Raw genomic sequence first — 288,358 nt, 5'->3', positions numbered from 1 at the left:
TTGAGAATTTATTTTTTTGAAGTCTATTGAAAAGATGAGTTAGTATGATGAATTGAACTGTGTTTATAATGTTGTCTTTCATCTGTTTATGTTATTGAGTGTGATCTAAAATTACTTGTAGTAAGTTACATAGATAATGAGCTTTCTTTTTAACTTGTTATATTTGGCATTTTTTTGTAAATAATGAGTGTCAAGTTCATGCATAGGAGAGCATGTATACAAATGTTTTGTTAGATTCTAGAGTCTTGGTAATTGAGCCTCAATCATAAAAATTAGAAGTAATAGTTTCTCATGCACATTTAAATTAAAGTTTCAAATTTATGAATAAAAGGAACTTAACACGTTTTCTCCAAAGGTAGTACTTGGATGGCCATTAGTGATGAATCTTGATAATGCTTTGTTTTTGTTAACCTTTTACCTCCTACATTTCTCACTTCTTTGGCATGAAATTCCCTTTTTGCTAAACTATTGATTGGAAAGTAGAATATTTAGTACTTCTGTAAAGAGGGAAGAATAGTTCCTAAAAAGCTATTAATTATGTGAAAATGATATATTTTGACTGGTATTGCTACAGGAACTAAGGATGCTTGAGTATGGAGCCAGCCGTTTAATTTGGAGTAGTTTGAAAGTTGTAATTTTGCTATGTTATTTTGGGCAAATAGTTATGAATGTTTAAATAGATTAGTTTTTGGCCATATGTTATCTTGGCCAAGTTGTTTTGTAATTTTTTATGTGTGACCAATAGCCAAAACAAATCATTACCTATATTTAGGGAGAAGGCCATTGGCCATTCTAGCTTAATTATTAATTTGGTTGAATATTTTAAGTCTATATAAGAAAATGTTAATCACAAGACACCAGACATATATGATATAAAAACACTCTATTTATATTATCTCTGAAATTTGTGATATTAAAAGTGTGGAGTTTCTATAGCAACTGGTTTTAGAACATCTCTCGCCTTACGAACCAGAGGAGGGCCCCATCTCTTGGAAACTTAGTGAGATTACTTTAGTTTGTTTTTTGAGTATTCAAGCATTGATTTATTTTGTGTGTTTTCTATAGATTGAATTGAATGTGTATATGTATATATTGATCAATTATCTATGCCTATTAGGAAGTTCATTGCATATTTTTTTCCAATCTATACAATGCTTGTTGTTGTTAATCAAGGATTTAATTGTCCGATGAAGTAATTGATTGTGGCATCCTTATCTATTTCACTTACTATATATCATTATTCTACTACTACTTAAATCTATTATCCATCCATTTATCGAACCACTTCCTATTGTCATTTATCATACTTCTTGTCGCACTTATCATACTTCCTATCACACTCTGTATTAGAACCAGTTTGTTGTAAACAACCTCCTACCACCACTAAATCTCCTATCGCAATCTAACTAAATTTCAACTCTTAATCAGACCAACTTTTAATTAGGCAAAAATTTGCAATATCATTCATAAAGATATTGTGTTTAATTGTTTAGAGGTGTGTTGATAAGAATTGAAACTTTAGATTAGAATCCATTTTCAAAAGTAATCTTAGATGTGTGGTAATTTGAATAGTTTAATTTATTAGCAAGTAGCAATTTTCATTCATAAACCTCTTGATCTATTATTTTCACCCCTTGAGCAAAAAATCGTTATATCTCTCATGAGTTTACGAATCCTAGATTGACATTCTTAGGGTATTGTTGATTCGATCATATACCATCAAGTTAAACCTTAGTTTTACCCAACATTTTTGGCATCGTCGCTGGGGAGAGATATTAAAGGTGTGAAACTATAATAGATCAAGATAGGAACAGTGAGCCATTAAGAAGTCTTGAGCAATTAACCTTGCTTAGGATAGTAACTTTGGTTTCTACTATAGTAAATCATTTAGGTGCATGAATAGGCTTAGAGATAGTCAAGGTAGATTTGTTAAGAAGCAATCAGTAAGTAGTTCAAAAATTTAGAAACCACAAAAAGAGAAAAATCCATCAACTATTGAAATCAAACCAAGCAAAAAAGTTAAAATCCAGCCATCTTCTCAATTTACCTCTCCTACTATACCTATTGAAATTTCTAAACAATTCACAAAGTCATATGAAATTAGGTTTAGTAAGCCTCCAAAACCTCTAGAAAAATCCTTTAAACATATTTTACACCTTGGGCAACCAAAGTTCTAGAAGAATTCATGGCTAACAATATCAAAAATAACAATGTAGGAGGAAATCATGCTAGACACAATAGGAATGCAATTGTTCAACACAATACGACCTTTGAGTTTCCAATTCAGCCTCCTATGGATGATACCCCTATGAAAAACATCCCTCACTTAGCACTTCCCATATTTAGAGGGACAACCTCTGAGGATCCTGATATGTTCCTATTTGAATTTGATGTCCTTTGTAATAGCTATGATTATCAAAGTGATGCACAAAAACTAAAGCTCTTTCCAGCTACCTTGAAAGATGTTGCATTATGATGGTTTATGAGTGCTAGGGACATTAGAACATGGAACCAAATGAAAGATGCTTTTCTAGAAAAATATCAGGACTACTATAAGACCAAAGAAGTATGGGATGAAATTTTCCACATGACTCAATGAGAAGAAGAGTCAGTTGAAGACTTCTTGGAACATTTTGCCTTTAGCTTACAACACTCACAATTTCCTAATTTAACTTCAAAAACCATCAAGATGCTTTTCTTAAGAGGGATTCGTGATGAAACCATGGATGCCTTAAATTTGATTGGTAAAGGGGATATTTTTAAAATTTCCTTTGAGGATATTTGTGACATATGTAGGAACTATTTGTGGTCCCATCGATCTATTCGTAGGAACTCAAGTAAGTTTTCCACTATGGGTAATGTATCAGGTATCTCTAAGCATGAAATTGGTAATTTACTTGAAGATCTTAAAATTGACTTACAAAATCAAATGGGCAAACAAAGTGACACATTGTATTCTTGCAGGAAACATGAGGAAGCTAAAAAGGCCTTGGCAGTATATTGCCCAACTTGTTGTAAGAAGCATGGACTGGAAGATTGCCATTATAATTGAACTTATGTAGCATCACTTGAGGAAGCTAGTAAGACTTCAATGCTATGACCTCTTCCTAAAGGGATGATTCTTATAGAATATTCCAAAGAACCAATTTACTATATTTCTCCACAATGCCAGTTTTTACCTAGAGGGTTCTCCAATGAATATTTTCTCGAACCATCTCAACAATTCTCTAACCAAGGTCCATGGTATGGGGGTTATCAACAACCCCAATCTTATCAACAATGGCCCCAATGTTTTGAACCTAGTACACAACCATGGCATCAAACATGGAGGCCACAACCTTCGTATTCACCTCTACAACCTTCATATCCGCCTCCTCAATCATCGTATCTACCTTCACAACCTTATATGTAACCCTATATTCCACAATACTCCTCTTCTCCACCACCACTAATAAGCCCCTATCAACAACCTCAACAATTTCTTCCTCCCATACCTTCATATTCTCTGAATCCACCTTCAAATCTACCACAACCACCTTAATCCACATCCATGCCAACTCAACTAAATCCAAATCCTAGTAATAAGCCTCCTCAACCACTTTATCATAGTGAGATGGCTAATTTTCCTACCTAGCCTATTAACATAGTTGAGTTGGATGGTGTACACCTCAGATCTGGGAAGGCTCTTAAAGGACCTACTATCATAGAGGTCCCTAATGAACCTGAAGAAGAGTTAGAAAAAGAACCTCCCTTTCTTGACTAACTCATCCATAAGCTAGAGCTTAAAGAACTAGCACATTCTACGTTTGATATTTTAAATGAATTATGCAATGTTAACATCAAAATTCATCTTTTGTAGGCTCTCAAGGATGTGTCAGTATACAATAAGACAATACAAGAATCATATACCCGATAATAGAGAAAGAAGGATCTAAAAGTTGTTCAAGTTATTGGACAACTAGCAAAATTAATGTTGGGGAATATTAGCATTCCAAAATATGCAGATCCTGGTGCCCCTATCATCTAGGTAAGTATCGGTACAATTGTTATTCCTAATACACTTGTAGATTTAGGTGTTTCTATAAATGTAATGACAAATAAAACAAAAATAAAATTATCATTAGATTGACTCCAACCTACTCCTGTAGTGCTTCAAATGGTTGATCAATCATTAGTCAAACTAGAAGGGGTTATAGAAGATGTCATTCTTCCCATTGATAGTTGGGATTATCTAACCAATTTTATGATCCTTAAGCCCAAAGCTAAGTTGGGGAGATATCCTCTCATTCTTGGAAGACCTTGGTTAGTAGTAGCCAATGCCCACATTAATTATTGGTCAGGTAACATGATTATTTCTAATGGTGAGCAAACAAAAGAGTTGACCTTATATCCTCCTACTCAACAATTATTGGACACCGAGGACCCAACATGGGTTGGTAGTGATTCAAACGATTATGTTCTAGTCCTTACCATTGGGCAAGTACAATATTTCAAAGATCCAATTGATGAGGACATTTTAGTAAACTTTCTTTAGAATAGGTATGAGTCTATTAATATCCTATAAAGTATGGTTTTCCCCTCTCATACAACTGTTGATTGTCCTTTTGGGAATTTTCCTTTAGTTGGCAATCCTCAATCTATTCAACACTTCCTCACATTACATTAGCTTCTAAAACATCATTGTTTATATAGTCTATTATTGTCCTTAGAAAAACTAGAAACATCATCAAGACCCCTCCTTAGTGCTCCTACTTCATCAAAACCTATGGAGATCCTACCTGGGCATACCCTCAATATTAATCCATAGTTAACACCAACTCAGGTTAAAGATCTCATAAGTATGCTTAAAGAACATAAAGATGCATTTGCATGGGAGTATCAAGATATGAAATGTATTCATCCTGACACTTGTACCCATCACATTTACATAGAAGAAGGAAGTCACCTAGTTCAACAACTGCAAGGCAGACTCAATCTTGCCTTGTTTGATATTGTCAAAGAAGAACTCCAAAAACTCTTGAATGTTGGTTTCATTTATCCAATTTCAGATAGTATGTGGGTATCTCCTTTGGTTTTTGTTCTAAAGAAAAATGGTAAGTGGCATATTTGTGTTGATTATCGAGCTTTAAATAAGGCTACTAAGAAGGATTATTTTCCATTACTCTTTATTGATCAAGTCTAGGATACTCTTGCAAGGAAAGAATACTTCTCCTTCTTGGATGGATTTAGTGGGTACAATCAAATCTGCATTACCCTAGAAGATTAGGACAAGACTACCTTTACTTGCCCATGGGGAACTTTCACATACAATGTTCTTCCTTTTTGGTTATGTAATGCCCTTGAAACATACCAATGCGTAGTATTAAGTATCTCTGCTAATTTAGTTAATGATTGTGTAGAAGTTTATATGGATGATTTTACTGTTCAAGGAAATACCTTTGATGAAGCTAAAGATAACTTAGAGAAAGTGCTTAAGCGATGTATCAACACTAATTTGTCTCTAAGACATGAAAAATGTCATATGTTGATGACAGAGGGAATTGTTTTAGGTCATTTAATCTCATTAAAAGTTATACAAGTTGATCCTAAAAATATCCAAATAATTCAAGACCTCCCCATACCTTCGACACAAAAATATGTACAGAGTTTCCTTGGTCATGCCGGATATTACAAGAGATTTATTTAAAACTTCAGTAAGGTTGCTTCTCCTTTGTTTGCTTTGTTAGCTAAAGATGTTGTTTTCACTTGGACCCCTGAGTGTCAAGAAGCTTTTGAAACCATTAAGACCAAGCTGGTGACTACCCCTATTCTTAGAGATCCTAATTGGGAATTACCATTCCATATTCACACTGATCCTTTTGACTTTTCAATGGGAGTAGTACTTGGACAAAAGGAAGACAGCCTCTTCTATTCAATCTACTACATTAGCAAGAACTTCACTATTGCTGAGCTAAACTATATGGTAATTGAAAAAGAATTTTTAGCTATTGTTTATGCTTTAATAAATTTTGGCACAACATTACTAGTTAAAAGGTGTTTGTTCATACTGATCATTCAGCGATTTGATTTTTGATGAATAAACCTATCATAACTGGTAGGGTTATTAGGTAGTTATTTTTATTACAAGAATTTGATGTCACTATACTTGATAAGCCTAGTTGAGAAAATGTGGTTACAAATTTCTTGTCCCAGTTACCGCAGTCTAACAATGAAGTTGTTCATGTTGATGAATCATTCCTTGATGAACACCTCTTTGCATTTTCTGCCAAAAGTCCATGATATATCGACATTGCCAACTATTTGGTTACATGCAAATTTCCACCACACTTCTCCCATCATGAGCATCATAAGTTGGTGGGACTTAGCAAAAAATATACTTGGATCAATGGTCTTCTATTTCATACCAGCATTGATAACATCATGCACTAATGTATTCCTAAGGAATACATCTTTGATATCCTCTGTGCCTGTCAACTAAACCTTGTGGTGGACACTTTGTTACTCAATGGACTGCTTAAAAGATTCTAATAGTGGGTCATTACTGGCCTATGCTACATAAGGATTGCAAGTGTTATGTTCAACATTGTGACCAATGTTAGCACATGAGTCTAAAATGCCACTTCACCCTCAGATCTCTATTGAACCTTTTGAAAAATGAGGTCTCGATTTCATTGGACCTATCAACCCACCTTCCAAAAACAAGGAATATATTCTTGTTTGTATAGATTATGTCACAAAGTGGGTTGAGGTGGTTGCACTTAAGCATGCTCAAGATACCAAAGTTGTTGAATTCCTATATTCTGAGATCTTCACTCGCTTTGGTGTTCCATGTGAGATTACTCTTGAACAAGGACCTCAATTCACTTTAGACCTCATTGTTGCATTAATCAAAGAATATGAAATCCATCGAAAAAAACCATCACCTTATCATCCTCAAGCCAATGGACAAGTCGAGGTAACTAATCAGGAACTAGAGAATATTCTTACTAAAACGGTTGCACTTCATAAGCGTGATTGGGCCACGCAACTTCCTGAAGCTATGTGGGCCTATCATACCACTTGGAAAACCACCACTAGTCTGACCCCTTATGAATTGGTTTATGGTAAGAAGGTTGTACTTCCTATTGAGTTCAAGATTAAGACTCTTCAAACTGCCCTCGAACTCGAATTGAGTCTCTCTGATGCTCAAAAGGAATGCATAACACAGCTCCACTCCCTTGATGAGTTACATCAAGAAGCACTTCTTCATACTGAACTTGTTCAAAATCAATGAGTATTGTGGCATGAACTTGCTCAAAATCAAAAGCACTTCTAGAACTTGCTAAGGAACTCACCATGGTTCCCTTTGGTCACCTTCAACATTGCTAGAATATATATATATATATATATATATATATATATATAAGATCCAATGATGAAAACTAGTCTCTGGCATTATTGGCCAACTACTTGTTGAAAACTAGGTAATCCAGCGACTTGTAGTTGTCAGACTCTCTGGTACTGAAAACTAGTTCGCCAACAGTTCCAAGCGGCACTTGATTGAAAATTGATTTCTCGATAGTCTAGTGTTGTACGTAAATAAATAAATAAATTTTAAAAATTAGTAAAAAAAAAAAAACAAAAAAACAAAAAGTACAGCAACCAACCTCCAACACTATGGATGCGATAGGAGGTCTCTTTGTTCCTGTCCCTCTTCCCTTGGCATCCCTTACTTGTGACCCTCCTGTTGCCCTTATATTGGCATCCCTTACTAGTGACCCTCCTATCGCTATATATATATAAGATCCAATGATGAAAACTAGTCTCTGGCATTATTGGCCAACTACTTGTTGAAAACTGGGTAATCCAATGACTTGTAGTTGTCAAACTCTCTGGTAGTGAAAATTGGTTTGCCAACACTTCTAGGGGACACTTGATTGAAAAGCAATTTCTTGATAGTCTAGTGTTGTATGTAAATAAATAAATATTTTTTTTTTAAATAGTAAAAAAAAAAAAAAACAAAAACAAAAAGCACAGTGACCAACCTGCAGCACTATGGATGCAACAGGAGGTCTTTTTGTTCCTGTCACCCTTCCCTCGGCATCCCTTACTCATGACCCTACTATCACCCTAGCTTTTCAAGAAGCCTACACTATTGTACCTACCATGTGTCTCTACTCAATATCTTCTACTTTGATGACCGTTCCTTTTCAAATCTTTTTGTTGTGGATCTTATTTACTTCTCACATGGTACTTCCTACCTTACTTTTTTGGAGGTGTTCCTTGGGTTTTTCTCCACATCTACCTCCATCTGTGTACCTTGTTCGATATAATTACTACTTTTGTGGCTCGTGTGACACTGATACCGACTATCATCAATCGGTCATCATCAGTTGATCATCCTTCTACTTTTAAGGGAAGTTTTTCTTACCCTCCTTTTTGTTGTACTTTATTTTCTATCTCTTATGTCTAGTTTTAGAAAAATTAGGACATTTTTGGGCCAAAGTTGGGGGGTGTTTTACCTCTGCATTTCCTCTCCAATTAATCATTTTTTTCCCTGTCACTTTTTATTTATGACTCCTTCGCACAGGTTGGAGTCTTATCACCATTATTTTCCTCATTTTCATCCTTAAAAACAAACCCTCCATTCCCCTCTACTCATATCCTAGTTTCAACAATTTAGCTCTATTGTCATGGGTGGAAAATGCAAGCGATTTGAACCAGACTCCATGGACAAGTTACTAGAAAATGGTGAAGCTTATAAGATTTTTTGTCACGCAAGATGGCATTGTTTCTTCTGTCGATTATAGGATTATGACCTTGCCCTCACTAAAGAATTTGACCAGGCCTTTGTTTAAGATACTATGACAGTATGGGGCATTACCTTCTAGTAACAGTGCAGACAATGGTCACTGTAAATGATCTTCCCTGAATTGGTGAGTTATATTTTCCTACTACTAGTACCCAAGTTACAAAATTGAAAATTGGTAGAACCAATTTCGTGCAACACAACGAGTCTATGGAGGTTGTTAAGGGACAAGGAGCTTAATGCAAAACCCTTCCTTCACCATGGGATGTAATAACCCTATTTATAGGTCAGTATATTACCTATGAGGGCCACTTAAATTTTGTTCATGCACATCATTTATGACTCATGCTTTATTTAAGGTTAGGGCAACTTGTTAATCTTCCTTATTACCTGTATCAATTCTTAAAAAGAGCTTGCACTTAGTTTAGGGAATGTCATGAGAATTCTTTGGCACATCATGGTCTGATTAAGCTACCAGTCATACATAGTCTTTAGCTTCAAGAAACCCCCATAGCATGGAATGCATTTGTACAACCTACTTATAATGCCATTTGACCCTAGCCAAAAGAAATTGAAACCATGGTTGATGAACAACCCTCTCCAAGCTACAACCTAAAGAAAAACCTTGCTTGTGAACCCCTACAAAAATCTAAAAATGGTCTACACACTTCCTCCAATACAAAAACACCTAGCCCTTCTTCAATATGTCATAATCCTCCATGATCTGCTAGTCATTTAGATAATCTAGCCAATGTTGCTCAAGCTGCTACGGATGCCAAAGCTGAGGTCTTGACCAGTAGCTCTAATAAGAAATGAAAAGAAAAAGCAGGTAGAGAATACCACTATCAAACTAGACATATGAAGAAATAGAGGAATGCACCATCCACAGAAAGTTTACCAAACCCTACTAATGAAGAAGACAATTCTAACAAAGGTGATACTACTATAGATCAGTGTGATCCTTTGGATGAATTGGAAAATCTAGAAACAAATAAGGAGGGAGAAACTCTTGAAAGCCAAACTCTAAATTCTAATAAGGAACCTAAATTTCAACCTATAGAACAAATGAGCCTTGATAAAGCCATAGAATCTCCAAAGAACAACCTTAATTAAGAAGACATGGGTCAACAAACATTTGATGTAGGAGATGAACTTGAACCTGGTGTTGTATGGAAAAATGATAATGCAAAATACTATCCAGAGGCCTATGGATAGGTTGAAGATCATTTAAAGAAAAATCTAGAAGACATTATTGAAATACCTTAGAAAGAAGCCCTTCTGGGAGATGCTACAGAAAATATGAAGATTTCCTATCGCTAGGAACCTGATAAGGCCATAACATCACAGTCTTTGATTGTCTTTGAAATGCCTCCAAAGGACCTTTTGGGTACTTCTAGTCTTCTTCTTAACCCTATTCCACTAAAAATGATAATACCAGGCACTTCTATGGTTACTGTCAATGAATTTCTATGCACTTTTATTCAACTTCAGTAGGAGCTTCAACAACTTAGATCTAGGGTCATACTACTGGATAACATTATCAGTATAGTTGTTGTCCCAAAAGAGTCCATGGAGCACCCAGACAGCAATATTCCACCTAGTTTGTATACATTGTTTGCATGAAGACATGCAAATCCCTCAATTGGGGGGAAATGATGAGTTTTGATAGTGCTCTATTTTCGTTAACCTCTTACCTCCTACATTTCTCACTTCTTTGGCAAGAAATTCCCTTTTTGCTAAACTATTGATAGGAAAGTAGAATATTTAGTACTTCTTTAAAGAGGGAAGAATAGTTCCTAAAAAGCTATTAATAATATGAAAATGATATATTTTTACTAGTGTTGCTACATGAACTAAGGATGCGTGAGTATGGAGCCAATCATTTAATTAGAGGAGCGGTTTGAAAGCTATAGTTTTGCTATGTTTTTTTGGGCAAATAGTTATGAATGTTTAAACAAATCAGTTTTGGGTTGTATATTATCTTGGCCAAGTTATTTTGTAATATGTTATGTGTGGCCAACAGCCAAAACAAATCATTGCCTATATTTAGGGACAAGGTCATTGGCCATTCTAGCTTAGTTATTAATTTGGTTGAACATTTTAAGTCTATATAAGAAAATGTTAATTGCAAGACACCAGACATATATGATATGAAAATACTCTATTTATATTATCTCTAAAATTTGTGATATTAAAAGCATGGAGTTTTTGTAGCAACTGGTTTTAGAACATCTCTCACCTTGCGAACTAGAGGAGGGCCCCCTCTCTTGGAAACTTAGTGAGATTACTTTAGTTTTTTTTGTGAGTATTCAAGCATTGATTGATTTTGTGTGTTTTTTGTAGATTGAATCAAATGTGTATATTTATATATTGATCAATTATTTATGCCTATTAGGAAGTTCATTGCATATATTTTTGCCAATCTATATAATGCTTGTTGTTGTTAATCAAGGATTTAATTGTCCGATGAAATAATTGGTTGTGGCATCCTTATCTATTTCACTTACTATATATCATTATTCTACTGCTACTTAAATCTATTATCCATCCATTTATCAAACCACTTCCTATTGTCATTTATCATAATTTCTGTTGCACCTATCATACTTCCTGTCGCACTCTGTATTAGAACCAGTTTATTGTAAACAACCTCCTATTGCCACTAAATCTCCTATTGCAATCTAAGTAAATTTCAACTCTTAATCATACCAACTTTTAATCAGATAAAACTTTGCAATAGCATTCATAAAGACATTGTGTTTAATTGTTTAGAGGTGTGTTAATAAGAATCCAAACTTTAAATTAGAATCCATTTGTACAAGTAATCTTAGATGCATGGTAATTTAAATAGTTTGATTTATTAGCAAGTAGCAATCTGCATTCATAAACCTCCTGATTTATTATTTCCACCCCTTGAGAAAACAATCATTATATTTCTCACGAATTTATGAATCCTGGATTGAGATTCTTAGGGTATTGTTGATTTGATCATATACCATCAAGTTGAACCTTAGTTTTACCCAACAATTAGGACTAGTTGAGTCTACATTAGATAATGTATAGTGTATCCCTCTTCAAATACAACATGAAGACTATTAGACCCAACCTCTTACATACCAAGTTAATGGTTATTCTTGTGCCCAAGGTATAGATGCATTAATGTTACCTTAGAGTAACACATGAATATTATTATCATTCATGTAGTCATTTGTTTAGGTAACTAATTATTGGTGACTAGTTATTTAGTCATTTATTTGATTATTTATTTAGTCAATTATCTCTATCTAAACTTGTGATTTTACTTGATAACCAAATTGATCATTTATTTAGTCACCTATACTTATAAATTGCAAAATATTACTTTAAGTTGATCACTTTTAGTCACGTGACTACACTTTTTAGTCTTTTGACTAAAATTTTTAGTCATGTAGTCATTTATTTGCTAAAATTCTACTAGTGTTTGCAATGTTCTCATCTTCTCTCATCTTTATTTGATAAAATTGTCTTTTGAGACTTATGCCTTGGCTCTTCTTACATTATCATCTCCTCCATAGATTTCCTTCAGCTTGATCCACATCTCATGATCAATACCACAGTCTTTTACTTCATCAAATTCAACATAGCTGAGAGTTAAAGCAATATCAATCATCATGATATTATGATTCTTCTTTTCTGTGATTTCTTCAATAGTCATAATTCTAGTAGGTGCCACATACTTGTCGTCTAGGTACTTCAAGCCTGAGTCTCCAATGATTTCCAAATGAAATCTCATGAGTTTCTACCATGCCTTGAAGTTATCTTTGTTTAGTTTACAAAATTTTCCCTTCTGTAAGACATCTTGATCTTTAGCTTAGGTCCTTGAAACCTTCTCTGCAAGCACCAAAATCTTTGATACTAATTGTTGGTAATATAAGAAGAATAACTGAGAGGAGAGGGGTGAATCAGTTGCCACAAAAATAAATCCTAGATCCCTTAGATGTCAAATACAAATCAAAATCAAACTCTATTGAAACTAAAAATACTGATGTAACTCAATTAGCACTGAATCACTCAACAAACACTAAGAATTATTGTTACTTGGAAAGTACTTAAATATCAAATGTAAACATGCAAATCTTAAGATATTAAGTGTGAGTAACCTTAATTAACTTAGTTTCATATACATAAAATAAATAGCATGAACACAAGTGACACCAAGATTTAACATGGAAATCCAATTTGGGAAAATCCACCAATTGCAACTAGTTACTATTTTTCACTCTTCTAAAGTGAACCTTGTTGGGAGTCAACCCAATTAAAGGTTACAAAACACATTGTTAGGTGTGACCCTATTAAAATATTTAATCACTCTATTAGGAGTGGCCTTGTTAGAGGTCTTTAGACACTTCAATCTAGAAATTCCACCTTGTTAGAGGATTTGGCAAATAGTTGTTAAGCTAACTCTATTAAGAGATTTGATACACTACTACAATTATTCGAGAGTAACAATGATATGACCTTATTGCTAATGCAATTGTATTTTTTACTTTAGATCTCTATTTTGGCTTGAATACTTGATCCTCTTTGATCAAATAAAACTTTGTAGCTCAATCAACTTAAGATACTATGCTATCCTTCTAATTTGCTTCCTTGGTTTATCTTTTCAACCCCATGCTTCTCTTATTCAATCCTATACTTATATCTTTTTCCTTATCAAGTTGGACTGAATACGATTACAAATATTTAATATTCATCCCTTAGGTTGGCTAGACTTAGCAAATAAATTCATTAAACTAAATATCCAGATTTAAGAAAATCCTTTGTTAATTGACCCAGCTCGGTAGACACTAATTTTGAAATGATTTTCTTATGTTAAGCAAGTGGACTCAGTTAACATTGAAACTTTGTAAACTTCCTTTAGTAGCCAAGTGAGCTTGATTAACACTAGTTTCATGCCAATTTTCCTTTGTTAACCGAGTGAGATCGATAAACACTGAACTTATATGAACTTTTCTTTGGTGCCCAAGTGAACTCAGTAGATATTGTCTTATGAACTTGGTTTACTTTGGAATGCTGAATAGACATTGGAAACTATCTTCATCACCTAAGTGAGCTCAACAGACACTAACTAGTAAAAATATGAGATTTTGTGTAACATCAAAGACATATAATTGATTAATTATTTTTAACAAGATCTTCTTGGTTGGTGGTTAGTAGAAGTCTATTTCTTCATAGAGAATTCATCACAAAAAACAAAGATGACATTATCCCTTTTTTTTATTTAGTGAATTTCATTGTTTTACCAAAATAACTTTTTGATCCAAAAAATGTTGGCAAAAAAGTAACTTACTAGTATGAACACTAATACATGTTTTCTAGAAAAAAAAGTAATATTGGTAAATGTAGCTTCTTAGTGAATTGCAGCTTAACAATTATAGTAACTCTATGTTTCAAGAGGTTTAAATATCAACAAAGTATACATGTATTTGTAAAGAAAATTAGCAGCAACTATATTATTTATTAGAATCAAATGGGTGATCATATGATATACTGAACCAATACATTTTTATAAGCATATACATTCAGGTGACATAAATCCCCCAATGTAGCTTAATTATTAGTTGATTGAGTTCAAAATGTTTAGTGTTAGAAAAAAAGAATATGACATTTGAAAACTACAAATATATTGGAGGTCTATTTTGAACATATACTCTATACCCATTAATTTAGGAGTTCCAAGAAAGATACAAGATTTACATATGAGTACCACATTCCATCATCCTTGTTTGTAAAAGTTACAGTAAACTTAGACTTGAAGAGTAGAAAAGCAAAAGAAATAAAGACTCTTCAATCCATCATGAATTGAAAACCTTATCCCCAAAATTGTATCTCCATAAATCTTCATTGGCTGCCCCATTATTGATTTATTCATGCATGTATGTCACCTTTGGTGTAACAAAGTGATATTCTATGCCTAGATGTCAAAATTACTATCTTTGGTTACATTTTTAGTGCTTATCAAGCCCATATTTCTAAAAAAGAAAACTAATTGCATAATGATTAGATTCCATGTTTTAATTTAATTTGTTGAAAATTAAAAGTTGTATTGTACTTACAACTTAAATGTTATGCATGGGTTGCATTTAATGAAGTTTGGCAAAAGGTACATAAAAACTTGGCATCTAATGTGAATGGACAACAAAGATCATTATCTATGGTTTTAATATGTAGAATGACCTTTCAAAATAGCTAAACTATTTCCTATGTAGGAGTTGTTGACTACCATTATCTTGTAGTAACACAACAATAATATCTAGTAATAAAATTATGATAAGTTTGGTGAAGAACATTATAATTTGTAGTGGATGCAAGAGTGTGATAACATTAGTGGCAATTACAAATAGTATTTTACAATTTGTTATTTCTTGAATAACAATTTCTACTAAAGAATTGGGTCTATATCATGCAAAAGACTACTGCTAGGTGGAAGTTATGATATAAAATATTAAAATCCATACATATTATATATTAAATACAAGAAAATCTTTCTCAAAGGATTTCCCTACATAGACACCATGTTGCAACGAGTCTAGATTTACACTTGAAAATAATTTGCTTTAACGTTGCTTTTTCATCTTATCCATTTTTCTTATATCTTGCAATCATTGCAATCCATGAGATCACATTTTCTTGAGGCATTTTTTCAAACACTTCACATACTTTTTATATTCATCCACAATTTCCATACTTGTCTCCCAAAGCATTTCCAACCATAATGTATGACCAAAAATCCCTTTCATTATGTTGTTAGGGATATATATGCCTTGGTTGAAAGCTGCAATTTTGGCATAAGAAGGGAGGACACTGGAAAATGATTTAGAGTTCATTTTCATTCCTACCAATTATACTCGCTTAAAAGTATCTAAAGCCTTATCAAAAAATATGTTTTATGCAAATCGTGCAATCATATCATTCCATGAGATAACTCTTTGAGAGATTTTGTCAAAAAATTCACATACCTTATCTCTACTTCTATATTCAACATATATATCTACTACCATAGTTACAACTATAACATCTTATAAAAATCTCCCTTATCTTATGCTTTCATGGATGTCTATGTCTTATTCCAAAGCTTCAAATTCTAAAATGATTGCAGTATATGAGGTGACATCCCTTTGAGTCATTTTGTCAAACAATTATCATGTTGAAGGGTTATGTAGGAGGAGGCATAGTATCAATAGTCATAAGCTTCTCGACATACATGTTGGATTTGCTTAAAGTGCAAATCAATCGTAAGGGGAGATCAACTTCGATGATCCAAAGGGACAACCATTGGCTACAAGATTTCACATGATTCTATGGTACCACTTCAAAAAGTATTTTTCCAGCTTTGCTTGACAACTCATCACATATGTCATCACCCATGTAATAATCTAATCTATTTTACTAAAATGGACAAAATTCGTTATATCTGTAAAAAATTCTTTGGCACATAATAAAAAAAAATCATTTCATTTTTTTAATAAATTTGGTGTGTTTGATACAATTAGAAAAATAAAGACGTAGGGGAGGTTCTAGTAGCATCTGTAGTAAAATCCAAGGGATTGAACATCAAAGAACAAAAAATCAAATATTACATTGTGAAATAGTTAATCTAATACAAGAGGATACTTAAGGTTTATCTCATGGATTTTACTACCAAAATAGTATTACTGATGACATCGATCTCCATTCTACATGTTGCACCAAAAAATCAAAAATCCTTGGTAGCAGGCATCTGCAATATTAAAATGAGTCTAAGATCAAGAGACCCTGACGAAGGAGTTCCCTAAAATAAATAGATTTATGGGTTTATTATACATAAAATATAATAATATAATAAAAAATTAGGACAATAATATTTTTAACATGAAAAAATTGTGGTTAAGACTATGGTAATATAATACCATGTAATGGTGGATATATATAGTGAATTTATTAAATCTCTCTCCATCACAAGGCCTACATAAATCATTTCATTTTTGTAAAAGTTGAATTCCATATGAACAATTATGATATTACTATCAAGATTCAACTTGTAGTTTTTAAGTAAAACTCATTGACCCAATTTTATACCATTGACACTGCCCCTTTCAAACGCAAGTTCTAAGCATAAAGATGATTATATTGTATGAATCAAATTCAATAAATACAATTTTATGTTTAAGGATTTTGATACTACCTCTCTCTCAAACACAAGTTCTAAGATCTTGTTGAAGGTTTAGATCCACACAATTTGCAAGTACCAAAATCTAATTAGATTGCCATAAAAATGAACTTCAATAATATATAGATAATTAATATATTTTTTTGTTCAATGTCTTTTAAAATATTTTAAAACTAGTAAAATAATTGGTAATATCTAGGGAAAAAAAGGTTGACATATCTAAAACCTAATATTTTTAATTTATTTTAATATATTTTCAAATATTTTTCATTAAATAATGTGTGAGAATGAATTATTATTCTAACTAATTAATTATCAATATTTTATTGAAAAAGTAATATTTGATTTTTCTCTTCAAGCTTCTATATAAAATTATTTGATTCATTAAAACTCGATGAATATGTTGTAATTAAAGTAAGATAAACTAATCATATTCTTTAAAACTAAATATATATTTTTATTTACAAAATATTAATTAAAAGAGTTAACATAACAATATTGTCATTACTTAAAAAGTTATAATTAAGAAATTATAATGTCCAATACATAGAGTTTCATGCTTGAGAATTATAGCTTACTTAGTGTTGTTTAAGTGTTTTGGTATTTTATTGTATTTCTTTTGTACTGTAATTCATGAAAAGTGCACTAATTGGCCTAGTTTTGTTCTTTACATACAAAAGCCTTGGGAAATCTTTTTTCTCTATTTAACTTATTATCAGATCTTATTTTTCCATGTAATCAAGGAGAATGCAACATGTTCTAGACAATTTATGACAAAAATTTATTTAATGATATATAAAATGGACCATTTTTTGTTGTAAGATGAAATATTTCATTATATCTTAACAACTCTCGCCTAAATATTTTCACATATAAATAAAATATAAGGAGTTCATAGATAGACTTTGAGTTCGAGTGCATATTTGGGTGATTCCATCAATGAGAAATACAAGTTATAAAAAGTTAAAAGAATGAATTAATATGATAAAAAAAACATCGGTCATTCATTTAGTCATTTTTTTGAATGACTAATTATTAGTGACCAATTGTCTAGTCATTTATTTAGTCACTAATCTTTATCTAACCTTGTGATTTTATCTAATGACCAAATTAGTCATATATTCAATCACTTATACCTATAAATTGTAAAAAAATTATTACAATTTGATTACTTTTACTCACATGACTAAAATCTTTAGTCTTGTGACTAATTTTTTTAGTCATATTGTCATTTATTTGCCAAAATTCTACTAGTGTGAGAATGTTTTGTTGATCATTGCGATGTTTGTAGATGATATAATCTTTGGAGGTGATGATGATGAAAGTGACAAATTCATTGATGAGATGAAGAAAGAATTTAAAATGAGCATTATTGGTGAGATAAAGTATTTCTTGGGTTTGAAGATTATGCAGAACAATAATGGTACTTTCCTATCACAGACTAAGTATTTGAAACATTTATTGAAGAGGTTTGGTTTGGAGAGTTGTAAGCCTATTGGTACACCTATGATAATTGGTCACAAGTTATCTAGCAAAGATGAGACACCTACTATTGAGCATAAGAAGTACATATCCATGATTGGAGGTTTACAATATTTGACTCGTACAAGACTAGATATAGCAAATGTAGTTGGTAGAGTAGCAAGATTTCAAGTTGGTCCTGAGTAATCACACTATGAACCTCAGTAAAGAGGATTTTCAAATATTTGAAGGGCATACTTGATTTTGGGTTGTGGTATAATAGATCAAATGACTTTACTTTATGTGCATATACTAATGCAAATTGGGCAGGCAACATGGATGACATAAAGAGTACAAGTGGTAGAGCATTCTTCTTGGGAGGAAGATTGGTTTCTTTGATAAGAAAACAATAAGATTGTATTTCATCGAGTACAAAGAAGAAGAGCATGTAGGAGTAGCAAACAATTGCAATCAGATCAAGTTGATGAAACAAATGCTTAAGAATATCAGGATAGAGTTTTTAGAATTTGTTATCATACATTGTGATAACACAAGTACAATGAGTATGTCTAAGAATCTTGTGTTACATTCTACATCAAAGCATATATCTATTAGATATCATGTTTTGAGAGAGAAAGTTCTAGAGAAAGAGATCATACTAGAATATGTGAATACAAAGGAGCAGATTGTGGATATATTTACTAAGCCTTTGTCTAAGGATACATTTGAGTATTTGAGATGTATGCTTGGATTTATGCCCCTATGTACTTTATATTGAGTATTTGAGATGTAAGCTTGGGGTTATGCCCCTTTCTACTTTAGATTAGATGATGCAAATATTGCATCAGTCCAGTAGTAAAATGTACTATTATTTATCTAGACTAAAAGTTGATGCTTCCTCTATTAGGGAGTATCTATGTTTGAGATAAGTTATGAAAGACTCTTGGTAGTTAGTATTGAATAGTCTCTTTGGACACTTGAGTTGATTGAAGACATTGAGTATCAAATTGACATAATGATGTCTTTGTCATTGATGTCAATGAGGGAGAAGTGAGTGCATGAAAAATATATCATGTGAATGGGGAGAGAAGTATCTCTTGAGAATGGGGGAGAGCTATGAAGAAAATATTTATGTCAATAGGAAGAATACATGACAAAATTTGAGCATATAAAATGGTGGAGAGATATATTAATGAGAGAATTTTATCAATTGGGGAGCAACAAATGTTCCTAAGAGATTCGATTGATGAAGAGGATTTGAAAAGATGAAAGTGGCAACAAAAAACTAGTATGTTTAGTATTCTTGGAGCTTAGATGTTTTTCATCTATGTTTTCATCAATGCCAAAGGGGGAGATTGTTAGCATGAATGTTGATGATATTCCTATGGGGGAATATCCTAGCATTGCTGGAGCATTGGAGAGACAATTAGTATGATTATGTGTTGCATTCATGATTATGTTTGTCATTAATGTCAATATATTGAGAAGATTGGTAGAGTAGCAGACAATGTTTTGAGGTCATATAAATTAAGTATTGAAGATAAGGTCAAGCACAGTTGGGGACAAGTTCAACAGTGTGTCCTAATTTAGTGGCTAAGTGCACATGCAGAAAGTCAAAGACTGGTGAGAGTTGTGAAAGATTTATAGAAGATAATTTATAGATAGAGTTCCTAAGAAGTAATTTATGGTGTTTGAATTATATCTCCTAAGATAGATAGAATCTCATTGAGCATAGTTAGACAAAGAAAGAAGACAACCTAATGATGATGTCAACAAGTGTGCAAAGTCTAAGGTTGCACATAGGAGAAGTTGTAATTAATGTGAGCCAATAGTATTATGTAATTGTAAAAATATGTGATGTAGTGTGTTATCTTAATTAGGTCCTATTGTAATTAATTGGGAAAATATCAAGGTTGACTCAATGAATTATTTTGAGAATTTGGTATAAAGGTATTTTCCTTGTGATAAAGTTTGCAAGTGTGGATTATGAAAGTGAAATGTGAATTAAGTCAATGTAAGCAAGAAATAAAAGGGATTATTGAAATGCAAGTTTAGAGATCTGGTATTGAGATCTAACAAGTGTTGATATGGAAGAGGCACAATAAGAGGAAAAAGAAAGAGTTTGAGTTGCTAAGATCATTTGTATTTCTATTATTCTGAAAGGAATAATGCAAAGACCAATTGGACAATGAATTTAGTGGTCTTTCCCTTGAAATTGTTTGGACATTGGGTCCTTTTTCCTTCTACAACTCCTAATAGGGTTGGAATCTCCTCACAAGGATTCAAAGTCTCCTAGTAGGGACTGATATCTACTAAATGTATTTCATTGGCTCCTAACATAGTCCATCCTCTTACAAGTAACTTATATATTTGTACATCATTTTATGGGTACCATTCCCACTGGTGTTTTCCCTATGATCAAGGGTTTCCCTAGCTAACATATGTGATGCTATTATTATTGTGTGTCTTCTTATGGTTGTTGTTTGTATTGATCACATGTTTGAAGTTTAATAAGGTTGATAAAAGTAATATTGATATGATAGCTGATTCACCCTCACCCCCCCTCTTAGTTATCTTAGTGGACTTTACCTTTTAAAAATAATTTGGCAAATGTGCTTGATAATTTTCTTCATTACAATTTCTTATTATCAATCTTGTAAGCCTATAGTTTTTTTGTGTTAAAAATTAAACAAATCTATATATTGAATAATTGTATAGCATGTCAGGGTTGTTCCAATATGTCAAGACCAACAATCGTGTCATCACATTCACTCACTAAAATACTCCCATCCCATATTCTAATGTTTTTTCTTTTACTCGTTAGTTTTATAGAAATTTAGGAAATTTGGATTTTAATTGATTTGAATCCTTGCTCAATAGAGCAAGAAAACAGTACATATTTTACTTATTATTAAAGTGTACTTGGTGAATCATACATTTCTTTCTTTTTTTGGTACATTTTGTTATATTGTACATTTCATATCCATATTTTACAATGTTTATTTCCTAACAAATATATTATTTACTAATTAGAGATCACATATTTTGATGCTTTAATCTACGAGCATTGTTTTTTATTAGGAGAATAGGTTTTGAGGAGACACTGAAACCAAATAGTCTTTCAAACTAAATCAAAAGATATACAATAATCTCTACAAGAAAGAAATAGGACAAAGGCACAACATGACACAAACAAAAAAGGGAGGTCCTGACATCTCATCACCCTCACACACATAAGTTGGTGGTCAAAAGGAATAAACTCATGATAACTTGACCACCCAACAAAAATAGAAAGATAATAGAATTAAGATTTCCCCTTAGCCCCCAACTTGTGGACATTAGGAGAATATTTGGAAGGGGTTTTCTTTGAATATTTTCCTTTTACTATAATTCATTCCTCCTCAATCTTGGTTGCCATAGAATGCCAGGCCAATGAATCAACAGAGTTGTCAACATCAACAACCCCTGCATCATTAATGATAGGTCCAACAATATCACTATCAACAATACCTGATCCACCATTTGGGACATGGCCTTCAACATTAGATCTTACCTTAGAAGCCACCAAACTATAACACTAGAATTTTCCAACAATAATAGACTCTTCCACCACATGTTAGGTAGTGGCACCAACATTGTCCCGATCAACATCAACAGCTATAGTAACACCAAAGGTCACACAACCATATCTGTGATTATGATTAGTGATTTTCAGTACTCGTCAGATGCTTGTTTAAGAATTGATGTATGGTATCTGGTCTTTTGTGATCTTTTGATTTTATTGAACTTAGGATAGGTTATTTATATGTCATGTTGGGAAGTGGCTTGCAATGGAGGCCGGGGCCCAAAGTGGCTATCAAGGTAACCCATTGTAAGTTGTTTAATACGTGAAAATACTACACTAAATGGGGATAAAATGAACCTAATAAGAGTCTTTGTATGTTCTCATCCATGCATCATTAGTATGCCTTGTCAGTACAAAATGATACTAGTGCCACATAGAGTCACTAGGGGGTCGGGGTCAAGTTAGACTACCAAGGTAACTCTAGCATTGATTCATGTGATGACATTTCCCGCTTGCATAGTAGATTCCCTATGTGTATGTGTTGCCTCTGGGATTAGTTAATACTTGTGTCTTGGTCCCATTTGAGATAGTTTTCTTTCAGGTGATTCCTTGAACCTAGATGTTGGTTTTTGACTTTTGAGTTTGTTATCCTATTTGGGACTTCAGAATATCTCCTCGGCATGGTGGGAGTGGGCCATTTAGATTTCACGAGGTCAGGTGGTAATGCTTTTTCTTATACCATTAAGATCTGACCGTCAAATGTCATTGTTGGATGTGTTTGTGTAGATGTTCCTTTCTATTTGCTCTTGTATTTCTATGATGGATGGTTGTACTATTGTATTGTATTTAATTTCATAAGATCTTAGCAGATGATGTAATCTATTTCATGATGTATATTATTTCAGCCTTTCATACCTTATGACCTATATAGTGGATGATTGTGCATTTTGATTATTGCCAAGTGGCATTTGAGATAATTGTATACTATTTAAATGGAATTTGTACTTGTAGTTATTCTTTAATATGGGTGTGTTATATATTAATGTTAGTATTAATTAAACTTAAATGTGATTCAACATCATGGGACCCTTAAGAGTTGTAACATGTTTATGTGTTGTTGATGTATGAGTGTATGTTAATTGCTTCCACTATTTTATAAATGTTGTTGTTAAATTATTATCTTCAACTTTAAAAAAACATGTTTGACAAACTTAGTAAAGCTTTAGGTTAACTTCTTTTGGGTCACATGGTTGGGCATCACATCTAGTATCAGAGCTCGAGTTTTTATATTGGGAGCTCTGGGTATATTGGAATGCCACTACTTGATAACTAGTTTAACTAAAACAAAACTTAAATTGTTATGTGTATCTATTACAAACTTGAACACTTGAATTAGTTGAACTAAAATGAAATGTAAACAATGTTATGTATATTTTGCAACTTGAACACTCGAAAACTTGAGAATTGAAACTTGAAACTTTAGACTTGATACTTGAAACATAGAAAAAGTAAAAACTTGCGAGTCAGATTTCAGACATGTTTTCTTATGATTGTGCTTTAAGGTAGCATGCCTTTGATTATTTTTGTGAATATTGTGTTGTTCTTGTTTGGGTGTTTTCAATAGAGTTACAAACTTGAACCTAAACAGTTTGAACACAAAAATTAGAAGTAATCAAACTTTTGAACATGAAACTTGGAAACTCCTAACATTTATGTTCTTGACTTTTGATTTATGTTGATAAATTATAACTTTTGTGTTTCCGATGGAATTAGAGATGTTGAACTTTTGTTTGGAGTGTTTTAGGGGAAATATTTTAGTATTTGTTAAAAAGATAAATGTTGGATCAATATGGTTTTCGGTTTATTATTATACCAAAATCATATTGCTTTAAGTGACTGAAAGTGTATACATAGTTAACTTATTTGTATTAGTTTCTTAAATGATCTTTTTGTTTGACATTGTAGATTGTACTCTTTGACTTTTATTTACCCTAGTCATTGTAATAAGATTCCACGAGTAAGCCTAAGTCTAGGGGGAGTGGATGTAATGCCTACCCCTAGTTTAGTTTATCTTTCTTGTAGGCTTACGGGAGTAAGCCTAATTCTAAGGGGAGTGGATGTAATGCCTACCCCTATTGGACTTTTCTGTTTTGTTTTGACTGGATTCTTTTAGGCATGTTCTATTATTATGTTTTATGATTAATGATTTCATATTTAGTTGATGTGTGTGTGTGTGTGCGCGCGCGCGTGTGTGTGTGTGTTGAGGTACTTAGTGCCAATTATTTTAGTTATTGAATGATGTTAGTTAGATGAATGATTTTTATGTTGTTTCTATGGATACTTACCCCATACTTGCATATGTATGGGGTCTATGTATGTTTTTCTTTAAGTTTGACATTTATGATGTGGTTGAGGAAGGGAGTCGTAGTCATCTACTAGTCGGGATCTACACAATAAACCACTTCCTGCCATTGCTTGTTTACTATAGAATATTGTGTTTGTACATGCGTGGATTTTATGCAGATTGTAGGTACTAAGTATCGACTTCCCTAAATTGCCAGGATGAGCATACCCTATCATAGTATTTCAACCGTATAAGTGGGGAGATAACTCTTGAGTCCAAATCCTAAACCCTAAGCTAATTGTCCTAGAAAGTAGGACAAGTATCTGAATTAGTTTACCCATCTAAATTCGTCAAGTGATGTGAATTCATGATTTTAACCCTAGAATTTAATTTTTGTCATGTGTCTTCAGTTGAGTTGTTATTGTGGGTCTATTGTGATTTTCTGTTATAATTAAATCAAATTAAAAGATAATTTAATGATTTAATTTAATGGAAATTTTTTAAAGAAATTTGATATTTAATTATATTTAGTTAATAGAGAAATTAATTAAAAGTAAGAATTAAATTTAAAGATTTTATTAAAGTTCTATTTTTGACGTATTTATATTTATAAAATTTAATGATAATTATTTAGGTGTGTTATTTTAATAATAAACTCTAAATAATGTTATTAATTAAGTTAATAAATATATTATTAAAAACGTCTCGTGAATTAATTAAATAAAAGAATAAAATTTAAAGATAAGGTTATAGTTCTAATTTTTGCATATTTATAATTATTTAATTCAACAATAATTTATTTAGGAGTTTTATTAATAAACTCTAAATAATATTATTATTTAAATTAATAAATTTGATACTAAAAACATCTCATGATTAATTAAAGTGAGAAATAAAATTAATTTAATAAAGATATTTTATTTAAATTGCATAAAGTTGTTGCATGAAAATTGCATATAGAAAATTCAATATTTAATTATATTTAATTAATTGAAAAATTAATTAAATGAGAGAATTAAATTTAAAAGATTAAATTAAAGTTCTAAATTTGATGGATGCATCCATCATTTACATTCTAAAATATAAATTAAATTAGATGGGGAGATTTGAGTCAGACTGCCAAAGTTTATGTATAATATTACTATGAAATTTTAAAGAGTGGAGATTTTTCCCTTTTTCGTGCAATAGATTATTGAATGTTCCGTACAAAATTATACATTTTATTTAGAATTACATAAATTGTTCTATTTCAAATGTAAATCATTCATGAAGAAGGATTTGTAGAAATTAATCAGACACCCTCGAAAATGTGCATTGAAATGGTTTTTAGTTATTCAATTGTAATGTCAAGTGTTCATGGAATAATAAAAGAATTTTTTAGTATTGTTTTTTTTTAATTTATTTTTTTAAAGAGGGGTAAACGCTTTTGACCTGGAGCTATGAACCAGTGAGGCCACAAACGGGGGACCTCATCCCCATGAGATTTGAACCTTGATGGCAAGGATAACAACACAAGAACTGAACCATCACAACATGCCACTATTGGCAAAAAAGGGTTTGTGGTAACCCAGTGTGACTTGAACCGGAGTTGATGCGTAGCACCGGGATCATTAGCCTAACACTACGCCTCACGACTCGCCTTCACACCAACTCGGCTATTCACTCACCCTTAGTTTTATTTTTTTATTTTTTTTAGTATTGTTAGTTTGCTAGTGGGCAAGACATAATCTCTAATCAATTGTATTAGATCTTGAAAGTTTTGAATATTGTTCAAATCTTTTCTAAAAATATCAAGTTCAACTCATAATAAAAATTTAAAAAATTCTTACTTTAGTTATATTTACTTTGAATATAAATACAAATTTGAGTAGATGGTTTTTTTAAATATATAATAAATTTTATAAAAAAATTAATTTTAAAGTTATTTTGAGATATTCATTTAGTTTTGAAATAAATAATTAGAGTTTATATGTGCTAATGAATATCTAGAAAAATATAGAAATGTATAATTTCTATTTAGATTTTATTTTTAAAATTACTACAAAATAAAGTTATTTTGAGATATTCATTTAGTTTTGAAATAAATAATTTAGAGTTTATATGTGCTAATGAATATCTAGAAAAATATAGAAATAATTTATTTCTATTTAGATTTTATTTTTAAAGTTACTATAAAATATTTATCAAGAAATTTAGAAAACAATTAGGGTTTATATGTGAAATGCTATTTATAAATTTGATAAAAGATTAGAAAGACTAGATATATCCAAAAAAATTATAGAATGTTCTATTTCTATCTAGATGTAAGTTTTAGAATTTTGATTTTATATAGATCTACAAAAATATAAAATATTCTATTTCTATTTTTTTTTTGTATAAATATAAGTTTAGTTTTAATCAAATAATAGTAATATATATTTAATATAATTAAATATAATAAAATGTCAAATTGATATTTGATAACACTAAAATAGAGACTTTGATCATATTGAGGTCAATATATAAAAATAAATATAATCACCAAAAAATATGTCATAATGTATGACCGTTAGAAGAACAATATATTATTCTAAACAATGATTGAAAAATGAATATTTGTAATAGTACAAATATTAAAGAAAATAGGTCATGCATACCTCTATATACATTGCGATTAACTAAATATATATATATATATATATTTTTTAAAGATCGGTAAATGGTTGAAGCCTTATATTATATTAGATATAGAAAAATTACAAAATTCTTCATTTTGACGAGCACTGGTAGGAAAGAACGAAGAAAGAAAACCTCCAATCTAGTCCGAGATCGAGGTCCAATATAATACAAATAATAAAATGGGCATACCTCAATGAGAATATAAGCTCAAATGGTATCTTAAAGCTTGAGCGAAAAGCAGATCAATGAGAAGCTTTAAAAAGAGAGGATCAATGATCACCAGTAATGGTCACCCCTTTGGGAGGAACAAGAAACCTATCGAATGAGTAATAGAACAATAGAAAAATTCTAACAGCCAAAGGGGTTAGTCATAAGTTATAATAAAGATTGTTGCCCATGCCTGATATGGATGAACTAATTGAAATATAATGTTACATTCAAGACCTAAATGTAAAATAAGGAGAAATACCAAATTATTCCAATAGGTTAAGTAAATGCTCTTCACTAAACTAATGTCTCTTAGTAATGACTCATAGCTTATTTTTAATGATTATCTAGAAGTAATGGTGTCCGTTTATATTCTTTGTTGGTTTTTGAAACTAACACAATTCATGAATTTGCAGTTGATAGTTGTTATTTTTTGATAATATTCATGGAATTGCAATTAATAGCTATTTTTTAGATCCATACAAGCCTCAGCAACCCTTGTAATTTTAAATGTTATACTTTGATAAAAATGAGGTGATAGGTGTTTAATGTTAATACAGGGTTTAACCTGCATGTATGTAGTGAATTGATCTAAGGTCAAGTAATTGCCAGCAATTAAAAATATTGTAAATTTAATAAAATTAGGGCAAATTTTTGAACTAGTCTAAGAGCCAATTTTGGTGTCCAAGAATAGGCATTGAGTCCAAGCCCCAAAATAATTGAGCAATTAACACTTAGAAGATAAAGGTTGTAGTATTAATATAGACAATATATTTACATAATTTAGAGAGCCATGATCTACCAAGTACTGTGAATGCCCTTTACAATATAAGTTATTCACTGCTTAGGGAAAATGCAGCAAGTCTAAAACCTAATATAACCCTAAAATTATAGATCTTGAAATACACCCAAAGCTTCATAGAAAGAGGGAAAAAGGGTCAACATGCAGAGACAAGACAAAAGGGCACGCATGTTATCCCAATTAATCTTCAGGAGTCTACTTACCAAAAATCATGATGATTTCTAAGGCTTCCCTGATGTTTTTTTCCCTAGAACTAGGTGGAATTCATAGGCATTTCTCATTCTACTTGATTTGTCAAAGTTGAGGAGGTAGAACTTGACATCTTCCAAGTCAGAGAAGTCCACATTTGGATGAATATAAGCATCAAAAGCATGTAGATAAGTTATGAGCCACTCCCTTGTAGGGTCCTCTTTTATGTCTCTCCACAACAGCTAGAATTGCACACTGGCTTCCATTCTAGGTCATTCTCAGAAGAAAGAAATATTATCTCTAACAACCAAACAAGGGCACCTAGGGACGATTGCTAGATCAAAACTACCCGATTGGTGAGCCATGTAGGCTTTTGGCAGCAGGATTTTAAGTTTCTTGTCAATGTTAAAGACCACTTGTTCTAAACCTACTAACTAGCTTGGGTCAAATAGGTTGTAACAAAGTCTGATTATATCCCATTTCTCTACTCTAGCCCTAGCTAGGCATCCAATCCATGTCCCCAAGATGTCATTATTGGTATGCCATGAATAGTTGTAGTTAAAAACACCTCCACCCATGACCCTACTGATAGCAACCCTACTCATATCATCTATAGGCCTAAGTAACTAGTTCCACCTCTTGGGTTTGACAATACTATGAAAGGCCATAGTTCTATTTTCAGTAGCATGACACAAACTAATATTGGTATCCATGAAGGAGGCAAAAAAAACCTAAATCAGATGAGATGGGGAGTATACATAGATTAATAAACCTAACCTGCATTTATAGAATTACTAAAGGGAAAAATCTAGAAAACTAGGTAGTGACACCATTTCCATGCAACTGAATGATTATTCATCTACTCAAGATCATAATTAAAGTGATGCTTATAGTCACAATATCTCTGAGAATAAGATTCAAATGTGCGAAAATACGTGAGTCGAGATTTGCACCAATAAATATAATCATGTATCCAAGTGTCAAGGGACAATATCTTATGATAATTTTCCCTTTCTATCTATGATAAAACATTAATATGTTTTCTCCATATGTACCTTTATTTGCTAAATTGGTTGCTTCAGTATTGCCTTCTCTCTATATATGTGTAAATCTAATCTCTTTAATTTTTTCCAATAGTCTTATGGTTTTTTCTATTCTAGAGTTTAATATCTAATTAGGAGTTCCTTCATTCCTGAGCACATTTAGGACAATTTGTGAGTCTCCTTTGATTATAATTTTCTTGATTTTTAGGTTAATACAAAGTTATAATCTTCTATTGCTTCTAGTTTTGCCATATTGTTAGAGACTATTCCCAGGGGCTTTTCTCTTTTTATGAGCCAATTTCCAAATTCCTCCTTGATTATACATCCTATTCCTACATTTCCAAGGTTACCTCTAAAAGCTTTGTCGAAGTTGAGTTTCTTCCAGCCTTTTGGTGGAGGTACCCATTTGCATTCTTTTTTGGCTGCACTATTGCCTTTTTTATAACTAAGGGGCGAGTTGATTAGATGTTTCCAATTCTTCTTGATTTTAGCATCCCACTTAGAAAAGGAATCTTCTTCATTTGGTGTTTTCCTCAGATTGCAATTGATTACTTCTATAATGCTAGCCTCAATTTTGTTGCAAAGAGATGGTAGATTGAGTTCTCCATTCATAAATATTTATCTTTTTCTTTCCTTCCATATCTCCCAAACTAAGATTGTTGGAGTGATATTCCAGAGATTTCCATAAACTTTCTTGTTTTCCTTTTTTGGCCATCATATCAAATGGGCTTGCCATTTTTCTGATAGAGGAGCTATCCAATTTAGTTTTGATTTGAGTGATAACTAGCATTCCTTTACAAATTTGCATTGTAAAGAAGATGTTCTGCAATTTTTTATTCATCTTTACAGAGAGTGCATCTTGATGGACCTTCAAATCTCATTTCCCTAATTCTATATGTTGTTAGGATTCTCTTTTGGAAGGCTACCCATAAAAAGATTCCTGCTTTTGGAAGACCTGTTGGACCCCAACAAAGGTTTATTGGGATATTTGTTGCTTCCCATCATTGTGAATGTATAATTTGATTGTATCCCTCCTTTACTTTATAGATACCATCTTTAGCAACTGCCCATATAACTTTGTCCTCTCTATTTTTTAAGTTAATTGGGTGCTCTCTAAGGATATTTTCTAGGATCTCCTGATCTACTTAATTGAGACCACAATTTGCTAACGATTTCCACTTCCAAATTGTTTCTTCATTAGAATGGTCCAATTGAATATAATATTCTATCTTAGTGCCCTAGATCATTTGTAAGTGAATTTTTGCATTACGAGTTAAATCTGAATGGTCAAGGGAGGGATATCCATTCTAGGAATCTTCCCAGAATAGAGCTTTATCTCCTTTTCCTATATCCCATGTTATATATTTAGTTATTAGGAGATGACATTTCAATAAGAAATTCCATGCTGTTGAACCTCTTGGAGGATTCCTAATTCTAAATAATGATGTGCTATCTAATGTGTTCATATATTTGTTATATAGAATTCTAGCCCATTTGCTATCTCTTTCTTGATACAATCTCCATATTTGTTTGCTTCATTCTGCTAGTCTAGATTTTTAATTCCTAGCCCCCCTACTTCTTTTGGCCTACATATTTTTCCCATCTAATTAGTGTTGCCTTCTTATCTTCTAAGCCATTCCAAAAGAAGTTTTTCAACTTCTTCTTTTCAATTTTCTGATTGATATCTTAGGTAGTTGTGAACATGATAGTTGATAAGTAGGTATGGCTGATAGAACAACTCTGGCTTTGGTTTCTTTCCCAGCTTTGGTCGGCCATTTTCCTTTCCAGGCTTCTATCTGATTATCTATTTTATCCAATGCTTGCTCCTAGCCTTGATTATTTTCATTTCCTTTATCCATATATATTCTCAGATATTTACATGGGAAGGTACCTTTCTTATATCCTAGTTCATTGCATATATATTCTTCTCTATCTACTGTCATGTTTAAGAAAAAGATTTTAGATTTTTCAGCATTAATTTTTTGGGCTGAATCTTTTGTATAAATGTTTAGAATAGTTTTAATATAGTCTATCTCTTTTTTAGTGCTTGCTCTAGCTAGTATCGTATCATCCGTGAATTGCTAATGTGTGGTATTAGCCACATTTTTAGTCACCTTTATACCTTTAATTTTTTTTTGAAGTTGTGATGTTTTGATTGATCTCCCAAAGGTTTCTTCCATGATGATGAATAGGAAGGGAGAGATTGGATCACCTTGTCGGAGCCCCCTAGATATACTAAAAAATCCTTTTGGAGTTCCATTTATGAGAGGTGAGATTTTTGGGGTAGAGATGCACTAGAAGATGAAGTCAATCCATTGATTTGAGAATCTAAAGGCTTCAAGTGTTTTACATAAGAATCTCCAGTCTACTTTATCATATAATATACTTTTTGTATATCAAGTTTTAATAACATGCATGCTTCTTTATTCTTTGATACTGACTGTATTGTTTCTTGAATGATTGATATGGTTTGTTCTTCTGATATTAATTTAGGGAGATGTTTTTTAAGTCAGCTAACACTTTTTAAAAAAAATTATAGATAGTGTTGCAGAGTGCGATATGTTTGAAATTACTTGGTACTTCAGCCTTATTTTTCTTTGGGATTAGAGTTAGGAAGGTGTGATTGATTTTCGCTAGGAGACTTCCCCCATTCCTTGATGCTTCAATTGCTTTCCACAAGTCTTCTCCTATTATTTCGTAGCATTTTTAGAAGAAGAATTCTTGGAATCCACTAGTCCTAGTGATTTATCCAAATTAATATTAAAGAGAGCCATTTTGATTTCTTGCAATGTGAATGGTTTGTTGAGGGTTTTGTTATCATCTATTGTAATAACCTTAGGTATTGCTTTCAACATTTTCTCTTGTTCTATTTTGTTGGAAGTTTCATAATTATTAAGGATATCTTTGAAATATTCTACAAAAATTTTTGCTACTTTATTTGGATTATCTATTAACTCACCTTGGAGTTTTTAATTTTTACTATGTTATTATGGGCTCTATGTTGTAGGGTACTAGAATGAAAGAATTTTGTATTGCGATCTCTTTCTGCTAGCCATTTCTCCCTGGATTTTTGCTTCCAATAGACCTCTTCTTTAGTTAAAATATCTTCTTATTTTAGTAGGTATTCTTTTTCTAGCTGGTAGTTTTCATTATTCATTCCTTTTTTGATAACTTCTTTATTTAATTTTTCCAATTTTTCTTCTATATCTAACTTTTCTTTATATATGTTTTTGAATTGTACTTTATTCCATTTTAATATTTTTTCTTTTATTATTTTTTATTTGGATATGAAGTAGAACATTTTTTAGCCCTGAAATTGTTCTTCTTGCCACCAATTTTTTATGTTATTCATGTAATTTTTATCCATAAACCACATTTTCTCACATTTAAAAGGAATTCTGCCAGGTTTGGAAATTTCCTTGATTTTAATTTTTATCAATAAATGATCTGATCCTGTCATTGATAGAATTTGTGCATTAATTTCTCTTTCCAAATTACTTAGCTCTCCTTTAAAGAACAATCTATTCAATCTTTTTTCTATATAGCTAAAGTCTTTTCTTCTATTATTCCATGTGAATACTCCTTTTTTTTTTTGGAATATCTATAAGAGAATTTATTTTTGTCCATTCTCTAAAATATTCTATGGCTCTTGATATTGTTTGAATGCCTCCACATTTTTCATCTCTTTTTAATATTACATTAAAATCTCCTCCAATGATAATGTCATCATTTTGTAGTGTACTAAGAAATGTGTTGATCTCGTTCCATACTACTAATTTGTATGTTGTTTGTGTAGGCCCATAGACGTTTGTTACAACTATCTGGAGATCATTTTTTGTACTTGAGACTCTACTTTCCATCCAATTAGAATTGGAGGATATAATTTCTAGATTGATTTTTTGGTGATTCCATATTATTCTCAGTCCTCCTGAAGCACCATGAGATGTATTGAATTCTAATTTCCAAGTTCCTATTTTCTGTCCTAACTTAATGCCTTCTTCTTTGTTTAGTTTTGTTTCTTGAAATAATAGTATTTCTATGTCAAATAGTGTCAGATTATGCTTCAATAAGATTTTCTTGCTAGGGGCATTTAGACCCCTACCATTCCATGTGGTGATTCTCATTGTTCCTTGGGAAGGTTCTTCCCCTTCCCACCTTGTAGAATTTCTATAATCTTAGTTTGTTCCTTTGCTTGTCCTACTATCTCCTTGAGCTCTTTGAGTGATTTTCGTTCTAGTTCTATTTTTTTTCCCCTATAATTAGGTGTCTTCAACCCTTCTTGATTAATAGCTATACCCAATTTCTCCAAATTTAGTTGATTTCTTACTCTTGTTGCAATTGTTGATTCTTCCGCTTCCTGATCGTCCTCTATTAATAGTTCTTTAATGAGTTGGTTGTTTATTGGATCTTCTTCTACTTCTGAATTTTTTCTTTCACCTTCCATGCTATCTTTTTCTAGTCCTTCTTCCCAAATGGGATTTTCTACCATGGTTCCAAAATCTTCCCATGTTGGATATTCTTCTCTAATCTTCCTATTCTTGTCCTTGCTTGCTTATTTGTTCCCTATTCTATTCTATTTTTATGTATGTTTTTTTCTATATCTATCATTGTTAATACCTCTGTCTCACCTTTGTCTTCTGCCCTTATCATCTCTTCTTTGTCTAGATCAAACATATCCTTCCCATTGCTTGGTGTCTGCCAGAATTTGCAACTTTTATTCTTTGATTTTTTCCTAATGGTGACATTACTCCATTGGACTAATTCTGCTGGCAGGATATTAGGGCTTTGATCATTTTTCTCCATTGATTCTTCTCCTTTCGTTATTTGATTTTGTTCTTGATTCACTTCTTCCTCTGATTCCATTTCTAGGTGGGCCTCTATCTCTAACTGTTTTCTGACTGTTTTGTTGCAATTTTGTTCCATACTTGTCTCTTTTTCTAGTGATTTCAATTTTATATTGCCTCCTTTTTCTATATCATTTTTTGAATCTAACCTCAAGGCAGCCTTACCTTTATGTTCTGTATGCCTAATATCTACTATAATGAATTGGTCTTCTAGGTCTTTCTGTAGGAGCAGTACCTCGTGGGAAAGCATATTTAATTTTTTAACATTAATCTCTATCTCTTATAGTGTTTCCTTTTCTATTCTGCAGTCTTTATAGTTTATGTATTTTTCTATTGAATGTTGGAAATCCATATTTGTCTCCCATCTGTGCCTATCTCTTCTTCTCTTCCTGAATTTTCCTTTTGATCCTCTTGAACTATCTCTGTTTCCTTTAGATCTTGGTTTCCTTTGTTCTCTAATATTCTTTTATCCCTATTTTCTTCTACCTTCTCCTCCCTTTTTCTGATAGTCCTTAATATTCTCTTTAGGTTATTTTTGATGTTTATGTTAATAAAGTTTGTTCCTATGATTTTATTTATTCCCCCTATGTATTCAATAAAGGTTAATTTGTATATAGATCTATTTGTTATAATTTTCCTATTTATGGATTCACTTAGATCTGTTTTTACTAAGAATCTTATTTTAACTTGTTTTAAATTTATTAACTTTGAATCCTATTAATGTTCCTAGAGATTGTCCTATTCTTCTTATTATGTTGATTTCAGTTAATTCTAATGAAATGTTTGCACATTTTATCCATTTAATTACCTATTATTGTTTATTGTAGTTTTCATTAAAATTGGGTTGCCATGCTACAAAATTTATATGATGCCCTTTGTAAAAATAATTGAATAATTCTAATAATTCATTCCTAAATTTAATATCCTGACATTGTAGATACCAATATTGATTTACATGAGGAGTAATGTTACTTACCTTTGCTTTGTAGATTTTTGCTAGGTTCCATTCCAAATTGTTTGTATTTTGTTGGACCGTTCCAAATTGCATAGATGCCTAGATCTAAGCATTCCTAGCATTTTGCTTCACTATATTGATTGTTGATGATGATTGTTTCAATGTTTTCAACATTGGCAGCGTTACTTTGGTTGGGGTTTATAACTTTGCTTCATTTTTTTGAATCAGATTGCTTTTTATGATGTAGAGGAATATATGTCGATACTAAGGATGTCTTAGTTACCTTCTGAGTAGGTTTATCAATAGGGTTTTTAGTATCGATACAAATGATATATTCTTTTTTGCTGGGATTAATGACTAAGACGGATTCAGCTTTAGAGATCCTAGAGGTATGTTATTAGGTTTTGAGATCTAGATGGGTTGAGAGCTTTGAATGCTTTGATATCTTTGATTTGACGATGATTTGTTCTAATTATCTTCTCTGTTGATATATATTTGGTTTTTTTGAAAAAAACCTTTTGATTTTTCAATCGCTAGTCTAGTCCTTCGGTCCTAGTATATGGTTTTGAGATCTTTTTTTTACCACCATTCTTTCTGTTCTTTCTATTGTGAATAATCTTCCACCCATGTTCATTGTTGCTATTCAGATTTTGTGAATGATTTTGTTTGGTTCTGTGTGAAGTTTGATTAGAGTTTTGAAATCATTTGCCTTTTCTGGTTTTTTTTTTTGATTTGTTGTTTTTCTTGGACCATAGAGAGTACTTCAAATTGGTTTTTAACATGTAGATCACTTCCTCTTATCGTTTGATGTTGATTTGCTTTATAGATTAAGGGAGGCTTGCGTTTAGGATTAGTCGCATTTCTTGCTCTCTTTTTTTGAATTTTTCATCATTTTCGCTAGGTAGAGCTAAGAAATGAAAGAAACTTAATTTTACTAAATATCTATATTATTAAAATAAAAGAATATATTTTAATATTGAATAATATTTTTGAAGAATTAATTCAATTTAGCAGTCTTCTTCATATTTTCATTAAACTTAAATTAAAAGATATTAGATATATATTTTTATGTATATGGTAAGAAACATATTTAGTAGGAACCCAAAGAATATGAAATAAAGATTAAAATTCATCTGATTTAAATATTTTGAATTCATAAGAATAATGAAGTTTAGGTTTAGGGTTTAAGTATTATTTTTAGATGTTAGGCTCTATGAATCTAGAAGTTACTTGAAATCAATTTTACAATAAAGTTTTGGATGATTTCATATTTGTAATTTTTATAAAAGCAACAATTGGAGTGCAATATGTAAATCCCAACCCTAAGAGTAATCCTAATCATAAAATTTAAACCCTAATCATAATTCCTAAACCTAATAAAACCATAACCTTAAACATAATACTAAACATGAGGTAAAATCTTATCATAATCCTAAACTCTAATCATAACCATAATCCTAACCCTAACCCAATTACTAAATGTTAAACCCTAACCCATTTATACTAAACGTTAAACCATAACCTTGATTGTAACTCCAAATCCTAAACCTAATACTTGAACTCTAACCCTAACTATAATACTAATCATGATGTAAAGTAACATTAATCTCAATCATAACACTAAATACCAAATGGTAAATCTGATTCCTTAATGCTAATTAGTAGTGCTAAATACTAAACCCAATCATAATACTAATAATTGAAAAACCTCAATCATAAATGATAACCCCTAATCTTAAATGCTCAACCATAATGTCTAAATCTCAATTTGAACTATAGAACTAAATGCTAAACCCCAATATTAAATATTAGATCATAATACTTGATCCCCAATCCTAACAATTAAACTATCCATGTTGTAAATGAATACCCCAACCCTAGTTGTACCCAATACTCTAAATCCTAAATGCTAAACATGAATCCTAAACTTAATTGCTAAACCCTAATCCTTAATGCAAAATCCTAAATCCTAACCTAAAACATTATTTTAAATATTATTTACTCTAATTGTAAATGTTAGCCATAATCCTAAGTATAACTATAAATATTGAAACCAGATCCTACATGTGAAGACCATAATCCTAAATCCTATCCCTAACAATTCCTAACCCTCTAATCATAATTCTAACAATGATATAAACCCATACCCTAACCCTAATCATAATTATAAACCAAAAAACCATGATCCTATCCTATATACTAAACTCAAATTGTTAAAACCTAATTTTTACACTAATCATAAATGCTAAATTTTAGTCCAAAATGCTAAACCCCAATCCTAACCTGAATAATAATTATAAATGGTAAACCTTAATCATAAATGCTAAACTCTAATTCTAAATGCTATAAACTAATTGTAAATACTAAACCATAATCATAGCCCTAATCGTAAATGTTAAACCTTGTACTAGATGCCAAGCCTTGACCCTTATCCTAAATTATAATCCCTAATATTAAATTTTTCACCCTAATCATAACCCTATCCATAAATTTTAACCTTGATACAAACCCTAACCCTAAAAATAACACTAATAGCAATGTAAACCAATATCCTAACCCTAAAAAATAATACTAACACTAAACCAAACCCATACCCAAACCCTAATCATAGTTATAACCCTAAATCCTAAATGTTGAACCCTAATACTAACCATAAATGATAAATCCTAATTTGTAATCCTAACCTCAACCTATGATCTTAACCCTAATCTTAGTTACAATCCTAAATCATAGCCCTAACAATAATCATAACTCTAACCCTAAACCTTAACTATAATAATTATCCAAACCCAAACCCTAACCATTATCATAGCCCTAACCTAACCATAGTTTTGTTCATAATGTAAACCCTTACCCTAATCATAATCTTAGCCTTAAACCCTAAAAACTAAACCCTAATCTAACTTTAAACCTAAACCTAAATCCTAATTCTAACCCTTATAATAATCTTAATCCTAGTGCTAACCCTAATATTTTGAACCATAACCAAAAAAAGAAAATCATGACTATGACTGTAATTGATCTTTTATATGCTCCCAAGAGCTACTTTGCTCTAAGAAAATAAAAAATAGGGTGACTTAATAAATTAAACACTAATCCTTACACTAAACTAAATTGAACTATAACCCTAATTTTGAACCTAATTGATCTTTGACTTATATAAAATTTAAATAAGATTATCCTGATTGTAAAGTATATTATTAAGTATAAGACACATATGAAATGTATCATATATCCTAAATGGTAGTATCAAATTTAATATAGAAATGCATATGAATCTAAATATTAACCCTAATCTACTAAACTTTTAATTGAACCTACAACTTAACCCTAACCCCTATAGAATGAAATTAAAGCCCCAATTCTTAACTCTAATCATAACCATGATGTAAACCTTAACCCTAATGATAATCCTAACCTTGATCTCTTAAACCCAACCTTAATCAAAACCCCAACCCTAAATAATAATACTAACATTAGATAAACCCTCGTTCTCACCATAACTCTAGATCCAACCCTAATCCTATGCCTTAATTATATTAGAACCCTAACCTAACCATAATACTACCCATAATGTAAATCCTTACCTTGAAAAAAATTATAACCTTAAAAGATAAAGCCCAATCCTAACACTAAATTATAACTTTAACCCTAAACCTTAATTCTAACCTTAAAGCATGATGCTAACCCTAATAGTAACCACAATCTAAATAATAGTCCTAACCATAGTCCTAACTCTAACCCTAAACCTTAACTAATACAATTATTCTTATACTAGCCCTAACGACTATCAAAACCCTAACCTAACCATAATACTATCCATACTCTAAATGCTTACCCTATCCATAATCCTAGCTTTAAACCTTAAATCTAAACCATGATCCTAACTCTAAACCCAAACCGTAATCCTAACCCTAATATAGTCCTAAACCCTATCCCTAACCATAATCCAAATCCCAACCCAAATCCTAAGTCTACAATAATTCTAACCCTATCTATAATCATACTTCTAACCTAAATCCTAAACATAATGATAATTCTAAGACTTGTCCTAACTATACCCCAAACCTAAACCATGACCATGATGTATATTGTAGAACATACATATAATCCCAAACATAATGGTAGGCTCTAATGTTAAACCTAACCTAACCACTAACTCTAGCCCTAACCATGGCATAAATTTATACATTTAGCCTAACCCTAATCCTAATTAAAGTGCTAACTGAAACCATAGACCATAATGTAAAATCTAACCTTAACAAGAAAATTAATCCTAATCTCTAACCTCTATTTCAACCCAAATCAAATTCCCAACCCTAACTATAGTACAAAACATGATGTCATCATTCACTCTAACAATAATTCTAAACCTAACCCTAAACTTAACCCTATCAATAACCTGATACCCTAACCGTAATCTATCCCTAAAAGAACTTAGCCATGATATTATCCATGATCTGAATACCCTAACCATAATCATGACCTTAAACCCTAAACTCTAATCTCAATCCTAATTTTAAACAATAACCATAATCCTAACACCAATCATAAACCTTAATCATAACAATAATTTTGATCCTAATGCTAACAACAGTCTTAATCCTAAATGATAATTCTAATCCTTTTGCTAGCCAAAGTCTAAACTTATTGCTAACCCTAACCATAATATAGATTGTACCATGATATAAACTCTAACCCAAAATGTTAACCCTTATCAAATTAAAATTTTCAATGTGGTATGCACGGTGCCACTACTATTAGCTAATATACTCTATATTTATAATACGCCAAGATGCGTCAAGGCATTCAATTTTTTCATCATTCACCTATATTATACATACAAAATTCAACTCTTCGATGTATATCAACGTTTATAAATATAGAGGGTTTGTAATCTACAGAGATGGACACTCTCACCTTTTTTGAATTAGCTGGTTCGCAGGAAGGCGAGAAACTGGTTGGGGAGAATTTGGCAAGAGGTATAGATCCTAGAGGAACTAGAGGGGGTACTGAGAAGAATCTACCAAAGAATGATGGGAAATAAAGTATCTTTATGGCCAATATGGACAAGTCTATGTGTGATTCAAGGACATGTTGTGGGGTCTGAGACCCTCTCTTGGATTCCCCTTCTGCAGTTCACGTGCCAGGGCAGGTTTTCGGGAAGGATAAAACCCCTTTTCTTATTGTCGAGACTAATAAGGAAAAATTTTCTGAAGGGCCAAAGGTAGGATTTTTAGAGCAAAGGACTTGGTCTTCTCTTTTTGGCAAAAAACCTAATGGCAAATCATCCTTTCTGCCAGTGACTGCTAAATCTTGTTGGGAGAAAGGTGAGTTTCAAATCTTTATCCCAGATCCTTTAGTTGATTTTTATGTGTCTTCCATGGATTTTACCCTAGTGGGAAAATTTTTAGGGGCTAGACCAGATTTAGATTCTTTGAGGAAAATGGTCAAACGGAAATGGTTTATTAAAGGGAATGTTGATATTGCTCCCATGTCGAATGGCTTTTTCTCATTTATTTTCAACTGCAAGGAAGATATGAATCTAGTTCTCTGTGGATGCCCATGGTCATTTGGGAAAAGTTCTCTCACTATTAAAAAATGGGAGCATAATATGGATTTATTAGACTCTTTTTTCTTAACCACCTCGATTTGGGCTAGACTCCCTGGCCTCCCTTTAGAATTTTGGCATGGAGATATTTTTAAATGTATTGCTAGCTCATTTGGTGAACTGGTGGCTTTGGATAATGCTATGGCTACCAGAACCAAACTTCATAGTGCCAAACTTTATGTTAAGGTGGCAGACCTAAATCATCTTCCAGAAAAGGTGGAATTAATTTCCAAGCTTGGAAAGAGAACACAGGAAATTATTTTTGAAGATCTTCCAAATTCCTGCTATGCCTGTAAAAAACAGGGTCATCTGGTTAAAAATTGTCCCAATAAAAGTAAGAATCATTCAATGACCAAAAAGGAAGTGAAGAAGGCTAAAGTTTAGAAGAAAGTGTGGAAATTGAAAGTTTCTCACTTGAAAGAGAAGGAGGAGATTATGGTTTCAAAAGCTCAAGATGAAGCCACTAATAAAGATTTCGAGAATAGTCAAAAGGAAAGGAATAGATCTATGGGGAATAAACTAGTGCTACAACCTGAGAAAGAGAACTTTGGAAAAGGTGATAATGGATACATGTTTCAATTTGTGAGGCCAAAACAAAATATAGAAGACTTGGTAGATTTATTGAAACAAATTTTTATTTATCAAAGGACGGAAGATCGATGGGGACATTTAGATGAGAAGGAGATTCTTGAGGAAGGGGAAATCCTGACTAACTTTGGAGATCTATTAGAGGAGACAGATATTACTGGGTGTAAAGATATTGTTCCTTTTAGGAATGATCTTATCCTAGAAGTTTCAAAGGAGGAAGGAAAAGACTCAAAGGATAAACCTAATCAAAGGAAAAAGGTTGAAAAAAAGACCAATACAATTTTTAAGGGGGTAGAGACTAGAAGCAGTCAAGTGGATCAACAAGTCAAGGTAAAACCTATTGATCGTACCTCAAGAAAATCTATAAGTAGAATGGATCAACAAACAAAGGTGAAACCAAATGTTGGTATCCCAAACAAACCTAGAAGAAGATCCTTTAGGAAACTAGAGAATTAGAAAGTATGCAAAATATTGTTGATGGAAGATAAGCAACTATTCTAGATTTTACCCCTAAAAAATAGTAATGAAAATTTTAACTTGGAATATTAGGGGGTTGAATAGCATCCATTAGCTTGATGTTGTCAAGAATTTTGTTAGAGAGAAAAAGCCATATCTTCTTTTATTGCAAGAAGCAGAGATGGATAAAGAGAAAGCTGAACATATTAAATCCTTTAAAAATTACTCAATAAATGCTCGTAGTTCAGAAGGTGCTTCAGGGGAACCCTGATGTTATGGAAGAAAAATTGTTATTTGGGAACCATTTTGAATGCTAGTAAATATCTAATGGTAGCCAAAATTACTAGCATTGATCGTAACGAAGATTGGTATATTGTCAATATATATGCTCCCAACAATAAGAACCTTTCATAAAGAAGATTGGTATATTGTCAATATATATGCTCCCAACAATAAGAACCTTAGGAAAAAGGTTTGGGAAACTCTCTCCAATATAAAAAGTAAGGATTATTTTGGTTGATGGATCATTATGGGTGATTTTAATGTTCCTCTCTATGACCATGAGAAAAAGGGAGGAAATGTGAGTCAACTGGAAGGTAGACTAGATCTTATGGATTTCATTAATAAGGAGGGTTTAATGGATATGGACCTCCATGGAATCCAATTTACTTGGAGTAACAAGAGAGTTGGTAATGAATGTATTCAGGTTTGTCTTGATCATGCTCTTATCTCTCCTGACTGGACGAAAGATTTTATTTTTAAGTTGGAAGCCTGTCAGAAGATTGGGTCAGATCACTTTCCTCTGATCTTTACTACTGTAAAGATAAACTTCAAGAAAAACTTTCCTTTTAGATTTGAAAAGATGTGGTTGTAGCATCCTCAGTTTGAAAGTAAACTGGCTGAATGGTAGAATATAGACATTGAAGGTATTGCCTTCTATAGAGTAGCTTCCAAGCTCAAAAATGTTAAAAAGGAAGTTAAAATATGGAACAAAAATTGTTTTGGTAATATTTTTGAGAATAAATCTTCTATCAAGGAAGACATCCAAAAAAAATCAGATAAAATTCAGAAGGAAGGATACACTCTTGACCTTATTACAGAAGAAAATGATAAGTCGGCCCAATATCATGACATCATTACTAAAGAAGAAACCTACTGGAGACAAAGATCAAGATTGATATGGTTGAGCGAAGGTGACAAAAATACCAGATTCTTTCATCTCTCTACCCTCAAGCACAGAGCTAAAACTCACATTTCACATCTAAAAAAGGGGGATTTGAAGATTACTGAGGATAAAGACATTATGGAAGAAATGGTTGCCTTTTTCTCTTCTTTAATGACTGTTGATCCTAATATTAATCTGGACCACCAGGTTGGTTTTCTCAGAGTGATTCTACATTTAGTCTTGAAGGAAGAAAATAAATTGTTAAGCTCTATTCCCAAAGATGAAGAAATTTTCAAAGCTATTTGTTCTCTAGGAGGAGACAAAGCACCTGGTCTAGATGGTTTTCCCATGTTTTTCTTTCAAAAATTATGGAAACTTGTTGAAAAAGATGTTTCTAATGTTGTGAAGGAATTTTATGAAGCAAAACAAATACTAAAGGAAATCAATTCCACATTCCTCTATTTGATTCCCAAGAAGATTGGAGTTGATTCTCCAGATCAGTTTAGACCGATCAGCCTTTGTAATTCTTTCTATAAGATTATTTCCAAAGTCCTTACTTCTAGATTACTTATGGTGATTCCTTCAATTATTTCTGATTAGCAAAATGGCTTCATCCTAGGTAGGAAAATTCTTAATTCTGTTATCTTAGCCCATGAGAATATTCATTCTTTGTCATGTTCCAATAATCAGGGTTTTATTATGAAAGTAGACATTGCTAAGGCCTATGATAGAGTTGAATGGGCATTCCAATCTAAAATCTTACATGCTTTTGGTTTTGACCATAAGGTTGTTGGAGCTATTTATCAATTGATTTCAACCTCTTCTATAACTGTCTTGGTCAGTGGTAATTCTTCTCATTTTTTCAATCCTTCCCGTGGTCTAAGACAAGGAGACCCTTTATCCCCCATCCTTTTTGTTATTATGGCTGATTGTCTAGGGAGATACATAGGGGATTTGGTTTAAAAAGGTGTTATTAAAGGTTTGTAGTCTTCTTTCCAACCTCTTATTTGCTCTCATGGTTAGTTTGTTGATGATACAATCTTTATGGGTAAATCTGAAGTCAATGAAGCCAGAACCTGAAGCAAGCTCCAAATTTGTATTCTTCAGCTTCGGGTCAATTGATTAATTGGAATAAAAGTGTTGTGTTTTTTATTAACACCCCTATTCCTAGACAAAATAAAATTGCTAATATCCTTGGGGTGTTCTATTGGATCTTTCCCTTCAATCTATTTGGGTCTACCTTTAGGTTTGAAAGTCCCTGATTCCTTCTGGGAAGATCTCATAAATAAATTCAATAAGAAGTTGGTGGGTTGGAAAGGAAATCTTCTAAGTCAGGCAGGTAAATTAACTCTTCTCAAAGCTTGTCTTCAAAGTTTACCAACTTATGCTTTGAGCCTTTTTAGAATTCCAGTGAAATTTGTAGATACTATTGAAAAAATTTAGAGGAATTTTTTATGGATTGGGATTGAGGAAAAAAAGAGATTGCCTTTGATTGCCTGGGACCAAGTATGTAAGCCTATCCGAGAAGGTGGACTGGGAATCAGGACAATAAGAAGTATGAATAGAGCTCTGTTAGCTAAACAAGGTTGGAGAACTTATCATGATGACAATGAATGGAGTACCATATGGAAACATAAGTACCTTTTCAATGTTAATACTCTAGCTGATTTCCTTTCTTCTCCTGATGTCCTTCATCCATCTGCCATATGGAGTGCAGTTTAAAGGACAAAGAATACTCTCAGAAAGGGTTGCTCCTGGAAAATTAGAAATGGGAAAAAGGTGAGATTTTAGGAAGATGTTTGGTTAATGGATCATCCTCTATTGGAAGACTTCAAGATATTGCTCAAGTTGACATATGTAAGCAAAGGTATGGCATTTTAGTGAGTCATTATTGGTATAACAATTCTTGGGTGAATTTGACTGATATTGATCAAGGCTTCAATAACATACAATTAAGTTTGAATGTTTTTTCTCTATATCCTACTTATGAGGATGAGATGATATGGAATGCTGATCCTAGTGGTCAATTCAAAGTTTCTACTCTCTTTACTTCTAGGGAGAAGGGTGATCATCCTTTTTGGTCACAAGCTTGGATTAAGGGTCTCAGACCTAAAATAAACATTTTTTACTGGCTTATGCTTCAAAATAAAATCCTCACCCAGGATAATCTACAAAAAGAGGTATTAATGTGGTAAATAGATGTCCCTTATGTAAAAATGGATTTGAAGATAGAGACCATTTGTTCTTGAACTGTTCTTATAGTCAACAAGTTTGGGCTGAGATTTTCAACTACTAGAATATATCTTGGGTTCATCAAAACAATGTTGAACTTTGTTTTAAAAGTTGGAAGTGTCCTTCTAGGGATCCTGATGTTCAACTGCATTGGAAAATAACTCTTCCCCATCTCTAGTGGGGTATCTATAAAGAAAGAAATAATAAAATCTTTAGAAATAAAGATTTGCTAGGATGGGTGCTTGGACAAAATATTGTTACAACAATAAAAGAAAATTTCAAATCTCAAAGGAAAGCTATTCAAACTTTTCAAATCGACAATCCTTTGTGATCACAAGGCCCTAATTTGAAAATTGATAACCCAAGATAAACTTCTAGATGGAATACTCCCCCTAATGGATGGATTAAAGGGAACTTTGATGGTGTTGTAAAGGGAAATCCAAGAAGAGCGGGATGTGGATGGGTCTTAAGAGATCATGCTGGCAATATTATTGATGTCATTGCAATTCCTATAGGTAATTCTAATAGCCACATTGCTGAAGCTATTGATGCTCTATACACTATGAAGTTAGCAGCTGATTCGGGTTACCCTAAACTATGGTTGGAAGGTGACTCATTAAATATTATTAACACACTTAATAACAAAAATTCAATTACTTGGTCGATTGAGGCAACGATCATGGAGAGTAAATCTCTAATTAATAAATTTGAAAAAGTCATAATATCCCACACTTATCATGAGGCTAATGGTGTAGCTGACTAGGTTGCCAACTATGCAGTCTAGATGGGTTATAAAATGACGTGGTTTGGTGAGCTATACAAGCACGTTGATCTTAAAGCCCTTATTAATTATGATGTTACTCATGCAAAGGTGGAAAAGATATGCCAAGATTAGAAATTTAATGATTTTTGGTAGTGGGCCTACGGTTGTTAGTGTTCCTTCCCCGAGGAGGTACATATATGTGATTACAAGGCAGGATTTGCACATATCATCTCTAAAGCGGGTTTTATGTGATGTGATGAAAATTTGGTATTTGTTTAACTTGTTTGCTTTCTGCTTTCACTTGCTTATGGTTTTAGCCATTCTTTGTAATTCTCTAAAAATGAGAGGTGAGCCATGGAAACAAGAACCCAAAAATTGCGATGAATGGAAGGCTAGGAAGGATGTCGAGAAGATTTTGTAGAAGGGAAAGGTGACCAATTATTTGGAATGCCTTCACGAGTTCAAACCGCATGTCACCATGACCTTTTTCAAAAACTGGATTGAGGACAGAGTCTCTTTACATGGTGTTATTATGAAATTGATGGAGGATTTCATAAATGAGATCACAGGTTTACCCATGGAAGGCATAAAGTTCACTAAACAAAATAGCATTTCTAATGTTGCTTTCAAAAAAATTCCTAAAACGGATGTTGAGGAGAAAAATTTGGAAAGAAGTGGAGATTTCTACGATGTGAAGTAGATAAAGGAATTTTAGCAAGATGTGCTCTCCTGTACCCATGAGTATTTCATTCTGGATGGTAGAAATAAAAGAGTACATAAATTTTCTCAATCATTTTAGACACAAGGATAGACTTTCTTTTCCTTTCTATTTGCGATTTTCTCTGCTTCAAAGTCTGCATGCTCATAGGAAGAAGGAGTCACATCCTATTTTACATGAAGGTTTAGTTCTCCTTATTGAGGGTTACTGTAAAAGCAAGTCCATTGTTTCCTCCTTCATTAGATAAAAATAAGGGTTCTATTACTGATTCTCATTCTAAAAAGAATAAGAATGAAGAGAATGTTAAGGGTAAGAAGAGGATTCTCGAACAAAAACCCCTCACATTCTCAAAAGGACAAGGTGGAACTGAACACTGAGTCTAAGAACTCTGAAGGGAAAGAGGATGATACTCCAGAGGAAGAGGAAAACACAGAGATTGGAGATTTTAGTTCTAATCTAGAAGGTTACTTAGAGAGCAAAGGAAAAAGTGGAAAAGAGGATGAGGAAGAAAATAGTGAAGAAAACATAGAATAGGGTAATAATAGTGATGAGGGTAATTAGAGTGATACTAATGTTGGTGAAGAAGAGATGGAAAAGGTTAAAGAAGACCCTATTACTATGAGGGAGGAGGATCAAACTGTTAAGATTGCTTCACCCAACAGAGAGGCTATGGAACAAGACAAAAATGAGGACCCTGCTATTATAAGGGAGGAGGAACAGACATATAAGTTTGCTTCTCCTACTAGAGAAGTTGTGGAAGAGGACAAGAATGATTCTCTGCAGAGGGAAACTATGCTTTCCTTTTTGCACTCTGCTAAGCAAAAAGCCAATTCCATTCTCCAAGTTGATTCATGGATATATAATGAAATTATGGATCTAAAAAAGAAAATGGATATTGTACAACAAAACTAGGATATTGACCGAGTCAAAATTAGCCAATTGGAAGTGCAGGTTGGAAACATCCTAAACAAACTCAAGGATTATGAACAAAACCTCCGAATGCTTATTAAGGAAAGTGGTAATAAAATGGAATAGGTGACTTCCAGTATCTGCACTACTGCTGCCAGTCTTGGAAAACACACAAATGAAGATATCATATCACCAGGGGGTCTAAGCAAGAGAACCAGGCAGTGTTCTAGGAAGTGGGCTCAGGAGGCTGCTGGTGCTTCGGTTGCTGATTCCATTCAAGACATTGCAGAGATTGGAAAAGAGGTTGTCAAAATGATCAAAGAGTTGTAGTAGCAGCTCTCACTGGGTTTTGATCTTTGGTTTTTGTCTCAGCTTTTGGTCTTTTTTGCTGGTTGCGGTTAATAGTTTATGTTTTTGGTCCTGTTTACTAGTTTTTGTCTAGTCTTTAAACTAGGTTACAGGTCCTTGTAAAACCAGGGTACTTTTATTGGATATTTTATATGGTTTCAAGTCCCTGTAAAACCTGATTTTGATGTTGATTCTCAGTAGGTTTCAGGTCCTTGTAAAACTTGGCGGACTTTAATGCTTTATCTTTTCTGTTTTTGTTAAAGGATTTCAGGGTCCCTTCAAAACCTGTTTTTACCGTAATCTAAAACATTTATAAATATAGAATATATTAGCTAGTTCTATTTTCAAAATTTCTTACTACTCTGAAAAAAAGGGGCTTATATCACTTAATTTGTTTTAGTCAATTATAATTTAGCAAACTAATTTTTATAACTTGTCTTATTATTAAATGTACAACTTGACCTTATCAAATATATTATTAAGAAAATTATAATAAAATTTGATTGGCTTAATGATATGATTTAGAAGTCCACAACATGAATAATTTAATAAACATATGAACATTAAATATTAAAAAATTAATAATTATAATAAAATGATATTAATTATTATTAAACAATTTATATAAATTTATATTCATTAGTTTTGAAATTTTAATTAACATAATTTTTTAATTACTACTTTTAAAATTTTAATTTAAACAAGTAAAAAATAACAATAACAAAATTAAAGCGACACTCTGAATCTTTACCTAAAACTCAATAAGTACCCTTCTACCAATGGTATTTGAATTAAAATCTTTCAAAGAAATATTTGAATTAAAGAAATAAAGAAGTTTGTCATGGAAAATTTTCGCAATATTTTATGGACAAGGCACATAGGGCAGAAAAAATCTTATTACATTAAAGAATTTAACCCCACTTCTAGTCATGATGAAAAGGCCTATATAAGAGCACCTATTAATTGGAAAGCAAAAATGCTGATGGCACAAATCAGAACTAGTTCACACTAGTTGTGATGTGAAACTGGTAGATGGCAAGTTCCGAAGGAAGAGTGGGCAGACAAAACATGTTTATTCTGTAATATGGGAGCAATAGAGATGGAGCAACAATTTGTTAAGGATTGTCGGGCATACAGTGACATCAGATCTGGTTATACACAAATATTGCAGAACAAGGACTTCAACTACTTATTCGAGGAAGATCAAGTTAAAAGAACAACTACTCTGATTATCAAATTTCAAAGAGGGAGAAACAAGTTAACCAAAACTTTGTAGCTACATTAGTTCCACTCTTGCCTTGGGTGGTGATCGTGTAGGTCCCATAAGCTACTTCAGCCTCATGAACTTCATTAAAATCTATCATATTATGTCATAGCATAAGGAAGTTTTTTTAATGTGTCAGTCGGCATACGATTGCTAAAAATGGAGAACTTAAAATAGGCACTCGTAGTTTGAAAGATATGTACCATTTGTGGCCTGGTTTTTTAAAATGGGACCTATCAATACGCAATTGTAAATTCTCAAGCCGGCTGCGCGAGAGTTCTTTCTGAGCACATGGAATTGAATGTGAGTAGAGGCGAGCGAGAGACATAGGCAAAGGTAATGGAGCATATGCAGGTCGGGTTTCCCAGAGCTGCAGGCGTGAAATGGGTCAAAGAATGGTACTTTAGCTTCATATCTGCTTCTTTCCGCTCAATTCACAGTTATATGTTCTGCATATGCATTTGTATCATGATATCATTTAGAACGCCCTACATTGGATGGTTATGATCGGATATAGTGTCTCATGCATTTGATTTAATTGTTTTCTTTCTAGGTTTTTCTGTATTGGCCCTTCTCTGGATGGCTTTATTTTTCTTCAGTACCTTTTTCTGTTCTCCTTATTTTAAGTCGATTGAGGAATTTGGTCCCCTTGTTTGTTGGGTTAGGCTCCGTTGACTTGGCAAAAACCGCAAGAAACATTACCGTATCGAAATCTTCATGTTTAGGAAAATGTTTGAACTTGCTGTGTAGGGAATTGGTAAATTGTAACTTAATCTACTGTTTTGCAATTTAATTCGTTTCAAATGTTAAATAAAAGAGCAACTAAAAACAAGTTGAAAAACAGAATTAGAGATTCGAAAGACAACACACAGAACACTCAGTTTATAGTGGTTCATCAACATGGCTACATATTCTTTCCGAGTAATGCAATATCTTTATTTACTTCTCATATATATGATACATCCAATCTGCAGTTAAATGTTCAGCTCTTTGAAGGTAAACACACGAGAAGAAATGAACATATAGGAATTGAATAGTCCAATGATCGTTGGACTTCACATTCTGAACAATCTCTCACTTGAACTCCAATGCATATTGCTACAAACAATTAATATCCCCTACATTTATATACTCAGTGTTACATATTAATCAAACCTAGAGAAGCTCTGCAACTTAAGCCTCTCCAAATTCTGCTCAAGCATTTTTGATAAGTCTTCTCAAGCCAAGACAAACTCAATAGAACTTACTCTAATAGCAACTTCATAAACAATCAGATCACACATTACCTCATTCACAAACATCTTAATATTGAAACTAATAAACTCACGATCCCTGGGCCTTGGTCAAATGCGATCATAGATCACAACAACATTTGTAATGTTTCCAAAACCTCCCACTCCCACTCTTATATATCTTCAGAGAAATTGTTGGTTGCCTTTGCAAGGTCTACCTCTAATAAATAGCATCTTTCCTCCTCCCTCTGTTTGAGGAGATGTATCCCTAATGAAGAAGCCCTTTGTTATGTAGAAGGTACCTTCTTCCTAGGCACATCTATTTCCTTTTCTTCAGTCTCCAAAACATAGCTCTTGCAATCAGTGGTCCTCCTATGGCCTACCAATGGCGTAAACATTCCTATAAACAGGGTGGCGTGTATGCTATCATTGGCGTAACTAGTTTTACCATCATCTTTTCCCTTTAAGAAAAAGCAAGTATAAAAAACATTCATGCCCTCACAGCTTCCCACTGGTGGCGGAATGCAGTTTTTTTGGCAAAATATTACATTCATTTATATCAGTGCACTAGATGCTTTCCTAGTAACCAATTGCCCTTGTTCCACTGGTGACATCTGCTCACCTTGTAATTGGGCGTCCTGTTAAGTTGGTAACCATCAAAGCAATGGACATTCTTTGAGCAGGTAAGATTACCCTTTCTTTTTGCAGAGGGACAAGTATGAGCCCTAAAACCCAAATCAATCTTGAGATCTTAAGCAATAGCCCCAAATCTTCTTATATCAAAGGCCTGTATCTTGAAGATCGGGGGGCCAAGTATGGCTGAGGACATACATTCTGCAAACAACGCCTGCCCAGAAATATCAACACTTCTCCAACTCTCTATCAAGGCAATTTGGCAGCAACCAAACTCATGGTAGCACTTTGGCCTGTAGATTTTCATAAAGGAAATCGTGCAAATTCCTCTAATTCTTGATTGAAGTGCAGTAGGAAAGAAGGATCCATTGCTGTAAGAGCCAATGGAGGCAACAGATTGGGTCCCAAAATTGTGAAGTATCCCCCAACAATACAATCTTGTGGATTAAAGAGGAGACAACAAGGGTATAGGGTATAACCTCAGAGTCTCCTTTACCACTGTCACTCTGTTTTTAAACTCTGGGGTTCACAGGAAACATATTCACGGTCATGACACCACAGTGATATTTACCATTGGTCTTATTTTCATTCAAATCAAGTATGCTAATGAAAGTCGGTTACTTGCTTTTGCCAAAGCATTCAGTTGTTGTCATGACCGATATTGATATATATTTAATTGCTTTACATATAAATATGTAATTAACTCTTTACAAATAGCTAGGTTGCACAGGGATGGGGGCACTTGGGGTACTTAGGGTACGGGTACGGGTAGGACTATTTTTCATAATAGGGGACGGGGGTATGCCAAACATTATTTTTAATCATACTATTATATTTATAGAAAATCTGAAATTATGAGTCATGACAATGATTTTTCAAAACAAGAACTGTGATAAAGTTTGCAAATGTAATATATTGTTTTCAGTTTCAGATTTGCTATATGTTTGTAATAGCGATATATGATAAATGATTAGATGCATAACAGAGAAGGCAGACTTTAAACGTGAACAAGAAGATCATAAATCATTTGACAATGACATATTGCTAATGATAAACTTCTGACTTGAACAATGATAAAGTTTATTGTTAATCAATATTGTATCAAAGTTTAAAATTGATTAGGTATTGAATTAAGCTTGATAAACAACAAGCTGAGATGCAAACAAAAAACCAAATTTTTTTTTCTGAAATATTAATCAAGGTCCTTAGCTATGATGCTCTAAATCGAGTACCCGGTAATTAGGATATGTGTATCTGGTACTTGACTATGTGGTTATGAGTACCAGGGGTGTGGGTACAAGTACCCATGCAACCTTGTTAAATAGTACTTAAAATGGACTAAACAAAATTAATATAAGATAAAGACTTATATAATATAATAAATGAGTTACTAAATAATCCCCTTTAAAGCTACCGACTAAGGAAGTTAAACATTTAAAAGAATCTAAAAAAGAAAAGGTTGACATGTCCTTGTATGTTAACTCACTCCCCCTATCCCCTATGTAAGCTGAATAGTGGCAATAAAATAATAAGGAATAACATAGACTCTTTATTAAGAACCAATGACAATGATTAAAAGAGACCAAACAAATAGTTAGCGACCAGCAGTGGAATAGTTGCTTTGAGGGGACATTACTCAGTGCTGATTAGGACAACACAGCAGTGTACTGTCAGCACAGAAATGTACAGTAGATTCAGCCAACAGTCACTAATATGATTAATGTCCTAAGTCATCAACCCTGAGAGGGAAAAAAAGATAGCAGTGTGTAGAGAGTAATACACTCTGTGCTGTCAACACAATGACAGCAAATAGAAATCAAGTCTCAAACAAAGACTTATGAATATTATATCAGAGAACAGCAATTAAATGGTATAACACATGAAAAATGTAAGAGCCATGTAGATGTTTTGTAGCTATAAATAGGAATTCAAAGACCATATAGGAAATAAGCTTAATCACAAATGAGTGAAGGGATTACAGGAATATATATTTTGGGGTAACAAGCATTTGGGTTTCGATCAAAGAATTATGTTTATCGCTGGTCAGCCTTAATGAGTTAAATACTGATGACAGGATATTGTATCTGAATCCTATAAAGCATTCACAATTATGGTATGACCTATAATATATATGTGTGCATTAATAATGAAATCAGAATTAATTATATTATTCAGAATTCTATATATGTTATACACATTTATATAGATAAGATAAGATGTGATAAATTTATTAATGTCCAACAAGAGACCATGAAGGTTTACTGGAATGAGTACAGCGAGACAACAATTAGCAGAGGGAGCACCAAACGGTTCCTGTGGAAAGAACAAGCAGGAAAACAAGAAAACAAGGAATATAAAGCTAAATACTCCTCACAGACGAGAAGTATTCCAGAACCAAAGGATATAGTCTGGGGCAAGGGTGTGTCCTAAGCCATCTCATGAAGCCGCTAGAGAAATAGGGTGAGATTGTTGAGTGTGTCCTTTGCAAGGTCTCACAGATCTGGTGTGACTTGAGGGAACTACTTTGTCCCCTGGGCAGGATATGCTAGAGGGAAGAAGGAGGTGTTGAGTTGGTTAGAAGTTTGTCTTGATAGGGCCTAAAACTGCAGAGTGTGATGTCAAAGCTGTATGGCCTCTTGGAGATATAGTGCAAGACATTGCTGATCTGTGAATTTGAAAAATGAAGAAAGTGTTAGAAATAGGAAATACTAAGCGGAGGGGGGGGGGGGGGGGGAAGGGTGAATCAATATTCCACAAACTTTTGCCCAAGTATGGATATCTTTTACAACTTTATAACATGCACATGTGAATATACTGAAAAGTAAACATAGCAATAACACAATGCAACTCATAACACCATTATTTGTTAACTAGGGAAATCTAGGCCAAGGGAAAACCCTAATGGGGGCGGTACCCACAAAATCATCTGTATTAAGTCAGCATATTATGGAGACAAAGTTTTGGCTTGAGACTTAGAAAATTGTCCAAGTATCGTAGAGTTTCTCTGTTAGCACATACACCTTTTTGATTTGAAAAGATCATAGGTAGCGAATTGCAACGTGCGCATTTGAGGGAAGCAAGAACAGGGTATGATGATCCTATATGCAAGAGCACAAGTCATTATGAGTAGTATAGACAAAGATATTGAAGGTTTAATAGTCACAGGTTTGCACAGGCAGAACAAGCCAGAGTTAAGGAAAGTGGTAATTTGTGTTAAGGAATTAATTGCTTCAGTATTTATGGATGACATCCCAGATGTTAACCCTAAGTGGGCGAGAGTTAGTTTTGATTTTTGGGACATGTGTGGAGATATGAAGGCCGACATGACATAATTATTTGGTATAAAGGACAGAGTTTTAGATGCAATGTTGTGTAATTATTGGGTGATGTTTATGACATTAAATGCTATTGTATTATGATGCGAACTTGATGTTAGAGCAGAGAAGGTTCAATATATGCGAAGTTGTGTACAAAGAACTACAAAGGACAGATCAAATATTCTAGATATCAGCATTGTCAAATGTTTTTGTATCTATACATTTTGTGTACAAAATATCATTGTAATTGCATGTTTGGGCAGTTGGTTCATCTTGCATACATTTTGTAATTGTAATAACAACTCCTAACAAGATTGAGGCTTTTAACAAGTCCTAGTCCTCTAACAAGGACTAAGACGCTATACGAATGTAATAGACTCTTAATAGGGTCAATATCTTTCACAAGATACGTTTGATTAGTGGATCATTTTGTAGGTACCATCCCCATTAGGGGTTTCCCTTGGCCAGAGTTTCCCTAGTTAACAAATAATGGTGTTATGAGATGCATTGTGTTATTGCTATGTTTACTTTTCAGCATATTCACATGTGCATGTTATAAAGTTGTAAAAGATATCCATAGTTGGGAAAAAGTTTGTGGAATACTGATTCACCCCCACCTCCCCTCAGTATATTTCTAACAGAAAGGGGCCAAAGGTGTTAGATCATGTCCTCTCTATCAGTCTGGTGATTAGTCTATATGTGTAACTGATGGGAGCACACTCTAAAAGACCCCAAAGAGATGCAAAGGGCATGAGTCCAATAGTGAGTGAGAGTCCAACAGTGAGTGAGGTACCAAGGGTTGAAAATGACCCTGTCTTGGATATCAATGAAATGCTTGGCATAGAAAACCATCCTCAGACGTAGCCCCCTAGAGGGTTACTCCATGTCGTGATAATATACTGTTTGTAGATGTTGAGCGTGATGTGCTCATTCAACTCTTTTTGAGAATGAAGGAGATGAGCGGGGACATCTAGAAAGAATTGATAGGGGGAAGAGGATCCATCGCAACCCCAATCAAACCAAGAAGAGCAAAGGGTAGCGAGCTTTGCCAGTAGGATTGAAGCTCGCCACCACCTTGTAGAAACAGTAAGCTAGGTAAGATTATCTGTGGTGCCCCTTCATAGAATCTGCAAATCTTCGTATCTGATGGAGAAACCAAACCAAGTCAAAGATGGTCCCAAGCCTAAAAGGATGAGCCTTAAACTTGGCCAAGATGATATTGTGGGGGTAGACTGATGGCATTTGACAATGCATCAAAGGATGGTGTGGACTGTCTTGACTGAAGCCCAATTGGAATCCATGAGAGAGGGCACCCGCACAATAGAGTCATAAAGAATAGTTGGCATGACCAAAGAGTCCAAGAGGGACATCTTGGTCATGGTATCCTAAAAATGATGTTTGAAGCACTGTCTATCAAGATAGCTAGGGAACCAAGCCCTTTATTAACCCGAGGCTGTATGACTTGTCTCTACTAAAACGGGGCTCGAAGAATTTGACCCCTAGGTAAGTATAGGAGGATGTGATCTCAACCTCAACGCCCTGAAAATAGAAATTGAGATGTGAGATTTTCAAGTAGTTGAAGACCATCACCCAGGTTCACAACTAGTAGCTGTGAGTCATAGAAGGAGGCCAACCCATCAAGAGGTCGTTGAAGCCCCTCTGGAGAAGAAGTCAAAAGAATCACACAATCGGCAAATAGTAGAATAGATATCGAAACTTGTGTATGTAGCAACCATGTCCGAGGAGCGTGAAGTTTTGGAGGAAAGCCTCAAGCTCGTCAATGTAGGTACCAAAAAGAGTAGGGGATAGAGGCATCCCTACTTCACTCCAATGGTACTTTGAACAGGGTTGAAAATCCCTGCAGAGTTTTGAATTTGCCAACAACACTCATATAATCTCATAATAAAATTTCAAGAGAGTCTTTGAGATACCGATGTCTCTAAGTTTCTAGAAGAAAGGCGCTTGAGGAATAGAGTCAAAAGCATTGCAAAAGTCTACAAAACAGTAATAGACTTTCACAAAGTGGTGACGAGCCTCCTCAATGATAGTTTGTAGAGTCAAAATATGGTCCATGGTTTGGAAATTTGTGTGAAAACAGGCTTGCCCCTTAACCTGATAGCATCGCCAATCAAGCCCTTGGATAGAATAGTGTTCAGTACAGTGGCATAGAGTTTGACAAACATTTGCCCAACCATGATGCTCCTATAGTTGTTGGGGTCCAAGATCGACCCGATCTTATGGATTAGATAGATAAATATGTCATGACCAAGAGTCGAGAAGCCAACACAAACTACCATATTAAAGAAAAGTGTAATGCCGAGTTTGAAGAACTCCATTTAGAACCCTTCCTCGTTCACTATCATGCTATTGTTCATGCATCTAATAGCCTTACTAATGTTGAAGAACGTGAAGAGGTGGCATTGAGGTCGGTGTGAGGTGGAGAGGGGACTGGCCGACGATATCATAGAGAGTGGAGGTGTGGGAAACAAGGGAGTTGAGATCTAAGATGGAGTGAGGGGGAGGGTGATAGGGGAACAAAGTGTGCCTGAAGAGGTTCAGAGACTATAGGAGAGAGACAGAGGGATCTACATTGCTTCAGGAAGAATAACTGCTTTTTGTGTTGAAGAAAGGGACAATAGGAAAACTAGGTGAACGAGGGGGAAAGGGTGAAGAAGGTTGAGAAAATCAAGTGGTGAAAGGACTTGCAGTCCTTGTCAAACCACTAATTCATAAGGCAAGTTCTGCTGTGCACGAGACTATGAAAGAGGGAGGAGGTGTGGGGGGAGAATGGAGAGGAGGGCAAACTCCTACAATACGGCCGCAAGTGAACCGAACATGGAGGGAGCATCCCTAGAATTGGAGGAGTTCTGGTGGAGGAGCCACCTAAGGTGGTGCACAAAGAGATCACAATCACTCTCATTGAAGCAAAAGGAGGTATGGGTGGGGGAGGGGGTGGAGGGGAGGGAGGTGTTGGTTCCCAAAACCACAGATTGAAATCCTATGGGCCTTGCCAACTCAATGTTGGGACTCGAATGGGTTGAAGGCCAACTTGACAGTATTGATCGATTCAATCTGAGTCCTCTATGCTTTTGACTCTGCTGGGCCAAGGCGGTTACGCCAATTCCCAAGACAAGTTCTTTAGCCTTGAGCTTTTTAGAGAAGCTAATCTGATTACAAATGCAACGAAAGAAGAAACTTCCAAACGACAAGGAGTGAAGGAATCTTCAAATTTGCACCACTTCTAAAAATGCAAGAGTGCTGAAAGCATAGTGATTTCACTAATTAATTCAGGATGCAAATACTTCAAATACAGTGAGTTGAAGACTTCGATATCATGAAAATGATTATAAATTTAATTACTTAAAAGAGAGGATTTTAAAATATGATTGCTTATAAAATATGATAATGAGTGAATCAATTCTATGAAGTAGAGAAATGCAGAAACTTAATGCCAAGAAATGAGTTATGAATCAAAAACACATTTGCATGAATGCAAGACCCAATGCCTTATTTGTATAAGCAACAAAGTCAATTTACATATAAGTTATTTGCATACAACTTATAGGACAATATTAATACTATCAGCAATCTGAATGTTAAAATGTAAGGAATCGATTACATATGCAATTCTTTGTTAGTCTTGATGAGAATTTAACTTTTGTAAGTGAAGATCAACTAGACAGAAATATGGAAATAAATAAATATCTCACTCTATCTCTGATGATCAAACATAGAATGCTATAAACGGATTTCACAAAACATCAAACTTTTATGATTGCCCAAATTATAAATGACTACAAAGGACTGACTTATATATTAGTTGTCTCTTTGACTTATATAAACATTAGTACTGAAATCCTTACAAGTCACACTAGGTTGCTTACATCATTTGAGACACTCAAATCTGGAATTGTGCCTCTGCTTCTCTCTTTTAAAAGAATTCCCACAATATCTTCTCTAACTTACCAATGAAATAATTTTTAATGATGCTATATATTATGTGTCTTTGTTCCTTTGGCATTCCATATTTATACATTTGTAAGGGGTGTGTCATCTAAAGCATTGCACCCCTCTGTAACAAATAACTGACCATAATTAACATAAATTTTTAATATAATTTTGTTTTGTTATAATTGACAGTTTTTGATTATATGCCTAATGCTCTTAAGCAGTGGCCGAAACATGGATCAAGTAGTTCACATGTGCAATCATGGGAATTCTTACGTTCGACACAAGTGCTTACCCCTCCTTATACATTTATCAAACCTGCAATAGAACCAGAGAGTTATTAGATATAAATGACTGAAGATCATGTGTTAATGATTAATAATAGACAATACAGCTTGTGGCCTCTTGAGTTCCATATCAATGTTGGAGAAATGGATTAGAACATGGGATTCTCCTGAATGAGATGGACCAATAACATGAGAAGAAAATTCCATTCAAGCCCATCTTCTCCATTTCAGATGATTCTAGCCTGATTTCTTTGGGACGATATCCAGCTTCTTTCTCACAAGAGATAACACTTTCAGAGTGCTAGAAGAGATCTTTACTTCTTATGCACAAACATTTTGCCCATTGCAGGAGTACACTTTTTTCTCTTGACAATATATTATTTTATCAATCCTTACCATAAACATATTGGGCTGTTCATAGAGTTGATTATTTTCGAAAGGAGATCCATACTTAACATATCATTCGTTTCATCAATACTCACATGCAACAACATTGATATCCTCCCTTGACGTGTTTGACGATAACATGGAATATTTATCGCTACATGAAGCCGCTGCTATATGCACTTCAAGGATGTTGGGAATAATTTCTTCATTCAAACAGATTTGTCCTCCCTTTACCATTGCCGATGTGATTTAATTTTGTCATTGCCACAAACCAGAAATCTCTGTTTTGTCTATATACATTGCTTTTAACGCAAATTGTATGCATGTTTAATATTACTGTATACACACCTTATTTATGTGGCTTCCACACGCTGCCCGCATACTTATGATCCAATAATAATATTGTTGCTAAACTTATGTTACTGCTCTCACATAATTCCTCTATCTTTAACTTGAGCCACTGTAAAAGTTAGACTATTTATAATCATGTTAACGTCTTTCATCCATCTTCATGCATGTAGATTATACTGTCTTTAACATTTATAACTGCAGGGTAAGAAGATGAAGTAAGTATTCATGCTGTCACAATAGTAATGGCTTTTAGGATTGTAATAATTTGTGTGATGATCTAGATTTGTCTATAAACAAGACTATTTTGGGAAGTATCAAATTTTAATAAGAAAAGAAATGTAGGATAAGCCATAAAGTAGAAAATGTTAAGAGGATATGCCCAAAATTTTGGAAATGAGGGCTCCATTAGGAGAGACAAGAGTTCCTGAGGGTAAGACTAAGGAGGGTGTGATCGGGTAGGGGGGAGACGAGAATTGGTGAAGCAGGTGATGGAGGGGATGAAAGAGGCAGTAGAGCGAGTATAGCCTACAACACTGGCCCTGCCGTAGTGGGGCCAACAAATGAAAAGATTGGAACTTGGAAAGTAGGAAAGACCATTCAGGATCACCAAGTTCGACGACTCACATACTTGTAGCAAATGGCAGTCGTACCTAGTGAGGGGTCCCTGATCGTCCTCAGAAGTACATTGTAAATTGAGAGTATCTGGATTTGTATCAGCCATACACACCAGATCAAACCCATGTTTGTGGAGGGGGATTTGAAGGTCTCTGGTCCTTACATTAAAATCCCTTAGAATAACGATGTCTCCCACGGTCAAAAACCTGGTAATGTACTCATGCTGAGGTCCTTGAAAGGGTTGCTGCTCTCCCTGTTGTGGGCACCATAGTACGAGGAAGCCGACAGGAAATACCAAACTATGATGAAGATGTCCCCGTGATATGACATCGTCCAACCAATGTGGACCCACATGAACTTGGCTGAACTGTCAGAGTGAACCACTGCAATCGTGCTAAATAAGTAGTCACAGACTAAACAGGCAACCCCACTAGAGTCCCTGATCCTACTGGAGAACTTGACCTCGTCTCTAAAAGAAAACAACCATTGGTAGCCAGAGATGCAAAGAAAAGGACAGATGGGGCTTTCATGAGTCTCCATAACAAGGAGATATCTGCAAAACCAAGAGCATCCAGAAACAAACTCGATAAGGATTATAAAGTACCATTGCTGTTCCAACAATTGACACAAAGGAAACCACTGTGGGGCTCTGACATACCCATCTGCTGCAACTGTTATTTGGCCTTGGCGGTCGACCCCGATACCCATCCAGACGGAGGAGAGTCCTGAATGACAACCTCACGGTTCTTGTCAATAACCCAATTTAGTAATCACTTGACTTACACTTTCTGTAGAGGTCCAAAGCCTACATTTCCCCCCATTACAAGCTTCAAAGGGTTTGAGGAGTTTTTGTCGGTTTTGAATAAAACATTTCCAAGTAGTTGGGTGGCCATTTTCCAAGTGTTTTCAGACACTTTGTTCAAGTAATGGCTTTTCTATGAAGGTTGAACCATTGAAGCCTGTAGCTGGTCATACATGTCTGCTGGCAGATGTGTGTGAGGGTAATGGTGATAATCACTGTTGGTTTGGGAATTTTCTGTTTTTTTGACACAAAGTGATATTATGAGTGCTACAGCTTTGTTGGAAGTGGGATGATGATGTTTGGGTGAGTTTAAGCCTCTTTTTAGACCTGCCGCCCTGATTTGGGAGTCAAGGACAGAGTTGAATATCTTGCTGGAAGTGTATCAGATCTGTCTAAAATTTGAATACTTCCTTTACTATTGTTGATGACACATAATGATTTAAAATTCCTCTAGCCCATTAAGAATCTTTGATGGGACGTTGCAGCAGTGTTTGAAGTTTGAAACAAGGTGTTTCTAGCTGTTTGCAGACTGTATTGAAAGCTTTCAGATCTGTCCACTTGTAGACATTTGTTTCCAGCATTTTGGGGTTTTCCTTTAACATCTTGGCTGAGGTATTTAAATTTCAGTCTCTTCAAATTGTCCATAGCATCTAATGCAAACATCTTACTTTTATGTATACACCTCAATGGACTTGTATTAACAGCCAATGTATGTTGAACTATGATTTATCAGGTCTATAACATCAGTATATTATCAATTTTAAGTTCATGTAGTTGAGTATTATTGTCACAAAATTTCATAAAACAAAATAAAAATTAGGGGGTGCCTTTACCTAGCTTAGCAAAATCAAGGTCCAAATTGGCTCCATGACCAACAGATTAAAAACCAATCTTCCTCTGATCAACTGATGAAAAATACTGACAATCAAGTGTTGCTTGCAGTTCACAACAAATTGAAGTTATAGAGAGGAGGAAAATTGAATCATTCAAGAGATGATGATTTCCATCCTAAAGTGCATGAATGTAGATAGGTGCTACTGCTACTTGGAATAAATAATAAACACATTAGTGTATTTATTCAGTTGAGCACCAAAAAAGTGTTGATGTTACACCTCAGGGGACATGGTTAGGAATCTATTGGGAAATATGAGACTGTTTGGTATACCATCTATATCTACATTCTAAAAAAGAAGTGGATGTAAACAAAATGAAGCATATCTTGATCTAAAGTATTCAGATATAGATCTAGAAAGCTATGAGCCACAAGCATGAAAATTTAGTGAGTAAAGCATGGGTCACACTTGATATTGGAAAGGAGTTGGTAGCGACAAAGAATTGATAGCTTAGTGGTAGAGCAGCTTCTCATATACATGGGAGGACTTAGGTTCAAGTCTTGGCTGGTGCATGCAAAATGGCATGGTATTAGAGCCTGGAAGCTAGGAGTTGGGCTATTAAGGAGAATGAGCCACACTCTGGATTGAAAAGGAACCAATAATTGCAAAAATTGTGCAAATGGGAGGTCCTAGATTTGAGTCCTAGCCGGTCCATGCAAAATGTTGTACTAACCCCAATATCAATTCCTCTTAAGGACGATGTCAAACAAATAATAGATATTTTACTTAAAAATTTTTCAACTCCTTTTAGTTTTTTAAGCTGTATTATATAATTTTTAATTTAAAAAAAAATATATTAATTATATATATTATTGAAATAGATCTACCCCCATCATCCTCAAAATCCAATTTTTTTTTTTCTATACCCTAGTTTTGAATTATGTTTGGCTCAGCAGCATCAATTCAATGGTTTTTGCATCTGTCATGTCACAAACTAAGCAAATTGATTGTTTTAGATTGCAAATGATCTTGACTTTTGTTCGTTGTGCTTCTTAGGGTGGATACACTATTGTTTGAATATTGTTGACATATTATATTTAAGATTTTTCTTTTATGAGCGCACCAATCAAGGTAATGGTTTTTAATGACTTTAGTCAATCAATAAAAATATGCAGTGATCCAGAAATTTCCAAAGAATTTGAAAACATGAAATTTTACAGAAATGTTAAGCATATTACTAACAAGTTATAATATTTCGACTCTCATGCATACATATGTTTATATTTATATTACTCGTGTCTGCATATGCAACCAACATTTTACTTTCTGAATTATATTTTTCAAGTAGCTAACAATTTCCTGCTTTTTATATCCAGGGTTCCTCAGGAGACTGTCTTAAACAATGGGAAGTGTTATATTTTGAAATGGGTTAGCGGTTAGTGTAAGCTTCCCTTAATTAATTTTTAACTTTTTTTGTGTAAAAGGATTTTTGAAACTCTTACGGATCTGATTTATTTATTTATCTTTTCAATATTTGTGATGTGCTTTTTAGCTGCAATATTTCAATTCTTGAAAAACCAATGTTAGATTAATCTTATGATATTTTTAGAATCATTAATTAATGAATTATGTAGTTTAATAGAATCTGGGGATTTTCTAATATTATTAGTCAGTCTTATTATCGTAGAATCCTTTATATCATCGTAATTTTGATATTTAATTGCCTTTGTTAATTGGAAGGAAAATTCACAAACACTGGTCTTATGTTGAGTTAATGACAGAAAATAAGATCTCTTATGGATGTACTACGAAATTTAAACTGATGGAAATATATAACAGAAATGAGACCACAACAACAATCAGTCACATGAACACCATAGTTACCATAGAGAAATCTACTGTAGAAAATCCATAACACGGATTTTTTATTATTCTCTTTTTCCTCTTAATTTTGCATTCCACAGGGCAAACAATAAATAATGACTTTTAAGAGGGCAAATGACCACAACATGTAATAAAAATGGGACCACAACAACAAATAATCACGAGAAATAAGCCCCCGACTGCTATTAATCTGAATGTTTTCATGAAGACCCATCATATCCAGAGTCATGAGAAGCAACCATTCAATGGTGATTAACATTTAAATCACATCCCTTCAATATGTAATGATATAGCGGTTAGTTATTCAAGCATAGCAATAGAAAACCATAATTGCTTATTGAATAGTTGTCTTTATACTTGATTGGTCTTGGTGTTGATCTTTCAACGGATTGATACCACTGTAGAATAGGTTTACCAATAATAATAATTATTGTTTTGTTTGTAAAACAAATTTGTCACTTTGAAGATTTATGAATCTTTATGCCTAATGGAAATAGTGACAAACTATTTCTCAATAGTTGGATAGGTCATCTTAACAATCTTCCTCTGTGTTTAGAGGGGCAGCTCCCTCGTATAATAGGGGTATTTGTTGTTTTCCAAATTTAAATATAGTGGACGAGAAATGAGAATGCTGAAAATTAAATGGGTATAGCAAGGGTATAACAGATCCTCCTTAGAATACCAACAGGCATGACATGTTAAACAATTCACTCACACAAAGTACTTGAGTAAAGTAATATTATTGTCAATGAATATACAATCATTAACAATGATAGAAGAACACCATTTGAAAGCATCTCCAAAATTGATTCTCTATTACTTTCTTGAAAATTACTATTCAAGTTTGTACACAAGACCCTTAGCAAGAAAATCTGGAACCCTTCTCTACATGATTTCTCTTATATATATAGGAGATAGAGGGTACAATTCCTTTAACCACTTTCTTAACCTCCTAACTTCTTAGGATAACTAATTTAATACCTTTGATAACCACTTAAGGTAACTAATTAACTACCCTTTTGTAACTACTTTGAATTAGTTATCTGGAAACAAAACTCTCCTAAGATAACTGAGAGATGAGTCCAAAGTTACTAAATAGATTTTTAACTTAGGATAACTATCTTTTTGGAATAAGTTAGGATTACACCGAACTCTTATAAAAGAAGAGAAGAGCAAGTCACATGGAACTACTCCTACTCAAGCCAAAATTATGACTTGCTATCTCAAAAGCCAAAAGCTGTACATGAGTCAATCCCTTTCACTTATCGTTTGCTGATGTTGGCGAATCTTGAGAAGATGAGCCAGATGCCATGGATTGATCTGCTGGAAGAGAAGATTTATCTTTGAACATTTTGAAAAGTTTAATGGTAGGTCCTACCAATTTGCCTTTAGGAATGGCATCTTTTGTCATCCTTGCCTTCCAAGTCTGCAAAGTCTTATGTATGCTACCCAATTCGAATTGGATATTTTTTAAACATGCATCATAAGTTCTGAGATATGTAGAGATATCACATAACTTCTCCAACGTTCCTTCATTTAAGGATTCTTTGTTGAACAAATCTCTAGTGTTGTTTGAGCTTCCTCTAATATTGATGTCATAGGATGGAGCATGGAAAATTCATTCTGAACCTTGGACTTTATCTGATTGCAACTTGTTGCCAATTTCTCTTGTTCTGCTAAAACTTGATTAACAATTATCAACTTCCATTCAACGGACTCAAGCCCAGATTCTGAGAAACTTTCTTTCATATTTGGAAAGACTTTTTCAGCCTCCAAGTTGTTTCCATGAGTTTCTGTCATTTCTTTGAGATCTCTCGTAGTCTCCTTACATATAGCCCTCTTCTCTTTTGACATTTCTCTATTCTTTTTCAATCACTTGTCCTCTTATTTCTGCTTCATCATAAATAGCTTTGGCTTTGGTGAAGAACCTTGAAGCATCATTTTTAATATTGTTCACCCATTTTTCAGTGTTCTTCCCATATGATTAATACTTGTGAAAGTTCTCAAAGGATTCATTCCTAATTCTTTCTTGGAATTTTGTAGAAACCAAGGAATGTTCAATGCTCAGTGGCATAGCAGAATGATCCATAAAGGTTTACATAAAGGAAGTGAGACCTTGTAATTCTTGTTTGTATCTTTCTTTTGCAAGTCTTTCCTTCTCTATTCTTTGTAGCAAGTTCTCAGTGACCACTTGAAAATTTTGTATATCACCTTCCCTTGTAGATGGCCCTAGATCAAACCTGGTCATGACAAAATTAGTTAGGGTTACTTCATCCCCATTTTTCTCTGAAATGGGTTGTGCTATTTCTATGCACATATTTCTTGTTTCTGAATTTGATTTCAACCTTGAAGCAACCTTTATCTTCTTTTTCTTTTTAGGCCTCTGAAATAAATCTGAAGCTGGGTCAAATTCAAAAACAATCAATTCAACCACCTTCCTTTTCTGTACTAAACTTTTCTTTATCCAAGAGGGGGAAGGTCACAAATATCCTAACACTTCATCTCCTTGAGGAAGTTGTTGCGTTGGGGGTGCAAGAGTAGTTTGTTCAAAGATCTCTTTTGAAGGAAAAGCGGTTTTTGATAAACGAAATGATGGGATATCTTGAGATGAGTCAGGGGCTTCGATGGTAAAGGATCCATCAAGACTAAAGGAGACAAGGTTGGGATTCCCATATTATTATCATAATCTTCCTGAATTACAATAGGACTTTTGATGCTTTGCTTCCTTTGTTCTGTGTTTGTTTCTTTTTCTTTTGATCTTTTCTTTCCTCTTCTTTCCCTTTGCTTCATCTCCACAGGTACGTTGAAAATCATTCCTCTTTGATGGGTCTTCATCCCAGTCATTTGCTTGCATGCTTTGTCCATAAGAATGGGTATCTGTATTTGGTTGTTCAAATGGAGTGGAGGAGGGCGTGCCCCTTTGACTGTCATTTTTCTTCCTTGTCGTCTCTTTACTTGTGGTTTGCTGCTTTCATCTTACCTATCTTCTTTCTAACCCAAGCTTCAGACCGTTTGATTATCATTGTTTTCGCTCACTTCCCTTATCTTTGGGTCCTTTCAATTGATCATTGGGAGATCTTGATTTTGAATCTTTTCGAAAAAGAGGGTGTTGGTTATCAAAACCGTTGATTAGAAACCTACGAGCCTTGCCCGCTCGATGCTGGGACGTCTAATCGGTTTTGGCCATCTTGACAGGATCAATCAATTCGATTTAGATCCTTTGTGTTGTTGGCTTCACAAAACCAAGGCCCGTACACCTGATCTTGGACAACAAAACTTGGATTCAAGATGTTTTATAGCGAATAGATATAATGCAAAGACAATTTCCTCAAGTGGAAAGATTTTAAGGAAAGCTTCTGGATTGTGACTGGTGAATATTATTCTTCAAATTTGATTACTTTAATAGAGTTGTGAGTGCTGAAATATGATTAAAAATGAATTACTAGAACAAATAGATATTAAACCCTTAACAAGAAAAGATCAAAGTATTGCCAACAAATAGATAGAGAACAATGAGCAATTTAAAGATCAGTGCTGAGATTCAAATGGGTGATAGAGTCAATATTATAAGTTTTCACATACAACTTTAGAATATTATGATATTAAATCTATGAACAATTCAATTATTGGGATACGTCAAATTATTTTCGTTTTGTGCATATTAAGACCAGTCTATAATGTTTTAACCATTAAAAGGACAAAATAGATATAAACAAGGAAACAATTATAATATTCCACAATATTTGTATGTATCACGTTTAAACAGTAACAAATAATTTAATCCACTTATCCCAATAATAAATTATTAATAGAAAACAAATAAATCATAAAGGACGAACTATATAATATTTGTACTCTAAAACAAATAAAATTCTTACTGATTATATTGTGGAGAAATTTATGTTTGAGGACACTCCAATGTAGATGCTCCCCTCAACACAATTAAATCTCACAGAATATTGCAATGTATGCTCAATATTTCAACATTCAAGAGCTTAGTTCAAATTTGATCTCTTCCAGCAAAGGAATTATAATAACTTGTATGTCTTAGGAATGCAGAGAATTTTTTTTGAATGAATCAATGGTGTCATATTTGATTTTTCATCACATATTTATAGAGGATGAAAAACTCATTGGGTACCTTCCAAAGGGTCACACCTTTTCAAAACTAATAACTAACCAATAGTATGACTTTAATATAATTTGGATTTTGTTACAAAATAACTGGCGGTGTATTCTTCATCGCATAAATACCACAGCTTCCATTCCAGACCACTTGTGATTTCTTTGCACGAATCTGCCCAAAATGAAAAATATTTAATAAAACTTTAAACCTACGGAGGAATTTATAGATATATAAATCTTTGTCTTGCAGGCTGACAAGGATCTTCACGAGGTACCACAAATTTGTGAATGTAGCAACATTTCGACTCTGAAATAATCAATTACTCGCCTAAAACCAAGTGCCTCTGCTATTTCATATACAGATTTCTACTTCTGCACACAATCAAAAGACGAATTTCTGGAGGTGCCTCCGACATCAACATTGCAACTTCAGTTCAGAATGATCCATTTCAAAATGACCACTGCTTACATCTACTGCCCAATCTGAACATTTGATATCATCTTGATAACATTGTCCATTGTTAATCCTGGGACACTCGTGGTAAATCTTCGTCATTTTCACCATCCCGTATGTTGTCTCCAGACCTGCACTAAATACAACAAGACATCAGATGTTAAATATAAACTAAATTTCCTTAATGATTGATGGTGATCAATACAAAACTCCTTGCTATTCACTTCTGAAATGAATATAACTCTGCTGTCCCTGTACGTCTTGCTACTGTTGCTTCTCAGAGGAATATGTGACCTGTTCTAAATTGGCTATTTGCTGTTGCAGAAGATGTTATACGATTAGTTGCAACCACTTCATAATCCTTGTCTGTTCTGAAAGGCATAATTTAATTGTCCTTGCAATTACTATTGAGAAGCAACACAACATTTCAGTATTGTTATTACTTCATAGATACCATCGATTTACACAATGCATTCCTTCTTGGTGCTTGACTTCATCACTGCGGAATCATTGCCTTCTAACTTCTGATATTTATGCTTGTTCTGTACATGTTTGACAGCATATTCAATAGATTTCATGATATACATATTTGATGTTTCACCAGTATTTTGAATGGATCATATTGACTTCTACCATAATTATTTTTTGCTTAGATCCTCATTCTTGTAACCTCTTTCTCTTTTTAAAAAACTGATCACCATTTGTCCTTGTAGCAATTGCTTTGACAACAATCCAACGATTAGATTTGCATTTGTAGCATATGCTGTGTGCTGTAACTCTTCTTGCAAAATCAGGAATTGCTGTTGTTAGTTTCATCTGAACTGGATGGATCATATATGAATGCACAACGCAGCATAATAAAACCTTTGTTGCTTTATCCTAATCTCAATAAAACAACCAGCAACAGGATCAAGCTTCTATATTGGCATTTGTTGTTTGTACTTGATTCTAGGATCATACCTGTATATACTACTGAAATGAAAAGAATCCAAATCTGAATAATTTGTCTCACAATTTAGAAAATAATTAGACAATGTGCACAAATTGATTCTAGAATTTTTGGTTCCATCAGTGGCTCTCATTGGGGACATATGCCTTTGGCAGGCATAGTGAGAATTCCAGCTATCTCTGGAGGAGCAGACCTGCCAAAACATAGGGAGTAATTAGTTCGTAAAATAACACAGACAAAAATTTAAAGAAAAAGAAAAAGAAAAAGGGAAAAGAAGAACTCCCCGTTATATGTTTACTGAAAGAATGGCTTAAGGTACTGTCCATGAACTGGAAAATCTTGCATGCGGCCATTTGTGTCCTGCAAAAAATAAGAGTGTTCCCCAGCCTTTTCAAAAATGATAAATGGTCCTAATCATAAAGCCTCGAACTTACCATGTTTTCCCTTATCTTGACCTTTTGCATTCCATTTCAGGACCCAATCACCTACCTTAAAAGATCGGTTTAAAGTTTTCTTGTCATGAAGAAATTTAACTTGTTGCTGCTTATTTATATTTTGTTCCTATGTAATCCTCCTTACTTCATCTAGCTCAATTGGTGCGTTTAATCTATTTTCTATGAAATTGATGTCCTCTAATTCTTCCTCAGTAACAAATTTGTAAATAGGCAATAAATTACTTAAAGGAAGTTTTGCTTCTTTGCTATAAACTAAGTCATAAGGAAAGAAATTGGTAGACTTTTTCACCGTGATTCTGTCTACTCATAATGCTATATTTAGCTTTGAATCCCAGGTGCGCTTGTTGTTGTCTAACATTCTTCTGATAATCTTCAAGATATTTTTGTTACTAGACTCAACTTGTCCATTGCCTTGGGATGATATGGAGATGAGTATGATACTGTTATGCCATATTTCCTACAAAATTCAGCAAACTCGTTAGATCTAAAACACATAGCGTTATCTGCTATAATCTTTTGAGGAACTCAGAATCTAGTTAAGATGTTCTTAGTAAGAATTTTAATTGCTACTTTACTCGTAGACTATAGAGTGGGTATAGCCTCTACCCACTTGGTAAAGTAATCGGTAGCCACTAGAATACAACTATATCCGCTGCTTGATTTATCACTAATTTCCTTGATAAAATCAATTCCCCACATTTGGAAAGGCTCCTCCGCTTGTAATGTCCTTAAGGGAAGGGCACCATCATATTTTAACTTACCTGAGAATTTCTGACAAGCCTCGCATTTCTGCACATAAGAATGAGAATCCTTAAAAAGTTGAGGCCAATAATAACCTGGTCACAATATTTTATGCGCTATGGTCCTAGCTGAAAAATGACCGCCGCAAACTCCTTCATGCATCTCTTTAAGAATAACTACAGATTGAGCAATATCCAAACAAAAAAGTAAAATTCCATCTTGATTTTTCCATCGTAGATCTCCTTGAATTAGGACATATTTAGCGGCTTGTAGTTTAGTAGTTCTTTTTTGATTGTCACTTAGATTATCTCTACATTTTGTATGCTGTGAATAGTAAACTATATCAGTACACCAAGGACATCTCTCAATACTAACTTAAGTGTGATCATCAGTGATTTGATTTACTTGTACAGCTTCCAAATTTGATTCTGCCATAAGTTTAGCCAATCCCTGTCCTCTGACTAATTTTGTGATGAACATCCATATTAAATTCCTGGATTTGATTTATCCAACGACATTGTCTTCCGGTAGTTTTAGACTGCCTGAATGTATCTTTAATGGCAACATTAGGGACATAAGCAATGACTTCGGCTCTTACCAAATAGGGTCGAAAAGATTTAATTGCTTTAACAAGGTCATAAGCTTGCTTTTCATTTATATCATAGTTAAGTTCAGTAGCCTGTAAACTCTTACTAAAAAACACAATTGGCTGTTCATGTCTCTCATCGCTCTTTTGCAACATAACGGTGGCTATAGTATGATAAGAAGTAAATGAGAATATTTGAAAAGGTTTTCTAAAGTCTGGGGATTTAAGAACTGGAGCTTCCTTTATTTATTTATTTATTTTAGCAAATGCTTCTACAACTTTATTATCCCATGCGATCTTTGCTCCCTTTTTAAGCATTTTAGTGATAGGTTTAATAATCTCAACAAAATTAGAAATAAATCTTCTCACAAAATTGATTTGCCCAAAGAACAATTGGATACCCTTAGTTGTTTTAGGTATCTGGATGTTATCAATGGCTGCTACCCTTTCCGGATCTATCCTTACCCCTTCCTTAGAAACAATATGCCCTAATAATTTCTCTTAAATGATTCCAAAATGAAATTTTTTAGGGTTTAAAGAAATTTCAAATTCAAGAGCTCATATGAAAATTTTCTCTGAATGCTTACAATGATCTTCCACTCTTTTTGAATAGGCAGTGAGGTCATCTTGATAAACTACCATAATAAAGTCAATTAGTCCATCCAAGGCAACATCCATTGCCATTTGAAAAGTGGCTTCTGCATTTGTTAACTTGAAAGGCATCTTGGCATATACGTAAGTGCCCCAAGGAGTTCTAAAAGCAGTCTTATATTGTTTGGACTCTTTAACTTGATTATAGCTCGAAAATCCGTCCATCATGGATAACAGTTCATTACCAGTTACCTTTTGCTATAAGATATCCATATTAGGTAATGCGTAATTATCCTTTAGAGAAGATATGTTCAAATTCTTGAAATCTATACATAATTGAATATCACCGTTCTTTTTTCTTATTGGCCTAAATTTGAAACCCATGTAGAGTGCCTAATAGATTTAATGAAATTTTGGCATCTCTTAACTTAATGAGTTCATCTTTCATTTGTGTGGCTAGAGTCGGATTGATTGGGTGTTGTCTCTACCTGAAAGGTTTAGCATAAGGTTTTAATGGTATTTCATGTTGAAACAAGTCTTTCTATAAGCTTTAAGTTCATTGTAACTCCATGTGAAAACATGTTTGTACTTCCTTAACAAAGAATTCAAGTCAGCCCTAATCTTGGTTGATAACTTCTTCCCTATATAAACTTTTATGGGAGAATTTTCACTTCCTAAGTTTATTTCCTCAATATTGTTTTGGATTTTAGTGGATTTGCTAGGCTTTGCACTTTCTCTCTCATCAAAGATTCTTTCTAAGGCTACTAGACCCTTAGGTATTTTGTTTGTTTTTACCTTTTGCTATAAGATATCCATATTAGGTAATGCGTAATTATCCTTTAGAGAAGATATGTTCAAATTCTTGAAATCTATACATAATTGAATATCACCGTTATTTTTTCTTATTGGCACTAAATTTGAAACCCATGTAGAGTGCCTAATAGGTTTAATGAAATTTCAGCATCTCTTAACTTAATGAGTTCATCTTTCATCTGTGTGGCTAGAGTCGGATTGATTGGGTGTTGTCCTACCTGAAAGGTTTAGCATTAGGTTTTAATGGTATTTCATGTTGAAACAAGTCTTTCTATAAGCTTTAAGTTCATTGTAACTCCATGCGAAAACATGTTTCTACTTCCTTAACAAAGAATTCAAGTCAGCCCTAATCTTGGTTGATAACTTCTTCCCTATATAAACTTTTTTGGGAGAATTTTCACTTCCTAAGTTTATTTCCTCAATATTGTTTTGGATTTTAGTGGATTTGCTAGGCTTTGCACTTTCTCTCTCATCAAAGATTCTTTCTAAGGCTACTAGACCCTTAGGTATTTTGTTTGTTTTTAACTGCACTATTTCTTTTCCAAATAGCATTTCCTTGCCATCCTCTTCTTCCACACATCCGTTCCAATCAATGAATTGATTTTCATAATCCTCCTCACAAGTTAAAAACCTAATAATATCTTTGTCATCTTCAAAGACCTACCAGTTTTGTAAGTTATCTGGTATTGAAGGTCTATTTTTCATTTCTACTTGAATAACCTCATCAAATGGAAGATCAATTTGTCTAATAGCAAGGTTGGCCATTATATCAGCCAAGTAGTTGGCTGACCTATCAATCCATTTTATAGAAAAAACATCAAAAAATTCTAACAAATCCCATACATAATTACGATATAGTTTTAATCTTGGCTTCCTAGTTGAAAACTTATGCCTAATTTGGGAGATAATCAAATCTGAGTCCCCTAAAACAATGAGTAATTTAATCCCATAAGTCTTAGCAATATCAAGACCAATAATCAAAACCTCATATTCAATAATATTGTTAGTACACTCAAAATTTATTAGAAAAGAAAATTTAAAAATTTTACTTGATGGTGAAATAAATATAACACTGGCCCCATTTCCTTTCTTACTATTGTACACTCGAAAGTGTCCCACTCTAAACCCTTCTATCCAAACGATTCCATGAGTTCGGAATGCTTGGATGCCGGCTTAGAGCTCCCTATCCATGGAGTGCAAGAGAGTATATTTCAAGAATAAGAAGGCTCTCAGATGAGCCTTAGAGATACTCTTCTTGCTAGTAAACCATGCAATGGGAGGTTCCAAAGACAAGATGCAAGAATGCAAATGTCCCAAGGAGTTCCTCAAGAATTTAATGCAAATGAAAATTAAGCTAGAATGAGATGCAAAGTGGAGCTATGCTAAAACATGTATGAGAGTGTTACAATACCATTATTAAGCTATGTGAGATTAAGCTACATGTAAAAATGAAAGCTAGGCTAAGCTAGAATGCCATGATGCCATGGATGAGAGAATGTAGATAAGAAATAGAAGTTCTCCACAAAGCTCCAAAGAAACCTGTTAGAAAACCTGTAGCATAACAATATTCAAAATGAGGATTGATTTGAGGGGGAAAGCTCTCTCCCTTTTAAAGTCGTATGGACGGTAGAGATCAAGATGAAGATGATGGATGATCAACGGTGGAATTCGAAAATAGGTGTGATCCATGTGCACACACAAGTCAACCAATAGAATATAAGTTGACTTGTCATATAAGACAAAAGTCACAAAGCCTTTTCTTTTAGTTGCAAAATAGGAAAAGGACTTTATGTGTGCACTTTAAGTGGGTTAGAAGAATGGGGTCATTTATTTAATTAAAAGGGGACATGTTTTTTTAATCAAATAATGAACTTAGGATAGCATAGTCAAACTATAGGTTATAATCAAATAAATTGATTATTAGCAATTTGGCTTAGGTAAGTGATTAAATTAATTTAGCCAAAATGTTGAAAAGGGGGCTAATAGTCTAGATGACCATTTTTAGGTGATTACATTTGCCCCTCTTTGACTAATGCGTGATCGATCTGGGAACACATTATGTCAAAGAAAATCGAAGCCAAGTAGGTAGTGGTAGATATAGATGTTTGATTCCGAAGAGTGAAATTCAGAAATAGATAGCAAGTTCTGAATGCACAGCCTGATAGCGGTAGTACTGAACACTAGGAAGATGATGTTAGGATCCGAAAAGAATTCTAACACCTAGCAAAGCGAATAGATTGAGAGCAAGTGATAAGGTCAAACAAATGCTCCTAAGAAATAGATAGCTATAACAATCAGCAATATAGTATTTCTGCCCCCTCGGGATCGAAATCGAAATGAGGTAAGGGGACATAGAAACAAGCTAGATATGAGAAAATCGAGAATATAGCAATGTCCAAGATGACAGATAGATGATTAGAGCCCAAGAATGACTATAAAAAAATTGATAAAATGCCCCAATTTGACTAGAGTTGACCTTGAAGGATATAGCATAAAAATTAGGTTGAAACGAGTAGAAAGGTGATTTTAGACATGAAACAGTGAATTGAAGTAGATATGAAGTATGGAAATGATGAAGACATGAAGAAATGAAGATGCCCCAGTGATGATTAAGAGATTAGACCTCAAAAGGTCAGCTAACTGCTCAGAAGAAAGTAGAATTTTAAAAGACAATTTTGACCATCAAGATGAACTTGAATTTGGATTTCGATCTCGAAAATGAATTTAGGACGTTGAAATTATTTAAAAGGTCAAAACTTTATATAATGTGATGATAAGATAGAAAAGAGATGAAGTGAAAGATTAAGAAGGTGAAAAGACATGAACAAGAAGAAAGTAAAGAAATATATGAAAGGAGTTAGCTGATATGTTTGTGAAAAGATGAAGAGAGAGCTCTCCCTATATGCAAGAATGCAAGACTAAGCTAGAAAATGAACCTAAAATGCAAGCTAATATGAAAAGTGGTTTACCAGCAAGAAGTGCATAACATTTAGATTCTTAATTTCATCATTGAGCATTTATTAGGGACATCATGAGATCATACAACCATCACTAGTAGAACTATGAGGATATGAATATGATCGATATCAGATAGGTATGTGGAAATCCAATCTAAGCATCAGAGACATGTAAGTCAAGATAACTACGCGATTAGATTCCCTAAGTTTAATTTAGCAAGATTACACCTGTATCAAGGCATAAGCGCCAAGATAACCCCCGAGTGTGGTCTTGCAAAATAGTCAAGGATGATACATTTGTAAGTCAACATGTTGGATAGGACAAGCATAAATACTTACAACACTATAGACAAACAAAGTATACCCACAAGCAGAAATCAAGAAAGTATGTCCCATGCCCCCAGCCTTCTAGTCAATGACATCCTCGAAAGACTATTAGGGAGGGAACACATGGCAAAGAAATCATCATAGACAACACACAAAGTAGATAAAGATCAACATAGCTCAGTCATTTAAGTGTTAAAGTGTGTGTGTGTCACTTGGCCATTTCTTCAAGACTTGATTCTGATAGTGAGAAATATCACGACATCGGAGACCGTAGGTAAACTATCTGAAAAGTGTTGAAAAACACTTGATGTCAAGGTGGGGGAAGTGTTGAGAAACACTATTTTGTGAATTGTCCAAGAAACCCTAATGCACAAGAATACCTCAATAGGCTAAGTAGTTATGCCCCCGAGACGAGGACAAGAAACAATTCCAAGCCAGGAAGTGTGTAGCGAAGTGGATGATTGAGATTGATAGACATAGGTGCGAGGGTCTCAAGTAGCACTTGTTTCCAAATTTTCACCACTTGACAGATTTTTTCAGAACTTTTTTCAATTTTTTTGTATTTTTTTGGTGATACATCAAAGTGCCTATTGCTAGGTTTTCACTAAGAAGATCTTTTTTTCAGGACATTTTCTGATTTTTAGGATTTTTTCAGCATCATATATGATTTTTTGGATGTTTTAGAATAATTTAGAGATTACTAGTTCTCAAGCAAGATCACATCATTTTCTCCCAATGTCTAACAAGGTATAAGACACGATGGAGAAACAAACCGATGGATAAGCAAAGATGCATAAGAAAGGAATGTGAAGCAAGTGAAAGTGATCCTCAAGAATTGACTCCTCAAGAGTATCGAAGCTAGGGAAAGAGATGAAATAGTCATATGAAGCATATTTTGGATAAGCAATGGAAGAAATGAGCAAGATAGCATGTAGGATAAGCAGTGAAGCCAACAAGTGTGATAGCATATAAGATGAGTGATGGAAGCCAATGAATAAGATAGCATGTAGGATAAGCAGTGGAAGCCAATGAGAGAGATAGCATGAAAGCGTGCAATCCAAGAGAGCAGACATGTCAAGAGGCCTATGAGAACCATGTTTGAATTATTATGATCAAGACAAAGGGGTCAACTAGATAGTATAGTGATGGGATAGAGTAATAAAAATAAAGCTTAAGATGGAGGTTATGAGGGAATGAGAAAGCACAATAGAAAATCTCATGGATAAGATAGCCAATATGCAAAGATAGCTCAACATTGTCAAGATCAAAGAGAGAAGAGGGGATAGATGGATGATGGAAGAATTATGCATGATGCCTGTTTACCAAGTTTTCATCATGGTACTTATCCAAGGTGCCACAAGATATAGTTTTCACCGTAGGATGCATTTATTTCTCTTTACTTTTGCTACCAAGGTGCCACAAGAAGTAGTTTTCACCGAGGCACATTTTCATTTTTTTCATTTTTTCATTTTTCATTTTTTTTTTTGAATTTTTAGAAAGAGCTGAAGCTGTTTGAATGTAGATAGTGCTCCTATAGGAAAGATAAGTCATGATAAGACAAGACCATAGAAAGATATGCTCAAAGATGTTGATAGGGTGATGAAAGAGAAATGGTAGTAGGAAGAATATATGGAGGATAATAGTTCATGTATAGAAAGTAAGTGTAAGCTTTAGAGGATTTCATGAGGGAAGCTGAAATACTGGATAAGATCAACATTGACACACACTTTGAAGGGTATTGGAACAATGGAGGAATCATGGATGAAATAGATTGAGATTTAGATGTATGAGGTGGTAGAAGAGATTTGGAAAAAAGTGGAGTGGAAGGCTTTGGAATAATTTTAGGAAGATTTTTGGAAGAAGATGGAATGGAAGCCTTTGGAAGCTTGAATGTCAACTTTGAAATATTTTCAATATTCAAGTCTTTTAAAAGAGACTTGGGAATCCACATAGCTTTAGATTTTCCTCGTTCTTTGGGTGCTTGAGAGTGCATTTGTATAATGATGGATTTAGGAACCCATATTTTCTTTGGTTTAACTCTTTGAGTAGTGGACCTTTGTGGTCTCTTTTGTGCATTCTCCTTCTTAGCATTCACATGTCGATTAGATGGGACATAGTGATCTTTCTTTTTCAATGGATTCTTATGTTTATTCTCACTTCCAAAGGACTTGGGATTTGTGGATGAATAAGGATGATATGATTGGTTTAGAACTTTAGATGGATAGATGGGTGATGATTCATCAAGGATGAGCGTCTTTGTTGATCTTGAGGTATGACGAGAGAGCTAGGAGTGAATGTAGGAGATGGAGGAACATAAGGCCTCAATATGGATGGAAGGTTTGAATGCTTTAGCTTAGATGGATATGGACCAAGGATAGATTTAGAAGATGCAGAGGGATAGTGGAAAGGGATATCAACATCTTTAGAGTGAGCAACATGGTCAAAGCCATCAATAGACTCGTGAGTACCTTTGATAGGAACAACATTTTTAATAGAAGCACTTGAAGCTTGAGCACAATTTTGAAGTGGATGTGGAGAAGTAGAACATGAGGTGATGCTTTGAACTTGACAAGTAGCTTTGGATAGCATATGAAGAGAACTTTTCTCATAATTTTCAGTAAGCTCAAGGGAGATAATGGAAGTGGTATCTTCATAATACTTGGGGGGTGGACAAGATATATGATATGGAGGGGGAAAATATTGAAAGAGATGAAAGGGTGCTTGATCTTGATCTTTCTTGACATTTATAGCTTTTTCTTTTTGAGAGTCCTCTTGACATGGAGCCACTTCCAAGGACAAGGGAGAATGAAGAGTGAATGGAGTAGTGTTTAGATTAGGCATAGTACTGCTTGAAGGTTGAGGATGTTTAGGATTAGTAGCATGGAAAAGGTTTGCAGCCAAGTGAATGTTAGCTTGAGTTTCTTTTAGAGGTAGCCCTTGAGGATACACGTAGTCAATGTGGAAAGTATTAGGTTCTTTATTTGATGGAGGCATGTTGGAAAGATTTTGAAGTGTTGGGAGATGCACGAGTGTTGGAAGAAGTGGAAGATGTAATAGAGCCGCTACTAGACATAGGTTCATTAATGTAATCTTGCTCAAGAAAAGTATCCTCATTGCATGAATCATTAGAGGTATCAATAATTCCATTATCAATAAGATCTTGGATTTTATGTTTTAGCTCAATGCAATCTGAAGTACTATGCTCATTATGTTGATGATAAGCACAATAGATATCCAATAATGGGTTTCCATATGAGGTAGACTTTGGTAACATGATGATCTTATTGCTAAGAAGTTTTTGCAAAGTGTCATCATCAGAATCTTCCAAGGGAGCAAAAGTTCTATTAGAAGTATGTCTAGGATCTTGTTGTTGTTTCTCAAGTGAATGGTATGCATCCATGTCTTCATTATTATCTTGGTCAAAGATAGGTCCATCATGAAATTTTGGCATAGGCTCAAAGGAGGTATCACTTGCTTGTTCTCTAAAGAGGTCTTTAGATCTAAAAGATGAAGACATTTGATGTCTTGAAGTAGAGCATGTAGACCTAGAAGAAGAGGATGACCTCAAAGAAGGTGACTCACATGCATGTAAAGACCTTAAGGAAGATTCATGTAATGATGCAATCTTCTCCTCTAACCTTTTCTCAAGTTTAGACTTCATTTCCATCATGCGCTTAGAGAGATGAAGGTAAGAAAGATCATTTGTCTCTTCTAGTTCTTTGTATTGCACATATAGATCTTGAAACTCTTTAGTGATATGGAGGATATCATGATCATCTAGATTTGGTTGAGGTTTGGTAGCACAAGATTTGAATTCCATAGTTTTAGATGCAAAGCCAAGCATAAAAGAGCCTAGAAGATAACTTGATGTTGAAACTATAGGAGGTAGAGTGTTTACTTACCAAGATAGCAGAGAGAGATTAAAGTGACTTGTCAAACAATATGTCCAAGAAACTTATGAGATGAATGAATCAAGTCAATAGCTAGGCAAGATGCCCAAATAGCCAAATAGATAGAGCAAGCAAGGTGACAAGTGAACAACTCTCCAACCCAAGAGTGTAGTCAAGAAATCAAGACAACCATTTCAGCAAAAATATAACTAGCAAGTGGACATAAACCATGAAGACAAAAAGACCAAGAGCACTAAGACCAAGAGCACAAAGACCAAAGAGCCATTTTAAGCATGTTCAAGAACTAGAGACATAGAAGATAAAAATCAAATTACGAGACTCCCCTTAGCAAGCAACACAAGAAAAATGTTAAGACTTGATGCTTTGACTTGGTTGACAAAGTTTGACAATAGTTGATAGCATAGCAAGTTTGATGTTCAAAAGCAATTTCTTTTCAAGCAAGATTGTGACACATGGAGTAGTCTTCAAACAATCAAGCAAGGGACAAAGCAACTTTGCATGATACAAGCATATGTGAGGTCTCAAAAGAAATCCCTACAACTATCATCATGTGTATGTTCAAAAGATTTTCACAGGTATACCACATTCGAGAACACATCAAGCAATATCTACCTAGAAGTCATGGTTCATTACTCAACAACTTGGCCCACGCTTGATGCTCCTTCGCCTCACACCAAGTGGTTGCCCACAAGAGATATTGGCTTTGTCATGGAAATGCCATAAGCATAACCAAGGGAACACATATGGTGAGTGTAAATCTTGGGGTGATCCGGGTAGTCCACTAGGATCAATCCTTGCACCAAGAAGTTGAGCGGCTAAAAAGGGTAGTTACTAACTTAGGGTGTTTAAATAGGGCTTCCGTTCATAGTGTTCCTCTTGCTCTCAATTACGGGACACCTCACCTTGTGATGAGTAACCGATCTCGCGATCACAAGAGTACCTTAAGCATTTTTGCCTAGTGATCTCCTTATGGTCGAAATCCCATAAGCGATCACACTAGGCAAAGATAAATACTACGTCTACCAAGGTTTTGTATCCTTGATAGCCTTGAGTTTATAGTGGGTTGGAAGAGCCGGGTAATTTGCTTGTCCCCACTTGGAAGAGCATACTCTCCTATTCCAATCATTTTCTTCCAAACACACCAAGAAGATTCAGTTACCCCTTGCTTTTGAAACCAAATGGCAAGTCAAGATTTCTGATTCACCACAAGGGTGAAGAGCATATTCTCTTGTTACCAAAAGACTCCAATCACAAGTTTTATGTGCCTATGGAAAATGAACAATTAGTCAATGCCACACATGAAAACAAAAAAGCAAGAAATGTTGAGTTTTTATGCTTTGGGCAGCCCTGCAAACAATGTTAGTAGCCCTGGCGCATTTGAAGCTTTGACATGCGTTCTTTTTATGCAATGTTTCAATTATTTTCATAAGGATGACAACCTGTAATCACAACTTGTTAGCACCAAAATTTAGTGTGAAATAACATAAAAATCTGCAATAAAAAGTGGTGAGTTGCTTCAAAAATCCAATTTATCTTCCAACCAAGTGCATGCAAAGAAAGTGCAAGTTAATCACAAATGCTCTCATTTTTACTCTTTGATTTTGACCTAGTCAACAAGATTGAACTTGTTTGCTATGATTTTGTATCCAAAAATAAAAATGAAAAAAAGAGACCCCTGTTAAAAATTAGAGAGCTTTCCAAAAATGCAAGAAATTTAAAAAAATCTCTTCATTTGCGCTTTAGAGATCGATTTTGTCAAAATAGGCCAAATTTATCAAATCGAGTTTTTGATCCTTAATACGACCTCAAAATTCAAAACACAAAGAAAGAACCCCCATTAGAATTGAAAACCCTTTCTGGAAATGTAAGTTTTTCTGAAAAAGACGCTGATTTGCGACCAGAAACGACTTTTTATGGAAAAAAAAGAAAATATCATAACTTTCGCAAATCATGTCAAAATGCTCTGAAAATCGGACTGAAACATTTTGAACACATACACAACCTGCAAAAAAAATTTCAGAACCAAACTCCAAGCGGTTTAAAAGATATGATCAAATCTTTAAACCAACTAGATTTTTGGCCTTCAAACCAATCTATTTATGGGTTGGCCTTAAAACCAAAGTGATAATTCTACAAAAGCACTTGATTAGATCCAATATGCTGCTGTAAAAAATTAGAGATAAGAAATGAAAGCAAATGGAGCTAGAAACTTGATTCAAGCCCCACGGTGGGCGCCAAAAATGTACACTCGAAAGTGTCCCACTCTAAACCCTTCTATCCAAACGATTTAATGAGTTCGGAATGCTTGGATGCCGGCTTAGAGCTCCCTATCCACGGAGTGCAAAAGAGTATATTTCAAGAATAAGAAGGCTCTCAGATGAGCCTTATAGATACTTTTCTTGCTAGTAAACCATGCAATGGGAGGTTCCAAAGACAAGATGCAAGAATGCAAATGTCCCAAGGAGTTCCTCAAGAATGCAATGCAAATGAAAATTAAGCTAGAATGAGATGCAAAGTGGAGCTATGCTAAAACATGTATGAGAGTGTTACAATACCATTATTAAGCTACATGTAAAAATGAAAGCTAAGCTAAGCTAGAATGCCATGATGCCATGGATGAGAGAATGTAGACAAGAAATAGAAGTTCTCCACAAAGCTCCAAAGAAACCTGTTAGAAAACCTGCAGCATAACAATATTCAAAATGAGGATTGATTTGAGGGGGAAAGCTCTCTCCCTTTTAAAGTTGTATGGACGGTAGAGAGCAAGATGAAGATGATGGATGATCAACGGTGGAATTCGAAAATAGGTGTGATCCATGTGCACACACAAGTCAACCAATAGAATATAAGTTGACTTGTCATATAAGACAAAAGTCACAAAACCTTTTCTTTTAATTGCAAAATAGAAAAAGGACTTTATGTGTGCACTTTAAGTGGGTTAGAAGAATGGGGTCTTTTATTTAATTAAAAGGGGACATGTTCTTTTAATCAAATAATGAACTTAGGATAGCATAGTCAAACTATAGGTTATAATCAAATAAATTGATTATTAGCAATTTGGCTTAGGTAAGTGATTAAATTAATTTAGCCAAAATGTTAAAAAGGGGGCTAATAGTCTAGATGACCATTTTTAGGTGATTACAACTACAAGCATCGTCAAAGAACATTTGCCAAATGTTATTACAATCTTCTTTTGCATGTATTAATATCGGATTAGAAGTAGGTTTAGTTATACTTACCTGGAAGTTCTCCATGTCAGAATGGAAAAAGTTGACTTAAGGATCTAGAATGTAATTCTCAACCAGGTATTACGACTCGGGTTCCCTCTCAAATCTGATTTCTTTGCCCCCTACTGGTATGGTAGCATAAGACAAATCCAGCTGTACATGACCACCAACCAAATGACCACTGTCTAGATAACAACATGCCATAGCTTGCTGAAATCTCAACTACAGTGATGTCAGTCTTGTATAATATATGTAGAGGTGATGGAAAACGAAATTCAATATTTTTAATAATACCAACTACTGGCACAGATCTATTATCCATAGCATAACATTTGCCAAAAGGAGTATCTGCTTTGAGACCTCTCTTTCATTACGTCAATGAACATGATATTAATTATTGTGTTAGAATCAATCATACAATTCTTTATCAATTTATTATTTATCAACAATGTTAAATAAAATGGGGCTACTTGATTTGAATTTTTATTCAATGCTGTCCCTAGATATACAATAGGCGGTTCTTCATAATTTTATTTCTTGCATCATTTTTATTACTAATATCCTCTATGCTAGATAATATCTTCAAAGTTTCATCTCTGTAATCAAAAGATTTCATCATTTCCATTAGAGGAATAGTAATTTTCAATTGAGACAATGCATGATTCATAAAATTATGAGAGTTAGATATTTGCTTACCATTATTGTGTGTGATTGGCTGTTTGGTTAGCTTATAAGACTAATCACTTTCTTTTTGCTTAACTTGAGCTTGGTTACCAGACCTTTTAGATGTTTCTATTTGTTGCTGAGTTTTTGCAAACAAACCAGCAGGATTACCTTGATCAGCAGTATTGTCTTTATTTCTTCTTTGATAGGTGTGTTTAACATGTTCTATAGCTGCAATAGTATAAGCTTTCCTTTCTTCTGTTGTCAATCTCTGCAAAATAGGTATATCTTCCTCATTTGAAAGTACCTGTTGGATACAACGTTACTGATTAAAACCTTTGCAGTGATAATCAAAATTTTGGTCTTCGTTTGTAGAATCATCCTCATCTCTACCCCATAATGGTTCTGATGATATGGCGTTAACCACAGGTTTTTCTTCACCTTCATGGTTTTCCTCCTCAAAAACAGATTGCTTAGCAATGCAATATTTAGGATCATGGGGCAGCCTACATACATCACACCATGGCCCATCATCAACAATGTTGATTTTCTTTAAAGGATCAGGGGTGTCTTTGACATAATTCGGTCTTTTTGGTTTTCCATCCTTCCATTTTGTATTGTAAGGCATGTCCTGAAGTCTCACCCTGTCAGTTCTGTGGAATGGTGGCCTTTCATTTCTATTTTGTTTAATCTTCATATCTTTGAGCATATCCATGATCTCTTTTAATTCGTCTTTCTTAGGGTTTTTAGTATTATATAATTTTGGGTCATCCTTTTGTTGATTTTGCCTGTTGCTTTCCTATCATTTTCAATCGTCATAGCAACTTTGAAAGCTTGTGGCAGCAAAGAAGGTCTCTGAGATCTTATCTCATAATGAATTTTACTATCAAATGCACTTAAGTAGAAATCAATTAGGAATGAATCCACTTGTCTAGTCTCTTTAGGGATCCTGTTTAAAACTTTGTTAAATCTTTTATTAAATTTTGATACTGATTCATTTGTATTTATCTCAATACTTGTCAATTCATGTGATGTAAAAGATGTGTCATTGTAATCACTAAATTGCTTGATAAACTGATCAGCAAAATCACACCATCCAAAAATGGATCCATCCAACAAACTTCTATACCACTTTGCAGCATCTTCAATTAATGATTGCACGAAAAGTTTATAAATACATCCTCATGATCCTCTTCAAAATCTTCAATCACATTTTTCAAATTAATCACATGTCGCTCAGCAGTTTCTGTCCCATTTCTTGAAATTTTTGGAATAGCATTCCTTAATTCATTTGATATTGGATTCGGATATCCTCTAATCCCTTTGAAATAAAGCTGTCTATATCTTTCAGTCATCATTGGCTGTCTTATTGCTTGATTCCTAATGCCTTGATTTTGTACCATATAACCTTGGGTGTTTTGATTGTTATTATTTTGATTCATACCATAAGGTTGTCTAATGTTTCCACTATTTTTCGGAACTCCTCTGGTATGTTGTCCAACATTCCAAGCCCGTTGGTTATTGTTGAAATGCCTATTAAAATTGTTATTTTGATTCTTATCCTTTTTGTTCTCATATAATTGATTAACATGGCTAGTGGCAAATTGTGATTCCAGATTCTTCCTATGAGCTGGATTGTACTTACATCATTTTGCATTTGATTAGACCTTTCTTCCCTCCATCTATTTGGTTTATCTTCATTACAAGCTTTTCTAAGTAGGAGGTAGTAAGATCCTTTGATATCCCTATTTTTTCAAGGATATAATCTTTCTGCATTTTTAATGTTCTTGCTAATATTGCATTGTTACCATTTGTAGTTTTAACCATTTTCTTTATAATCATATCCCATTGCATTATCTGTTCATGCTCTTCATCACCCTCAACACGAGTTATCTCACAATTCGGCTCTTCATCTACACTAGGAATGTGAAAAAATGGATTATAGTTTTTTTCATCCTTTTCAGGACTATTATGACTTGATTCACATATCTCAGTTTGTTTGTTCTTCCTTTCTTGAAAATTTCTGTGTCCTGTATAAAGCATTTTTGACTTTTGATTTTTACTTTTGTTATTTCTTAGTTTTTTTCTCAAAAGTTAGTTGCTCAAGCCTTTTAGGTCGAGGATTCACTGATCTTCTTCCCCACATACAGCTCAAAAGCAAACAAATACTCTTCAATAAAATATATTAATGAAACACAATAGAGTTGCCACTTTCTTTTTAAAAAAAGAAAGAAATAAGTGTCTAGGTGTTTACCCAACAAAGTTAATGCCAATAATAACTTGAACTTGAAGAGTGTTTCTTTCTGAAAATATCAATAAATTTTTAAAATTTAGTTGCTTTCAAAGTTTTATGTGGATTATAAAAATTTCAGATGTAGAAATTTGGACACAGTCAAAATTTTCAACTTTCAGGAAGAATCTTATGTATTTTATGCTTAAATGCTGGTAAAAAACTGAGTTATAAAATTTGAAACCTATATAACAGCAAATGGTAAATACTGAAAATAAACTTAATAACATAATCACGATCTTGGGCAATGATTAGAAAAACAAAACTTGAAACTTACCACAAAATCGTGTTTTAAATGAGTCACTATACTAGTATGATGGAGTAAGTATGCAAAGCTTACTTGTAAAGTCCCCAACAGAGTCGCCAATTTGTTGGTTATCAAAATCGTTAAATAGAAACCTATGAGCCTTGCCCGCTTGATGTTGGGACGTCTAATTGGTTTTGGCCAACTTGACAGGATCAATCAATTCAATTTAGATCTTCTGCGCTTTTGGCTCCGCAAAACCAATGCCTGTACACTTGATCCTGGACAACAAAACACAAACAAACAAATACTCTTCAATAAAATATATTAATGAAACACAATAGAGTCGCCACTTTCTTTTTAAAAAATGAAAGAAATAAATGTCTAGGTGTTTACCCAAAAAAGTTAATGCCAATAATAACTTGAACTTGAAGAATGTTTCTTTCTGAAAATATCAATAAATTTTTAAAATTTAGTTGGTTTCAAAGTTTTATGTGGATTATAAAAATTTCAGATTCAGAAATTTGGACACAGTCAAAATTTTCAACTTTCAGGAAGAATCTTATGTATTTTATGCTTAAATGCCGGTAAAAAACTGAGTTATAAAATCTGAAACCTATATAACAGCAAATGGTAAATACTGAAAATAAACTTAATAACGTAATCACGATCTTGGGCAATTATTAGAAAAACAAAACTTGAAACTTACCACAAAATCGTGTTTTAAATGAGTCACTATACTAGTATGATGGAGTAAGTATGCAAAGCTTACTTGTAAAGTCCCCAACAGAGTCGCCAATTTGTTGGTTATCAAAATCGTTAATTAGAAACCTATGAACCTTGCCTGCTTGATGTTGGGACGTCTAATTGGTTTTGGCCAACTTGACAGGATCAATCAATTCAATTTAGATCTTCTGCGCTTTTGGCTCCGCAAAACCAATGCCTGTACACTTGATCCTGGACAACAAAACATGGATCCAAGATGTTTTATAGTGAATAGATATAATGCAAAGACAATTTCCTCAAGTGGCAAGATTTTAAGGAAGGCTTTTGGATTGCGACTGGTGAATATTATTCTTCAAATTTGATTACTTTAATAGAGTTGTGAGTGCCGAAATACAATTAAAAATGAATTACTAGAACAAATAGATATTAAACCCTTAACATGAAAAGATCAAAATATTGCCAGCAAACAGATAGAGAACAATGAGCAATTTAAAGATCAGTGTTGAGATTCAAATGGGTGATAGAGTCGATATTATAAGTTTTCACATACAACTTTAGAATATTATGATATTAAATCTATGAACAATTCAATTGTTGGGATACGTCAAATTATTTCATTTTGTGCATATTAAAACCAGTCTATAATGTTTTAACCATTATAATATTCCACAACATTTGTATTTATCAGGTTTAAGCAGCAAAAAATAATTTAATCCACTTATCCCAATAATAAATTATTAATAGAAAACAAATAAATCATAAAGGACAAACTATATAATATTTGTACTCTAAAACAAATAAAGTTCTTACTGATTATACTGTGGAGAAATTCGTGTTTGAGGACACTCCAATGTAGATGCTCCGCTCAACACAATTAAATCTCACAGAATATTGCAATGTATGCTCAATATTTCAACATCTAGGAGCTTAGTTCAAATTCGATCTCTTGTAGCAAAGGAATTATAATAACTTGTATGTCTTAGGAATGCAGAGAATTGTTTTTGAATGAATCAATGGTGTCATATTTGATTTTTCATCACATATTTATAGAGGATGAAAAACTCATTGGGTATCTTCCAAAGGGTCACACCTTTTCAAAACTAATAACTAACCATTAGTATGACTTTAATATAATTTGGATTTTGTTACAAAATAACTGGCGGTGTATTCTTCATCGCATGAATACCACAGCTTCCATTCTAGAGCGCTCATGATTTCTTTGCACGAATCTGCCCAAAATGAAAAAATATTTAATAAAACTTTGAACCTCCGGAGGAATTTATAGATATATAAATCTCTGTCTTGCAGGCCGACAAGGATCTTCACGAGGTACCACAAATTTGTGAATGTAGCAACATTTCGACCCTGAAATAATCAATTACTTGCCTAATACCAAGTGCCTCTGCTCTTTCATATACGGATTTCTACTTCTGCACACAATCAAAAGACGAATTTCTGGAGGTGCCTCCAACATCAACGTTGCAACTTCACTTCAGAATGATCCATTTCAAAATGACTGCTGCTTACATCTACTGCCCGCTCCCAACATTTGATATCATCCTGATGACATCGTCGATCGTTAATCCTGGGACACTTGTGGTAACTCTTCGTCATTTTCACCATCCCGTATGTTGTCTCCAGACCTGCAATAAATCCAACAAGACATCAGATGTTAAATATAAATTAAAGTTCCTTAATGATTGATGGTGATTGATACAAAACTCCTTGCTATTCACTTCTGAAATGAATATAACTCTGCCGTCCCTGTACGTCTTGCTACTGTTGCCTCTCAGAGGAATATGTGACCTGCTCTAAATTGGCTATTTGCTGTTGCAGAAGATGTTATACGATTAGTTGCAACCACTTCATAATCCTTGTCTGTTCTGAAAGGCATAGTTTAATTGTCCTTGCAATTACTATTGTGCAGCAACACAAGATTTCAGTATTGTTATTACTTAATAGATACCATTCATTTACACAATACATTCCTTCTTAGTGCTTGACTTCATCACTGCAGAATCATTGCCTTCTAACTTATGATATTTATGCTTGTTCGGTACATGTTTGACAGCATATTCAACGGATTTCATGATATACATATTTGATGTTTCACCTGTATTTTGAATGGATCATATCCTCATTCCTGTAACCTCTTTCTCTTTTTAAAAAACTGATCACCATTTGTCCTTGTAGCAATTGCTTTGACAACAATCCAAGGATTAGATTTGCATTTGTAGCATATGCTTTGTGCTGGAACTCTTCTTGCAAAATCAGGAATTGCTGTTGTTAGTTTCATCTGATCTGGATGGATCATATATGAATACACAACCCTGCATAATAAAACCTTTGTTGCTCTATCCTAATCTCAATAAAACAACCAGCAACAGGATCAAGCTTCTATATTGGCATTTGTTGTTTGTACTTGATTCTAGGATCATACCCGTATATACTACTGAAATGAAAAGAATCCAAATCTGAATAATTTGTCTCACAATTTAGAAAATAATCAGACAATGCGCACAAATTGATTCTAAAATTTTGGGTTCCATCAGAGGGGATTTACTAAAGCAGATCCGTCTTCTTTAAGGCCTTCTACAGTCCAATCCATTTTGAAATCATAAATCTGATGCACTGTAAATGTTGACCATTCTTGCTTTATTACTTCATAATCATCATGGCATTCTTCTGAGAAATCTACAATATTAGGGAAATTTAAGTAATGGGGGCCGAGCTTTAACTAATTTCTCACATATCTGTTACTATCAAAGGGGAATCACATCTTGTACCCAAAAAGATTGATCTGTCTTATTTTGGACTCAATGTTCGATGCATCAGAAACCATTTTGCAACAATAGTGGCCAAGAGTGATAGGAAAGGGAATGCTTGTCTTCTTTCTGGTTGAGCACCTTTTGTTCACTTCATTGATTTGCTAACAAACTTCAATCTATACTAGTTTGTCATCTACATATCTTGGTAATTTTAATGGATACCCAGCAAATCCACCTATTTGTAAATAGGTGAATCTTGGAAATTGAATGAAGAAGCTGCCTTACTTTTTGATCAATGTTGCGGCTTCTGTTGATATTCTTTATGCTAGATTGCCTTGAAGCCTCCTTACTGTCAGCATAGTAAATGCATCATTGACCCTCCTCAAATGCATGTGGCTTTCGTGTAATTCAAGTTGAGGGTAGTAATCATATATCTGGGTGTTTCAATTAAGCGCTCCTCTAGAGCTAAGACCTGGCCATGACCTTATGCTTGCTATAGCATGCACCAAATATGGTGACATGTGAAAGTACTGGTTGATCTCAAGGTGAACTAGCTGATCCTGTAGACTATCTCTGATGATTTTTTCCCATTCGATAAACCGCTTTCCAACTAAGACAACAATAATGAAGAGATACATCCAAATCTTGAATTCTGAAGTTTCCTTACTACCCATGACCCGATGAAGCAAGATTATCAAATTTGAAATTTCATCGATGAAGAGGGAGCGATGAATCTTTTTTGGAAGTTGAGATTTTCCACCCCTCGACACCAATAACCATTTCTTTGCCGAGTTATTCAAAATTTCAAACACTTGCTCTGGTTCTGGCTGAAATATTCCAGCGCCCTTTGCTTGTTGATTTTTGTGTACTGCTCTTTGTATGGTAACCTGAGAACCATTGCTATTGAAATTCCATCAGTTTTGGCTACCAAGCAGTTGTCACGTGTTTAGATTTCCCTTGCATCTGGGTTGTAGCCCTTTACCCCTTCAATTATCAGATCTGGACATTGCACAACTATTGTAAAATCAACTGCATGTGCTAACCCACTTTCAACTGTTCTGTAAGCAAGTGTAGATGCATTCTCTTCTGTCACTGACTTCCAGAATTCTTCAAGATCAACATTACCCAACTTGGTATCAGAAATATACGCTAGGGTGGTTTGTATCATGGGAGCATAGTCATATCCTTGATAACTGAACTTCATGATGAACAAATTTGGAAATCAGTATCTTTAGAATCTGAGTGACTTTATCTTGTAAGACTATTCTGATGAGCTTTGGAATCTTCTCGTATTTGCATTTTTCTTCTCTCGGAGGTCTGCTGCAAGTGTAGAACTTCCTCAACTGGTTGATGCTCTGTAGAAAACAAGCTTCATATACTTTTCTTCGTTTTTATAGAAATCCAACATGCTGAATGATTTCTGAGTTCCAAACTGCATTTTTTTCCTGTATTTCGGAGTCCTTTGGATTAATCATTAAACAATTCCCTAGCATTTCACTGGAATGGACTGTGTTATGAAAATATCTCCCCAGAAAGCTTTACACAACAACACAATCTTTAATGTTTCTACGCTAACTGCTTCATGTACAAAGGTCAATATGAACTACAGGGAGTGAACACACGAATGTGCTAAATGCTTGCCGTGGATATCTCTTTAAAATGGTGGCCTGGTTCATGATCTAGTCAAACTTCATTCCCACCTTGCCCCGCATGCTCGTTACAGAGCTATACTCATGAACTTACCACAGAGCAACACATTATGTGCAAATCTTTGTGAAGAACGCCTTTTTGGTAAGGGAAATGATCAACTTTTATTCTTTTGAGAATAAAATGAATCTTATCAGTACTTTGAATCTGTTTCACAACTTTGGTTGGGAATCTTCCGAACTTCTGATCTTATGCTCCCCATCACCATTTGAAAACATCTATTGGCAGTTTTTGCAAGTTGTGGAACTTGAAGGAAATGCTGATGATTGATAAGATAATAATGATAGGCCCATTTCTTTTTATTGGAAATCATTGTTTGATAGTCGCTGTTAAGTCAGAGGTTTAACCACCTTAACCGAGTGCTCAATGGTTTCTCCATAGACCGTATATTTATTTGGCTTTTTAAGGAACTTTGAGAACTCATTGTCTTTGCCAAGCATGAAGGGCAGAGTGTATTTCCTCGTCACGGCTTTAATGCCAATCATCATTTTGGGAACTTCGATGATTTCTCAAAAAGCTTGATCTTTGCTGAAAATAACCAAGTGAAGCCAACTTGGCACACATGTCATCAACTCTGGATATGTCAAGGAATGACTGCTGCCCAAGCTTTAAATGTTGCCACCTTTGCGCTATTGAGATGCTGACTGGGTCATCCGGATGCATTACTGTATTCATCGACACTTTTGGAAGTTTATTGACTTTTCTAAAACTTTGGAGCAAACGTTTTGGCCACTACCCATACTTATCAGATGCGATGAAGACATTTTGAACACGCTGCCCGCCACCTATTGGGTTTTCATTCAGCTTTCATATATGTTACCACCTTCGAATTATCGAGTATGCTTTTAAAAGACTTCATCAACTTTAGAAAATGCCAATATTTTCTTTATGTTACTTCACCTAATCGATGCCTTAGTAAATGGCCACCTAAGCATGGGATGCCGTTTTTTGTGCCATGAGATGTTGGCTAGACTGTCTTGCTGCATTACTATACTTATCGACACTTTTGGAAGTATTAATAATTGTTTTTAAAGCTTGTGGAACAAATGCTAGGTGGTTGCTCATACTTGACGAGCATTATGGAGGTTGTTGAAATGTGCCATTTACCAAGTGCCATGTGTGCCACTAACCTTACTCAGAGGTTGTGTAGAAGAATTTGACTATCTTTGGGAAGATGTTGATACATTCTTGATGTCACCTTGCCTTTCATGATACTTATTCAAACCATGTCCCAGACATTAAATTCCGCTACCTTCATCAAATCATCATTGCCAACTTAGATTAAGGTATTATGTCATAATGTCTCTCGGTGTTCCTAAAAATTTAATTAATTGATTTCTTGTCTACTCAACATGTTATCGGGTTTTCGAATAATAGTGCCACAATGTCGATCAGAACATACTGGTGTTCATCTTGAACCTTTAATCGGAGTTTTCAAAAATTTGTACATCTATCCAATATAGCTTTCGATGGGAAAGATACGCTCATCAAGTTGATGAATGACTTTTAAAAGTTGGCTAAAATATACTAATTGCCGATGTAATATTTGTCCTTGGGTAAGTTGTGTCTTAGTTGAAACTTTGATTTGTATGGAATTCGAACATTCCCCATCCATTATATTTCTTTCGGTATCCAAAATGATTCTGACAATTTTACTAGCCCACCAATGGTGCATATGGATAACTAACGCTTCTGTTAATGATGGTATTTGAGAAATTATAAACATGCGAATCATTAAAGACACCTCAATAGTGGTACAAAATAATCAATGTATCCATTATTCTCGAACTCAAGTCTCCAACCTTCAAATTGTGGGCTATCTTAAAAAATTTCAATCTCTATTAACCAACTAGATTCGGGTATCCATGATGAGCTTAGTGGGTTAAAAGGAGGAAAAACATGAAAACATGTCAAATGACTCATTGGAATATTATCAATAAAGGATTTTGATTGAATTCCCATGATGACCTATCTTAAGAATATTTTTGCAAAACACAGCGACTTCAAATAAATGAATGTTATATTATAGAAAATATTTTGGCTAATTCAAGATTAGGGACTAACACGTCTTTGGTTCATTATTCACTCGACACTGACTTCAACATTCCCTGTTAGCTAAGGAGGCGTCTTCTCAGATGTTTGAGTTATAATGTCCACCTTGGCTACTCCTAGATAGTGGACCCATCATGGCTACTCCCATGAATGGAAATGCAAATGAGCACAAGTGTTCATCATAGAATCGTTAAACATGATGTCGTCATCTCATCATGACGTTCACCATGGCTACTCCTGGAGGGTGAATCAACACAAGTGTTGAGTCATGGAGTCTCTCATGTGACCTCCGCCATGGCTACTCCTAGTGGGTGGGTCCATCATGGCTACTCCTGTGAATGGAAATGCAAATGAACACTAGTGCTCATCACATAGTCACTCAATGTGATATTCACCATGGCTACTCCAAGAGGGTGAGTAAATACAAGTGTTAATTCATGGAGTCTCTCACATGACATCCACCTTACATACTCCTAGAGGGTGGAAAGAACGAGTGCACAAGTGTCCATCTTGGAATCACTCAACGTGACATTGCCATCTCATCATGACATTCACCAGCTACTCCTAGAGGGTGAATAAACACAAGTGCAAAGTCATGGATACTCATGATATCCACCATGGCTGCTTCCAAAGGGTGGATCCACCATGGCTACCTCCACAGAGTGGAATAAGGGTTTTCACCTCAAACTTCTCTTGCAGAGAAGAATGCATTACAAGGGTTGATACCTCAAATTTCTATTTCTCAGAGAAAAATGCTACAAGGGCTTTGACCTCAAAGTTTTCTGTCTCATAGAAAAATGTATTACAAGGGCTGACACCTCAAATTTTTTTATCTCAAAGAAAAATGCATTATATTACATTTCTAGAAATCATTGATGCTACGAATCCCTCTGAGCTCTAAATACTAACATTAACCTCTTGACCTTCTCATTTAAGGTTGCCTCTATAGGTATGTTAGACTCCCTTTGAATGTTGATTCCTCCTCTTTGAAGAACCATATTGACTTTAGAATAAGAATTATTCTTAACCAACTTTAGAGTTTGAATCCTTCTGAGATGCTACCATGGCAAGTTCCACAAAGTAACAAGTTGTGTAGATCTGAATTTGCAATCTCGAGCAAAGTGATTGTCCTTGTTGCTCCTGAAACACTGAATGTGAGAGAGATCCTTCTTTTTCTTTAGTACAGGGACAAAATCTAATCCTCTGTTTCTATTCCTCTTCCATTTGCCTCTCTCTAGAAATATATGCAGTAGGAACTTGATTTTCTACATCTTCAGTTATTAGTGTTTCCTTTTTCATATTGGGAGTTGGAGGTTATTTCAATGTGCTTCTTCCTTATGTCAGGTGACTAATGTTCATTGTTCACTAAATATTAATGGTGACATGGCACTGTTACTTTTATCTGGCATGGCACTGTAATGGTTCCAGTTGGCATCTACGTGTATTATCTTCTCCGCTGGCAGTTTTATTTTGATGGTTAATGTCTAACAGAGGTGCTCGGTTCATTCATTGAAGATGTTGGTTTATATTTTATCAGTGCTAAGTGTAAAGATTCTGCAAATTCTGTATCCTTTGAATCAGACTTTAATTCTGTCTTTGGTTGCTGAGAATGGTCTTCTTAATAATCTGAATATTGAAGTTGTCACCTTTACTTCTGATCAGAATGTTATATATTTTTGCAATAAATCGGTAGGATGATATTGCTTGAAGAAGCATACTAAATTGTAATTGTGTGTTATTCAAACTGCAATACTAACTTTCCTATATACCTGACTAAAGGACATGACACTTGAATGGGCATGTCTCTTGCCTAAGTCGGCCCATATGCCTCTTCCATAAATCGGCGATTTACATGATTGGTTATTGTTAAATGCTAACTAACACATAGTGATTAAATTAGTTTTAATAATAACACATAACCTTCTATGAAGTTGCTGTCTCATGAGAGGAAGGATACATATAATGTCATACATAGTATATAGAATGAGAAGGTCAAGTGTGGTCTGCACTTTCAGACTTGTAACACTCCCTCTTAACCTGATAATCATACAGAGAGATATCATATCTAGCAACATCGATACATATGAATAAGCAAGAATTAATACTCTATAATTATCTGAATCTTCTTAGTATGTGGTATCATAGAACACATGATACAATGTCATATTACTAAACTTGTGATATGACAAATCACTACTACTAGTGATAATATACAGGATAAACCTGGAGAGTACTTTAATTTCTTCATTTATCCAAGTTGTGACTCATAGAAACTTGTATTTCTATATCACAACAAGATCCTGAGTTTAAGATCTACCAGAATACAGGATAAACCTTGAGAATAATAAAATTCTTCCTTTATCCAAATTGTAACTCATAAATATAGCAATGTCTACATCACAATATGATCTTTAAACTCATCTAGATCTTATAGTAGAACTCTATTGTTTAACACATTATCTAAGAGATCGTCACCTCTTATAATGTCTTTTATACAAGTGTTCATTATTCATTATCTCAGAGATCGTCACCTCTTAAATAATTAATACAAATGGTGGAGCCCATAACAGTCAATAGCCTGACAAAATAAAATTATTTTATTAATAATTTAAATAATACAAATGGATTACAACTCAACCATACCAAGTCTTCTCTTGAAGTGTTCTATCTTCACTCTAGATAGGGGTTTGGTGAGTATGTTTACTGTCTGATTTGCATTACAAATGTATTCTAATTTTACAGAATTCCTGTCAACCATATCTCTTACATAATGGTAAGGAATTTCAATATGCTTGGACCTGTCATGAAAAACTGGATTCATTGAAAGCTTGATGGAACTCTGATTATCACAATGAATAATTGTAGGATTCATGGCTTGCCCAAATAATCCCACAAGTAACTTCCTTAGCCAGACTGCTTCTGGAGAGGCCATCACTGTTGCAATGTATTCGGCTTCTGTGGAGCTTTGAGCTACTGAAGACTGCTTTTGGCATATCCAAGATATCATTGCTGATCATAAATTGAAACAACATTTTGAAGCACTTTTCCTATCTTTGACACTTCCACCCCAATCTAAATCAGTGAATCCATGCAACTCTAGATCAACTTTCTCATATTTTAGTCCAAAATTAAGAGTGCCTTGTAAGTATCTCGTAATGTGCTTAACTGCAACTAGATGAATCTCCTTTGGCTCACACATAAACTGGCTCAAGGCATTAACAACATAGCAAATATCCGGTCTTGTATTTACTAAGTACATAAGGGATTCAATCATCTATCTATAGAGAGTAGAATCTATTGAAGGCAATTCTGCTGTTGCTTCCTTAAGTTTATGTAGATTAGTGTCTATTGGAGAAGGCATAGGCTTGCAATTCCACATTCCAAATTTCTTCAAAATGTCTGATGTATACTTCCTTTGATTAAGTATGATACTGTCAGAATTTTGCCGTACTTCCAGTCTTAGGAAGTAATGAAGGAGTCCCAAATCTTTCATCTTGAATTCTCTAGTTAGATCTTTCTTGCACTGATCTATGAGATGATCATCACCTGTTATTAGTAAGTCATCAACATACAGTATCAGAATAACCATATCATCTTTATCTCTTTTATAATATAAATCTGGATTGGTTTCATTCTTGGAAAATCCTAAGCCAGTGAGATACTTATCAATTCTTTCATATTAGGCCTTGGGAGCCCGTTTAAGCCCATATAGAGCTTTCTTGAGCTTGCAAACAAAAGCGTTAAGATCATGAGTTTCAAATCCTTCGGGTTGGTCCTGATATACTTCTATAATCTTTTCATTTAGGAATGTTGTTTTTACATCCATTTGATGTTGTAATTGCTAAGACTGCTCTTACGGAGGTATATCTGGCAACAGGAGCAAAGGTTTCTTCATAATCAATATCTTCCTTCTGAGAAAATCTTTTGGCTACAAATCTAGCTTTATACTTTTCAATGCTATCATCAGCAACATACTTTATTTTAAATATCCATTTGGAAGAAACGATAGATTTTCCTTTAGGTCTTAGAACAATTTTCCAAACATCGTTTTTCATAATAGATTGGTATTCTTTTGTCATAACTTCTTTCCAAGCTGTATGTTCAATAGCATCAAAAGGATTGGTTGGTTTTGTTTTGGATAAATCACTCATGTTTACTGTATATTTAGAGAATCTTTTAGGTCTTTTGCTTTCTTTGACTGTTCCAGAAGGTGCAACAAAGTCTTGAGCTGCCTCAATTGTTTTAATGGCTCAAAGTGGTCTTTTCTTTGAATTTTGATTTTCTTCAAGATTCATATTTTGAATTTCATTTTCAATTTCTTCCAAGTTCTTCCTTTGGGACCCAGATTCATTATTTTTTTCAGAACTAGATAAAGGAGAAGATTCTTCAGAACTCAGGGTTCTTTTGAATGCAAGATCTTCAAAAATCACATCCCTACTAAGCTCAATACTTTTCTTGTCTAGGTGTGAAAATCATATATGCCTTAGATGTTTCACTATACCCTACAAAAATACCTTTCCTTCTAGAGGGTTCTAACTTGGTTATCTTTTCTTTTGGAACATGGATATATATAGGACACCCAAAAATCCTAAGATGACTAATATTAGGTTTGACCTTAGTAAATACTTCTTCAGGAGGTTTATCTCTAAGGTAAGAATGCAAGCTTCTGTTTTGAATATAAACAGCAATACAAGAGGCTTCTGCCTAAAGGTAATATTCTAGATTTTGATCAAAAATCATAGCTCTAATAGCTTATATAATTGTTCTATTCTTTCTTTCTACTACCCTATTTTGTTTTGGATTATGAGGAATGGTGTACTCTCCCTTAATCCCTGATTCTTTACAAAACCTTTTAAACAAGTTTGAGGTATATTCCCCTCCGTTATTAGTTCTAAGGGTTTTAATTTTGTGTCCTGAAAGGTTTTCAATTAATGTTTTAAATTCATTAAATCTCTTTAGAATTTCTTCTGATTCTTTGCAGTTTAAGAAGTAAATCCATGTTTTCCTAGAGAAGTCATCTATGAACAAAATATAATACTAGAATCCTCCAAGAGAAGGAATAGACATAGGCCCACATAAATTTGAATGAATAAAATTAAAAACATTATTTGTTTTCCTAGTGCTATCATGAAATGGACTTCTGGTGTTCTTACCTAGAGCACACCCTTCGCATATGCTTGAGTGGTCTTTATTTAGTTTAGGTAATCTAGTAACCATCTTGTCCATAGTTGATAAGGTTTTGAAATTTAGATGCCCTAATCTTCTGTGCCATATTTCATTTATATTTGAAGCTTCATGAACTAAGGCTTGAATAGGTCGACTAGATTATGTATTCAATTCATACAAGTATCCTTTTCTCTGACCAATCATTTTCGCTTTCTTGATTGAGGAGTTTTTTGCCCAAGTTAATACTTTGCCATCCACGAATGCAACATTATGCCCATCATCTTCAAGCGCTGTAATTGAGATTAGAGTTCTTTTAATTCCTCGTACATAGAGTACACCTTTGAGAAGAAGAGTATTTCCTGGTTTTAGTTTCAAGGTACAATTTCCAATTCCTTCAACTGAGTGTGCTGAATTATCACCAATGGTAACTTCACCATTAACCTTCTCTGGTAGAGAGTCTAGTGTTTCTTTGTATGCCGTTATATGTCTAGAAGACCCACTATCAATTACCCATGCTTTATTTGAAATTTCATTTGATAGTGAGGAGTACAAAACACAGTTCTTAGGATCATAGGTATCTTCTTCCCTAATAACATTTGTATAGTTTGCTACTTGTTTAGAATTTTCAGGACAATTAGATCTGTGTCCAAATTTTTCACATTTGAAACACTTTATTTTAGATAAATCTTTCTTGGGTTTCCCATTCTTTTGATTTCCCTTTTTCTTTTTGAAATGCTTCTTTTTGCCCTTATATGAGTTTGCATTAAGAACATGAAGTTTTTCATCTTCTGTTTTTAGTTTCCCTCCTTTCTTTAGCTTTTTGGCTTCCTCTTGAAGACAATCGTTCTTAAGCTTGTTGAAGTTAGAAGATTATCTCTGGCACTTATTCCTTGTGCAAAAGTTTCCCATGAATTTGGTAATCCATCTATAGCCATTAATGTTAATTTTGTATCACTAATAATGGTTCCTATATTGGATAGTTCATCTCTAATGCTGACAACTGTTAGGAACTAAGAATTCATTGATTCTCCTTTCTATATTTGAATGTGATTTAGTTTCCTTTTTAGTGCTAGAACCCTAGTTGCATTGTTGACTTCATATGCATTTCATAATGCATTCATCATATGAAATGCAGTTTGATGTTTTGTAAGCATGGGTACGATAACATTTTTTACTCCATCTAATATGATTTGAATTGCTTTCCTATTTCCTTTGCTCGAGATGGATTTATGATGTTTAACTAGTGGTTGTTTGGATGCTTTATCAACAAATTGTCTGACATTATTCTCTTCAAGAATCATTATAATTTTGAATTTCCAGGTCTCCAAGTGTTCTTTCCCATCAACCCTGTCCTCGGGTTTGATTGTGTATGCCATTTGAAAATAGGGAATGTTGCTAGATATATATGAAGTTTGATAACTGAATTTTGCAGAGCCTAGGCTCAACTACCAGAGCTTTGATACCATGTAAATTGATTCTGCAAATTCTGTATTCTTTGAATCAGACTTTGATTCTATCTTTGGTTACTGAGAATGGTCTTCTCAATAATCTGAATATTGAAGAAGTTGTCACCTTTACTTCTGATCAGAATGTTATATGTTTTTGCAATAAATCGGTAGGATGATATTGCTTGAATAAGTAGACTTAATTTCGTGGTACCGGTGGGCATGTCGCGCCAGCGCTACCGGTCACGTTAAAAAGTTTACCCGGCGCACTGTAGTTTATAGGGGGGGCCGTGCTGCATCCGATTTCTGTAGTCTAATAAAAAAAAAGAAAAAAAAGAAAACTTAATTGTAATTGTGTGTTCTTCAAACTGCAATACTAACCTTCCTATATACCCGACTAAAGGACATGGCACTTGAATGGGCATGTCTCTTGACTAAGTCAGCCCATATGCCTCTTCCATAAATCGATAATTTATATGATTGGTTATCATTAAATGTTAACTAACATAGTGATTAAATTAGTTTTAATAATAACACATAACCTTCTATGAAGTTGCCATCTCATGAGAGGAAGGATACATATAATGTCATACGTAGTATATAGGATGAGTCAAGTGTGGTCTGCACTTTCAGACCTGTATGTATATCTGGTTATATACTTAACACTAAGTGTATTTGATAACTGCTGTCATTTGATGAGCTCAAGTGACTCTTAAGTCTTGGGCAGTTTTGTTTTCTATTATATGCGATCGAGATGATATTCATGGTGGGCCGTTATGTTTATTGTAATTTTCTGGGAAAGACATTATTTGTGTATGCAACATCTCTCTTTCGACAATTTGAAAATTTCTGTATAGTGAGATGGCATTTTGGTTGTGCTTGGTGTCTTGAACAGTGTCATTGGCTCCCATTTTTGTGTCTTTGCATTCTCAGTTGCATGTTGATCTTCTTTTATGTTCTGACCATTTGCAGTGATTAAGGTGTCCTCTCATCCTGCTTGATATATGTATTATAGACTTTCATATTAGTGGGTGTATTGCAAAGTATATGCATGATCTCTGTATGGTCATTTCCCACTCATATCAATCTGGGTTGCCATGAGGTTTCTTTTGATTGACTGTGAGTAGATATCAATTATAAGCAAGGAAGAACTTTGTATTTGTTTTGAGATCTAAATAAAGGAATCATCTTTTGGTGTGGCTAGGTTTTTTCCCCTCAAGTAGGAGGGTTTTCCCAGGACAAGGACTTGTGTTTTTTGTTACGTGTGTTTTGTGTCTCAGTTATATCAAGTTGTATGCTATTCTGGTTCTCGATATCTTAACAGTAATCGCGGATTGAATAGTTGTCTTTATACTTGACCAATCTTGGTGTTCATCTCTCAATGGATCGATACCATTGCAGAATAGGTTTACCATTAATAATAATAATTGAATCTGGTTCGGTAGCCTCTTAATGCCCCTTCAACATCTCTACTCCCAGTTTTGCCATATCAGACTAAAATTTGCTCCTCTCTTTTTGACAGTGTTATGCATTTGCTGTTCAGTCTTTACATGATAAATTATGCATCCATTAATCAAAATTTTCAATTGATAAGACTAAAGCTTACCACTTTTTCTCTCTTATGTGGATTTTTGGAAACACAATTAGAGGAAACAAGTTGTCTGCAATTTTCTCTGAGGATTTTGGAAAATACAATATATGCAAGTTTGAAACATTCAAAATTGAAAATTTGAATCATCTGAAAATCAAAACACATGAAGTGAAAGGTGAAATAATAAACATAAACCCTTCATACCGTACTTGAAATCTATGTTATCGATGCGTCTGGAAATAGGGCAGATGTAGGTGCGAATGCGTTCTGATGCTCGGAGGCGTTAGGATGCGTTGTGGATGCTGCCAAGAATCTTGCTTCCCTCTTATGGATGTGTGTGTGATGCTTGGGAGAGCATCCAAAGAGAATCCGTTGAGCATCTAGGCACATCTTGTGAGCATCCAACCATTTTGAGTGCCCAGTCACTTAATTGACTTATTAAAACATGTGTTTAATAGGTTTTTTTAATTATATTTTTTCTCCTATTTGCCTGACAACCCCAAAACGACCCTAAAAGAGGCCATTCATTGCCCATTCTTCCCATTTTGTTTGTATCTGGACTCTCTTCTCATTCGATCTCCGTTGTGGCAGTTTGAAAGCAAGGTCATTAGTTTTGACGAGGATCATTCGTGGGGTGTCTATTGAGCTTCCACAAAGGACAATTAAGCATCTAAGGTAAGCATTTGATCCATTTCATGAGCTTTTTTAGTGAATTGTTTTAGATGTTCATGAATTTTTCAAGTTTTGGAAGATATTTTTCAAGATTTCTCGTATTTGTTTTTAAAAAAAATGAAGGAACAAGTTTAGCCATCTTTTTTTAGTATTTTAGTATTGTATATTTGCACTCGAATTTTTCATGTTCATAGTTTTCTTAAACATTTCTAAGTTAATTTTTTCTATTTTCTTATTAGATTCATAGTTTCTATTGTGCAAGAATGACCACTACTAGTAGTCAAAGTTCAGTAGCAGGGCAAGCTGGGCAAGCTGAACGAAGTGATAACTTCAATATTGATGTGGCATCTCCATTATGGAGAAACACCACAAGATTATCACAAGTTTCAAGAGGGGGGTCATACATTTGGAAATGCAATGTATGTCATAGTAAACCATTCAACAACTCATATTCTTAGGTCAAGGCTCATTTTATGGGCTTTATTGGTAAAGGAATAACATTGTGCAAGGGAAGCAAAGATGGAAAAGGTTGAGCGATGCACAGTTAGTTGGATTTATAAAAGGACAAGAGGTTGCTAATCGTTTAGTGACCAAATAAAAAACAAGTTTGAACACACCTTCATCTACAAAGAGCAAAGTGAATGTGCCCACCGATCATGTTGCATCCTCCAAACATCCATATTCTTGGAAGTGGGAAAGGAAGATGAAGAAGTAAAAGTTATTACTAGAAAAAGAGATCCATAGGATCAAGCATTCAAAATTGAGGCAAGAGAGATTGCTGATGAAGCAATTGCACATTGCCTTTATGTCAATGGTTTTCCTTTCAATTTGGTAAGATCACCATATTGGAAGGAAATGGTTGCAGCCATGCTTAGAGCACCAACTGATTACATTAGCCCCGGGTTTGAAAAGGTGCATACTGCTTTTTTGCAAAAATAAAAGATTTCTATAGACAAAGCTCTTCAACCAATCAGGGCATCTTGGAAAACTTTTGGCATAACTATTGTGTTTGATGGATGGAAAGATGCAAGAAACCAAACATCGATAAATTTGATTGCAATGGCCCCCAAAGGGGCAATGCTTTTGAAGGCTATTGATTGTGAAGGACAAGTTAAGGATTCAAAATTCATTTCTAGAGTTCTCATTGAGACAATAGAGATGATGGGTAGTGAGAATGTGTTCCAGGTGGTCACAGATAATGCTATGAATTGTAGGGGTGCAGGTGCGTTGGTTGAGTCTCGATACAACCAAATGTTTTGGACACCATGCACGGTAAACTCTCTCAACTTGGTCATGCAACAAATCGGCAAATAAATAGATTGGGTGAAGCAAATATACCAAGAGGGAAAGGAGATACAAATGTTTGCAACAAACCACTACATGTCACAATCTATATTCAGATCATTCTCCAAGTTGGAGTTGTTGAAGGTAAATTTAAAATTGTAATTACTTAGTTTCATTTATTTATTTATTTAGAATAAGTTTTATATTCATGTTCAATTAACAAATTATTTCTTGTTTATAGCTTCGTTATATATTTGATGTCATATTGTCAACTTGCTTAGGTTGCTAAGACTAAATTTACATCTTAGATTGTTGTTCTGAAACGACTCCTCAAGGTGCGATCAACATTGGGCCAAATGGTTATTTGTAAACAATGGGCTGTATGGAAGGCTTCAAATTCATAGAGAGCCTTGAAGGTCTGGGGTATGATTTTGGATGAGCATTAGTGGGCTCGTGTGCAATTTGTATTGGATTTCACCAAGCCTATCATGACTATGCTACGCTTTGCCCATTCAAATGCACCTTGCTTGGGAGATGTGTATGATGGCATGGACACCATTGTAGAAAAGGTAAAGCTTTCCATACAAGCACATGAAACTAACCCCACAAAATGTGAAGCCTTGTGCAAAAAGGTGGAGGAAATCATTCATCATTGTTGGGAGAAAATGACTACCCCATTGCACCTCCTTGCATATGCCTTATCTCCAAGGTACTATAGCTAGGAAATACTTGCTATGTTGGATAGAATTGCACCATATGAGGATGAAGAAGTTGCTACTGGGTGCTATACTGCATTTGCAAGACTCTTCTCAGATGATGAAATGCACAAAAAGGTGAGGCTAGAATTTGGCTTATTTGCTTTAGGATCAAAACTTACTCCATATGCAATAGAAGACCAAAATGACATGGATGATCAGCCATTCAAGCATCTACAATCTCTTGCAATCAAGGTCCTCTCACAAGTGAGTTTTCATTTATTTAGCAATTGTATTCTACACTATAGTGTTTAACATTCTCTAATTTGCTTTTTGTTTGTATGTTTAATTTCATGAACACTATCCAAGTTGCAAGTTCTTCTTCTGCTGAATGGAATTGGAGTACATACTCCTATATCCATTCAGTGAAGCGCAATCGGTTGGGCTCAAAGAAAGTTGAAGACTTCGTTTAAATACATACCAACTTGCGTCTTTTGTCACGTAAGGAGGATGGATACAAGAAAGGGTCAGCCAAGCTTTGGGATGTAGCCCTTGAATGTGCAAACTTGGATGCAAGACTTCAGGATCTTACTGTAACGACAGATGATGATGTTGATAATATCATAGCACGTGCATCTAGCACAATTGGAACCATGTTTGGTTCAAATGAACTTGCAAGTGTTGCAACAGAAGGAGATTATGAGAATGTGGATTTTTTTGAGAATCCTTATGTTTTTAATTGACTGAATTTGATTTGTGAATCTTGAGCCTTGACTCTTGATTGATCAACATTGAAGCATGAACTATGTTTTGATTTTGTAAGTCGAATTTCATTGGAATCTTGAACTTGAGTAATTTACTAATTAGACATTACTGTTATTTCAATTTGATTATGATAATGATTCAATGAATGGTTTATTTTTGTATATTTCTTGTATTTCTTTTAATACATAAATTATAGTGTGTGTGTGTGTGTGTATTTATGTATGGACGCACCCAAACACATCCAAAATCCCCCCTAAAAAATCCGCACATCTGTGCATCAGCACCCCACACCCACATCAGCATGAGAACCAACATTGGTAACTTAACTTGAAATCAGAAACTGAGATTAAGTACATACATACTACAGATGCTAAAATGCGATATCACTAGACTATTCAGTTTTGAGTACTCAAACTGTTAAATAATAAGTTCAAATACAACTCCAAAATCGAAAAATTGTAACGCCCTTGCTACTACTTTAATTAGTTTTTGATCCTTATCTCTATTGGAAAATTGAAATCCTAGCAGAAAGGGAAGAATGCAAAAACATTACACACTGTAAGCTCTAGCTCTTAAGAAAGGAAGTAAGTGGGTTGCTATATTTTCTGCTATGAACTGTCATTATGTGCCATTGGGCATGTCATTTGTGCTTAGAGCAAATAACTTGCTGAAAATTTGCCTGCAATTTAGTAATTTACTACCAAGGTTTTTGGCCAGTCACTGACCTGTTTTTGCTTCCAAATTAGTGAATAACATGACTATTTTATTTTGTGATTAGATTAATAGAAGAAATGTGAGATTTTCACAGGAGTTTGTGTTTTGGATCTCATGATGGATGCTTAGATGTCAAAACATGTGCTTTGCTATGTTGATTGGTTTCATGGGTATTAATTCATTATGCGTGGTGTTGTCTTCTGAAATAGTAGGTTTGCATGTCTATAAAAATAGCATTACAGTGATATTGAGATTGTTTGCTACTATTTGAGCATTAGCTGTTTAATGAGATTGATCTCAATATCATATGAATTTGCATATTTTTTAACATATCTGGGTATGGTGGTTGTGTGGAATCCAAGAATGAAATCCAGTGTTTTAAATAAGCTTGGTTGAAATCTCTTTCTTGCTCTTTGTCCCCTTTTCAACTCTCCAAAAACTACCGTGTAATTTATTAGTTCAGCAGGGGTTCGCCACTTGTGTGTTGGTTAACCAAGTGGTGTTGTTATTGTTGTTCCTGCCCAGGTTCAAATCCCTGCTGGCCTATTGTGCTTGCAGGCTTGTGCCTTTGCTGATCCAATGTGCTTACAGGTTTAGGCCTCAGCAATGGTAAATGGGAATGAGGTCTCCCATTTGTGACCTCACTGGTTCCTAGCTCTAGGTCAAAAGCTTTTCCCGTGGACCTGGAAGGGGTGTTGTACTAATGTAACTGGTCATGGTAACAAGTTTAGTAGGTGCCTTTTTTATAAAAATATATTTGTTCAAATAGAGTGATTTGGCAATTTTGTTATAATGTTGTATTTTTTATTTCTTTTACAAATAACTTTTTTAGAGTGTTTGGCAACCCATGTGTTGGTAAAGGTTTCTAAATGGAAAATAACTTTTTTTTGTTAACAGTTGATGTGCAAAGTGACACATCAACAGAAACATAAATGATGGTGTTGTGTGAGTAACTTTAGAAGAAAGTGATCTAGATGCGTTCTCCTATTAACAGAAACAAAATAATGGAGTTGCGTGAGTGACTCTGAAGGTAGTGGTTTAGATGTTTCCAATAGTTCTTTTGGACCTCCTTCCAAATTGGACCAGTAGTATTTGTTACACGGTATTTTTCTATAATTGATCATCTCTTTCTTCCTCCTCATTGTGTGCATGCCTGTTCTCGATTCTCAGATTTCTCTTCATATTTTTCCCCTTCATGGGCATGCTCTTTTTTCTTACTGTGAAGATTGTGCTGCATACTCTCTCCTAAGTGGCTTGGAATCCTCTTTATGTCAAGGGGCATGCTACCCTCCTTTGTACCTCTGATCAATGAAGGGAGGTTCTCTGGACCAATCTTTTAATATTTGTGCTCAGTTTCCTTAAATATTACCCATCTCATTTGCTGTCTCTTTGGCCACTGCTTTTGTGTTACAATGCTCTGATACAGTGATGCTGTTGATTATACTCTAGTACAATACATCAAATTGTTCCTGATTGCAGGGGCTTATTTGATTCTTTCATTTTTCAGTTTTAATGCCCCATCTCAAGATTGAATTAAGCTTCAAAGAAACTCATATCTGCATTTCTGGAAAAACTTTTAGACATGGGTATCTGCTAGAAAGCTGCGATAGAGACCCATTCTGCAGTCATTTTGCTCTCAAAATAAAATCTCTTAGCATGTAATCTCAATTTTATGTAATTTATATTGAATATATTTGATTTGATATCTTGGCATTTGCTTTTCTAGAGGATACCTTGAGGACACTAAAGGAGAAACATCAGGAGAAAGAACCAGAGCCTGAACCAGTTACTCCGAGAATTTTCCTTTGCAGTTATGAAGGCTGTGGGAAGACTTTTCCAGAGGGAGGAGCTTTACGGAAACATTCCCATGTACATGGCGAGAAACAACATGTTTGTCATTATGATGGATGTGGCAAGGTAACCACTTGTTTATCACATTTGATAGATAATTTTGAATGGACGTGTGTATTCATTACATGAATACGGCCAGACAAATAAAAAATTAAGTAGAGAGCAGCATAGCCAGCTATTAACCCTCTTACTCTAATAGATCCTGGGGGTAACTATACATTTTTCATAGACATCTTTCTAGGGCTGCAACATCTTAAGGTGTGTCCTCTATAAGTGTTAGTGTCTTCCACTGGTATCAATAAACATGGCTTTTGTACTTGTGTGGAAGACTTATTTTAATCAATTATTACTGGCATCCTTTCACTTTTGGTTTTTACTCTCTACCAGAAATATTATTTAACATGCTGATCATTTCTATGCCAGCTATTGTTCAGTTTTGACTTCAAATATGTCTTACAAGTAATTCTTGGATGATTGAAACTGAAGTGTGAAACAAGACAGGAATATTTGGGAGTTTGTTCTGTGAAAGACAGATCGCTATAAACAATTGAATGCAATAAATAGTTTTTTTGTTTTCTAATTCCAGCATGATTTATTTATCATTTGAAAGTCTGGGCTTGCAGAAATTTCTGGATAGTTCTAAGCTGAAGAGACACTTTCTTATTCACACTGGAGAAAAACATTTTATATGTCCTCATGAAGGTTGTGGTAAGGTAATATTCTTTCTCAACCCAATATAATTATACCTGAAAAGGATCAGCTAAATGATTTTTTGGCGAGTGTGTTGTGTCATTAGTTGCAATATTCCATGCTTTCATTTCTTTCAATTTTTTGGCTGTAGATATGGGTAACACACAGTGTTTGTAAATTCAGTTTATTATTTGGATTCTGAGTCAACTATTATATTGCAGAAATTGTAACTATAGATACAAGTTATGTGACAACATTTTAACTTGCTAGCATCTAATGGTCAACCACTGACATTAATTGTGAGCACTAACATTAGGACATGCACTGTAATATAATAATTTGAAATGTGCCATCCATTAAGGCACTCGATAACGCATCTGTTCTGGGTAGCTGAGGTGAGATACAATTTATTTAGGCCTTTTAAAGCCATATATCATCTTTTGAAATGGTGCTTTGTATTCAAAGGCTAGTTGACCTTAATGGAATCGTGTTCACGGTAATTATGCTTGTAAAAGCATAAACTACATGGCTTCGGACAAAGTTTTATATGATTTTAAGGTACTACCTGTATCAGTGAGGTATGATTAAATCACTTGTTTGATCATCTTTTATGTGCTGTGGAGGTTAGATACAGTTTATTTAGGCCTTTTAAGGCCATTTAATACTTTTCTGAAATGGTGCTTTGTATTCAAAGGTTTGTTGAGCTTAACGCATGAATTGACATTCAACTAAAGGATGTCTGGGCTTGTTTTTATTATAAAGGCTTAAACTTCATAGTTTGTGACTAAATTTTAATTTTTATTTGATTGTAGGGGCACCACTTGTATAATTCATTGTCTAGTTGAAGACTGTATCACATCATTTTAGGTGTGACATTGGTAGGTGGACTATATTTAGTGAAGAATGGGAAACTACAGCAAGATAGAGACAAAATGATATCATGAAGTGTGTATCTTATATCAACATCCATATCAAATATGAACACAACCTAAAATTGGACAACCAACTGCCTTATTTGAATAAACATGGGCTAGATAAAATGACAAATTTTTGATCGAAGTCTGTGGTAGAAGATCCAACACTATAATAAATTGAAAATATCTACAGGCTGCTGCATTGATCACATAGACTACATGGTCCCATTAATGTTACTAAGATCTTTTATACACCAAACAATGTTTACACATTAGAGAAATACACTTAAACCCCTCTGTGTAATATCCTATATGGACATCTTTGTCTTGAATAAATAAATTGTCATGCATTAAAAATCTTCTATATAATTCTTAATGCTTCTCTTAAGCAAGTCACAAAGTAATGTGAAGAATGTTTGTCAGATATAAGTGGGATTTTAAGGCTGAAGGAGTTAGACTCTGGGCATCAAAAGATGCTTGTTAATCTTAAATCTATTGTTTCTCATAGTTCTAGCCGCTTCCTCTTTTTATTTACAGCGATAAAAGGATTTTCAGACTCATGTTGGAAGAGTTTCCAACCTACCACCATTACTGAAGTTACTGTAGGGTGGTTTTCTACTTTCACATGCCAAACTTCTGAGCAGTGGGATTCAATTAAGCCTCCTTGGTACAATGCTTCTATTAATCATATTAATATTTTTGTATGCGAGCTAATAATTCTTTCCACGAGCAGCTATAGAACTACAAATGCTTGGGAGTTTCCTATGATGCCCCAGCCTAAATGCTGCAGTGGTGTGGATTCTCACTGGGCGTGTACCTGGGGCTGGAACCCATCGGTGATCTGGCAGCCATGTGTCCATGAGGAAGCTGCCATGCATTGGCACTTTGGTGGGATAGAAACCTCACTCTTAATGCCGGTGGCCGCCATTCACCATTAGTTGACACTTTTGGTATAGTGGTTGCCTTGCTTGGTATTAGAGATGAGGTCTCAAGGTCAACCTCTGCAGAGCGTGTAGGGCTGTGAGGTCCCAACCTAAATGCTGCGGTGGTGTGGATTCTCATTGGAGTTGTACTTAAGCGCTGCGATCCACCCTTGATTGGGCGACCACATGTCCATGAGGAGGCTGGCCTGTGCTAGCACTTTGGTGGATAAAAAACCCCACTCTTAATGTTGGTGGGCGCCATTCACTATCAGTTTGGGCTTTTGGCGTAGTGGCTTGCTTGCTTGCTATAATGTCTGCTTTCTGGGACATTTGATAAATTGATATACATTAAATAATCAAATTCTAAGTTGTCAGATTATATCAAATTTAATGATGACTTAATTTAATTATTTAACTAAGCAATAAATAACTTTAATGGAGCTTAATGAAAATTAATTAAGTCATTTTAATATAAAGAGGGAAAATTAGAGACAACGAAATAGAATATCATGAGGCAGGAAAAGGGAAAATAAAGTCACAGGGTTGTGCTATTAAAGATCATGGAGGTATTGCATAAATACAAGGGAGTACTATTTGTGAGGACAAATATTTCATCATGTATGCTGAATGAAATAATCTTAACTAGGTTGAACAACACCTATTTCTTAGTGGGGCCCAATACCCTTATTTGGCATATGAAATATTATTTTGTTGTTGAGATAATTGAGCCACCAATAAATTATCTTATCTCTATATAGTTATCATGAGTAGTGTTTTGGGAATATATTGCAACATATAAAATTGCTGCATATTATATGAAAGTGAATACTATATTTGGGAGCAAATATTAAAGTTTATCATTGGACCATTCATTTCCAGGTGCTGAGATTGAAAGCTACCTGTGATAATTATATGTGACTTCTAAGTCTAGAAAATATTAACGAGCGATCTATAGTTTCTGCAAAATAATTGAGAACAAATATTTCCTATTGGCAGAGGTTGAAACATATTTTCTATTGCTGTGATTTGAATGAGCTTTAGAATAAGATGTTAAGTGAAAGGATATCTGCAAATGTAATAGCACTGCTCTTTATTTTTGCGTGTTCCAAATGCAGATTGAATGTTATATAAATATGTGTAGAGGAGACATGCCTTATGAAGAGACATATCTCTATGGTAAATTTAATTTAATAATCATTAGAAAATATTAACACTATGCATAATCATAACTCTATAATATATATGATATATTGTATTATATATACAATTTATATATGTGTGTGTGTGTGTGTGTGTACTCAGTTTCATGTGAATTTAACTGATGATTAACTAATAACCATAGAAGGATTATCTCTAGATTAATTCAATCTGACTAAAGCTACACCATTAACATAAGAGGATACAATAATTTTCTTTGCTATGGGAATTTCATTCTTCAAGGACATAGATATGTCAAGAGTGTTGAAAATGATCGAAGACAGAGTATCTATGTAGGAAATTAGACAACTTCTAAAGATCATTTAGCCTACTATTTTGGGTGATTCTCTCTCTTGTTGGATGAGTCAACAAGTTGAGGATAGCCTCGATGGAGGATATTGCTGTGGCGTTCCATATTCCAATATTTGAAGCATTGAGCTCATTGTTCAGTATTGCGCTATATTGCCATTTTGAATCTTATCAATTTCCTATTTATGTTTGATACGCTACAATTATATATATTGGGCAATGGAAGAAGACATATTATTTGTTCTGGTCTACACGAGAGTTGTTTTCTAACCAAAAAAGAAGAGTCGTTATTGACATCCGATTCCAACTGGCACTCACCCATTTCCAATCCAGGACCGAGAGATAGAGGAGGGAAGTACGAATTGAATGTCTCATTTCTTTCTTCAACATTTCCGTTTGGAGTAGTATCAAGATTTTCCTGTTACCTACATTGGAAAGCTACTGGTTAGTCTATGCAGAGTATTGTTGAAATTGAATAGGAGTGTTTGTTCCACCTGAGATATTGATCCGCAGATTGGAATAGCAGGGAAGATTACTGAAACAAACTTTAAGAAAACCTTTGAGTGAGCTTCAAAGATATATCTCTGGTACTCGATGTTGGGAAATGAAATAGTGTGAATTTAGAATGGAAATGAATTGCTGGAAGCCACTTAAGTTGGAGGACTGGTAGTACATGATGAAGATCTTCCTGAAGATTCGGTCGAGTTTACTGAGATCATAGGTGATGGGGACATTCTACCCTTCCTGAATGTGGCTGATAAGTGGTAAATAGCAGGATATTTCCCAAATCTGGATGGTATATTTGCTTTAATTACATGCTGGTATTTAAAGCTATATAGCTCAGATAGTCATAGAGGTGTACACTACGTCTGTGAGAATTAGTAAGCACAAATCAGTTCTGCTTCCTAAAAACTCATGCTCTACTTTGGATAATTAAGATGCATTTATTAATGTGAACAATTTTTACAATATCATCCTTGACTTGCACATTTGCAAACAAACTTTAAGCACATCTACAAGTGTTTGAAAAAATAACTCAAAATCTAAGGCAAAACAAAATAGTGCAAAACAACGGCAGGATATGGCGGTTGTATCAATGGTATTAAACATATAGCATCTTACAACATGTAGACTAGATTTGGTGAAATTCAGTTTGGAGAAAGCAAAAGGAAGACAATGGCAAATAAAAAAGCAATATTTTCTCAAAAGAATTTAATGATGATACATTCAACGGTGATCAACTAATTAACTCTGAGAAAGATAAAGAAGTAGGAAATTGGCTTTATGTGATCAGATTGGAGTCTCATGAATTGGGTGTTGCAGAAATCAATGCTTGCTTTGGTCTAGCACAGGTTCATGGAACATCCTTATGAAGAGGTGAGATTTGCAGTTGCTTCTTGTTACAATGAGATTATAAGAAAAGCAACACTTATTGCACCATATAATGATGACATACTGAAGAAGGTTCTACAAGTGATTGTGTGGAGTTAACATGGGTTGCAAGATGTCAAAGCCCCTGCTTTTGGTAAGAGGGCTACTATTCTAGAAACAATGGCAAGAACTAGACCATTTATCATCATGTTGGATCTTAAATGTGATAAATTGATTCTTCAAACATTTGAATACTTCTTAACATAAATCAGGAAACATCACCTAGACAATGTGAGGGCTAGTATATAAACTATTATGGCCTTAATTTTAGACGAGGATGATGATATTTGTAAGCAGTTGCAATCAGACTTGTTGGCCATTTGGAGAAAGTATCATAAAACCTCACATATGGCTTATGAGCTCTCAAAAGAGTTGATTAAGTAGAAGATTGAGAAATTTAAGAAACAAATGTCTGGAAATGAACTTATCTCAATGGGCTTATAGGTTGCAGGGCCTCCCCATAAAAATGAAAAACCAAATGAGAAGGGAGCAGATTTGTTTCACTTGCTAGGAGACTTGGTCACTGAATCACAATTGTAAGCTTAGTAAGGAAGATAAATCAGCCAAAGAGGTTTGGAGTAGTAATGAAAAAATTAGGAATTCTACAGCTTCGTTTCGACAAAATAACGCAAATACTCATGAGATGGATTTAGTTGTTGTTGTAGGTAGGGAATATACAAGCCTCTTTATTGGGGACTTGGAGGTTGTGTTTGACAAACATTTTGTTGAGGATGGACTTAAATAAGGAGAAAGCATGTTGGGGTCTCAATATATTTCCAATGAAGTGTCTAAATCTTCACATTTTCAGAATTTTCTTGAAACTGATGACATAGCAGCAGCATTGAAATTGCACACAGAGAAGTCAGACAAGTATTTGGAGGCCTATAATGCCATAACACCTGTGAAAGGTGTTGGTTCTCAAAACCATAGATTGGGAATCCAAGAGCTTGCCACTTCTCCGATAGGATTTCTCAATCAGTTCTGGCCAATGAATGGGAACACTTCTCGATTCCCTTGCACTTCAAGCTCTGCTACACCTAGGCGGGTAAACCTTTACCTCAAATGCTGACTGTCTGGTTCAAGGCTTTTCTATAATGAATTTAAACTTCTGGAGTTCTTCGGCTGGCAAGGTCCTTGAACTCGATGAAATTGAAACTGGATGTTGGATAATAATTGAATGTTTTCTATAATGTTTGAATAATAATTAATTTTATGCTTGTAGAAAGAATATATAAATTTTTTGACATCGATAATAGAAAGACCAGTGCCTCTGTTAATCCGGGCGTAGAGTCAACTTCAATGAATTATCACTTGCAACTTTATAATGCTTTACACACTTTACTGCCAACAATTGAATAATCTAGATGCGACAGATCAAATATATATGCAATCTTAAATTAGTCTAGATTGAATTTTAACTCCTCTCGCAGGGAGACAAATTGGATACAAATATGGAAATGATATAATATTTCACAGTATCTGTAATGATCAAATTAAAAATGCTAAATGACCTTGTCCACTTATTCGACATTTAAATTGTATGCGGTATTCCATAAGATAATTACGAAGGACAATTTGCTTGCAGTTTAAATCTCCACACCATTTAAAAATAAACAAAAGACATTCTATTTTATTTTAAAAATAAAATAATGGAATTTAAATTATAAAGTCATATTAAAGCCCTTGTTGCTCCGTCAAAATAAAAAATCTTTTAAAATGCTTCCCCAAATATATATTATCGAATTCTTGTCCATCTTTGTTCTAACATTTTTCATCCCATACTTATATCTTAAATATGAGGGGACATAACCTTTAGGAGCAAAGAGTCATATCTCTTTCTCGATAAACAAAACAAAGGTTTGTAATTAAACCCTATACAAACTATCGAAAACATTCTTTTTGTAAAGCTTTGAACATTATTAAAATGTTTTGATAATTTAATTGATAATTTAATCGATCTTATTCTTGACTCTTCGTAGTCTTCATAGTTATGATATCTGTGGCAAATATTTTGTGATTTCTGTGAAACTTCATTATCGTTGGCGAGTTTCAAAAAAATAAAATTGATCTTTATTATCTCTGATCTCCATTTCCATCATTTCCGTTCATATTTATCGCTTGAATCAATCTCTTTGAATTTGATATTTGCCGTTATCACTGTTTGATACTTGGTAACAGAAGGCATTTAGTCTCATTGCTCACTGAAAATGCGTGCTCCAAGGTTATTGGTTGTGCCCTGTGCGAGTGAAATGTCCGGAGGTATTCAACATTTTCTTCTTGCCGTGAATCTCCATGGCATAATATTGTGTCATTTTGATGTGGATGATACCTCTAGTTGTGTGGCTCAGCGCTTTCTTTGGCTCTTGTCTCAGATTTTACCATCTGACTCCTGAAGAAATTCGTGAGCTTCCTCCAGTGCCTTATCTTTGTTCAACGCCTTTGCACTTCGGTTTATATATTAGGCTTTCTATGACTTCGCCAATTCATGACACAGAAATAAATCAAATACTCTGAGCAAAGTTTTTTTTGAGGGCTGCATAATTCTGGCAAGTCATCTGAATACAAAGCAACGATCTTGTGTTCTTTCAAATACTTATATTTTCATTGGAACTATTATTTTGTTCGAATCCCTGTATAGCGGCATCCATTGATTATTGTCTGGCTTGAGTCCTTTCAATCTCTTCTCTTCCTTGGTTTGTGTCTTTAGGTTTAAGCTTTATCTGATGAAATACAATTTGCTTGTAATAGGAAACAACTGGTCTGTAAAATGTGAATTTCTGGGTCATTTGTTGTGCAACAACCACTCCAATACAAATGCTACAGTGTCTCCTACGACACTAGTAATGCAAACTGCTTACAACGGAGGAAAGAAATAGACAAAAACATCATATTGCAGCATCCATTGTTCTCTATCAGTACTACTAGAATCTTCCCAGACAGTGTTACAGTATTTCTTTGAAAGATTGATATCAAAGGTAGATTTGATACAAATGTTGCACCCTTTCAACAGAAATCCAATATCAAAGGTGTCTTAGATAACAAAGGCTTCATCCGCATTAGCTTTGACTGGATATCAAAATTCTTGAAGCCAGTTGTTACTTCCGTGATCCTTGTTTTGTAGACTTATATTAAATGCTGTAAATAGCATAGTAAGAATCATCATTACTGCATCTTTGAACTTCCTTTTCTTCAGCAAACCAACATTGCTTTCAATATTTTATCAAGTCTTTGACATTATTTAAAAAATGGAGGTCCTAAATTTTGCCAAAATTCTGAGTCCCATCAGTGGCTCTTTCTAGGGACTTATGCTCCTTGTGGGCATAGCGAGATTCCAACTATCTCTGGAGGAGCAGACTGAGCATCCATGCTTAACATGACGCAAGGTGAAATAAGGTGGCCCTTGGCCCCCCAAAAATGAACATAGATCCTTCCCTCTATCAAACACATAGTTTTGATCATGTAACATTTTGAGGTTGCTGATTATGGTAATCTTTCCCTTCTTTATTTCAATTTGCTGACCATACATCGAACCTGTATTAGATGTACCGTCCTCATAGATGATGGTTATTGGCTCTACTTCTTCAATGTAGTCTTTGGGATTTGATTTATGTTTAGCCACCAAGAAGTCATTAGGTGCCTTGTACTCTTTGCTGAATAGAAGATTCTCATAATCATGTGTTTGATCATTTATACCAACATTTAGATCATAGTTTTGAACATCTCCTTGCACACAGTATGCTTTGTTTCCACATTCCGGATATTGCTCATCCTCACAAAAAAGCTTGGAGTATGGGTCATCTTCATCAATAGTAACTGCTTTTATATCACGATCAGATGGGATACTTTGATAATTTTCAGAATCATGCTCAAATGTACTCTCCTCACTATACCTTTATGATTCTATCGCTTCTTCATGTGTTTGCTGCAACTCCTGCTCATAGGATGAATTGAAAGAAGTCTCATCTTTTGAATATACATCATGAGTTTCATCAATTTCAAAATCAGACCCACTATCTTCATCATGGTGCTGATGGACTTGATTGCAAAGAACATCCTCCTCAAACAATGGATTTGAGAATATAGTGAATTCAGATCTGTCTTCTATTACTTCTTCTTCAAACAATGGATTTAGGTATATGGAGAATTTAGGCATACTGCCACTTGAGCCTTCATCCGGATCATCAGATGTTTCATCTAGAAGACTAATGTCTTCATCAACATTATCTTCTAAACTTTCCTCTTGTTCATATATCATTTGACGTTCTACTTCATCCTTCTGGGAATCATCATCTTCTTGACCAGTAATATGGATATCTTCAACAACAATATATCCTAAGACTTCTTCATGTTCATATGCTAACTGTAATTCTATACCATCTTCACTACATGATTCCTCAGAATGATCATCTCTTTCACCCAATTCCTCTTGCGAATCCGCTGATCCGTCACCTTGCTCACCATAGTGAATTGAGAAAAATTTGAGCCATTTTTCTCAACACGCTTCTGATATTCTAGATCTAACAAGGCTGAAATCTCCTCCACACTAAGAGAATCCTCTTCATCGTTTTCACATTCACTATCACCTGTAAGCATATGAATATCATCATGGGCTGATTCTCCTTCAAAATGCCTAAAATTTTCATTTGCATTTGAATCTGAAATTTCATTTGAACCATGTGTTACCAGTCTTGCAATCATTTTTCTTTGGAACTAGTTCATTATCCATAAGTTCGAAAAAGTTAAGAAACTGATAATCATATAAGAGGCCCAATTCTCGCATCCTGTAGAGAAGATCAGATGATGGAGGTTTGTATTCTGAAGGTATTTCTTGATAAGCATTAAACATTCTCATGAAGAATTCTGTTGCAGATTCATCTTCTCGCTTTTCTAAATTCAAATATGCATCTAAAGGAGATATATAACTCGGACTTTCATCCAACATTTGGAAAAGAAGTATCAGATCAGGATCTTTTGGTGAAATTCCCAACTCACAAAATCTTTTTATCAATTCCTTGCGTGAAGGCATGATGTGTGAAGGTACTTACTGAAAAATATTCACCATCCTTATAAACCAATGTGCTGATGTCTTGCCTTCATATCTTTCCAGATTGAAAAATGCATCTAAGGGGTGTATGTATTCTTCCTCCACAGTATAATATAGATCCACCTCCTAATCATGGTATACTTTCTCCTTGTTAGGTAATCAAATCATTTCCTTCTGAGTCCTTTCCCTCAGCAGAGTTACCAATTGAAACTTTATTAAATAGAGTCGCCACCTCTTTCAAGGAATATATTGATCTTCCGGGTTCTCACTTCCAGTAGAGTACACTTCCAAACAAACTGATACAACTTCTGATACTGATCTACGAACTTTGAAATTCTGGGTAACTTCGCAATATCTATTGCAAGCAACTCTTCCAAGCAGAGTTACCAATCTGTTGGTCCGAAAATCGCAGATTGGAAATCCAAGAGCTTGCCACTTCTTCGATAGGACTTCTCAGTCAGTTCTGGCCAACGAACGGGAACAGTTCTCGATTCCCCTACACTTCAGGCTCCGCTACACCCAGGAAGGTAAACCTTTACCTCAAATGCTGACTATCTGGTTCAAGCCTTTTCTATAGCGAATTTAAACTTTTGGAGTTCTTCGGTTGGCAAGGTACTCGAACTCGATGAAACTGAAACTGGATGCTGGATAATAATAGAATGTTTTCTATAATGTTTGAATAATAATTAATTTATGCTTGTAGAAAGAATATATAAATTTTCTGACTTCAATAATAGAAAGACCAGTGCCTCTATTCATCCGAGCGTAGAGTCAACTTCAGTGAATTATCATGTCCAACTTTATAATGCTTTACACACTTTACTGCCAACAATTGAATAATTGAGATGTGTCAAATCAAATATATATGCAATCTTAAATTAGTCCAGATTGAATTTTAACTGCTCTGGGAGGGAGACAAATTGGATACAAATATGGAAATGATTTAATATTTCACAGTATTCGTAATGATCAAATTTAAAATACTAAATGACCTTGTCCACTTATCCAATATTTAAATTGTATGTAGAATTCCAGAAGATAATTACAAAGGACAATTCGCGTGCAACTTAACTCTCCACGCCATTTAAAAATAAACAAAAGACATTTTATTTTATTTTAAAAAATAAAATAATGAAATTTAAATTATAAAGTCATATTAAAGCCCTTGTTCCTCCATCAAAATAAAAAATCTTTTAAAATGCTTCCCCAAATATATATTATCGAATTCTTGTCCATCTTTGTTCTAACATTTTTCATCCCATACTTATATCTTAAATATAAGGGGACATAACCTTTAGGAGCAAAGAGTCACATCTCTTTCTCGATAAACAAAACAAAGGTTTGTAATTAAACCCTATACAAACTATTGAAAACATTCTTTTTGTAAAGCTTTGAACATTTATTAAAATGTTTTGATAATTTAATCGATATTTTAATCTATCTTATCCCTAACTCTTCGTAGTCTTCATAGTTATGATATCTGTGGCAAATAATTTGTGATTTCCATGAAACTTCATTATCGTTGGCGAGTTTCAAATAATTGATCTTATTATCTCTGATATTTGTTTCCATCATTTCCGTTCATAGTTATCACTTGAATCAATCTCATTGAATTTGATATTTGCCGTTATCACTGCTTGATACTTGGTAATAGGAGGCATTTAGTCTCATCACTCACTGAAAATGCGTGCTCCGAGGTTATTGGTTGTGCCCTGTGCGAGTGAAATGTCCGGAGGTATTCAGCATTTTGTTCTTGCCGGGAATCTCCATGGCATAATACTGTCTCATTCTAATGTGGATGATACCTCTAGTTGTGTGGCTCAGCGCTTTCTTTGGCTCGTCTCAGATTTTACCATCTGACTCCTGAAGAAATTCGTGAGCTTCCTCCAGTGCCTTATCTTTGTTCAACGCTTTTGCACTTCAGTTTATATATTAGGCTTTCTATGACTTTGCCAATTCATGACACAGAAATAAATCAAATACTCTGAGCAAAGTTATTTTTGAGGGCTGCATAATTCTGGCAGGTCATCTGAATATAGAGCAACGATCATGTGTTCTTTCAAATACTTATATCTTCATTGGAACTATTATTTTGTTCGAATTCCTGTACAGCGGCATCCATATATTATTGTCTGGCTTGAGTCCTTTCAATCTCTTCTCTTCCTTGGTTTGTGTCTTTAGTTTAAGCTTTATCTGATGAAATACAATTTGCTTGTAATAGGAAACAACTGGTCTGTAAAATTTGAATTTCTGGGTTATTTGTTGTGCAACAGCCACTCCAATACAAATGCCACAGTGTCTCCTGCACCACTAGTAATGCAAACTGCTTACAATGGAGGAAAGAGATAGACAACTACTACATCATAAATACAGCATCCATTGTTCTCTATCAGTACTACTAGAATCTTCCCAGACAATGTTACAGTATTTCTCTGAAAGATTGATATCAGAGGTAGATTTGGTACAAATGTTGCATCCTTTCAGCATAAATCCGATATCAAAGGTGTCTTAGATAACAAAGGCTTCGCCCACATTAGCTTTGACTGGATATCAAAATTCTCGAAGCCAGTTATTTCAAATACAACTGATCTTTCAACAAAGTCAACATAACATAATCAATGTGAAGGAGGGAGCTGAGTGTGTAAAGACCACTTGACTCCTTTGCCAAATCCATCATCTTTCTTTGGTTGATGAGCCCCTTATAATTTATTTTGTGTTCTATCACACAAACTAGCTTAGTAAATCTCTTAGACTCACGTGATCCTTGTTTTGTAGACTTATATTGAACGCTGTAAATAGCATAGTAAGAATCATCATTACTACATCTTTGAACTTACTTTTCTTCAGCAAACCAACATTGCTCTCAATTTTTTATCAAGTCTTCGACATTATTTCAAAAATGGAGGTCCTAAATTTTGCCAAAATTTTGAGTCCCATCAAAAGGTATGATGAATCATGTGTTGTGAAAGGTAATGTTTTGAATGACAAATGTAATAACTTGAAAGGTATTCATTGTAAGTATAAATTTCATTGAGGATGCCCATCTGGAAAGTTTATCCCACAAAATAGTCTTTTATCCCACACTGCTAAGTTGTTCGAACCTCTCCTCATTTCAAAGTTATAAAGGAAAGTATTTGCATTGGAATTGTTACCACAAATATATGTTATTTTGCAAAATCCTAAAGGTTACTTAAATGTGACTAGATATTTCCTAAGGACGAAACCCCTTAAGGAAAATAGTGAGGCTGGATGCAAACTTGGCACTCACATTTGCACTTTCAGTATTGGAGTTCGATTGAATACATTGGAGGCTGATAGAAAGCTGGAGTTCTTTAGACAACAATGAGTAAAACAGGTCAATATGTGAGATTTGCATGCACAGGTCACAATTGAGTAGATATTTGCTTAGGACGACAAACAGACAGGGAGGACAGTCATCTTGTAGCAGAAAATATTGTTACAGTAATAGTGCCTTGCGTGGGTATTATTTCTATTATAATTGTTGTGCATTGCCAACATTTCTTCCTAGCAACAAATCTGCAATAGTTGAGCTCGTGATAGGTGGAATAGATGGTTAGTAGTTCATAACCTTACCACAGGGAACATAGCATGTGAACACCTTTCCCTAGTAGTGACGAGCAAGAAAGTGATAGCTGGATCAATATATGGAAGGCAGAGGTGGTTGCAAAGATGCCTACGTATCCTGATAGCAGCTCACGGGTAGTTCATGGGTCTCCTCATTTCCAACCACTGGCAGTCTAAACTATCAGAAGTCGGATCTTTGAAGCTCACGACAAGAAGGCTGGTGTGTGAAATTAGTAACAAAACAGTGCTGTGAGACAATAGTAAGCATAGCACGTGAAGTTGGCAGTAGCAAGTCGTCAATCGAAGTTATTCCACAGGAACACTTCACACAGGTACTATCATACACGGGTACTAGCAATTTACTTCTCGAAGATTGAACTCAAATCGGAATACCATCAGGTATGGGTTCGCAAGGAGGATGTGCATAAGACAACCTTCCGATGTCACTATGGGCACTGCAAGTTCTTGGTTATACAATTTGTACTCACTAATGCATACACTATATTTTAGTCATGTATGAACCATATCTTTAGAAAGCAGTTGCGGAAGAGCATATTAGTATTTTTTGATGACATCTTGATTTTCAGCAGAACGTGGGAGGAGCACTTGCGACATCTAGATGAGGTACTCAGTATCATGGAGGAGCACTTGTTGTTTACAAAGGAGTCAAAGTGTGAGTTCAGATTGACCGAGATTCTTTACCTATGTCATGTGATTGGTGCAGATGGGGTGAAGGTACAGAAGAAAAGATTCAAGCAATCCTAGATTGGCCTCTGTTGAGGAAACTATTAGATTTGAGGGGATTCATGGGTCTTTGCTCTTACTATAGGAGGTTCACTAGAGGTTTCTTTGAGATAGCAGCTTGCCTCACTGACCTCACATGGAAAGGAACATTCAAATGGATAGTTGAGGTAGAGGAGACCTTTAATAGGCTTAAGCAGGTGATGAGAACATGCCCAATCTTGGCTCTGCTTGATTTCTCTCGACCGTTTGTTCTTGAGTTTGATGCTTCAGGGAGTGGTATTGGTGCAGTTCTCATGCAAGATAGGCATCTGATTGCTTATGAGAGTAGTAAGTTCAAGGATGGCGAGAGACTGTACTCCACTTATGATAAGGAAATGTTGGCTATTATGCATGCTTTTGCCAAGTTCAGATAGTACTTAGTCAGGGGCAAATTCACAGTTAAGACAGATCACAATAGTTTGCACTACTTTTAGAACAAAAGGATCTTAATGAAAGACAAAAAAAGTGGGTCAGCAAGATTTAGTCCTATGATTTTGACGTTGAGTATGTCAAAGGTAAGAACAATGTAGTTTTTGATGCACTTTCTAGGAGACCTTCAATAGCGGAATGTTGTGCTATTTCTGAGATATCAGTAGATTGAAAGTCTTAGTTGCTGGTTGAGTATTCTAAGAATACTCAAGCATGTCAGATTATGGATGGACAGCTTCAGGACAGTAGGTACACGGTAATAGATGACATGATTTTCTATAAGGATCGTATTTACCTTGTATTAGAATCTAAACTAAAAGGTAAGATTATGGAAACTCTACATGATGCACCATCAGTAGGACACCTAGGGTTCTTCAAAACCTATAGACAGGTTTGATGGAACTCTAAAATTTGGCAAATTTTAGAGTCCCAAATATCATACCAAAGAGAGAATTTTCAGATCTTACCCACTATTGTGTTCAAACAATTATTGAAAACTTGTGATTAAATATTGCAATTAATGAGCCAGATCACACAAGTGTCAGCATTAATGTCAAAAGGAACATTTCTTGTATTACAATGGAGGATTCATGTTATTCAAGTTTTTCAAAGGGTGGTCTATTTAAACATACCTATCAGCATAATATGGCAATGGCATTTTCAGATCAACACTGTTGTATTTAAATAAATTAAGTTCTTGTTGAATAACTAGCAAGAAGTATAGAGATTGATTTGAGAAAAGGATTATAGCAGAAGCATATATATATATATATATATATATTACTAAGCACCCAAGCCTCAAAGCCAACAGCAATCCATTTAATCAGATGTGAAGAAATGTTTTCAGTCAGTAAGGAAATAATACAAACAATAATACTATATATATGAATACACCATGTCTTGAATAGTGACCAAATGATGGGAACATTTTTCTATCTGAAATTACAGAGGTGAGAAAACATATCGGACTGTGGTATCATGATGTAAAGATATATATTACAGCTCATACATTTTCACTTCGTGAGTGGGCTGTGGCAACTTCAGAATGCTTAAGTGAGGATTGTTTTGGTCAGGTTGTGGCTGTTAAATGGCTCACAATATTTATAGAAGTCATCATATGCCTCAAACCAATAAAAGTCATGATGAGAATGGTGCGAGACACTATAATTACTGAAACCGATGACTGGACTGTCAGACTGTGGTCTGTTTCTCATGGAATTTGTGATGGCAAACTAGCATGCCATATTGGCCCAATCACTTATGGAATACTTGAGTGCTGACAAGGCATGAGAAATGTTGGATGAGTTATCTACTGAAGCTTTGGAACAAAAGGGTAAAGAATACGGTATAACTGCTCCAGATACAAAGAATTACCTTACAAATCCATGTCCATTCAGTCTTATATTTGCAATGCTCAGGAGTGAGAAAGGCTGAACAATTATTAAAGTGTTATACCGTCACAATAGTGCTACAGTCGGAATAAAAACATATGAACGATGGTACTTTTGATACCATGTATATGTGTAAGTCTGCTGCCTTGTAAATTTCTGGAAGCAATATCTTCAATGATATAGAAACATCAACACATCTTAAATCCTGTTTGGACTTGGAAAGTAAATAAAGACATTGAAAAGAAAAAACAGAATACTGTTGGTGTAGGATCCCAAGTCGATTCCAAATGCTCTCCAATTATTGAATATTGAGGCTCCTCTTGGTGTGCCTGATGAAACACTTTCATCGAAGGGAGTTTCTTAGTTTGAAGCTTTTGAAATCACAAGAAACCTTCAGACCAATATCATTGACAGCATCAAAATAGAATAGGGAGCAAAAAGGAGATATTGGAGGGCAAATATTAAGAAGATGGATGATGACATGAAGGTCAAGCACAAAGAGACTCCACATCAGAAGCGAATATGTGTGCCCAGTGATTTTTTTGGTTAACGGGGAGCAATACCATCCATATTGTTTGGCGATGAAGTCATAGCCCAGTGATGTCCTTTGATCATACATCAATAATAATAAACAAATTGAAGATATGGAGCAGCAGCCCGAATGCCTGGAGATGATGCAATGGTATTTGCCAACAAAACCAAAAATAATAAAGATTTGATTTATTACTAATACAATAGTATTTATGAAGTGTGCATAGAAAAAACACATTTAGTGGTTGAAAATCATGGAAGGAGGAAAGGCCAGTTGAACCCGGAAATCCTGATGAAGCACAAACTCAGAAATCCTGATGAAGCTTAAATGGAGTGAAGAGCCAATTTTTTTGGATGAATGAAGCGTCCAGTTTGAAGTTTCTCTTGTTATTGCAGAAGAATTCTCTTTTAATGGAGATTGGAACCAATACGATCATGAATGAATGTCATATTTCATCCACAAAACAAGAAACAAACATTAATAGAGGGGCGAACATGATATGTAGAAGTAAAATCTATCAAATAATTTTGATGGTTCACAAATACACTATGCAACCCCAAAGTCACAATTGCAAAGTTTTAATTCTTATTAAAAATATCAATATGGTTCATTAAAAAACTACAATCAGTATACTTCTCCATTAGTGTTAGTTATGAAAAGGCAAAAACATAGGTTTGAAAAGTCACGCCTATACAGAATGTAAGATATAAATGAGAGATACTTTATATTTCAAAGACAGATTCAACATATTCACATATTCTCAACAAGAAGCATTTTATATTACTTGTATGGAGGGATAAGGAGTTTAATATGACTTTATAATGTAAATTCAAGTATTTTATTTTTATAATAAAACAAAATGTTCTTTGTTTATTATCGAAGGCACGGAGATTCAAACTATAGATGAATCTTCCTTTGTAATTATTTTTGGAATTCTGTATACAATTTTAATGTGGGATAAGTGGATATGGTCATTTAGCATTTTAATTTCGATCATTACTGATATTGTGAAATATATAATTGTTTTCATATCTATGTCCAGTTTGTCTCCCTATCATAGGAGTTAAAATTCAATCTAGACTAATTTAAGATTGCGTATATATTTGATCTGTTGCATCTTGATTATTTAATTGTTGACAATAAGGTGTGTAAAACATTATAAAGTTGTACGTGAAAATTTACTGAAGTTGACTCTATTGCCCAGATGAGCAAAGGCACGGTGTTTTTTTTGTTGAAGTCAGAAAATCTATATATTCCTTCCTACAAGCATCAAATCCATTATTTACAAACCTTATAAAAAACATTCAATTATTTCAAGTACTCAACGTTCAGTTTCATTTTCATCAAGTTAAAGGACTTTTTAGCTAGAGAACATGAAAGCTTAAATTTGCTTTAGAAAAGCTTTGAGCCAGGTGATCAGGTTCGAGGAGAAGGTCTACCCGCCTAGGTGTAGCAGAGCTTGAAGTGCAGGGGAATCAAGGTGATTCTCGTTCATTGGCTAGAATTGATTGTGGAATCCTATCAGAGAAGTGGTAGGCTCTTGGATTTCCAATCTGCGGTTTTGGGAACCAACAAGGTCAGGGAATGATTTTCATGGAAGGGCCTCAAGGACGATGTCCTCTAGTATATTAAGGAGTGTCAGACTTGTTAGCAGAACAAGTTAGAGCATGAGTTTCCAGTCGAGTTATTACAACCCCTCCCCATTCGGGTGCAAAAATGGGAGAGTATTTCTATGGATTTTATTGCAGGGTTGCCTAGGGTGCAAGGCAAGGATTCTATTTTTGTGGTGATGGATAAATTGACAAAATTCACTCACTTCTTTGCCATAGTAGCAGATTGGCTAGCCTCTCAAGTAGCCGATTTATTCTTTTGGGAGGTTTTTCATTTACATGGTCTTCCTAGCACCATTGTGAGCGACAAGGATAGCAAGTTCCTTAGCACTTTTTGGCAGGAACTGTTCAGATAAATGGTTGTATCTAGGGGAGTACTATTACAACTCCTACCACATGATGTCCATTCGGATGTCTCCGTTTTGAGCTCTCTATGGCAGTGAGCCCCTGTCATTCGTAGACCTAGCTTTGCAGGACAACACGACACCACTAGCCGGGGATAGGATACAAGATTAGTGGGATATCCTTAGATCTCTTGGGGAGAACATTCTACAAGCCTAGAATCAACAAAAGATGTATGCTGATCGCTAGCGAACTGAGCGGAGTTTTGAGTTGGGTGATGTGGTTTATCTTCGTCTCTAACCAGATAGGCAGAGTTCCTTGAAGAAGAGTGGGTCTCAAAAGCTTCAGCCTAGATTTGTTGGTCCCTATTGCATTACTAGGAAGGTTGGTAAGGTCGCCTATGAGCTAGATTTACATGATGACAGCGGAATTCATAATGTGCTCCACGTTTCATGTCTCAAGAGAGCGATTGGCTAGCGTACGGTACCCTCCATTGAGTTGCCTCCACTCAATGAGGAAGGGAAGCTTGTATTAGTTCCAACAGAGGTGATAGAGGTCAAAGAAAGGAAGCTGCATAACAGGTCCATCAAGGAATATCTGATTGGGTGGAAGAATTTACATTATGAGGATGCCACTTGGGAAAGTGAGTCAATCCGACATTATCTAACATTGAGATTGCTTGAGGGCAAGCAATCTTGGGAAGGGAGGACTGTAATGTCCCCTTCTCCGTGCTAGCCATAATGGCGCCTAGTTGGTCTATCTTTCCATCCGGATAGTTTAACGACATATGATTTAGGATGCCAGCCAGTCATAGGAGTTTTGGTTTCAGTTGAGGAGATTTTAAATAGGAAATTCTAAGGTTAAAGTCACATTGTTTTATTAAGTTGAAATATAAAGTACTTTATTATTTAAAGTCACCTTATGACAAAATGACTTAAATGACTAAACGACAAAATAGTCTTTTATCCCACATTGCTAAGTTGTTCGAACCTCTCCTTATTTCGAAGTTATAAAGGAAAGCATTTGCATTGGGATTGTTACCACAAATATATGTTATTTTACAAAATCCTAAAGTTGCTTAAATGTGACTGGATATTTCCCAAGGACGAAACCCCTTAAGGAAAATAGTAAGGCTGGATGCAAACTTGGCACTCACATTTGCACTTTCAGTAGTGGAGTTTGATTTGTAGGCTGATCTAAAGCTGAAGTTCTTTAGATGACAGTGAGTAAAACAAGTCAGTATGTGAGGATTGCACGCACAGGTCACCATTGAGTAGATATTTGCCTAGGATGACAAGCAGACACGGAGGACAGTCATCTTGTAGCAGAAGATATTGTTATAGTAACAGTGCCTTGCTTGGGTATTATTTCTATTATAATTGTTGTGCGTTGCCAGCATTTCTTCCTAGCAACAAACCTGCAATAGTTGAGTTCGTGATAAGTGGGATAGATGGTCGGTAGTTCATAATCTCACCATAGGGAATGCAACATGTGGACACCTTTCCCTAGTAGTGACGAGCAAGGAAGTGATAGCTGGAGCAGTACACGGAAGTCAGAGGTGGTTGCAAACATACCTACATTTATTGATAGCAGCTCACAGGTCTCCTCACTTCCAACTACCGATAGTCTAAACTATCGGAAGTCGGGTCTTTGGAGCTCAGGACATTGTAATGTCCCCATTTCCAAGATCAAATTTTTATAATAATAATAATAAAGTTAATATGAGATAAATAAATCAATAACGATAATTTATAATTATGATTGCATTTGATAAAGTAAATAAACAATGATACCCGATTGAATTTAATAAACAATATTTAAAAAAAAGAAAAAGAAAAAAACAAATATTAATATATATCATTTATTGTTATCCTATATCAAATGGATATAATATAATATTATATCAATTGATAAAACATTGAATAAAGAAAGAAAGAAATAATAATAATAATTAAATATATAATAATAACTGAATAGGTATATTATAACTGAATAAAATTATATAATAATAGTTCATTATGTACTTAAAATATATATACTATCATCGAGTATTCACAAAAGAAATATTATTGATAATAATATAGATAAATATTTATCCTACTTAATTATTTATATTATTCATATTATTCATAATAATAATAATTATAAATATTGATTACATTAATGTCTATAAACACCTAAATATTATACCCAAATCGATACATTTGAATTAACAAATATTGCTTGAAGGACACGTCTGCTCACAAATGTCTACTCACAGACGAGTCAATGGTATTAATGACGGCAGAAGGAGTCAGATAGAGGAATGGGGGGAGAGAAGAAAAAAATCGAAGGGAGGATTTCGAATAGCAAGGGAAGAAGCTGTTTTCCTGTTGATTACTACCCACTCCAACGGCGGCTAGCAATTAACCCACGTCATAGTCGGACCCCAAACTCTGGGTGAGAGTCACCTAGTGCAACTACATAATACTGAGACTCTAAAAAAAAACCTGTACGAGAGCAGTTACTCATCAAACAAGGATTCACTACCAACATTTGGAGAAGGAGCGCACGTATAAGCTAGTGCCTTCAAATTTGATCAGAGCCAAAGCCGAGATATAGTGACATAGTCACAAAAGGAATTGAACCTTGTAGTCGAATTAATCTGAGAAGATCAAGGACACACTTCTCTGGAAAGGTTCTGCAATAAAAGACATTATCTGAGCCACCACAATCTCTGTAGATACACCCATCGTTAAGAGTTGTATGCTTGTGGCTGTACATTCATATCGATAATATCAGGCCTAACAACTTATGCTTAGTTCCAGTTATATCAACATATACAGGCAAAAGATATATACAAACCAAGAACAATGAAATATCTGCAAGAAAGAATAAAAGTTCAAATCAGTTTTCATTAATATCAAATCCTTAGTCATCTACATTAATCAATTTATCCAATTTGACAATTCATCAAACAAATAGGATTGACATCATATACATTGGCAAGGTCAAATGCAAAAATTTAAATAGAAAGGAAGTCTATTGAAATTGAAGTTATATAAATCAATCCTAAGTAATAAAGGACCCCAGAAGGGACATTATATTGGTATCAGAGCATAATCTTGCCATCCCATGAGTGAAAGCTTATGGAAACTTATGAAAGAAGAACAAATAAAACCACAATGAATGATTTGGCAAACTAAGTAAGATCTTATATGGAGCAAAGCCACCAAACCAACCAAAACATGTTAAACCTCATGGAAAAATCAAATCAGGCCCTCTTGCAAGCATTACAGAACATGAGAAAATCGATCAATAATTTGAGGAGTCGACCTAACATAGGTAGAGAAACTAACTCGGTCCATTCTGAAAATAACAATGTAACTTCAAGCTCCAGCCTACCCTAACCCACATTCCTACCTAGAAGAGTAAATTTAGAGAGGAGGAAGTCATCGAGCAAACCCTAACTACTACAAAAGATATTGCGAGGGCATATGCTGCTCTAGAGCCTAACGTTAGAGAAGTGATATCATTTAGAGAATTTTGTGAAGATAAATGAAGAGAGACGTGTAGAAGGATGGTAAATGAAGAACTTAGACATAAAATTAACAAAATAAAGCTTCCGCATTTTGATGCTTCAGGAAAGATTACACCATGCCAATGGTTGGAGAAACTAAACACATTTCTCGTTCTAAATCCCATGACAGAAGAAGATGCCTTGCAATTTTCTATAGTGCATCTAGAGGGAGCAGCACATGATTGGTGGACCCATGGGCGAATCTCATTAGGGCAGAAAGACGTAAAATCCTACGAAGAATTTTCCCAAAAGCTCTCATGAGTAGATTTGATGATAAGGACATCGAATGGTATTTCCGAGAACTAACTCAATTTAGACAAATTGGAACAGTAGAAGACTATGCTCGCAAATTTCAAGAGTTATCAGTTATGGTTCCATACCTTTCCCAAAAGAGACTCACTCATATATTTATAGAAGGATTAAAGGACTCCACCAGACACTCTGTTAAACCGCATGAGATGAATTGAAAAACTTGGAAGAAGCCATTAGAAAAGTGAAAATGGTAGAATCAAATCATTCAAAGGAAAGATCTAAGAATTCTTCAGCAAAGATAGAACATAGAGACAATAACTCAAGAAGCGATCATAAAGAAAAAGAATGATATTTTTGCAAAGGACTGTGGATTGTTGGGCATCAATGCCAAGGGAAGGATGCTCTCAAGCAAAAAGAGGACATAATGAAGAAAGGCTTATGCTTTAGGTGTAGAGAACCATGGGCATCGGGTCACAAATGTAGAAAGAGGAATCAAATTAATATAATAGAAGCAACACCCGAGAGAGAAATAGAAGAATCACATAAGAAAGCAAGACATGATTCGGGAAATCTGAACACTAGCCAAGCACAAAATGAAGGAGAGAAGGGATGGTCTTTTGAAGAAATTCCACTTGATGCATGAATTTGAGAAGGGAATTAGTAATCAACAATAGAGAAGAATGGAAGATAAAGTGGGACAAGAAATTATCCAACTTCAGTAGTAACTATACCTAGTAATTAATTATGAGAATTTGCAATAAATTAATACAAATCTTCAAATTGCATTTATACTCAAGCCTTTCTTGTATAAAACTATAGACATCATACACTTCTAAAGACTTGGGAAGGGATAAAGTCTCTCCCAAGCTTTATAGAAATGGGCAACCTTAATGGGGATACCCCAAGAGGCCTTAGGTTGAGATAAAGTCTCTCCTAAGGATTACAAAAGGGATAATCCTAAAGGGATATCCATAGAGGCCTTAGGGAGAGATAAAATCTCTCTCAAGGATTATAGAGTTGGGTAATCCTAAAGGTATACCCATAGAGGCCTTAGGAAGAGATAAAGTCTCTCCTAAGGATTAAATAGAGAGGGATAATTCTAAAGGAATATCCCTAGTGACCTCGGATGATATAAGTCTCTCCTAGGGAGCATAGAGATGAGTACTTCCCAAAAGGATACTCATAGATACCTAGGGTGAGATAAAGTCTCCCCTAAGGTTTACAAGTGCATGGCTAAGAGAGTATCCTTAGGGACTTGGAAGAGATAAAGTGTCTACCAATACTTATGAGGATTACTAATCAAGACTTGTCATGGGTCAAAGAAAGGCAAAGGAAGGATCGGGAAGCACACATTATATAAAGATAAGTTCCTCTCTTAACATTGATCTTAGTACTCTACAATCTAATCTTGTAATGCTTAAATTTATATTTAAAATTAGCTAATCCCAAATTTAAATTGTTGTTGCAGGACAGTCAATCAAATCTTAAGGAGAGAATATTGAATTGCTTGAGGACAAGCAATTTTGGGAAGGGCAAACTATAATGTCCCCATTTCCAAGATCAAATTTTTATAATAATAATAAAGTTAATACGAGATAAATAAATCAATAACTATAATTTATAATAATGATTGCATTTGATAAAGTAAATAAACAATGATACCCGATTGAATTTAATAAACAATATTAAAATAAAAAAAATAAAGAAACAAATATTAATATATATCATTTATTGTTATCCTATATCAAATGGATATAGTATTATATTATATCAATTGATAAAACATTGAATAAAGAAAGAAAGAAATAATAATAATAATTAAATATATAATAATAACTGAATAAATATATTATAACTAAATAAAATTATATAATAATAGTTCATTATGTGATTAAAATATATATACTATCATCGAGTATTCACAAAAGAAATATTATTGATAACAATATAGATAAATATTTATCCGACTTAATTATTTATACTATTCATATTATTCATAATAATAATAATTATAATTACTGATTACATTAATGTCTATAAACACCTAAATATAATATCCAAATCGATACATTTGAATTAACAAATATTGCTCAAAGAACACGTTTGCTCACAAACGTCTGCTCACAGACGAGTCAATGGTATTAATGACGGCAGTAGGAGTCAGATAGAGGAATGGGGGGAGAGGAAAAAAATTGAAGGGAGGATTTCGAATAGCAAGGGAAGAAACAGTTTGCCTATTGACTACTACCCACTCCAACAGCGGCTAGCAATTAACCCACGTCACAGTCCGACCGCAAACTCTGGGCGAGAGTCACCTAGCGCAATTACATAATACTGAGACAGAAAAAAAAAACTTGTATGAGAGTAGTTACTCATCAAACAAGGATTCACTACCAACATTTGGAGGAGTGCACGTATAAGCCAGTGCCTTCAAATTTGATCAGAGCCAAAGCCGAGATACGGTGACATAGTCACAGAAGGAATTGAACCTTGTAGTCAAATTAATCTGAGAAGATCAAGGACACACTCCTCTGGAAAGGTTATGCAATAAAAGGCATTATCTGAGCCATCACAATCTCTATAGATACACCCATCGTTAAGAGTTGTATGCTTGTGGCTGTACATTCATATCGATAATATCAGGTCTAACAGTTTATGCTTAGTTCCAGTCATATCAACATATATAGGCAAAAGATATATACAAACCAAGAACAGTGAAATGTTTGCAGGAAAGAATAAAAGTTCAAATCAGTTTTCATTAATATCAAATCCTTAGTCATCTACATTAATCAATTTATCCAATTTGACAATTCATCAAACAAATAGGATTGGCATCATATACATTGGCAAGGTTAAATGCGAAAATTTAAATAGAAAGGAAGTCTATTGAAATTGAAGTTATATAAATCAATCCTAAGTAATAAAGGATCCCAAAAGGGACATTACAAACATGAAGAAGGTTGGTGTGTGAAATCAGTAACAAAACAGTGCTGTGAGATGATAGTAGGCATAACACATGAAGTTGGTAGTAGCAGGTCGTCACTCCAAGTTATTCCACAGGAATACTTCACACAGGTACCATCAAGGCAACATTAGTAGATAAAAGTTGATCATCAGAATAGCAGGCGGGTGGTTGAAGATTGCAAGAGACTGATAATGGTTTAATGGGGACTATATGTGGAAGCAACAAGGGTAGCATCGTCTTCCAACCATTTGGCAATTGGCTAACATTGAGGTTGGGTCTATATGTCCCTCTCCAAATCACATGTTATAGTATTGTTTATTGATGTACTCCAAATAATGAAACCTAGTCAATGGTGTTTAACGTTCAAAGCTAAATTGCTGTTATTTACATGAACTGATAATATTCTTGTGATATTGTGCCATTGTTGATGTCGATTTTGAAGTCACCGTTTTTAATTGATAATACGATTTATTCTCTGGTTCACAAGTTCACCAATCAGTAAAACAATGTTATATAGTTCATTGCTTAAGATTCTTTGGATGTACACCAACTGTTTCATGAAAAGTTAGTAGTTCAGATTTAAGTTTTAGCTATCAAAGAAAAAAGGGATATTACAGCAGTATCAGAAGTTACACCGCGGTTTCATGCCATCTATTTGACAAAATATCTTAAGTCTAAATCAGAATTCTTTTATCAGAACTAGCAGAGTTCATTACTATGGTATCAGAGCCATTAGTCTAGTCACAAATAGGAAAAATGACCACTAGGTATGAGGAAGATACTTTATAAATTTAGTCACCTCCAACCTGAACAGGCAAAGTCTTTAGAAAAAATCAACATAGAGGATAGTTATTCAGTGGATGAGGAGTTAACTTTTAGAACAGGTGAACAGGTTGAACCGGCTAAATAGGTTGATCAGATTGAACAAGCAAAACTGGCAAACAACATTCAAATGGCTCATAATGAAACTGAACTGGATTGAGAAGTAATGGAAACATTGCAGCTTAGTAAAGATGGACAAAACAACATTTCTAATGTGCTTTAGTAGCTTGAAGGTGTTATGTAGTAGTTAGGTCTGCCTCACAAGGCAGCCCCGAGTCATCACAGTAGAGGTGGTAGTGTGGTAGGATCACCCCAAGCTATTAGAGCCCTCACACGAAACACTCACAGACCTTTAATGCCCATTTTTAATGTAGAGGAAGAGGTAGCACCAGCAGTGGTAGAAAACCTACTGCCAGAAAACGTTTTGCAATGTATGATAAGTGGGATTTGTTCCTTGACCCAGTTAAATAGATTATGTCCTTTATGCAATACTTATATCAGAAAAGGGAGACCTAGAGGACCCAATAGGGACTTGAAGCATGCTATGAATAAACTATCTCTCCCTACTTTTGATTGCTGCAGTAAGACATCCGTGAGAGCTTGGATTCATAAGCTAGACACTTACATAACACTTAAACCCATGTAATAGACATAAGACATCAGATTACTACGATGCATTTAGAGGGAGCGACATATGATTGGTGGCATCATGGGTTGATCACCCAAGATCATGGTCTCATTACGTCTTATGAGACTTTCAGCTCTAAGCTGATTACTCTCTTCGACAGGAAGGATATAGAGGTCTATTACAGGGATTTGGCTTAGTTACGATAGGGTGGATCTTTGGATGATTTCATTGACAAGTTTTAGTGGATCTTGATGATGGTTCTAGATATGTTAGAATAGCGTAAGGTAATGTTACAGAGGGTTTATAAGATAGATATAGAGGTTTCGTTAAGGTACTTAAATCAAACACTTTGGACGATGCTATTAAGATCACACATGATATAAGGGGTCCACCTCATTCCAAAAGAACAAGAATCAGCAGAAGGCTACACCTCCCAGGATGGACTTTGAGACACGAAATGAACTTAGGAGGAAGAAGCTATGCTTCACCTGCAGAGAGCCATGGACACCAGATCATAGATGCCTTGGCAAAGGCAAGATACATTATGTCGAGGTACTTTAAGAGGAGGAGCAACAGGAGGGCAGTGATGTTAATGGCAGCGAGGGGGAAGAAAATGAGAAGCGACCACCTAGAGAGAGAAAAAAGGAATGCACCCAGGGACAACCTTCTATCATAGCATCACTTTCCAGCAATCCCACGGGACACACCTTTCGTTTGAAGGGAATTGTTAGAGGACAGCATATTATATGTCTCTTGGATATAGTGCCTCGCATAATTTCATAAGCTCACAATGGGTTACCAAGAGGAAGTTATAGATTGACGACATACCCGAGTTTGAGGTTAGTGTGGAAGGAGGTGAGAGATTGAGATGCACAGGGGAGGTGTTAGGACTTTCGATTCATTTTAATGATTTCCCCCTTGAGGCAGATTTTTATGTGGTTGATTTGGATGAGTTAGCTGCCATGTTGGGTAGACAGTTGTTGCAAACTATTGGTAGGTACATCGTTGATCATGATAAGATGCAACTGGAATTCTTATAGGATGACAGATAGGTGATCCTCAAGGCTATGCCAGAGGGTGAACCCAGGTTGATTTCAGCCCACAAGATGGAGGCAATTATGAGGCATGATGACATGGAGTGGGCAGCCTACTTTTTTATTTCTTCTAAGACTACCTTAGACTTAGGACAACAGATTGATGTTGACATTCAACCAATGGTTGATAAGCACCAGAGGGTTTTTGAGGTCATACCTCTAAGCATTCCCCCAGATAGAGGGTTTGAGCATATTATTGAGTTGGAGGAGGGCACCAAACCCATCATCACGACACCTTATTGTCATCCCAGACACTATAAGGAGGAGAAAGAAAAGACGATTAAGGAACTTTTAGACATGGGGCACATCAGACCTAGCTCTAGTCCGTTTGCTTTGTCAATTGTATTGGTGAAGAAGGATGGCACTCTTCGCATGTGTATTGATTACAATGCCCTCAACAAGAGGACCATCAAGAACAGGTACCCAATCCCTCGCATTGATGAGTTATTGGATGAGCTACATTGGGCAGTTTACTTCTCGAAGATTGACCTCGGAGCGGAATACCATCAGATACGGGTTCGCAAGGAGGATGTGCATAAGATAGCCTTCCGATGTCACTATGGGCAGTACGAGTTCTTGGTTATGCCATTTGGACTCACTAATGCGCCAGCTACATTTCAGTCATGTATGAACCATGTCTTTAGAAAGCAGTTGTGGAAGAGCATATTAGTATTTTTTGATGACATCTTGATTTTCAGTAGAATGTGGAAGGAGCACTTGTAGCATCTAGATGAGGTACTTAGTATTAAGGAGGAGCACTTGTTGTTTACAAAGGAGTCAAAGTGTGAGTTTGGATTGACTGAGATTGTTTACTTAGGTCATGTGATTGGTGCAGATGGGGTGAAGGTACGTCAAGAAAAGATTCAGGCAATCCTAGATTGGCTTCCATTGTGGAACGTATTAGATTTGAGGGGATTTATGGGTCTTTTCTCTTACTACGAAAGGTTTGATAGACGTTTATCTCAGATAGCAGCTCCCCTCATCGACCTCACATTGAAAGGGGCATTCCGATGGACAATTGAGGCAAAGAAAACCTTTAATAGGCTTAAGCAGGTAATGAGCACATGCCCAGTCTTGGCTCTGCCCGATTTCTCTTGACCGTTTGTTCTTGAGTGTGATGCTTCAGGGAGTGATATTGGTGCGGTTCTCATGCAGGATAGGCATCCGATTGCTTATGAGAGCAGGAAGCTCAAGTATGGTGAGAGGCTGTACTCCACTTATGATAAGGAAATCTTGGCTAATATGCATGCTTTAGCCAAGTTCAAACAGTACTTCGTGGGGGGCAAATTCACAGTTAGGATGGATCACAATAGTTTGCACTACTTCTTAGAACAAAAGGATCTTAATGAAAGACAACAAAAATGGGTCAGCAAGATTCAGGCTGATGATTTTGACATTATGTCAAAGGTAAGAAAATGTAGTTGCTGATGCACTTTCCAAGAGACCTTTGGAGCGGAATGTTGTGCTATTTCTGAGATATTAGTAGATTGGAAGTCTCAGTTATTGGTTGAGTATTCTAAGAATACTCAAGCATGTCAGATATGGATGGACAACTTCAGGACAACAGGTACATGGTAATAGAGGATGAGATTTTCTATAAGGATTGTATTTACCTCGTACCAAGATCTAAACTCAAAGGTAAGATTATGGAAACTCTACATGATGCACCATCAGCAGGACACTTAGGGTTCATTAAAATCTATAGATAGGGTAGGGAAAGATTTTCATGGAAGGTCCTCAAGGACGATGTCCTCCAGCATATCAAGGAGTGTCAGACTTGTTAGCAGAACAAGTCAAAGCATGAGTTTCCAATTGGGTTATTATGACCTCTCCCCATTCCGACATAGAAATGGGAGAGTATTTCCATGGATTTTATTACAGGGTTGCCTAGGGTGCGGGGTTGGGATTCTATTTTTGTAGTGGTGGATAGATTGACGAAATTTTCTTACTTCTTTGCCATAGCAGCGGATTGGTCTGCCTCTCAAGTAGTTGAGTTATTCTTTTGGGAGGTTTTTCGTTTACATGGTCTTCCTCGCATCATTGTGAGTGACAAGGATAGCAAGTTCCTTAAGCTCTTTTTGGTAGGAACTATTTAGATTGATCAGTACAGAGTTGACACCCAGCACAAGTTACCAACCCTAGACGAATGGATAGACCTAGATAGTTAATAAATGGGTGGAGGGTTATCTCCGGAGGTAGGTAGCAGGGCAATAGAGAGCCTGGGTTAAATTCTTGTATCTAGGGGAGTACTGTCACAACTCCTACCACATGATGTCCATTCAGATGTCTCCATTTCGAGCTCTCTATGGCAGTGAGCCCCTGTCCTTCATAGACCTGGCTTTGCAGGACAACAAGGCACCACTAGCCGGGGATTGGATACAGGATCAGCAGGATATCCTTAGATCTCTTCAGGAGAACATTGTACAGGCCCAGAATCAGCAGAAGATGTACGTTGATTGCTAGCAGACTGAGTGTAGTTTTGAGTTGGATGACGTAGTTTATGAGATTTGCACGCATAGGTCACCATTGAGTAGATATTTGCTTAGGACAACAAGTAGATAGGGAGGACGATCATCTTGTAGTAGAAGATATTGTTATAGTATCAGTAACTTGTGTGGGTTTATTTCTATTATAACTGTTGTGTGTTGCCAACATTTCTCCCTAGAAACAAACCTGCAATAGTTGAGCTCATGATAAGTGGAATAGATGGTTGGTAGTTCATAATCTCACCATAGGGAACGCAACATGTGAAAACCTTTCCCTAGTAGTGACGAGCAAGGAAGTGATAGCTAGAGTAGTATTCAGAAGCCAAAGGTGGTTGCAAAGACACCTACGTATCCTGATAGCAGCTCATGAGCAGTTCATGGGTCTCCTCACTTCCAACTGCTGACAGTCTAAACTATTAGAAGTCGGGTCTTTGGAGCTCACGACAGGAAGAAGGTTGGTGTGTGAAATTAGTAACAAAACTGTGTTGTGAGACTATAGTAAGAATAACATGTGAAGTTGGCAATAGCAGGTTGTCACTCCAAGTTATTCCACATGAACACTTCATACAGGTACCATCAAGGCAGCATTAGCAGATAAAGGTTGATCATCATGACAACAAGCGGGTGGTTGAAGATTGAAGACTGATAATGGTTTAATAGGGACTATATGTGGAAGCAGCAGGGGTAGCCTTGTCTTGCAACCATTGGGCAATTGGCTAACATTGAGGTCGGGTCGATATGTCCCTCTCCAAATCGCATGTTACAGTATTGTTTATCTATGTACTTGTCCAAATAATGAAACCTAGTCAATGGTGTTTAACATTCATAACTAAATTGCTGTTATTTACACGAACCAATAATATACATGTGATATTGTGCCATTTTTAATTTCTATTCTAAAGTCACCGTTTTTCATTAATAATACAATTTATTCTCTGGTTCACAAGTTCACCAATTAGTAAAACAATATTAAATAGCTCATCGCTTAAGATTCTTTGGATGTACACCAACTATTTGATGAAAAGTCGGTAGTTCAAATTTGATTTTTAGCTATCAAACAAAAAAGGGATATTACAGCAGTATCACAGCTTATCACCAGGGTTTCATACCATCTGTTTGACAAAATACCTCAAGTCTAGACCAAAATTTCTTTATCAGAACTAGCAAAGTTCATTACATCTCTGTACCAAAATGTACCTCTCCAAATCGTATGTTACAGTATTGTTTATCTATGTACTTGTCCAAATAATGAAACCTAGTCAATGGTGTTTAACATTCATAACTAAATTGCTCTTATTTACATGAACCGATAATATACATGTGATATTGTGCCATTGTTAATTTCTATTCTGAAGTCACCGTTTTTCATTAATAATACAATTTATTCTCTGGTTCACAAGTTCACCAATTAGTAAAACAATGTTAAATAATTCATCGCTTAAGATTCTTTGGATGTACACCAACTGTTTGATGAAAAGTCGGTAGTTCAAATTTGAGTTTTAGCTATCAAACAAAAAAGGGATATTACAGCAGTATCACAACTTATCAACAGGGTTTCATACCATCTGTTTGACAAAATACCTTAAGTCTAGACCAAAATTTCTTTATTAGAACTAGCAAAGTTCATTACATCTCTGCACACTTTTGCTTCACCAAAATCGATGGAAACAACAGTTCGCTAGTAGCTCCAACACCAGCTCCACAGAGCAAGCCTTCGCTGATAAATCCTTTCAGAAGGATAAAAGCAAGTTTTAGTTGTTGTCTCAGCAGAAGTCTTCTGGTCCTGCATTAGATGGCTCTTGAAAGAAGAACATTCAATTCAACAACTATCACAAGTTTGGGCACATGAAGGTTGAATGTCGGAAACGCTTAGCCCCACAATCTAACAATTAGGTTCATAGCCCAAAGCGAACAGTGCAAAGCACACTGAGCAAACAAAATCTGCCTTTTTTGCCTTCATGGCTAAAAGAGTTGCTGATCATGTGAAGTCGTTTGCCTAGTACATTCATTCAAGTGCCTCTCATCACTTTGCTCACTGCAAAGACTGATTCACTGACTACTAGCCTTATTCAGACTATGTTATTTTGGTGGTGGAGAAGAGTACACAGTTGTCGACAAAGGCAACATTCAGATACAGTTAGTAGGGAGGATTCTCATTTTCCTCGATGTGTACTACATTCTAAAAATGGAACTAAATGTACTCTCAGTCAGTTAGTTTCTGCGACATTCTCCACAATTGGATGCCACCTTGAGTTCACATTAGTCTACCATCATCAATAGGGCAGCTCAATCTATTGTTACAGTGGGTCTTCAGAATCATTGTCTTTTTAGATTTAGTGATTCTTGTGATTCTCGAGACTTAGCTATGGCTGCTCGATGGTCTTCTGTTAGCACACTTTGGCATCAGCAATAGGGACACTTAAATGTGCATTATCTCTCACAGCTTGCTCGAGATGAGCTTGTTCTTGGATTACCAAAGATTCAGACTCAACAACTTGGAGTTTGTGATGCATGCCAAGCTTAGAAGCAACATCGTACACCTTTCACTAGTGGCAATTCATGGCGAGCTTCTCAGGTACTTCAGCTTCTTTATGTTGATATCTGTGGCCGTATGGCTACTCCTTTTGTTCTTGGGTCCAGGTATTTTTCTGTTGTTTGTTCATGATTTCAGTAGAAAAATGTGGGTGTAGTTCTTCAAAAAGAAATCAAATGCATTTCCTCTATTTCAAAAGTTTAAACCTTTAGTTGAAAAAGAGTCTAGGAAATCTATTATTACTCTTAGATCAGACAATGGGGGGAATTTTGTTCTAATGTTTTCTATAGCTTCTTGGATACTCATGACATCAAATGCTAGTTAACCACACTCCACACACCACAACAGAACAATGTAGTTGAATGTCAAAATTGGACAATCACCAATATGGTTCGATCCATGCTCGAACACATACATGTACCGAAGAAGTTTTGGTTAGAAGCAATTAACACTGCAGTTTATCTGTTGAACCGGTCGCCCTCAATGGTAGTCAACGATAAAACTCCGGAAGAGGCCTAGTCAGGTAGCAAGCTCGAAATCAGTCACCAGAAGCTTTTTGGCTCCGTTGCTTTTGTTTGGATCCCTGATTTGCCACGCACCAAGTTGGATGCCAAGAGTCAGAAACTCATGCTTGCTGGATGGAGTAGTCTTCACAAAGCCTATCACCTGATCGATGTTGAGACATCTCGTCTCATCTATGGTCATGATGTAGTCTTTGATGAACAACGAGGACCTTTCATGCCTATTTCTCATGTTCTTGATGCAACATACCAGCCTACAAAGGTTCATGACTTTGGAGTTAGGCTCCATTAGGTCCACTTGATGGGAGGGCTCCAGTAGCTCTTGCAGGTCCAGTTGTACCAGCGATCCCTGTACAGACACCTCTAGCTTCTCCTGTAGGATCACCTTGATTTGTAGATGCTCCACCTGAGTTTGATCCTGATTTTTCTAATGAGGAACCTAATAACCAAGCATCTCCTGATACCAATGTTGGTCATTCTCCTCTCCGGCCTAAGTGGTGAGTTAAGACATTTGTTGATCTTCGTGATGATGAGCTCATTGATGGGAGAATTGCTCAGAAAAAGAGCAAACCTACAAAGTGTGTTAACTTTGCTCTCATGGCCAACATTCACAATGTGTTTGAACCTCAAACATATTCCGAGGCTAAAGGAATTTCAAAGTGGGAACAAACCATGACATCTGAACACTAGAGCTTGCTGAAGAGCAACACCTAGGTTCTTTTTGATCTTCCACCAGGGAAGAAACCCATTGGCTACAAATGGGTTTACAAAATCAAATACAAATCTAATGGTACACTGGATAAGTATAGAGATTGTTTAGTTGTGGAGGGCTTTTCTTAGCGTCAGGGCATTGATTATGAGGAGAACTTTGCTCCTACTACAAAGGTGAGCACCATAAGATTAGTCCTAGCCATGACAACACAATTTGGCTGGAAGGTCCGTCAGATGGACGCCAACAGTGCTTTCCTGAATGGTGATCTCCATGAAGAGGTCTGCATAACACAACCTCCCAGATTCAAGGTTGCTGGTAAAGATCATCAAGTTCTCAAATTGGTAAAAGCTCTCTATGGCCTGAAGCAGGCCTCTCGGGCATGGTACATACAAGTTGATAAGTACCCCAGCGATCAAGGCTTCTAGAGGAGTTCTTCAGACTTAAAATTTGTACATCAAGATTACTGGCAGTTCGACATTTTTGATTCAGGGAATCAAACAAAATTTATGCCATTTGTTTGATATGACTGGCCTTGGGCTCATGCATTGTAGCCTAGGTGTTGAAGTTTGGCAACAATCTTTTGGTAAATTCATCTCTCAGTCCAAATATGCCAGGGCTCTGTTAGACAAATTCCATATGCAGGATTGCAAGTCTGCATCTACACCAATGGAGAAAGGTCTCAAGTTATCTGCAAAGTCTGATTCTCCTTCCGTTGATGATACTACATACAGGCAACTAGTAGGCAACCTCATCTACCTCTCTGTTGCTAGGCCTGGTATCAACTTCACAGTCAGCTATATTTCACGCTTTATGACAACTCCTAAGGTTGATCATTGAATGGCCACAAAGCATGTGCTTCGTTATGTGAAAGGAACTTCAGATTATAGACTTCTGTATTCTCGAAGTTCTAATCCTAGACTTAGTGGGTTCATAGATTCAAATCGGGCAGGCTTTGTTGATGATAAAAAGTCAACTTCTAAATATGTGTTCAGTTTGAGATATGGTGCAGTCACATGGACCAGTAAGAAGCAGTAGGTAGTTTCTCTCTCCTCTACAGAAGCCAAATACATAGGGATTGTTAAGGCAGGATGTGAAGCCGTTTGGCTTTGTTGGATGCTTGGGGATATGCATATGTCACCTGCAGGATTGACTACTCTGTTTTTTGATAACGAAGGCGCTATCAAGTTAGCACGAAATCCAATCTTCCATGAACAAACCAAGCATGTGGCTGTTCATTGTCACCACATACGATAGCTGGTTGAAAACGTGATAATAGATTTGCAATATGTTCCTACCACAGATTAGAGTGCATACATTCTCACCAAGCCTGTTCGTCTTGATAAGTTTGTCAAATTCAGAGGACAACTTGGTGTTGTAGATAGATTAACCATTAAGGGAGGGTATTACAATAATAGATAATCATATTTTATTAGTTAATGGTAATCTATTGTATATATTTAGTTAGCTTTAATTAGCTGTAGCTTTTTTAGCTTTCTTTCAGCTCGAATAGAATGTTTCTATTCTTTACGATCGTTTTGTAAGGAAACATTGTTCCATTCTTTTGTATATAATGACCTCTCGATCTTTGTTAATAACAAACAAATATTTTCCAATTACTTCATATTAAAAGATTGTTGAAGTATATGCTGATAAATAGAAGGAAAAAGAGAATGAAGTCGATAAACTTATCTTGGAGCTTAATGAATCATACGAGATATTGAGTAATACCTAAATTGTTCTTAAAAAAGCAAAAATTGTTGTCGGGTATAATGATATTTGTTGTCTGTTAAATATGTCATTGGTCATTACTATGGTTGAATAATAGGTAGTTATGGTCACGATGGTTCATATCGTACTGCCTCAGAGGTTATATGTATACTATCTTAGATGAAAGAGGGGACCATTGATATCATTGTCACTTCGTGTAATTTTTGATTGACATTAATAAAAGATATGGCAGTTCTTTGATATTGTATTGCACTTACTTGTATTTGTTATAATTCTCTATTAGTAGTATGCATTAATTCCCTTTTTTCTAGTAGGCGGTAAACATTTGGCGTTGTTGCCTTTATGACCTTGAGAAGTGAGATTGTGTGGATAATGGAAAGCAATTAGGCAGCTGATAGTATGGTGAAAGTAGACGTCAGGGGAAAGAAGAGGAAAACTTGTAACTATTTGAAAGCGAACATGCCTTGGCATCAAACTTTGCTGCGTTGTTACAAGCATCCATTGAAACTTACGTGAGGAGGGGCGCTGCATAAGAGGAAGTACTAGAGAGGGCCATATGGAGCAACCTTGAAGTGAGTTTGACAGTGGATTGGTTGATGTGCCACCTCGCTCGATTGGTGGCAAAAATATTCCTTGCCCTTCAGAATTGTCTAGAGGAGGTCAAATGGGAGAATCGAAGGAAATAAATCTTGCAAGACTACCATAACCGAAGGGAGGAAAGAAAGAGATGAAACCCGTTGAAAGGGAAACTTGAACTAAACCTTGGGAGGAAAATACGAATAAAGGAGAACACAATGTTAGGATTATGTTTGTGTGGTCCCATACATTTTACACAAATAATGAATTAATAAAGTATTCCTGATTATATGATGTTTTATTTCGTTTTGCATATACAAAGAACAAATTTATGCCAAACTAGTTAAATAAAGATAAAAACTGAAAAGAACACATAGACGAATGAGAGGCTACATAAAACACTATTCCTACAACAACATGCAAAAAGAAGGAAAATGTTGAGGAGACTTGCAAAGGGACTACAAGAAGAGGGGGTCAGCAAAGGTGAGACCATCGGTGGCGAACAGAGAGGACTTTTGTAGGGAGCACCATTGTGAAGAGTTTGATGATGAGGAACTCCGTGGGGTGAACAAATAGGAAGATTTCTTTGAGGAAATGAGAAGTTTATTTGAGAATTTAACTCTCACCCCACAAACAAAAGCGAGGGAAACCCAAAGGAAGGAGGGAGAAGAGGCCAAGGGTAGAGGTGCAAGGGATACTGGTGTAGCCACAAGTGTTAGAGTGACACAAGGACACGGGAACCAAAGTGGTCTCCTAGGCTTGAATGCTTCCAATCCAGGGATATCAAGCTTGGGAATACCAGCACAGTTGGTAGGCAAAATAGTTACAATGAGAGTGAAAGTAAAATGGTGTAGAAAAGAAAAAGAAATTGTGACGAAGAATTGAATAAGAAATTCCAAGCCCTAAAGAAGGTCCTGCTATGCATGATGAGAGAATTTAAAACGATGAAGGGTAGCACCAACCAGAATAAGGATGGTGACGGGAAAGGTTGTTGGAATGACATATAGATATTGGCAACATGTTTTTATACAACTTTGGTCATACTTCATGCTCTCTTGTTATGCAGTCACGGCTGTTGGGTATTTGACGTGAGAGAAAGGAGGTTGAAGAGCTGGGCATATTCAATTTGCCAATAGCATTGCAAGGAATCTTAATTGTCATACACTGCTGGTGGTTTGCTTAAATTTTGTTCATTGTCTTCTCCTAGTATATACGTATTTGAAGAGATTGAAGGTATTTCAGCTACCTGTGGGGGAATGTAACTCTCACCAGATTGATTAAGGTGCAAGCTAAACTTGGATTCAGTTATTTTTTGTAATCAACTCGGGGAAGTTTAATAAGCCATCTGTTTGATATGTTTGCCATGATCTGTATGCAATTGTTGAATGCTATATATGCTCAGGCTTGAATACATTCATTGTGAAGCACAGTAGAAGAATGCCATGTTTACACCTTGAATTTAGTGAAACAAGTTTGAAATCAGATTTCTTCATACTGTTTTGGTTCACTTTTCAATTGTTTGATGAAATTGCAAGTAAGATGAGGAGGAAATTTGGTCAATATCTTTTTGGGAATAGTACTTGAGGGCTGGGGTAAAATCGTTGGGCCAGAGGCAGATTATTATTAGTTTGAGTTGCTGTACTCATCTATACTCAGTCTGCAACAATTTTTAAGTATTATCTCTGAACATTACAAGACTGGTGCAACTTAATTTAATCATAATTTAATATCTCACTTTCATAATTCTCATCTCATCTTTACTGAGTTTTGTTTTGTTATTATTTTAAGTCAGCAAGAAAACATGTTTAGGCCACTACTGGAATTTTTTGCCAAGGACAAGGAAGAAATCCTTGAAGAAAGGCTCCTCAAGATAGGAAGGAAACTCACAGATCTGCCTCAATCAGTGTATGAATTAATTCACAGTTTGGGAACGATAGAGAATTCTTTATCCACAATAGAACAACTGGGTTCTAAAAGTAAGCAAGTGAACATCCTTCTTGCGGTAACTCCCTTGGTAAAACCAATGTTGTTGAGACATTCTGATAGAGAGGTGAGACTTGCAGTCACTCAGTGCATTGCTCGTGTTATGAGGATGACAATGCCACATGATCCATACAATAGGGTAGTGATGAAAGAAGTATCCCAGTTGATTGTAGAAATTTTTTAAGGATTGAATGATATCTATAATCCATCATATGATAAAGTAGTCCAGATTTTATAATCAGTGGAAAGACTTAGAGCTTGTGTGATTAGGATAGACCTTGGTTGTGCAGATTTAATTATTGAATGTTCAATTAGTTCTTCATTGCCATTAAAATGGACCACGAGCAAAATGTTTTCACTTTTATGCAGTCTATTATGTCTTTGATCATTGAAGAGAGTAATTTTGGTTAGCAAAACCTCCTATCTACCATGTTGAGTGATTTAAAACAAACACATGCCACTTCTTTTTATGCTTATAGTTTGTTTAACATTATCGTCAAACAATGTGAGGAGAAACGGAAATCATTCTTAGCAAGGGGAAAGATTGTAGAAGGAAGGAATATTTATCTCAACCTATAAAGGGTCATGAGAAATAAGACAAAATTCAATCATTTGGGCAGCTTAGTAGGGATGAAGCTCATGATATTCTTAGGGACTACAAGGCTGAAAAAGACAACATGGAACAAATATCTGGAAGCTCAAAGGAGTTCCCATGCATTATGATGTGTAAGCTGGTTGATGAAACATCCTTTAAATCAGCTATCTGTGTAGCAGCAACGGAGGGTAGACATGAGGATATTTATTCTTATGGTCATAGTACTTTCAGCCAGCATAGTGTTGATTGGATGAAGCATAGTAATGCACTTTCTGAGATGGATGCTGATTGGATATTGGAGAATCCACTATTTGAGTTTGATGATGGAACACCTTTTCATATTTGATCAAGAGTCACAAATTGATACACTTCCCTTCTTGAAGGAGGAAGCCATATCCTGCTTGCTTCTTCGGTTTAGTTATAGTTCCAACATACATGTTAGAGGAGTGTTGTGGCAGTTGGATATTTTGGGCATTCTACTTTTTTCTAGTATGGAGTGACAAAATATTCGAGACAGCTAGGAAGGTGGATGGCTTTTTTGTTTGTGGGGCCTAGGAGGATCAGTCACACGATCAGTATTATTTCAGGGAGCTGGTTGGCATGATGTTGAGTTCCCATCTCTATTTGACCCTAGCAGTTCTTGTGATCTTAGTGGGAGTGAGGTTCTCTTTAGATTGAGGATTTTCTCGCATATGATAGCATCATCACATGGCTGATTGTTTTAATAGATTATGCACATGGAGTGATGCAAGATCTTGGTATTAGCATGATTGGTGTATTGTGGATGTGGGGAATTGATGAGTGGCTTCATAGTTTTAAACATATTGCTTGTATCAAAGTAGTGCAACGACTTACATGGGATCCAGGCATTTTTGGTTGCAACATGCAGATGCAATTTGCTTGAGGTCAAGCATTCTTTGGGAAGGGAGGACTCCAATGTCCCTTTTTCTAGCCATTTACATTTGATGTGTCATTAGCCTTTTCCATCATGGTCTTGTGGGTTAACTAGGTCTTTGCCCAGGGTCAGTATGAGTTTGACACATGCTTTTTCACTTTCAGGCTGGTCAGAGCGAAGATAGCTAGTGGGTCTTGATACTTACTATTTATAGCAAGTTGGTTGAGGTCTGTATTTCTGGGTTTGCAGTGTTGGATTTGGAGCGGCTTGCTGAGAGTTTTCCGGCAAGCTATTATACATGGCTTTTTGTGTTCGACAGGATTTTTATTTTAATGTTTGAAGATTAACTTGTTTTGATAAAGTGACATTCAAATTAAAAGGGGAATTAATAAGTCATTTTAGCTTAAAAAGTTGTATTATCCTCCCAAGTGGGAAAAAGACAATTAAAAGGGAAAAAAGAATAAAAATGAAGAGAGAGAAAAGGGAATATCAAGAGTCATCCTGTTTTGCTTAAAAGGAGAGGAGGGAGCTCATTTTAAGAGGCTTGAATATTGATTTGGTTTGAGATTTCTCTTGGAGAAATTATGAAGGTTTAGCTTCTATTCAGGATCTGAGGATGCAAGCTTCTTAGGTGGATTGAACGTAGTCTTGATTCATCATTTGTGGTGATGGAGTTGATAGTTGCTTTTCAGGTTTTTTTTGATTATCCAATTCGACTGTTATCACTATGTATACGATTGGATTGTTATTGTATTATTGGTTTATAATGCAATAATGAATTCTGGAGTAATTGTTGGTTATTTACTGATTGATGATTGCTGGTTATTTACTGGTTATTTGCTTGTATAAATTCTTGTTTATGATTCTGAAATTTTTTTGAGGAAAATTTGGAGGGAATATCCGGGTCGGATATTACATGCTTGAACATGATCTAATTGTGCTCACATCTCAAAGCGTTACATGACTAACCCAATATGCAGATAAGAATTTTATGAAAGGGTTGGGGATTGTAGTTACAAGCATTTGCGACCATCTTTTTGAAATACGGAAAAGAAAAAAAATCAGTTGCATTTCCAACTTTAAGGCTAAATAATAAAATCGAAGTGCATAAACTTTAGAATCTTAACATATATATCTACCTATTTGCAGTTCTGTTCAAGCATTGTTGCACATTTTGCTTGTGAAAATGACCCTTATTGCATTATCAAATGCACCCATCTTGTGTGGTGTAGTTGTGGTATTAATAGATGTAATATTTCCCTTTCTAATCTGCTGATAGAAGTTAAAATTTCACCCGAGGTATTTTAACAAATAGTTGGCATACAACATGATGGATGGAAATGATTGATATCACTGTTGTGTCTGGTCTATGGTTATTATCAATTTTAATGGACTGCTGTTCACCAATTTACTTCAATGAAATGATCTGAAGCTCAAGAGATGATAAACATTCAATCATAATAACATATATATTAAGAAGTGCCGTTGAATCCAGATGCTGCCAATGAAATCTCTTGCTGCTATAACAGTGATCACATATGCAGATACCAGATGTGGAAAGATATTCATATGAACCAGACTAATTTCATCCCATTTACATAGTCAATCATTTCGCATATTCACCAGTCGGGTTAGGAACAGATCAATGAATAGATGTCTTACACATTCAGATTTTAAGACATGTTGACAACAAGTATATTCCTCGGCATATAAGAAAACGGAAAGACTAAATGTAACAAATGAACTTGGAGTTTAACATGTCTGGCACCGTGGCCCTCTTGCTCCATGATGGTGACTCGAACTCAATGATGTCCTTGGCTGGTGTATTCTCGTTGCTAACGTGGACTGGTGTGCTGGAGGTGGTGATGTTTTCAGACCAGTTACTGCTGTTATTCTCACGTCTGTACTTTATGTCTGCTGCTACGAAACCTGTTATGACCGGCAGTGATGTCTCCTTCACTCTGACTGCTGCTGGGTCCTCATGTCTACACTTGGTCCACTTCTCACATGTCCCAGTTACAATGCTAATTCTGGCTGTTTGTCACTATGACCCTGATCACCTGTTTGCTGCTGGTGTGCATGCTAATAGCATTCCTTCTCGCACCCGATATCACCCAAACCCACTTAATCTCTAGCTGCGTAAGGTACTAACACATACTTCCAGCTAATACGAGAACTCAAATTACGTCCATGTGAATACTTACTTCTGTTAACTGGCTCGACATGATGCAAGAATCTTAAACTGCTGTGTATGTCTGAACCAGTTTGTACTTCTTGAGAGCTACTGGGGCTACATCCAATCTCCCAATGTCTTAAGGGGTTTCGTCATTAAGATTTCCGGTCACATTCAAGCAACTAATTTTCAAAGCAATGTGTTAATATGTTTTCATGATGTCAATCCCAATGTAGCTCCACGCTTTTATAACCTCGATATGAGGGAAGATACAAACAAGGAGACAATGTGGAATAAAAAGCCAATTTCGTCTTTTAGTCACTTCTGTTACTTTTTTCATAAAGTGACTTTAAATCATAAAGTAACTTTATATTTGCACTTTATAATATTAAAGTGACTTTATTATTATAAGTTACTTTATAACTTTATAATAACATTAAAATATTTAAATAAATCACTTAAGTCACTTGAACTTTAATATCTCTTGAAATACTTGTCTAATTGCCATGCCGTCTGAAATAAGAATCTCTCCTTATAATACCCCATGTGACCAAATACACTTTCTAAAAGTAGAAAGGGTCCATCTCTATCGCTCTTGACTTACTATACATAGTAAGGCAAATGAAGTCCAAATGATATTGAATGAAGGCCAAATCCATAAATTCTGAATGTTGGAGATGAATCAATCTTCAGAAGACCCTCTAACCATCCTCATTAGCCTACGAGGATCCAATATTAGGCTAATCCCTAAAATTCTAATGTTGGCAACAAATGGGGACATTACAGTAGACATCCGTTTCACCACTAAATATAGGCCATCCAAAACCTCCTCATCCACCTTGAAATCATCGTAGAAATGCAATGTCGGATCAACGTAGTGAGTTTCTGCATGGATGGGCCCGTAAAGCTTTTTATGTCACCTCTTATCAATTATCTCCAAAATGGGGTCATACTTATCCTCAATTTCTCCATATATAGATCTAATTGTAACAACCACTTTTCCCGGGTCTTAATTAACAACTTAACATATCAAAGAAATAAAATTATTAGTTCATTTTCATAGGAAGACAATTAAATCAGTTACATTCAATGAATGAGATTAACGGTTAAAATCAGTTAGACAAAATTTCATAACTAAGAATTGAAATACTATAAATGAATTTTCTATGGAAATTAAAATCTACATACTATGGAATCTAAATCGATTAATCATTGTAAAAATGCTTCCGCAATCACCGAGATTAGTCCACAAATACCACTATAACAATATCATATAACGACTACCATTCAATACCGCTATATCAAAATCAAATGACGATTACCATTAAATACCACTATATAAAATTAGGGCATCACATACCACTCTATCAATTAGGGCATCGATTACCATTGGATCATTTAAGGCTTCAGATACCACTATATAACTTAGGGCTTCAATTACCATTGGATCATTTAGGGCATCATATACCACTGTATCGGTTAGGGTTTCAGATACTATTGAATCAATTAGGGCTTCAGATATCACTGTATCATTTAGGGCTTCAGATACCATTGAATCAATTAGGGCTTCAGATACCACTGTATCATTTAGGGCTTCAGATACCATTGAATCAATTAGGGCTTCAAATACCACTGTATCATTTAGGGCTCTAGATACCACTGTTTCATTCCTTTCCTTCTGATTGCTTAACTGTGACAATAACATAAGATTAGAAGATATGCTCATATTTATTATTCATATAAATGAAAGATTGATATAACAATTCATCAGATAACTCTATCTCTCGCATCTAAATGTAAAATAACTGTAACGATGATATAACTCAATTAATCTTACCTTAGCCTTGCATATACATCATAAAAGTAAAAGTATCTATTTTCGACAAACAATTGAATGTATAGCTTATCTTTGTTTGTTGTACGTCCTACAACTTGGGGAGAGGTGAAACATTGTCAGGGACTTAACCACCCAACCTCGGACCATAACTTATCCCCACACAATCTCTATCTAGAAAAGCCTTCCCTACTCGGAATAGACAGGGTACATCTTGTCATCTACTGAGCATCCTGGTATCTAAACACACCACTTGACTTGATAGCCGGAGAATACATTAATCAAGATCATGCATGAGCTATTAAATGTTTCCTTTTAAAAATGATAAACATTGTTATGTCACAACTGATACTGTTTCATGTTATTTCAGATTCCTTTCTCTTACCTCTTCACCGTTTTCCTTGGCTATACAACCGGGTGAGTCTCAGGTGTTTGGAATTCTCAGAACAACCAATTCTTTCTGTTGATTCTCAACTGTTTCATAGTTTACATATATATTTCGGCTTATCACAATCTGTGATTTGAGAGATTATATTCTTTAAAGATTGTGGAATCGATTGTTTAATTCTAATATCCATCGGCATAATGATTTATGGATCCATTCTATGGTTACTTGGCTATCACTTGCCAAGAACAAGGTTAAATTAAAAGAAATTCAATCTGTAAATTCAAACAAGATATCAAACAAGATATCATCATGATAAATGCCGAAACTTTCTGCTATGAATAATCAATAACAATGACATGGAATATTCAACAAAACTTATAACTTATTCATGGAAGGGAAAGAAGTTCTCGAGCCTAGCTGGCTGCTATGGAAAATGATTTAAAACTTTGGAATATCACAATCTGGAATGTTTAACACATGACCTGATATAAATTTGGAAATGTTTGGAGTTTGCAAGTCAATTTGAAAACAACTTCCCTCCAGTTGCTTGAAAATATCACCACAATGTATATGAACTTCTATCCCTAGCAAGAAATACTGATATGGCTGGGAGTACAGATTGGGCTGCTTTGAACAAAGCTTCTTTAAAAAATATAGCTGGTATGTGCTAGGTCTGTTACAAGGAATCGAAGAATATGAAAATTGGGTGTGATGAGGGCAGAAGGAAATATTGGAAAAGATGTCGCATATAGGTAGTTGGGTGCTGAAAAATTAGTATCTGCCTTCTTCACACGACTTCAAATAAAAAGAATGGTCGTGACTACTTGGCTTCCGTAACTTAAAAGATTATTTGCCCATTTAAAACGTCAAGTGTTTAATTGGTTATAATCAAGGAAAAAAAAAAAAGAATGGAAAGAGAGTTGGAAGATTAAAATTCGAATATTATTATAATTCAAATGTTATTATATTTTTGAATATTATTGCAATCTTATATTTATATATGTAAATGTAAATATATTAATGGGGTGACATCACTTTATTAAATTATTATAATATAATGGTGCCATTTCATTTTTATATTTATATGTACGTACACAGATATATCTATTATAATAATAAGGTGAAAGATCATATTAAATCTTTTGAGGTTCGTTTTATAATTCAATTAAATTATTTTACGTTTTAAATTATTTATTTAATAGTTCATGCAGTTTCATCGTTTGTATCTTGTTGTTCAAGTCGCTATGTCCTAAACCCATTTGCCCAGTGATGGTGATGCTCCTGTACCTAATTCTTTTCTGACAATGCTTCCACCCCTTCAACGTGCTTCCTACAAGGAAATTCTCCGCAGTTAAATCATATTAGCATAGCAAGTTATTTAATTATAAATAATCATAACGGCTAACCGCCTATTAAATTCCATGAATTCGTGATAAATATGTATAACGATTAACTATCTTACCATTTCACAGGATTATAACAATTTTAACTATCAACTGACTTCATGTGAATCACAATGACTATATTTTAAATTAGGTCAAAAATTGGGATGTAACACTAATGGCCTCCTTGGTCCTGTCTATGCTCTCATATATGTAGCTCATTGAGGGCTTATCTCCAACAACAACTTGTATGAGAACTACTAGGGGCTCAATGACTTGCAAATAATGTAAATAGGGTAATAAAATTTCCTGCATGAGCTTTGCACAAGGGATCCAAAAACTTGCCTCATCAAAAATGCAATTTGCCACATCAATCCCTATAATGGTTGCGTAGGATAAGGAAGTCCACTCCTCACCAACAGACATGTGCTTCAAAGTTGCCTTTGATTTCATCAAGGATTTTAGTGTGAGGGAATTAAAGGTGAATCTCATGACACTAGGATGAGCGAATTCCTTTTGCCTCATATATTGTCTCATAATGCTAAGGATCAATGCATGATTGTAGATAAATTTGCAAATATTTATGGCTCTATCAACAGATTCTTTCACCCATTCAATCCTTACCAATATCCACTAGCATGAGATAAAGGCAATGGGCCGCATTTGAAAACCAATGTTTTTTTCCGAATGCCTCTCCATCTAAATCTTAAAGTTTACTTGCAACAACATAACTTGCTGTATTATCCATCATCACTTGTGATGGAACTCTAAATTTTGGAAAATGTTAGAGTCCCAAATATGATACTAAAAGAGAGAATTCTCCAATCCTGCTCTCTATTGTGTTCAAACAACATACTTTAAGGTTCCATCAGACTAAGATTTTAACAAGAAGTTCGAAGAAGTCTTCTCTGATTGGCAATAAAAGATATATAAATACAGCTTTTAGTTGTTGGAAATGTCTCAAGGTTGAGTCTTGGCCTAAGTATCAATTTAATAACTTTATATTTTGTGAGAAGAAATGGCAGACATGAGTTTGAATGCAAAGCTCAATTTTCTCCCCAAACCATAGCTTACAATGTGCTGAATTGGAGTAAAAAAACTTGATGGACCAAATAATCTTCTATGCAGATGGAACAGAAAAAGGACATTTCTACAGGTTTGGAAGACCATTAAAAGTACAAATGCATGGCTATTAGATCTACAAAATGATGGTAATTGTAAGGCCAGACCAAAAATCACAGCAGCAACAATCTTCCTATCATGGGTTCTTTTGTTTAATCTGCCTGCTCATGCTACTGATGCATTGAAGACATGTACTTGTTTGTTAAAAGAGTGCAGACCCTGCATGCACAGCAAATGTTGCTAGCCTCCAAACATGTAATAATCGTCCCGATGAGACAGAATGCCAGATTCACTGTGGCGATCTATTTGAGAATAGTGTAGTGGATCAATTCAATGAATGTGTAGTTTCCCGAAAAAGATTTTAGTGGCAAGTGGTACATAAGTAGTGGCTTGAATCCAACATTTGATACATTTGATTGCCAAGTTCATGAATTTTATCCGACAGCAAAAAATCTCACAGGAAAGTTGTCATGGCAAATATCAACCCCTGATGGTGGTTTCTTCACTAGTTTTGCTGTTCAGAGATTTGTGCAAGATCCGTCTCAGCCCGGAGTGCTCTATAATCATGATAACGAGTACCTTCATTATCAGGATGACTGGTACATACTTTCATCCAAGATAGAAAATAAACCGGATGATCACATATTTGTATATTATCGAGGCAGAAATGATGCATGGGAAGGATATGGAGGTTCTGTTATTTATACACGGAGTCCAGTTCTTCCTTCTAGCATTGTACCTGAGTTGGAAAAGGGCTGGAAATATTTGATTAAACACAGGAGTAAACATGATTCCTGGTCCGGTATATCGCAACATATAGATAAGCATTATGGTGATGACAGGTTGTTTAATAATGAATAAAGTGGAAGATACCTCTACAGGACGCTTTCCTCTGAGGCTAACATAAATGTGCAAAGCCTTCCGATGTAGAGATTAGAATCAAACTGTCGAATGCTCGCACAGAGAGGAATCATTTTCGGGCAAAGAATTTGCCGCCTTGAGTATTTGCGTCAGAAAGGCAAATCGTAAGCATTGTGTTTCGTGTTTGCATTGATCTTTACTTTTTCTTTGTTTTTGTTGCTGTAGGAGTCTCACATGGAGTAACAGATTCAAAGTATCTCCAAGAGCCAGAGATCATGTACAGAGCAGGACGACTGGAGAGGTTTCTTGGAACACCTGTGCAAGTTTATTATAAAGGCATATATGACGCCCGAAAGAAACCCAGTAATGCAGATTATTTATCCGGTGGCCTTCAATTCCATTGCATCTCCAAGATATCAAACGAGCACCTGATAAATTTTAATTAGCAGTTGGAGTTTTTGTTATAGAATGTTGGCGATAATATGTATTGTTATGGGGCAATTGTTAATTTCATAAATTATTTAGTTATAGCCCGATTAGGTAAAATTACTAAAATATGAAGGGAGGTGACTTTTTATAAGCACCTGTTCACCCTTTATAAAATATAAAGCATGGAAACCAAATAAGATATTGAGACTGCTTCATTTTGAAATCTGTAAACTTTCTATCAGTATTGTTGGGATCTTTTTGTCTGAAAGAGAAGTTGGAGATCTGAACAAAGCAAAGGAGATTTTGATTTTTCGAGTACTATTTCAACACGTTGTATGGATCTTATTGTGTTGGATAGAGCATCAAGAGATTGAGTGTCTTCATCATGATTTGTCTAGCAATAAATCAGTAAGAGATTTTATTTGTCTTAGAGTTGAATCATACATAGCTCGTCCTTTATAGTTGAGTTATTTATTTGTTTCTAATTTATTAATTCGATAAGTACATTAGATTGTTTACTGCTATTTAGATTTGATTAATACAAATAATGTAGAATATCATCTTTTTCTCATTATTTGTATCTATTATGCCTGTGTGATGGTTAAATCATAATAGACTAATCTGAATACGCTAGTGTGACAATTTGTGGCATCAATTAATTAAGTTAATTAACAAATATTATACCATCAATACTGTAAAGTTGTATGGAAGAAATGCATGTTTGATTGTATCGCTCAATTAGAATTCAGCACTAATCATAAAAATTACTCATAAATTTTGAACCCAGTGTTGGCATTTCTCTATTCTTTTCTGTTGGCAATTTGATTTCATTCAATATTTTGTCTATCTTTTTGGTTTTAGCAACACATAATATTTTAAGTAAAGTAATTGAAGTTTGAAGATAAATAATCCAGAACGTTTCCTTGATGCTTACCAATTGAAGAGTTTATTTGATTGCTGTAATCTACTATAAATCGTCTCGGAATTGAGTTTTGCCATCCAGGATTTAGGTAAATAGGCCTTGGTCCAACGGAACCAAAAGCGCAGAGGATTGGAATCAATCCTGTCAAGTCGGCCAAAATCAATTAGATACCCAGCATCGAGCAGGCAAGGCTCGTAGGTTTCTAACCGGTGATTTTGATAGCCAACAGATTGGCAACTCTACTGGGGAAAGTTGCAAGTAATGTTTACTTACTCCAGAACCAGTTTAGAGTTTCATTTAGGCATAAGCCTTGTGGTGAGTTCTCTGATTTTGTTTTCTTTCATCACAAGCATAAACACATTAGTAAGCTTGCTTTTATTTCCATTTTCTGTTTATAATTTCTCAGATTCTAATAATCAGATTTCTAATCAGTGTTTGGATAAAATTTACAAAACTTTTCTGAAAATTTCAAGTTGTGTTCAAGAAATCTTAAAGTTTTAGCTCGAATCTTGGTTGTATATATTTCACATAAACACTAAACAGCAATTAAAGCTAAATTTCTTTTCTTATTTTCAGCAAATTGATTTCAAGTTATTGGCATTAACTTTTTTGGATAAAGAACCTAGATCTTTATTTCTTTCTGCTTAAAGGAAAGTGGCGACTCTATCTTGTTTGGATATTATATTTTTAGCATCAATTGTTTTCTTTAGAAGTGTATGTGGGGTAGAAGATCAGTAAATCCCCAACCTAAAAGACTTGCACAACTAACTCTTGAGAAAAAGCCACGAAACAAGAAAGGTAAAAATCAAAAGGCCAAAATGTTTTACACGGGACAGAAATTTCCAAAAAAGGACCAGCAAACAAGCTGAAATAGGTAAATCAAGTCATAACAGTCTCGAAAAGGATGAGGAAAATTGTAACCCATTCTTTCACATTCCTAGGGTTGATGAAGAGTCTCAATGCAAGATAACTCGTATTGAGGATGATGATGAATAGGAGCAAATAATGCAATGGGACATGATCATAAAGAAGATGGCTGAAACTACAAATGGTAATAGCGCAATCTTGGCAAAAGCATTAAAAATGCAGCCAGATGATATCCTAGCAAAAATAGGAATATCAAAAGATCTTATTAGCTCCTCGCCAAAAGCTTGTAATGAACAAAGATCAGATAGATGGAGGGAAGAGAAGTCAAATCAAAATACACCACCTAAGTACAACCCGCCTCACAGAAAAAATTTGGAAGCATAGTTTGCTACTAGTCATGATAATCCACTAAATGAGAACAAAAGACATAGAAATCAAAATAATAATCTTAACAGACATAATAATCAAAAGACATAGAAATCAAAATAATAATCTTAACAGACATAATAATCAAAGAGCATGGAACAATGGGCCACATAATAGAGGAATTCAACAAAGTGGTGGTAACGTTAGACAATAACAATAATCAAAACATCCAAGGACATGTGATACAAAATCAAGGCAATAGAAATCAAATGATAAGGCAACCTATGGCAATTGAATGATATAGACAACTTGATTTCAATGGAATTCAAGGATATCTGAATCTTATATCAAATGATTTAAGGAATGCCATCTCAAAATTTTCAGGAAATGGAACTAAATCAGCTGAAAGACATGTTATTAACCTAAAGAATGTGATTGAAGATTTTGAGGAAGATTATGAAGATGTATTCATGAAATTTTTTGTTCAATCATTAACCAAGGATGCTGCCGAATGGTATAGGAGTTTGCTAGATTGATCCATATTTGGATGTTGTAATTTGCAGATCAGTTTATCGAGCAATTTGGGGATCACACTGATACATCTTTTGCGTCACATGAATTAACAAGCATTAAAAAGAATTCAAATGAATCGGTGTCAGAATTCAACAAATTTTTTAATAAGGCTCTCAATAGGATTCCAAGGGAAACTAGGCCGGTAGATTCATTCTTGATTGATTTTTACTTAAGTGCTTTTGATAGTAGAACTCACTATAAAATAAGATCTCAAAGACCTTTGCTGCCTCAAGCTTTCAAAATTGCCATGACTATTGAAAATGATAGGAAGGCAGCAGGAAGAGTTAATAAGAGGGATGATCCAAAACTATATAATCCAAAAAACCCTAAGAAGGATGAACTTAAAGAAATAATGGATATGTTGAAGGAGATAAAAGTCAAACAAAGTAGAAATGAGAGGCCACCCTTTAATAGAAATGACAGGGTAAGATTGCATGATATGCCTTACAACACGAATTGGAAAGATGGAAAACTAGAAAGACCGACTCATGCTAAAGATACACCTAATCCTTTGAAGAAAGTCAATATCGTTGATGATGGCCCATGGTGTGATGCTTGCAGGCTGCCCCATGATCCTAATCATTGTATTGTTGCGCAAGCTGTTTTTGAAGAAGAAAATCAGGAAAATGAAGAGAAACCTATATAGTCAACACTATATCATCCGAACCATTATGGGGAAAAGACGAAGATGACTCTACGGATGAAGACCAAAATGCTGATTGTTATTATGGGGGCTATAACCAGCAGTGGTGTGTTCAACAGGTGTTTTCAGATGAGGAGGATACACCTACTTTTCGCAGATTAACACCTAAAAAAAGAAGAGCTTATCCTATTGCAGCAGTTGAGCACGCTAAGCATACTTATGAAAGAAGGAATAAAGACAATAATGCTGATCAAGGAAGTCTCGCTGGTATATTTGCAAGAAATCAGCAGCAGATTGAAGCATCTAAAAGGCCTGGTAATCAAGCCCAAGCCAAGCAAAAAGAAGGTAATCAATCTTATAGGATGACCAAGCAACCAGTCGTGCAAACTAATGGTGAGAAAATATCTGATTGTCATAGCTTTATGAGTCATGCTTTGTCTCAGTTGAAAATTGCTGTGACTCTAATGGAGATGATGACATTTTCTGATTACAAGGACGAGACTTTGAAGATATTCTCTAGTGTGCAAGATATTAACAAAAAGGATGATGTTAAAAACAATGAAGAAACACCTATTGTATATTTAGGAATAATATTAAATACAAGGTCAAATCAAGTAGACCCGTTCTACTTAACACTATTGATGAACAATAAATTGGTAAAGAATTGTATGATTGATTCTGGTGCAGCAGTCAATATCGTGTTTGCTGATGTAATGAAAGAAATAGGTCTTAAAGTTGATACTCCTTTTGGAAAATGTTAAGCCATGGACAATAGATTTGTACCAGTAGTTGGAATCATTAAAAATGTTGAATTTCGTTTTCCATCATTTCCACATATATCATACAGAACTGACATTACAGTAGTTGAAATATTAGCAAGTTATGGTATGTTGTTATCTAGACAATGGTCGAATTTAGTTGGAGGTCATGTGCAGTTGGATCTGTCTTACGCTACCACACCTATGGGAGGCAAGGAAATTCGGATTGAAAGGGAACCCCAGTCATACTATTTGGTTGAGGATTATATTCCGGATCTTGAGGTTAACTTCTGCCATTCTGACATGGACAACTTCTAGGTAAGCATAACTAAACCTACTTCCAAAACTGTTGATCCAATTTCAATTTATGTAAAAGAAAATTGTAATGATATTTGGCAAATATTTTTTGATGGCACGTGTAGTAAGGAAGGAAATGAGGCTAGCGATATTTTTGTTTGACCGTCAGGTAAAACCTTTAAATTTTCTTTCTTACTAAATTTTGAATGTACTAATAATATTGCTGAATATTAGGTGTTAATAATTGGTCTTGGTATTGCAAAAGCATATGGGATTAAAGTTCTCACTGTCTCAGGGGATTCAGATCTAAGTGTTTCACTGATTAGGCATAAATTTTCAACTAGGAACCCAAGGTTAAAACAATACCGAAACTATGTGTGGGATTTGCTAGAATTTTTTGATGCCTTTTCAATTAAATGGGTTGACAGATCAATTAATTACCTAGCTGATATAATGGCTAACCTAGCTATTAGGCAAATAGATATCCCTTTTGATGAGGTCATTCAGGTTGAAATGAAAAACAGACCCTCAATACCAGACAATGTCCAAAACTGGCAAGTTTTTGAAGATGACAAGGATATTATTAAATTTTTAACTTGTCAGGCAGATTATGAAAATCAATTCATTGATTGGAATGGGTGTGTAGAAGAGAAAGACGGTAAGGAAACATTGTTTGGAAAGAAAATAATGCAATTAAAAACTAATAATATACCAAAGGGTCTAGTTGCCTTGGAACAAATTTTTGATGAAAAAGAAAGTCCAAAAAACAACAAATCTACTAAGATCCAAATGAAATTGAGGAAATAAATTTGGGAAGTGAATGTTCTCCCAAAAAGGTTTACATAGGAAAGAAATTGTCATAAAAAATAAGGGCTGACCTAATTGCTTTGTTAAGAAAATATAGGCATGTCTTTGCTTGGAGTTATAATGAGCTTAAAGCATATAGGGAAGATTTGTTTCAGCATGAAATTCCTCTAAAACTTGATGCCAAACCATTTAGGCAAAGACAACGTCCCATAAATCCGACCTTAGCTCCGAAGATGAAAGATGAACTCATTAAATTAAGAGATGCTGGAATTATAAAACCTATAAGGCACTCCACATGGGTTTCAAATTTAGTCCCAGTAAGAAAGAAGAACGAAGATATACGGTTATGTATAGATTTCAAAAATTTGAATATATCTTCCCTTAAGGACAATTATGCATTACCTAACATGGAAATTTTATTACAAAAGGTAATTGGTAATCAATTACTATCTATGATGGACAGATTCTTAGGTTATAATCAAGTCAAAGTTAAAGAATCCGAACAATATAAGACTGATTTTACGACACCTTGGGGTACCTATGTCTATGCTAGGATGCCTTTTGGGCTAACAAATGTGGGAGCTGCCTTTCAAAGGGCAATGGATGTTGCTTTCGATGGATTAATTGACTTAATCATGGTTGTCTACCAAGATGACCTTACTGCTTATTCTAAGAAAGCAAAAGACCATTGTAAGCATCTAGAGAATATCTTCATGAGAGCCCTTGCATTTGGAATTTCTTTGAATCCTAAAAAATATCAATTTGGGGTAACTGAAGGGAAATTATTAGGCCACATCGTCTCTAAAGAAGGGGTAAGAATTGATCTCGAAAGGGTAGCAACTATCGACAATATTCAAATACCTAAAACAACAAAGGGAATCCAATCTTTCTTTGGACAAATCAACTTCGTGAGAAGATTTGTTTCTAACTTTGCTAAATTCGTTCAACCTATTGCTAAGATGCTTAAGAAAGGAGCGAAGATTGCTTGGGATAATGAGGCTATAGGAGCCTTTGCTGAGATAAAGCAAGCTATAAAGGAAGCCCTGGTTCTTAAATCTCCTGATTTTAAGATGCCATTCCAATTATTTTTATTTGCCTCTTACCATACCATAGCCGCAATTATGCTACAAAAGAACGATGAAGGATATGAACAACCAATTGCGTTCTTTAGCAAGAGTTTACAAGCACCTGAATTAAGTTATGATATAAATGAAAAAGATGCTTATGCTCTTGTTAAGGCAGTGAAATCTTTTCGACTTTATTTAGTAGGAGGTTATAGCCTATGTGCCAAATGTTGCTATCAAAGACATATTTAGGCAATCTGAAACTACTGGGAGACGATGTCGTTGGATAAATCAAATCCAGGAGTTCAATATAGATATTCAAATCACTAAATTGGTTAGAGGACAAGGTCTAACTAAGCTTATGGCAAAGTCAAACTTGGAAGCCGTGCAAATTAACCAAGTTGATGACGAATATACTAAAGTTAGTATTGGGAGATGCCCTTGGTACACAGATATAGTGTATTATTTACAACATACTAAATGTAGAGACGATTTGAATGAAAATCAGAAAAGAATTATTAAGTTACAGGCTGCAAAATATGTTTTAATTCAGGGTGATTTATATTGGAAAAATCAGGATGGGATTCTACTATTTTGTCTAGATATTGCACAATCAGAGGTTATTCTCAAGGAAATGCATGAAGGGGTTTGCGGTGGCCATTTTTCAGCCAGGACTACAGCACATAAGATATTACAACCAGGTTACTATTGGCCTCAACTTTTCAAGGATTGCCATTCCTATGTTTGAAAGTGCGAAGCTTGTTAGAAATTCTCCGGTAAGTTGAAGTATGATGGTGCGCTCCCATTAAGGACATTACAAGCAGAAGAACCTTTCCAAATGTGGGGAATTGATTTTATAGGAGAGATTAGTGAAAAGTCAAGTGGTGGACATAGCTGGATTTTAGTAGCCACTGATTACTTTACCAAATGGTAGAAGCTATACCTACTCGGTAATCAACAAGTAAAGTGGTTATTAAATTTCTTACTGAGAACATCTTGACTAGATTCGAAGTTCCTCAAAAGATCATAGCAGATAATGGTATGTTTTTTCGGTCTAATGAATTTACTGAGTTTTGTAGGAAATATGGCATCACAGTATCATACTCATCTCCGTATCATACTCAGGGCAATGGACAAGCGGAGTCTTGCAACAAAAACATCCTGAAGATCATCAGAAGAATGCTAGATAACAACAAACGTGCTTGGGATTCGAAGTTGAATTTGGCGCTATGGGTAGACAAAATCACAGTAAAGAAGTCAACAGGTTTCTCTCCTTTCAATTTAGTATCCGGCAAAGAGGCTAAACTTCCCTTGAATAACTTATTACTTGTTTACAAATTTGTTACTGAAGAACAACTATAAGATATTAATTTTATGGAAAATAGGTTGAATGCATTAATTGAGCTAGACGAGGTAAGAAGGTTAGCATAAGAGCAAAATAAATGAGTGCTCTATAATCATGATAACGAGTACCTTCATTATCAGGATGACTGGTACATACTTTCATCCAAGATAGAAAATAAACCAGATGATTACGTATTTGTATATTATCGAGGTAGAAATGATGCATGGGAAGGATATGGAGGTTTTGTTATTTATAACGGAGTCTAGTTCTTCCTTCTAGCATTTTACTTGAGTTGGAAAAGGGCTGGAAATATTTGATTAAACATGGGAGTAAACATGATTCCTGGTCTGGTATATCGCAACATATAGATAAGCATTATGGCGGTGATTGGTTGTTTAATAAAGAATAAAGTGGAAGATACCTCTGCAGGACGCTTTCCTTTGAAGCTCAGAGAAATGTGCAAAGCCTTCCGATGCAGAGATTAGAATCAAGCCGTCGAATGCTCACACAGGAGAGGGATCATTTTTGGGCAAAGAATTTGCCGCCCTGAGTATTTGCGTTAGAAAGGCAAATCGTAAGCATTGTGTTTCGTGTTTGCATTGATCTTCACTTTTTCTTTGTTTTTGTTGTTGCAGTAGTCTTGCATGGATTAATGGATTCGAAGTATCTGCAAGAGCCGAAGATCATGTGCAGAGCAGGATGACTGTAGGGGTTGCTTGGAACGCTTGCGCAGGTTTATTATAAAGGCATAGATGATGCCCGAAAGAAACCTAGTAATGCAGATTATTTATACGGTGGCCTTCAATTTCATTGCATCTCCAAGATATCAAACGAGCACCTGATAAATTTCAATTAGCAGTTGGAGTTTTTGTTATAGAATGTTGGTGATAATATGTATTGATATGGGCAATTGTTAATTTCATAAATTATTTAGTTATAGCCCGATTAGGTAATATGAAGGGAGTTGACTTTTTATAAGCACCTATTCACCCTTTATAAATATAAAGCATGGAAACCAAATAAGATATTGAGACTGCTTCATTTTGAAATCTGTAAACTTTCTATTAGTATTGTTGGGATCTTTTTGTCTGAAAGAGAAGTTGGAGATCTGAACAAAGCAAAGGAGATTTTGATTTTTCGAGTACTCTTTCAGCATGTTGTATGGATCTTATTGTGTTGGATAGAGCATCAAGAGATTGAGTGTCTTCATCACGATTTGTCCAACAATAAATCAATAAGAGATTTTATTTGTCTTAGAGTTGAATCATACATAGCTCATCCTTTATAGTTGAGTTATTTATTTGTTTCTAATTTATTAATTCGATAAGTACATTAGATTGTTTATTGCTATTCAGATTTGATTAATACAAATAGTGTAGAATATCATCTTTTTCTCATTATTTGTATCTATTATGCCTGTGTGATGGTTAAATCATAATAGATTGATATGAATACGCTAGAGTGTGACAATTTGTGGCATCAAATTAATGAAGTTATTAACAAATATTATACCATCAATACTGTAAAGTTGTTTGTAAGAAATGCATGTTTGACTCTATCGCCCAATTAGAATTCAGCACCGATCATAAAAATTACTCATAAATTTTGAACCCAATGCTGGCATTTCTCTATTCTTTTCCATTGGCAATCTGATTTCATTTAGTATTTTGTGTATCTTTTTCGTTTCAGCAACACATAGTATTTTAAGTAAAGTAATTGAAGTTTGAAGATAAATAATCCAGAACATTTCCTTGATGCTTACCAATTGAGGAGTTTATTTGATTGCTGTAATCCGCTATAAATTGTCTCGGAATTGAGTTTTGCCATCCAGGAATTACGTAAACAGGCCTTGGTCCAACGGAACCAAAAGCGTAGAGGATTGGAATCAATCCTGTCAAGTTGGCCAAAATCAGTTAGATACCCAGCATCGAGCAAGTAAGGATCGTGTTTCTAACTGGTGATTTTGATAACCAACAACTTGCACCACATGTTCTTCCCCCACCCTACTTATGACTTCCTCAATAATCTTGCATAAGTATGCGACATTTTTCACATGCGAGGAAACATCAATGGACTTCAAAAACATGGTGGATCTTGTAAATAAAAAATAATAATTATCAATGATCATTCAATATATCAAAATTTAAATTATTCAATGCATTTAGGGAAGTAGAGTGATCATTCACCTCCACAGGAAACAAAAAATGCTAGGAATATTCGTCCTAAGGTCCAACTATTTGTCATGATGGAGAAACCCTTTTTGCTCCAAGATACTTGCTTGTCCTCTAGCTCAACTTTTATATCATCAACTATTTCTAACAAGTGGGGGCCACTTAACATCAGTTTGGGCATTAAATCCTACCTCACAAATGGTTAGTACATATATTATGCCTTGCCAATAAGGAGACTTGTCACAAATAGATTAAATAAATATGCGTGAAAAAATTATAATAATTCATCGCGATTTATCATTAGACAAAGCAAAATTCAACTTCAAACATGTTGCTAAAGTACCAAAACTTGCAAATTAAATTTCTTACCACATCATGGACCTCCTTGTTCGAACCCATGTGCACTAGAGTAGTGCTTAGCACAAAATAATTGTCTAACTTGAATCTCTAGACTCTAGGACCAAAGCTAATAATGCCACAAGGAGGAGCAAAAGTAGAAGCCCTAGCACTAGCAAAAGCACTAGGACGAAAGGGAGACATGGAAGAACCCTCTCCAATACAACCTACGGATGTGGATGTACAGGTACCAATAACATTTAACTCATCCAGTTGTCTCTTCTTATTTTCATTTTTAAAAAAAATTGTGTGTAATTGGACATAACAAAAATGAATTGCCTTAACAGTTGCTAAATTACATGGCTCAGTATCATGGCCGCAATGCTGGCAATATGATAATTAAATCTATTTATGCCAACACGAGCAATTTCTTTAAAAAATGTACATTTTGTTTGATATCTTGTTCTACCAAGAAACTCTTCAGAATTTTTTCAAACCTCGTCCTTTTGAGCATATCTCTTAGGGTAAGATGCAGAATTTGGAGGAGCCAGTAGAAAAAATCTTGTTTGCAAAACGTTAAAGCTGCTGCAATAAGACAATATTACAAACAAATTACTAGTTGTATATTGTATTAAAAAAATTATAAACTAATAGAAAAAATTAGCAATCTTTACATTTGTGCATAATAGAAAAAATCTGGTGTTTCCTATTCTTCTACTTCTCTCATTAAAGTATGCAATTTATATTTAAATAGAAAACATTCATAATCAAGATATGAAAAGTTAAAGTAAAAAATTTAACAACAAACTGAAAAATCCAGATCCATACAAAAAAAAAAAAAACCAACAAATTGTATAAAATTTAACACTTGCTTCTTTCAAATGAGTTGAGTAGTCTTTGCCTTAACTGTTGTGGACTCCTTGATTCTCTCAATGCAAGTGTAGTGCTACCCCAATGTGATTTGAGGAATATTTTTAGCTATTGTTTCCTGCTGGTGGCAAATGTATGACCTTTTATTTCTTCCTATCTCTCACTTTTCCCGTCTTCTTCCAATAACAATGAAGCAAGTCACCTTTTAGGGTTGGATGCAAGAGGTGAGTGGGAAAAAGTTAGAAAGTTCTTTATTTTTCTGTTTTGACTTTTGTTTTCATTGTGGCTGCCACTGGCCAAGTTAGGAGGCTCGAAGTCAGCAAGTCAGCCATCAGACTTGGCCGGGTCCAAGTTAGGGTCCTCTTGACTCGTGGAGAATGTTTTGACCTGGCTACTCGTTTGATTCCTGGCGACGTATTTGTGTCTAAATCTGGATAGTTCTAATCATCTTTATCTTAGAATAACAAAAGAGAATCAATGTCATTTCTTAAATTTGTGGACAGAACTAGAGTGCTTTCCTATAACTTTTCTTTACTCAGAAATACTCATAATTATTTTATAGTAGCAGAAAAATCAGATCAATAATCTTAATATAAAGCTGAGTTTGTCAAAATTTCAGAAATTTTTGTGCCCTATTTTTTGGAGATGTTTTTTGTATTATTCCTTTTTGGGGGAATTACAACTTATTGTGCTTATTTGTGTTAATCAAAGTTCCCAGACTCGGACTCAGTTGTGACTCGACCGATAGTGACTCAGGAAAGGGACAAGACCCTTGAAGTTTTTATTAAGATTTACCCTTGCCTTCACCCTTTTGCTATCATATATTAAATCTGGCAGGGCTGACCCAGCTTGTCCTCCTGACCCGATGGGGCTGATTCGACTTGCCGACTTCGGATACTTGCCCGCGTTGTAGAGAGTCATGAAACAATGGTGTTCATGGACCGAAAGAAACATATAGTTGTTTTTTAAATTTTTGAGTTTGGGTAACGAGCTTAAGTGGATGACAATTGTTTTTCGAAATTGTGGGTATAATGGAGGACAACTATATATATCAAATTTATGACAATAGATATCTGATATATACATTTAAAATCTTGGTTACCAGATTCTCATGAGCTATGTACAAGGTTAGGTTTGATAGTGTACAAAGCCAACCCTTGTCAAATTTGCTGCAAATTGTGCCAGAAGAACCCATGCATAATTTGGAAGAATTTTTTGTCTAGCGCCAAACCTGGGTTGAATTTGTTCTTTAAAACAAAATTTTGACTTTTTAAGGCATTTTTTGCCTAATTTGGTCTAGTCGACCCTCCCAACCCTAAAAGTGACCATTAGAAAGGCCAAAATTAATGGTTTTTGTCATTTGTGCATTTGTGAATGAAAAAGAAAATTTGCTTATAGAAGAATTCCAAATAACCATAGATGAAATCCAATTCGATGATTATAGAAGAATTTCTTTAAAAAATTATGATATCTTTCAATGTAGGGCTTTAAATTTGAATGTTAATTTTTGATCTTGCTTGGTCAAAAATCCTTGTAATGTCCCCGTTTTTGGCGAGATTTTGCAGATTATCGTGTTAGTTTATTAAAGCGACTCTCGTGAGCTGACAAGGTGATTAGGGGGTCCTAGTTGTGGACTTACTATTTTTAATAAGTCTATTTTTGGCAGTTGCCATTTTTGGCAATGCAGTGGGTGGCTCTGGCAGTTGACAGTCACCTGCAGTGGATGTGGTTATTAATTGTATGAGCTCTTATTTATTAATTAATTATTAAAGTTGCATTATTATAATAACATTTTATTATAATAATGATATTAAGAGACATTACTATAAGAGTTGTGTTGGAAAATTTCAAGGTTGAGTTCTTTTTGGAAACTTTTGCAGTTTTTGAAGTTGATTTCTTTTGGGAAACTTTTCTGAACAAGGGAATATAAATATGAGCTCATTTCATTGGAAAAATCACATTTGAATATTTATTTGCTTTTGTTGCCTTTGTGGCTTATCTGAGGTTTGGCCTTGTTGAATTTTGTTGAGTATAAGATTCAGAGAGGTGCTTGGCCATTCACAGCTGAAGTATTGTGAATTGTTTGATCTGAATTATATTTCTCTCCTACTATATTCTCTGTGGCTAAGGAGAAGCTTGCTGCTGGTGATTGTGTTTGGATTTTGTGAAGGGATTCATTAGTGTTTTCTTATATCAATCTGAAACTACGTTTTGGAGGTTCAATCTGGCTTTCTGATTTACTGTAATCATTTGTGTGACCACGTTTGGCATCCTAGACTCTTGCAATTGTAGTCACAGCATGGACGTTAGTCTGGAGGAGCAATCTGTGGTGTTTTTGGTAGTGTTTCATCCTAAGTTACCAGATTCTCTCCAGGAACCCTCAAAGTCTGGTTCAATTCTGTACAAAGTCTGCTCCTTGTCAAATTCTCTCCAAATTCTCTGGCAGAGCTGTCAGAGGAACCTGGGCAGAATTTGCAGCGAATTTTGAAGAATTTGCTGTCTAGACCTGGGCTGAATTTGGTCTCAGTGTTTTTTGACCTCTCAGCCTATTATGACCACTAAAAAGACCAAAAAAGATGTTTATATGTCATTTATGCATTTGAGTATGAAAATGAAAATTTGGTTATAAAGGAAATCCAAATTGACAATAGGTGACATTTGAATTGATGATAATAGAGGAATCTCTTTAAAAAGATATGATATGTTTGAATCCGGGACTTCAAATTTGTATCACCTTTTGATTGAGCCTGTTTAGAAATGCTCTAACCAATACAAAATAAAAATCCAGATAACTGCACTTATCTTTTGACAATTCCTTTCATTCTCAAACTGTCCCCATAATATGGAAATATGTTCCATGCATGTGACCAAGCAAGTGTATCGAGTTGTATGTAGTGCTAAATGATGCAATTAATGTCCTATTGAATCTGAAACATAGATTTGGTGGTGTATTTTGCTATGTTCCTTTACTATTAGCAGATTCAAGTATGGATTTATTTTTTGTTGCATATATATATACACATATACATCTTTAAAAGAAACATATGTATTTGTACGGATGAACCCAAAACGAATCCGAACCAGCATCCGTACTGGAATCCGAACCGGCAACTTAGGTTTCATCAATTGTAGTAAGGGGATGGCATCTAGGAAGCAACGTGAGGCATTTACAGGCTGGGGGAAACGTTTTACAGGCCCAACGATCACTTATATAAGGCTGCGATCAGGCTACAGTCACCTGCAATCACTCTGTTGGTGGCTGCATTCAGGCTTTTTGGCCTGTAGGTATTGGGGGCTGCATGTTGGATCTGGAGGTGTGTTTGCCCTAAACCTGCAGCACAAGCTATTGTCTGCAGCTGTGCATACATTTTCACTTCGCTATAAGCTGCTATTTTCCCTGGGAAAGCTACAGGCCCATGCTTACCTGACATTCACCATTTCAACCAGGTTTCTTATTTGTTTTACAGTACTCAGAAGCATATTATGATTGCATAGAATAAGTTTGGTAGCAACATTGGGTTGTAATTAAAGGACATCACAATTGGTCCACGGTTTCCAAATATTAATTATTATTGCAATTTGTCAATCTAACATTTCAGTATTTGGAAAATTGTTTAGTGTTGATATCATTTGCAGCATTAACAAGCTTTGTGGTTTAGTGGAAGTTGAACTATTAATTTAAGTTTTTTTATTCAAGCATTCCTTTAACAAATGCATTGATCTCTCAAGTACAACAAATGAAGATAACATGCAACTGCAAGATTAATCTAAACAAGGGCAGCGAATGTTCAAAAAATGATTGACAAAATGCCAATCTATTGATTTACAAGAGAAAAGGATGTTTGATAGTACTATAACCGACTGGAGTTATTACAATCCTCTAACCAATACAAAATAAAAGTTCAGATAACTGCACTTATCTTCTAATAATTGCTTTCATTCTCAAACTGTCCCCTTGATCTCGAAATATGTTCCATGCATGTGACCAAGCAAGTGTATCATATTGTATGTATGGCTAAATTATGCATTTAATATCCTACTGAACAGAAACTTATGGTGGTATGTTTTGCTATGTTGCTTTAGCATAGTGGTGTATGGACTTATCTGTTATCATACACTCGCACACACATGCGCAGACTGGCAACTTGGTTTAAAATTAATGATTAGAAGTATAGGTGTTTTATTACTAATTTATGATAGTTATTGTAAATTCTTAAATTATTATTCTGTTTAAAAATGTAAACTATAGTACCTGTAATAATAATTTTATCACCGATCATGTCAGAGCCCTATTAAAAGGTTGTAGATTTATGATAATAATTTACACAACTATAGATCTATACACATGATAATTTTTAATATGCAAGGCTGTATTATTAACTACAGTAGTTCAAATGCCTAGCTATTAACTACTGCTTTATAGAGAGTTTAACGGGGGTTACAAATTCTATTGTTCAAGTTTCTCGTGCTATAACATGACAATCAGCAAGATTTACACAAGTGAATCAAGTAGCTGCTATGGATGGTCAGTTGCTGTACTGCAAAGCATAAAGAAAGCATATTTCTGTCAGTTGTTATGGTGATTTACAACTAGACAACTGAAGAAAAGTTTTGTTCATCAAATCTATATTGGATATGAGTGTTAGGAAAGCATTTCATAGTCATACCTATACATAAAATATTAAAATATTAAAAAGTAAGAACATAAGAAGACCTGCTGTGCAAGGGGTGGCAGTAGTCACATTCTCAAAGGCATCCCAAATATCATTATTTGAGTAGTTCACCACGATGGCAGCTATGCCTCTTCAAGAAAATCGGTTAATAAGAACTTTAGTTGTCTAACCCTTTAAGCCAAGCGCTCTTGTATTTGTGCTACTGGTCCATCAGAGGATTCCATGGAACGCATTAGTGAAAATGATGGTGGTTTGTCCCGTGACATTTGTTAGATATCTAAAGAGTTGAGGAATAGACCTTTGAAGATAATCTTCTTTAGGAGACATCATTTTTAACTACTTGTGAATATCTTGTACTCATCTCAACGTCTTTAGGGTGTCTATATTTTGAGAAACACATAAAATAGGGGTACATGTCCTCGGGGTACAATATAATTTCTAACTTCTAAGATATGGCTCCAATTTTTGTTATGTGGGATCTGGATGGATATACCTTGGATTGTTAGTATCGAAGAAAAGAGCTTTCCTCTAGCTTGCTTGTAATTCCACAACTTTAATATAATGAGGTTCTACATCTCAATCTTGGATATGGCTTTCTTAATGCACGTTATGAGGCCTTCCGTGACTTGCCATTAAGACTTGTGAACCTATCATAAAAGAAAAGCTCTGGGTTGAGTTTAGTGTTACAAGATTCAAACTGGGCTTGTACTCAGTAAGTTGACTTGACCTGGTTTCAGACTTGGCAAGACTCAGAAAATTGTAAAACCCAAGATTTTAAGAGATTTTGAAGGATTTAAAACTTGTTTGATGCACCCAGTACCAAATAAACCTTGAAGACATAATAATCTTATCAAATAGAAGCTACTCTGAACACACACAAGTATACACTGCTCACATGACTATAAAAAACATATTTTAGCTGAAGGAAATAAAACATTAGATATATAAATAGTGTCAAGTGTCTACAAAACTCATAATGAAGGCCTTGGCATTGATAGTTGCAAACAAACTTTAAGACAAGCTATGAGTTTATCGCTCAAGCCTTAGAGGAGCCCATATCACTTGGCATCCTAGTCCTCCTTTGTGTGCATCTTGTAGGGCATGATATTTCTTTTAGTTTCAATCTCAAGCTTAGTGACAAGATAATCCTTTATTGTGGCTTTGACTACAAAGACGTAGAGTTTTGCAACAAGGGATATTTACTTTGTAGATATATGATCATGATTCATCATTGACCTATTACTTGCTTATACTTATAGTTCGATGAGGGTTTGAAGGCAACACTAAAATGACATTGATGGTAGCACACCTCGTAGGTGTTTGGGGTCGAGATAGAGAGGGGTAGAGGCATAGGTCTAGATTTGGGGGAGAGAAGAGAGAGAGATATGAAGAATGATATAGATACGATAGAGTGAGGGCAAGATATAGGTCTAAAGTTCAAGGGAGATAAAGAGAGTGAGAGAACACTAATAGGAACCTGCTAGTTAGTGAAATTCGACCAAGTTGTAAATCTATGAGAGTGAGATTTGCATTATAACTTCTATAGATCTTAAAACACTCTAAAAACATCTTGCTAATATATACATAAAATAAAACTTGAATTACATTGATATGTAATGTATGTTTAAATGTTATATTTCATGCATATATTTTGATGAGGAGAATGTGATTAACTCAAAGATAATACATCGGGACAATCCTAAATGGGCAAACACACATTGAAAGATTGTGAGTTTATATTAAGAAGTAACTAAAATGTTAGATAAACACTTTACAATTTGAGACCTGAGATTTCCACAGTCCATGGTAATATTGTGTATGACTTTTGGATTGCACTATCTATAGTTTATTTGCATCAACATCTTGGATCAAACTTCTAGATCCATTATGAGGATGAGAATGCTTTACAATTTATTTTTATCTTTAAAATAAATAAAAATTTCCTCAGTTGCGCGGTAGGGCTCTAAGGCTCTTTGAGTCTAGTGAGTCTTATAGACTCGGCCAAGATTTGAAAGAGTTGAGTCTCATGATGCTTGGCCTCAACATGGCCGGCTCTCCTTTGGACTTGTTGAGTCCATGTGGATCTTCTAAGTTGTAGAGTTAGTTCTCGACTTTATGAATGGGTTGGTGAAGCCGATTGTTCCACCAATCGTTGATAACCTCCCAAATGAGATCAAATTTGTCTCCATCCCTTCTATGATATTTTGGAACAAGCTCGTTTGCCATGATTCACCAAGTGCACATTTTTAATAAAGGCCCTGATGCCTACAAGTACTAACATATTATAGTTACCAACTTACAATTAAAACAAATACTTTGAAAAACTGAAAATAAAGGATTCAATTTTAAATTTAAATTTATTTTGGAAGGTACCTTGATGGTCTCTAGAACTTTCTTCTTAAAGGCATCATTAATAACTTTTTTTTGTAGTACTCTTCAATGTTTTTAGTAAGTTGAGTCTAGCCATTCTAGATGCATAAACATCTACATCATTGATGCTAATAGACTAGGAATGCTCTACAATGTTGCAAACTTGTGAAACCTAATTACACAAGCTCTTTTCCCTTGGTGTGATCTTTTAATGTTGAGAACCAATGGTGATTATAAATGTTCTTTTTATGATGTTCTTAGCATTGTTTAAAATTGATCTCACCTACTCAATATTACACCAAAAGAGTGATGGGTGCCTCCTTTGAATTAATCTCCGAATTGTGACATATGTTGTGTCAATGACAAACAACATTCTTGATGTCCACCTTGTAGACAATCTCTTTCTACATTAGGTTCAATGTTTTGAATTCTTATTGTTTGGATGCAACAATTGACTAAAACAAAAATCATTTTATAATTTAAAGCTGCCAAAATATTGACAAGGGTGTGTTTCCTTCTATTTGTCCAATCATTTGAAAGAATAATGCTCTGGATGAACATTTTTCACTGCCTTTGTTGTTATTCTAGAATGAACTTCACGACAACACCATCTTGGAGCAACTGCCCAGTATGTCTCTCAAAGAGGGCATCTTGTGGCATTCTCTTGTAACTATTGATGTTGTGTCACCAAATTCTCCTAGTATGGGCTTCTTGTTATGTTAAAGGAAAAGTTGTAAAATTAGAAATTTGCATACTTTTAACTAATTCCTTTTGCACTTTCTTGTTCCATCCTATTCTTGTGATTGTTCTTTTCTCAAACTGGATGAGGGGTATGTGCCTCACATGTGTGGATTCCATAGCTACCTCCTTTTTCATTGGCATGTTAGGATTAATGGTTGTTATTTATATAATATTATAATTTTTTTTAATGGTCATCTTAGTTAGTCTTTAGTTTATTAGGTAGTTTCTATTTCTGTCTTTATTTCACAATTGTTTCTTTTAGAAACATCATCTTTGTAAATCTGTATAAGGAGCTTTCATCTCTTTTGCTTAATACAACAATTGCAACATCGATTTACCATAACATGGTATTAGAGCAGGTTGATAGGATTTCATAAAATTTGACAAATTTTTAAAGAAAAAATCAGACCTCTTTTGATCTGAATTTTTTTTTCAGAGTTGTGTTTTTCATTTTTTTGAAATAAAAATCGTTAGAGGTATTTTATGAAATTTTGTGGTTAGACTTTGAAGTTTTTTGCTGAAAGTTGCAAGCCTAGTTGAGGGTTTTGATTGCACGTTTTCTTGGTTTCGGCAAAGAGTATTGTTCCTACTTTTGGATTGCGTAATGAAGGCTTGTCTTTGTACCTATTCTCTATATGAAGATCCTCATCTTCTTGGGAAGAAGCTATGTAAGTCTTAATACAAGAGATGTGACTCATACTTATTCCTAATTACGTCTTTCCATAGCAACCAATTTATCTATTTCTAATCAGTATTGGGTCTTCTTCCCTATAATTGTTGCATATGTCTCTTTGTAACCTCTAAGATTGTCTAGGTTGACTCTTGATTCATTGAAATGGACGAAGATATGCATTGTGGCTATCCTCTAGATGGACTGTGCGTAGTCGACTAATTGCATGGTCAATATGTTGGGTTCCAGCGTGACTCAAATTATTGTCATGTTTTAATTATTCTTATTAATCATTATCATGGATTGAGTTGCTGTTATGGTTAGTCATTCTCATGCATGATATCGATTTATATAGATGATTGATTATTTTAGTGCTATTCCTTTTGGTTTATGGTGATCTATGTCAATACATTGACTATGAATCCTCACATATTATTATAGATGTTATTTAGTATAATTTGCATACTTGCTTTAATCATATTGATAGTTATCATATTTTATATCATATTATTAATAAATTTATTATTACAAGTATATCTTTTTATATTTTGAATTACTATTCATATATTAAAATGTTATTATATATTATATTTTATCACTATTCTTCATCATTAGTATTTATTTAATGAATTATATCACTTAATTATTTATTTATTACAACAAATATAATATAATTATATTTTTTACCATTTAATTATTTTTATATTTAATCTTTATTATCATTACATTACGCTTTGGAAAGGGGACATTGCACAGTCTTTGATTTTCAAAGGTTGTATGTATTTGCATGTTCTTGCATGTTGCTTGCATGTGTTGTTTTACCATGTGAATCCTTGTGTTTTGCCACATGAAGGTTTCTTGATGGGTTTTCATATTTTTTTCCCTTAAAATTTCTTATGGGTTTTAATAACTTTTTCCCTTGAATTTATTTTGATGGGTTTTCATAGTTTTTTCCCATAATTTTTTTTGATAGGTTTTCATAATTTTCCCTTTAAAAATTCTCTTTTGGGTTTATAATTTTTTTCTCAAAAATTATCTATTGCTTTTACCATTTTTGCTAAAAATCAACGCTTTGTAAGTTGATCTACACCTTGGATTCTGTTGTCTGGTTTTGATCGATTTTTCACCTCCAAAATTGTGTCTAGTTTTTCTGATTTTCTCCTTAAGAATCGGGTATTTTTGTATTATATTTTGGGGCATCATGCTCATTTGCAAAGTTAGAAGGATTTGCTGATTTTTCCTCAAAATTGTGCTAGCTGTTCTCAATATTTGTTTCGGCATTCAGGGAAGAGTAACTACATTATCCAACATCAGGTTGGATGTTTTTGTGACGATTTTTTGGTTAGATGTTTTGTTCCTTCTTGGAGGGTTAGTGGTAGACTCATCTTGGTGGTAGAGTAAGTGACATGTTCTTTTCTCTTTTTATAAAGCCATTCTGAAGAAGGGGACACCATTCTCTATTCTTTTCTGGACAGATTTTGGCTACTCTTGGTTATTGACATTCTGTAGATCCAAGGAGGGTCTCAGCAGCAGCAAAATGTTTTGCAAAAATTGTGACCAAAAGACAACAACTGGCGATGACCATTAGGGGAGGGTATTAGAATATTATAGTGTTTCTTTAATGGTCATCTTAGTTAGTCTTTAGTTTATTAGGTAGTTTCTATTTCCGTTTTTATTGCACCATTGTTTCTTTTACAAACATCGTTTTTGGAAATCTATAGAAGGGGCTTTCATTTCCTTTTCGTAATACAACAACTATAACAACCGAAGGTATCAGATTTCCATAATCAATGTAAATGTGTCTTTCTCTTTTGGTTTAAATTGTGTAAGTTTTTTTTTAGCATCATGATGCAATAGAGTCAAGAAAAAGATAAAATGCAGGTTGCATTATAAGGATGCATATAGTTCTTTTTATTTTTACTTTTGCATTAGTCATTTCTATTTGTCTATGTGTTACACACACACACACACATTTGTGTGTTTAAATATGTGTGTGTGTGTGTGTATTTATCGTTTCCTTTCTCATTTCTTTTTATTCATTGCTCTTGTTTTTCTTTATTTTCTTAGTTTCTCCTTTTTTTTTGAATTCGTTTGCCTTGTTTACTTTTGATTTCCTATTTTATTTTTGAGGTCTTTAACTTCTTTACTTATTTAATTTTTTATTATTTGAATGTCTTGTCAGCCTTGTTTTGCGGTCCTATCCCATCCATCCTCTCTTTTTATTCCATCCTTGCTCTGCAATCTGCATTTTATCTTCTCCTTGACTCTCTTGCATCCTAATGATGGATCATGTAGTATGACCTGAAACGTTGATGCTAAAAAAACTTACACAATCGAACCTAGTAGAGAAAGACAAAGACCTATAACATTGATTTACTGTAATAGTTATGGCTACTTGTTTCCTTCCCCTCTTCAATTTTCTCTTTTAACATCAAAGAGATGACTTGCGTGCCATTTGTTTTTCTATTCTATGGCTATTTCACAATGTCTTGGGATTGTGGCAAGGAATGTATACAATAAGGCATTTGAGATAGTTGATGCCTCAATTAAGCTTTTTTGTGCAAGAGAGGCAAATCACACTCCTGGATTCTTGACCCATTGTAGTACATTTCTAAGTAGGTTTATGATTTCCACTAGTTGATGTTGAGTTTGATTTGGAGCTGGATGCCATTGCATGGTTACACTTTTTGATATTCGATCTATTGGAGTATATTATAAGTAGGTTTAAGGTTCCTACTAGTTGATGTTGGGTTTGATTTGGAGCTTGATGTCATTGTGTGGTAATGTATGCCTTGTTTAAATATTTAAAGAAAACATCATTTGAAGAAAATACATGAAAATTAATATAAAATTCATATTTAAGATGCATTTTAAATGTAATATGGTAATTCAATAACAATGCTGTTAATTTAACATAGCCAAAATATGTTTAAAAAAGTAAGCGTCAAAAGTAGCTATTTCAATTTGAAAACAAGTAGCTTAAATCTGCAATAATTTTTGTAAAAAGAATTCATATAAATTTGTAAATAATGTTTACAATTTTTTCACTAACAATCTAGAACTGATTTGCATGTATTAAAATAACAAAACTGAACAAGCGTGGAAACCCCTTTCAAATTGCTCAAGGATGCTCAATTGTTGCATGCGCTTCAATTGTTTGCATCCATGGTAAAATAGGAAACAGATCAATATTTCTTGATTATTCTGCATCCGGTGGCATTTGCATGTCTTCTGTGCACAGGTGGATTTCATGCACAACCTTGCCAATTCAGTGTGAGTATTCATGCGAGTTTCATGGCATACTCACCAAAAACTTGTTCACAGTCATCTGTGAGTTTACATGACAAAAAATCGTTTCACGTGAGTCAACAAATATACTTTAACAGATGAAATTAGCTAAGAAAAGTAATCTACAGATGATTGGTCAAAGAAAACACCGAAAAGCTAAACTTAAGTAAATAATGTGCAGTTTCCATTCCTTGATAAAAATTAAAAACATAACAAATTGGTTTATACAAGTTTTTGATCCATGATCACTGGATCAAATTGTGAAGAATAAAATTCTTATTCAGATTGATCGTAGGATAATTAAAGTTTGCACTAGTCTAAAATCTATATTGAGATTTAAAACTGATGATGATCATGTCATCTGCTTCAACTTGCCAACACATTATAAACCTGGTCCATCTGTTAACTGTCACATATTTCTTTGTTTTTGCACACTTTCAGATTTTTCAATGTGATCATCGAACTGGTAATTAGTAAGTATGGCCTATTCTCCGTGTTCATATGGCAGTACATACCAAGTATTGAAGCAACTAGGGATCAGCTTTAGAAATAAAAAATGATATCTAATGTGTGCTATTATTGTCCTTGTTGCTAGTGTTTGTGCTAGGCGTTCTCTTACAATTCCACTTTGACGACCATATTTCAGGTGCAAAATATCTGTAATTTGGGCATTGTAATTTATTTGATTGTCATGTCTCCTCCAGGTCAGCTAACTTGGGCACCAAAAATCCTTATATAAAAGTCTTTATTAGCACTCTATTTTGTACATAAATCAAAATATTAATACCATTGTTTAAAATAAAAAAATCTTGATCAACCTTGGGTGTTTGCCTCCAAACTCTCGTTGGTGCAGGGCACCTAGGTGACATAATAGGTCATCTGATCAATTTGAAGGAGGCTCATGATGGAAGATAAGGGGTGATGACCCACCTTGCTTAATATGTTGGTTTATGCTTATTTGTAATAAGGATGATCCTTTTGTTAGGTCAAGGAACTTAAGGTGACTATATAAACCTGAGTTGACTTAGTCCTAAGGATCTTGCTTTTTGGTTGTTTTAGCTAATAAAATGACTCTAGGTGTGTTTTATGAGTCATTACATCCTATTAGGATCCTAAGAGTTGCAAATGTCCAAATAGTTAAGTCCTAGGAGGCAATTGTTGAAAATTGCTTTTTGCAACAATTCTTGCTGACAACTTTTGACAATTTTTGCAAGAAGTTCAACTTTTTTTTAACTGTATGGATTGGGAGATCAATTCCAGTTGCATGAATTGATAGGTCTCTGAGTCTTGGTTCCATTGCACTTGATTTCATCTTGATTGGTTTAGTTTGAAGCAAGTTATAGTGGTTTTGCTGCAAGTAGTTCAGCAAACCATGGAATTGAGGGTTTTCAAGAAGATGTGGCCCTAACCTGCAATTCCACAGTTGGTTTTCCACGGCCTTCTGGAATTTTCAAGGTTAGGGCATGTACGTTAAGATTCCTAAGTGGTGGATTTTTCTTAGAGGATCTGAGGGTCCTATGAACGTGCCCTAGGCTGAATATTTGTCTGTATTCAGTCGAGAAATTGAGGAGATTGCAGATAGGGCTTGGAATGAGGCCATGGAACTTGGTGAATGATCATTTCTTGGTGAAATAAGTTAGGTAAGACCTTCTGCACCAATAAACCAGACCTAGGTACCCATCCTTGTTCATTTCCAAGTGTTCCATGCTTAATTTGGCCAATTAGGCCTGTGAGGCTTGTGTAGGTTCAGGGGTGCTGGAGTAGGTTGGGAAGTTGATGTTTGGGGCCTGATATAATTTCCAAAAGGGTATCTGAAACCCTAGTTTTTTAGCTAAGTTCTATGGGAACAAACCAAGTTACTATCCTAAAACCAGTAAAAAGGCTACAAGGAGACTTAGGCCTCTTAAGAGCAACTTTTCATAACTAAAGTTGGGGAAGCCAAATTTTAGTAGAAATCTAATCCTTGAGTGTCCCTTGGAATGTTCCAAGTGTTGGTTTGGTCTAGGGAATAGCTTGGAGCCCATTTCCTAGTTTGTGCTCATTTTCCCATTGTTGATCCCTAGAATCACTAAGAAGGAAAGTTGTCTTGAAGGTTGAGAGATTGTGTAGAAGTTTGTGGTTTTATTGAAGGTTGTTAGGAGCAATGTAACGAGACTCGGACTCGGCAAGGGTAACTTGACTTGTGACCCGGCTCTGACTCGTGACCCGGCTCGGCGGTGACTCGACAAAGTGAAAAAACTTCGAAATTTTGAGATTTTTTAGGATTTAAAGAACATTCCATGCGCCCATTATTGAATAAAGCGTAAAGACACAATAACATCATTAAATAGAAGATAATTTGATCATAATGCACATGCCACATACTTAAAGTTAAAAACTTAAAACTTAAAAGTCAAACATCGATTACATATGTACAATACTACAAAGTTACAAACTTACAAAGGTAAATTGCTAAAAGTAAATACTATATTACTAGTAATTAAAGTCAAACTAAGATAAATCCATGCAAACCATCAAAATGTATATGTATTATCATTTATGCATTATGAAATCCAACACATCAAGATTCAATAGTCATCATCAAATTCAAATGTTCCAAATGCTGATCATATATTAAGTTACTGTTAAACTGTTAAACAAAAACTTAAAACAAGACTATAAGTCTATAGCTATGGCTCCTAGTCGGAGTCAGGCTCATCCTCATCCTCAGGCTCATCCTCATCCTCATCCTCATCTTCATCCCCAACCTCAACCTCAACCTCAGGCTCAGGCTCAGTATAATCTACAAAATGCCTCTTAGTAAGGCATCTAAGGTAGGTCCTGGATGTCTCAGTAGCCATAGCATCAACTCTTGAGGTGCCTCTAGGATCAACTGTACTCTCTGGCTCTGGCTCTGCCAATGTCTGTGAGGTGCCACTAGGAACAACTGGAGCTCTCTGGTCCTCTGCTGCCATAGCCACAGCCTCAGCTTGGCCCTCTCTATCTGCTTGGTCAAGCCACTGTAGGTCCTCATCATCAAAGACAGGATCAGTAGCCTCAGTGATCCAATCAGACTCTAGATCAACCTCCTCTAGAGTAATCGGAGAGGTGTCACTATCCAAAATCTCCCTGATCCTAATGCACAGGTTGTAGTGCACAAAGACTAGACTATTCATTTTCTGCACAGACAACCTATTATGCCTCTTCGAGTGGATGTGCTCGAACATGCTCCAGTTGCGCTTACATCCAGAAGTGCTACTTGGCTAGCTCAAAATGCGGATGGCGATTTGCTGAAGGTTTTTGGTTGAAGGCCCAAACATTTGCCACCATCTATTTGAATTTTGGAAAAAGGAAAACAAAAAAATATTAGTCTCATTTCAAAATTTGAACTTTAAGTTTAAAGCTAGAAATTTAGAAACTAGATTGTATAAGGCTTAAGTTGCAATCTTTACCTAGCTGCAATTTTGTACGACCTTCTTTGCAAATTTGACTTGAAAAAATGGGCTCTGATGTATTATTATAGGCATCCATCTCAAGCAATATATCTGTGGGATTAGGGGACATCTTTGATACCACTGTGTATAGGCCACTAAGAACCTCCTCATTTGCCTTGAAATCATCAAGGAAACGGTATGCTGGATTGAGATAATAGGTTGCTGCGTGGATGGGCTTATGAAGCTGATTTTGCCATCTCCTATCAATTATGTCCCAAATAGGGCCATAGTTCCTCAACTCCTACATATTTGGCCTTAATAGTCTCCTTGACCCTATCCATGCCCTCATAAATGTAGCCCATAGAGGGCTTCTGGCCATCAGCAACTCGTAGGAGGGCTACAAGGTGCTTGGTGATCTACAAAACAATTAAACAAAAAACCAATTTAGTGAATGATGAAACTTTGCAAAGTTGCACAATGAAAATAAAACAAAAATATGTATGAGACAAATTAATTTATAAAATTTTAAGACTTAAGCTTTTAAAATTTAAAATTACCTCCACAATCTTCAAATATGGCTCCCAAAAATCATCATCATCATAAATGCATTTTGTTGCATCTATCCCTGTAGGGCTGCTCGCAAAGGAGGAGGAACTCCATTCTGGACCAACAAACATGCACCTCAACTCTAACCTTGAACTCAGCAAGGATTTTAGTGTGATAAAGTTAGAGGCAAATCTTGTGATACTAGGACGAGCCAACTCCTTTCCCTTCGTGTATTTCCTGATTGTGCTGAGGACCAAGGCATGATTATAGATGAACTTACAAAGATTTTTGGCCTTGGTAACACATGATTCCACCCATACAAGCTTGCCAATATCCTCTAACATGAGGTCGATGCAATGGGCCGCGCACATGGAGTCCAAAAGATTTTTGGGTGTCTCTCCATCAATAGTTTTCCTGCAGCAATTTTAAATTAGTAAATAATGAAATTTTTTGATGTATTAAAAAACTTTTAATTTTAAAAATTTAATGAAAAACTAAAACAAATTTTTTAGAAGTAGAACTTAGAAAGTTAGAAGTTAAAATTTTACCTGCAGCAACATAATTAGCTGCATTAACTTAGAAAGTTAGAAGTTAAAATTTTACCTGCAGCAACATAATTAGCTGCATTATCTGTCACCACTTGGACAACATTGTCTTCCCCTACCTCCCTTATGACCTCCTCAATAGTCTCACATAAGAATTTTGCATTTTTCACACATGAGGAAGCATCTATGGACCTCAAAAACATGGTGGATCCTGAAAGTGAAAATTAAACAAAATAATTATCATTCAAGAATCAATACTCAATAAAACAAAATTTTCGTTATTCAATAATAGTATACATTAAATTTTAGACTTCAAGAAGTAGAGCATGATGAATTACCTCCGCTAGAAACAAGAAAATTTAGGAGGGTTCTGAACCTCCTATCTGTCCATCCATTTGTCATGATGGTGCACCCCTTTTGTCTCCAAATCTCTTTGTGGTCCTCCAACTCAAGTTTCATCTCGTCAACCATATCTAGCAAGAGGGGGCCACTCAACTCATCTTCAGTGGGGGCTTTGAACCCCGCACTACAGATGGAAACTGCATCAATCATCCCCTGCCAATAAGTAGTCCTATTACATCTATAAAAACATTTTAATTAGCATATTTCAAATTTTCAAACATCAAGTTAAAAGTATAAAATTGAATATAAATTTTAAAACTTAAAACGTAAAACAATCAAATATAAATGAAGTTGAAAACTTGAAGTACCTGGCTGCTATAAATGGAATGTCGCAGAAAAACCAAAACTTGCAAATTGCTCTTACTCCAACTTCATGTATCTCCCTATTCTAGCCCATGCTCTCAAGTGAGGGTTGTGCACCAGGAGTGGTACACGGTACAAAAAAGTTGTCCAACTTACTAGATTTTTTGACTCTAGGACGAAGAAGAGAAGCACTACTAGAAGGGGCAGCAGCAGTAGCATCACTAGAAGTGCAAGGAATAGATGTAGAATAAGCACGAGCAATAGAAGCACTAGGACGATAGGGGGGACGGGAAGAACCTTCTCCAACACAGCCTACTGACTCAGAAACATTTGCAGATGAGCGTGGAAGGGAACTAGAACCAATCAAAGCTAACTCTTCTAATTGTTTTTTTTTAAATTCTTTTTCTTGTTCATATTTTTCCAAGGCTACATAACAAAAACGTTGAGCCTCAACAGTTGCAGCTCCACAAGGCTCAATATCATGACCACGTAAGCCAGCAATATGGTATTTTAATCTATTTATCCCCCCACTATCAATGGTTTTGCAAAATAGGCATTTTGTTTGAGTTCTCTTTCTACCCGGAAATTCTATGGTGAACTTCCAACACTCATCATTTTTGTTGCCTTTAGAGAGCTTGAGTTTTTTACCTCCTGAAGCCATTATGATTTAATTAAGGAAAAAGGTAAAGGTTGCTGCAATAAGACCTTTTAGAACAAATATTACCATTTCAGCATTGCATTTTATGAAGATCTAAAGTTATAAAAAAACTTATAAACAAACCAAAAAAATTCATGCAAAAAAATCCATAAGCATAGACAAAAAAATCATCAAAATCTAAACAATCAAGTCTTACCTCTTTCAAATGCTTTGGGAAGTGTTGAGAAGAGCTCCTATAAACTTCTTGATGATCTAAATGCAAGCTCCAATGTCACAAATGCAAGCTTTTCTCCTCCTCCTTTCAGCTGGTTGCAAAACAAGAAAACTCTATTTCTCTTCTACCTCTCCCTCTCTTTCTTCTTTTCACTATAGACTATTATGGGAGCCCTTTTAGGGTTATATGAGTGAGAAATGTTAAAAAGAAAAAACATTAAAAAAAGTTGAAAAAAATTATATTTTAATGGTCAAATTTTTGCCTGCCGCGGCCAGGTCAAGCTTAGCCGGGTCAGGTGAGTCACTCTGTGACTCGCGAGTCACGCGAGTCACTCCCCATGACTTGCCGCTCGCGGGTCACGAGTTATTGTGACTCGGTGAGGTTAGTGCGGCTCGCTGACTCGCGCGACTCACGTGACTCGCCGCAAGTCACGTTACCCTGGTTAGGAGTCATTTTGGGCTCTAGAAGAGTTGGTAGGGTAGAGTTACCCTAAGGTGTTGAAGATTGTGGTCTCACTAAGCTTTTGTTGTGATCACTTTGCATCACTCGCCCTCATACTCTTGCTTTGTTTTTGTAAAGAAAAAAAATGAAAATTGTTTTGGGCCCATGTTTTGCATAGAGTAATTTGTAAAATCTTAATTCAAATATGTAATTTATAATAAAATGAGATTATGATGTGAATTAAATTTGTCTTTTGATCTATCAATGAAGGAAAATCTTCTTATGACCTCCATAAATTTATTTTTTGCATATATGTTATGAATATATCTATATTTTTTTGAGGAATTTTAATATATTTTTAAGCTGCCAAGTTTTGTTGGATTGTCCAAGTTTTTAAATTATGCCAACAACTATAACATGGTTATTTTTCATGCCCACTCTCAAGTAATTCTCTTACAAAGACCATTTTAAATGTTTTTTTATGGCATTGTGGGGATAGAAATGGTAGTCAATGCCATAATTCAAATACTTTGTCTAATGCCCCACCGGGGAACCCGAAAGGATAAGACAAATTGATACAAAGTTTGGCTGGTAAATTTTTTTGGAACATCTTTCTCTCGCTAAGTTTACTTAATCATAGATGTAAAGTTCTAACAGGTTCCCTAATGTCGCCCTTAAACACATTACTTAATTTACTTTCTAAAGTATCATCCTTAGTGCTTAAGTTAATCCATCTATTAGTGTTACGTCCAGTCATGATTGATACAATATCCATTCTAACGTCCAATTTCCACATTAGGAACTAATGGCCCAGTCCTTACAATCAAATGTATCTACTTAATACACAATAAAGATACATGAAATATATTTATATCATCAACCATGCATGTAGACCCAATCATCTTCTATTCATTAATAACATTATGAAGAGTACATGGTTCTTTATTTCATCATACATTCATCTATATACAACGAAATATACAATGTCATGGAACCATCATAACTTCATTCATCTTTTGAAATAATACAATAGGTTAACATTTCCCTTTATTTCTCCTAGAGATACCCTTTATCCGCATTACATATCTTTTCGTTTCATGATACACATAGATATGACTTGTTCTCTCTTTATTACTTTTTATTATAATATTACATGGATTTCTTCCAATGAATTGCAACAAATAGACTTCAAGAATCAATCTTCAATAGTTGCTCAACAAGGATCCATATAAAGCCATCCATAAAAACTTGATCAGTACCTCAAAAATATTTTACCACCCAACCATGTGGACCCATAAATGGTCCACTTCTCTGAGCTAGGAGATAAGACCATGATCCGCATAAAGGTAATCTAAGACTTATACTCCAAGATCAAAGTACAAAGGTAAGATAAGGCCACATAAAGCATAATGCCCAAAATGAAATCACAGAGCAAATGGACAACTAGAGGTAGAAGCATGTGTGAGTGGTTCAGCCACATTTAGGTGAGTGTCATCGTACGTTTCTAAGGTGTTGGGATCCACCTCCTGGGCTTAAGATCGTTGCACAAAATGCCTTTTCCCTAAGTACTCCAACAAGGGCATGCATGATTTAGTAAGGTTGGGATCAACCACTTGAGCTAGGGACCTATAAGATATGCAGGGTGTCCCTAATCTGAGTACTCCAACATTACCTCCACAATTATCTTGTTTAGTGTGAAACCCAAACCCAACCCATAAGTTCATTTATTATTATGTTATCACTAATTAACTAGCTCACAAATGGAGCCAACATGCGCAAGGCTCTGGCTTCCAAACATAGAATCTCTTGTAGCCACTTCTGGGCTCCAACATCTATGGTGAGCCACTTGCCTAGGGTCTACCCTACTCATCAAAAGAATCCAAAAACATAAAGAGTTTTAGGGAAAAATAAACAAGGGTCCCATTCCCCCAGTCCCCAAACCCTAGCTCATACATCAAAGCATATTCACATATAGCAACATCATAGAATCACAATAATGTAAGAAACTTGCTCTTCCAATAAGCGATGAAATCCACAAGCCTTTGGTGACCAAAACAAATTCAATTCGAAAACCCAAATCAATCAGTCGAGAGAGAGAGAGAGAGAGAGAGAGAGAGAGAGAGAGAGAGAGGATTGGTTTAGGGCGCATTTCTAGGGTAATCCACTAAGCCCTATTTCATCACATAAGCAATAACATGCAACAAACACATACCATACACTTTACAAGAATGAATATCATATCTCTAGAAAGTAAGTACCTGAAAAGTAGATACAAGGTTACAAAACCTACAAAAAGGACAAGCTGAATTTCTGATTTCTGAAATCTGGCTAACTCTGAAGTTTCTTAAAACCTCAAGATCTAAAATCTTTATTTTAACTCCTATGAGGCTGAAACTTATCTCAAAAGGTGCAGGGTGTATAACATAAATTCTAACTTAAAGTAAAAAATTATACTTAAATATTCATTTTATGTTATATCTAGGTGCTGAAATCAGGCTCTGGAGGTCAGATTGGCAAGGTTTCCCAATTACTGCGCATCCATCTCTTATTCCTTCGCATTTGTTTAACAATGTTGTGCATACATATTAAGATAATATCTTATACTTTCTATAATAGTCAACTACTTGTCTATAGTCCGTCTTTGAGTCTAGATAGGAATGTTTCCTATCCCGTCTCTTTTTTCTTCAGTCCAGATAGGAATGTTTCCTATCCCGTCTCTTTTTTCTTCAGTCCAGATAGGAATGTTTCCTATCCTGTCTCTAGTTTTGTTTCTAATTCCGTCTTCAGTCTACGTTGTTTCTTTTAGAAACAACGCCCTTGTAATTCTTTATAAGGAACACATTTGTTTCTCTGTTTATCAATCAATCATCCGGAAATCCGTTAATCTGCCAACTCTTCTTGAATCTTGTAACATGGTATCAGAGCTATTACTTAAATTTTTTCGAAAAAATTTATAATTTCTTCGTGAAATTATTTGTTTAAATTTTTTCAAAATTATTTCTGTTGAATTTCTCTAAAACCCGCTTAGAGTTTTCGGCCTAGAGAAATTCCCGAACTCGGGTCTGCTTGTGTTTGTTCAGCACACTCTAGCCCCATTCGTCCATGCACATCGATCCTAGAAGAAAAATCTGCCATTTTTTATCAAGAAATCTGAAGTTTTTTCAAGCTTTTTTCAGCTAGGGACGTTTTTTTTCGAAACCCTAATTTTTGGGGTCGAAAAAATATTTTGTTTGCAAATTCTTGGTGGGTTTTTCGAGAGCTCAACTGGGTTGTCATTCATTTTTTCTGGGTGCCTCGATTTTCGAGCCAGCGGATCCAAAAAACGACAGCAAATTCCTTCTGGGTTTTTCGAGCTCTCGTTTGAGTCATTCTTTGATTCTTCTGGGTCTTTCGTATTTTTGCCTCGAAGAACGTGCCTTCACAGATTTTCACAGTTTTTCATTGAAAAACGTGCCATGGCATCTCTGACAAATATTCTGCTCGAACATAATTCTAAATTCAATGGTCGCAATTATGGAACCTGGAAGCAGCATATCATCGCAATCTTCGAATATCGCAACACTGCTCAACTTGTTCTAGGTGTTACGCAGCGTCTGACTTCTCCGGGTCCTGATCAAGGCGAAGTTGCATTTTTTGCCTTTTGAATTTGTTTCTGTTTTTTCTGGGTTTGTTGATTTTCTCCTTAAAAGTCATTTCAAGTTGTCTGTAATACACAAGGTTGCGTGAGATTATGGGTTTGTTGATTTTCTCTTCAAAAATCATTTCAAGTTGTTTGTAATACTCAAGGTTGTGTGAGATTCTGGGTTTTACCGTTTTTTCCACAAAAACGAAGTTTTGTAATTGCAACCTATTTTGAGTCATAGCACTCTTCTGGCAAAGCTTCTTGGTTTCAACATTCTGTAAATCCAGGGAGGGTCTCAATTATCCCAGAATGTTCCGACATTTGTACGTTGACCATTAAGGGAGGGTATTAAGATAATATCTTATACTTTCTATAATAGTCAACTACTTGTCTATAGTTCGTCTTTCAGTCTAGATAGGAATGTTTCCTATCCCATCTCTTTTTTCTTCAGTCTAGATAGGAATGTTTCCTATCCTGTCTCTAGTTTTGTTTCTAATTCCGTCTTCAGTCTACGATGTTTCTTTTAGAAACAATGTCCTTGTAATTCTTTATAACGAACACATTTGTTCCTCTGTTTATCAATCAATCATCCGGAAATCCGTTAATCTGCCAACTCTTCTTGAATCTTGTAACAATACATGCATTATAGCTGGTCATTTATACAACAAAGCTGTGAATTTATCAAGCAGAACTGCGCATATGTTCAATTCACCAGATCCGCACATCCATCAAGCAGATCTGCACATTTCTTCATTACTGCTGCGCTTATGTTTCATAGCGTTGTGCTTTTGTGTCCTATTACTATGCTTTTGTACCATGTGATTGACAAACAAAGGATTTACAGGCTTGTGCATATACAAGGTATTCTTGCACATATGTGCAATATACCTGTGCATTTGTTCCAAAGAATACAAAAATGTATAAGGAATATCCTCATATTCCTCATATCCTCATATTCCTATAAGGAATATCCTCATATTTCCAGATTGGATCTGGCAAGTAGCCCTTATCCTTGGGAGTTCAATTCATCACATTCGCCCTTACAATCATACAAAAGAATCCCTTAAGGCCTTCTAGGAGCAATGAGATATCATTATACAAAATACGTTCCAAGTTATAGGAAGTAAATGCATACATGCACACAATTTAATTATTTAGTCTCTGCATTACTATTTCTTCATAATTGAGAGTCCTTTTATCTAGGAAAGAGAGAAGGAATAAAGTTTCCTATTGGTTTTCCTAAAGGCTGAGAGAGTTTGGAGATGTATTGGAATGTCTTCCAAGTCCTCCTATTATCCCTTTCTTCCTCATTTCCTTGCTGCGAGTTCCTCTATCCTTAAGCAACTTTCTATGGTCATCCCTGCATTCCATGCCAATTCTAAATTTTTCTCTTAACCATTTTCTACAGTTTTTGCCAATTTTTACTATAGTTTTGCTAATTTATTTTTGCCTTCGATTTTTCTATAGTTTTGTCAAATATTTTCCTTCCTTCTCATTCCTGGAAAGGCTCCTAATTTATAGGGAGAAGAGAGTCCTTGTGAATGGTTGCAAACATTTGCAACGGGCAACCTCCATTGTTTGATTAATTAAATCACCCATTTGTTTATTTATTTTTTATTTTTATTTAAATGGCTAACTAGTTTATGGGTTTTCTATGTTGTCATGAACCTCCAATTAAAAAATCCACATGGTTCATGGGTCAAGTCTCCACAATCTCACATAAGGGGTCAAGGGTTCTAATCCTATGCCCTTTTACTACTTTTTATATATCATCTTATCTCTTATTTAAACAACTTATAGCTTATTTCTCTTATTAAGGTTCTCAAGGAGTGTGAGTGGTGAGATGGTGGATATAGGGTTTAGTAGGTGGGAGGTCAAGTGTTCAAACCTTAAAGAACATTTTGAGTAATTATTGTGTTCTCTTTTTATTTCCTTTTAATACTTATTATTTTTTGTCTATTTTATTTTACTTTATTTATCTACAAAATTAAACTAAGACTCACGATGTATCTTAGTTAAAGCCACACATGTAAATAATAGTAAAGTGTATATTTATTTGGGTATATGTGTGCACCCATATATACTTGGATAAATAAACTTGATTAAAACATACAGACATCATGAAATCAAGAGCACATAAATCACATGCAAAATATTAGTGCATTAACTTAAGGTTGCATCCATACATAAAACCACCTTTACAAAACCAAGCATCACAATATCAAATTAGAGGAAATATCCCAAAAGTTCCCCTAAAAGGTAAATAACTCCCTCATCAAGAATTCTAGGCTTAGGGTATCTATATGGATCATAGTTCCATCTCCCTTTTAACAACAACTGGTTCAAGGATTTTGAGGCACGCTCAGATTTGTGTAGCTAGGTGCAGTCAATGCCTGGTACCTGCACACTCTTGCATCACCGACCAATATGATACAATAAATATGCATATACATACAAACAGTGTATGAAAAGGAAGGAGGATTGTGACATCGTGTAGATGTCCCAAAGAAGTGACTACGACTGCCTCCCCTCATCCAAAAGACACACCATTTAGAGTAAACACATACATATATAAGGCACCATGAGTTAGTTGGGTTAGCTTAAAACCAGATAATAAGAATAGTATACAAAGCATTATACGAATCAACCATATACCTAATCTCCTAAAGGCATTATATAGAACATGATCACGTGTCAAATACAAGTAATACCTAACACCATAATCAAGAAAGGATGTGTATGATAAGTATAGAGATGTATCTAAACATATTAACATAAGAACCTAGTTGATTACTAGTTTTTGAAAGGTACCATTCTTTTATGTTAAGAATGGTGGATGTTTTCTTATAGTTTTACCTATGCATGAGTTTGTCATGTTGTGAAATCATAGAGTACTAGAACTAACCTTATCTTCCATCATAGTCCAAATGTACTTGTACTATCTCCAACGTCTACTTATAGTTTTCAGGGTTAGAGGGGTATTACACTCTGACTCAACAGGCCTAACGTTTGACTTGGACTTGGCAAAATCTCAGCAAAGTTTCAGAACATTTAAATATGCATAAATTTGTGAAATGGTGATGACAAAATGTGTAGAAGTGAATTTATACAGTTCTTAAGTAGAGTTTTTTGCATTTAAGAAAACGAGTCCAATATAAATTATGCTTCTATATAGATTTTGCAAATCTCATTTGTAGAAAACATGGGCCCAAAAAAGAATTTATTTCTCACTTTGTAAAAAGCTAAACTAGGGGCTGTGGGTAGCACCTCTAGAGTGTACCCTATAGTGATAGAGGGTGGGCTATGGGAGAGCATACTGTCACATACCCTAAAAAATTGTATACATACTTGCATGGGCTACATTTACTTTGAAAGGCAAAATCTGTTGATTTTTGCCACATTCATGTTTCTTTGTGGATCTACTATGTATGACAAGTCTATGTCACAAATCTACTGAGTTCTTGTTGGTGAGTCTGCACCATGAACTCACCCATACACTTCTGTTAGTCAGTTACACCCTACAATTTCACCTGCGAATCATTTTACTAGTTTTTAATCCTTGCTCTGTGACATAGCTGAATTTTGAGCATAAGAAGTGCCATAGATCTTTTTTAATTTGGTTAATATTTTGGGCTTCTGGTCTAGGTGATGGAGCAATATTGTAGCTTGATTATGGTGATACATGTAGAAGTTTTATCACTTACTTAATTACTTGTCATATTGTGGTAAACAAAATCAGGCATTTTTGTGGGAAGGGAAGTGCATTTTAATATAAAATTGTTCAACTGTTTGCGGGAATGTGCCTGGAAGTCCCTTTCTTTTAAACTTTTAAGATTGTCAGACATCCTTGTGCCTTTTTTCCCATTGTTTTCAAAAGGATAATTATTTTATGGTTTTAACTTTTACCAGTGTCAGCGGTAGGTTTAAAATTTTACTTTCCAAATGAAGCCTGCATCCAGGGGAGACTGTATGCTATATCATAGGATGGTCAGTTGAATGAATTATGTGCTGGCTTTTTCATGGCTATCCTTAGGTTAGAACGTGATGCGCATGGAAAATGACTGTTAAGAGGTATATATTATTACAAAAAGAGGAGGGCATTAGAGTTCAAGAAGAAATGTTATGCAAGGGACACAAGACATATTAGTGATAGCTGAAAAATTCTGTCTTGTCTTCAACTTGGTTACTAAATCTCTCGTGGATGTTGTGGTTACTCAATGTCAATTTGTGGGACTATTGGCAGTTAAACCATCCTTGTTTGAACTTCTACTTATAAATTTCTTGTAATAAATAAGTTTTCCATCAGCAGGAATCTGATGCTAGATTATTGCATGCAGGCATTCTCTTTGGATTTTAACTTGCGAGCACATATGCGCACGCACTCACAGGAGAACTATCATATTTGTCCATTTGAGGAATGTGGAAAACGTTATGCGCACGAGTACAAGTTAAGAGCACATATAAAATCCACACATGAGAAGGCAGGTTTCATACACATTTGAACATTAATTTATGTTCTATTTCGAGTTTTTCCTGTTCCTGTTTACAGTAAATACTAAATACTGAGATAAAATGGGATAAGGGCCATTGTTGATAATAGTTTTGTATTGGATTTGGTAATTTTACTTTTGACCACAACATACCAGTAGACTATTAACTTTTGTTTACCATTTTCTCCTTTTTTTAAAAAACAACGGGGCTTGTGTATCTCTTTCCTTAGGTGATGTCTCTCTATAGCTCAACACTACACTCCAAATGAATGTTTTCTTTCTGGAACCACCTTACAATGTTGTGAGAGCTGGTTTAGGATGTGCACGAGTCACTGCTATTGAGCTTTAGTGCAATGCTTGATCTTATAGAGTTGGCAAGTGCATCAGTGTTCATGAAATTAATGTGTGAGCGTGTCTGAAAATTTCCTTTTAATTATGAATTGAGTGTTGGTTAAATATTGCCCTGCATCCTGGTAGGATGAGTGATATCAGTTCCATGTACATCAAAAATTCATTATGTAATTTGTTCGAGAAGGGGAATTATTTCCTGAATTCATTTTTATGACTTTTCACAAGTGTTCCTGAATCTAATAAATGTGCTACTTTGCAGAATTTGGCTCATGCTGTGAAGTTGACACCCCCTCAAGCTGAGAGGGAATTTGTTAATCCAAAAGTCTCAATACCAGCATATGGAACTGTCACTTCGGATCGCCCCTTTGTCTGTCCTTATGAGGGTTGTGACAAGTGCTACATACACGAGTATAAGTTGAATCTTCATCTTAGAAGAGAGCATGCAGGTTATGCTTTTGAAGAAAATGAAAAACACGAAAGTTACAGTGATGATGAAATGGATCAAGCAAGTGACCAAGAGACAAATGTGAGGAGTGCTGGTGCTGCGACTGGATCTGGCCGTGGAAAACTACGAGTAACTTCAAAGGCAGTGTCTGCGGGAAATGTTCAAAGAAAGATTCCAAGTTTAGGTGTTGATTTGAACACAAACACAAATGCAAGATCATTTACTAAGTCAAAAGAACCTGGGAAGGGCAATCCTCAAGAAGACAGTGAAGAGACCAAAGAAGACCAGGATGATACAGATAATGAACATTGGGGCCATGGGACAGAAACAGATGAGGATGATGACGAGGAAGAGGACGATGACGAGGAAACTGAGGATGATATGGAGTAGTCTACAAAAGTTAATTTTCAAGTCAACAATCAACAAGAATTGTTAGATAAGAAGGAATCAAGCAATAAGAATAATCTAAGTTGCATTGAATGAGACATTCAACCTGCATTTCTAAATAGCGTCTTCAATCATATATCAAATGTACATAATCATTTCAAAGACAATTGTAATATAATTGATGGGTTCTCATAGATTAGACTTAAAACAGTCTAGACTGTTTATTGCAATGCTGATATAACTAAAACTAATTGCTAGATAGCGTCACATTTATAAGTTAATTGCAATGATGGCAATGACCACGTTTGTTTTCATTAGAATGGCTTTATTTGTGGATCTCATTTAGATTCATATTCTTCTTAATTATCATTTTGCTCTCGAAACAAGATTAATCATACGTATATGTAGCTCTCTTTTTATAAGTATATGTTTTTCATTTTAAAAAGAAAATTCTCATCAATGGAATAAATGGTTACTTGTCCAGGTTTGATGGCTTCACATAATTACGAATTTATGCTGAGGGTTTATGAAACTTTATGATCCATTGTTATTACTTTGTTTAACATCTTTTAAAATTATACATTTGATAATTTTAAATAAGCTTGTGCGTTGCATATCTTATTCAGCCTCAAAGAATATCCGCATGCTAGATTAAGCCTTTACAGCCTTCACAATGTGACGCATGGGCTGCACCCAATTATAAGTCATTTAGTAAAAATACTAAACCATCTTGTAAATCATTCTGAGAATGGAGGTGCCTAACGTATGACTGAATAGTGAATTACCAAACCAAACATGTTGTTTCAACATAGGCTGTGCATAATAAAATAGCTAGATATGTTACGTGGCGTTTCTTCCTTTGATATATCAGTATAGTCTGCATTTACCTTCCCTATCTATATAAGCATGAAATATGTTGTGATTTCTATTACTCACTTTTGACATACGGCAAACCATAGATTTGCTTGGTAACTTTTTAGCACACATATTTGTTATGTTAAAAAACTGTCCTGTCCCCTCAATACAATTGTTTTAATAATTTTTTTATTTGTATTAACATTTTTTTTTGGTGAACTATTACTTCCATTCTTCTCTATTACGCACATTTGGACAAGATAGTGGTTCTTTGTCATGGTTTACATTTACTATTGCATACCCTTGGTTAATTTGTATTTGAAAATGATAAATGATAAATGTTGAATGTACCAAGTTTGGAAGATTATTGAATGGTCGGTTTGTAAATGTTGAATGTACAAGTTTGGAAGATTACTGAATGGTCGGTTTGTTTGATGGAATTAGACTGGAATTGAGATTGTCAAATCCCATTAATTGACATTTTGGGTGTTTGTGTTCAAAACATAAAACTGGAATAAGGATTTGTTAATTCTTATTTGCCCCCAAAACTAAAATTTGAACCTTCCATCTAAATAGGTGAAATTAGAAATCAATTTCAATTCCACTTAAATCAAAATTGGAGGTAAAACAAAATTTATAATATTTGAATTATGGTAAATGAAATTTTATAGTCTTCTATGCTACCCGTTTTCATTGGACGCTCTAGCTCACCTCCTTCCCTCTTGGCAGAAGTTGAATAGATATGTCAGATTGGACATCTACAGACAATATATTATCCAGACCTGGGTTGATCCTTCAGGGGGTTTATGCCTGAGGATGGCATTCTATGCCGAATACTTCTTGGATATTCGAGACCTGATCACTTGGCGCCCAAACTACTTACATAGATAGTGGACCCATGCCCTACATATTTCCCTTGGATCCTTTAGGGTGGGCTCTCATTGACTCCGGATTCAGATTGACCACCATATCAATAGAGAGGATCGGGTTTGTAGACTTTGTACCATGGCAGAGTTAGAATCTAAGACCCATTTCCTTTTCAGATTTCCCATACACTGGGAGATTAGAGGGAGATTTTATTGTTTGTTTAGAGAGTGCAGATTCCTCTCAAACTAAAAAAAGTACAAAGATCAGTGTTGCCTTGCGCTCATTGTGAATCCATACAGCTTGGCGACCACACTTTGCAACTATCTTTCCCCAAGGGTCAGACCTAGGTACAACTTATCATGACCTTCTCACCCTTATCTCATGCTCGAGGTACAAAGCGACTGTATAGTTTCCCTGACACCAACCACTCTAGATCAGTGAAACCTCGTAGTGTTGCTCTTCGCCAACAACACTCTTCCCGCCACACTTAGTGACAAAACAGAACCCCTGATTGCCCTTGCCCATCTCAATCATTGTTGTCCTTCCCTTTGAGGAAGGATCCCTAAACCCTAATCATGTTCGGGGTGACCCTTGCTCTTTTCTTCATCTTCTATTTTAAGTTTGTGCTTACTCTTTTGTCGACACTGTTTGGTGTTTCGTTTGATGCTATCTTCTTGGTTGTAAGCTCCCAGTCCCATAGACCCGTGTTGTGGTATCTTGTTGGACATTAATATCATCTTATCTTATTTTATGCAGTCATCCATTGACAACCTCACATGGATTGTTCAAGTCAACCTCACATTGATCAAGGTACCCATTGTGTTGGGCAGGCCGCAAAGTGAATGGCAATAGCTAATGCCTAGATAAGCTAAAGATTTCAGCCTTCCAATGTTGTCGAGTAGTTTCTGTGAGCTTATCATTCTGGTGAATCTAGTCTTTCGAATCGAGTCAATTTCTTGGAAATTTTAGAAAAATGGTGGCAATAGGAGAGATTCAGTTCTTGCAGATTAGCAAGTTGACCAAAGTCCTAAGGAAAAGAAGAAATGTTGCATCCATCCATGTCAAGATTAATTACGTTGGTCCAACTTTTCATTGTATTAGGTAGACTAAATACGACAGTTGTGCAGGTTCAACATCTGCAATGGTGTGTGGCATAGTGTGGTAGGAAGACTCTTTAAATAATCACATCCATTCAAAATAAGCACCTTGAGATTTCTAGGCTATCATCTATTCAAATACCATAAAATGGGCAAGTTATGAGAAATATGAGACCAATTATCTGTTTACTTACATAAATTGAAAGTTAAACAAAAACATGTACTACTTACAATTGGATTTTCCCATGTTGTTCATCCCACAAATGAGTGATCTAGCTATGGGTCACTTCTTGAATAACAAGCTTTTGCAAATTCATTTCTTGTGGTATTCATTTTGATGAATAGTTTTTGAAGCTTAGCCATCTCAAATCCATGAAGAACTTCCCAAAAAAGTGCCCTTCCATGGATACATCTGTAAGCCGCAAAAACTGCAAGTTGTATAGTGACTTGAATATTTCTTGAGAGGTATTATGTGGCATGACTTGTGATAATATTATGTGAAACTAGTAAAAATGCATATTCTTACTACGAGTTCCAGGTGAACAAAACAATTATAACCATATTCTAGAAAATATTTTTCGAATTTAAAATTTCATATCAAACAGTTCCAACTATATTACATAAACTATTTTCTAGATTTAGAGCTTTCTAAATTGTCAAATATCAAAATTTGACAATTCCAACTTTATTTAAATTCACCAAACAAATGAGCCCTAAATGTTTTCTTAAAACACAATTTTGATGGGGCCTCTCATGGGTGTTAAGATATAATACGTGTTAGATGCTTAATGGATTCTTTGGGTCAAAATGTTTAAGGCCTACAGTGTAAAATAATGAGGTTATGGTGATGACATTGAATGTCTTCATTTTAGCTAATCCATTGGGGTGAAAGAGTAGATGCTAAAAATGGTTAACACTTGTGGTGCCACTTTTTGACATCTCAGTATTACTTAGAAAGACCATTTCACCATTGTCTTATTATTCTTTTGTTGCACATTTAATCTCTACTTCTATGTTGCGTATTTGATCTCTTTTATTTGTCACCATTGTGTCATTCTTCAATAATTAAATAACAAAAAACATTTAAATAATCGTACTTTGTTCTTTAATCTTTTCCATCTTTCCCTTAATCATTTAATCTTGTCAATTAATTAATTGTCTTTAGGGGTGAACAATCAATAACCGTCCCCTTATTTTGGGTCCTATGTCATGGTAAATGAATTTAATTCCCTCATAGTTAATTAATTGACTAATTTATCTCAAATGTGAAAATTTCAAATTTAAATTATTCACTTATTTGTAACTCCCCTAATTTGGCTTCATTTTTCACTAATTTTGCTTCCACCCACTAATTTATCCTTCATCTCCCTAATTTCTTTTTACACGTTCCATTTTTTATTTCCTCTAATTTTGCCTTAAATCTTCTCGTTAATTTATGCATTTTACTTCTTATTCCTAATTGTAAATTTCAATTTGTCATAAAATGTCATAACATTGTCATTTTCCTAAATGTAACTCAATTTTGTCAATTTTCAATTTCAAGTCTTCATATGCAATCTTGACTATGGATTCAAGTTCCAAAAATCTTTAAACAGGGCTTGTTTTCCTCATTTTCTCGAACCACACATTTCAAGCCTTCTCATTATTGTCTCATCAATAATTGATTTTATTGTAGGTGCATTTTGTCAGCATGGGAGCAACACCAAATTGGAGAAGAAAGAAAGAACATTGAGGCTTCAATCTCATTTTCCTAAATGTCATTTTTCAATTGAGTCTTCAAATGTGATCTTTGATGTCAATTCAAGTTCCAAAAATGTATAAATTGGACTCATTTTCCTCATTCTCTCAAACCATACATCTCAAGCATTCTCATTATTGTCATTTTCCTAAATATAATTCAAATTTGAAATACATTTGTCAATTTTCAATTGATTCTTCAAATGCGATCTTTGATCATCAATTTAGGTTTAAAAAATCTATAATTTTGACTTGTTTTCTTCATTCTCTCAAACCATACATTTCAAGTATTATTATTATTATCTTCTCAATAATTTCTTTTATTAGAGGTGCATTTTGTCAACATGAGAGCAACATCAACTTGGAGAAGAAAGAAAGAGCATTGAGGCTACATTAAGGGAGTGCTTGCTTTGGTTTATTTTCCATGTTTTATGTACTTTGTCTTAATGGTTTTAATGGTTTGATTATGCTTAGGTTTGCATGATTTTATAGGCTTTGTGGTAGGCTTACCATGCATCTGATTCTCAATTTTCTAGCGACATTATGGTGAACTTGATATGAATACAAAATTAAAAGTTGATTGTATTTGGAGGTTTCAATGTGTTTGTGAGTACAGGTCCAATTTCCATGCACTTGATAGCTTCTATTGTGTAGTTAGGAGAGTATATGTGCACTTAGAGACTTTTGATGCATAGTTAGACAATTTGTGCACTTAGGAGTATATCTGCACAGTTTGACTTAATAGTTGCACACATAGGCTTAGATTCTACATAGAATGCAATTCATTTTATTAGTTTTTTTAAAACTTTGATGTTACATGTAGGCTTGTTGATGTTAAATTTGTTAATTGAATGAAATAAAAAGAACCACAACTCTCATTTGGGTTTTAAGTGAACACAAACTTTCATCTAGGTAAAATAGGGGATTCAATTTACAATAATTTTCATCTAGTTTAACTAGAAGGTGTTAATGAACAATACTATTTCATGTACTCCTACTCGATAACATAATAAAAATACAATCTTCTAGATATATCTAAATATGGGGTCAATTAATCTAGTTTCTTGCACATTTCACATTTTAGATCAAATATAGGAATAATCATGTATTTTATTTCTATTTATGCACACTTACAAATGTTTAGGTGCACTTGGATTGCTCTAGTGTGCGCTTGAGTCCTTTCTATGCGCTTAGTGCAAGTTACTTCACACTTGGGATAACTATGTCTTTTTGAATGTTAGGTTAAAATTTTGACTCAATGTCTCTAGACCTCATGGGCAAGAGATTTGTGTGATTCTCGTTTCATGTAAGGGGACACTTGGAACACTTGAATCTCTACTTATTTTCTTTATCTAGGTATAGGATTCATCATTTCCACTATGTTGTGATTGTTAGTTTAAAGTAAAAAATAATAATTTTGTTTGATGCGTCTTATGTGATGCTAAAACAAATTGCATTTATCCTAACACCATTTCACTCAAAACCCTCAAATAATTGATCAAACATATCAAAGATTGTTAAATCAAAGCTTGAAAAATCAGATATTCAAAATTATTTATTGCCTTGGAATGTTGTTTCTACCTTGTATGATTAGATGTCCACTTACCTTCGCATTAGTCATCATTTTTCTTAAGTCCTAAGTCATCCATTTCCTTATCATTGCATTCAACCCCAAGTCATTTTTTACCTTATTAGGTTGTATCATCCTTATCATGATTGCCTCTTCCTTGCATTTTCCTTATCATAGTTTCCTCATCCTTGCATTGTCCTCATTATAGTCACCTAATGCTTGCATTGTCCTTATCATACTTTGCTTACGCTTTCATTAGATCCTAAGTCATATTTGCATTACCATTGCACCATCTTCTCAATATTGGCCTTATCATTACATTATCCTCATCATATTTTCCTTATCATTACATTCCTTACTCTGTTGCATCTTCATATTACATCCAAAACCTAAAATAAACTTTGGAAAAATCCAAAAATCCAATTTTTAGGGTTATACCTTAAGTCGTCGATAGGAAATCTTGACATTGTTTAACAATTTGTCCTTTTTTTCATCATTGTCACTAAGTCAAGACCCCGACTTGTCGATTTATGGTTTTACTTTTTCCTTTGTTCTTTAGCTTGTCCTTTAAGGTCTTGAGTCGACTTCAATTTTCTAGGGTTATACCTTTAGGCTCTTATTTCCAAGGTTTTCAACGTCTTTAAAAATTCATAACCATAGTTTACATTCTATAATCTCTAGTTTGCATTCCTTGTATTATCATCCTAAATTTTCATTCTCAAATTTTAGAAAATACAAAAACATAGGTTGTATTGTTATCCCTAAGTTTAATTTTCAAAATCCTCAAAAAACCAAAAATAGAAGTTGCATTTGTTTCTCATTTCTTTTACTCATGTTGGTTATTTTCTTAGGTACATACCATATCATTGCTAAACTTAAGGAATATTGTCAACGTAAAATAGTGTCATGGTTGAAACAAGATCCCAAGTTTGTAAGAGACAACAAGGCTGATCATATCAACTTGCATATTCCTCAATGGAAGACACCCAATTACTTTTTAATGAAAATCTCAATTTGTTCCTTCACAACAAAGCTATATCACACAACAAGGATTTCATCCAAACATGGGACTAGCTACCAATACATAATCATAGTAAGGCATAATTCAATTGGGACCATCTCAAACATTTGAACCAATCTTTTTACTAATGAAACCAAGATTGGGAAGTGTCCCACTAACACCAAGGGAGAATATCCAATACCAAGGGAGAATATTCAATCGACATTTGAATTCAACCAAAAAAGAAAAGGCTATATTTGATAAGGATCCCCATCTAATATAAGTTATTCTTTCATCAAGGCTTTATTTATGTTTTATTCGGATCACCTTTCCTCTTTATAAAAGGGAAAAATTAAAATATTTAGAAGACTCATCCTCAAAACCTTAGAAAGAAATTGATGAAATAATAAAATATCTAAAAATTCAAAAACCTTTGGAACACCTAATATTTAAAGATACTTTAACATTCTTAAAGAAAACATTAAACTGAATTCCCAATATCAACCAATGTTGGAAGAATTTGATTTTCATATAGCCTATCTTAGAACAAACTCAACCCAAAATCATTTTGGAACAAAGACAGGGTAAACATATTTTGAACCAAGAAAACATAAAGCTAGTTACAAAAAGATAAGTCAAGGGATTGATATTGGAAATTATTCCAAAGTCTACCTTTGAACAATTTTAAGAATCCTTTATTTGATACGACATCACCATTACCTCAAGATGAAATTGATGTGAATACACATTCAATGATGAAACCAACAAGAACATTGCAAAATGATTTATCACACATTCCTTGTACAAGTCAACAAAAAGGAATACAAGACATGTTTACATTGATTGTAGGAATTCCATATGTACTATAATTGGAAACAAGTGCATAATAAAGTGTTTCAATTTTATTAACTTATCAAAAATCACAATAAATGACCTCAACAAATTTACCACCTAAAGGGACAAGTAAAAATTATCAAAGGTGAATGTTTCTAGATAATTACACTCATTTTTTGTGACATCTAAAGTTATGAAAAATACACCTCTTGATGCACAACAAATGAATATGAGTTGCACTTTATATATTCAATCAAATAATTTTGCACAAATATCCAAGGTGAATATGAGATCCCAAGAGAAACAATAAAAATCTCAAAAGCATCAACCTAAAATGGTTTTTAGTTTTCTTGGAAAATTTGGATATCAACAAGAAACAAAGCAATAACAACCACTATGAATACAAAATTATCAAATGGAACAATAGTAACAAATGCAATATCAAAATTTGTGCTACAAAATTATGGACAAGTTCTTTCATGTCGATAGTTTGTTCATCCAATTGTGCAACAACAAGTCATGAAATCACATCACTATATGAAAAATCAATGAAAAAAATTCCACAAGATTAATAACATCAACAACCATATTAATATCAAAGTGTCCTAATGACATGACCTTGAAGATCAATCATCAGACTCATTTTCCATAAGTACTTCAAGACTGTGAAACTTACATCATGAATGAAATCTACCTAGAAGAATGTTCTATAGACAAAGATGCAGTCTAGAAATAAATGATATATTAGAGAAATCATCACCCAATGTCATCATGATATAGTAAATTGAGAAATTGATAGAGAAATTGATACACAAAAATAATGGAACAAACAAAAATTATATGGCTCAAGATTTATGCTTTAATCCATTTGACCAAAGTTTTTTACATGCCTCCTTTTCCTAAAATTTATGAGCCACCAAAATTTATGTAATATAGAGGAAAAAGAAACTTGAAAGATAATATTTGAGAATTTTATACATCGTGTATAAAATTGTTTTATGATGACACACATCTTATGCACCTCTTCCACTTGAAGTCTTAGTTGAAAAGAGATAGATTGGGATACATGACTACTAGAGAACATAAAATCATGGAGAGAATTAGGTAAAAAGATTTTTTTAACACTTCTCCTTTAACATTGAAAATGAGATTACCTTGACCTATTTATGTAATACAAGGAAAAATGTTGGTGAACCTTTCATGGCATTTTTATTAACATGGTGTAATCTTATTAGGCAATGGTCATTTGACATCCTCAAAGAACAAGTAATTTTTCAATTGAAAATCTTATGTCAAAAATGATGTAGGATCTAAATATTTAATATCCAAGTATAACCAAAAAGCTCATTAAAAAGGAAAAAAAAATTGTAGAGCTTCTTGTTCAAAAAAGAATAATCAAAATCAATAAAGACAACAATAATACAAGTAACTCAAATGACAAGAGAAAATTCTAGTCAAGAAACAAGAACATTATGAATGACGATGTTGTTGAAACAAGGATAATCAACAATACACAAGCTAAATCACTCTCAAAGGACTTAATTTTTTGAATATGTAACTTCTCAATCAACCATAAAAACAAGTTCCAAAGAAGAATACCATACAATATAATCAATAATTCAAGTTGTTGAGATCTAAAGATGTACCTCCTAGATAGTTCACATCATTGGTAGAAACCATTGAATCAGTTTTACAAGATTTGTTTTAATCTATTTTCATACGATTACCTAAATTAGAAAAGGAACCAACATTTAAAATACCAAGATGGAGTTAACTATTATTAATATTATTGCACAAAAGGACATAAGACTACTTTATGTTTTCAATTAAAGCACCTTATATTAGACTTAATTAATCAAGGATTAATTAAAGTAGAAGCTCATGTAAGATCCTCCAATAGTAATCATACAATTTTAAAGACTTATTTGCTTGATCATGGGAAGGGAAAAATCTCTAATTCAAATTCTAATCCCAGAGGCAATGTGAATTATATTAGAACCCGTCATGAGTATACCATAAATTTCATTCAAGCAACATATTATCATGTATTTACCGCAAGCATTAAGGATAAAGATCCTCAGTGTGCAATCACAACTCAATGATTGAAAATGAATGTGCAATGAGATCCTCCCAAATCCGGGTGACTAGCCAATATAATCTCCTTGATGACCTTGTAAAAATCTTGTACAAATTTTTATTCTTGAGATATTGCACATATCCCTTGTGCATAAATAAGTCCCAGTTAAATCTTTGAAGAGTCCACAATGCCTAATGACATAAATAATGATTGGTTTTAGGCCATGACAGGACACCTTTCCACATCATAACATGTTGACTTATGTAAATCGTTGTCCCACATGATAGACCCAACCTTAATGACCCTTTAAACACTAGAGAAAGACTAAATATCTTCATCTTTAGAGTTATAATCAAATGAGTTTTGACATATGGTGGACAAAGACTAAATATCTTCATCTTTAGAGTTATAATAGTTCTTGGATATTTTAAATATTAAATTGATCCTTCATAGAAAATAACAATCAAAGCTTATGGTGAAATAAAATTCCCTTAATAAAGGAGTCCTCATATAACCTATCTAGACAGTCAAATAATATATAATAGATTGTTATAAGTTTCAGACCCAAATATGCCTTATAATATAATTCTTGGCAGTTTTTAGATCCATGAAATGAAGTAATCCTCATCAACCTATCACCAATATCATTAATATACTTACAAAGAAGTGAAATTCACTATTCCTAGAGACCTAAATCCTTATCATTTTTGTGCCAATGAAAGAGACTCCTGCATAACATGTACTAGCCAACAAAGAACCATCATCATCTAGGTTCCCAATAACTTGTCCACACCATCAAGAATTACCAAAGGAAAGTTTAAAATTGACAACCAAGGATGCAAATAGTAGTCTATGACATTCATTTCATATTTGGAAACTACCTATTTCCTCAACATCTTATTGGAAATCACATCTCTTATAAAAATAATAGAATTTAATCATCCAATATAATTCCTTCACTAAATTCACAAGTTGGAGATAATTGAACAAAGAAAGAATTGATGATGACATATTTGGATGGATTTATAAAAATGAAGAATATTAATGACATGTTCAATTACTTGTTGAACAACATAGACCAAAATAAAAATACTAGAAAAGAAAGGATATTATGGTTGTAATTTTTTTGGAGCACAAAAGAAAAGTGTATGTATTCCCAAGATATGATAAAAGGCCAAATCATAGTTGATCAAAATCCAAAAAAGAACAATTATTGCTTTGTCCAAGTCACAACTAATCATAAAGTAAAATAAATAATCATTTCTTTGGTCAAGTCATAGATGATCAAACTCCAACAAGAAAACTATTTATGAAAAATGTGGAGTGCAAAGAAATACAGGGCCAAGCCATAGCTAATCAACTTCTAAATGCCCCAATTCAAGATAATCATTCATTGTTGTCTAATTTTCCATATGAATCAATATTTTGTATTAAATCCTCCAATGAATGACAAATTTGCATTGATAGCTCATATACAAGGAATGGATTGGGGGAGCATTTTTTAATACTCAAGGAAATTTCATTCCTAAATAATATATAATAGCCTTTGAACGTGTTAAAATAGATTTTTCCTCTTGAAAGCACTTTCACAAATGATCCTTAAATACCCATAACGAGAAGACAAGCAAACTAACAGTTAAGCTGTTTGCAATGATATGTGCAAACACTGTCTAAATTTTGATGTGAAGGTACAACTCTCTTTGTTTTATTTATAATAAGTGGTTTTCTGGTTATGCCTTCAACTAGAAGGCACAAAAGGCAGGCAAGCATTCATTCATCAATATGAAATGAATGTAAATACAGATTTGAATAACTAAAACAAGATGAAAAGTATGGTGCACAAACCCTCCAATTAATACTCCTATTTAAACAGAAGTCCAAGCAAGATTTAAGATTTCATTTTGCTTGTACAAATACACAAAAGCTATAGATTTCATAAAATATGCACACACCTATTAAGATAGAAGAAACTAAGGTCTGCCATTAAATAAAATGACCAACACATCATTTTCAAGTAACACAACTTACGAATATTTATTCAGACCAACTGATTCAAAAACATATATATATATATATTTATTCCCAACAACACAGTTAAAAGAGACAATAGACTATTCTATCCTATGCCACTAAACAACCACCAAATTGAAAAAAATCTCCCCTTTAAGATCGACAATGACTATTAGCCACGAAATTCATTGTGACTGGATGCCCATGCCTTCCATGTCCCATACACTTCATCCATCACACATTGTACTTTCACCATGGTCAATGTCCATGTATAGAAAGGAAATATATGTGATTGTGTGTCTTACACTATTAAAATAATAATAATGAGCATGTTAAAATATTTTTTTAATTTCAAACCTTTTTCTATATGTAAGTTCTTTTTTTACTTACCTCCTCATCCATCCCCTAAAGGTTTTTAATTGCTTTTTATATTTTTATTTGTTGTTGAGCATTGGTTTTTATATTTTTATTTGTTGCTGAGCATAGATATGTAGATTGAATGTTGATAATTGTTAAATGTTGAGAATTGTTATTTTAAATTAATAAATTAATAATTTTAATTTTAAATAAATAAATAAATTTAATTAGTGAATGTAAAATAATAAAAGATTATATTAATCAGCAAACAAAATTGTATAATCTATACAATTAAAGTTTTATAGAAATATTATAGTTAAGATTATTTGGACAAATCATTGATTAGTCTATTATTATTATTATGTTTATACTAGCATTATTTACCATTTTAGACTTGAACTATTTAATGTTTAGTATTCAACTTTTAATTTTACTTTTAAATAATTTGAATATTAGATGAAGAACTAAATTTGTCAGTGTATATAATCAAAGTTTTCTAATGGAAATAATGTTATAGTTAGGATTATTTCGACACATTTTTTTATCTCTCTCTCTATATATATATATATATTTAGTATCATCATATTTATTATTTAATATTAGCATCATCTATTATTTAAATTTAAATTTTATTTATCAATAAAAGCTATAGTGATCATAGATTTATATTTGTTAACAAATCAACCTTTGAAAAAATCTATGGCATCCCTTCTTATCTTGGTTTTTTTTTAAAATCACAATACTTTGTAACAAATCTTTATATTTGTTGCCCAATTATAAAATTGTTTCAATTTTATAAGCCATGGTTAATTTTTGAAACTTTCCTGGTTGTAAGCTTTAAATTGACCATTTTACCTCTGAACTTTTGTGAGTTTCTAAATCTTCATGTCTCCGGCTCGTTCCCAGCTCCGCACAACACTTGAAAATTTTAAAATCCGGCTTTTGAGCTCTAAATTATTGCAGGTTAATGTTGAGACCCAAAATACGTGTTTTCAAATCTATCATTAGCCATTAACCTCTCAAAGGTTAATGATAACTTTCAAATCACGCATTTTGGAGCAGGTTAATTAACCTCTCCAAAAATGCATTTTTCTTAACCTCTTAAATAGGTTAATGATAACTTTCAAAACACACATTTTGGAGTAGGTTAATTAACCTCTCCAAAAACACATATTCATTAACCTCCTTGAAACAGTTATTAACCTCTTTTGTTTAGCCGATTAAGGTCAAGAGTTGGAAGTAAGATCATCTAACAGAAAGTGCCGAGATGGAAGCATGAGATGAATAGTGGATGTAGGGATACTGGACTTATCCTTTGAGAAATCTTAATTTTATAGAGGTTAATTAACCTCACCCAAATCACGTATTTGGGAGGTAGTTACTAACCACATAATGGTAGTTATTAACCTCTGTGTCTATATAAGGGCTTTTTTTGGCTTTGTAAAAGGGGGGACTTTTTGGTTTGAAAAATAAGGGAACACTATGCTAAAATTTTGATTGAGAGATAAATTTTGGAAAGTATGTACACTTTTTATCTCTGAAATTGAAAATCTCTTTTGTCTTCTTGGTGCAAGGAAATGGAATGAGATATGCTTTGGGTTTCTTTTTCTAAAATCAAAATTGTTATCTGTTGTAGTAAACATTCTCATGGTACTGTTTGAATGTTTATGAATGTTAATGAATGTGCTTGGTAATACTGGTTGTTTTCAAGTGTAGTCCTTGATCGCCTTTGTTATCAATCTTGTTTACTAAAGAAGGTTGTAAGGGCATGTGGTGCATTCGTCCTAAATGACTTTCTCCTGATCTTCAAAGTTTTTAGATTCTTTATTTGAAAATCCTTTAAAAATTATATCATACGAGGGAGCTGCCCCTCTAAACGTAGAGGAAGGCTGCATACCAAGGGCCTCTCCAACTATTGTGAATGATTTTCCACACACTCCATTGGGCAAATTTTACTATGACAAATCTGTTTACCAACAATATTATAAACCATTATGTGAGGTTGAGGCTTCTTTGTCAAACTTGAGAGCTATTGGAGCTTGAGGTAGTCCACAAGCTTGATTTTGATTAGAGTGATTCATAACTCCAAGAATGAAGATCTTTCTTCAAAAGAACCTAAAAATATGAATTGGATTTGGGGTTGTACATTAGAATCTTTAAGTCTACAAAAAATTAAAAAGAAAAATGGAGCATTCATATCATATTTTGTTTTGTTCATATCAACATATATATTATTCTACACAAACTTTTGTTATTGTATACAAACTTTTGACTACATAAAGTGAGTTATGTTAAAACAATGAAAATCAATATTAATTAAGAAAAATAATTTGTTTGGTGTACAATTTTTCTATCAATTCTAAAATTAAAGAGACATTGTTTGTAATAATAAGTTTCTAAATTCTCATTATTTATAGTACTAATAAGTTTCTAATTTCTCTCTATCAACTTCTATAATTTAGCAAAAAGAAAATATAATAGTAATAAAAAAGTTTCTAACTTCTCTATCAAGTTTTAGCAAAATAATTTTATAATATTTAGTTTATTCATATGTTGAACAAAAATAAAGAATTTTGATATTGAGAGTATGTCAAAATTGGAATTAAGAAGAATGTTGAGAGGTGTACTTTGTCATCTATAGTTATATAGGAATTAATGAGTGGGGAAAAATTATTATTATTTTTGTATCAATATGTGATTAAATTTTAATATGTATATATTCTAAAAATCACGATAAAATGAAAATATGAAATATTATAGATATGTAAAATTTGATACTTAATGTAATTATATATAAAATATATACAATTTAGTATATAATAAATCAAGTCTTCCAACTTTTGCCACTTGTACTCAAATTATTATTTGAAAGAACTAAGTTTGTTTAAAAATGAAAGTAAATAGAAAAATCTAAAATATACAATTTTAATTAATTATAAATGTAAAATATTTCTACTTGAATGTGCAATATTTAAATTGTTTATAATACAATTAGTTTTATAATTATAATTATGTTTTCAAATATAATTAAGATTACAATATCACTTTTAAATTTGAACTACAATTGTTTGATTTTAAATAACTATTTGTATTATGATAACGTAATGAGAAAAAAATAAATTTTCCAAAAAATGCTTTGACCTGGAGCTATGAACCAGTGAGGCCACAAACGGGGGACCTCATGCCCATGAGATTTGAACCTTGATGGCAAAGATAACAACACAACAACTTAACCATCACAACATGCTACTATATCTACATATTAAAATGTGATTAAATTTTAATATATATCTATTTTTAAAAATCATAATAAAATGAAAATATGAAATATTATAGATATATAAAATTTGATGCTTAGTGTAATTATATATAAAATATATACAATTTAGTATATAATAAATCAAGTCTTCCAACTTTTGCCACTTGTACTCAAGTTATTATTTGAAAGAATTATTTTTAAAAAAATGAAAGTAAATAGAAAAATCTAAAATATACAATTTTAACTAATTATAAATGTAAAATATTTCTACTTGAATGTGCAATATTTAAATTGTTTATAATACAATTAGTTTTATAATTATAATTATGTTTCCAAATATAATTAAGATTAAAATATCACTTTTAACTTTGAACTACAATTGTTTGATCTTAGATAACTATTTGTATTATGATAACATAATGAGAAGAAAATAAATTTTCCTAAGCATAGTAGTTTAAAAAAAAAAAAAATTATTATAAAATCTTAATTATATAGAATATACAATTTTTTTGCTAATTAATATAATCTTTTGTCATTTTATACTGACAAATTAAATAAATTGATTTTTATAATGCTTTATAATTCAAATACTTAACTTTCGTTCACTAATTCAATTAATTAATTTCTTTATAATTGAAATAATTAATTTTTAAATTTATTAATTTAAAATAACAATTTCAACATTATATTTATATATCTCTTAATAAAATAATAATAATTTAATTTATTAATTTTTTAGAAAAATAATTTTTTTATTATCAGTAAAGGTCAAAGCCAAGATTATTTATTATGTATTATTAATAATTATTATTTTATTAAGCGTGGGTAGATTTGAACCCAAGACCTCTTTGATAAGAGGCTCACAATTTATCGTTGTGTTGTAGGCTCTTGCCTTAGAAAAAAAATTATTAAAAAAAAAAAATTATTAAAAATATTTCATATATCAAATACTTAAAAAATTTGAACGGGTGGACGAATCAAAGATAGTAGTGAGCTTCCAACTGTAATGTACCATGGATAAAGTGAATGGGACATGGGGCCACTCTACCATGGAATATGTATCATCATGGCAGGGAGTACCCATCAATCTAGATGAATAACAATAACAATAATAATAACAATATGCTCTTGACTTAACGTAATATTTATAAATGGATCATTTCTTGTGTTGGGTAGATTATTATTTTTTGATGTTGAGCCACTTCTTTAGACAAAGTGATAATTTTATTTTCTAGTGAGCTAATGCTTCTAGACAGAGTGATCTATTTATAGTTGATAAAGTTTGCCTACTGGAATAAATCAAGCATTTTATCGGGTGAGTTATTTTTTTCTTTCCAATTCTTTTATTTAGAAAAGAATGAGGTCATATTTATGTTATTATGTCTATGATTAAAATAAATATTAGAATATAAAGTTCATAAGTTTTAATACCAAAAATTATGTTTTGTATTTTGAATTGGAAGTGTTATTATTGATGAGGAAGTTTGTTAGTTTTGTTTAGTTTTAATTATTTGTTTTATTTTGTAATATTTATGATCACCTTACATTGTTATTAAAAAAATGTAGCTTTTATGATGATTTGATTGTTTTGATTAGGTAAAAGTAGGTTTGAAGGGGACCCGAAACCCCAAACAAAAAAGAAACAAAGTCAGGAGCTGGTTTTACAAGGACCAACAACCAAAAATATCATAGTAAAATTCAAAGGCTAGATTTACAGGGACTAGCAACCAAGTCAATCTAGTTTTATAGGGGCAACTAACATAAGACAACAAAACAACAGGGACCAAAAGTCCAAATAAAACCTAGAAAAAACTTAGATTAGTTCTTTAATAACACCATAAATAGAAGTGCCTAAAATAACCTCTTTGAGAGAGTCTTGAATATTCTTCACAGGAAGCTGGAGGTCCTCTTTCTTAGTTTTTTGTCTGGTTCTTCTACTTGGACCACCAACCAACAATGGTGCATGACTAGTCATGTTAGCTTCATCTAGGGAAAAATTTTCAATAGAAGCAACAACATTCATGATGGATGAGATAACACCCTACATACCAATCTCATTGTCCTCAATCATTTTTTTAAGGGAGGCTTTATAATCTTGAAGTTTGGTTGGGATGTTCCTAACTAGAGCTTCTAGCTCCCTCTACTTCTTACTTTCATCATCCAACATAACCTGTAAAAATAGGGACTTCTCCTACAAGAAAGAAACAGATAGTGAAACTTTTAATTTCATTATGCATTCAATTGTCCATCACCATCCCAATATTAGCTTTGTCTTTGGTTTTATTCAAAAATTTCAAAACAATAACATCACCCTCAGAATCATCATTCTTAGGATTTTTTTTCTCCTTCTTTTTCTTAAAGTTTGTCTGTACCAAGATTAATATCTTCATGATCACATTTGGCTAGAGAAGCATTCGTTGACACTTGATCAAGGGAAAGGGTAGCATTAATAGGGGAGTTATCAGCACATTTTGTATCCAATGTTTGGGTAATCAGCTTCATTTTTCCATTTATGTTATTATTACTCTTCTCCTTCCTATCATTTTTATCATGCAAGACCTCCATATTCACCATCTTTCCACTATCCTCTTTAATGATAATACCCTTTTTCTTAATGCTAGTATTAATCCTATTTTTTCTTTTATGCTTCAAGGAAGGAACATTATCCTTAGCTTTACCCTTATTAGAAGAGGGCTTACCTCTCTTGTTGATAGTAATGGGGGAGGAAAGTGGAGAATCATGGACAAATATATCATCTAGGCTAACTGTGATATCATTGGTCTTAGAAGAACACCTGTCACTCATAGTAAGAGCCAAGTCATCATCCAGAGGGGCAACATCATCCTTCAAATCATCCAAGCTCTGATCATAATCTATTTCCATAGCTAGAGCCCGCTAGTAGCTATTTTTTCTTTTCATAAAAGAACCACCAACAGTCTCCTTTCTACTGCGAGTTCCATCCCCTTCCTTTTTCTTTTTCTGCTAGAGACAGAGCGAGTAGGGGTGTTGTCTTGACAAAACTCAGTGATAAGTAGGATAACACCCTCATGGATGATAGGTCTAGAATCCTTATGTTTATGGGCTTTTAGCACATTGAGGAGAGAGTGCACCAAATAGTAAGGAAAGGAGATTCTTTTCTTATAATGGAAGTAATTTAGAAAAAAAGTGGTATTGATGAACCCTCGAAACCCTACCATCCAGAATGAAATACATCCCCACACAAGTAAGAACTTCCTACCAAATGTCCTTAATTTGAGAAAGATCATAGAAGTTATCAACCTTCACCAGATCTGCTTCCTCCTAGTCATTTTTGGGAAAGCACTTGATGGCCTCTGCCGAAGCTTTTTTCTGCTTGAAAAATCTCATACCTTCATTAGGTAGCCCGATAACCTCACCAATAAAATCAACATTCAAGATAAACTATTTTCCATATAGCATCACCATGTCACCAACCCAAGCTTTGTAAAAATTGTCTATCACATGAGGTTTGTAACCATGAAGTCTTTCAATATAGCTGGTCACCTTCCCTTTCTCAAGCTAGTGCAAACTTCCTTCTTCTTTTTCCAGTAGTGCCACTTCTCAGGTTCCAATTTTTTTGCTTCCCCTCCCATAATCATAGAAAGAAACCCATACTGCAAAATGTGACAGAGAGAGCTAAGAGAAATACCCCAAGAAAGGTCCACTGTATTACCTCTTGAAAGCTCAAAATGCACCCACCATCCATGTGAAGTCCTGACAAACATGCAAGCATAGAAACTATTCCATTTAAAGAAATAAATGGAAGTAATGATGATTTGATAAGTGGAGGCAATGAGCATATAAAATATAGATTTTCCCTTCTCGAGATATATTTCTTTCATAATCACACTTAGCTTTTAAATCATCATCCATGCTTAGCTACTTAGCCCACGTGCCAATTTCATTACTTTGAACTACCAGGTTGGCCATCTAACCGGCCAGTGTGTTTGTCTCATGATAATTACGAGAATGAACACTTTTTAAAAAAAATTGAGGTCTTCTTTGCTTTCCCAAAGAAGGTTTGAGATATTCCAAGCTGGGTCATCTTTATTATTAAGATAATTGACTATATTTCTGGAGTCCCCTTCCAGCTAGAGGTTCCTGCAACTAGTATCCTTAGCCATCTTGATCATGTAATATGATTTGGCTATCTTAGCTTTATGACTAGAAATAATTCCAAGAGGAATAACCTGAGCCCTGATGATGTTGTAATTACAGTCCCTAATGACTCCCCAATAGCCAACCTTGCCTGGGTTCCCTTTGGAAGCACCATCAAAATTAGCTTTTATCCAACCACTGGGAGGGGATAACCAAATGACATTCTCCCTCAAGTTATCTTTTTTGACTTTACTATTTTGACCAGGGTGCTCCAAGTTGAGATTAGTAGACACTAGTGCATTTAACCCTAAATTTTGACCAAATTTTTTGACCAAGTCTTTTAAATGGGTTCGTTGGTCGATTTATAAAGCAAACTTTTGTTTCTTTTTTAATAACATGCCTATGTTGGTCGCAATTGTGACCAATTATTTTGGTCTCAATTGTGACGAACACGAGAGCATAAAACAAAAAAAAAGGGACAAAAATCACATTTCATTTGAGCGCAAGTTGATGTCGAGGGTTCTAGAGCATTCCAGCAAGTCAGTGTTAAGGGTCCTAGAGTATTCCAACAAGTCAGTGTCGAGGGTTCTAGATCATTCCATCATTTCACATGAGGGCATAATGTATCTTGGTGTTTGACTCATCCTCTATTACTTTCAACTTTGCAATTTTCTTATCCAGTTCAACCAAGGTATCATCTTGAACTGACATTTTTTTTCTAGTTGCAACTAGATCATCCTTGGCATTGCTCTTAGAAAACTCTGTCAGATATCCATTGGTTCTATGTCCTCTATACAAGTGTCCAATAACAAAAGATTTATCAGTTAATCGTCAGATAAGGAACTAGAGTGGTATAAAGAATGTTTTGAGTTGTGTGAAGTACTCCTTGCTAAGCTATCACATATGCATTTCTATTTGCATGAATTCAAAGAATTAGGGTTTTCTAACTGTAAATTTTTTTATTTACATGAATTCAAAGAATCAGGGTTTTCTAACAAGAGTACTTTATGTGAAAGGGAAGAGTTACTTTATCAGATCAACGGTATCAATCATGTTAGAACAGTGCGAGACATTTGAAACAAATCCACATATTCGGACAATTTTAGCCCTTTGTCTCTTGTCCCTTAACTCCTCTAACTGACCAAAAGAGGTTGAGGAAGTTGAGTGAGAATTATTATATGTCTTTGGGGATCTATTGTACAATAATGAAGCCTGGGATCTATGGATGAACAAAGAATCAAATAGAAGACAAGTTTCTTAATCTAAAATTAGTGATCTATGATTGTCTAAAGTCTTGTTTTGGTTTCTTTCTTTCATTATGCAAAAAGGAATTGATTCAAACCTTCATTCTCACCTATTGAAGAGTTTGAAGACTCTAGTTGACTGTCCTAGGCATTAAATGTTGGTGTAAATAGTCATTATGATTTAAACAACCTTATTATTTGGAACTTTAGATTGATTTCCTAAGTTTCTTTCCTTTGTTTTGAAGTCTAACTTTTAAACCATATCCTTTCCATGGACCCAAAGGCCTAAGATCCATGGAAATATGAATAATAAAAATGTATTATAAGTTTCTAATGATCTTACTTGCAGAAAGTTTGAAGAAGAAAGTGATCAGACTAGTGGTTGTTTTAACAAATTTAAATCAATATTCTCAAAGGGGTAATGAGCTCTCTCAAACCAATGATTCTTGAATAAGATTAGCTACTTCTCCTTAGAGAATATTCATTGTTTCTCAAGGATTCATTCACTACTATAGAGGATGTTGCTATTGTTTTCAGAGTCAACAAAGACAATGTTACTCTTGAGGATCCATCAATTGTCTTGTCAAATATATAACTACTCTATGAGATGTAGTGGACTGAGATCAGTAATAATTAAAGCATATAAAAGAATGAAGTCATAAAAATCTCAAAGTATAAAATAGACATTAAACCAACTTAGACCTTAAAGGTAGACAAAAATTGGTTTTGAGGTGAGACAATGGACGAATAGTCAATGCTCCATAATGTCTAAGGAATAAGTAATCATACCCTCTTTATCTAGTGGGATAGTCATCCATGACCGTTTTAAGAAGAATGCAATATCACAATTTGTCTTGCTGGAGAAAAATACATCATACTTATCATTTACAATTGTCACTATCAAAAGGCACAAAGATATCAGTGATTTGTGTTCATTATCCAAATCACCAGGATGAATAAGAGGATAACGATGTTATGAAGAGTAACTATAAAACAAACCCACCCATGAAATGCTTATTGTTGAGAATTAGAGGCAAAGGATTAGTCACAATAAGTTCACTACAAAGTAGATAGAAAAGGTAGTATAGTAGTATTAGTTCAATCACCCAAAAGCTAGGAGAGTGAAGTTTAGAAAAGTATCATAATAGTCATGCAAGTGAGAGATTGCTAAAATAAGAAGGCAACTCCCTGATTTCAACAAAATGAGTCGAGATTTTTTTCTCTAATTGAGAACCACAATCGACCTATGGGAGCTAATTTTGAATTTAAAACTGTAGGATCATCAATGAAACCTAATATTAATGACAAGAGAGCAGTACAAGAGGTCATTTTCCAAATTTTAATGATGCATCAACAATGTAATTTTTAATTTCAAAAGAGAAGTATACATTGCAAATGCCTATTGTCTAATCTCAAAGGGGAGACATACATTTCCTAATTTGATGTTGAAGATTATAGTTGATTAGGAGCTAGTAAATAAATACATTCAATCACACTCATCTAGTCATCTTCAATCAAGAGAGATAACAGAGGCATCAGATCTAGTCGATTGAAATTTCAAATCAGAAACTTTTTCTGAATAAAAAGTAGCCCTAGGTCTCATTTTTACTTAGTTCTTGCTTTCTTTCTGGTGCACAACAAAATAGATTGTCTTGTAACTCTATTTTTCTAAATTTCAATCATTTGCAACTTATATTGTAATTAGAATTCCTTTGTGATTAATATAAATAGCATGTGTTTATTCTATATCCTCTTGTTCTTTATTGTGTTTATATGATTCTTGGGTAAGCTATAGTGATATGCATTCAAAATATTTACCCAATTCTTCATTATAAGACATGTTGAGAAATAGATTGTACACTTAGTGTAGGTCATCTATTGTGTCTAACTATTTATATATATTTTGAAGTTGTAAAATAATGTTTCCTTATTACAATTAGTAGAATACAACACCTTCATATGAAAAACTTATGCACTTCATGTTGTTGATTGATTTGTGAAAGGTTTAAGCTTTGTTGAATCATATTGTGAGTTAAATTACCAATTTCACTTTTAGAACTTGGTGTATCACGTTCTAGTATTACACTACATTCTCCAAACATGTATAATTTGTTCTAAATAAGACTTTTAATTATTGGGGAAGTATAGTATGAAACTGTAATCTGATCGTATAAAATAGTCTTAAACATTATGATATTGGTTGTCAAAGTCTGTGGTGATGATAGTTAGAATAAAAAAATGTGTTTGAAGATACCTTTGTAAATGCATTCCATTATTGATCAGAATGCCTTTTCAAAAATTCTTTTCATTCATATTGATTAGTAGCTTTAGCCACAACAACATTACCAGGAGCATACTGATTGATTTAGGCAGTTTGTTTGAAGGTTGAATTTTAATCCACCTTCAGATCTATTCTAACATTAATGTAATGAAAATTTTGGAATTATTAATGTCTAGATAGACATTTTTTAACAAAAATAATTTCTATAGGGAGAAACTGTTCATATCCTGTCATACTAATTGTAAAAAAAAATCTTGTCTCAAGCTACTTTTACAATCTTGTGCATTCTGATCTGCTCATTCATTTAATAGCTTGCAAATCCATGTGAACAGATTAATGCTTGCAAGGATTGTTAAGACATGACCATTTATTTATCATCCTCTTCAGAAATTCGGTATGCAGTTGACTCTTGTGATCTATTTACTTATATCGTATTTTCACCAATTAAATTGACTATAGACAAGACTTGGTGAAATGGTCTATTAGTATCTACTAGCTCATAGAATACTTTATTATGACAAATAAGACTACTTCAAATGGATGCTCCCAAATAGTATATGTAATTTTGTGGAATTTGGGTCATTTATGAAGTTTGGGTTACTGTATTGACAAAATTATTAGTGAAATCAATGCTATTTTGCTCAAATTCTTCCTTTGTAGCATAGATGTTAGATATTCAAAGAAATTTCCTCATAGGGAGTGAAAAGTCCTATGCAATGATTGAATCAATGCTCTTCCTCAACCTTATGTAGGTGATTTCCTAAAAATATTATAATCCAACTACTTAGTGGGGATTATAAAGTTGGAGTGTTGATTTCCAACATGCAATGCACACTAGATCACCCAACAAGTAGCAACCATATCATTCATGTACCCATCTTCCCATATTCAACATGTCCATCACTACATTTTGTAGTGGGATCCTCCTAACTTCAATATGTGCCTTGAAGAATTGTCCATGCCTCAAGTCTCAACTGAAGAGCCTAATTCATAGAGCATTAAGTACTAATATGATATTGTATTCCCTACCATATGTCGTGCACTTGCAAAAATGAAAATGGGAAGTTTAGCCTATCATCCAAATAGGAGTATATACCAATTGAGAGCTAAAACACTTCGAATTCAACTACAGATTGCTAGCCTTCATTTAATTTAAAAATAGTCCAATCTGACAACACTTGTTTCCATTAATGTCATGTTCCCTACTTGTATGATATGAATTTAGAATGGGCTTTGATTGCACGTAGTTTTCTCCTTTGTCTAAGTAGAGTATTTAAATGTTTCATCTATAATTATCTTAGTAGTCTGCATCAAAAATAAAGGCAACTTCTAGGCTTAATAGCTTGTAGGAAAACATAAATTAAATTATTGTTGACCTATCAACAACCACCCAAAAATAAAGAGAATATTTTGGAGAATGATTTGTGATATTGTAAAAGTAAGCACAACTTTGGTAATATTGAAAAAATAATCAACTGATGAGGGAGAGCTTATAAATCTAAATTAATGATGCTATTGAACATGTTAAATAAGACATTTAGTATCCTTATAAAGAAGAAAATTCATTGGAATAAAAAGGCAATGGTATAATGGATTTTAATGGACAAATTCCAATACTTCTTCCATCAATCCATCCTAAAATATAGGAAATGGAATTCTTTAATCACTTGGGGGTGGATGATTTAGAGTATGATTATAGTCATATAATTTTATTTATTTACATATTGGTTATCTATCGATAATTCTTGGAACTTTTGGTTAGGGTGCATTAATGTCTTATAAATTTTGATAGTTCTTCATGGTTTTGAGGATCATATGACATGTTCATTAGAATATTTATCTTTTCTTGACAAGATGCTAGATTATTTTATGGTGATTTTTTCTAATTCTATAATTGAACCTTTGGTAACAATGAAGATAGGCTTTTTTAATCAAGTACATTGGTCATATTTTTGAAGCTTTATAAAAAAAAGTGTTGCATTTGGAATTCAGTATATAGATTTATTAGTCTTTAGGTGCTCATGAATATTTTAAGACTTGAGTGAAGGTATATTCCTTTAGGTCTAGAGAGAGAGAGAGAGAGAGAGAGAGAGAGAGAGAGAGAGAGAGAGAGAGAGAGAGAGATTGTTGAAGATGTATATATCATTGTTTATGATATTTAATCTTATTTCTTATGTGATGTTCTTGTTAAGATCATCCTCTCTGATTGAGGCTATATGCACATGCAATCTTTATTTCTTACCAATGGTGGATTACTTCCACCCTCCTTGGTTTCTCTAAGGCTCTTGGAGTCCTCAGTATGCTACTAAAATAAGGTTTGATAACTAAGTCCAAATATTCATGTTACTTTGGGTTTCAATTTAAATGTTTCAAAAATTTCCAAGAATTAATGAAAGTTTCTAAAGCCAATTTGTTTATGGTCATTTAAACTCATTCTATTTTATGTTAATATTAGGATTAAATGGAATTCATAGAAGTAGAAAGTACCATATAACTTTGTGTTTGTTTGTTTTGAAGTTTAACTTGCATTTCTTGGAAGTGTTCCACAACATAGATCTCCTTCAACAAAATTATCTAGGTTGGGCAATTGGTAACTTATTTTCTTTCTATGGAAGATTGTAATTGAAAAAATTGAAGACTTTTTTTTTTTGTAATCATCCATGCAAAGTATGTGAAAAATACTTTATTTGTGCTAGATGCTTCCCTATAATGTTTGTATTTTTAGGCTCTCTAAGCCATATCAAAGTGGTTGGTTGATGTTACAAGTGATTTTAGATCTCATATATTAGTTAAAGCTCTAACTGTTCCATATGCTCCTTTGGTTCTGACTATTCCAACATAGTGACCTTCAAAATGACTTAAAAACCATGAGCTTACAAAGCAACTACAATCTATTTGTACCCTTATCACTCCAAATCATCAATAGAGTCATGATCAATCTCATTTATGAAGTGTATTAAAAGCTAAGGATTTGGAGTGACTCTATCATTTCATTTTTTTCCACATCTTGTTCAAACCATATAATGCAATCTCATCTATGAAGCGTATTAAAAGCTAAGGATTTGGAGTGACTTGTATACAATCAATTTTTTTATCATTCATTATATGGTTTGATTAAGTATGAAAAAAAATTAGATTTTTATTATGAATTTTATGTTCATCAATCTATGTTAAACTAATCAGAAAAGATTTGGTCCTCTAAGTTATGCAAGCTCAACTAAGTATTTGTTTCTTTTCATTTTTTATATTTCTTTATCTCTTTATCAATCTTTCTCTCTATCTCTACTTCTTTCTATCTGTCTCACTTTAGTATTCATTTCTATATGTGTCTTCCTCTTACTACTCCATCTGTAGGTTGCAAACAAATCATCCTCTTCCACCAATGAGTCATTCGATTCAAGAAAGACCATGTCTGACGATATCATCGCACAAAAAAAAAGGGATACAATTGCTAAACTATGGTCTAAATTGAAAAGAAAAGGTGATGGAAAATTTTATTGTCCTTGCAAAATTTGTAAGGGCTTAAAGACTCAAAGATATCTAATCACAACAGTTGAGCAACATTGTAGGCAACATGGTCACATTGAAGGGGGAAATGAATATTGTCCATTGGTATGTATTTTAATAGTTTATAAATTACATAAGACATGATTTAATGATGACATCATGGTCATGGTTAATATAAGGTCATCATTTTCATATGGGTCAACATCCCTGAGTTTCATGTTATAGACCATAATAATTCAGAGAACGTGGATTTCCAAATGAGGAAACGTGGAGGTGTGAATATTAAAGTAGAAGGTAATGATACCATGGAAGAATACCATGATGATGTTGATGTAGAGCTTGATGTACCTATACTTGAGAAGGCATAGGAGTCCCTATATGAAGGCTCCAAAACAACTCTCCTTGCCACTGTATTGTTGTTGGTGAACTTGAAGGTTATGAATGGTTTATCCAATGTAGCAATGACACGTATGTTAAGGTATGCCATATTCTTTCATTATTTTACTCATAGTTCCCTTACAATTAACATTGGGTTATGTAGCAATTAATATTCTTTAAATTAACAAATTATATTTTTGGTCGTAGGTTGATAGATGGGTGTTTGTTACTACCATCAAACATTCTACCTTGCTTGTACCAAGAATTATCTGCCATCATGAAAGATATTAGAATGGAGTATCAAACAATACATGCATGTCTGAACAATCATATTATATATCATAAACAACATGAATTTGCAACACAATGCCCTATTTATCATATTTGTAGATATCAATCAGATTGATTAACAAAAAAGGTGCCCCGCAAAGTTCTTCAACATATTCCTATTATTCCACATCTGCAACGATTATTCAGGTGCAATAGCTTGGCATAATTTATGGCTTACCATGCAAGCAATAGAAGTCAAGATGAAATTATGCGAATTCCTACAGATGGTTTGGCATTTAAGGAAATAGAGAAAAAATGGCCACACTTTAAAGAAGAACCTCGTAATCTCAAGCTTTCATTGGTAGTAGATGATGTCAATCCTTTTGGAGAGATGAGATCTACTTACTTGGTGTGGCCTATTTTTTCTATCAATAATAACATACCTCCTTTGTTGTCCATAAAGAGAGAGCACATAATGTTGACATTGATTGTTCTAGGTATTTTTTTTTGATTTAGTGGTCATCTAAATTAATTTTTTATTACTAATCCATCAAAATTGTCATAATAATTATGTAATGTTTTTGTTCATTCAAATAGGTAAGTACCAAGTTAAAGATATCAATGTATATATTGAACCCCTTATCGATGAGTTGATGGTGTTATGGAATGGGGTTATTATTTATGACATCTGTAGACCAATAGGAAAAAGATAATTTCAATTTCATGCAATGCTTGTATGGACAATACACGATGCCCCTGGGCTAACACATTTTTGTGGTATGTTCTCTTCTTAACACCTCTTTTTTGGTATGTCAAAGTTAACACATTTAATCCAATTATACACAATCTTGTAGGTCTTTAGACAAAGGGAAAATTTGCATGTCCAATTCGTGGTCCAAAGATGAAATCTGGTCATTCAAAAAGTTTAAGAAAGTAGGTGTTTGATGAGAATAGACACTTTCTGCATAGAAATCATAAGTATTAAATTAGCGAAAAACATATTTTCAATGGGAAAGAAGAGACTACATCAAAGCCACAGAGAATGACACCTCACCAATGGAAGTTGGCATACAATAAAATAAATTATCGAGGTAATGTCATTCCATCTAATGGTTTTTGTTTCAAATTTATATTTCGATATTGTGTTTTGTTTACTGATGATGTGATTGATGCTTGTGAAGGTTGTCAAGGCATCAATAACCAACTTCCAAAAGGACTAAAAATTTATCCTATGCAATTTACTAGGTTTCCATACTACGAGTAACTCCCAATTGTGCATTTGTTTGATCCTATGCATATTAGAAAGAATGTAACAAAGACATTATGGAAAACTTTGGATGGAAGGCATGACAAAGACCAAATTGTCAAAACTTGTAGTGACATTGAAGAATCCAACCATGCAATAAAAATTGGCATTTGATCAAATAACAATGGAGACTAGATTGATACAAGTGCCCTTAGTTGGTTATTATTAGAGCAATAGAGCAATTCTATAAAAGAAGTCATAAAAAAATATGATTTTCCACAAGATTTGCTACGAATATAAAAAATCTCATATCAAAGAAAAGTGAATTTGGGCCAGGCTTGAAAACACACGATTGGCATACATTTATTAAAGTAATTCATTTTATTATGTATTCACTATATATTTATATACTGTATGTATTTTTAATTGTATTCTTTTATAAAATATTGACAAGATCATTTTACAAATATTGCAGTATGTTCTACCTCTATCTCTCCCACACCACTTCACCAACAATGTCAAACAGGTTATATATGATCTTGGAAAATACATGAGGTGGTTGTCATCTAAAGAAATCAATAAAGAAGATATAAAATATTGGAAGAGAAAAATTCCTCTTGTAATGTGTGAAATGCAAAAATATCTACCTCCAAGTTTTTTCAATGCACAAGAACACTACCTCATACATCAAGTTGAGGAGATTGAATTGTGTGAACCTATACCAACTAGGTCAATGTGGATGGTTGAGAGGAACTTGAAATTTTTGAAAGGCTTGGTTCAAAAAAGAGCACATCCTAAGGGTTCTATGGTGGAGGAATATATGGTATACCAGACCATGGTGTACATTAGTGAATATCTTCCTAAGTTTGTAGCAAAGATCCATGTAGATCGTATTTGAGATCCCAACTCAATTAACAAATTCAAAGGGGAGTACTTGATGGGAAAAGATAGATCAAGGAAAGTGAGAGGTAAATCTAAGATGCTATTGTAGTTAATTAATTCTTATAAATCTTTAATATAAGTTATTTATAATTGGTGTATTTTTTTTGAAACAGGTGGTCAAGAGTGAGATGCAATACATTTGTATATTGCGAACAATCTTGATTGGATGATGGAATGGATTGAACGATGTCAAAAAAATGGTTTCTTATTAACATGGGAAGGTGTTGCTTCATTGGTTATAGAAGCTCATCATAATGGAGATTCCAATGTTATGCCGATAGTAGTTGGTCTAGTAAAGAGTTTAAGAGGTGGAGAGGTACGTAGAAATTTATTAATGATCATAACTCGATGTATGTTTCATATGAACTCATAATGCAAATAATTTATGACTTCAAAAAATTTAGATCAAGCACCACAAAGCTATGTACTATCATGAACACAAATTTCACATAAAAAAGTTGGATGACACAAAGAAAACTTGTGATTCTAGGATAACTACAGTTTTTGAGGTCACCAATATATCATCTAAAAATGACATAAATCCTCAACAATCTCAAAATCAATACTACGACATCTTGGATAATATAATTGAGTGTGAATTTAACACCTTCAAAGTAGTTCTATTCATTGTCAAATGGTACATGTTACAACTAAATCAAAATGATCCACATAGAATAGTTATTCAACATGCTAATGGATTTACAATGATTAATACAAGATCATTTGAGCTAGTTGGAGATGAGCCCTATGTTCTTCCAAGCCAATGCGAGCAAGTGTTTTACTCAAAGGTTTCACATAAATAGGGTTGGTCATTTGTTGTTAGACATGATCCAAGAGGAAGGCCGATAAAGTATAATGTTATGGAAGAAGAAGATATTGAAGATGATGAAGAAGTAGATGATGAAGATCAAGATGATGGTGATGACGATGATGGTGATGACGATGATGGTGATGGTGATGATGATGATGATGATGATGGTGATGATGATGATGATGATGGTGATGGTGATGATGGCGATGATGATGGTGATGATGATGGCAATGATGGTGATGATGGTGATGATGATGATGATGATGATGATGATGATGATGATGATGATGATGAAGAAGAAAAAGAAGATAATCAATGACTACAAATGTCATCACCCCTTCTGTTGATGATCTTGCATTCCATATATAAGGTAAATTTGTTCATGATTACGATGTTGCATATTATTCATGTTGTCTTCTAAGTTATTTGTAGCATACATGTATCATGTAATTTTTAGCTAACTTAAGATAAATGATTAACATATGTAGAAAATTTGATTACATATTTATTGTGTTCATTTCTAATGATTACAACATATGTTATTTATAATTACCAATGTTTATGTTGTGTCTGATTATTACCCTTTTTGCAAATAGTCAATTGACTATAGGTACATCATCACCCCTTCTATTGACGATCTTGCATTCCATATATAAGAGAAATTTGTTCATGTTTACGATGTTGCCTATTGTTCGTGTTATCTTCTAAGTTATTTGTAGAAAATCTGTATCATGTAATTTTTAGCTAAATTAAGGTAAATGATTGACATATGTAGGAAATTTGATTACATATTTATTGTTTTCATTTCTAATGATTACAACATATGTTATTTATAATTACCAATGTTTATATTGTGTTTGATTATCACCCTTTTTGCAAACAATGAATTGACTATAGGTACATCATCACCCCTTCTATTGATGATCTTGCATTTCATATATAAGGTAAATTTGTTCATGTTTATGTGTATCATGTACTTTTTAGCTAACTTAAGATAAATGATTAACATATGTAGGAAATTTGACCCCTTTGGCATGGATCGTGCACAGTGATATGGATCAGCAAGTATAAGTCAATAAATAGACATAATTTTCTTATATTCTTCTTGTTTATCATTGAACACGTATGTTATAAATAGACATATTATATAATCATATGATGTATATATAGAAAAAGAAGGTTTGTATAGAAATATAACTATATAATCACTTTCAACTTACTACATTTTATATTTGTCACTTTCACTTTCCATTTGATGGATTGCAAGACCCACCAAATAGGTACTTGTTAGATCTATCTACATCGAATGAGAGAAATGAGGAAATGGTAGATGAAAGCTCTACATGTAGTGCAGCTAAAATAGGGAGATCAACTAGAGGTCAAAAGATTAATTTTTTATTTTTGATAAATGCATGGAATTTTTCCTTGCTAATGAGGGGTCATGTTCTTATGATGATGAGACCAAAGGCAACAACAAGGTGCCCTTTCGGTACACACACATTAAGAAAGAATGGGTACCCAATGAGCTACCTCCAATTAACACAGATTTTTGTGTTAATGAGAGGATATATCACATTGCTCCATCCTCATTACATGGTTTGGGCCTATTTTCCATGGATGGGATAAAGGTAGGTTACAACAAAGTTGTTGAATTGTTCAAGTATGTCGGTCCATGTTACAATTACAAAGATTGGATGTAGATTGTTGGATATAAAAAAAGTATGCATAGGTATGCACTATCAGCTAATTATATACAATGGAAAGAAAATGATCAAAGTAAAAGATTTTCTATATACATTGATGGGAGACCAAAAGAAATAGGTAATATTGCAGGTTTTATAAATAGTACGTGACCTTCCTCAACTAGTAAGCAACACAATTGCATATTTGAGGCGTGTGAGGGGAATGAAGTTTTTGTTTGTGAAATAAAATCAATAAGTGTTGGGGAAGAACAACTAATAGATTACCATTTAAATCACATAGATACAAACAAAGTTACTATCATGAGGGTTGTAAGTACTATATACCATTTTGTTAATAAATTTTTTTTTGCTGTCTATTGCTTTCAGTTAGCTAAATTTTTTATGTTTAATCTTTGTGACAGGATGATATGGATCTGATGGATGATAGAGGCCACCAAGATGCTACTCCCACCCTTTCTTTAGCAAGGATAAACCTTATTGAAATTGTACAAATTAAATAGTTGAAAAATGTTATATTATTACGTTATTTTATTTATGGTTTTTGAGGTTTTATGATAGTTTTACTGATATTCCTCTCACAATTTGATGTTAAGGATAAGGGTAAAGCACCAAGAGTAAGTATAGAGCCACTAGCTATGCCTTTTGCTGAGGATATTGCTGAAATTCCCAATGTAACAACAATGTTGAAGAAAAAAATTTAAAAATTTAATTTAGAAATAATGAAAAATTTGGATGAGGCAAATATGGAATCCGATGAGATGATGAAGAGGCTATTAGATTTGAGAGCGCAAGCTCGTCGTTATGAATTAAGCAGTAATGAATCTTTAGTTATAACAAAAGTTCAATAAAGATTTATATTTTATAATCTTTTATGTTGTGAAGTAAAATATGTAATATGTGCAAAAATACTTTATTGATTCAATTTTTTAAAAGAGTTGTATGAAACTTTAACTACTAAATTCTTGTTATATAGGATTTTTTTGGCAACTGATCCACAACCTGGTCAAGGACAATACGGTGAGGCTAGTAGTAGCAGAGCTCTAGTTTCCACTAGTAAAATAATCTTTTAGTTGACAAGTTAGAAGGAATTTTTTATTTTGAACATTCAAAACTTCTTAACTTAACTCTTACTCTTATTATTTCAGAATGTCTTTGCTAACAATGTATTGTTAAGGTCATATAATGTAGGAGATGTCTACGAGGTTGACAGATGCAGTACAAGATTGCCAATTGCAATGTCGGTAACAAGGGGACGTCCAACTGGTAAATCCTTATTTTTTTATATTTGGTTTTGTGTTAATTATGAGTTGATAATTTGTACTTTAATCTTGAGTGCATCACATATTGTATTTTTTTTGTGGTAGGAGATGCACCATCTAGTACGCTACCAGATGCAGATCATAGTGCATGTATTGGTGATAATTCATTGTCATTTCCTAGAGCTACTTGTGTTTCTAGCAGAGGAGCTACATAGACATCATTGTTGATTGACGATGATGAATCAATGCCTTTGAAATGTCCTAAGATTCTAGGTACTTTAAATAATTATTTTTTATATTGTAATAAGGATTTTCTTGCAAGATGTAAACATGATAGGAAGTGGTGAATGCAAGGGCTTTTGATGTGTCACTAATACATTTGACATCGATTTGCAATGGCTAAGTGTCGCAATTGCGACGACAATGTGTCACCACTGCAATGGTAATAGATGTCGTTGTTTTCTAGTCGCAAATTATGACGTCTATCCTCAGCCGTCGCAATTTTGATGCCTATCCGTCACAATTTCACCATTCTAATTTGGCACGACTCCCGTCGCAATGCATATGGCTCCCATCACAATTCTGATGTCCACCCCACGCATTGCGATGGGGTGGTGTCGACATCTGCCCATGGGTTCGCTGTGGTGACAACCTTTCCAGTTCTTCCATGGGCATTGCAATTGCGATGTCCTTGGAAACTTGCGATAGGGATGCGACGGCGCCAGCGGTGTGGTAGCACTGGCGTCGACGCCACCAACCGTCGCAATGTTTCCAAATGTGTCACAATTGTGATGCAAGGTCAAGAATTGCGACAGCGTCGCTATGCATGCGATGCACATTTCATCGCAATGGGTGTACGGACGTCGCAATTGCGACGTCCGTGACTAGCAATATGGCGGGGTTGTTGTGGCTGCAATGCCAATTGCCATCACCACCACAGTGGCCCCGCTACAAGCATGATGCATCATGGGGCATATGAATTCATATGCCCCCCAAGTGACAGAAAACATGCATTCTTTCCAAACAACAACAATCTCTTTTAGTGTTGCAGGTGTAAACAAGATATCCCAACAAGTAGAAAAATTTTCAAATGTCAATTTCATTTCAAAAAGTCTAAAAAAGAACACAAGTTTTGGCCAGTCATGTAGTAAATCCAGATCATCAGCAGATCATGGTGCATCATGCATGCGACGGGGCCGCTCGCATTGCTGCCACAGCGGCCCCGCCACAAGCTTGATGCATCATGATCTGCTGATGATCTAGATTTATTGCATGACTGGCTAGAACTGGTGTTCTTTTCTAAACTTTCTAAAATGAAATTGACATTTGACAAATTTTCTACCTGTTGGGATATCTTGTTTACACCTACAACACTAAAAGAGATTGTTGTCATTTGGAAAGAATGCATGTTTTCTGTTACCTGGGGGGCATATGAATCTTGTAAGTGGTTTTCTTTTGGATGTCCAATGTTCAATGACACCCTCTTCTTTAGTTTAGAGCCATTATACTGAGATTCAGACCCACCTGCTGTTTGAATGCTAGTTTTCTTATCTCGTATATAGAATAGCATGTAAGATTTCTAGGAAAGTACACTTTTCTCACTGACTGAATAGACCTAGAGTACAAAATGTCATAAGAATAACTTCAATCAGTCTAAGAAACTTCAGTATAATTAGTGTTACCATATAAAGAAAAGGTTCTACATAAAATTGTAGTTCTTTTGTGTATCTTGTTATACACAAATTATAATGAGCTTGCTCCACAAAATTAAACATGTCTTCACAACTGTAGCAAATGTATACCCGATTATCATCTAAAGCATGCCAGATGCCTGTGGATGAACGAATAAAGCAGAAATAATGACCAGAATGTGTGCTCCAGCCATCATGAACAAGAACACCATAAAGAGAGTTCTTAAAATTGCCCTCTTGTGATTGATCAATAGATAGAGAAACTAGAATATCATTCAAATGTGCAATATTTATTAAAAAACTAGTAGATATTACAAAAACTATATTATTAGATTCCATTGAAAATGTGATCCACTGGCAAATAATATTGTAAGGGCTACTTACATGTGAACTTCTAAAAAATGGTTTGAGATCCAACATACAACCAAAGTCTACTTTTTTATCAATTTTTCCTCCAGATCCAACTACACTGAAGCGCTTGAGATGAATTACAAGAACATGTGGTGCTTTATCAATTTTGAGTTGTTCTAGAGCCTTCACTTTTACTTTGCATCGTTCACATTGATCTCTTTTCACACCCCCATCTAACTACTCCACTGCAGTGTAATGGGATAATGCTTTCAACAAGGAATCTGCTCGAATGATCTCTAGGCTCAAATCTAAGAAAGGATCAAATTTATTTGAGCAATAAGAACATTGTGTGCACTTCACCTACAAGCTAGATTAAAGCAATTGTTAATGAATATAATACTTTTCTAAGACTATAACCTAGAGTTACCAGCATAAAAATAATTTTGAAAGGTTTAAAGTGACTCAAAAAAGCAAAAATAATGACCAGAATGTGTGCTCCCGCCATCATGAACAAGAACACCATAATCAATCATTTTCTAACATCTTTTTACCCATTGTGTACCCATTGCACATCAATGTAGTATTGCTAGTTTTTTATTCATGTTATGCATGGCAAAAGCATATAGTAAGGGTCACATCAAAGTTTTCATTGGTAAGGAGAAACCCAACAAATTACCCACCATATTACATGGGCCTAAGGAAAGCTTTATGCTTGACCAAAGGCAAGGCACCTGCAGCTAAAAGTCAGGATGATTGAACTGGAGTGAACAATGACTTTACAGAAAACACTTTGAAAACTTGTTAAGAAAATCTATCAACCTGCAATAAGATTGTATTAAAACTAGAATTATACAGATCCATATTATTAAAACTTAAAATACCTGTCAGTATTAGGTGTTCAAAAAAGCACATGCCGAACACCTCTTGGAATGTTCAAGGCCTCCATAACCTTTGCTACAATAAGAAAGAAATCCAAATAATATTAAATCTTTGCTGAAACTCCAATTCACAAGGATGTATAGTTATGTTCTAATAATCAAATACTAACAGTAAAAAACACAAAGCTGAAATGGATATGTCGCTAGTTTTTCTCCATTCATTCATAAAAAAAGCTTGATACTAAAATGTAAGTGTTTTCTCTTTAAATTATATCATGCTGATCACAAATACTAATCACAAATTGGTTATCCAAAAGGGTGCAATATTATATCAGACAGAGATCAAATAAATATCCAATGTCTTTACAAACCAAATAGAATCAATCATATCACATTTCAATAAGGCAGATATTAGATACAGTGAATAACTTCAGACCAGTATGGTACATATCACTTTTACATTAAGTGATTACTTGGTCTTGCAAATTGCTCTACAAAAATTCTAATGATACTTATTGCAGATCAGTAATCAACATTAGATCATCAGGATCTATGACATTAGGTCATTTTTCTCAAGTTGAATCAATATCATCAACTTCAAGAGCACCCACATAGCCACTAAGAAGTTCTACTCATAGAAGAAATTTGTAAAATATTAATTGTAATTGCAATTTTTTTATCATATAACACCGTGATTGTATTAAGCTTCTTTATTGTTTGTGAATGAATGACAAACCACTTAGTTTTATAAAGTTACAAGTTTCTTAATTAGTAACTAAGGAATAAATAATGAATTCATTAGTGATGTCACAAGTTTCTTAATTAGTAACTCTTCTCTTAAACCACGTGCTAAATCTATTTCCCTTTGCGTAACATTGGAATCTCCATTACGATGAGCTTCTTTAGCCAATGAAGATACACCTTCCCATGTTAATGTGCGACCAAAATGTTGACATCGTTCAATCCATACCATCATCCAATCAAGATTGTTTGCAATATACAAATGTAGTGCATCCCACTCTCGAGCACCTGTACAAAAAAAAAATAGATAACTTACAACCGAATTATTTTGAAGATTAAGAAATAATTTATTAGAATAACATCTTATAATTTATTACCTCTCAGTTTCCTCAATGTACCTTTCCCCATCAAGTACTCCCCTTCTAATTTTTTAAAAGGCTTTAGATCCCAAATGCGATCTACATGGATATTTGATGCAAACTTAGGAAGATATTCAGTAATGTACACCATAGTCTGGTATACCGTATATCCCTCTACCATAGAACCCTCATGATGTGCTCTTTGTCGAACCAAAGCCTTCAAAGATTTCAAATACCTCTCAACCATCCACATTGACCTAGTGTGTACAGGTCCACACGATTCAATCTCCTCAACTAGGTGTATGAGGTAGTGTTCCTATGCATTGAAAAAAGTTGGAGGTAGACACTTTTGCATTTCACACAGTAAATGAGGAATTCTTCTCTTCCAATAGTTTATATCTTTTTTATGGATTTCTTTAGATGACAACCACCTACATTAAGAAATTCAAGTCACAAAAAATATATAGATATGAGACTTTACAAAATAAAATACAATAGATTACATAGTAAGAAAAACAAATCGCAAATATAATAAATATATACAACAAATTGAACATATATTACTGCTTACCTCATATATTTTCCAAGATCGTATATCACTTGTTTGATGTTATTGTTGAAGTGCTCTGGGAGAGATAGAGGAAGCACGTACTGCAGTAATTATAAACCAATCATTTCATTATTTTCTAACATAACATAATGAACAATACATGTAGTTTATAAATATATTGTAAATACAAAAGAACATAACTTACCTTAACAAAAGTATGCCAATCATGTGTTTTGAGCCCTGGCCCAAATTCACTTTTTTTGATATGAGATTGTTTATGTTTGCAGCAAATCCTGTGGGAAATCAAATTTTTCATATGACTTCTTTTATGGCATCACTTTGCTGCTCCGTTAATAACCATGGAAGGGCACTTATATTAATCTGATCTCTGTTTCTATTTGAGTGAATGAAATTCTTCAATGCATGATTGGATTCATGTATGTCATTACAAATTTTGACAATTTTTTCTTTGTCATGCCTTCCATCCAATATTTTCCACAATGTCTCTGTTGTATTCTTTCCAATATGCATAGTATCAAACAAATGCATAATTTGTAAGTGCTTGTAGTAGGGCAACCTACTAAATTATCTGGGATAGCTTTTTAGTCCCTTTGGAAGGTTGTCAGTATTGCCTTGACGACCTTCACGATCATTAATTACACAATTAGTCAACAAAAATCACAATAGAAATATATAAATTACAAACATAAACCATTAGGTGGAATGACATTACCTCAATGATTAATTCTATTATATTCCAACTTCCATAGGAAAGGTGTCATTCTTCGTGGCTTTGATGTAGTCTCTTCTTTCCCATTGAAAAGATGTTTTTTCGTACTCTGATACTTATGATTCCTATGGAGGAAGTGTCTACACTGATCAAACACCTGCTTTTGTAAAATTTTTGAATGACGAGATTTCTTCTTTGGACCACATTGGACATGCAAATTTTCCCTTTGTTTGAAGACCTACAAGATAATGATATAATTGGATTATTAAATATGTTGATGTTTATAATTAGAATTATTGTGCGCAACTTGAATTCACTATAACATACCACAAAAATGTGTTAGCCCTGGGGCATCATGTATTGTCCATGCAAGTATTGCATGGAATTGAAATTGTCTTTGTCCTATTGGTCTAGACATGTCATACATAGTGACACCATTCCATAACTCCACCAACTCGTCGATAAGAGGCTCAATATATACATTCATATCTTTTACTTGATATTTACCTACTTGAATGAACAGTAACATTACATAATTATTGTGATCATTTTACTACAATATTTGTAAGTACATGTAAATTGATAACTATCAAATGATAAGATACCTGGAACAATCATTGACAACATAATGTGCTCCCTCTTTATTGACATCCATGGAGGAATGTTATTGTTGATAAAAAAAATAGGCCACACTGAGTAAACAGATCTCATCTCTCCAAATGGATTGACACTGTCCGCTGCCAATGAAAGCCTGAGATTATGAGGTTCTTCTTTGAAGTGTTGTCACTTTTTCTCTATGTGCATAAATGCCAAACCATCTGCAGGGATTCGAATAATGTCATCTCGACTTCTATTGCATGCATGATAATCCATAAATTGAGCCAAGCTAATACACCTAAATAATTGCCGCATCCGTGGAATAATGGGGATGTAACGAAGAACCTTTTGAAGCACTTTTTTTGTTATTCGATCTGTTCGATATCTACTCATATGACATACAGGGCATTGTGTTGCAAATTTATGTTCTTTATAATATATAATATGATCATTGGGACAAGCATGTATTGCTTAATACTCCATTTCAATATCTTTCATAATAGCAGTTAATTCTCGATATGAGCCAGGTAGAATATTTGATGATGGTAACAGAAACTTGCCTATCAATCTATAGCAAAAAATATAAGTTGTTAATATAACAAATATTAGTGGTACATTATTCACCCTTTGTTAACTATAAAGACATTTATGACATACCTTAACATACGTGACATTGTTATGTTGGATAAACCATTCATAACCTTCAAGTTCAACAACAACAATACAACAGAGAGAAGAGTTTTTTGGGAGTCTTTGTATAGGGGCTCATATGCCTTCTGAAGTAGAGGTACATCGAGGCTATCATCATCATCATGATCAGATATGCTTGGACTAGATGTGTCATGGATCAATGTATTTATATCATCCTCTTCAATTGTGTTTTTTGGCACATGATTGTCACCTTCCATGGGATCATTATCTTCACCTTGGATATTTGCACCTCCATGTTCCTCCACTTCGAAAACCATATTCTTCGAATTGTTGTGGTTCATATCATGTACTTCCCTAGGAAGATCAACCTATATAAAATTGATTAACATAAATAAACCATGATCATCAACTCATCATCAAGTGATTTCATATGTATATAAATTGTTAAAATGATATAATGAAGGACTTATCAGTGGATGATAGTCATGCCCCCCTTCAATGTGACCATTCTCCCTACAATGTCTCTTAATTGTTTTGATTAGCAGTCTTCTACGGTTTAAACCCTTACAAATATTGCAAGGACAATAACATTTTCCATCACCTTTTCTTTTCAAGTTAGACCACAATCTAGTGATTTTCTCCTTGTTTTGTTCTTCACTTATATTATTTGACATGATCATTCTTTGCAGGAAGCAAAAATTGAGCTATGAAAACTTCGGTCTACAACTTTCACAAACTAAGCAAAACTGTCAAAAGTACACAAATCTTCTTAGACCTAGCTAAATACTTTAATATTTTAAAAATACTTTCTTTGACTTTATTCCTAAGATTATTCGTAAAACTTTGACCAACCGCTTGAAGGTCTTATTTTAAGAGACCTTACAACATTAAGCCACTAACAACAATTTCAAAACATATAAGCTAAAAGTCTAGTTAAAATATTCATTAGAATAAAAAAAAACAATTTTCATACCCGAGCACGCGGCTATAACTCATGTAACGGCCTTCTTGCTTAGCTGTAGAAGCTCTCTAGCAATCAAATTATACAAACTACAAGGCCTAACAAAAATTTCAAAACATATGAGCTACAAGTCTAGTTAAAATATACATTAGATTAGATTCAACAATAGCAAGCAATGTTATTCAGAATTAGATTCAACAAACCTTAGCAGTGTAAATAGCCATCTCCTCTAAACTGGACTCCAGACACGAGGGGGCATTCACATACTCTTCCCCTAAAGGTATCCTAAAGAACAAAAGCCACTATTCTTGAGTTTGTGAATTGCACCCCGAGATGAATGAAGCTTAAAAGGAATGAAAATTGTTTTCATACATTTAAATCAGGATGTAATATTTATTCATAAGTATATACCTTGTAAGCACTTAAAATTGTTGTTATATGTGTTGCAGGAAAAGAAGAAGTTTATACTTATGTGTATAGACACACTTCTTGTATGCGATCCAAAGCTCAAATGTTATCAAGTGTGTCCAATGATGGGGAGAGACCTCCGTGCAAGCAGAAGATCTGCAATGAAACAAAATAAAAGAAAATTTTTTTATAGTAAGAACAAGTTTGTTGTGCTGCACAAGGTACCAAGAAAATAGTGTATAATATCTTTTTCTTTACCTGGCTTTCAATTTAGCATGAGAACCTTTAATAGAAAAGTCAAGCTGATAACATATTTAACAAGAGCTACAAGGCAGCATAGTTCCTACGTAAGTCCAAGAAAATGTGTGAGGATTGACATAGATTTGCGTAAGTCCAAGAAGATGTGTGAGCATTGACATAGATTTTGTGAACATTTTCTATGTAATGAAGATTTTATTGCAAATGGAATGAACCTAGGGGTCGATTGGTAAACTGATTATTTGTATCAAATGGTGTAAAATTGAAACTAAAACCATTTCAATTGGCCACGCCACTCATGGACTGTTCCTCCATATGTTATAATACTTTCACCATACATCACAAATATGAAATAGAATATGTAGCACACTGAAATAAAGCATTAAAAGATATTGTCTAAATGTAATTAAATATATGGAACTAGTTATAAGAATCTGTACAAATCAATCAGAATGGGTTGAAATCAGTGCATCTTACTTCAACATTTCATGTAACATAGCCAAATCCAAAAGAAATCTCACAGACAAACTACCTGAGATTTATAACCTTTATCTTCCAATATCTAATGGCTCCTTATAGGCGTTAATACAAAGAAGCCAACTGTCAAAAACTGTGGCAATGATAAACATTTTGAAAAATAAAATTGTATTAGGTATAAATAAAAAACAGTGAAGAATGATGTAGACTTGTAGCCAAAAGATAACACAGTGAAAATTGATGAGATCTTTGTTATCACCCACCTCAAAGAAACATGCATATCAACTCCAAGTGTCAAATGTCAGCTGTAAGTGCAAAAATGCAAGTTTTCATCTTTGTAACTTGTTAGTCTGCTATAGTCAATGCTGATACATCCTGCTTTAACATAAATAGATTCAAAAGGAAGCATTGTCAACTTAAGAAAAATAGTAAAAATATACAGATGGATAAATGATGCATTTGTTTGGTATATTGTTAACTAGTTGAGCAATAACAGAAGCTATGTTGATTGCTTGAAACTTTTTGTATGGCTTTTCCTGCCCCTGTGAAGAAGATGAAAAAATTCCATAGATAGTAATCAAAAGGAATTAAGCCTACTAACAACAGCATGATTTGCATTGACAGAAAAAACCACAAATCCATACATTTAAAGAATGACTTGAGTGATCTTTCAAACAATTTGAAAATGAGCTCTGAACAAATACTTTTAACCATATTTCCTTTTATTATACCATGTCTCCCTACAAGAAAAATAAATAGATCTACAAGAAAAATATTACACATGCTCATCTGCATGCCAAACTAAACATGCAATTAAACAAGTGTTACACCATTTGTAGAAATGGGAAGCTCAGGAGCACCCTCTGTGAGAATGATAGGCCCAACACTTTGGTACTTGCTCCCTCATGCCAAAACGTGCCAGCAAGCACAACAACCTAAACACTGATTTTTTGATTTTTGCCTCTTCTCTTTCATGGCCAAATGCTACTCAACGAGTGTTATTGAAACTAAATCTGTGCAGAACATCATACAAATTTATAGATAGTCTTGCTGCAGACATTAGAGAGGATGAAAATGAGGTGACTTGAAATCTCTCACCATCTTGGGCACAAAATTGCAAAGGCATATGGTATTGATTTCATAGCTGGTAGCCTTCCTCTCTTAAAGTGATACCTTTATTAACCTGGCTCTAATACCATGTTAAATAATGAAGGATCTTTGTAAATGTAATGGATCTCTCTAGGTGATAATCAATATAGAATGGATATGAATTAATTCAATATTGAAAAATGTTTGCTAGGTTTGAATATATAATTAGATCACTTATTAGAATTTCCAATCTGAAGAGATAGAATCATTTATGAATCTCATAATCCATCTCTTGTGATCAGTCATCTTATTTAGTGCAATCAAGAGGCATATGAGGGGCGGTTGTAACTGTTCAACTACATGTCTCCTTGAGAAGACACATAGGCATAAACTTAATTAGCCAACAAATCCAAAGGTTATCGATTATGATTAGTCACCAAACAAATTATCAAGAGACCCTATGGTCATCGTCATGATTATTTGCTAAGCCAATTTCAACATCAAAGCCTCTAATATGAATATAGAGGATCATAACTAGATCCCATATGATTGTCATTCAATCCATCTTGATTAGGGATATACTACCTGATCCAAGAGATAGATATAATGTGATTGTTCATATTTTCATACTTAGTTTAATAATGACAATATCAACTCAATACAAGAATGCCAATCAACTCACTGCCATCACTGCTAATGCTTCTAAATTAACACAAGTGCTCTATATTATGTTTTTGGTATTGAGTTAAATGAGAAAGAGAAAAGAGCATGATTAGTTGTCACATATTATTTGGCCAACTCAGTGCCAAAAATACAACCTTTAATGTGAGGTGAGGAGCTGCAATAGAGTGCAAGGATTAGAACCTCTCCCCAAGTTTTTAGTAGACTAGGGAAGATGAAGATTTAAAATGTTTTAATGCAATTTATGAATCATGATGATGATTTTTAAAGATAATCACTGTAAAGACAATCCTAATTTTGGTTGAGTCCTAAGTATGCCAACCATGCAAGGAACCTTGTATGATGCTGCAAGGAATGCATTGATGCATTTTTGGATCTAGTCTTCTCAATTAAATTCAAATGAGTCAACCTTGATAGAAAACACTTTTGTACTCATTTTTGGACTCATTAGATATATTTTATCACTTAATTTTGTAAAAAATATATTTTTCTATCCCTTCTGCTCTCTAACATCTAGATGATAGATCATAGAGTGAGATATGAAACATTGTGATTCAAAAAACATATACAACCTCTTCTAGAAACAACATCAAATAAAATCTTGGATAGCAGAAAAATTGTTATGTATAACAGAAAGTTGTTTTTAAATAAACTTAAGCAATTTTTAATCTACCAAAGTTTTTGCTAAGCCCACATTTGCCAATTGTGTAAGGAACTTCATATGATGCTGCGAGGAATGTGTTGATGAAGCCAAAAAATATGATTTTTTGATTAATCACTAATTGCCAACATTCATGATTATGTAATTGTGAAGGACATGTCTGAATTGTATCTACTCCGATTTACAATCAATTTTCATCCTATCACTGTGAAAAATGGTAGTGTGATGTTGCTTGTATTACAAAAGGGATGTTGCTTGTCAATCTTGCTGAGGGTACTAACCCCAAATCCCTATAAGGGACATTTCCTCTTGACCCTTTTAGGTGCTCCATCCCTAAACTTGTGCCAACGATTGTCCCCAAATCAACCCTTGCTAACCACCATCCCCAAATCAAGATCCTAGGTCCCACCCTTCCCAAGACTCTAAACGAACACAGAATTTTTTGCAACTTTGTACTTAGTTTTTAGGTTAACTTCATACAAAGGAAATTGTAATTGAAAACTATCAACAATTAGTTATCATTTATGCAGTGTGTAGTATGCATTGTGCAATACAATTTAATTAAATACAATATGAACATAAATAAGAAAAAATGTATCTCATAGTTTATGGAATAAGCTTTCATTTTATTTTATTTTTGTATCTCTATTCTATAAAACCATGTTTTGTTAATTTTTTCATCTTTATTTTACGTGTGTTGAAATATGATTTTTTCTTGATTGATTCGTGATAGTTCGATAATTTTTGAATCTTTTGGTTTGACTTTTTTTAACTAAGAAGATTTTTACTACTATGGTAGATACTATAGACCTTGGAAATAAGGGCCATACTTTCATAACTATGCCAGATATATAATACCACTACATTTCTATGTAAGATACATGCAACCAAATGTACTTTTTATTACTGGCCATTTTGTAGACTTAGGGCCTTTCATTTCCAATGAAAATAATGTTCTATTATTACTTTTATACTTTAATTAATCAATATTGAGCAAGGATTTTTGAATTTTATTCACTATATGAACATTTAAACTTGAATCTTGATCTCATGTAATGGGATACTTGTAACAATTTTCCAACTTGTATCCCAAATTTTTAATATATAGTCGTAAATCTGTTGCTACCATCCTACCATAATGGGCTTCGGGAGTGAGATCTTACCACCCAAGGCTATGCAAAATAAAATAAGCTTTGATGCATTGGACTATGAGGAACAACAAATTTTCATGGATTTCGCATGTCTTTTTGTTGACAAATCCAAGCACACTGCCATGGAAGAATGGGAGGCATCAGCATGGAGCTCTCGACATGCAATGGAAACACTTAAAAACAAGTGTCTTGTTCAAGAAATGAAAGGGCATTCATGAGAAACATTAACAGTTATAATGAGAATGCATGACCATCTGTGGGACATGGGAAGATAAATTGCAAATAGCTTGAGCCTAGTGAACTAGAATAGAATTACCAAAATGAATTTATCTCATAAAGGTTGATATTTTGTAATTTTCTTTGGTCAAATGTAGATTTCCATATTGTTGTCAAGACCATAATGTCTTATGACGTTTAAACTGGAACCTGATGTTACTATAATCTATATTCATAGATATATGCCATATCTTAATAGAACAATTGTTTACCCTAAATTTCTACTGAAAGGCCTCTTGTTTGCCTCTTTTGCTCTACAGTTGTTAAAAGACTTGAAGGAGCTCAAACATTTGGACATTGAAATGAATAGGCATGCTTTTGATCCTAAAAAACATGTTGATGAATTACTTCCAGTTAGAGTCAAAGAACAATGGATGAGCAATTTGATGCAGTCCATTCTTGTGGTTGCTTGTGTTGGTGTCACATGTACATTAGACTACTATGATTGTGTTGTTCAATGCAAATGGTTTTCGAAAACACAAAATGGCCGGCGATGGTCAAATGTACATCTGCGTCTATGGTCATATATATAATAACAATAATGATTACAGAAAAAAGGAGTAATGGGTTTATTTGTCTTACACCTTGCCGATGCGGGTCTCTGCCCAACCCTCTGAATGCCTCGAGTTCACCTCAATGCCCCTCTCAATGCTGCTGAAGTGATCTCCCGCGTGTGCGCCTTTCCTTTCAAAAGAACCCTATGTCACATGATTTCTTTCAAATGAGCATTTTTGGGTTTTTTTTTTTCTCTTATATCATGTTGGCATCGCAATTGCGACAAAATTGGGCTAAAATTTTAAAAAAAAAGCCAAAAACACATTACCTTTTCTTGCCGTCACAAATTAACGTTGCAAATTGACCCCTAATGTATTAGTGTGGAGTGATGTGTCATGACCTTCTTTAGTATGTCATATTGTGCAAGTTGTTTAATTATTCTGGAATTCCTTTTTATTAGGGGTTTGGTAGGATCATCTGAATTATCAATGACCTTTTTTCTATAATAGTAATTCTCTAGTTTAGTAATTCAATTTGAGCTATGAAGTATTTGATTCAATACTCATGGTGGTTTTAATTTGGATTGCTCAAATGGTAATATTGTAGGTACATTGATGGGAGACCAAAAGTAACATGTACATTTATATCACTTGTAATTTAGAGTTCATGATTTCCTCTATTGATATTTAACAAGTCTATTATGCTAGGGCAAAACCCTACACAAGTTTATTTTGCATTTTAATGTTTTTGAACTTAATGTTTTTGAACTAGATCTATGAGTTCCAAATTTGATCTAAATATTTCTACTGGCACTGTATGATCTAAATAGTGGAAGTGTGTGTACCATTGAGATATGCCATTCAACACATTGCAATATCATGCTTTTAATAGAAGATACTAACCAATTTTTCTACAAAGAACCAGAAGTGGGAGTCTTCTTTCATATTCAATGTTCAGTTTCCAATGATTTCCAACATCATTGCTATTGCTTGTTAGAGTTTTAGAATGCTCACTTTCAGATTCATTTTAATGGTTCTTACTATTAATTATCCCATGACATTTTTTGTAGGAAACAATACATTTTATAGGAGGCTTTATGACCTCATGCTGCGAAGATTTAGGCCCACCATATGTACAAGGTGGAACATCATAACTAAACTAATTTCACCCCACTATTTTTTATTCATATCATTAATTGGTGTAACATTCTTCCTTTCATTCAGGTCTTTTCTTATACTAGCTATATCTAACAATTTTGTGTTTTTTTTCTTAAAAGGTGGAACTTCCAAGATAAAGAAAAAAAGGATGAGTTCATTAAAGATATAGAGCATGAGTTTGGTAGTAATATTTTTTATCATAAGAAATTGTTACAAAAAGCTTCCAAGCATCTTAAGGTTGTGAGGGACTCATATAGAAAGAGTCTCATCTTAAACTTGAAGTACGAGCATCCTCCCTTTGTTTCAGTGAGGGACTAGAATGAGTTCATTTTGGATGCAAAGGAGAAAGGGGAACATCCAAAAGAAAGTACACCAACAAATTTGAAAAGGTATGCAATAGTATTAACTACTAGTACATTAATGTAAAAATCCACTAATTAGTACTGATCTTTATATCTATATCATCTAACATATTTCAAACTTTTCATAGGTTGCAGGACACATCAAAGGCAACAAAGGCTAGGTTGGAAAAGGTTGGGTAGCACAAACTTAGCTTTGGGGGATATTCGAAAATCAAAGCATGCATTGTAAGTAGTAGTAAATTAATTGCAGAAAAAAATTATTTATAAAATGCAAATAATTTTGTTAATTAATAAAAAAATGCAGGGCACTGATTTTAATCTGGAGGCCATGGAAGAACACAAAAAAATTGCCTTCAAGCAAGGCTATGCAGTTGTGGCCAAACACCTATGGCAAGCTTCCATTGCCCCAACCAAACAGTCTCCTACATCATGTGCACAGGTAAATATGCCAAAAAATATATTAGAAATTGAATACTTGAGCAACAATCTATTTGGTAATAATGTGTATGACATTGCAATGCAGCTTGTTAATCATGACATAGATCATACGATGCATCATTAAGCCCTTGATGTGCCTCATACTATCCATGGAGGTGCTCATTTTCTATTTAAAACTAATTATGTAATTATTAATACAATTTAACATCTTTAATTGAACTCGATGCAATCTTTTTGTGTATATTTTAGAGGATATAGATCAATCATGTCATGTTGATGAATGAGTGTCAGAGGATGTTTAGACTGATCAATAGGTAGCTCATGTCGCACATTTAGGTAAAGAAAATCTATGTTTTGTTCTTTTAAATTAATTTTTTGATTTATAGTTCTTTTACTTAAATAAAAACTCATAATTCACTAATATAAAATGGTGTGAATTTTTCTCATGAAGTACTTGTTATTGTAGCGGACCCCCTTTGATGCAACGGCCTCATGATGTTCCTAAACAGATGAGGAGGAGACATGTGTTACAATCAATAGAGGAGGGGGATGATGAGGACATTGATATTCCTCTTAGAAATTATATGAAAAAAAAAACAGCAAGAAAGCCAAAAAGAAATGATTATTCATGAATGACTTACTCTTGAATATTGTTAATGAATATTATTCATTAATGTTGGGTCTTAATAAATTATTCATGAATGACTCACTCTTGAATGTTGCATGTTAATAAATTATTCATTAATGTTGTGTGTTAATGAATATTATGTGTTAATGAATGTTATCATGCGATTATAATGATTGAATGTTATATTTTAGAAATGGATGACTGAATGAATGTTATTAAATGTTAATGGGGAATTTAGAGTGATGTTGGGGGGAGGGGCTAAATGAGCTTCCACCTTCACGTGGTTAGCCCTGTTTAGTAGAGAACATTTAACTATTCTCGAAACCAAGTGAAGCTCAAACTTTAAAGATAAGCTTATAGTTAATAGTGACAACCAATTAGTAAGTCGAAATGAAGTTCTTCGTTATAGGTACCTTTTTAGTTTTAAAAGCACAATGTCATGTTTTAATATTGTGTAATTTTTTTCTTAAGTTAAAATATTCTTTTACTATAACACCATAATTTATGACCATTTTAGAAACTATTCTAACATTGCTTTATGACAAATCTTGTTTTGGCCAAGATGGTGATAAGTGGTGTTGTCTATTTTCCTTGGGAGATTGGATTGCATAGGTCTATATCTCAAAATCATTTGCATGTGGTAGAAATACATACTTACAACCATTTCATTCTACATTTAAAAACATTGATGATAATATTGCTTGTTTTAATTTATATTTTTGTCTATAGTCATTATAAACATTGCAACCTTAGTTAACTTTTATAGGCTATGAAGAACATAGTTGAATACTACAATAATTTTGTGGTTAGGCATTTGTGTTTTCCCTACTCATAGTCCAATTTATTTACAGTTTGGAAGGGTACGATTAGTGCACAATCTACAATTTTATACTCATTCATATATTTATTTCATAATCAATTCTGTCATTGAGTTTTCTTGAACTGCTTTGTAATAATATCTTTAATCTAGGGGCCTCTCATTTCAACTTCAATGGAAGAAAGAAGTTCAATACAAGAACACATCAAAAAGTCAAATCTATGAGTGTTGAAGATTCCTCCAATGTATTTAACTATATTACCTACTGTACTCTTTAAATTTAAATATATATGTTGTTCTCTGATAACCACTCATCTCATTATATGGTAGGTTGAGAAAGAGAATAGAGAGAACAAATCATTTGGTTCGATGTGAATAGATGCTAATATTATAAGGATAAATATGTTGTTCTTGGAAATTAAGAGAAGATATTCATCTCTTTCTGCTTATGATATAGGTTAGTCTTTAAATATTCTTTTATATAGTTTGATGATATTTTTATAATGATCATGTAAATGTAAGAGACATTTGTTTGTTGGTGCAGTGCTTGGTGCTTATCCTATCAATTTGATTCTTGGTCTCTCAATGGTAAATAATTTGGAGAGCTTGGGCATAGCAATACATTTCAAACATGAGATAAAAGAGGTTCTAGATGATGTCTATAGGTAATTGGGAGATTTTTTTCTAACTAATTGTAGTACATTTTATGAATTGATTTGCATATTGTTTGCAATAAATGTTCTTCCTGGTCAGATTTTGGATAGAGAATGAAATGGGTGAAGGAATGCCATCAGCATCAGACATAATAACCATTTCTAACAGTTAAGTCTTAATTTCACATAATTCTTGTTTCTAGTATATTTTATTCTATTTTTTAAGTTGTTAAGAATTTTCTTTTATTTGTATAGAATTAGGTTTTTTTGGTAAAGTCAATTAGATTCTTATTTCTTTTCTTAGTTTATATATATAATATGAATTATGTTCAATTTAGAAGACCATGCCACTAGAAGACCATGTTCAATTTATATAACTAGTAAGTATCGATCCACTAGCCACTAGCTACCCCTAAGACCATGCTTGTGTAAATGATTGGTAAAATATTCATCACTGGGAGATTAACTTATATCTAGAGATTTCAATTTAGTAGAATAGGTCAATAATCTATGCTTTCTAGTTGATGGAACATTCTAACAGCCTTTCAACCAATAGTTATCTCTAACCGGTTGATTGGAATCAATTAAGGTTTTAAATGCTCAATTATTTAATACAAACAAGCTCAAATTTGGGAATGAATAATTCAAAGCTATGTATTTGTTATTTTAATATGTTTTGGAAACATGTTCAACTGCCTGTTACTTTGTCATTTGTTGTTACCTCCCATGATGAGGAAACATTAGATTCTTGGGTATTTCCATGATAAAATGAGTAAAAAAATGTATTGATAGAGATAACAGGAATGTAGTTTGAAAGGAATGAAGAATATTTACTAAGCATCTCAATAATCAACAATTAGTAATAGATGTCTTCAGAGACAAGAAGATGTCTTCTAATGCAATCAAGGATTTTGTGAAAAACACTGAAGAGCTGAACAAGCTGGGCAAGAAAGAGACGTTTTTTGTAACGGATACTATAAAGAAGCTCTGGAGGTATGTTCTCTACGCTGTCATTGAATATATAACCCTAGACCCCAGGTTTGATAGGGTTAGGACTCACCATTTTGTGATTTTGAATCATTTTTGCCATGGTAGTAAGATCTCCTTCCCGTATTATCTTTTTAACTCGATGAACAAGGCCATTTCTAGTTTTAAAAAGAAAGCTACCGTCAACCCAGCACTGCATGAGGGTCTTCTGCTTCTGATTCATGAGCATTTCCATGCTCAAACCATTAGCAAAAACCCTATCCAGGGGGCAGATGTTGACAAGAGCAGCTCCAATTTTTCCTCAAATTTCGACGATGTCGAGAGCATCAGCTCTGATGAGGTTTTTGAGCATTTAGGTAAGAAGACTAAAAGCCATAAGAAGGATTGCCCCTCTATCAAATTACCCAGTAGAAAGAGCCCTAGAGGTCATACCCTAGCTAAAACTGGCTCTGCTGAGGTGGAGGAGGAAATGGATACTGATGATTCTGACAAGGTTTCGAAGGAGGAGCTGGATGAGGAGAAACTGAGAAAAAGAAAGAAGAGGGAGGGAGAGAGCATGGAGCGCTCCAGTAGTCAGGGAAAGGATTATCTGCCCATTCCCCTCTCCCCTATACATCCTCAGCCTCCTTTGGAGGAAAATGAAAACTCTGGACAGATTGAGGGGGAAGTGCAAGTTAATAACAGAAGGAAGGCGTGGAAGAACTTCAATGTGAGAACGGCCACTATGGGAATCTACAGAGAGGTGATGAACCCCCAACTCCTGGTGGATGACCTCGAGAAGCCTAGACTCAATGAGCTAATTAACCCAGCTATAGTGGCTATTTTTGATAATGCAAGAGAAACGGGCATGAATCTATTGAACAATGCCTGCAATAGCATGATCGACAACTTCAGATCAATTAAATGGCTTTTCCATGAGCTTGAGGATGTCAGAGATAGGGTTTCCCAAATGGAAAAAATCAAGAGCAAGACAGGTGCAGAAAGCCAAGGCGACCGGAACAGCTGGGAGACTTTGATGGAGAGGAGAGTAAAAAATATTGAGAACTACAATCACAACCTGGCAAGTCAAATGATCTCCCTCCTCGCTTCGATCAACGACAACATCCTCTCTCTCTTGGAAAATCTCAAAGACAGGAACCAGATGGAGGAAGATGATAAACAGAATAGAGACAAAGATAGGCTGGATGTGGATAAAGCCAAGGACAGCACTATGGAGCAGGATTTGATGAACGCCCAGGATCATAAGGCAGAAGAGCAACAAGAGTGCGCCGAAGCTGCCCAGACCATGCTCGAGATGGAGAAGTAGTCTGCTAGGTTGGGTCTCTGTCCTTTGGTTTTTGTTTCTCCTGGCTTTGGCTTTTTCTCTGGTCTCTATTTTTCTGGTTGGTTCTCTGGCCTTTTTAGTGGGTAGTTGTTTCGGGCTGGGCCTTTGGGCTTATTTTCGGCCGTAAGGCTTATGTTTTGGCTGGGCATTTTTTCGCTTATTTTCAGCCTTTCTTGTTGTTAAACTTATGGGTTTTAGGACCCCTTAAAACCTATTTACCTTATCAAAAACAATTAGTAATAGATGATATAAAGAATAAACCTTTGTTTTAAACCTTACAAATTCTTCAGAAGAAGTGGTCTCTTCTTCTGATGGTGCATCTAATGAGGACTCTAAAACTATATTTACTCTAGAGATCTGCATTATATATACAACTTGACTATGGTTAGGCCTTTCTATTTTAAAAGAGCAATTACAATTCTACAAGTGAAATGACTCTTTATTTAGGGATGTGTGATAATCTACCTAGGTCTAACATTTGTGACTTTGAATCTAATCCCTTTGGATACTCCATGAAGGAGATGATGTTTCTACACAACATTTGTGAGCAGTTGCATCTTACTAAAATATATTTCCAACTTCATGAGTAAATCAACACATCATTTTTGAGTAGTTGCATCTTAAAACCACCCTCCCTGATCAATTTTCGCTGATACTATTTTTTCCAACATCATGAGTAAATCATAGATGGATCATTGACAACTAGCAAAATAGATTATGATAAATGTAATGGGTACAACAAATTCTTATATTTAGAATTATCTGTGTAATTGTTTTTTGTTTGTTGGTTTCAAACTTTGACCAATGCCAATTGGGACGATTCAATAGATAATGTAAAAACCATAGCAGTGGCTACTTTTGGCCTCAGAGCATGAATTATTTCATGGAGTAACACGAAAAAAAAAAAAATTTACTCTTTCCTCCATTAAGCACATCACAACTCCTATTCTCAAAGCTTAGTATGGTTGCTTAAATGCATGCCATTAAAATAGGGGAAGCAGTAGCTCACTATGACAATCAACATCCACTAATATAAGCATATTCTAATCTCTTAGTGCACACAATCCATAATTTTCATTAAACCAAATGAATCAACCAAATTGATGATAGAATTACTACTTCTCAACTCAATATAATAGACATTCCCTAAACATATAGGTACATTTTCTAATTGGATGTTCCTTTTACACATCACTTTGTTAAGTGGCATTAACCATATATTGCATTCATTACATTTTCATTGCACATATTTCATTTACATCACAGTTTCATTACATTACTATATCTCATCAGTGTTTCATATATCAATCACATAACATATAGTGCATAAATAAAAATACTATATTACATACATCACATATCATAAAGCATGTTATTGAATTCCATAATATACATCAAATATATCATATCCATATCATCAATCATGGTTTAATTTGTAGTTACATCCTATCATCACATATCCCCATACATTAATGTCATCATCCACATATTTCTATTTCATAAACCATTATAATCTTAATTATAACTATTTCATATCATATGCATCACATAACACATATCCTACATCACAAAAATAAGTACCATTAACATATACATCATAACAACATATACACATAGGTACATCCATGCATCAACATAAGAATCATGTAGAACTAATTATATAATCATATAGAACATCAAAGAAAATATATACGAAGTCTATAATATCCATAAAATGACCCATCAAAGTGCCAAATCATATATAATTGTATAAATATCATAATAAAAAATTGAATGCTACATCTAAAAATATATCAAAATGCATAAGTATTGACATAAATATCTTCCCATGAAGTCAAAATTATTTGTCACATGACTAGGTGGTATTAATATAGATAGCTAGGATGGACCCCCATCATTTCTTTTTGGTGGCATTGGTGGAATGCCCAATAAACCCTAGGATTCCTTGCTTATGCTCTGTAACTATATCTACTTGGAGGATGGAGGCTTCCTCTAATTCTTTGTCACTTCTTGGTGTAGATTCCCATATAATATGTTTCCTCTGATCTTTCTATACCTTCCTCTCATGGTGAAACAAAGGCATTGACCACCACCTATCTTACCCCTATAATTGTGGTTTCCTATTCAATGCTTTGTTTCTCTTCTCTATAGGTATCTTTATTGTCTCTTCTATTCATCTCACTCTACCATCAGTATCTGGATCTTATTTCCAAAATCCTCATCCTCATCCTCTAGACCTACAATCACAATGTCATCCCACCCTAATAAAACTCTAACTCATCCACCCTCCTCTATAGATTTGGTAATTAAATCTCTAAACACACACTCTACATTTTCTTTACTTGCACACTGAAATACGATTTTGTCAAGTTTTTGAGAGATTTTTTCTTGTACCATGGCTTGCCATTGAAGTTATATATATATATATATATATATATATATATATATATATATATATATATATATATATATAGTAGTTTAACCTCACAGTAACCAAGCTATTTTCTTGCTGGCCTAAAATTTTTGCCTCAATGGAAAGAGACAATACCCTACAACATCCCTAGTAAGTGAAATGCGCATGTTTCAATTTCTTAGTGCACACATAATGCATACTAACATACATTTGCATCAAATCAAATGTATCACCCAAATTGACAATAGGATTGCTATTGCTCAACTCAAAATAACACATTCATAAAACCACATTGACCAAAGAAGTTTGTCAAGTTTAGAGATGTTTTTCTTGTGCAATGGCTCACCACTAAAGGAACCAATTTAAATTTTCATATTGGGCACGGCCATTTAACTTCACATTAACCAAGCCATTTTTGTGTTGTCCTGAAGTTGGCCTCTATGGGAGGAAACAATACCCTACCACATTCTTAGTAATGCACATGTACAACCCATTGGCCAAACCAATTTGAAACAAATGCCTTCTCAATGCATCAATAATAGTAGACATTACCATGAGAAGTACAATGAATAGTGTCAGGAATATTCAACAATATGAAAACATTATCATCAGTTCTAAGTAGCATCAACAATATTTGGAACATGGCTAGCAATGGTAGGCATTTACAACATCAAAATCAATCAAAATAACCATACCATTAAAATCAATGGGTAATGCATCAATACAACACCCTTCATATCTAATATTGTGCTCCAAAATCCTTGGATTGTCTTCAAACACTTAGTCTTTACCTCAAACTCTACACCATTATCCTTCCTGGAAGGAAAATATCCATTATGAAATTAATCCTGTATTCTTGGTAGGATTCATCAAAGCATAAATAAAATGGTGAAGATGAATGTCAATATAAAGACCACAAGTTAATAGGCCAATTCTACATGGTTCAATAGTTAGTAAGCTTCTCATAGTCATCAGGAAACTAGGCTTCACCAGAATCTGCTACAAGTGTTTTGATCATGAAAGCCATTTGCATAGGTTTAGGCTAACCATGGTTATTCTATTCTGCAAGAATCAAAATATTATAAGGTATACAATATGACAAGCTGAGTTCAAACGTCCAAATTTGGAATAGTATTGAACATGAGTGTGGATCCAAAACCTAATTCTGACAAATGTGTTGTGTCTTGCATGTCGACATGCCTTGTTGGTTTCTTATATGGAAATCAAGTCAATTTTTGGCCAGTCAACCTTTTTGTTTGGACAACAGTTAAGAAATATTTAAGCTATTTTTCTAGTTTTGTAACTTGACTGCATTAATTAAGATGAATCAATGATCAATTTAATGTGTAGATGAATGATTATGAAATTGTATTTCATTTCTTATATGATTATGTCATGTGATGTATGCCACTCATGATTATATTTAATGTTTATATCTAGTCATATTATCTTGGTTACTGAGTTGATATTTGTTATGAGTCTCTAAGTGGTTGCAGGACCTAACATGATGAGAGTGTGGTCAAAGTAGACAAGGTTAGCCTCTTAGAAGGGGATGAACCAGATGATCTCATAGCCGACACACCACTTAGGATTTGATGCAAGTAATTGATGTTGTATTTTACTCTAACCCAGTTCTTGTATGTTCAATGAGATGTCATGAAATTTGTAATAATACGCATTTATAATAAGTAAATTGTTAGCATATTAATCATTTGCTTAAATGAATAAGTTATTCATGGCAATGAAAATGTAGGATTTCATCTTGAAGATAACTTAAATGCATTCAGATTTAAAATTCAATAATAATCTTCACACATTAAATACTTTTTTTATAGCCCTTCCTAACACTTTTTTTATAGCCCTTCCTAACATAATAATGATAATAACAAATGACACTAACTTATTCATTTTTTTCACATATAACTCTTTAGTTTTTCTTATGGAATTACAATTAGGTTAGTTATTTTATCCCAATGTTTATAAAACAAAACAAAGGTGCATTCAAGGGTAACAATGGCTAGAGAAGGGAAGGTGCTTGTTCAAGCTATGAACAACATTGTTTTTAGGTTCTTCTTTCTCTTCCATGTGAAAACTTAAAAATGAGTCTTTGCTTTGACATAAAACTATATAAATGTTAAGGTGCAAGTTTAATCTAAATTTGATATTTTTCTCTGTTAAATCTTCTTGAAAGAAATTGTTGCTTGATTAATTCTCTACCCTAGCCATTCATGCATAAGACATCCCAAAAATAGTGTGGTTTTAGTATGAAACACACTGAAGGAAGATTAAAAGGAAAACAAAGGAAGATCCGCTGCTTCAATTAACTTTCTATCACTTGATTTTGAAATCAATTGCAACTACTTAAGAATCATGACATTGAACTAAGGCGTCTCTTTTATAGTGAATTAAATTAATTTATCATGTTCTCTTCTTTTTCTCTTGACAATTCCTTGACCAAAGATAATCAAAATTAAACCCATTTATTTCTTATTACAGGGTTGCATTAGCCTTATGCTTGAAAAAAGAAGAGGAAGCCTCATGTTATAAGATTAGAACCACAAGAGCCATAGGAGAATGTCAAAGATAGTCACCATGTGCTTACTAGCAATAGGCACATTGTGACTATCTTTGGCCAATAAGCACATCGTGACTATCTTTAGCATTCTTCAATCAGGAATTCTCTTTCAGTTGAGCTCGCAAGGGAGATTAGCTAGCGAAGGTGCTCTGTTAGCTCCTTCAGAATTAGCAGGAAAGTGGGGTGTGGGACCTCCTCTAAATAATGGTATCATTGGATCAAATCCAAGATTGAGCAAACAAGGTTTATAAGAACCAACTCCAAGGTAGTTCATTATATTAGAACATGGCAAATGGTGCCTTGTACTACCTTTTTATGTTTATCACTTACCTATCTACAACTCCATAATTGATATTGACAGTCTCTTGCCCTCACTATGCATTTGAACTACTTTACTTTTATTGATGCAGCTGAACTATGAGTGCCTTTTGTGTTCTTGACAAATTGTAAGATTTCAACTTTTGTGAAGCCATTACAGATGCAAATGAACAACTAGTGAGGTGTCAATTTTAAGGCAATTTTTTATTTCTATAACGTACAGTTCAATTGCTAGAAATATTTCATCTAGAGGCATCAATTGATAGATTGTTAACTTTTCATGTCATTTTCTTCTTTGGTTGGGTAGTTCTCCTTGCATTTGTAAATCTTGCTACAGTCTTTAGCCTAATGATAGTTTGGTATTACATCTAGGGTGATAACATAGTTGACTTAAAACTTTGCATTAAAGAAAACATAAAGGGATAATATTTGAATTGTGGATATTTGTAAATTATGTTGGTTTTAGATATAGTTATAGTTATAGTTATATATGCAATCGTATGATGATGTAATTGGGACTATAAGTTTTTTTGTCACATTTATTTGTTTGAAAAATAGAGATTAGTTAGTGAAATTATTGGCTTTCATTCCTGATAAATAATTCTTTCCAAATTTTATTTTTCCCTATAGTCTTCACAAGAAATGGTGTCTCAAAAACCACAATTTAGATGGGTTGTGCCAATTATTGCAAAGGCTTTGCTCTCATAGGAGCCTTTTAAACTGCACAAAATTTGAGTTGTAAAGCATAATTGCTTGGTGGAGACTCAGGATATCATGGACATTTCTTCTTCCTTCCCATTTTTTTGTATGAAATAAATCATATGATGAACAAAAAAATGGTGTGGAGGTAGAAATGTGCATGATATCCTGACTCTCATGCATCTAGCAATTATGCTTTAGAATCAAATATTGTGCAATTTAGAAGGCTCCTATGAGAGCAAAGCTTTTACAATAATTGGCATAGATCATTGAAATTTCTACCTATTTTTGGTCTCAATTTTGACATACATTTCTTCATTTTGATGTCGAATGTATGCCACCGACATAGAAAACTAAGGGGTGTTGGTCGCAATTTCAATGCCAAATTGGTTGGGTTTACGTCAAAATTTTGACGAGCGATGCCCACAAATGGGAAAATAATAGTCCAGGTTGGACCAAGGAAATTGACAAAATTCGTGTCGATAAGTCCACCTTTATGAAGTCAAAATTTTGATGCAAAATGTTTGCATCAAAAAATTGACTAAAAAAGAGCGACAAAAGTTTAGTCACCAATTTGATCAACTCTGGTCGCAATTTTGACCTTTTTGCATCAAAATTTAGGCTCAAATTTACTAGTGAGAGGAGCCCAAATGTGATATAAAATTCTCCTTTATGTTTATAATAATTCTTTTACCAATTACCCATGAGGGGGTGCTAGTGTCTCTGAAGATTTTGTCATTCCATTCTTTCCACAAGCCCTAACAGATATGGGGAAAAGAATACTACTAGAGGGTGCAAACATATTCTCCTTTGAAGGGGCTACTCCTTTGATGATTTGATTGTTACTCTGTCAAATCCTATATATTTCTAATGGTTTTGAGGTTTTTTTAGAAAATATATCTTATTTTTTTACTATGTAATGTTGTAATATTTCAATAGAAAAAAAAAACTTAATTTAAAAAATTATTGTAGTATATTTTTATTTCTACTCTATTATCGAAGTTTATTTTTGTGTCCTACAACTAATAATTAAAAATCTAAATAATATTTAAATTGTTAAACATGTGCCATAATCTTTCTTGAAAACATTAATAATCCATATTATCAATAAGGTGAGTGCATTAAAAAAAATATAGTTATTACATAACAATACTTATTTTTATTCATGCATTAAACATGTGTCATTGTAGGTTTGGATGATCAAGAAAGTGCTCCACAATGTTAATTACCTTTCTCCATTGATCTAAACCATACAATAATAGATGAAATGCAAGTTACACATTGTAAGTTTTTAATTATTAAATTATTTTGTTACTTTTATTAACAAAATACTCAGTTCATATTTCTAACCACTTTTATATGTACACAAACAAACAAGATACAATTTCTAATGATCAACCATGAATGCTCAATATTATGTCTATCAAGTCTATTGTAGTTAATATTGTTTATATTAATTACATAAATTAAATTTTGTACATAACATTCTATCTAAGTTAATGTGTTCACTGTGGATTTTAATGCAATTTTGGATTATCAACAAGAAGGTGAACAACTAATGTTACTATTTTCTATTGGTCTTAACCAAACATTAACAACAATAGATGTAGTACAAACTACATATGTTAATGACATTATAAATATAAACCAATTAATTATTGTTAGATGGTCAAAGTTGACTTATTAAATGTTCATGCTATTGTAGAATTAGATAATCAACACGAAAAATCAAGAACATGTGTCACCTAATTGCATTGACTCTAGGCAAACATCAACAAAAATTGATGCCATGAAAGCTAGATATGGTAATGAAATTATAAAATGAATATAATTTTGAGTCTTCAAATCACAAATAAATTTTAAATTCATTCAGGATATATGTTAAATATTAAAGCTCTTGGAGATTTATATGATAGACAAAACTATCAAAAATATATGCAACCATCTTTTGGAGATTCAATTTCATTTCGTGGCGATAGTATTATGATGTTGAGTTATATTTCTTGTACTAGAGTTGTTCATCTCCATGTGTTTATATTGTCTCTAATTTCTCATTTGGCATTTGATTAACTTAACATGCAATATTTGACCCAACTTTTGTATTGTTATAACACAAATGTTAAAATAACATTTATGTAGTTATAAATGAAATGGTCAAATTAAACATTTTTTTGTCTAACACAACTTTATAGTTAAGAATCACATGATCAGTAAATCTTGTAAATTGTTTATAAATACTATTTTATAAATATTCAATTAAATTTAAGAATCTATACTTATATATTTTAAGCCTCATCACATAATTTAAAAATACACTTAAACATCTTTTAACCAATAATTTTTTTAAATAAAAATCTATTGAATAACTTACTAATTATTATTTAGTAACTTACTAATGCCAAAAACACTATTAAAATAATAATAACAAAATCTAATAGATAATTAATAAGTATAAGAAAAATAATTAAATTAAAAGAGTGATTTAAGTTTTATAGTTGATCAAAAATCTAACCAGATGGATCAAACCATCATATGCTAATTTGACATATGTTAGGGTTGCTATACGTGAGACAAGTGGAAGGTAGGGACTTCTAACATTACTATTCATGGAACCTTGTAAAAGAAAGCGGGCGATGGTGCGTGGAAGAGTAGCCGAGCATAGGTAGGCCCGGGCATAGTTTTTGTCACGTCTCGCCCTAGAACCCTTCTTTTTTTTAACTTATGTGGCTATGTTGACTTGGTGAAATGAATTAGACTTAATTAAAAGATCAATCAAAGTTAATGTTTTAGATTTCTAAATTTGAAATGATTTAACTACGATGGATATGTATGAGATATTACCTTCGATGATGATGTTATTTGATGTAATCATGATGTCATGCTTATAGCTCTAATTAAGTTAATGTTATTGTTTAATGATGATGTACTTAAGTTGTTAATAACAATCGATGATGACTCCTTGTTATGATTGCGAGTGTTTGAGTGGATGCAGGGATCATCACGATAGAAGTGTGGTTGAGGTAGAGAAGGCTAGCCTCCTAGAAGGGGATGTGTCAGATGACCATGCGACCACACACACATCACTTAAGATTCATATGTTTGTTTATCTTTACGCTGCATTGTTATGTTAAATTTGAGATATTAGAATGAGATTGAACATAACATTTGATCTAAATGAGAGATTTTGAAATGAGCACTATAAATTAATAATGGAAAAGTTTTGTTAATGTTAATTTAGTACGAGCATTCTTTATCACTATTTTGCTACCAATGTAAGTATATATGTTTTTGTTTTTTTTAAAAACCAATTGTTATTAAAGAAGATTGTTCTTTTAAAATACATTTTTATAAAAGCAAATATAGGATATAGTATCTCCTTTCAACCAGTTGGCATTATGGAAAAATACACGAGCTTTTACCATTGTTGTTTTTTTAATTGTTTTTAAGCATGAAACCTAAGGAGGAGTTTAGGTCAGTTACATGTTTATTGAGGGAAAGAGATGTTCTTTTTAATGTATTTTTGGGAAGATAAAAAAAAATGACACACACAAGGGAGCTGAGCTAAGGGAGGCAGTTACAGCAGGGACAACACTAAGAAGTAAGCGCAGTGGGAGCAAAAATAGTTGCGGGTCTAAACTTCCAGGTTCTTCCTAGTTTACATTCCTCTGTTCATGTTTTGCATATGATGGAAACTAATTTCTTAGGGAGTGACCTCTGTATGGTGTGCTCTATATATACAAGTCGTGTATTAAAAACAATGAACTTTGAAATTAAAATCTAAATTGGAAATTTTAGAAAACAAAATCTTTGTTGCTTAGGTTTGGAAATGTGATTAAACGGTTCCTATGTTTGCATATGTTACTGAGAAAGAATGTCTTAGACACCCTTAAATGTTATGCTGGAAATGTTGATGCTAAATGATAATGCCTGAAACCCTTATATGTTATGTTGGAACTGATGAGGTTAAAATGTTATGGGTGATACCCTAAATGTATAATCTAGTCTTGTGACTGTTAAAAATGCACTTGTTGTTCTTGTTATTACCCTATGCATTTTGCTGAGCCTTTATACGTTATTGCTATGCTTTAAACATTATCATAGTGTTTTTTAAAAAAAAATGTCTTACTACTCTGTTACTGCTAAGAACATTATTGATGAGTCTTTATACATTATTGTGCTTTTTAAATGTCTTCTGTTCCTTAAAACAATATTGTTGTGCCCTTAAAAATAATAGTATTCTAGATATTATTGCTACCTTGAGATGTAATGCTATTCTGTTTTGTCATTACCTTAAAATAAATGCTCAAACAATGTAGGTTCTTGTTAAAAAAGAAGATTGATTATTATTCTGTGATTTAGTTGTAAGGGTTAAATTAGAGAAATTGATATGGTATCTTAACCCTAATGATGGGTTGTGTTCCCTGTGTCTTAAGGGGATTAGATTTGTATGTTTATTTTGCCCCCACATAATTTCATTACATCTAAAACGCTGGAACAAAGACCTAGGACAACATATACATCCTCTTTGGCATTTTTTTTTATCTCAAGACAATTCCTAACTATTAGTATATGCAATTAAATCTAGAATGGAGCATTCTCCATTTAGCTGTAATCTCTAGATTGCCTTGAATAGGGTCATTTTCTTTATTGTTAATAGGTGTTGTTAATTAGATTTTGAACTGCACTTAAGCTGGTTGTTAGATGTACTTGTTACAATCTAATTTAGATTCAAGATAAAAGTTTTCTTAAGTAGTAAAACTCTTCTTCAAATATAGTACTACTTAGTATCTTGAAAAACTTTAGTTGATAAATTGGTGATGACATCTTGTGGTATCAACGCTGATCCAATAATTATGACAAATTTTATATGTTCTAATATTCCAATTTTAACTGTAAGCACAATAATTAGATTAAATGTGCACTTTTAACTACTAGTTTAACACTTGTGATAAGGCCATGACAATGACATCTTTTTAAATTCTGAATCAACCTCAGCTCATAACTTAAATCTTATTGGCTTCACATAGAGTCTATTATTTGGTGACAAAAATTTAAAATCTTTTCAATGTTCTATACACCAGCAATTGTGGTTGAGTTTTTCCTTTAAAAATGATCATATACATGTTCAGATTTGAAACAGACTTTTGAATGTGTCATTGTTGGATAGCTTTTAGAATGTATATCCCCTCATGGTTGTGTGTAATGTAGTGATTATGGGACAGATAAGTGGATATCTTCATGTTTAGTTTCCCTATCTGCTAGTACTGTAGAATGGTTGCATTCTATTTTTGTTTCTTCTACAGGTAAATCTAGAGTTTGAAAGTGCTTGGCCAAGCCATTTTGTTTTCCAAATATTGCATATGTGTTCATGGTTATGCTTATTTGGTTTCCTTTTTACTATATATGTGTAGATGTGTAGTTTATTTTATTTCCCAGCTACATTCTGTGTCTAGACTACTAGGCACATGGTTGCAATGTAGAAATGTTACACGGTCACACCAGATACATCTGATCCTTCTTGTTCTGGGAAGCTAGGCTTCTCATGCCAGGGTCGGGGAATTCTTCATGTCAGGAAGAATCTTGAGGGAGTACTTCACTCCGTGGTTGGTGAGGTTAAAGCACCTGGGCCACACTTCCATCTCAAGATGTAGGTGGGAGACGTCCTACAACTTTTGGAGACTCGAACCACTCGAGAACTCATTAGAAAGTCATCTTAGTTTGATTGCCCAGCTTGTCATTTGAGATGTACTTGTTTACAACATTGTAACTCTATTATGAACAGCTAGAAAGCTGATGCTCAATTTTTAATACAAATGTTTTATGTTTGATCAACGAATTGTTTATCACATTGTAACTATTGAACTATTGTATGTTTGATTAGCACTTAAAAAAAATTATATGCAATTATTGAAATGCTGAAAGTTGGAACAAAAAATTTGTATTGATGTATGTCATGATATGATTGTATGTAAAAGAATAGGTGATGAACTTTTACAATGATGTAATCGTGATTTGTTTAATGAATAGTTTTGACTTTTCCATTGTTTTTGTTTATTTTTGCATTTTCTGGTTGATGATGCTGATGTGGCACAGTTAGTCTAGAGTTGGTTCTTTACATATGGTATCAAAGCATGGTTTAAATCTAGGCGCTTGGGCTACTATGCTAATTGTGCCTATGTTTGATAGGTGTTTGAATCATTACCATGGCCAAAAGATCTAAAGATAAAGTTGGGTCTAGCAGTAGTGCATAGGCTAAAGAACCTAATGAGAAGTTGGATCAGATAATTGCACTGTTGACCCAATGAGGGGCTTTGTTACAACAAAAAAGTTAGTAGATGGACAACCTAGAGCAAGGGGCTCGAGGTAGAGAAGCCAAAGAAGAGGCAAGGAAGTGTGATGAAGATCAATGCTCCAAAGCCTTAAGCAAAGAGGAAGAGGAGTTAACGCAGAAGCATGAGGATGAGCAGTTGGCTGAAGCTCTTAGGAGGTCTAAGATAGAGTAGAAAGTAGAAGCTGACTGATGAATTGCTCTCCTTAATTTTGACAGGATTCAAATAGCTATTGACCTGAGAAAATATTTGAAGAAGGTGACTCCACCCACATTCTATGGAAGAGCTTATGGGGAAGATGTAGAGGCATGGATTACTAGCATGGAAAAGTATTTCCTAGTGCAAAATTATATTGGGAAATCTAGAGTAGTATGGGTCACCTATTAGCTAATGGGTGAAGCAACCACCTGGTGGGAGAATGTCATGGCTGAAAAAGGATTCCAACATGGAGATGTAACTTGGGAAGAATTCTTGTAGTTGTTTCACAAATGATGGTTACCTCAGCTTTATTATGACATAAAAACATTAGATTTCTATAAGTTAGTGCAAGGGAACATGAATGTTATACAATATCATGAGATATTTTTCCATTTGGTAAAATATGTTCCATAGTATCAACATGATGAACTTTTTAGAACTCAAAAATTTGTAATGGGCTTGCAACTTGAAATCTATAGTGAGGTTGAGATGCAGGAGCCTGAGACCATGGAATTCGCATTGCATAAAGCCCTTAATTAGGAGTAGAGCTTGAAGGATGCTTCATCATATAAATTCTCCAACCATAACTATAAGAGGAAGTTTAGGATAATAGGCCATATCAGGATAAAAAAGGATATCAAGATGACGGAGCACAAGGAAATGGTAAGAAACAACAAATTAGAAACATGAAAGACAAAGGACACAAGAATTTTGATAGGAATAAGGAAAATTGGAACAACAATCAAAATTCTAAAAATGGTGGTGGTAGGAATGGGAACAACCAAAGAGATCAAAATAGAAGAGCACCTAGGGCAAGTTGTTTTATCTGTGGAGGAAACCATTATGCTGTTAAGTGTTTGCAACGAGTTGATAAGAAAGACTTTCCTTCGCAACACCACATCCATGTTGTAGTTGATAACTAACAGGCAGAGTATCAGGCCACTCCCATTCAGATGACTGGTACACTTTTCGGTCACCCTATTTCTATCCTAATAGATACTGGTGCTACTGAATGTTTTGTAGATCCTAAATTATTAACTAGGATACCTATTAGGGCTGGTTTTATGGCCGAACCTTGGATTGTAGAGTATGGTAATAGGGTTGAATGCAAGGTAGAGTAATGCTTATCTTATAGTGAGTTGGAACTTCCTAGCTTTTGAACTGAGGTCAACTTCTATGTAGCACATTTGGCTCAGATGATGTCATCTTAGGTATAAATTGGTTAAGTGAGCATAAAGCCTTGGTGGATTGTTGGGATAAGGTGATTAGATGTCTTGATGATGTCGGGTATTTAGTGACACTAAATGGTGTCAAATGACCTTTGGAATTGAGGAAAATTTCAACAATGCAATTAAAGAAAGCCAAAAGAAAAGGGTGTTAGTTATATGTTGCCCATATTAAAAATTTGGATATGACTCCACCTCGAATAGAGGATCACCCTATTTTATAGGAGTTTAGAGATGTATTTCTAGATGATTTGCCTAAACTACCCCCTAAAAGGGAGTTTGATTTCTCTATAGATCTCGTACTAGGAGCAGAACCTCAGTCAAAGGTTCCTTACCGCATGATTTCTAAAAAAATGTATGAATTGAATATTTAGTTATAGGAACTTTTAGATAAAGGGTTCATACATCCTAGTGTATCACCGTGGGGAGCTCTTGTAATTTTTGTCAAGAAGAAGGATGGTACCTTAAGGCTATGCATAGATTATTGTATGTTGAATAAGATGACCATAAAGAATCGATACCCTCTACGCAGGATTGATGAACTTTTCAATCAAATGAAAGTGGCAACCATATTCTCCAAAATTGATTTGTGATCTGGGTATCACCAACTTCAGATTTGAGAGGAAGACATATCTAAAAATGCATTTAGGACAAGATATGGCCATTATGAGTTTGTAGTCTTACCTTTTGGACTAACAAACACACCGGCTACTTTTATGAACTTAATGAATAGCACTTTTCGAGATTGTCTTGATAAATTTGTGGAGATATTCATTGATGACATATTAATATACTCCAAGAATTTGGAGGAACATGAAGAAAATTTGCGCATAGTGTTGCAGCAACTGAGAGACAAGAAACTTTATGGAAAACTCTCTAAGTGTTCCTTTTATTAAAAGGAAATCCATTATTTGGGACACATTTTGTTATCCAAAGGCATCACCATGGACCTTGTGAAGATCAAAGCCATCCTTGAATGGCCAACTCTGCAGAATGTTAGTGAAGTTAGGAGTTTTATGGGTCTTGTCGAGTATTATAGGAAATTTTTTGAAGGTTTTTCATGCATAGCAGCACCAATTACATCTCTTTAGTGCAAGAGAAAAAGGTTTGTGTGGATGGAAGCATGTGAGAAAGCCTTTCAATCACTCAAGGAAAAACTCACTACGGCTCCTATTTTGATTATTCTAGACTTAAATGGGCATTTTGTTGTCACCACAGATGCCTCAAGAGGTGGACTTGGGGGTGTTTTTATGTAGGATGGTAAAGCTGTGGCTTACAAATCTAGGAAACTCAAATCTCATGAAGTAAACTATGTTGCTCATGATTTAGAGTTGGCTGCGATAGTACATGCCTTGCAGATGTGGTGGCACTATCTATTGGGGAAGCCATTTGAGCTAAAGATTGATCATATGGGGTTGAGGTACATTTTCACTCAACCAAATCTGAATGCTCGATAGAGACGATGGCTTAAATTCCTTAGTAAATATGATTTCGGCATCGAGTATATTAAAGGTAAAGAAAATAGAGTAGTAGATGCACTTAGCCGTAGAAGACATATTGCTGCTATCTCTACATCTCAAACATGCATGAGAGAGTATATCCTTTAGTACCTTCCTAGAGATTTCCATTATGAATGGGTAAAGTTAGTTTTGGATACAGATGCTTCTAACTCATGATTTGATGACTACTCTTTGGATGAGGATGGTCTACTTAAATATCAGAATAGGACTTATGTTCCCAATCATGAAGGATTGTGAAAACCTGTACTTGAGGAGGTGCATAACACTCCATTTTCAGGGCATCCAGGGGTAAATAAGATGATGGCTAATTTGAGGCCTTTATATTTTTGGCTATGACTCAAGCGGGATGTGACAAAATATGTAGCCCAATGCTTATAATGCTAGCATGTCAAGGTTGAGCATACCCACCCAGAAGGTCTTTTGTATCCCCACGAGATTCCACAGTATAAATGGTAGGTTATCAGCATGGATTTTGTGCAAGGTTTACCCATGACCCAACACAAGCATGATGTCATCTTAGTCATAGTTGACAAGTTGACTAAGGTTGCTCATTTTATTCCTGGCAGTTTGAAGGATAGGTCTCTAGTGTTAGCAAGGAAGTTTGTTTAGGAGATTTTTCAATTGCATGGTATTCCAGAGATCATTATTTTTGACAGAGAAACTTGGATGACTTCAAGGTTTTGGACAACCTTGAAAGTTTCTTTGGGTACATACTTGACTGGCATACATTACAGGTACAAGATCCAAGGGTGATGGCAATTCAGCCCACTCGAATCATTAAGTAGTGTACCCTCAGGTATGAAATAGAGATGTACTTTAGTGTAAGATCCAATGGGACCAGTTCAGGGTAGATAGTGCCACTTGGGAAGATGCTGAAGAATTACAAAAGTCTTTTCCCCATCTTTTTGTGTAGATGTTTAATTTCAGAATACAAAAAAGTTTTGGTATGTGTAAAAATTTTTTTGTCATGAGAGACATTAGGATGATGCCTTTTCCTAGTGGGGAAGGATGTCACGTCTCACCCTAGAACGCTTCTTTTTTTTTTACTTATGTGGCTATGTCGACTTGGTCAAATGAATTAGACTTAATTAAAAGATCAATGGAAGTTAATGTTTTATATTTCTAAATTTGAAATGATTTAATTACAATGGATATGTATGAGATATTACCTTTGATGATGATCTTATTTGATGTAATCATGATGTCATGCTTATAGCTTTGATTCAGTTAATGTTATTTTTTAATGATGATGCAATTAAGTTGTTAATAACGATCGATACTGACTCCTTGTTATGATTGTGAGTGTTTGGGTGGATGCAAGGATCGTCACAATGGAAGTATGGTTGAGGTAGATAAGGCTAGTCTCTTGGAAGGGGATGTGTTGGATGGCCATGCGACCACACACACATCACTTAGGACTCATATGTTTGTTTATCTTTACACTACATTGCTATGTTAAATTTGAGATATTAGAATGAGATTGAAAATAACATTTGATCTAAATGAGAGATTTTTAAATGAGCAATATAAATTAATAATGAAAAAGTTTTGTTAGTGTTAATTTAGTACAAGCATTCTTTATCACTATTTTGCTAACAATTGTAACTATATATGTTTTTGGCTTTTTCTAAAAACCAATTGTTATAAAAGGAGATTGTTCTTTTAAAATACATTTTTATAAAAGAAAAAATAGGATATATTATCCCCTTTCAACCAACTAGCATTATGGAAAAATGCACAAGCTTTTACCATTATTATTTTTAAGCGTGAAACCTAAGGAGGAGGTTAGGTTAGTTACACGTTTATTGGGGGAAAAAGATGTTCTTTTTAATGGGTTTTTGGGAAGATAAAAAAAATGACACACACAGGGGAGCCGAGCTAAGGGAGGCAGTTACAGCAGGGATGGCACTAAGAAGTAAGTGCAATGGGAGCAGAAATAGCTGCATGTCTAAACTTCTAGGTTCTTCCTAGTTTACATTCCTCTATTTATGTTTTGCATATGATGGAAACTAATTTCTTAGGGAGTGACCTCTATATGGTGTGCTTTGTATATACAAGTCGTGTATTGAAAATAATGAACTTTGGAATGAAAATTTTAGAAAATGGAATCTCTGTTGCTTAGGTTTGGAAATGTAGTTAAACAATTCCTATGTTTGCATATGTTACTGAGAAAGAATGTCTTGGATACCCTTAGATGTTATGCTAGAAATGTTGATGCTAAATGATAATGCTTGAAACCCTTATATATTATGCTCGAACTGATGAGGTTAAAATGTTATGGGTGATACCCTAAATGTATAATCGAGTCCTGTGACTATTAAAAATGTACTTGCTATTCTTACTATTACCCTATGCATTTTGTTGAGCCTTTATACATTATTGCTATGCTTTAAATGTTATCACTATTTTTTTTTAAAAAGACATCTTGCTACTCTATTAGTGCTAAGAACATTATTGATGAGTCTTTATACATTATTGTTCTTTTTAAACATCTTCTGTGCCTTTAAACAATATTGTGGTGCCCTTAAAAACAATAGTATTCTATATATTATTGCTACCTTGAGATGTAATGCTATTCTGTTTTGTCATTACCTCAAAACAAATGCTCAAACAATGCAGGTTCCCATTATAAGAACAAAGAACATTGATTATTGTTTTTTGATTTAGTTGTAAGGGTTAAATTAGAGAAATTGATATGGTATCCAAACCCTAATGATGGGTTGTGTTCCTTGTGTCTTAAGGGGATTATATTTGTATGTTTATTTTGCCCCCACATAATTTCATTACATCTAAAATGCTGGAACAAAGACCTAGGACATCACATACATCCTCTTTGACATTTTTTTTTATCTCAAGACAATTCCTAACTATTAGTATATGCAATTAAATCTGCAATGGAGCGTTCTCCATTTAGCTGTAATCTCTAGATTGCCTTGAAGAGGGTCATTTTCTTTATTGTTGATAGGTGTTGTTAATCAGATTTTGAACTAAACTTAAGCTAGTTGTTAGATGTACTTGTTACAATCTAATTCAGATTCAAGATAAAAGTTTTCTTAAGTAGTAAAACTCTTCTTCAAATATAGTAATACTTCGTATCTTGAAAAACTTTAGTTGATAAGCTGGTGATGACATCTTGTGGTATCAACACTGATCCGACAATTATGACACATTTTATATGTTCTAATATTCCAATTTTAATTGTAAGCACAGTAATTAGATTAAACATGCACTTTTAACTACTAGTTTAAAAGTTGTGATAAGGCCATGACAATGACATCTTTTTAAATTCTGAATCAACCTCAGCTCATAACTTAAATCTTGTTGGCTTCACATAGAGTCTCTTATTTAGTGATGATGGTTTAAAATTTTTTCAAGTTTCTATACACTAGGAGTTGTGGTTGAGTTTTTCATTTAAAAATGATCATATACATGTTCAAATTTGAAACAGAATTTTGAATGTCTCATTGTTGGATAGCTTTTAGAATGTATATCCCCTCATGGTTGGGTGTAATGTAGCGATTATGGGACAGATAAGTGAATATCTTCATGTTTAGTTTCCCTATTTGCCAGTACTATAGAATGGTTGCATTCTATTTTTGTTTTTTCTACAGGTAAATTTGGAGTTTGAAAGTGTTTGGCCAAGCCATTTTGTTTTTCAAATATTGTATATGTGTTCATGGTTATGCTTATTTGGTTTCCTTTTTACTACTTATGTGTAGATGTGTAGTTTATTTTGTTTCCCAGCTACATTCTGTATTTAGACTACTAGGCACATGGTTGCAATGTAGAAATTTTACATGGTTGCACCAGATACATCCAATACTTCTTGTTCTAGGAAGCTAGGCTTCTCGTGCCAGGGTCAGGGAATTCTTCATGTCAGGAAGAATCCTGGGGGAGTACTTCACTTTGTGTTTGGTGAGGTTAAAGTGCCTTGGCCACACTTCCATCTCAAGAAGTAGGTGGGAGACGTCCTATAGCTTTTGGAGGTTGGAACCACTGGAGAACTCATTGGAAAGTCATCTTAGTTTGATTTCCCAGCTCGTCATTTGAGATGTACTTGTTTACAACATTGTAACTCTGTTACAAAAAATTGGAAAGTTGATGCTCAATTTGTAATACAAATGTTGTATGTTTGATCAGCGAATTGTTTATCACATTGTAACTATTGAACTGTTGTATGTTTGATCAACACTTTACAGTTTTTTAAGTTGGATCAGCAAATTTGTATTGATGTATATCATGATATGATTGTATGTAAAAGAATAGATGATGAACTTTTAAAACGATGTAATTGTGATTTTTTTAATGAATAGTTTTGACTTTTCTAATTTTTTTGTTTCTTTCTGCATTTTTTGATTGATGATGTTGATGTGGCACAGTTAGTCTAGAGTTGGTTCTTTACAGTTTTGTATGGTGCAAATAAGTTGGACATGGAAGGCATGGGCATCTAGCCATGATGAATACTTGTGCAAAAAAGAAGAAGCCCCCTTTTCAAAAGATTTCTCTAATAAATAATAACTCTTTTGTTGCCCTTGCATTTCTATTACCAATTCTTTGATAAATTACTAATTATATTTTTTCCCATCTTTTAAATTCCCCAATGGTTTTTTTTCTTTGGGCCTTGCTCTTTTTCAAACATTAAAATTAAAATCTTATAATAATATTTATATATAGCTATTGGAAATACTTATTAGATGGTGGATGGTGTGTTGGGTTTGACATCCTATCACCATGACAAAGACTTGGATTACTTGTGTTTGATGAACTCATACACAATTATGTGCTTGCTAGTCTCCTCATGGTACACATATCACAAGTTTCTTTAGGTTCACATTGCTCCCTAAGCTTTCCAATCTTAGGAATTTTGTTAAAGAAATCATGTACACATTCATCCCTCTATCACAGGAGAGACTAAGACATTGGTAATTGCACATGAGAGATGCCATGTACGATAGAGCCCTCCATATATCTTTATGAGTTACTAGGGAATAGATTCAGTGCATCTTCAGCTTCTGATATATAGTATAGGTTGCATGATGTAAACCTAATTTCTCTTCACATACATATTATTTGAGTCAAAACACAAGGTCCTTTAATTGGATTTTGAATCTCTCCATGTTTGATAGGGATTTAAAGTGTTGCTAATCCCATTTTCAATGTCCAAGCCGAAGCTTTCTATTGATTTATGGTGTCCCTCACATGGATCTGATCAACCTATCTAATGAATAATGACCATCGACTCCCACTTGAAATGCATCATTCCCTAGAAATAGTTTCTTCATGTGAAAAATATCACATCTTCTATTTGCATGGAGCCCTCATTCAATCATGTTTATGATAGTCTTTAAAAAAATTTCCTTATATTTTTTATTGTACAAACCCACTAGTCTCTAAACATTTAGGCACATATTTTTTTTTGAAATTTTTTTAATTCCATCAAGAGTAGGATAGATAAAGCTAGATGTTTGAAAATCTAAACCTCACTCATACTAGCAGCATTAGAGATGAAAATGAGAAAATTGTGTATTTTCATTTAGATGTTTAACTTTAGAGAAAATCTAAATTCTAAGCTTTAAGTCTATGTGGAGCTGGAGGATCTGCACTCAAACTTGAATATGCAATTGGAACTAATGGACCTAATCCTTTGAACTAGGTTCACACTTCTGAGTTGAACTTTGTGCTTTGAACTTTCAAACTGACAATTTGCATTTTGAACTTTGAACCTCCAACTGTTTGCTGAAGGTTCAAGTTCAATATCTCTCTCTTGCCAACATTTCCTTTTCACATACTGTCACTTTCACAAAATCATTATTAATGAAATCGATATAAATACTTAGAAAATGGGTTAGATTTTTCCCTTAGGACCAGGTTTTAAAACTTAAAAAGTTGGGTGTCAAAGGCAAGCTGACATAACACACAAATAACATAGAAGAATATGAGATTCATAATTAGTCATCCACCAAGTCAATGATGATTATGACACTAATGATCACAAGAAGACTTACCTTATAAAGAATCAATTAAATATCTTAAGGATAAGTTTTCCACCATTAAGTTTTATGAAGTACTTATACTACAAATTAATTAGCAAATGCCATGAAAACAATTACATCTATGATTTATCTAGATTAAAATTTAGAAAGACACAAGGGTATGTGAAAGATCATGGTATGCCAAATTAGGGCCTTAAATGCCAATGAAAAATTAAATTAGGGTTAGTCAGTTTGATGTGAAATCTTGAAGTAGCAATGAATCTTATATCAAAAAGTTTTAAGAATACAATATGTATGAAATTGAATGTAGTTTCTAAACTACTAGCCCTTTTCTTAAAAATAATTTGATTGTGTCAATTTTTTGGATTTCAATGCAGTGGTACACAATTTTTTGGAGAAAAGTAAGAAGTAGGTGTATGTCTGACCATCTTTATCATAATCAAATAATAATAGTTTTTTATAAAATAATATAAAAATTAGACTCATGCTCGAATGCAACAAATATTTTTGAGTAATTTTATTCCGAATAAATAATTAATTACAATTTTTTTTCTACAATATTTCCATAATGAAAAAACTCTTGTGTTTAACCACCTTAACTCGTTTAAAACTTAACAAAGTTCATTTTACCCCCTCTTAGTAGGCAAAGCATAGAACACAACACAGCTTTCAGATTTTAAAAAGACTATAGAATTTGAAAGTTACATATGTATTTTAACCACTATGTCAATTAGCACTATACAAGTAACTTCATTAGAAAATAAGTAATAATTACTTAATGAGCTCATGTTTTGACAATAATTATATCAATGGAAAGTTGACAACATTCTTTTTCGTTTGATCCAAATTGAGTGGAAAAAAAGTTAAGTGCACCCTCAATGTATGAAACTAAGAAAAAGAGTGCAAAAGCACATGTTTGGGCATTGACCATTTAGGCTTGGTATATACCAAACCTAATCAAATACCTAATATCAATTAGCCAAAAATGCCCACCAATTCAAATTTGGTAGTTGAAATTTGAAATATATTTTATGTTTCAATTTAAATCACTTCTATGCCATTTCAAATCAAATACATGTTATACTCTAATACAATATGCTATAAAATATTATATTTTAATATAATACATATGACATATTACAATATCATATATTATTATATATAATAATATAATATCATATACTATAATATAATACATTAAAACATGTTATAATATGATATATTTTATATTTTATATTATAATATAATATATGTGATATTATTATATATTATAATAAAATATATTAGATTATTATAAAATATAATATATTATAATGTATTATTATATATTATAATATATTACATTATATTATATTAATATTTTGGTAGAATGTAATATATTGTATAATTATATATTTTTAGTACAATATGCTTCTAATTGGTCAAAGGAGGTCATATGTAGTGAATCCTAGATGACTCCCTTTGACCTATTTGATATGATAATATGTGGCTTAAGACCCATATGATAGGATCATGCATTGAAACGGGTCATAGGTTATTCTATTTCATTTGCTTGAATGGGTCGAAAGGGGTCATAAGATAACCTATGACCCCTTTCAACATATTATATGTTATCATGAAATGTGTCAAACAGGGTCATAGATTATCTTATGACCCCTTTTGACCCATTTGAACAAATGAAATACCCCTAGGGTCCTATTTTATTTGTTCAAATAGGTCAAATACCCTTAGGGACCTATTTCATTTGTTCAAATGGTTCAAAAGGGGTCATAAGATAATCTATGACCCCTTTCAACCCATTCCCTAGGGGTTCTAGGACCCCTAGGGACATATGTTGTCATGAAATGTGTCAAAATGGATCATAGATTATTCTTTGACCCCTTTCGACCCATACGAACAATTATAATATGTCCCTAGGGGTCCTAGGGGGTTATTTCATTTATTAATATGGGTCAAAATGGGTCCAAGGTTAACCTATGTTCCCTTTGACTCATATGAATAAATGAAATAAACCTTACCCCTAGGGACATATGTTGTCATGACATGTGTCAAAATGGGTCATGGGATTTTTGGCAATTTGGCTAAGGTAGACATTGGATGTTGTCATTTATGGAAACATATATTTAGTATGAAGAAGATAGACCTTGAAGATTAAGTTATGTCATTCATACTTCGAAAATTGTCTAAGTATCATAGAGATTATCTGGCAGATAAGATATAATTTTGGTTGGTGAACTTCACAGAAGTCATATCGGCACTTGCACACTTAAGGAAAGGTAGTATAGATTATGATGATGATGTATGTTAGAGAGCACGTTAGTATTTACAACACAAACAAAGTTATGAGCAAATTACTAGTTACAACATCATACATACATAACAAAGCATAACAAAGAAATGGGTATTTTGGGTTAAGGAATTGTTTTGGTTATGAAATAATTACTTAACTAATTAGGTACGACATCCTAGATGTTAAAACTAAGTCAATGAGTTATAATAATAAATTTTGTAAAGTATGTAAAATAATGAAGGTCAACTGGGAAATAATATTGAAATTGTAAAGGTATAGAGGAAAGATTGGAAATGCAAAGTTTGAGTGTCGAATATATGTGATATGTGATATACAAATTTTGATGTATGAGTAGAGGAATGCAAACTAAAGTTTTTTTGTTGAGAAACAAAGGCAATAGTAGATATTGAGGATATTGATAGCAATGTCAAAGAGGTTTTTGTATCTAACTCTTTGTATTAAGGAACCACATTGTATATTGCATATTTGGGCAATGAGCTCATCTTGCATACATGTTGTATTTGTATATAACAACTCTTAATAGATTTAAGGTTTCTACCAAGGTCTGAGACATTATAGAGATTTAGTAGATTCCTAACATGGTTAATATCTTTAATCAGATACTTTTGATTAGTGGATCATTTTGTGGGTATTATCCCCACTAGGGTTTTCCCTTGGCCAGGGTTTCCTTAGTTAACAAAATATGGTGCTATGAGTTCTTTTATTGCATGGTTATGTTTTTTTTAAAATTAATTAGTTTACTTTCATATGCAAGTTATAAGGTTATTAATAATATCCACTTTTGTGCTAAAGTTTGTAAAATACTAACCCACCCCCTCTCAGTATTTCCTATTTCTAACAATTGGTATCAAAGTAAAATTACTTAGAAGAGGCTTAATAGCTTGAGTAAGATCCCTATTGATATGGAATAGTTACATAAGAACCTAGAAGAAGCTCTTGAGCATATTGATATTCTCACTAAAGAAAGAGATAACTTGAAAGAAAGATATGAAGATGCAAAAGACTACATTGGGAAGCTGAGATACAAGATTGATCATCTCAAGTCCAAGAAAGAGTCTTAAGATCAAATTAAGGATAGTGATGAATTTTTGAGATTGAAGAAAATAAATGAGATCCTAAAGCATGAATTGAAGATTACTGATATGAAATTGAGCTTGAAGAAAGATGATAGCAAAATTAAGTCAAATTTGAAATTCGAGAATGTAGATTTAAGGTCCAACCTTATAGAAGTTACATCTAAACTTGAATCCACCAAGTTGCAGTATGTAGAACTTGTGAAGTACAATGCTATTGTGAAAGGAGAGCTAACCCTGACTAAGAAACAATTAGTGAAGTTCTATTTTAGTAGTGAGAAGATTGAAGAACAAATGTATATTCAAAGACCTTATAATAAAATTACTCTTGGATATAGTATCAAAGAAAAATTAGCTAGGAAATATGAAGGTAGAAATGAACCGAGTCCTTAAACTCATCAGCATATGCAAGAGAAAGAAGATCTAAACAAGGTTGAGTCAAATCAATCTAATAATGCACTCAAGGAGATTGAACAAGATTATCAACCCCAAAAAATTGATGAACCTAAGCAATGTGAGTGAACTGAGTCACCTGAAGAAGTGAGACAATTCAAAGGTAGATGCTATGCATGTAATGAAATTGGTCATATGAAAAGGGAATGCACAAGTAAGCCATTTAAACATGTTATCAATTTTTATTGTTATAATTGTCATGGTTTATGTCATAGAGTAGTTAATTGTAAGAAACCTAAGTTTGAAAATAATAATAGCAATAGTAGAATGTTTAGAGGTACAAACCCTACATGAAGAAGGTTTGAAGAAGGAAACAATAGATAAAGGAACAACATTATTTGTAACAACTTTGGACACATTGCTAGAAATTGCAGAGCACCTGTAAACCAACCTAGACCTAGATTTGGAAATAATGTACCAATATGCCAGTTGTGTAATAACTTTGGGCATAGAGAGAGATTCTATAGAATGGATATGAAGAACATTAATTTAAACCAAAACTTAAAAATAAATATGAACAAGAATAATAGAAGAACAAAAAGAAAAAATGACAGTCAGAAAGAAAACTTAAAGGGACATGTAGAAGATTTCAAAGAGGTATTTTTTTAAAGCTAAAGATCCATCTAACTCACATGTGGTGTTGGAAGAAAAGTCATTTGAAGCACCTAAAGGAAGATAGAAGTCAACAATTGTATTTTATTCATCTCACTTGAATTAATTACTTTAGATATGAGATTGAACATCTGAAAGGTACAAGTCATGGTAGAGAGAGAGAGAGAGAGAGAGAGAGAGAGAGAGAGAGAGAGAGAGAGAGAGAGAGAGAGAGAGAGAGAGAGAGAGAGAGAGAGAGAGAGAGAGAGTTAAGGTTTTCACAATTAGTATGAGGTACAACATATTGTAAAGTCATGGTTAAAAACATAGATGATTTGGAGATCATATGTGAGTGCACAAAAGAAATTGAGTTGCTTGGTAACTAGAAACAACTTTTGGTGATTGTATACTTGCACAATTAATGCAACAATAAATTGAAATCAATTTAGGGATCAAAATCAATTGATGGAGCACCATCTGATTGTGCAAGTATTGAAGAAGTACTTTTGGAGTGAATTTATGGAAAATTTGAAAGGTTTTATCAAGTGCAAGTAGAAGAAACCCTAGTTCCACAAAATTGAGGTATTTAACAAATTTTGAAATCTTTATTTGTGAAATTAAATTCAAAATTTGTGGTAAGAATAAATAGGAGTTTTATTCATAATGTCAAGGTTGAGGCTAAACCTAAGGTCAAGATTAACCCTATTCAACCGTTAGAGGAAGACCCTACAACATCATTTTCTATTATTTCAAATAGAGTGTTGTATTTGGAGAACATAGGAAGTTATTTGAAAACTAAGTTTGAAACAATAGGTGAGGGAAGCATATCAAGAGAATTTGATCATGTGTACAATTGTACAACTAAAACATGAGCTTTAGAGTTGGTTATGAATATCTTGAATAGATCAAGATAATTAAGTTTTTATTTTCACATGACTTTGATAATGAGGATTGGGAAAAAGCTATATTGAGAAAAATTCAAGATGGGTAGGGAGATGCATATTTTGGATTCGATTGTGTGCCATATTTTTGCATCGATGTTTCAAATCACACTCTATGATCCATCATCAGGATGTGAAGAGCTAGATGAAAAAAATGATAAGTTGCAGACCTAAATAGAATATAAGAGGAAAAAATGGGTGGAAGGAGAAAATGGACATGAAGATCAATGAAACAAGATCAACCGAGGGACAGAAAAAAAAAGTCAGCCCAAATACAAAGGCAAAAAAGTTGAAGGTACCATAAGAATAGTAACCAAAAATTAAACAAGCAACATGAACAAATATAAATTAATTAATTTTAAAAATAAAAAGGAAGAGATGAAAATAAAACAATAACACAGAGAGAAAGAGAGTAATCATAAATCCAAAAAAGAATAAAGAATATGGATAAATGCACTATACGGGGAATAAGAAACATTATATATATATATATATATATATATATATATATATATATATATATATATATATATATATATATATATATATATATATATATATGCGTGTGTATACTTATGCATGCATAAATGCAAAAGTACATATATGCTTATGTATTTTTTATGTGTTATATTTTTCTTTGTGTGTAGGTGGTTTTCATATATGTACTTTGGTACGTACTTTTGCATTTATGTGTGCATAAGTACACAAACACACACATACACATATAATATTTCTTATTCCTCGTATAGTGCATTTATCCATATTCTTTATTTTTTTTGGATTTATGATTACTCTCTTTCTCTCCATGTTATTGTTTTATTTTTGTCTCTTCCTTTTATTTTTAGTAATTAATTAATTAATTAATTTTTGTTCCTCTTTCTTGTTTAATTTTTGGTTACTATTCTTATGGTACCTTCAACTTTTTTGCCTTTATATTTGGGCTAACTTTTTTTCTATCCCTTGGTTGACCTTGTTTCATTGATCTTCGTGTCCATTTTCTCCTTCCACCCATTTTTTCCTCTTATATTCTATTTAGGTCTACAACTTATCATTTTTCTCGTCTAGCTCTTCACATCCTAATGATGGATCACAGAGTGTGATTTGAAACGTCGATGCAAAAATATGGCACACAATCAAATCCATAATACACATCTCCCTACTTTAACTGATTGTGGAAATTTGTTCATGTTAATCAAGATGGGTAGTTTTGGTCAGGAGACAATATAATAGATATATCAGCTAACTTGATTCACAAAGTGATTGGCTTCTGCAATGAAGGATCAATTTGAGTTAGTGAAAAGAATGTGAAAAAAACATGTGTTAGAAAACACCAAGTATGAATACAATGGAAGAGTGTAATGATCCCATCTTTTGGCCTTCACATTCTCCAAAGTCTAAGTGGAGGATAAGAAGAAATTAAATTAATTTTTTATAAAGTCATTCAATTTAAAGGTGACTTTGTATTTAATTAATTTAGTTATTACAAGGAGTAGCTTCTAGGGTATGTATTAATTATTGGAAGCACATAAGCCTCTCATGATTTAATTAATTATTGCTAGGGAGGAATTTTTAGGGTGTGCATTAATTATTGGAAGGAGAAGCTTCTAGCTCTAGCAATTAATTAGTGTTTTAGTTCCTTCTAGAAGGACGAAGAAAAGGATAAATAGGGCTGAAAGTCATATTGCTGATCATCGGATGATTATCACTTGCATTTGATAAGAGCTTGGATGTGTGAATCACACTCCTTTTTTGGCAATAAAGGATGTTCATTCTCTGTTGTAACATTCTAGACGTCATTCCCTTAGGGTTTTGCCTTTGGAATACATCTCTTTGTACTTGATTGCAGCATTTTTAGAATTAATATAATTTCAGCAGTTGATTCAACTTTTGGGCATTCCTGGGTGTCCATTACAGTAGTATTAGAGCTATAAGTCCTGCCATCCTATGGAGTTCTTATAGGGAATTTGGAACAACGAGATAAAGGGAAAAGTGTTTGACAACATGTATATTAGTCCAGATCAAGAAAATGTAATATTCAAATTACTGGGTACATTAGAGGAGGGGTAGCGGATGTAACAAGAGAAAAATAGGCAAATGGATAGGACGCAACAGGAGCAACATAGGTGAATGGATATGATGCAACAGGAGTAGAATAGGCGAATGGATATGATGTTGCAACTTATGGCTAGAAAGATGGGCATCAACATTGATGATTTGTATGTTGCTCCAGAGCAAAAGGTAGTTGATTCCTCAAGTGGGATTGAGACACATATAGAGCCACCTAGCTATGATGCTGGTGATATGGAGTCCATGGATGTGGGATTAGAAGAATGCAAGGATACTATCATATCAGCAACCACTTCTATGTCAACTGAACCATCCAATGAGGAGTTTGGCAGTATGCATGTAGTTGTAGATGTGTTCTTTGATGATAGTACACCTATTATTGCTAATGAGGTGAGTGATATAGCGACAGAGTCATATTATACTATCGATCAACAAAGTGTTGATGTTCACTTCTGTGATAGTACTATGTTCAACATGGATGCCACATTGTCTTATGACAATTTGATGTTTATGGTTGATATTGATCACTCTGCTGAGTGGAGTTGGGCTTTTTTTTCACCATCTACAAAGATTCAGTTTTGTGTTGTGGTAGTTGGGAAGAAGAGATTTCATAGATCTTCTATGGAGCTATGTTCTGGTGACATCCAGACTTATACTTCATCAGCACAAGTTTTGGGAGTTAACTTGCAGGACATGTGGTTGGTCTTAATGATGTTCATTTGCAATTTGTTTAATATGGATATCACATATTACTTCAATTGGGATCCAGGTGGAGGTTGGAGTTCATTATGTTAATTGCTTGAGGACAAGCAATTTCAAGGAGGGCAGATTTGTAATGATCCCATCTTTTGGCCTTCATGTTCTCCAAAGTCTAAGTGGAGGATAAGAAGAAATTAAATTAATTTCTTATAAAGTCATTCAATTTAAAGGTGACTTTGTATTTAATTAATTTAGTTATTACAAGGAGTAGCTTCTAGGGTATGTATTAATTATTAGAAGTATGGAAGTCTCTCATGATTTAATTAATTATTGCCAGGGAGGAATTTCTAGGGTATGCATTAATTATTGTAAGGAGAAGCTTCTAACTCTAGCAATTAATTAATGTTTTAGTTCCTTCGAGAAGGATGAAGAAAAGGATAAATAGGGCTGAAAGTCATATTGCTGATCATCGGATGATTATGACTTGCATTTGATAAGAGCTTGGATGTGTGAATCACACTCTTTTTTTGGCAATAGAGGACGTTCATTCTCTGTTGTAACATTCTAGACATCATTCCCTTAGGGTTTGGCCTTTAAAATACATCTCTTTGTACTTGATTGCAGCATTTTTAGAATTAATATAATTTCAGCAGTTGATTCAGCTTTTGGGCATTCTTGGGTGTCCATTACGAAGAGAAATTGTGATAAGAAAGATAACACAACATGATAAGAGATTTATATGCAGAATCATGACATCTAAGATATGTTCTAGTTCTAGAGGATGACATGGAAGTAGGTTTTATACACATGGCCTACAAGATGTGTGTAGAAAGATTAAAGGTCAGCATGTGTGAAATCTTGAGAGCGTAGTTGATAGAGAACTCGAAAAGGATAAAGAAAGTAAAGAATAGTCAATTCAGATTTAGATTATTGATAACTTATATGTTTTCCTATTTGATTACGTGATTTCTATTCCTTTATGTGACTGAATTGATCAACAATGATAAATACATAGTTGAGAAGATAACTAATGTATAAGACATCCAATTGATAAGATTGGCATCAATGCAAATCTTATTGTGAAGACATTCCAAGGAGAAATGAAACAAAGGTACAAATCCCACCTTTAGTTGTGAGGAAATTCAATAATGATGTATGCTTTTTGGTTGATACTGATTTTACCTACATTGAACAAGTTAAACCAAAAATGAATTATGTTGAACCACTTGGTTATGAGGTTAATGAGAAGCAAGTTGAGGGATATGTAGAAGTGATCTTAAAATTAGTGAGAGATGATAAACTCAATAGGTTTAGAACCTATGAGGAAATTATGCAAGCAACTACTCAAGATCAGATTGAGAAATCTTCAAAGAAGAAAGTAGAGACTATAATGAGGAAAAACATGGAGGAAGCTAAAATGACTCTAGAAGAATTAGCACTAGTAAGACAAACAATTACAATTATGAGGTAGAGTGGTAAGGAAAGAATCATGTATGTGACACCAGTTGTAGTAGTAGGACCATCAGAAGGTATAATTGTTGTAGAACTTTAAGCAACATCATCAAGTATACCATATGTCATAGTCTCTCAGGTACAACCTATAGTTGTATAGACCATGCAAAAGGAGAAAAGTGAAGAGGAGGTAAGCATAACAAGAGTCAAAACATCAAACCCCACTAGCACTAGGAGATCAACAAGATTGACAGAAGTGAAACATTAATCTATTGAGCCACAACCCAAGAAAAAGACCAAGCAAATGGCCAATGGACTAGGAATAAGAAGAAAGACTCTAACAATTGAATTTGAGGAGTTAGAGGAAGAGGAAACAAAGGCAAGAGACGTAGAGAAACCAAAGTAAGAGGTGAAGAAACCTTATTGAAGAAATTCATGGAAGCCAAAGGTTGATAACTTAAATGTTCAAATTATTAACAACAACAATTTTGTATAGTTGAATAAGTTTAATGATATTTATAACAATATGGATAAATTGGAGTCAAAGAATGTTGTAGATAGGCATATTATCCTAAAAAATAAGAAGTTTGAAGATAAACATAAGGATATATCACAAGATTTGTATAATAGATGGATTAATAGAAGAAGAAGAGTAGCAGATGAACATAAAATAATTAGAGAGAATCTGATCAAAAAACTTTTGCAAAGTTAACAGTGATGATGATGTGGTCAGAATAGTGGAAGGTATTGATCCCTTGTTAAGAAACAAAAGGAGAGATTTTTCTAATGGGTGGAAAATATGAGGAGATGAACAAAGAAACTAAAAAAGTTATTTTGAAGTTTGTGAATTTCACATCAAGCCAAGAATAAGGAGTAGAAAAAATAAAAATAACTATATCATAATCAACTCCACAAGTCTTTATTGGTATTGATACCATGCAAGTGGATAATACAAGGATCACTTTAGACACTGCAAAGGATCCAATTAAAGACTCTGACACTATTGTTGGCAATTTGGTGAGCTAACCAACTTTGAGAATGAAGAAGAAGAAAATAAAAAGGCATAAGACAAAAAAAAGAAGGAAGAAGAAAAGAGAAAGTTAAAAGTTGAGAAGAAAAAGAAATTAGAGGAAGAGGAGAAAATGAGAAAAGAAGAGGAAGATAAGAAGAATAAATAAATAGAAGATAAAAAGAGAAAGGTGGAGGAAGAAAAGTTAAAAGTAGAGAAGAATAATAAATATGAAGAGGATAAGTAGAAGAAGAAGAAATAAGAAGATGAAAATAAAAGATTGGAAGAAGAGGACAAAAAGAGAAAAGGAGGAAGAACAAAAGAAAGCATAGTAAGAACATAAGAAAAGACAGGAAGAAGAAGAGAAAAGAAAATAAAAAGAAGAAAGAAGAATAAGAATAAAAGGAAAAGACGACTGAGAAAGGTAAGGCAACTTTAGTAATAACTTTGGAAAACTTATCTGATGATAATGATCAAAATATTTTAATATCATCCTTAACTAAGTTATTTGAGAGAAAGAAGAAGGCAAAGAGTTTAGAAAGAACCTTAATTGATTTATCAAACAAGTTGCAAGAAGTTGTATTTGTTGTGTATATTGATTTGAATGTAGTAGAGGTGGTATCCTATGGTCTATGTGCATTACACAACATATGAGAGGCACTAAAGGACACTTGGCAGAAAGAATTTGAGATCTTGAAAAAAATATTTGCACATTGCATATCAAGAGTCTTAAATTCGACATGAAGCAGAGGTAATTCAATTTTGACTTGTACATAAGGGACCCCAAATTTGGCTTTTTAGGGACCCCAAATTTGGCTTTTTTTTTTGCACTTTAAAGTGGCCATATCACCTCCATTTTACAAAAATTGGGACCCATGCTTAGGCCAACCACCAATAATAATACAGAAGTATTTTTATTTTAGTGATGACTTCATCAGTGCAATCTATTTTTTCCACATGGTAAATTATATATATTTGCGTACAATTTCTAATTCTTATCTTAATCAATGGCATATTAGCCAATATTTTGTAAAAAATTGAAGTTAAGTTACACTTTAAGTATGTAGATTCGATCTAAAGACTTTCCATGAAACTTCTTATCCTTTCTCACTTTTGCCCAAAATAGATTTGATTGGGAACATGTACCTTTAATTTTGGGACTTTCTTTAAAACTTGACATCCTTTTAAAATTTTGACCCAAAATATGATTTAGGATCCTCCAACAATCATAAATAATAGGCGTGTTGCCTCCATACCACCATTCAATAATTTGGAGAGAAACTATAATGATAAAAGTGAGATAATTTTAACCTTCAAGTTTGATAATCAATTAGGATCCATATAATAATAATATTAAAATCATGGTTTCTAGGCATTTCTTCATGATTTTCATCAATAATGAAAGATTTGCCATGATTTTATAGAATTTTCATATAGTTGAAAAAAATCACCAATAAAATTTAAAAGTTTCCTACTCAAAAAAATTAATTTGCCAATAGAAATTAATTGTTTTCCTCCAAACTAATGTTTGATTCGCCAAAATTTTATACATTTTTCAAAAGAAAGGTTTCTTAAAGTTATACTTGATATTTGGTTTTGGCACCTTTTTCATTGTTGTCAAAGGGGGAAAGAAAGATAAGAAAATTGTATAAATATTGTATAGATGTATGTATAGAGATGAGAGAAAATATATTGCATAGATATGTATGATTGTATGAAAAGGAGATTAGTCAAAGGGGGATTTATATAATGTAATCAAGAGATATAAGGAAAGATGGTTAAAATGTAATAATCCACAAGTTTTGAATTTTGAAAATTTTGTGGAGGCCAAATTTTGTAAAGTCTTGATGTTGTAAGTTTTTGGGACTTAGCCAAGTTTCCCACATGTTTCCATCAATACCAAAGGGGGAGATTGTTGGAAATTTGGCTAAGGTAGACATTGTATGTTGTCATTTATGGTAACATAGATTCAATATGAAGAAGGCATGCCTTGAAGACTAAGTTATGACATCCATACTTAGAAAATTGTCTAAGTATCATACATATTATCAAGCAGAAAAAATAGAGTTTTGGCTGGAGAGCTTCATAGAAGTCATATGGAATGTGCATGCTTAAGGAAAGGTAGTACAAACTATGATGATGATGTATGCTAGAGAAAAGGTCAGTACATATAGTACAGATAGAGTCATGAGCAGATTGCTAGTTATAGTAGTATACAGGCATAACAAAGCATAACCGAGAAATGAGTATTTTAGGTTAACAAAATAATCACTTAACTGATTAGGGTTGACATCCTAGATGTTAAAACCTAAGTCAAAAAAATTAATAATACATTTTATATAGTATGTAAAAGCATGAAGGATTGGGCAATAATATTGAAATTAGGGTGAATGCACCAAGTTATGGTGCCAAAAAGATGACACACAACTAAATATTTTTTTTAAAAAAAAGTACGCATGTGCTATAGCGTGCACACAAGGCAAAGCACCTACACACTTTTCAACTTTTTTATATATGGGCTGTAAACCCATGACCCATTCCATTTTCTCTTTTTTCTATTTGCTACTATCTTCTTTACCCTCAATAGCATGCACACACTTTGTAGAAGTTGAATATTTTCTCACTCTCCTCAAAATGTCTTCTCATCACCGAAGATCAAGATCAGGATCATCAAGTATGTTTTCTACTCTTGTTTTTGCATTGTTTTGTATGTTTTTTGCATTATTTTGTAACTTTTTTTAGTTTTGCTTCAAATTTGTTTATTTATTTAAAATGAAATTGGTTTCTTATCAGGAAATATGAATAATCAACCACCAAATCCCCAGCCTAATCAACAAAATCAAAATTAAAACCCTCCACAAGATCAAAATCAAAACCCTCCATAAGAAGAGAAAGAACTTTCACAACCTCCACTGACTGAAAGACCTCTTCTTGGCACCCAAGATGATATAATGAATAAAATAGAAAAAGGGAAGAATGAATTAGAAGCAATCATTGGTAGCTTGAAATCTTGCGGTAAAACTAATCCTAAGAGAGCATAAACGACATCCTTCCTTGAGTCTATTATGAGCCATGTAGATTCTGTTAGTGGTTAGTTGGATATTTGGTGTGTTAAGATAGAAGAACAAAGAATATATTATATAAACAAATTATCATATAAAGATGTAAGAAAAAAGGACATAGTGAAAGGTAACATATGTGCATTCTTTAGAAAACCCGAAGAACAAGATATTGTTAAACATACAACTAAAAGGTTTCCCATCCATTGGTACATACATGATGATATTAGAAATAAATTTTGGGATAGATGGTGGATGATCTTTGATGCCCCTCCCTATAATAATCACAAGGTTCCAATGCATTTCTTAAAGAAATTGTATTGTGAATTTGTCCTTGGGGAGACCCCCAATTATTTTAACATGTTAGATTCTCAAAGTAGAGGTGTGGGGTCATCATTTGAGATTTCAAGGGTACATTGTGACCCTAATTTAGTTAGGGCACTTGTTGTTAAACCACACGGTGAACACGTCATATTCCTTTAGTTGTGAAGGAATGTGTAGAGACCAGTACTCTAGGAACTATCAATGCTTTAACATAGATCCTCATTCATTGCGTCAATCCATTAGTTGAGGAGGAGCCTTCTTTTCATTGTGGTCACATTTGCATGTCATGTGGATCCTAATGCACATTTGGTAGTCATGTTAAAGATATTATGGATGATGGGCTAGTCACTGATGAGTTCTCGAGTGACACATTTAACATTGACACACAGGTAAATTACAATTATAATAAACTGATTTGATCACATTGCATATGTACAGTGAAGGACTAATTAATTAGCATGTCTTGACATTGTTCAAAATCTAGGGTAAGAGTTTTGATGGCCCTAGTACAGATTCACTAACCCCATTTTATGTCCAGTTGATGAGTCGAGAGGTATGTATTGATTTAATCATTTAAATTAATACATATAGTTATTAAGTAATCATATGAAGGATTGAAAATATTTTTAATCCATGTACATTAATTCTCTACTAGACAATCAACATTAACAAGGGACTCTAAGCCTAGGTAGGATATGAGCTTCATAACGGTATATTTGCTTCATGTTAATTTAATGCATTTGATTATAGTATATTCTATAAAGAACATGTAAATTATATTATATGATGTACAGTTGTTGACATCCAAGACTCCTCATCTTTGTCAGTCCATCAATTGTGGAGTTGTTGTTGTGATGACTAGTTCATAGCCATTGATCAAGGTATGAAAGAGTTTTCATAGTTTTAGTTGTTATTTATAATAGTTAATAATTTCAAATGGTATTTATAAATATGATCATTTGCAAGCCTTTGAGGTGGATGTACAAAATGACTATTTGATGGTGTTAAGAGAATAATTTATTTTGTGTGTACATATATTTGATTTAAATGTATAATAACTATTTATTCATATATACTTTGTTTGTATAAGCTCCAGTTAGAGATGAGCCTAAACAAGATGATGAGCGAGCATGTAAAGAAGATCCCATCATCCCAATCATCTCTCTCCATGCAACAACCAAAGACCTCTAGGGATTTGTTTCCTTCCCCTCATAGAAAGGAGAAAGTATAGGGATGGACACACACATGTATATGCATTAGTGGACATATATCTTAGATTTTATGTTAGTGGACATATTCAACATACATTCATATATGACATTTTATATTTGATGTATGACATATATTTGATGCATGACATTATTAGACTTACAAATTTGATGTATTAGTTTGTTCATGTATGACATTATTGGTTATCATAATATATATCTTATTTTTCTTGTTTACATTTTAAGTATTTCATGCATTTCATTTTAATGTAAATTGCATTTGAAACAAGGGTAGGAATCATTATAATAATCTTTGATAGTATGTTTTGACATGTGACTAAGGCTATGATATTAATTTGTATTTAAATTATACAAGTTATGAGTACTTTTGATTATGAGTAACTTATTTGGAGTTTTTTTTGGGACGAGAATAGTGAAACTTGAATTCTTATTACTATTATACAATTAACATTGAAGTTTGAGTCTTGAGTTGGCTACATTACGTAGATGTATAAGCTTAAGTCTTATTGTCATCATAAACATTTGAAGAGTTTATATTACATGCTTCATCTTTAGAACATGAGAAGACTTGAAATAACATTTTTAATTTATTCATGAAATTTGATATCAATATTTCTTTCTTATCCATCTCTTTGAGGGCTTCATTCATGGAAACACATTTTATATTCTCTTCTTATGATTCCTATAGTTATAGTTGTTGCATTTTTTCTTGGATATCTTTTGTTTGTCATTATCCTGGTGCAAGGAACCTAACAACCCTTATTTTGGCTTTGTTTGTGCTGTTGTTTCTTTAAGGCTTGTTGTGACTATAGACAAGTTAGGGTGGTGTGTTGGTGTGCTTAGACCAAGTTGGTTTGACTAAGCCTTGCTTAGGTATGTGCAAGCTAATAAACACTAGGAGGGACACTAGGTGGTCAAAGTGGGTCAAAGTTCGTACAATGATGTTGTGGAGGAGGACCCTTCAAACCTTGCTACTCATGACGAGGAAAAACCAAAAACTTGGGCAAACAATTAGATGGTTCCACTATTCTTCCACTAGGAAAGGGGGTATTTATAGGAGCAAAAGGAATCGGGCAACCCATGAGAGGGAAACTCAATGGAGAGATTTTTGGAATATAATTCATGATGTGTGGAACATAATTTATCTATGGTTGGAATGGAGATGGAACAATATTGTATGATATCAATGAGGTTACATTCACTATTGGAGGGGCAATTGGGAAAGTGGATGGGCATGGAGGGAGAGTCATGTATTGTACTGTAGAAGGAATAAATTGTTGCACTAATGGATTCAAATTGGTAGTCATGGGTTTCTACAATTTTTGTACCTTCAATATTCCTCAAAATATATCTTTGGAAGAGCAATGATAGAATGAGAAATCTGATTTTGAAATTTGTGGCAAGGAAAAATGTTTCCAAGTGGCCTTTTGGCAGTGGTCTACTTGTTTTCATGTCAATTCCTCAATAAACTAATATTGCACACAAAATGTATGTTGAATCCATGAATTCCTATATGGAGAAATAATCACGATGTTGGGCTTCTTATCTATAGTAATATAAAAAGGAAATGGAAATGCAACACTATCTATTAAACGCTTGAGTAGAAGTAGTATCAATTAGACAACTTAGAAGAATGTCAAACACAATCTCCGTGAGAGAGGACAATGAGAAACTATATTAAAAATTGAAGTTTTACCTTAGATTAAGTTAGTTAAAGTGTGTACAATACTTTTTGCTTCATTAAACTTTCCTTTAAGTGTTCAATTTCTTGTATCTTTTTCATTCATCCAAGTATCAATAAACAATATTTATGACTCCCAGGGTCAATTATGTTTGGCATACTCGAGAATGTTGGAGCGATCAATAAGACAAGATGAGCTTAGGACTAGGGTTTACCCAAACACTCAGAGCTAATGGAATAGACAATTCAATCCCATGAAAAATGGTTAGAGAGATTCATTAATTGGTGACTTTGTATTGGCCAACACTACAAGTTTTAGCATCACTTGAGATGGGACCACAAAATCAAAATGGAATCCAATCTCCAAAAGGTGAGAGATATTATTGTAGGTGTTGACAACATGATTTTGTAGAACCCAGAATTACATCCATACCTTGCATGAGCTCCGAGATATGCCCCGTCAAAGATCTCTGCCCTATGGTATTTAGTGACTCTCAAGGTCAATTCTATTCAACATGCCTGAGAACATTTGAGTGGTCAATGAGACAAGATGATCTTGGGAATAGGGTTTAACTAGCTACTTAGAGCTAACAAAATAGATAGTTTGATCCCATGACGAACGGTTAGAGAGAGTCACCAATTGATGACTTTGTATTGTCCAACATTACAAATTTTAGCATCACACAAGATGGGGCCACAAAATCAAAACAAAATCCAATCTGCAAAAAGAGAGAGAGGTTAATGCAGGTGTTGGAAACATGATCCTGTAGCACCTGTAATTGCATCCATACCTTGCACGAGCTTTGAGATATGCCTTGTCAAAAATTGCTGCCCTATGGCATTTAGTAAGTCTTACGATCAATTTTGTTCAACGTGCTTGAGAATTTTAGAGCAGTCAACTAGATGGGAAGATCTTGGAACTAGGGTTTACCTAGCCACATGAAGCTAATAAAATAAATAGTTGAATCCCACAAAGAACAGTTAGAGAGATTCACCAATTAGTGACTTTGTACTAGCTAACACTACAAGTTTCAACATCACACGAGATGGGGCTGCAAAATCAAAATAGAATCTAATCACCAAAAAGAGAGAGAGGTTATTGTAGGCGTTGGAAACATGATCATATAGCTCCTTTAATTGCATTCATACCTTGCACAAGCTTTGAGATATGCCTTGTCAAAGATCACTGCCCTATAGCTTTTAGTGACTCTTAGGGTCAATTTTGTTTGGCATGCCTAAGAATGTTCAATTGATCAATGAGACAGGATGAGCTTCAAACTAGGGTTTACCTAGCCACCTAGAGTTAATAAAATAGATAGTTTGATCCTATGATGAATGATTAGAGAGATTCACTAGTTGGCAACTTTGTACTAGCTAACAATACAAGTTTCAACATCACTCAAGATGGGGCTGCAAAATCAAAAAAAAATCCAATCTCCAAAAAGAGAGAGAGGTTATTATAGGTGTTAGCAACATGATCATGTAGCACCCAAAATTGTATCCATATCTTGTATGAGCTCTGAGATATGCCCCATCAAAGATCGCTGCCCTATAGTATTTAGTGACTCTTAGGGTCATTCTATTTGGCATGCTCAAGAATGTTCAAGTGGTCAATAGGATAAGATGAGATTGGGACTAGGGTTTACATGGCCACTCAGAGCTAACATAATAGATAGTTTGATCCCATGACACATGGTTAGAGAGATTTACTAGTCAACAACTTTGTATTGACCAACAATACAATTTTTAGCATCATCTGAGATGGGGTTGCAAAATTAAAATGAGATCCAATATCCAAAAAGTGAGAGAGGTTATTGTAGGTGTCAACTACATGATTCTATAGCTCCTAGAACTACATCCATACCTTGCACGAGCTCCAAGATATGCTTTGTCAAAGATCATTTCCCTATGGCATTTAGCAACTCTCAGGGTCAATTCCATTTGACATGCCTGAGAATGTTCATGTGGTCAATGGGATGGGATGAGCTTAGGACCAGGGATTACCCATCCACTTAGAGCTAACAAAGTAGACAATTTGATCCCATGATGAATGGTGAGAGAGATATGTATGCCTAGGACACTTTGTGCAAGATCCCCCTCTCTCCCTCTCTCCAATCCCCTACTCTCTCACTCTCTCTCCTGCTCTCTCTCTCCCCCTCTCTCTCCCTTTCTCCCATCCCATACTCTCTCTCTCTCTCCTGTCCTCTCTCTATCCCACCCTCTCCCATCCCCTCATCTCTCTATATCTCTATCTCTCCCCCTCTTCCCCCCCTCTCTCTCTATATATATTTTTATGTATCTATCTTGATCTTCATCTCCATATTTCTCTAGCTAAATCTCTCTTCCACTCCTCTCTTTTACTATATATTTCTCACATCTCTCTCTCTCTCTCTCTCTCTCTCTCTCTCTCTCCCTCTCCCTCCCTCCCTCCCTTTGTCCCTATCCCACCTTCTCCCATCCCCTACTCTCTCTCTCCATTCCTCCCTCCCTCTCTTCCTATCCCACCCTCTCCCATCTCCCACTCTCTCCCTATTCTCTACTCTCTCTCACTCTCTACCCCCTCTTCCTCTCTCCTTCCCTCTCTATTGAAATTTAGGCTTACAAAGTGCATGCACACTATTGTGCATATGCACTATGTAAGCTTGAATTTAACAAATCTTTAAATAGCGCACACACTATTTAAAGCTTTGGATTCTACCAATCCTAAGGATTGGATTTTCCTTTGGGATCTGTTGGTCATTTTTGCCTTCCCACCAGAATCACCGCATTTGAATTCAACATAGTAACGTTCACAAGTTTTAAACATTAAAAAATTCAAAAGGGCACAAAATACTTTATGCTAACCTTATTATATTTCTTTCTTTGCGCATTTTAATGTTTCTGTAGGCCCGCAAGTCCCCATCGTCGGATCGAGGAAGATCAACGGTTGGCGCTATCTTGCTATGGGAAGTTGCA

At 34.1% G+C, this 288,358-nt stretch overlaps 1 protein-coding gene across 2 annotated transcripts; it reads left to right on the top strand.

Annotated features, from left to right (window-relative positions):
- The first annotated feature begins 49,213 nt into the window (after positions 1-49,213).
- Positions 49,214-194,772, top strand: YY1 (zinc finger (C2H2 type) family protein). Of its 2 annotated transcripts, XM_089797812.1 has the most exons (6): positions 49,214-49,496; positions 62,880-62,938; positions 107,032-107,222; positions 107,780-107,869; positions 193,117-193,260; positions 193,880-194,772. In XM_089797812.1, exons 1-6 carry the CDS (start codon positions 49,438-49,440, stop codon positions 194,453-194,455), a joined length of 1,119 nt encoding a protein of 372 aa, XP_089653938.1. In that variant the 5' UTR covers positions 49,214-49,437; the 3' UTR covers positions 194,456-194,772. The 2 variants fall into 2 exon arrangements, with proteins under 2 accessions (XP_089653938.1, XP_089653939.1); XM_089797813.1 differs by lacking the exon at positions 193,117-193,260.
- The last annotated feature ends 93,586 nt before the right edge of the window (positions 194,773-288,358 follow it).

Source organism: Cupressus sempervirens, chromosome 8 (assembly GCF_028749045.1).
Source record: "Cupressus sempervirens isolate cs-2001-9-10 chromosome 8, ASM2874904v1, whole genome shotgun sequence".
In the NCBI taxonomy this organism is placed as follows: Eukaryota; Viridiplantae; Streptophyta; class Pinopsida; order Cupressales; family Cupressaceae; genus Cupressus; species Cupressus sempervirens.
This window is presented reverse-complemented; position numbering and strand designations above follow the sequence as displayed.

Excerpts from the sequence above, each read along its gene's own strand:
- YY1 (XM_089797812.1), top strand. The coding sequence starts at position 49,438 with ATGGAGCATATGCAGGTCGGGTTTCCCAGAGCTGCAGGCGTGAAATGG. Across the intron at positions 62,939-107,031 it reads TATTTTGAAATGGGTTAGCG|AGGATACCTTGAGGACACTA; the intron begins GTTAGTGTAAGC and ends TTGCTTTTCTAG. Across the intron at positions 107,870-193,116 it reads CTCATGAAGGTTGTGGTAAG|GCATTCTCTTTGGATTTTAA; the intron begins GTAATATTCTTT and ends TATTGCATGCAG.